We start from the raw sequence: 262,408 nt of genomic DNA, 5'->3' as shown, positions 1-262,408 counted from the left end.
ATCCCTTTCAGCACCCAAAAGGGCTCCAAGAGAGCTGGAAAGAGATTTTGGACAAGGGTCTGAAGTGATAGGATAAGGAAAACAGTTTCAACTAAAATGGGGAGATTCAAATTGCATATTGGGAAGAAAATCTGATCTGTAAGGGTGGTGAGGTCCTGGAATGGATTTACCAGGGAAGTTGTCCCTGGAAATGTCCAAGGCCAGGTTGGACAGGGCTTGGAGCAACCTGGGATAGTGCAAGACATCCCTGCCATGGCAGGGGTGGAGCTGGGTGATTTTTAGATTTTAAAATCCCTTCCAACCCAAACTCCGGCAGGATTCCATGATTCTGCCACTTGTGACTAAAAGCAAACGCGGGCTAATAGCGTTGGCTTAAAAATGAACCCAAATGCCACAGTATCACTGCACGTTACTTTCAACTCAGTTACATGTTTTGGAAAACTTGCTATGTCTTTGAAACTTTTAAACATGTAACTATTTTGTTTCTAGAGCGGGTGATACAAAAACACTCCAGAATCTGCTGACAGGGCACGGAGGGTCCTCGCATTTGACTGCCCTGCTCACTCCGAGACACTCAAGACCAGAAACGGTGGCCAAGCCTCTGGAAATTAGCAAAATAGTATTTATTCTACCTACCTAGGTCATATTTATCACTCCAGACCATGCTAGTGTCCAAAAATGATGTCACAACATTTGCATAACAAATATGGAACAATCAACATGGGAATAAGAGTTATTTTTACAGAGAGCTGTGAAAGTTTTAATGCTTCTATGTAAAAACAGCACCTAAGTTATGAGTTTCCTTTAATAAAGAAAAGAAAAAAATTGGTAAAAATGCAAAAATAAAAGTGTGAAAAAGGAGGTATCAAGTTATTGATGGAAAACAGTTCTGCTCAAGTTTCTTCTTCCTTAGACCAACACATTAACTCAAGTGGTCAGTTAAAGTGTAGGAACTGTGTCAGGGTTTTCATTTTTAATGTCCTTGAGCTGCTGAGCAGGTCAGAACTGGGACCACCTCAGACAATCCCACGTTCCCATGTGCTGAATGTTTTCAGTTTTACTCAAAGTGAACATTTCACGCTGACACTGTGCAGGCAGAATGATTCAGTTTGTAACGTGTCTGCTACAAACGAGTCATATTTCAGCAGCCTCAGCTCCTAAGGATGTTTATAGCTCCTTTCAGGTCCTGCACAGCCTATCACTCCCCAGGTTGCTAATTATTATGAATTAGTAGCTCTACTATAAAGCTTTGGCTGCAGTTTCGGTTCTTTATAAACTCATAGTCAGTGTCTTTAGCCAAATGAGCAATTTATTTTCAATGCTATAATATTTCTAACTCCCAGACTGGTAAATTTTCATTATAGATTTGTAAGCTTTTAAAATTTTTTGTGGTGGGGGGGAGAAGGAGAATGGGTTATTTTTAAGAACAGGAAGTGTTGCAGGGAGGATTTAATAGGACAAAATGTGAATTCCGGTATCTATATTTGTGTTTAAAATCTGGATTATCGGGGTTTGCTTTGGGTAATTTTTTGTTTTTGTTTTGTTTTGTTTTGTTTTGGTGGGGGTTTTTCTGGTCAATAGAGTATCAGTAGGAAATTATAGAAAAGGACAAAAATCTGCAGTTGTAAACTTGATCATGGAGTGAGTAGACATTAAAAAGCTGAATATTTTATCCTAGGAAATATGTAGAGAGATTTCCAGGAGTGCAGAGTCAGGTAAAGGAGCTGTTGCAGGGCTCTGGAGAGCCTGCAGACCACAATTTCTGTTTCTGATCTTCAGGTGAGTGATCCAAAGGTGGGATCACACTAAGGAGGGTCACAATTAGCACTGGGATGTTTTTATTGGCTGGGAAAACCAGGCTTGTTTGATTTGTGCACTTAAAATAAAAATAGAATGAAGATACAATTGTTTCTCTGAGGGCAAACATGAGGGAAAGTAGGGATTTAAATCAGAGAATAAATCTGGCAGGAAGAGAAAATGGCTGTGGATAATCCTGGGATGGAAACCAGAGGCTTCTGATTGCTGCATATCAATCCCAGGTCTTCCTTAAAATTTGTAGAACCAGGAAACCTGCCTAATTAACAAATTATTCTGGGAAGGGGTTACAGAGATTAGGAATAGCCAAGAATTGCTTGATTATCCCACTTTTTTTTTTTTTTTAACATTTTATTTCTAGAATCTTTTTCCAAGCAATGGAAAAGCACCAGTGTAAGAAGCAGCCATTGGCACCACACAGGAAGTGAGTAGGAGAATCATGTTTCCATGTTGTTATCCTGCTCCTGATCTATGATAATTTCTGCTTGCTGCCTTTGGGTTTGGATCCAAGTGATGAGCTCAGATCCCGATTTCACTTCTCACTTCATCAACTGCTTTTGGGCCTGGAGTGACCCCTGAATGTCACCTGCTGCTACCCCCTATACTCAAAGCCCTGTTCAGGCCCAGTGTGGAATGAACTTCATTTTTGGAGTCTGTACTAGATGACTTCGAAATTCATATTTGTTCCATTTTATTGAAGAACTCTCTACTTTGATTTTCTGCTGAATAGCAACGCTGCTTTCTTAAGAAAACCATCTCCACCTAAGTTCTCTTTACTATTATCTCAGCCATAACTTTAACACACAATCCGAGGTGTGCCCATTCTGGGGATGAAAGTGGGTGGGGGCTCCCCCGATGGGGAACCCCCTGAGGGGTGAGGGTCCCCTGCGAGCGGCGCCTCCGAGGCAGGCGGGATCGGAGCCGGCACCGGGACCGGGTCCGCTCCTCTCGCCGCCGCCCGGCGCCGCTCTCCGCCCGCCGAGCGCCCGCCGGATGTCACGGTGACGGGCGGGAGGCGAGGCCGGTGCGCTCCGCTGGCAGTCCCGAGCCCGCGCGGGCAGGTGGAGCAGGGAGCCGCGAACGGAGCATGGAAGGTGAGAAACGACCCCGCTCTTCCCCCTGGACCCTCTGTCCCGCCGGGGCTCGCAGCGGCTCCATCGCCTCAGGGCTTTCTTTCAGCCGCTTCTTGCTGCAAACAATTCGCAGGCTCTGGAAAAGAAATTGAGTCGCGTGTAGCAATTAAACGGGAAACGAACGGGGCTTTTTGCCCCCTCTCTGTTTAATTTCGGAGATATCACAAAGTGCGTGATAAAGCCAGGGTTTAGAGCGTGCTTTATCTGCTGTTCTTATTCTGAGGTTTAACGAATTCAAGGATGTCTTCTTTCTTCTCACCTGTTAAACATGCCCATAATATTCAAGGTCGGCCAAAACTGATCTGGGAGTTAATATTGGGCTCTGGAATAATTACCTGTCATTGAAAAGCAGCGTTTCTGGTTTTTTTAACAATCCTGGCAAAGAAACTTTGCAAAGCATCACTTGGTTTCTTGTTTCAAAGGTGGAGATTCTTACTTCAGTACTTTAAGGTCTTCAGTTTAAATTCTGTCCTGTCTCAAAGACTTGAGGCTTTTGGTTATTTTAAGTTAGCTGCAGATGCCTATTTAAAAATGCATTTTCCTTTGCTGAAGGCTTTTAAACTATTTTCCTGTAAATAATCACTCATTGAATCTGACTGAATTGAGAATGTTGCTGTTGGAGAGAAGTAACTAATGATTTGAAAGAATGGGTTTGGGGGCACTTTGCCACCTAAAAATGCAGCTTCATTTTCTTGATCGAGTTGGGATCGCTGTCTTTTTGGGAGGAAAACTTTGTGAGGTGTGTTGGAATAGTCTGCAATTAGAAAATAATAGGGTTTCACTATATCTGAGGTTATCTAAGAAATCCTTTCTTTGGTATTCTTATTTCTTGTGCGCTCAAAGTGAACATGGAAATGTTCCTTCAGGTTTTGGGTCTGTACTTGAGGATGATGAGGGTCCATTAATGTGCCTGAGAGTGCTGGATTGGGGATGAAGTTAGTGTTGTAATGTGTTGTCCTTGGGTGCAGTAACTTTCAGGGGTGTTTCTGTGGGTCTTGGACAAATCTCCGTGCCCTGAGGACAGAGGGACAACACGGCTGACTTGGATTTTCCACACCCAGTGTGTGGAGGTTTGGTAGGGTCACAGAGCAGCAGACAGGCCCTGGCCAGGGTGGGTGTTTGAACCAAAATTTGTCTTTAACTTGATTGTATTTCTCCATGAATGATTTGGTTTTGTGATTACCAAAAGAACTGTCCAGCTGGAGCTGTCAGCTCCAGGCTCTGGGCTTGGATCAACAGGTTGGATCTTGATGATTCTAGTGGATGTCTTCCAACTCAGGACATGCTATGATTCAGAAAATCCTATATTGAATCACTGAGTTTATTCTGCTGAGTTTAGAAGGTCGTATGCACCAATATGAGAAAAATATCCTTAATTATACACTGCTGATCAGTGTGTAATATCAGTGCTGATCAGGACTTTTTCCCAAATGACATGTGCACTTAAAATACCTGTGAGATTTCACAAACTATATGGTGCTTAGGAGCAGCAAAGTATCAGAGACCCCACAAAGAGTTTACTTGGCCCAAGTGACTTCTTCAGAAAGCCATGGAGGATGTGGATGATGAAGAAGTGCATTCAGTGGAGACATCAGCTAGAATTTCTCTCCTTAATGGCCCAGTGTGGGTTGAAGGTGAAAAACTTGTTGGAGTGGAAGAGGTTGAGGGGTGTACATAGCAAAAGCACTGACTTCAGACAAGAAAACTCTCTGCTTCTGCTCCATCGACTGTGATGGAAGGACTAAGAGCAGATGGGACTTTCAAAGGTGACTCCTTCCCTGTGCTGTTGAGCTGAAAAGTGCAGCCTGCAGGAAAAAGGCAGCATTCTGGTTTCATTTTGGGGACAAACAGGTGAAATTGTAATAATCCAAAATATACCTCCCATTCTGTATTAAAGACAGAAAGGAATCAGGGTCATCAGCGATTTGAAAAAATATCCATTTTAGGGGGCTTAAATTTCTGGTTGGCTGTTCTGGTCAAACATCAGGATAAAATATGATTAGTGATGTGTACTAAAATACCACAGCACTTTTTTAGCAAGCTATTTGAATATTTTGGCTCCCTTTGCCTATGGGTGTAGAACACAGGATGGCCAAGGATTGGTTTCGAAAGCACACGAATTTTACTTCTGCTTTGTAAATGCACATTGTGCCTCAGCTGCAGCACACAGAGAGCAGCGTCCTCTTCCCATGCACCCCAGCCACTGGAGCTCTTTGAAGCTTGGGAAGACAAACGAGTTCTGTAAGTGATTTCCTGCCTTGTGTTTTTCTGAACATTTGGTAGAAAAATAACTTTATTGGTGTAGAATCAGGGGTGGAATTTACCCACATGTTGTCCTGTCACCATGAAGGATATGGCTCAGGATAGGAAAGAGATCTGAGGTTAAATATGAAGGGACCACTAAGGCTTTAAGAAGCTGCTGGAGATTGATGCTGTAAAGAAACCAGGTGCTGGTGAGGGGAGGTTGGAGGCTTGAAAGTGAGACAAAGACCAGGATGTTTCTCAAGCAAGAAGAGAAACATTCTATGGTGTGGCATTGCTCTTATCTCTTCTGAAGGGTTATCCTGCCCAGCAGCCATTATGGGCATGAAAACCTTGTGTTCAACAAAATATGAATAAATTCACAGACTCCATCTCAGCAAGGAGGAGATGAGGAGGCTGAGCAGGTCCTGCTTGGCTCTCGTGGGGTTCAGGCAATGCTGTTCTCCAGAAAGTTGTCCTGCACTTCCAGGGAAACCTGAAGAATCCAATAATTTATAAAAATATAGAGTTACCCAGGAATATATGTAGAATTGTTGGAATTCAAGCAGTCATGTAGAGGTTCTAGATCTTTCTTCCATGACCTCCCTGGAGATCAGGGAAATGCAGAATTGCTGCCAAGGTTTCAACAGCACCTTGGGGCTTCATCCTGGGGCTTTGACCCAAATGGAGCAACTGTGCAGGGGTTCTGAATGCAATTAAAACCAAAATCAAATGTTGCAGAATAAGGGAGATTTCATTTAATTATGTGCAGAATTGCAAGGGTTTGTGTAATTTAAGTGTCTGTGTTCATGGAATCACAGTTTTGGGATGGAAGAGCATTAAAGCTCATCCAGTTCTACCCTCTGCCATGGGCAGGGGCATCTTCCACTATCCCTGGCTGCTCCAAGCCCCATCCAACCTGGCTTTGAACACTTCCAGGGATGGGGCAGCCACAGCTTCTCTTGACAACTTATTGCAATGTAAAGTTAAAATCAATGTTAGAAAAAATTTTGTTCATTTCCCCAGAATTTACTGATGTTTTCTCACCATTATTTTCTGTATAAATTAGTTAATTTGCTTCTTTGTACCTCAATTTTCCTGGCATAATCGAATGAAAATGAGAAATTAAGGACTATAACCACACTGTTCCTTGATCTGTCTTACTTACTTCAAAATATCAATTCAATAAATATCTGAACTTTTCCTTATTTAATTCTGTGACTATCTTTATGATGCAAGGCCTCTATTTTGTTGCACACATTATCCCCCCTCCCTCTATTCATGCAGTTTTTTTGGAGTACCTCTTCTGATACCATGCTGCCTCGCTGGAGAGTTACCAGAGCTTTATATTTTAACGTTGCAGAGACCACAAAAAAGTTCCATATGCAGAGGAGGTAAAGGCAGATAATTATGGGGTAAATGTCACCCGTGGTTAACACCTCATGCCCGCTGCCTGGGTGTTTCTGTTATGTAACTGCCAGGAAGAAATTTTCCTGGTCCAGAAACTATTATTTTTTAAGGTTCAAAGCTGATAAAAGATGTTATGGCATGTAAAAAAATAAAGAGGGGGAAAAAGCTATAGGAAAGAAAGGAGGAAGGAAGCAGGTAACTGTGCTGTGTTAAGAATTCAACCTCCAAGCAATGAAATCTCAAGGCAGGGAGGTCTGGAGTTAAGAAATAATGGGACAGCTCAGGTCTGGGCCTCCAATTTAAATCAAGAAGTGAATTTTGGACACTGGGCAATGGGAATACCTGCAGCTTGTGCTGGCTCAGAGCTCTGCTGAGCCCCCAGCACGCTGGGAAACCAGGCTGCACGGGTATTCATTTGGCTGAAAAATGTTTAAAATTCCTAGCATTTGATCCCTTTTGGAATTTCTCAGTGGGAATTAGACTCGCATTCCCATGAAAACCAAGTAGAGCTGGTGAAGATAATGGGGGTTTCCCTTTGTGTTGGAAAAAGAATGTAAAAATATCTTTGTGCTTTAGAGAAATTAACTTGCCACAGAGTTACTACGGCTGCACTGTGCTCACAGGGTACTCAATGAGTAAATTGAAAGCTTGAGGTACTCTGTTCTATAATTTTTGAAGTTAGAAAATCATACTTAATCCCTTTTCTGGGCACAGGCCAGTGCTCAGGATATAAAGAAGTGAAGCATGCTACTAATTTGGTTTTTATTTCTTTGAAACATTTTCTTTTTCAATTTTACTTTCAGCCAAGAAAACAGGAATTTATAAGATTGTAACAAGTGTGTTGTGAACTGTTTCAAATATTAGACAGCTCAGGCTGCTTTTCTGTCTTTTGCAGATTCACAGCCCGGGATGGACCTCAGTAACCCTCAGGAACAGCCTGTAGCTGCAGGTATTGTGCTGTTCAGTTGTGTTTTCCACCCTCTCTTGACAATTTTATATTTAAATTGAGAAAAATACATGAATTGTAGCTGCTTTAGGGTCCCAGAACACTGTATAACAGTCAAAAGTATAAAGAGGGGCATTGAAGACAAAAAAAGTAAATTTTAGAGATGAAATAAAACCATGGAACTTCAGTATAATTCTGGAAAATTATAGTGAGGTGGGAAAAAAGGACTGTATAGGAGGAAAGGAAATATTTTCAGGAGAAAGCTGGAAGTTTTGATTAGGGAAGCAAGAATAATACAATTCTCTTGGTTGACTGCATTTCTAAAAATATGAAAACAAACCTCCTGAGTGAGTTTGACAAGTGTTTCACTTTCTTGTTAATCAAAAAGTCGAGCCTCTTTTCAGCTCCAATGTAATATTTAGCTTGAGAAGGATCAGAGGTGTTACCATCCAGCTGTCAGTAGGTTAAAGAATTTACCAGTATATTCACAGTGTTACTGTAAATTTTTAAAATTCCCATAATGTTAGAAAAAAAATACTGTCTGTTTTTTAATGAAATATTGATTTGAAATTTACAGAAATACACATAATATGGAGCTAGTTGGCACTGTGAGGTTAATGAAAGAGGCTTTATTTGAAACACTTTACATGAATAAATTTCACTACAGTTAAAAATGTGTCTTTATTTCCAAGTAGAGAGGCTGGGATCTCTGGGATGCTGGTCTGCATGATAATGTTGATATTTAAAAATACACACGTGGAATAAGCAGAGAAGTGCAAGTGGGTTCAAAGAGGCCTTGATTACATCTGCTTGAGCAGTTTTCTGGCCCAAGGCCAGAATGATTAAAATTTTGCCCAAAAGAACAAAGTGGAGCTGTGATTCCTTTGCCTTGCTCCAAGGAGCTCCATCCCTGAGGAGCTCTCAGCAGTTGTCAGAGCACCTATGACAGAGTTAGATACACTGGATTTTATTCCTGCTGCCATTTAGAATAAACTCCAGAATATTTGGATCTGAGCAAAAGCTGAGAATGTGTTCCAGGTGTGTGTGAGAGTTTGTGTAGGATTTTGGGAAGTGAAATCATTCCCCAAAGTGCATCTGTAAAAATAACATTGTGGGTACTGTCAGCAGTGCTGGGAGCGTGCAGGTGCTTTCTTTGAGGGAATCACCTGGAAATATTCTTGGAGAATAAATAGTTAATTATTTTTTGCCCCCTTTTTTTCTTTTCCAGAGGAACAAGAGGATTTGACAGACTGTAATCTGAACAAATCCCAGGAAATGGAAGGCATGGATAATGTGGAAGATATGAAGGAACACAATCAGTCTAATGAAGAAGCAGGAGGTAAAGTAGAGTTGGAATTCTGATAAATAATAATTGTATTTTGTCTTTTTATTCATCTGATTATGCTATGAGAGCATGCCTTTAAAAGGAATAGCAATACAATTCATTTGGAGCATTTCAACACATTCTAAAGAGGAGCAACACTTTTCCATCAGGGAACCTTACGTGCATTTTAGCAAGGTCAGTTTTACAGGATCTGTGAAATATGGATGGGAAGATAAAAGAGCAAGTGCATCTGGTGAGCCTCTAATGTGTGTGCTAACAAATTCCTAACAGCAGTTTGCATAGGCAAATCCTGTGTGAGGACTGCAATTTTTATTTATGCTAAGTACTTTCATACCTAAAAAAATAACTTGATAATTTATTCCTTTTTTTTTTGAAAGAAAGAACAAATTATCTCAAATTCACAGAACCACTTAGACCTGTAAAATTTAAAACTGTAGCAGCAATGTTGTATTTTAAACTGGGGGTGAAAGGGAGGTTGGTCAGTTTTCCATGTTTATTGATGAAGAAAATACCCTTCTTATAGGTCTGAGAGAAAACATAGGGATTAATTAAAATAGTAAATTAATATGTGCTGTCTTTAAAAACCATCAGGTCCTCTTCATTAATAGATAGAAAATAACAACAGCTCCTGAAAGTTGGCAATTGTACAGAGCTCAGGGTTTACATGTGTCCATGGCACATGTGTTGAGTTTCTTCTGTGCTGTAGAATCTCCTAAACTGAAATCTCAACATTGAACAACAGTTCCTGCCCATGACCTCAGAGTGTTGATCCGTGCCAGGGGCCTCAGCCACAGCCAGTGAGGAGTGTGCCTGGTGCAGGATGTGGGGCACGTGTCCTGGGCACGGCACACATGGTGTCCCCAGTGTCACAGGGCCTTTCTGTGACACGAGCCCATGGCAGTGAAGCAGCACCAAGGGAAATTACGGCTGTGGCTTTGGGTAGGAGTTTGAGGTAGAGTTTGTATCACATGAATCAAGTAAATCACTCAAGAATTCTGTGTTTTGGCTGTGTAAGTAGCTTTGGTTGTTCCCTCTAACGTTGATGTGATTATTTAGCAGAGGTTATACTTTTGCATTATTAAAGACCCAATGTTTTTATTGGTTAACAAATTGCAAGCAAACATAAAACACTCAAGGGAGTGGTGAGAGGAATCTCACTCAAGGATCTACAGTGCCAGTACCTGTTACTGCTGGTGTCTGGCCTTTCTGGGCATTTTATGGACATCACACAGGTTTTCTGACCAAATTTGGGTGTCTGGATTAGGATGAAAAGCTTCATGTCCCCAGAGCAGCTGCTGCTTAGCAGGACTTTACAATTGAGATTAGCTCATTATAGATATCTGCAATGTAGAGCCTGCCTTGGGCAGGTGAGTTCTGCTCTGCTTACCCTAAATACAGAAGTTTAATAGAATAGACAGAATATGGAAGACTTGAGCATTTCCTACAACCAAGGCAGCTGATCTCTCAGATCCCACAGGACATCAAATATTCACAGCCATGCTCCAGCTGTTTGTCCACCCCTTGCACCAATTCCACTCTCACTGGCTCACTTCTCCCTGTGCTTTCCCAGTGTCCCAGCCCTTCACTCCTCCTGCTCACTGAGCTGTGGGTGCAGGAAGCCAGGACAGGGTTTCTTTCCCAAATCCCCCAGTACTGTCCACCTGAGAGGAGTTGCTGTAGCTTCTTCCCACCTTCCCTTTCCAGGAACCATGTCCATATTGCTCACATGCAGTGTCCAGGCATGAATTTGTTTTTGCTGTCTTTTCCTGTTCTCTGGCTGCCCTGTGCCTACAGAACCATTTCTCATCTTCTTTTCCATACATTTAAGTCAGGAACAACTTGGACACGTGAGAGACTGTGTCAGTACAGCTTTTACCATTCATTTTTTATATTGCTGCTGATCTCTTAAAGTCTCTTTGCCATTTGTTCTGGAATGCAAACACTGAAAATTTACATCTCAAAGACAATGCTATAAATATCAATAAAACATCATTTCCCTCCAGCAGCCTCCCTTACCATTAGAGCTCATTCATTATAAAGTGAGTATGAACCTTCACTACCACAGTGCCCCATTCCTTGCTGCTCACTGTTGGAATAAATCCATGACTGCAAGGAGAAAGCTGCTTCAAATGCACAAAAAAGGTACCTCCAGCATCTCCATGTGAAATGGCACAAAATAAAATATACATAGTGTTTGCTTCAGTGCTTCACACACTGTTCTCTGCAGTCATTCTGATACCGGAAGCACAATAAATCTTAAATATTTAAGCATGCTGTGCCAGTACTCCAGGCCCTGCAACGATCAGTAGGTGCACTTAAATTTCCTCCCAACAACACCAGTTCAGTTGCTGTTAGAGACTGAAATTCACAAATAATCTCAGTTTTCATGTCATGCCCTCTATAAAATAGCAGCAGCTCTGTTAGTCCCTGAGCAGTCCTCGTGGGTCACTAACTACTGTCTGATTTCTATAAATGAAACCACATTTTGACAGTGCTGTCCTGGTGGGAGGATTATCTTTTGGGGATCACTAACCCTGGTAAAATGAATATATAATATTCTCCAGGATCACAGAATAGAAATATCATCAGTATTGGTGATGGCTTTTGGGGAAAGGATTATGTCCTGCTTACACCTGAAAAACCAATTGGTTAATAAAAACCAAAAACTTCCTTTCTTTATTTGGCACGTGGAAACGATCACTAATCCCCTCATTTTATATCAAATTTAAACAGAAATAATGAAAAAATGTTTATGTAGTTCTCATAAATGTTAATCATGTTTGTGAGTGAGCAATTCCACCTTCCCAATTCATGGCTGATGACAGCCTGCAATAGAAACCTCTCCTTTTTCTCTCCTGTACCCCCACACGATCCGTGCCCCCGGGGTTTGTTCCATCTGCTGAAGGCCATCATGGGAACACGAGGCCACTGACTCATGGAGACAGATCAGGCCTTTGATAACCTGCTTTCCACTGCCTTACTATGTCTGTAACATGTTTTTCTCCAGCACAATTATGGCTGGTTTTTCCATGTCTTGTCAGCCATCCGTACTGAGTAGGAATCTCCCAGTTTCTTGGACTGTGTTTTTTTGTGATTCTTGCATTATTCATGGGTGACACTGTGAGTATGATGTGGGGAATTATTCTGATGCTTTGAACAGAAGCTGGACCTCTTTAAGTCTAGATATTGTCTGATTTGGTTTGATGGAGCCTTTTATATTAAAAGTGATGCTGGGACCCTTTTAAAATCTTACAGACAGTTAATAAAAACACTAAATTAATGCATAGGGCTGAAACACCATAGCTGGAGCCCATTTGGTACGGAAAAAATCCACTTTTCCAGCAACCAGTTTTGTATTTGTACTTCTCTGAGCCTGTGCAAACACACCAGCTTCTGGTGTTTTTTCTGTGTGCCCTGACACAGGTGAGATGCCATTCCATGGAAACAACTCAACTTGTCCTACTCCACCCCCCTGTTAAACAGGCTGCCATGATGATCAGTGCTAACTATCAGGCAAACAATTAGGCAGCAGGCTATAGTAAAATGGTAATTAAAAGCTTGATGGGGAAGAAGGGAAAAAAAAAAAAGAAACAAAACCCCCTTTTCTTGCCTCAAGGGACTGGAAGCTGCACGCTGTGGTGCACATGGTGTATGCTTGCCTGCAACCATAAAAATACACCGTTCCCATGGTGCTTCCTGTGTCTAGTCTGAAAAGAGACAAGCAATGAGAGAGGAGGGGGGAAGCTCTTGATTTCCCCTGTTCCTTTATGTGCCCCCAACACTGTTACCTTCGGTGGCCAAAGTTGGCACATCTTTAATTTAAAAATTAAATTAAAAAAGCCACGTTCCTTCCTCTGGGAGTCGCAGTCAAGCACGAATGTTTAATTATGTCTTAATTCTCTCAGCTGTTGAGGCAGACAACTTTTGGGGTGTTATGAATGTCAGCGAGCTTTCATGGTTGTGAGCTAAAAAGAGATGAAAGGCACATTTGTGGTTTATGGATGTTAATTGCCGCTGCACTGAGGTGTGTGAGGGGGGCGGTTGAAAGGCTGGAGAGAGGCAGGAGAGGTGACAGAGCCTCACTGGGGCGCTCAGCGAGGTTCCAGCGGTGCTGCAAGAACATGCACTTATCTGCCTGGAAAGGAAGTGCCGTTTTTTATCAGAATATTTCATCTCCCAAGCCCAGCTCGAGCCCCGGCGCTCATGGGACTTGGGGTTATCTCACAACATCAGCAGAAGTTCACTGCAAGGGGATTTCTGTAGTGTTAAACCCAACAAGGAGCCTGTGCTGAACGGGTCAGGCTTCTCTGGGGGCTCTACTGGGACTGAAAGCCGCGTTTTCCTTATCAACAAACGATCCTCTTGACTTTGTTTGAACTCTTCAGACTGTGCCGTCAGCGGCAGGAATGCTGCCAGGCACGCTCGGTGACATCAACGGGGCGGTGGTGTCACCCAGCCTGTAAATGATTGACATCAGCTGGACTATCCTGAGCGCTCAGCACTGACACAGACACTCGGATACTCTGATTGCCTGCAGATAATCAGGAAGTGCAGCTATTTCTCTTTCTAATTAACCCATTATAGTGATTGGAAAATAGAATTTTCTTGTGAGATATCCTGACTCCCAGTGGAAGCTTTGAGACAGAACAAGGGCTGGAAAGAGAATGGGTGCACAGTTAATCAATAGATGATGGCCTTCATCCCATAACTTTTTAAATTCCGTTTTTTCCCACTTGTTCTACAATGTGTATCTTGGATCCATTACAAAATAATTCTCTGAAATTACAGGTGAGAGAAATATTTATTCCTTTGGCATCGAAATAAAATCGAGTCCAAGACTGATGAGTTGTGATATCTCCCCAATCCCCCCAGCAGAAAATAAGTGAAGATGCAGAAAATGGCTCTGGGAACTCAAATGACATGTTATTGTAGGAAATAATCTATTTTTGGAAATACAGATTAGTGAAAAGGAAATCAGTTAATGGGGATGAGTCACATTTTGCCCCCAAACCAGGCTGTTCACTTGGCACAAAATGAGAATTGAAGGGACAGGTTCACTGTTTGTGCTACTGAAAAAGTTTCGAGAAAGGGAAACAGATCCACAAGAGTCAAAACTTTGGTAAAATACACAAATAGTTCCCTGAGCATTGGAATTGATGGTTCTTTTAACTGAACTGTGCAGAGTTTGCAGCGGGTGCTCAGCGCCTGTTTCACCTGGGGATTTGCCGTGTCCTCAGCGCTGCATCTCTCCACCTCTTGTTCCGCCTTTATTTCCTTCTGCTCTGCAGGAGCTTTGGGAATTCATAAACTGGGAGCTGGGCTGGCTGTACTCCCGAGGAGCAGCGTGTGGCTGCGCTCACCTGCCGTGCGTGCAGCTCCTCTCCTGCTCTCCTGGTGCAGGAGCTCCACCTCAGGATCGGCTCCGGGAGCTGCAGGTGCTCCCGAGTCTCTGCTGCTCACAGTGACCCCGAGAAAGCTTAAAAAGTCTCTTTTCCCAGCCCAGTGCTCGAAGAAGGAGTCAGAGCTCTTCATTTCTCTGTCTCAAGGTTGTTTATTGTTTCTTATGTATAAAATTCTTTCTCCTGTCCAGCCGAGGTTCGCTCAGCAAGACAGTCCCAGGCACTCTGCCTGCCCCAGGGCGGTGTTATCTTTTTATACTAAAAACTACATGTACAATATTTACAATAACTTCCCAATACCTATGACCTATGTTAGACAGTGAGCTTCTACTCTAAACCAGTCTAAAAGTGCCAACATCACAGCAGAAGATGGAGGCCAAGAAGAAGGAGGAGAAAGGCTGGACAGGCCCAGATTCCTCCATCTTGCCCCCTGAACCCCTGTTCTAAAAACCCCAAAAAATCTATTTTTCACCCCGTGATAAATTCACTATCATTCTACTTAGACTTTTGCGGCTTGCAGATCTTCGTATAAGGTTGGTAATTTTTTCCATGTGTCACAATCAAAGCCACCGGGGTCTGTGCCAGGGTCTCTGAGCCCCCTGGCAGGGGTTTGGGCAATTCAGGACAGCCAGAGGAATGTCCTGAATTTCAACACCCAACCAGCATTTTGAGCAATCCTGCTCTTCCAGGGAGGGCTGGATTTGTTGTCCAGACTCCCGGGAATGTTTAGGATGGGAAAAAGCTGTAAGTTCTTACAGCTGTAAGAGCTGTGAGATCAGTGTTACTAAGGGAACACAAAGTGGATGCACTCGTCTCTCTACAAGGCTGTGCTTAAAGTAAACTACAAATATTTGATTAAAGAACCTCAAATAGGAGACAACACAGGTGTAATCTAAAATTCAAGTCAAGATTATTTGCTACTGGAATTTTTTTATAGTTCAATCAAATCAGTTCAAGGTGTTCAAGACCATCTGAACCAAGCTCCTGCCTTCAGCCTATATGTGTTAAAATTCCTCAGGTATTTATCACAGCTTTCCCTGTTCTTCATGATATTTTATCTTATTTTCTCTCCACATTTAATTTTTCTTACAAGAATATATTGCACTGTCAGGAAGGCTCCTGGGAGATGAATTTACAAAGATGAAATGAAATGATACATTGAATTTCTCAGGTTTGAAGTTCATTTGAAGCACAGTTGACCAGAGCCGACCGTGCCTGAGTGGTCACATTAGTGATTGGTCCCCTGATATAAGTAATGCCAGTGATTATCTGAATTTAACATGTGGCCTTTCTCAGTCTGACTGTTGGGTCCAGATGTTCTCTGATTAACTGTCTCATTGAAGTCTGATTTAACGGTTGTGATTGTATCAGCCTTGCTGGACTTCAGGAATTGTCATTTTAGAAATGCTTTCTCTGGTTGATGGTATCTTAACGGCAAAGGAAGGGAAGAGCTTGTGCAGTTTCATGTTTTTCTGTGTTTTTTTGTAAGAGGGAGACTTAAAAGATATTCAAATCTGAAAGGATAACATTAACAGGTGTCAAAATTCAAATAAATTTCATCTGGGACAGGTGTTGGAAAACCTGGGCCCTTCAGGCCTGAGGATGTGGGATGGCATTCCCTCTGTGCTCCCCTCCAGCACTGGGGGTGTAGAAAGTTGAGTAAAAATGGCAAATTATTGCCACTTTTTAATATTAAACAGCCAAAATAAAATCCCATGGTAGTTTCAGCATACACTAGCTATACTTTTCCAGCCCCTAGTCCAATTTGTCCCAGGGAAGATCATTCTGCTTCCCCAAATTCAGTTTGTAGTTTCAGTTAAGAGCATTTAAATGCAGTTAAATGAAGTTAAATTCCATTTCCTTCTCTAAACTCAGCACTGCACAGTGTTGCTGTGCACTTTGTCCTGTTTTACTCCAGCTTTGGGAACACTCAGTTTTGGGGACTATTTCTCCTTTACCCCTATTTCTGTTAGCATAACTTCAACATAATTTGGAAACCTTTTGAATGAAAATCCTAGAAAACACTGGAGTATGATTAGGCAGAAATTACAATAGAAGGGAAATACTGTGTGTGAAATCATAGATTTCCACAGGAATATTAATCTTTACAAGAAAAATCCTTGTTTTAAGTAAGATGCTTGAAGAACCAGTTACATAATTCAAGTTTCCTGACTCACATGAGCTTGGAAACGATTTGTGTTGTTTGGTAGCTGTTATTTTGCAATTAATTGTACAACTAGATAAATTACACTATGCTTTAATGATGGAGAGGCACTGATATTAATGAAGTAGAAAATACACATCTGAGCACTTGGAAAACGATGCCTGGCTGATTTTTTTTATTTTCTTTCCAATTCTCAGTGCTGCATTTCAATTTGATTTGTTTCTATTTTTGTTTCAAGTCACAATAAAAACAAGGAGACTCATTACCATTGAGCCTGCACTCCACAAAGGGGAATGATGAAAGTTTCTCTCCTATATTTAGAAGTGAAATTTCCACCAGGTGCATTCTTCACTGGGTCATTTAGGAATTACCCCTCACATCTGCCTTATAAAGCATCTAAACAAAATAAGTACTATATTTTTTTGATTGAAATGACTATTGAACAACAGTACTAAGAAAATACTAAAAGGCACAAAGATAAAATAAACCCAAAGCCAATATTTCCTAGTAATAAATACAATATTTGGGACTTTTAGTGCAGAAGTCTCTGCTTTGGCCTGTAGTGACACAAAAAAGGACCTGAGGAATGGGACAGGCCCAGAGTCTGCACCCTGCAAGGGCATTTCTTGTCACCATGTCCTGGTTGGGGTGGTTCTCTCTGCTGTTGGCTGCAAGTTAATTCTGCTCTGAGGTGATTGCTCTTTCTTTGTTGGCAAACAATGATCTCATAGCAGCTGTTGGGAAAAAGGGAGCCCAGGCTGGAGTAAGAGGGAAAACAAACCAGGGTGGGCCAAAAAGGCTTGAAATCTTTTCCCCTCCCTAGATGGATATCTGCAGTGGGGTAGAAGAAAAACATGGAGAAAAATTGTCTTAACTCAAATAGTGTTGCCTCATTAAAAAAAAAAAAAAAACAAACTAATGTTGCTATTGTGTCATTTCACATTTTATAATTTCCCATTAGTTACAATCTCCAAATTCTCAGTATATACATGTAATTGTTTTCTTCTTGTTTGAGGAAAAAAACTTAGGCATAGCATAGTTTATTTTAATTATTTTCCCTTGGTTTATAATTTTTATGGGATGAACTACTCTCTTTCTTCAACAAGGATAATGGAAATTTTTTATTCATGACTTATCTTTGCCCCCAGTGTGTTGATTCCATTGCTGAGGTGTTTCTCACAAACATGCAGGATTCTGCCTTGAATCTGGAAACTCCACTCACTTTTTCAGCTTCACCACTGTCTGAATCTCTCATTCTGGGAGGGGAGCAGCTCTGGCATGTGTCTGTAGGGTTTTGTGGGGATAACAGTGATGAATCATCAGTTAATACCTGTCAAACCCAGGTAGTCACAAGAACCATCCAATATCGACTCCCTTCTTGTTCCTCAGCATCTGAATCCCATTAACAGCTGTCAAAACCTGGTAAACTATTTATATGCTTTCACAATTTGTTTAATTGGATAGTTAGGAAATGGCATACAAGAAAAGCTTTCCTTTTTCCTTCTTTTTTTTTTTTTTTCCTTTAGTCTGGCTGAACATCTGTAGCATTAGGGGCTCATTATCTCTGAATTGGCACAGCAAATCAGCAGCATCATTAAAATGCCACATTAAGATGATTAAGTTTCTTTGTTACCCAGTTGACTTTTTGCATGTGCTGAGGGTTTCACGATTATGACCCCACTCCTTGTAAAACACTTGAGCTACATCACCCTTTCCTGCCGTTGTCTTTAATGGCTTCTGGGTTTTATTCCTTGTGCTTTTCCCATCGCTCCTGGTAAACTTTGCTTAACAACAGGACAAAACTTCGGTTTTCTCCTCTGTATTTGATGCCAGAGTCTCAGATTAAATGGAGAATTTGGGGGCTTTTCCTACTGAAACTTCCTCCTAGAGAAAACAGCTAAGATTCAGAAACCCTCCAACTTGCCCTCATTATTTGGCTCTCTTGATTTTTTTATTTCTGCGTTCTCAGCCTGGAGAAGGATTGTATGGAGATGTCAGAGCAGCCATCCATTATCTGAAGGGACCTAAAAGAAAGCAGAGATGGGCTCTGCTTCAAGAACAGGAGTGACAGGACAGGGGGGAATGGCTTTAAGATAAAAAAGGGGAAAATTTTGTTGGATATTTGGGAGAATCCCTCCCTGTGAGGGTGGGGAGGCCCTGGCACAGAGCAGCTGTGGCTGCCCCATCCCTGGGAGTATCCAAGGCCAGGCTGGATGGGGCTTGGACCAACCTGGGAGAGTGGAAAGTGTCCCTGCCCAGGGCAGGGGGTGGGACTGGATGAGCTTTAATGTCCTTCCAACACAAACCCTTTGTGATTCTATCATTTTATAGAGCACACACAAGCACTGTTTGGGTGGTGACTCAGTCTGAAGTTGCCACCGCAGCTTTATTTTGGATTTTTTCCAGAACCCATTGTTTTTACAATGTTTCAGGTGAAACAAAAATATTACTCTGGAGTATGTCTTTCATCTTGTAATCATCTCCCCAGGAAATGAAACCATGTGCATCAGCCTTAACGCATCACACCAGCACTTTGTTCTGTAAAAGCTGCAGCTTTTTTTTTTCCTCAGTGTATATTAACTCCATGAACTGCCTCAAGAAAAATAGTTCCCTGGCTTGGACTCTATGAATGCTTTTTTATTCTCTTACAACCTCCATACTTGCCTAATAGAAGAGATGGTAGCACTTATTTTTTCCACTGTGGGAACTTTGTTAGTGTTTTTAGGGATAATTGTGTTTTTCCTCAGTTAAATTTCTCTATTCTACATGAAGTCACAGCTTCCTTCCTCTTGATAAAGGCAGACCAGTCTGGAAACTCCTTGATCTAATAAAATATGTTGATATGATTTTTAAGTGACAGATACACACCTTCCACACATCTGCCAATCTCCTGATCACGTGGTATTCCCTGTGCATGCCAGTGCAGAGAAAAGTCTGGGCTGAAAAAGTAATCTGGTGACTCCAGACTCTGCAATCTCTTGGTTAATTTTAGTACAACCTATACCAAGCCATCTTTTCCTCAGACTTCTTTGCACTTACTCCTGTCTGGCTGTCAGGAGGTGAAGCAGCCTCTAAACCATCGCAGGTGAAAAAATCCCAACCCTTCTAATTCATATTTGGGTTAAAAAAGTCCATTCTCTTGTGTCTTTTCTTGGTGCCAATCATCAGAAGGTGAATTTTCCCGTGGAAATCCTTCAAATATCTACAGGAAAACACTTGAACTTTGCATGCCATGGACAGCTGAAACAGCCCCTGTTTTTAGCAGAGGCAGTGATGGAAAAGCCTTGATCAAAACTCAGGTGCATCCTCCTCAGTTACTACAAGGAAACACAAGCCTTATGTGCAGTGTGGAAACTGCAGGCGTGATTATTTTCCACGGTGGAATCATAAGAAGATTTGCCCAGTTTGCACCAGTCCCCAAGGATGTGCCATGGGGGGCTCAAACCAGCGCCCACACTGTGCCACACAGGCCCTGGCACAGCTCTGGAGCTGTGTGCCAAGCACTGTGGTGAGAAAGAGAAGCAAACAGCACAGAAGCCTCTGCTGGAGGTCACAGCTTGGCCTGCACTGCTGAAAACTGCGTGAGATGCAGACGAAAGGTGAGACGTTGAGTAGAAAGTGGGAATTGAAATTGTTTCTGAAAGCACCAACAAGGTGCAGCTGCACTGGGTACTTCCTTTTACCATGCTGGGCAGGATGTAGCAAATTATTTTGGAACAGCCTCCTTTTGAGAGGGAAAAAAACAACCAACCAACCAAAAAATCTTCTTTTTTTTTTTCCTTTTTGCCTCCTGGGAAAGGGATGGGTGTTGAAATCTCCTTTCAGCAACTGGCAATCATTTTTCCTTGGAAAATGGAAATGGTTGTATAAACTAATTTTGAAAGAATCTTGATAACAAGATCACCCTCACACCCTTGGACGTGGAGTTGGCAGCAGAAGGCACCTGCAGAGGAAGTTCTGTTTTTGTGGAAGCAGGAATCTGTGGGATGTGAAGCAGAGCTCGGACTGAAGGATTCACAAAGAAAACCAGCCCATTTTTGGGTGAATCTGGAGCTCCCTGTGACACACTGAGAAAACACCTGAACCAATCTGAGCTCATCCAGGACTGGGGCAGCAAGTCCCACCAGCAAAATCCAAATATTTTCCAGGATAGGGGATAAAACCACACAGAATGGGAGAAAACCTCTTTCTTCCATCAATGTCCCCATCCAAGGAGAGCACGAGAGGGATCTCAGAGTTTTCCACAATAGTGTGGGGTCTTGTTTAGGAGAAAGGAACCATCACCCACCTATTTCCCCCAGCTCAGCCCAAAGTCAGACAGACTGGCAGAGCTTAATACAATCAATTAGGACAGAGGAGTGATTTTCTCCCTAAAATGTAGCTGAAAATGTTGATTTCATGAAATTCTAGGTTGCCAGATCTTTGTTTTTCAGCGTCGCTTTTATGTCGCCACCTCATTTTCACTGCCACCCATTGTTTGTTCTCGGCATTTGATGTGGTTTATTACTCAGAACCAGAGCTAATACATATTCAGCAGTTCATGTTCTGTACTTTGGAGAAGGGACAAGTGATTCAGTGCCAGATTGAACTGTCTAATCCTGGGCTGGAGGGAGGAGCAGGTGGCCAGAGAACAAGGCTCAAACAGGAAGCCATGTGCTGCATCTCGTGGTGCTCCTCTTCACTCGGTAGCTTGAGGCACAACTTGAGTTCCAACCTTCGTCTGTCTCTTGTCAGAGGACCATGGAATGGTTTGGGTTGGAAGGACCTTAAAGCTCATCCAGTCCCACCCCCTGCCCTGGGCAGGGACACTTTCCACTCTCCCAGGTTGGTCCAAGCCCCATCCAGCCTGGCCTTGGACACTCCCAGGGATGGGGCAGCTGCAGCTTCTCTGGAAACCTGTGCCAGGGAGGAATTTCTTCCATATATCAAACACAATTTTTCCCTTTTTCAGCCTAAAGCCATTCCCTCCCGTCCTGTCACTCCAGCTCATGATGAATTGTCCCTCTCTGTCTCTCTTGTGACCCCTTCAGACACTGGAAGGTGCTGTGAGGTCTCCACACAACTCTTCTCCAGGCTGCCCCAACTTTCTCAGCCAGCTTTAAGCAGAAAAAAAAGCTGTCCTGGCAGTTATTAATGGTTTTAATGGAAGTGCTGGTAGTTTTGGAGTTAATTATGGAAAGGAAATTCAGCACCCTAAGCTGGGAGTCATCAGTTGTTTATACAGTGTGACCAATTTGCTTGCATTTTCACTCTTAAGTAAATCATTAGCTGCCTGTTACATCCAGCCTTGTCATGGAGCTGCATTCATTTAGGCCATGCCTTTGGATTCCTCTGGACTGGCTACAGGTCCAGGAACCTGTTTGAAAGCCACGGATGCTGATCTTCAGGACGTGTCAGGTTCTTTGCCACATCCTCACAAAATCAGGAAAATCTTTTGGCATTTCTGGGATACATTTATTTATCAGGAAACCCTTACCCTGTCTCTGTTAGTTTTACTCACTTAGTAAATCAAGATTATCAACTGCTCCTCGTATATCTGAGAGCTATGGATAAAAACTGTGATTTGCAAGTGAAAATTGGGATTATTGGTTAGGCTTAACTAGTGGGAATCTGTCCCATGGGAGAGCTGGGAGTCCTTCACTGATCAGACATATTTCCTAGGCTTGTTCTAAGCACCAGAGGTTCCACAAGAAGGTATAAGTTTTGAGATATAATTACTTATTTAATTTGTGTCTTCCTGTATTACCAATTTACAGAAGCAACCTGAAATGCTGATTTCTATAAAAATAATATTTGTGAGTGGTGTCAAAAAGTGTTTTCTTTTGAATCCTGGCTAGTAATTTCAGGAGATGTTTGTACTGTCTTATACATTCATAATCTGTAGAAGGAAATTCTCAAAGATAATTACCAAGCAGGTTAATTGCTTTCAAGGGTTATCTCACTGTAAGTGTCCATGCCCAGTGCAGTTCCACATCTCAGCTTCATTTCTTCATCTGCATATTTCAATAAAACTTTTAGGAAGATTGATACTGTTGTTTTATATAATCTTTAGTGCATTTTTTTAAAGGTGGATAAGATTAGCCTTTTTTCACTCCTGTGCTTTGTTTTATCTGCAGATGATGTGATTAAAGTGAAAGGTGAATACAATGAAAGAGAGGAGAGTGCTTTAAATTCCGAGCCAATGGAAAACCTGGAAGAATCTGAACTGCCTTACACATATCCCAGAGAATATAACGAATATGAGAGCATTAAACTGGAAAGACACTCGGGTTCATATGACAACGTCAGGCCAGCTAGTGGAAAGATGAATTGTGATATCTGTGGATTAGCCTGCATTAGCCTCAATGTCTTGATGGTTCATAAGCGTAGCCACACTGGTAAATATCCCTCTGTTGTTCTTGTAAGAGCTGGACTACTAAAAATAAGATAATTTATAATCTAAATCTTTATTTTTAAAAAGAATACCAAAATCAAGGTTTCCTTGTTCCGTCCTTGACGCCACATGTGATCTTTATCAAGTTACACACTGTTCTGTGCCTCACTTTACCCACCTTTCTTCTTATCAGGATTGCATAGTATTAAAAGCAAGTTGGTGAGGCATTTTAAGAATTTTGGATGAAAGGCACTATGTAATGCAGTATTTCTGGCACAAAGCAAAAGTTAATTTGGTTTTGTGCTGCCATTTTCAGTCTGTATATAAATTTCTCTCTGTGCCATACTTTGGCAACAAACCAATGAGCATCTTAAGTTTCAGCCTGCAGTAAGATAAGACTTTTTTTTCCTTCTAAAAATTGCTGGCTTGTTGCAATCAGCCTCCTCCAGAGCGCTTCTTTCCATGGAAGAACTGTGCAGTGCTTTCCATAGTCCTACATATGCTACGAGCAGCTCTGACACCAGAGCTGCACCTCCCTCCCACTGAAGCCACACTCTGTGTGTTTCTATAGAAAGCAATCAATCCAATATCTCATTCTTTCCTCTTCCAAAAAGGCAGAGGACAGCATGATACCCACGTAACCAATAAATGTCCTTTTCTGTATGTCATTTTAAGGTGAACGGCCATTCCAGTGTAATCAGTGCGGAGCTTCCTTTACTCAGAAGGGAAACCTCCTCCGCCACATTAAACTACACACAGGGGAAAAACCTTTTAAGTGTCACCTGTGCAGTTATGCCTGCCAGAGGAGGGATGCGCTTACGGGTCACTTAAGGACACATTCTGGTAAGTGACTTCACAGGCACTCCATGTGGTTTGGATGTGTGTCACTGGGACACTCGGTGTGGAAAAGACAGACAGCAAGGTTTGCTCAGCCTGCGAGAGGCTCAACGCAGAGCAGTGACCACTCACTGGTGTTTCTGGAACTTTCTCTGCTGTTGGTGCAGAGAGAGGGGCCACGGGAGCCGTGTCACAGCCCACAAACCTGCTTGCACAAATAACTCCATGGTGTTTTCACAGAATCGTTTTGGTTGGAAAAGACCTCCAAGATCATCAAGTCCAACCTTTAACCCATCACCACCTTGTCAGCTCATTTTCATACGAGTGCAGCTGGCTATGCCAGCAAGCTCTGAACTTGAGGAGAGTGTGAGATGTGCTTTGCTGGGATTTCCTCCTATCCCATTCTGAGCTGTGAGGAAAATCCCAGGAGCATAATTGCAGGCAGATGACTATTGCCACCTCACTGTGGTGTAGTGCCTTTCATCTGAATCTCTTAAAATGCTCAAGATGTTTCTTCTTAAGCTTGGTAGGGTGTTCTGTCCATATTACAAATGGGGAAATGGAGGCACAGAGCTGAGGTGACTTGGATTTCAAGTCAGGTATAACTCGATCTTAGCTAGTTCGAGTTCTTAGCTAGTTCAAGTCAGGTATAACTCTATCCCAGTTCTGCAGGAGCCAGGCTGTGTTTGCCCTTGAATTTGTCTTTATCCTCTGTTCCACATGGGCTCAGAAAGAAAACATTGATACTAAATTATAGGTGTTATCTCTGCACTGCACTGTACAGAAAAAAGTTCAACCTCACAAAGAATCAAAGTTTAAAATTATCTTATCTGCCAAGGATAAATGAGATTCTGATTTAATCAAGACCAGTAGCGTAGTGCCGTCCCCCATCAGCACCATGCTTCAAGCAAGACAGTTTTTTAGTGGTCTCTTGTGGTTATTTTAATTCTTTTATTGTTTCTCTTTCTAGTGGAGAAGCCATATAAATGTGAGTTTTGTGGAAGGAGCTACAAGCAGAGGAGTTCATTGGAGGAGCACAAGGAGCGGTGCCGGACTTACCTGCAGAACGCTGGCATGTGTGAGGCTGGTGAGTTTATCACATTGCAGTGGTTTTGGGGTTTCAGTGCATTACAGGGCTTATAAAAGATCATCTGGTGAGCTGTTAACCCACAGCCTGAGAACAGCTTTTCCTACACTCCTTTTCAGTAACCTGAGGGGCTGTAATGTTCTAAAGGGGCGGGTTCATCGCAGCCCTCAGGCGCTTTTGCTTTAATCACTTTTTTCTTTAAGTGTTAATTTGTGTAAAACATCTAAAATACTTTGTACCCAGCATTTCTGGAGGTGTTGCTCAGTGAGCTAAATTATTCCTACATTAATGTTGTTATGTGGCTCATTTTACAGGATGAGTTGTTGACAACCACGTGTTTGACGGTTCCTTTTCTGTTAGAATTTGCAGCAGTTTTAGTGACTTGGATCTAGGGCATACAAAGGGACTGGTATCCCAAAAATCACTGACAGATCAGCTTAGGAGAGAGTGAGAGGCTGCTTTGAATATAGAGCTGCCTTTGGAAAAGATGAAATGTATCAAAACATGTTTTTTTTCTTATTTTCCATTTTGCAGTCTCAGTGCTGCAGTTCCAAAATACTTTGGTGAAAAGTAATCACCATAATCTTTGTCCTTGCTTCACCTGAACTGCTCAAATCCTAAAATGAACTGTGTGATTTGGATCTCATAGCACACCAGTAAATCAGGAAAAGATTACTCTTCCCATTCAGAGTCAAGGAGTGGCTGTGACCTCCCAAAAAACTTCATGACTGATCTAAGAAGAGCTGAGGTCACAGTTTCAGAATTCAGGCTCCCATCTTTTGCTATACAGCCTTGAAAAAACACCAGATGATGGAAACATGGAATCACAGAGGGTTTGGGTTGGACAGGACCTTGAAGATCATCCAGTGCCACAGGCAGGGACACCATCCACTAACCCAGGTTGCTCCAAGCCTTGTCCAACCTGGCCTTGGACACTTCCTGGGCAGCCACAGCTTCTCTGGGCAACCTGTGCCAGGGCCTCACCACTCTCACAGGGAGGAATTTCCTCCTAATAACTCTATCAACCACAGAAAGCACAAAATTCTGCAGGAATCATCACAAGCTAGGCCTGAAAATCAGTGTGAAGAGCCACTGGTGTGTGATAAAAATCTTGGGTACAGGAATCCCTGCACTGTGCAGAGAGTGTAGGTTGGTGTTTCAGGCTTTGTGACACATGCAGGAAACCTCCCAGAGAACCATGACTTACCAAAGTGTTTCATAGAGGTTTTTAAGAGTTTTATTGTTTTGAGGGGGCTCTCTTCTTGTCAGCAAGTGACATATTTCTTAGAGTATTTGGAAAAGTTACTGGTAATCAGCTCATCAGCAAGTTTTGGATTTGGTGAGGACCTTTACACGTTGTAACTGTGGTTTGTGTTACAGTACACTCATCATGGCCATCACCCAAAGTGTCCAGCTGTGAAAATGGAAAACATGAGAGCTGCTGCAGGTTTAGCTGCATTTCAGAACAGCAACATTCCCCCCTTACCCCAAGCCTGTGGTGCAGTTCTTGCTGCAGCACTGCAGGGAGCCTGAACTGGTCCCAGGGAATGGAAATTCCAAGAGGTGGCTGCTTCCCTGCCTTGGAGACTTCACACCCTTACACATACTGCAGTGATCTTAGGAAATTTTATGAAAAATGACAACTCCATCTAATTCCCTGATATCAACAGGATGCTGGGTGGCAGAACCAGGGAGAGGGAAAGCTGGAAAGACTCTCAGGAGGTCATTTGCTATGTTTCAATTTTTTTCCCCCAAAGTTTAGCATTTTGCATTTGTGTTTAGTAAACATCCTCTTTCCATTACTGATCCTTTCCCTACTTCTCTGCATCACTTTGAATTTTGGTGTTTTTCTGAATTCCCCTCAAGCTTCTCAACCAGATCTGGTGAAAGGTGTCCCTGTCCATGGCAGGAGGGTGGAACTGGATGACCTTTAAGGTCTCTTCCAACTCAAACCATTCCACAATTCTATAATTCTCACATGGAGCAATCCTTAGACATAAAAGTGCTCTACATGCCACCATTCCTAACTGATTAAAATATTTAAAAGCATCAGGACAGTAACAATCATTCTATTTGCTTTTCAGTGCCATGCTTGCATGTTCTAAATGTGGAAATATTTCTAAAAGAGAAGTTTCATGTAATATAGTTGGAGCATTGTCCCTGATAAACATCTCTCTCACATTTTTCTCATTGCACAATCACCCAACTCCGTTCCACTCTCCCTTCTTGAGTGACCACACAGAGATGCTACAGGAAACAATGCCTCTAATTTCAGCTTTGTGCTTGAGGGCTTTGCTAACATTATCTGCACATTCTAAAAATTCTGCTCACATTGGTTGGTGTGGCAGAAACCACACTATGGGAACAGCTCAGTGCAGGGTGAGTGCTGGTGTGAGCTTGGGGCTGGGACAGCAGCTGCTCTCTCTCCAGCTGCAGGGTGACATGGTGGCCCAGAGATGGATGTCCCAACTCTGGAAGTGTTCAAAGCCAGGTTGGACAAGGCTTGGAACAACCTGGGCTAGAAGAAAGTGTCCCTGTTCATGGCAGGGAGGTGGTACAAGGTGATCCTTAAGGTTCCTCCCAACCCAAAGCACTCAGGGAACCCATGATGGCCAAGGGACAGCACCTTTTGGAGATGTGGCTCCTCACCCAGCACCCACAGGACAACCTGAAGAGTCTTTCCTCATGGATAATTCACAGTGGCAGGAAAATGATCCTCTGGAAGTGCAGGATTACACCTGAAATTTACACTGAGGCAGGCAGCAGCACTGGGAGCAGCATGGACCCCTCTCAGGAGGGTCAGGGATAAAAATCAAACATCCTCAGCCTGAGGATGAGGATGAGCAGGAGAGGAGTTCCCAACTGTCAAAGTGGTGAGATCAACCCCATCTTTACACCACAGAAAATTCCATGCTTAGGAGCTCAACTTGCCGTGTAATTCCAGAGCCACTGATCGGATCTGACCAAGAAAGGGATTTATTTCAGCTGCAGAGTTCCTTTCAGCATCCTCAGGGATTTATTTTTTTTTTGCTTTCTGGCCCTGCAGTTGAGCTATCAGAACCCTGATCTTGCAGGATAACCCAAGATTCCAGGCTGCTCTTCAGTGCTTTGGAAGTCTGGATTTTCTCTATTTCTTCTTTCTCACTGTGATTTTGAGCAAAGCACTTGACCATTTCTGTAGTCCAGCCTGAATTTTATTTTTAGATCCATGTTACAGTGAGATAATTACTTATTTAAATCACCATGTGCAGTGGAATCATCCAGAGGGAGGAGAATTGAAGAGGGACACAGGGTGTGATAACTTCTCTATGTTTGAGAAGTCTTTAGAGAATTTGGAGTGATTAAAAAACTTTCTCCTAAATGCTAAATATTATTCTTGTATTGTTTAAGATGTGATCCAGAAGAAAAAGTTGGATGAGATAATTTTCTGGGTAGAGAGAGCAGTGTTGTGGATGAGAACCTGTATAACCACCTTCATCTTACTGGGAGCAGACATTGTTTCCCTAAGGCCAGGTTGTGGAAATGTCATCAAAGACCTTTTGTGACCCATAAATAAAGATTATTTTTTCTTTAGGAAAAAATAGCCAGTAGCAAGGAGTCAAAAATCTTAATGTGAAGGCAAAGACCCTCAGCATTAAAATAAAAGAGCAGAGAACCATGAACCTGCAAGATTGATTCTACAGAAGTCCCAGAGCATGTTATGTAGGTCAATAGTTGCTGTCTCTGCAGATCTCCTCTGAGGAAAAGCTCTGTTATTCCTGCAGGAAGCCCTCATCTGCTCTCCTGACATTAATTTAACAATTAAACTTCCCTTGGTGGCACATAAATAAAGTTGACAAGTCACCCCTCATGTGCTATGTGCAGCTTCCAGTGTGCTCCTGGGGCTGGGAGGGCTGAGAGCAGCTCTGAGGATGAGGAAAAACACCCTGAAAATGTGGAATTAAAGCTTTACTAGAGCAGCACATGGGTCCTCAGAGTGCAACTCCTGGAGGTAAAGAGTGAGGAAAAGAGGAGCTAGAACAACAAAATCATAAAACCAAAGAAGGGATCAGGGAGCTGCTTTTATGGTATGGGTGAATTGTGTTTTCTTTCTTTTTTCTTTGCAAAGAAAAAAATACATTTTTGAGTACACCATTTGTTGGGGTTTTTAAAATTTAGATTACTGCTGTTATGACTTGTGCAATGATCCAGCCAAGATTATGAGGCTTTGGGTTTGGGGGTAGTTCAAACCTTGGACTACAGTCATCTAAAGTTAATATAAAGCTGCATATTCCAGGCTTTGGAGCATGAGAATTAAACTGAAGTCCTGAAATTAAAAACCCTATAATTTTCAAGACCAAACCCAAGCAGGTGATTACACTCTACCTCCCTCCCTTCCCCTCAGAGTGTCACCTTAACCTGGTGTTTTGTCTCACTTTGTGCATTTGGGTATTTGATGCTGGGAGCAGGGATGAATACATTTATGGGAAGCTCCAAAGACACTGGATTGATTTAGAATAAAACTGAGACTAGAAGAGCAATGTGTTATTACCTTCGAGGCACTCCATGCCCTGAACTGTCACGTACATCCCAAGGTTCCAGGACTGTGACCAAGCAGAGCCAGGCCCTGTTATCCCATCCTCCCTGACTCATATTTGCAGCACCAAGCACCTCTGAAACACTTGATGTTTTCAAACTGCTGAACAAACATGAACAAATAGTTCTGGCTGAGGTTTGGTGAGTCATGGTTTGTGCTGACTGAAACTCCTGTTATCAGGAGCAGCACTGACAAACAGGTACAGAGGACAGACTGAAACACTCAGGGAAAGGCTGCACAGGCCTGGGAAGGATGAAGCTGCACTTTCAGCACTTGGGCAAACAGAAATTTAAGTCAATACTCAATAAATCTGTGTTTAGCAGGACTGAAATGTCAAAGTGTTCCTATCACTTTCCTCTGGCACTGCTTGTCTCTTAGGTTATGCTTCATGTATTCAGGGAGGCCTCATTTTGGCCTACCAGTGCCTTGAGGGGGTTATAAAAAGGAGGCAGAAGGATTTTATAACAGTCAGAGAGTGACAGGAGAAGGGACAATGGTTTTAGACTGCCAGAGGGCAGGGTTGGATGGGATGTGAGGAGGAAATTCTTCCTGGGAGGATGGTGAGGCCCTGACACAGGTTACCCAGAGTGGCTGTGACTGTCCTTGGAAATGTCCAGCACCAGGTTGGACAAGGCTTGGAGCAACCTGGGATAATGGAGGGTGCCCATGACCATGCCATGATCTTCAAGGTCCTTTCCAACTAAAATCATTCCATGTTTCCATGATTCTATATTTAGATTTGTTGGTGTATGTATGGTAACACAGCAACCAGGACTCTTTCACAGTGAGATCCAACATTTTATACCACCTTGGGAAAGTCAATCACCCCTCATTGCGTGCTCTGGAAAATGGGAAGAGCCTTAATTGGCCTGATCCCAAGGGAGTCATCACAGGGCACTGAGACTTTTCCAAAAATTAGAAATTTGGGAGGTTGTAACAAGCTTTAAAACTCAGAATAATCATTCCTCACTTTGCAGATCCCATCTCCTACAGACTTGGACAATCCTTTAAGGTGTGTCCAGTTCTCACCTCAGTTATTCCTGCCAAGGGTACTTTTAGCAAAGAATTTACTCTTCATTATAATTTTTAACATAAAAGCAGCAGTCCAGATGGGTGTTGTTGAGGTTTGAGCAGGGTTTGGGGGGGAAGCCACAGCAGTTACGATCAGTATTAGTGTGGTAGTAGCGATATGAGGTGGCAGCTCTCCAGCTCAAGGCCTCTGCAGCCTCCAGGAGCTGAGAGCAAGCACAGCCTCTCTGCAGGGCTGGGCACTGCTTAGCACAGCTGAGGAGAGCTCTGGAAAATGGGAAGAGCCTTAATTGGCCCAGTCTCAAGGGAGTCATCACAGGGCACAGGTACTTACCCAAAAATTAGACATTTGGGAGGTTGTAACAAGCTTTAAAACACAGAGGAAACACTCACAGTTAGTTTTAGCTGTTGCATTTAGGAAAAAATGTTGACAGTAACACCTGGGGGGAAAAAGAGTTAGAAGTTTTGAATTTTCAAAGGCTTGATTGCTTTTATTTTACTGGAACACTGATACATATCATACAAGTTTCTTAGTGATTCGTTAAGACATCTCTGACTGATATCTGAAAAGTTAAGCAAGAACACTGAGTGTCTCCTCCTGCAGCTCGAAGCACTGAGTGTGCAGGTGTCACCCAGCCTTACTCAGAATAAAAAAGAAAGGCCAGCAGAGCTTCTGTCTCCATCTGCAATTTAACCAACCTTCCAGCCAGTTCATGCACTTCCTCTCGCTGACGACAGTTCTGGTTTGTGCTCCCCCCTGAGTCAGCTCGGGGCTGTGCTGCCACTGACCACAGCGGGTGCCCAGAGAGCAGGAATGACAGAAAAAGCAAAACCAGCTTTGCATTTCATCTCCAAACTGTTTCCTCCAGTTATGTGGCCGACTGGAGATTAAACCAGTCAGCTCTTCCTTTTTTTTTTATCTTTCTTTTTTTTTCCTTTTCACCTACGTGTTTGGTTTTTTTATTTTTTCTCTTTTTTTCCCCTTCTTTTTCACATTTTCCAACCTAGCCAGCGTGGAGGCAAGGCACATCAAGGCAGAGATGGGGACTGAAAGAGCCCTTGTGCTGGACAGGCTAGCGAGCAACGTGGCAAAGAGAAAAAGCTCAATGCCTCAGAAATTTATTGGTAAGAACAAAACCCCTTTTCATCTGCAACAGTTAAATACGTGTGGGTTGGTAACAAACAGTACAATGCCTCTGCTTCTTTTAAATATCCTGCTCAAGCTTAGCATCTAATACAAAAAAATTAAGCAACACTGATTTTTGTGATGGGGTTTTAGCAATTTGTTGTAAGGGGTTGATTAAAATAAAAAAGAATTTATTTTGTTGGCTGCTTAAACTGGGTGGAAGGCACTGTTGTGCCTTGTGTCTTTATATAGTTGATTTATAAATATGTTTTATGAGCTTCCACGTGCCATTTCTGTGCCTATGTACTTGAAATGTTTTCTTCGAGGATCTAGAACAAGCAAAGAATATGAAGGTTAATGTTTTCTTAGCAGGAGCTGAAGATTCCTGCAGTGTTCATGTGTGAAATAAGGCCTAAAGGCAGAAAAGTATTGGATTTCTCTTAGTCATTCTACTAAATTTGTGTATGATTTAAAAATATCAAATCCTTTCTTGTGGTAATTTAAGCAAGCAGATGTTTCCATGGTATTTTCTTTGCATTTAATTGAACATGATCAGAGTTTTGCATTTGGGAATTTTAAATACTAGTTGGGCAGGTTCTGGGTTTCAGCAAACACCTGACCCTCTTGGCCAGTCTTATTTCATCAACCTGCCTTTAAAGAAAATAAAATACAGCCCTGTGTCCTAAGGAAAACCCTTAGTCAGCAGTTATATAATATTGGTGCTGATGAAGCCTTATTTGTGCTCTTTGAAGGGTTACATAAGGTAAAAAGTGTTTGTTTTTTTTTCTTTTTTTATGGCCCAATATAAAGTTCACCCTCTGAGTGGGGCTCATGTGGGAGAGGTGTGGGCTGGGAGGGCAGGCAGGGCTGCTGCAGCCAAACCCCCAGCACAGGGTGCAGCAGATCCAGAGCAAGGTAGAGGTGAGCAGCTGGATGCATCCAGGGAAAGGTGAGCAGCTGGATCTGTCCAGGGAAAGTTGAGCAGATGGATCCATCTAGGGAAAGGTGAGCAAATGGATCCATCCAGGGAAAGGTGAGCAGATGGATCCAAAATTGCACAGATGGATCCATGCAGGGAAAGGTGAGCAGCTGGATGCATCCAGGGAAAGGTGAGCAGATGGATCCATGCAGGGAAAGGTGAGCAGATGGATCCATCCAGGCAAAGCTGTGCAGATGGATCCATCCAGGGAAAGGTGAGCAGCTGGATGCATCCAGGGAAAGCTGCACAGATGGATCCATCCAGGGAAAGGTGAGCAGCTGGGTGCATCCAGGGAAAGGTGAGCAGCTGGATCCATCCAGGGAAAGCTGCACAGCTGGATCCATCCAGGTAAAAGTGTGCAGATGGATCCATTCAGGTAAAGGTGAGCAGATGGATCCATCCAGGCAAAGCTGTGCAGATGGATGCATCCAGGTAAAACTGTGCAGCTGGATGCATCCAGGGAAAGGTGAGCAGATGGATGCATCCAGGGGAAGCTGCACAGCTGGATCCATCCAGAGAAAGGTGAGCAGCTGGATCCATCCAGGTAAAAGTGTGCAGATGGATCCATTCAGGTAAAGGTGAGCAGATGGATGCATCCAGGTAAAGCTGCACAGTTGGATTTATCCAGGTAAAGGTGAGCAGCTGGATCCATTCAGGGAAAGGTGCACAGCTGGATCCATCCAGGTAAAAGTGTGCAGATTGATCCGTCCAGGTAAAGCTGTGCAGATGGATGGATTCAGCTGCTCATCTTCACCTGGATGCAGCTGGTGAGCAGCTGGATCCATCCAGGTAAAGCTGAGCAGATGGATCCATCCAGTTAAAGTTTTGCAGATTGATCCATCCAGGTAAAGCTGAGCAGCTGGATCCATCCAGGTAAAAGTGAGCAGCTGGATCCATCCAGGTAAAGCTGCACAGCTGGATCCATCCAGTTAAAGGTGAGCAGATGGATCCATCCAGGTAAAGCTGCACAGCTGGATCCATCCAGGTAAATCTGCACAGCTGGATCCATCCAGCCAATGCTGTGCAGATGGATGCATCCACACAGGAAACCAGCTCAGTTTTTGAAGGTAATGGAGCTCTTAGTGGGTTTGGTGGGTAGCACTGGGCTTTCATCTCTGAAAACTGGTCTCATTTATTTATTTATTTTACATTACTGTGGCTTTCTAAAGGTCACCTCACTGCACAGCCAGACCGGCACACTCCATCTGAGTCTCTTTGGTGCTCACATTGGAACTGGACCTGTGGGGCTTGGCCCTTACATGTCTTGCTGTGGTTCAAAAAGCAATATTAATGCAAATGGGTTTGTAATCCTTTAGCTTCCTCTATTTTAGCATTTTTTCAGCTCTCTCATTGTGCAATCACCAGCAGTTTGACCTTTATGTATTTTATTAAACACATCTGCAGCAGGATGCACCCCCTCAGCATAAGCCTCACGTGAAGAACAAGTGGGTTTGGGGTTTCCTCTGTGAGCCAAAGAGTTCCTGTATGGCCCAGATCCTCTGGGATTTGTGCTAGTGCTGGATGGCATGAACTGGCACTGCACACACAGGTGATTGTGTGGAGAAGCTGAGAACCCATCACAAATCAGCTAAAAACACAAAATAACCCATTTTTGGAACTTGCTGTTTTTCTAGGACTCCTGTGATTTTTCTTGTTAAATTACATGTGCAAACATCCACCCTGGGAAGGATGTTTTCAGGAGCAGGCTGCCCGACCTTGCTCTGACTCCTGTGCCTTTCTGCCCTGTCCCTGTCACAGCTCAGATCTGCCAGGCCAGTGCAGGGATCCTTTGGGAAATCTGGGAATGAGTGCTGATGTCTCATTTAGTCAGGAAGCAGGGACAGGGATTTACACTAACAAGGCATCTTTGTTTGGCTCGTTCCTCTGAATGAAGTCTATTGATTGGAAGAAAAACCCCTTTATTATAATTGGAGGGCTCTGCAGAGATTCAGACAAGCACCAGGAGTCTCTCCCACTTTATTTTTCACATTTCCATCCCCATTAGCTGCCTCGTGCACACCACTACAAGTCCCACACACAAGAGCAGGGACCACCAGACTCTGCATTGGATTCTTCACCTCTGCACCAGGCCCCTCTTCAGAGCCTTTTTCTGGGGAACCTTAAAATCCACCAGGACAGTGGAATCACTGTGAGACCCTCAGTGATCATTCAGGAGTTTGACTCAATCCTATGATCCTATGATCATACATCAAGTTTCTTTATTTTACTTCACAACAGTGACTCTTAAAACCAAAATTTTTAGGGAGTTTTGCCTATTTTTGCCTTTATTGTTAATTTTTTCCTACTTAAATCCCAATTTATTCACATCTTTCACTTGCCTGGAGCTGGTTTTGTGAGTCACCCAAAAATACTGCAGCATTTTGTTTCCTTCCATGTGAAGCTGGACGGCGAGTGGTGCTGCGGGCTGGGAGCAGTTGCACTCTTGTGGTTCTTTAACCTTTTGGAGTGTTTTAGAAAAGAAACGTGAGCTCCTGGTTTTCTGCCTCTGCAGTGAAACCCCAGAGTTTCATACACATTGAGTCAGGGTGTTGACAGGTGACTGATAAACATCTGCACCACTCGAGTTACCGTAACCAAGAGATTCGTGGATTTAATGTTTGCGAGTCACTTGCATGTGAAACCTTTCATCTGCTTTTTTTTTCTTTTTTTTGTATTTTTTTTTAAGCTATGAACAAGTTTATGCTTTTATTAACCACCGAATTCAGTTACTTATTTCTAGACATTCACCTCCAAAATGTCTTTAGTGCTTTTGGGGTGCAGTTTGTTTCCTCCTTGCAGCTGGCACAGAGAACAGGAGTTCTGTGCTGCCCAGAGGGATGTGAGCAGAATTTCAGGTGCACTCTCCTCCACTTCTGTCCAGTCTAGAACTTTCCAAGCCCCAGCACGTCCAGAGGAAAAAAAATTTTTCCCCCACTAACCCTAAACCTAACTGTAGGGTGTTTATATCTGTATTTTTATCTGCCAATATTGGATTACCTGAATACCCGTGTAGAGATCCAAGAAGCCAGGTGTGCTGCAGAGGAAGCTGTAGTTGTCAAAGGACAGTGGGGAAAACTGACTTCAGTGTCCAAGGACTTGCCAAAGATGAATGGCAGAAAGTACCCTTACCACCTCCTCTATTAGACTGGTTTGCTTCTAAGCCTGAGATTTAAAAAAATATGAAAAAACCAAATACCCCACTCAAAAGCTGATTGTGTCTAAGAAGAGCCTCTTTCAGCAGAGAACATATCATGCCCCATTCCCAGAGATTTCTGCCCTTTAGAAAAGTCATCACAGGGTTTAAACAGCTCTTTACCTCTTGGGACTTCTGCTGCTCAGAGCGACCCCGAGATGTGTTAGAAAATCTCTTTTCCCAGCCTGGCTGTTGAAGAAGGAGTCAGAACTCTTCATTTCTTGGTCTCAAGGTTGTTTATTGTTTCTCATCTATAAATTTCTTTTCTCTGGCCTGCTGAGGTCCGTTCAGCAGGACAGACAGAGGCACACTGGCGTTATCTTTTTATACTAGAAACTACATGTACATTATTTACAATTACTTCCCAAAACCTATCACCTATGTTAGACAGTGAGCTTCTACTCTAAACCAATCCAAAAGTGCCAACATCACAGCAGAAGATGGAGGCCAAGAAGAAGGAGGAGAAAGGCTGGACACGCCCAGATTCCTCCATCTTGCCCCCTGAACCCCTGTTCTAAAAACTCCAAAAAATCTATTTTTTCACCCCATGACAAACTAATTATTATTCTACTTAGACTTTCGTGGCTTGCAGATCCTCATATAAGGTTGGTAATTTTTCCATGGGTCATAATCAAAGTCACAGGTATCTTGGACTCTGTGACAAGGTCTCTGAGCCCACTGGCAGGGGTTTGGGCAAGCCAGAGGGATGTCCTGAATTCTGACATTTCCCCACTCAGGTAATTTTCCCCTCTCATCTCTCGCAGGTGAGAAACGCCCCAGCTTCGATGTCAACTACAACTCCAGTTTCCTGTACGAGAAGGAGAGCGAGATGATGCACGGGCGCATGATGGACCAGGCCATCAACAACGCCATCACCTACCTGGGGGCCGAGGCCCTGCGCCCGCTCGTGCAGACCCCGCCAGCGCCCACGGCCGAGATGGTGCCCGTCATCAGCAGCCTGTACCCGCTGCCGCTGCCCCGCGCCGCCGACGTCCCCAGCGTCCCCAACGGCACCGAGCCCGACAAGAGCCACCTCAGGGACAAGAGCCTGTCATCCGACAGGGGCCTCTCCCCCAACAACAGCGGCCACGACTCTACAGACACTGACAGCAACCACGAGGAGAGGCCCAACCCCGCCTTCCACCAGAGCCAGGCGATGGCGGCGGCTCCGGCCCGCAACGGCCTCCAGGCCCTGAAGGATTTCCCGAGGCCCTACGAGATCATCAAGCCTCCGGCCATCTGTCCCCGCGACGCCTTCAAGGTCATCAACAAGGAAGGGGAGGCCATCGGGGTGTACAGGTGCGACCACTGCCGCGTGCTCTTCCTGGATTACGTGATGTTCACCATCCACATGGGCTGCCACGGCTTCCGCGACCCCTTCGAGTGCAACGTCTGCGGCTACCGCAGCCACGACCGCTACGAGTTCTCCTCGCACATAGCCCGGGGAGAGCACAGAGTGGTGCTCAAGTGAAAGGACCTGCTCTTCCAAGGTCAAAGGATGTGTTTTCAGTCAAAGGGGAAGCTTGGTTGGTTAGGGGTTTAATTAGTGTGATGAAGTTTCCTTGAGTATTTTTTTAGGCCAGTTTGAAGCGTGTCACAAGGTGACGCATTTTTAAAATTTGTTTTTCTCGATAATTCAGTGTTGTGTAGCATCTCTGCCTGGCTGCTGTGGTGAGTGGGACTGTGGGAAACACCAGGAGCAGAGACTGGTTTTGATATGAACTTTATTTTTGTGAAACTTCAGAGCCATTTACGATGTTTTCAATTTTTAACTTGTGTTTGTTTTTATAGAGTTTGCTTTAAGTCAGCACAAAAGGTTTTCATGCCAATTCCCCTGCTCATTCAGGTGAATAGTCAGAGTGTGTTGGAGGAGCTTTTCCTAGTTATAATCCCAGCGGCTCATCCCCAAAACAAGGAAAACGAGGGCAGGAAAAGGGAGGGATTATTAATTCCTCTTTAAAGCTTTTCCCCTAAGCCCTAACAAGAGTGTAGCACACTTTCATTTTTCTTACCCCACTGACAACTTTCTTTAAAGTTACTCAGTAAGAGGAAAATGAGAAATGAGACCTATTTGGGGTTGGGATTTTTTAACAATACATATTTTTGGGATACCCAGTGAGGTCATTGCTTGGCTTACCCATGTGGCCTGGAGGAAATCCCAATTTTCATTGCTGGAAACTCCTCCTTTCCAACAGCTGCCAAGAACGAGGATGAAGCTGTGCTGGGTGTTGTGCCTCTGTCCCACAGCAGGACGTCTGGCTGTGCCATCATGGGTTGGTCCTGGCTGGTTGTGGACAGGTGAGACCCCAGGCAGGGCTGTGAGAGCCACACCCACACCAGGACAGCCCTTGGAGGTGCTGCTCCACACCCTGAGCAGGTGCCATCCCTTTGAAGTTGGTTTTTACAACAATTCCCGGTGGCCCCACAGCTGTGTTGGTGTCCCTGGGCTGGAGAGGGGTTTGGTAACGGCTTTGCTGAGTGAAGGTTTAATATTTGCAAAATATTTTTGTATCCTGTAGTTAGGAGTGTTCTGATGGACTTTCTGCATCCCTTGTGTGGTTTGAGAGCTGTGTTGCTTTTGTGTTATTCCCTGGTGATCCAATCACTTCCCTGAGGGAAGGTTGAAGAGCTGAGGGTCAAGAAATACTGAAATTCATCCCTCCCTCTGAATTCTTTTGGCTCAATTATTTCCTCTCTGAATTTTAAGGTACAAAATAAGAAATTTCTATTCATGTTTTCCACTAAAGGTGGATTTGGAGAGGGATAAATCAGCCTGCAGTGTGTCTGAGCATCCAGAGTGCTGTGGAAGTGCAAATCCAGGATCCTGCTATCTCTGGGGTTGAGGAGAACTCTTCTGCTGTTGTGTGTGGAGCTGTAAAGCAGGTTCAGGATGTTTCCCAGAGCTCCATCATGACAAAGGTGCACGTTGGCCCTCCCCAAGTGACCACCTGTGTCACAATGTGACCAATGCTCCTCCTGTGAGGGAGGCTGCACTTCCACCAAGGGTCAGCCCCAAGGGCCAAGCTTTTGGGTCCAGAAAAGAGAGGGAAAGGGAGTGAGAGATTCCCAGAGAATTCCAGAGGTTCCACTGCTGCCCTGGCATTTCTAAGTCCGACATTTTTAGGACATTGTTGTTGTCTTTTATCAATTTCTAATTTTGTGAAGCTTGCTTTTCAACGGCTTAGCTTTCAAAACCAAAGAGTTGTCAATAAATGAATAAAATATTTAAATAATGATGATGTCCTGACTTGAGGGCAGGCAAGGGCAGGTTCCTAAAGAAATCCACAGAGAGAGACCTCCTGGAGCCATCCAAAAATCTCATTCTCTATAGGAGGATTGGGTAATAGGTTCATTTAAAAATATTAATTGTTCCTTCACACTCCATCATTCACCCCTGTCCCACAGTGCTGCTCTGGCCTGGGGGATGGGAATCCCATTGGGCCATGTCTGGATGTTGAGGGGCTGTGTTGGTCCAGGGCAGGTCCCTGAGCTTGGAGAAGCTCTGGAAACCACCTTGTCTGGGAAAACAGATGGGAAAACCGGTTCAGAGCCTGATTTATTCTGCTCCTGGCTTGGCTATTTTGGTCTGGAACAGGTTTGGAGCACTCTCCGGTGCCTTGGTGCGTCCATCTCGCTTGGTTCTTCATTTACTTATGAATTACACCCCAAGAGTGGGCAGGGAGGCTCAGGCAAGGAGCTTTTAGCACCAAGAAATGAACCTCTGGTGCTTAAACTGTATTTTTAAGTTTTAAAAATGTCAGTAAATAAATATCCACTCTGCCAGCCATGAAAACAGATCTGGGAGTGACCAGAGCTGGCTGAGGAGTGGGAATGAGCACTGGGGCTGCCTGTAAACCCCACAGTGTGATGGAATCTGCGTCCCCACAGGGTGCTGTGCCACGGTGGAGGCTGAGCTCAGCAGAACCTGCTGCTCAGTAGAGCAACTGACACAGCCAGAGGTGTAAAATAACATCACCAGCTCCTCTGAGCGCTGGAAAATGGTGCTGGAGCCGGTCCTGGTGAGCAGAGGAACGGTTTAACCCGAGAGCTGTGGGCTGGGGGCAGCTCAGCCCCACGCTGGGGCTCTGGGGTGGGTCCGTGGTTCCCGGGCTGGGTCGGGCAGATGGAAACATCCCGGCAGGGAGGGTGGAGGCTCTCACCAACCCCCCGGCCCTTTTAGCACCTGCGGTACCAGGCTGACGTTGTTCGCGCTTCTTTCATTCCCACCCGACACCTCCTGCCACAAAGAGCTGGACACGCTTGAGAAACAGAAACGAAAAAAAGCCGAGAAAGAAAAAGAAAAGAAAAGAAAAGAAAAGAAAAGAAAAGAAAAGAAAAGAAAAGAAAAGAAAAGAAAAGAAAAGAAAAGAAAAGAAAAGAAAAAGAAAGAAAGAAAGAAAGAAAGAAAGAAAGAAAGAAAGAAAGAAAGAAAGAAAAGAAAAGAAAGAAAAGAAAGAAAGAGGATCCTTTTTTTCTTTTCCCTTCACTTCCTTCCAGCTCGGGTGCTGCACAAACACTGAGGGGTCTCTCCCCCTGCTGCTGCCGGGTTGGGTGAGACAGAGGGGGCTCGGGGCTTCCCATCCTGCTTTGTCCCTTAATAAGAATTTATTTCATCCAAACCCCCTCAACCTTCTCCTGCCTGGAGCCAAACCCCTTTAAAATCTTACAGAAACCTTCAGTTGGTGTTGTGACAGCGAGATCCTTATCTGCTGATAGCTGTAATCGTGATAGAGCACAGAGGAACTCGTTTCTCCTGTCCTCGTGTTGAAACACGCTTCGTAATCCACACAAAAAAATCCCAGAAAAACTTCCGGCTGCTGCTCTGCATCCTTGGAGCATCCCGGCCGGCTCCTGCGCCCAAAACCCGACGGTGCGGGGAGGGGACGGGGAGCACTGAGTCACTGCCACCACCTCTGGGTGTCCCAATTCCCCAGCCCCGCTCTGAGTCACCCTCCTTGCGGTGTTCCCACCCTCGGCGTGGGTCGGGTTCCTAAATCCGGGGGGCAGGGGGTGAGCAGAGCCAATGTCGGGAAGGGACATTGGAAGTGCCCCCAGCTCTGGCACCCACCGGGACACGGGGCTGTGAGTGTCACCGGGGCGCCAGCACGGGGACAGCAGCTTTGTGTCACGCCTGGTGCCCCCCTCGCTGCGCCAGGAGGGAAGTGAAGCCCCCGGGGAGCCGCCGAACCGGCCCCTCCAGCCCCTCCAGCCGGGTTAAATGTGGCACCGCATTTGCATGGCAGCGAGTCGGCACCTGGCAGCGAAATCCTCGGGGGATCGAGGACACGGGGAGCGGCTGGCGATTGTCACGCGCCGGCGACAGGAAAGTCCCAGCGGACGATTGTTTCTAGAAGAATTTACTTCCAACCCGCGGGGCTCCGGCCCCGGGGACAGCGCCTCCACCCCGGCGCCCGCGGGGATGGAGGGGACAGCCCTGGGCTCGAAGCGGTGCTCCGTGGGCATGGAGGATGCTCCAGGTGGGAGGTGATGCTCCTCAGCCTCAAACATCACCAGGTGTTCCCCACCTCACCCACAGCAGCTCCTGTCCCCCCTCTCTCTGCCGCGAGCAAGGCTGGGAGCAGGGTTTGAGCTCCCCCCAGTTCCCCCAGTTCCAGCCCCATTGCTGCCCCCCGGCGCACTGGGGGACACCGTGGGGCTGGGGGTGTATGAGGGAGGTCCTGTCCCCTCCTGTCCTCCCTCAGCCCCGTTTCCCACAGCTGTGGCTTTGTGCCGGGGGCCCCCCTTGCTGCTCCCCGGGGCCGGGCAGAGTCACGCCCGCCTCCCCCCCATCCTGCCCCCCAAGCGGAGAAAGTTAGTCAAATCTGCAGAAACCGCAGAGGGGGGAGGCAGCGACACTGTCACCGCTTTGATGTCACCCCTGCACGTCCCACAGGTGCTGCCATCACCCCGGCGCCACGGTCCCACCGCCGCTGTGCCATTAACTCGTGCGAGAAGAGGGGAGGATAATGCAAAAATATTTCCTTCCCCACCTCCATCCTGTCCCCAGGGTCCCGGAGACGCCACGTGCGAGGCACACGGAGCTGCAGCCGCTTCCATCCAGCCCCCACGTGGGGCTGGGGGTCCCTCCGGGGCTCCGGGGGCTGTGCCAGGGAGGGCAGGGGGAGCCAGGAAGGTTTCTGAGCAGCGGGGCTGATTCATGCCGGGCCTCCTGTGGTTTCCCCCTGCTCTCACCTCCCGGTGCTGTCACGCCAAGCACCCACATGCCAGTGCCCAGGGACAACCTACCCCGTTGTCACCACAGAGAGCTGGAGGGGAGCCCCCCATGAGCTTCTGGGCATCCCCGCACCTGCCCTGCACTCATTCTTTGCCTTACATCTTACCCCCACCCTGCACCCCAAATGCCCCCCTTGTGCCCCTCTGAACACACCCCACACCCCTGTCACTCTGCCCTCCTGCACCCCCTGTGCTGCCCCAGTGCCCCAGACAGGGCTGACACAGAGCCCCCACCACGGGACATTCCCCACCCCACAGCAGCGCCTGGAGGAAGGAGGAGGACACAGCACCAGGGGATGACAGGGTGAGGTCCCCTGGGTGCCAATGCCATGGGTCAGAGGCCCAGGTGCCCCTGGGGAGCAGGAGGCAGCAGGGGGCAGCTGCCAGCCCTTCCCAGCCCCGTCACGGCCGCTGCACTCCAGCAGGAAGCTGCTCTGCATTGCTCACCCAGCGCTGGTTATAAATACCCACCCATTTTAATGTGGCGGCTATTTCAGGGCGGGAACGGGAAGCGAAACCCTGCGTGGGTCCTGCCCCTTTACCCCCGTGCCCGGGATGGGCCGGGCAGTGCCCAGGAGCCACAAGGGTTTATTTGAAGCCCAGGAGCCGCGCGCCAGCCTTGACCTTCTGAGCCTTCCAGCGGAGCAGGCGGATGGCGCGCAGGCCGAAGCGCAGCACGGCGTCGTACTTGAACACCAGCTGGTAGAAGGCGTCGGTGATGAGGGCACCGCTGGGGTCGGCGTGTTTGAGGGCGGCCATGGGCGTGTACGCCACGTTGGTCTGGTGCCGGAACGGCGGCCGGGGCGCCTCGATCACCCGCAGGGTGTGCTGCACGTGGGCATGGTATTGTCGCCTTCCTGTGACCACAGCCCCAGCCCACTGGGGCATAGGATTGTCCCCTTCCTGTGCCCCAGCCCACCAGGGCGTGGCATTGTCCCCTTCCTGTGCCCACTGCCCCAGCCCACCAGGGCATGGGATTGTCCCATTCCTGTGCCCCAGCCCCAGCCCACCAGGGCATGGCATTGTCCCCTTCCTGTGCCCCAGCCCACCAGGACATGGCATTGTCCCCTTCCTGTGCCCACAGCCCCAGCCCACCAGGGCGTGGGATTGCCACTTTCCTGTGCCCCAGCCCACCAGGACATGGCATTGTTGCCTTCCTGTGCCCGCTGCCCCAGCGCACCAGGGCATGGCATTGTCACCTTCCTGTCCCCACAGCTCCAGCCCACCAGGGCATGGCATTGTCACCTTCCTGTCCCCACAGCTCCAGCCCACCAGGGCATGGCATTGTCCCCTTCCTGTGCCCACAGCCCCAGCCCACCACCACTGCCATCCCACCCCTGTCCCCTTTGAACCCTGTCTGCATCCCATCCACATCTGCGCCTCCATCCTCATTCACATTCTCATGCCCTCCCTTCCCATTCTCCTCCTGTTCCCATTCCCATCCCATCTCCCTTCTTATTCATTTCCTATCCTGATCCCCAAGCCCTTCCCATCCTATCTCTAATCCATCCCACCTCATCACCATTCCTATCCCATCCCCAACTCCTTCCCATTCTATCCCTATCTTCATCCTATCCTACCCCATCCCATCCTGCCCCTATCTCCATCCCTTCTCATTCCCACTCCATTTCCTCCCATTTCCATCCCCACTTCCTTCCCATCTTATTCCCATCCCATCCACATTCCCATCCATCCCACCACCATTCCTATTCCCATCCCATCACCATTCCTATTCCCATCCCATTCACATTCTCATCCATACCACCGCCATTCCTATTCCCATTCCCAGCCAGCCTCAGCCCCATCAGGATGGAGCTGTCTGGGTGTCAGCTGCCCCACTGCTGGCTGGGCATTGCTGTTCCTTGTCAGGGCTAATTAACAACTCTGTCCAGCCCAGCCCCAGCCCACTGGGACCCCCTGCCCGCCTGTCACCTCTGCAATGTCCTCGGGGGTCTGGCCCAGGCTGGTGAAGACATCCCTGGAGTTCCTCAGGTAGAGCTTGGTGAAGATTTCGGCCGTCTCGGGGTCTGTCCGTGAGTAGTCGGCGCGTTCGGCTTCCTCGTACAGCTTGGTCTCGAATTCCGTCATCACCGGCCCCGGCTCCACCAGGCTGATCCTGCCCAGGGATGTGGCACTGGGCACTGGGCACTGGGCACCCCCAGACCCTGCCCCAAGGCCCTCACACTCACGCCACGTTGAAGCGCAGCGCCTGCACCACCAGGCTCTCACAGAAACCCTCCACGGCAAACTTGGAGGCCGAGTAGATGTCGTTGAAGACAATACCTGCGTGGTTGGGGAGGTCCAGTCAGGGCTGGGTGGGGGCTGGTCCCCCCAGGACACCCCATTTTCCCCTACCCTGCAGGCCCATGATGCTGCTGATGACGACGATGTGGCCCCCGCGGCGCCGCTTCATGTCGGGCAGCACCTCCTTGACCAGGCGGACGAGGCCGAAGAAGTTGGTGTCCATGAGGCTCTGCATGGCTGCCAGGCTCTGGCACTCCAGGGGTCCCGCCATGCCCACCCCGGCATTGCTGACTGTGGGGCAGGGGGCATCAGTGGGGTGTGCCCTGGGCAGGGGCATCCCACACCCTGGGCATGGGGGTCCCTGATTCATGGGATGTCCTGGGTGTGGAGGGTCCCTGGTGCAGGGTGACCCTGGCATAGGGAGTCACTTGTGCATGAGGGACCCCTGGCACAGTGATTGGAGGGTCCCCAGAGTGGGATGTCCTGAGTTTGGAGGGTCACTGGCACAGGGAATGTCCCAGCACAGAGGGTCCCTTGTGTGGGGGGTCCCCAGTGCTTGGAGGGTCCCCAGAATGGGATGTCCTGAGTTTGGAGGGTCCCTGGTGCAGAGAATATCCCAGCACAGGGGGTCCCTGGTGCGGGGGGTCCCCAATGCTCGGAGGGTCCCTAGAATGGGATGTCCTGAGTTTGGAGGGTCCCTGACACAGGGAATGTCCCAGCACAGGGAATGTCCCAGCACAGTGGGTCCCCAGAGCTCAGAGGGTCCCCAGAATGGGATGTCCTGAATTTGGAGGGTCCCTGGTGCAGGGAATGTCCCAGCACAGAGGGTCCCTTGTGTGGGGGGGTCCCCAGAGCTCAGAGGGTCCCCAGAATGGGATGTCCTGAGTTTGGAGGCACAGGGAATGTCCCAGCACGGAGGGTCCCTGGCACAGGGAATGTCCCAGCACGGAGGGTTCCTGGCACAGGGGGTCCCTGGCACTGACAGTCCCTGGTGCACAGGGTCAGGGCCATGAGGTGTCCCTGGCACGGAGGGTCCCAGCCCTGGCAGCACAAATGTCCCTGGCACGGGACAAGCTTGGGATGGGGGGGATCACCGGGCTCACGCAGGGCCGGGAATCCCGGGTCTCACCCAGGATATCGATGTGGCGCCCGGGGATGCTGTCGAGGCAGGCACGGATGGAGCTCTCATCGCACACATCGAGCTGTTTGATCTCCAGCGTCCTGCCCAGCGCCGGCCCCGCCGCCGCCGCCAGCGCCGCGCTCCTGCCCGTGTTCCTCATGGTGGCGATGACTGCGGGCACAGAGGGCTCAGCCCCCGCTGTGGGCTTTGGGGGGGTCCCTCCGGGGTTTGGGGGGGTCCCTGCGCCCCGCTCACCTCGGAAGCGGCGCTGTTTGTCCCTGGCCAGCCGCACGGCCAGCGCCAGCCCGATGCCCGAGGAGCAGCCGGTGATCAGCACCGTCTTGGGAGCCATGGCACGGCCTCACCCCCCCCTCCGAGCCCCAGCCCCCCGCTTTTATAGCGGCTGCCCCCCCCCCAAATCCCAGCCCTTAATCCCCCCGGGATAATCGGCCCTGCCGGGGATTTGCGGCGTGGCGGAGCCGCACGTGGTGCCCCGGAGCACAGAGCGGCCTTTGTGTGGCACCCTGGGGACACAGCGGGACATGGGGACACTGCCAGGCGTGGGAGATGGGGACGCTGCCAGCCGTGTGCCAACGGCGATGGCAAGGAAGGAGGCAGGAGCTCTGCAAAAATAACTTTTATTATTTATCACTGGTATAAAACACGTCCCATTCAACTGGCCTCGTGGAGACGTGGGGGACACGGTGATGGGTGCCCCCCGCACCCCCACAGCTCGGGACCCCCTCCTGGGGACCCCAAAACGCGCCCTGGTGTGGGGGCAAGGAGTGCCAGGCCCCTGCAGGGGCACTCGGGGCTGGTGCTGCAGGGCAGAGAGGAGAAAGTGCTTGAGTGTGGGGGTCCTGCTGTGGGCTGTGCTGAGCTGTGCCATGCTGGTGGTGCCAGGCTGTGCCAAACCATCCTAGTGGTGCTGGGCTGTGCCATGCTGGCAGTGCCAGGCTGTGCCAAACCACCCAACCATGCCAGACCATGCCAAACTGTGCCTTGCTGGTGGTGCTGGGCTGTGCCAAACCATCCCACTGGTGCCAAGCTGTGTCAGCAGTGCCAGGCTGTGCTGAGCTGTGCCATGTCATTGGTGCCCAGCTGTGCCAAATTGCACTGGTGATGCTGGACTCTGCCAAGCCATGCCATGCCATATCAGCAGGGCCAGGCTGTGCCAGCTGTGCCAATCTCTGCTGGTGGTGCTGTGCCAAGCCATGCCATATCAGCAGGGCCAATCTGTGCCAAACAACCCCAGCATTGCCAGGCTGTTCCAGGCTGTTCCGTGCCGGGCTGTGCCGAGCCATGCTACGAGACTGAACCAGCAGCGCCAGCCTGTGCCAAACCACGCTGGCAGTGCCAGGCCGAGCCCAACCCTGCCGTGCTGGTGGTGCCAGGCTGTGCCAACCCCCCAGGGGCTCAGAGGGCCACGCAGGTGCAGTAGTGGCGCAGCTTGCAGGGCAGGATGCCGCGGTTGATCTGGTGGAACTCCACCAGCTGGATCAGGTCGGCGAAGCGCGTCTGCCCGTCGTCCATGGTGAAGTAAAGCCGCCCCTCCTCCTCGCTCTGCCGGGGGGGGGCTGCAGGTCAGGACCCCTGTGCCCGGCCCCCCCGGGCCCCCCCAGCCCCAGGCTGGCACTCACCGGCAGGATGAGGTAGTGCTTGATGCGCTGCAGGTGGCACAGGGACAGCACGAAGCCCTTGGGGTTCCGCTGGCTCTCCCGCACCAGGAACACCCTGCGAGGCACAGAGGAGTCACTGATGGCTGGGGCCAGGTCCCTTGTGCCCTCTCAGTGTCCCCTGTGCCCTCTCAGTGTCCCTTCTGCCCTCACAGTGTCACCCATTGTTGCCACATTTCACAGAGAAAAGCACGGCACAATTCTTCCCAAGGACTTCTGAGATTCACATTCTCTGAACATCACAGAAAGGGAAAACACAATTTTTATCATTTGCTGTGCCTGTTTTTGTGCCAAAGTAGGATGCAATATGGAGATTATTCACCCAGAGTGTGGAACTTTTGTTTCCTTGGCCTGTCAGGGCCAGGTGTGTATCCCCATGTTTCTCTTCACAGAGAAAAGCAAGGCACAATTCTTCCCAAGGATTTCTGAGATTCACATTCTCTGAACATCACAGAAAGGGAAAACACAATTCTTATCTTACTTGCTGTGCCAAAGTAGAATGCAATATGGAAAATATTCACCCAAAGTGAGGATTTTTTGTGTGTCGGGACTGTCACTGACAGCCACAAGATTCTGTGCAGTGCGTGCAGAGTGAGTGCTTGGCAGATTCAGTTTAGACGAAATGTATATAGAATAGCATAATAAAGTAATTAATTAAACTTCTGATATCCATGGAGTCAGATGAATCATTCTCTCACCTTCATTGGAGTCACCTTTGATTTACAATAAAAGTCACTTTGATTTAAAATCAAAGTCACCTTTGATTTACAAAAAACAAACCCCCTGTGAAATCCTGGGAGTAGCCCAGCACCCCCTGGCACCCCTGGCAGTCTCTGTGCCCCCCAAACCCTGCAACAACCTGGGAATCACTCACCCCTAACCCCACACATGTCCTGTATCCCCCCAGGAGCTGCAAGACCCCATAACCCCCGTGCTCCTGAACCTCCCTGGAGTTCCATGTCCCCCCGAGGGACCCCAAACCCCCCAAACCCAAGGGGGTTCCATACCCATCCACCAAGCCCTGGCGGCCCATGAGCTGCTGGGTGTCCTCCCTGGAGATCCTGCCGTGGAACCAGGGCTGGGTGCGGTGGATGGCTGTGGGGACAGGCGTGTCACACTCGGGGGGACCCCCTGGACGAGGCAGGGACCCCCCAAAGCGGGCAGTGAGCCCAGCTCTCACCGGCACTGAGCGGGGAGCTGTGGCAGGCGGCGGGCAGGCTGTAGCGGTGCGTCGTCTTCTTCTGGGCACACAAGGACACATGGGGACGTTGGGGTGGGCTCAGGGGGGCTCCCCCCGACTCCCCAGCACCCCCACTCACCCTCCAGGCCTGGGCCTCCTCCAGGGCCGCGCTCAGCACCTCGCTGGGGTTCTCAATCACCCGGCCCGTGCAGCCCGAGAAGTCCATGGCCACCAGGGCGTTGTCCGAGACGCTGCGCTGTGGGGACAGGGGGGTCACCAGAGGGGATCAGGGGCTGGGGGGGACAGGCAGGGGTCACCAGAGGGGATCAGGGGCTGTGGGGGACAGGGAGGGGTCACCAGAGGGTTCCCAGGGGCTGTGGGGGACAGGGGACACTCACCAGGGAGTCAGGGGACACTCAGCAGAGCTGTAGGGGACAGGGGACACTCACCAGGGGGACAGGGGACACTCACCAGGAGCTGCAGGGGACAGGGGGACACTCACCAGGGGCGTGGGACACAGGGGACACTCAGCAGGGGGACAGGGGACACTCTCCAGGGGCTGCTGGGGGACAGGGGACACTCTCCAGGGGCTGCTGGGGGACAAGGGACACTCAGCAGGGGGACAGGGGACACTCACCAGGGGCGTGGGGCCGATCCAGGGCGGTTGGCTCAGCCGTGCCTGTGCTTGCTGGTAGTTTCTGTAGAGCTGCATCCCGTACTGGGGGGGAACAGCTCTGTCAGCTGGGCGGGCCCTGCTGTGGGGTGGGGGAGCACCCAGGGACACCCAGGGACCTCCAGGGACACCCAGAGACACCCAGAGACACCCGGGACACCCAGGGACACCCAGGGACCTCCAGGGACACCCAGTGCAGGGGTGGGGAGCTCTGCACCCACTCCTCGTGGGCACAGGGATCCCCACCCTGAAACATTTGCACTGGCATGGGGTCATCCCTCCAGCATCCTTCTAGAACCATCCACATTCCTCCCTTGTAGCTCTCCAGTATCCCCCAAGCATTCCTCCATCACTGTCAGATTAATCCCTTTTCTGACCCAGAGATGGGGCAACTGAGAGGTGTTTTAAAAACTTTTATTCTATTTTCAGTCTCATGTGAAGGGTGAGGCAACACAGATGTTATAATTCACACCATCACAATCAGGAGCCAATTATTTCCTAATTACAATAGACTATAAGCGCTTTTTGGGATGTCCTGAGTTTTGCCACACCATGCTGTAGATGCCTTAAAAACAATAATCTGAAATTACCCCTTGTGGATCCTACTACAATTAATCTTTCATAGTTCTATTTCTCTAAAGTACCTGGAGATTTGCAAGGCCACTTTTTGAATTTTTTTTCCTGGTTCTTTTTCTGTCTGTCCCATTCCATGGCATTTTGAAATTTTGAAATTTTTTCCTAGTTCCATTTTTCTGTCTGTCCTATTCCACGGCCTTCTAAGTTTTGAGATTTTGAATTTTCTTCCTCGTTCTTTTTCTGTCGGTCCTATTCCACGACATTCTAAGTAAGTTTTGAAATTTTGAAATTTTTTTCTGTCTGTCCTATTCCATGGCATTCTAAGTTTTGAAATTTTGAAATTTTTTTTCGTAGTTCTTTTTCTCTCTATCCTATTGCAAGTCAGCATTTCTCATCTCCGTGTTTGCACACAGATGCACACTGTGTGAGCTTTCTACCACATCCCCACCCCGGAATTCCTCCAGATTGTCCCCAAAATCCCTCCAGCATCCTTCCAAAATCCCTCCAGCACCCCTCTGGCACCATCCCAGCTGGCAGGGGACTGGAGCTCACCTTGAAGAGGCGGAACGCGGCCATCCAGCAGCTGCGGCTCTGCTCATCCTCGCTGCAGAGCAGCTTCAGACCCTTCACTCCTCCCCGAACCTTGTGGGGCTGCGGGAAATCGGAGCCGTCACGGGGCAGCCCCGGATGGCACCGAGGAGGGGACAGGGGGAGGGACATCCCCAGGCAAGGACATCCCCACCTGTGACACTGCTCACAGGGGTCCCAGGGTGAGGGGAGAGATGAGGATCTGACTCTGTGTTTCAGAAGGTTTTGATATATACGATATTATATATGATATATGTAATATTAAAACTATATTATAGTTTTAATGATATATATTATGATATATATTATATTAAACTATATATAATATATAATATATTATATATTATATACTATATATTATATAGTATATCGTATATCGTAGATCGTAGATCGTATATATTACATAGTATATACTATATACCGTATATTATATAGTATATAGTATATAGTATAATAAAATATTAGTATATTATTATGTATTATTATATATTTTATCTATAATATTTACTATATATTTTATATGTTATATACATTATATATTATATTAAACTATATATATGTTATATATAATATTAAAACTGTACTAAAGGAATAGTTTTAATTATATGTATTAGGATATATATCTGTATATATATCTATATATATCTATATGTATAGATATATAGATATATATAATTAAAACTAAAGGGATAGTTTTAATGATATATTATTATATAAATTCTATTAAAACTATACTAAAGGAATAGTTTTAATGATAAATATTATGATATATATGATATTAAAACTATACTAAATTAATAGTTTTATTATATATTATATATATTTATTATATATTATACATATATTATGATACATATTGTATTAAAACTATGCTAAAGGAATGATTTTAATGATATATATTAGGATATATATGATATTAAAACTATACTAAAGGAATAGAATAAAGGATTTCATCAGAAGGCTAGCTAAGAATAGAAAAAGAAAGAATGATAACAAAGGTTTGTTTTGAGTTTTGAGAGTCCAAACCAGCTGACTGTGATTGGCCATTAATTAGAAACAACAAACATGAGACCAATCCCAGATGCACCTGTTGCATTCCACAGCAGCAGATAATCATTGTTTACATTTTATTCCTGAGGCCTCTCAGCTTCTCAGGAGGAAAAATCCTAAGGAGAGGATTTTCCATCAAAGATGTCTGTGACACCCACCTTGATGCAGAAGCCGAACTCGGTGGGAGTCCCGTAGAGCTTCTTGCCCTGAGTCACGTAGTAGATGTTGGACTCGGTGAGGTCAGCGAAGTACTGGAGGTGCCGGGGGTCCTGGGGGGTTTGGGGTGTCAGGGCTGGCCCTGCTGGACCCCCTGGCCATGACCCCCTTCCCCAGGACCCCCTGGCCTCACCTTGGAGGTGCCCTTGGTGGAGTAGTAGAGCCCCGAGCGGCGCAGGGAGAAGTGGAAACGCTTCCAGACCTTGCGCCCGGCCTCCCGCAGGTGCAGGAAACCCTGGACCTCAGGGCAGCTCCCAGAGTTGAGGAAATTCTGGGGGGACACGAGGGCTGAGGGGCACAGCGGGGTCCCCAGGGCACGGCAGGGTGCCCAGGGCACGGCTGGGCACGGTGCCCCGTACCTGGATGAGCTCGGAGTGCGCCATGCTCTTGTTGGCCTCCAGGCAGCTGGACACCATCACCTCGGGGAACAGCAGCTGCTGGGGGACACAGGCTCAGCAGAGACCCCTCGGGGTGCCCAAAGGGGGGGTCCAGGGGGTGCCCACCTACCGTGCTGCTCTTGAAGAGCTCGTACTTGGCGAAGTTCTTGCGGAACACGAAGCGGCTGTCGGCACCCGGGGCCCAGGAGCTCTGCACCTCCACCACAGACTCGTGGTCCTCCAGGCAGCGCTCTGGGGGGGACAGGGGGGTGGTGGGGGGTCCCACGGGGTCAGCAGGGTTGTGGGGGTCCCATGGGGTCAGCAGGGTGGTGGGGGCTCCCAGGGATTAAACCCTTTTCTGATCCAGAGATGGGGCAACTCAGAGGTGTTTTAAAAACTTCTATTCTGTTTTCAGTCTCATGTGAAGGGTGAGATGTTATAATTCACGCCATCACAATCAGCAGCCAATTATTTCCTAAATACAATATATTATAAGTGTTTTTTGGCCTATCAGCTTTTGTCACACCATGCTGTAAATGCCTTAAAGCCAATCATCTAAAATTACCCCTCATGGCTCCTACTGCAATGCATCCTTCACAGTTCTATTTCTCCAAAGTATCCAGTCTTATGTGCAAGGCCACCTTTTGAAACTTTTTTCCTAGCTCTGTTTTCCCCCAGCAATCTCTGTACTATTCCATGGCATTTCTAAGTCATTTCTAAGTGTCCCCAGGTGTCACAGACACATTTTATGAAAAATTCTTTCCTTAGGAGTTTTTCTCCTGAGAAGCTGAGAGGCCTCAGAAATGAAATGTAAACAATGGTTATCTGCTGCTGTGGAATGCAACAGGTGCATCTGTGATTGGTCCATGCTGGTTGTTTTTAATTAATGGCAAATCACAGTCCGGTTGTCTTGGACTCTCTGGTCAGTCACAAGATTTTATTGTCTTTCTTCCCCTTTTCCCTTTCCCTTTCCCTTTCCCTTTCCCTTTCCTTTCCTTTCCTTTCCTTTCCTTTCCTTTCCTTTCCTTTCCTTTCCTTTCCTTTCCTTTCCTTTCCTTTCCTTTCCTTTCCTTTCCTTTCCCCTTCCCCTTCCTTTCCCTTTCCCTTTCCCTTTCTCTTTCCCTTTCCTTTCTCCTGATGAATCCTTTCTCTATTCTTACACTAATAGAGTATTCCATACTCTATTCTTAGTATAGCTTCAATCTATCATTTTCTTTTAATATAACATATATATCACAAAATAACAAATCAACCTTCTGAAATGGAGTCAAAATTCCCTCTCTTCCCTCCTCCTGGGAGCCCTGAGAGCTCCACCACCGCCAGGGCTGCTCACCCAGCGCCAGGTGCTGGTGCAGCTCCACCAGGGCCCAGCTGTGGTCGTGCAGTGCCCGCGTCCTGCGCACCAGGGTCTCGCAGAGCTGCCGCGCCGTGGTGCCCGCCGAGGCCTCCAGGGAGCGGCAGGCGCCGTCCTCACCGAACACCTTCACCACCTGCGAGGGGCACAGGGGCTGTCAGGGACCCCCCGGAACCAGGGGAGCACAGGTGGGATCGTCCCACCCCACCTCCTGCTCTCCAGATCGTGTGGGGGGTGGTTTCTGGCACAGGGATGGGATCCCCCCTCCCCAAAGTCTTGATTCATTTGGGAGATGGCTCCTTCCCCAGGGCTGAGGTCCCTTTTTCCAGCCCCTTGACTTATTTGGGAGGTGGTTCCTGTCCCAGGGATGGAATTTCTCCTTCCCAGAGCCTTGATTCATGTGGGAGTTGAAGGTTGAGGTCCCCCTTTCCAGCCCTTTGATTCATTTGGGATGTGGTTCCTGCCCCAAGGATGGGATTCCCCCTTCCCAGCCCCTTGACTTATTTGGGCGGTGGTCCCAGGGATGGAATCCCTCCTTTCCAGATCCTTGACTCTTGAAGGAGGTGGTTCCTGTCCCAAGGAGGGGATCCCCCCTTCCCAGAGCCTTGACTCTTGCAGGAGGTTGTTCCAGGGATGGAATCCCCCCTTCCCAGCCCCCTGACTCATTTGGGAAGTGGTTCCTGTCCTAGGGATGGGATCCCTTCTTCCCAGAGCCTGAATTCATTTGGGAGGTGGCTCCTTCCCCAGGGTTGAGGTCTCCTTTTCCAGCCCCTCGACCCCCAGGCTCAGGAGGATGGGACCTCTCTAGAGTGGTCCTTCTCCAAAGGCTGGGACCCCTCCCCAGACCCTCACATGGGAGAAGGTTCCTGCCCCAGAGCTGAGACCCTCCCCTCTCCCCAGCCCCCTGACTCTCACCTCCCCTGGGGGGGTGCCCCAAGAACCCCCTCCCCAGCCCCTGCAGGGGTCCCAGACCCCATCCCCATCCCCTGACTCACGTGGGAGGTGCCCTCTCGGGGGGGTCCCTGTCCCAGGGTGGGGCTGCTCAGGATGGGGGAGTTGGAGGGGCTGCACAGCTCGGGGAAGGGGTTGGGGATGCTGGGCAGCGACGACGCCCGCGGCTCCTCCTGTGGCGGCTGCCGGCTGCAGAGAGGGGTGGAGGGTGAGCTCTACACCCCCTGTAACCCCCCCTGAACCCCCCTGAACCCCCCGGGCCTCACCCACCTGCTGCCGTGGATGAAGAGGGGCTGGGAGCGCCGGAGCTCGCCCCCATCGCGCTCTGCAGGGCCCCCCTCCTGCTCGGGGGGCTCCCAGAGGCCGCTCTGCTGAGCCCCCCCCTCCATGGCATCATCTGTGGGGGCAGAGAGGGGGTCTGGCAGCCATGAGCACATTTGGGGGGTCGTGGCCAGGTGTGGGCAGCCCCCGGGTGGGCTCCTGGCACCCACCCAGGGGTGTTTCCCTGCCCAGACAGGCAGGACCCCAGCCCTGGGTGGGATCTGGGGCACCAAGGGGGTGTCCCTGTCCCCCCAGTCCTGTGGGGGTGCTGGGGGCTGGAGCACGGCCCTGATGGTGAGCACAGCCCCTGGTGAGACCCCCAGAGTTCCCTCAGCAGCACCGAGGGGCTGGGAGAGCTGGGGGATGCTGGGCTGAGCTTTGCCAGGCTGAGCTTTGCCAGGTCGAGCTTTGCCAGGCTCTTTACCAGGCTCAGCTTTACCAGGCCGGGCTTTGCCAGGCACTTTACCAGGCCAAGCTCTGCCAGGCTGAGCTTTGTCAGGCCGAACTTTACCAGGCCGAGCCGTGCCAGGCTGAGCTTTACCAGGCTGGGCTTTACTCGGCCGAGATTTACCAGGCTGAGCCGTGCCAGGCCTAGCCATACCAGGTTCAGCCGTGCCCCAGAGCTTTACCAGGCTGAGCTTTGCCAGGCCGATCTTTACCAGGCCAAGCTCGCTGAGCTTTGCCAGGCTCTTTACCAGGCGGAGCCATGCCAGGCTGAGCTTTACCAGGCCGAGCCGTGCCAGGCCGAGCTTTACCAGGCCGAGCTTTACCGGGCCGGGCCGTGCCAGGCCGAGCCGCGGCGGCGCCGAGCAGAGCAGGAAGCCGAGCGTGGCGGCGGCGGCGCCTCAGCCCCAAACTCCCCTCGGGTCCGGCCAAACCGGTCCCGCAGCCGCTCCCAGCTCCAGCTCACCGCGCTGGCATCCGGGCCCCGGAGCCGGGGGCGAGGGAGCCGCCGTGGGAACGGCCGCCAGCCCCCGCCGTGTCCCCACCCACGCCCGGTGCCACCCGTGCCACCCGGGCACCGGCACCGGCCCCGGGATGTGGCCCCGGGGTGTCCCGCGGCCCCCCCAGCACGTGGCGCACGGAGCACACACGTGGCACCCACGGTGGCATCAGCGGTGGCGCTCACGGTGGCGCTTGGTGGCCGCGGGACACGGCGTTAATCATTGCCCGCTGCCCGTCCCTGCTGCCACCTCTCGGGGGCCAAGTCCGTGCTTGGCAGGGCTGATGTCACCCCTGTGCCATCCCTGTGTCCCTGCCGTGTCCCTGTCCCTGTGCCCACCGTGTCCCTGTCCCCATCCCTCTGCTCCATCCCTGCTCCCGGTGTCCCCTCCCTGGCAGTGCCCGGGGTGATTTGGGGACACGGGGACAGCCAGGGGACACAGCAGGGGGCACACGGAGGGGAGGATGTGACAGACAGGGCCCTGGCAGTGAGGACACCGCCCTGGCACCACCCCCGTGGTGGCCTCAGGTCACCCCGGTGTAAGCCCTGGGCTGGTGGCAGTGGCAGGGTGGGGACAAACAGGGGACCAAACAGGGCATTGGGCAAAGGGACAGGGACATCAGGGTATGGGATGGGGGACTGGAGGGGCTCAGGAGCACCAGGATGGGTGTGGGACAAGCAGGGGACACAGGGGACATCAGGGTATGGAGTGGGGGACTGGAGGGGGTCAGGAGCACCAGGGGACAATCAGGGGACACAGGGGACATCGGGGTTGTGGTGTTATGGACTGGAGGGGCTCAGGAGCACCGGGATGGGTGTGGGACAAACAGGAGACACAGAGAGGGACTGGAGGGGGTCAGGAGCATCAGGGGACAATCACAGGACACAGGGGACATCAGGGTTATGGGGTGAGGGACTGGAGGGGCTCAGGAGCACCAGGACGGGTGTGGGACAATCACAGGACACAGGGGACATCAGGGTTATGGGGTGAGGGACTGGAGGGGCTCAGGAGCACCCGGATGGGCCCCAGGGCCACCAGGGTTGTGGAGCAGGGGGTCCAGGGCCACCAGATTGAGGGTCCCAGAGCAACAGGGATGAGGGACAGGATCCCAGAGCCACCACGGTGAAGGGATAGGATCCTAAAGCCGCCAGGGTGAGGGGATGGGATCCCAGAGCCAGCAGGGCTGAGGAATGGAATCACAGGGACACCAGGACAAGGGACAGGATCCCAGAGCCACCACGGTGAAGGGACAGGATCCTAAAGCCGACAGGGTGAGGGACAGGATCCCAGAGCCACCAGGACAGGGGACAGCGTGCCGGGATCACCAGGATGAAGAACAGGACCCCAGCTGTGGGTGGGGGTGCCGAGTTTGGGGGTGCAGAGCTCCCCAGGGCACAGAGCAGGCACGGCGGGACGGCGGAGGAGGAGGAAGAGCCGGGAGGAAGGCGGGAAGGAGCGAGGGGAGGCTGCGGGCTCAGCCGGAGCTGCGGGGCCGTTCCCGACGGGACAGAACCGACACCCCGGGATGGGCAGCGATCCCCCCCAGCCCCGGGAGCCCCCGTGAGCCCCCGGGCCCGGCCCCGCTCGTACCTGCAGCTCCCGCCGCGTCCCGGCCCCGGCCCCGTCCCGCCGGACCAGGGATTCCTGTTCTGCCCGCCTTTATCTACCTGCAGCAGCTCCCGCCCCCGCCTGCCAGCGCCGCCCTGCCCCGGTACCGGCACCCACAGGGGCCCCCCAGCACCCCCAAACCCCTGAGGGGGGGGCCAGACCGACCCCGGCACAACCCGCCCCCCAAAACCCCCCTGAGGCGGTGATGGGGAGTTTCCCACAATGCACCGGGTGTGGGGGGACACGGGGACACCTCGGGGTCACCTGGGGGTGCAGATGGCACTGAGCCCCAGCCGATTCCCCTAGAACCCCCCAATTCCCCTATTACCCCCCAATTCCCCTATAACCCCTCCTCAGCCCCCCAATTCCCTTATAACCCCCCAATCTCCCACCCCTCAGAGCCCCTCAACCCTCTAGAACCCCTCCTCAGACCCTCAATTCCCCTATAACCCCCCCAATTCTCCTATAACCCCCCAATTCCCCCTGCAGAGCCCCTCAACCTCCCTACATCCCCCCTCCTCAGCCCCCCCCACCCTCAGAGCCCCCCAATTCCTCTATAACCCTTTCCTCAGCCCCTGAATTGGGGTTTGGGCACCCCTGGGACCCCCAAATTTGGGCTGGGAGGGTCCCATGGGGAAGGGAGTGTCCCCATTGTCCCCTCAGGGACCCCTGCCAGGTGGGACTATGGGGTCATGGGGGTCTCATGCAGGTCAGGGGCCCTTCCAGGAGGGTTGAGGGTGGAATTTGGGATTTGGGAACGCTGTGGAGTCCCCTTAGGGGCTCTGTGTGTGTCCCCTATGGGGTCCCTTGGGGTTCCCTTTTGGGTGTCCCCTGTGGGGTCTGGGAGTCCCCACTGGGCACTAGGGGTGCCATGGGGGTCACAGAGGTGTCCCCAAGGAGGGGTTCAGAGGTCCCTGTGGGGGATGCTGAGGGTTCCTATTGGTTTATGGGGGGGGTTACAAAACCCCATAGAAACCCCACAGGGTTTTAGGTGTGGGTCCCACAGGGCAATGGGGACTCCCATGGGAATCCAGAGCTCGTGTGAAGGTCATTTCAGGTCCCCCAGAGGTCATTTTGGGCCCCACGGGGGTGGGTGCGGGTGACACGGGTGTCACTGAAGTCATTGTGCATCTCATGGGGGTTTTGCGGGTCTTGGGGGTCACTGCAGGTGGCACACGATGAGTTTGGGCGTCACTTTAGCTCATTAGAAGTGTCCTGGAAGTCACTTTGGGTCATTTTGTGTCCCCGGGGGTCACCGGGGTCACGGCGGTCCTCCCAGAGCAGACGAGACGAGGGCGGGGCGAGACAGAGCGGCACCGGAAGTGAGCGCATCACGTGACTATACCCGGAAGCGGCAGCGCGGCGGCACCGGGGGCCATGAGCGGCGGCACCGGGAACGGGAACGGCGACGGCAGCGGGGCCGAGAGGCGGGTCCGCATCGTGGTGGAGTATTGGTGAGGGGGGCGGATGGACCGAGGGGATCCCGGGGGTGGGAGCCAGCGGGGGTAGCGGGGAACGGCCCACATCGGTACCGGAGCACCGGGAGCACGAATTGGGGGGAACTAGGGTGAGGTATGAGGGGGTTCAGGCATGGAGGGGGCTGGAGGGAGAAGGGAGAGGCTGATTTAGAGGGGTTGGGGGGGGTGAGGAGGGGGTGGAGGGAGGTTGGGGGTTATAGGGGAATTGGGGGGTTATAAGGGAATTTGGGGGGTTATAGGGGAATTGGGGGCTTAGGAAGGTGTTATAGAGGATGTGGGGGGCTCTGAGGATGGGGAATTGGGGGGTTATAGGGGATTTGGGGGGCTTTGAGGGTGGGGAATTGGGGCGCTGAGGGGCTTGTAAGGGAATTTGGAGGTTGAGGATTACTGAGGATTTGGGGGGCTCTGAGGGGTGGGGAATTGGGGGGTTATAGGGGAATTCGGGGGCTGAGGAAAGAGTTATAGAGGAATTGGGGGGTTATAGAGGATTTGGGGGTTATAGGGGAATTGGGGGAGTTAAGGAAGGGATTACAGAGGATTTGGGGGACTCTGTGGGGTGGGGAATTGGATTTTAGGGGAATTTGGGGGCTGAGGGAGGGTAATAGAGAATTTGGGGTGTTATAGGGGAATTGGGGGGCTGAGGAGGGGTTATAGAGGATTTGGGGGCTCTGCAGTGTGGGGCATTGAGTTATAGGCGAATTTAGGGGTTGAGGAAAGGGTTACAGAGGATTTGGGGGCTCTGCAGGGTAGGAAATTGGGTTATAGAGGATTTGTGGGCTCAGCTGGTGGAGAATTGGGGGGTTATAGGGGAATTTGGGGGCTCAGGAAAAGGTTATAGAAGATTTGAGGGGCTGGGGAGGTATTGAGGGTTGTGGGGTATGAGGGTGTGGGAGGGCTCCTAAGGGGAGCATTAGGAATTGGGGTGCAGGATGCAGCAGAGCTCTTGTGGGGTGGCTCCTCAGTTCGGGGAGAGTTTTGGGGGTCCTTGCACCCCCTCCTCAGGCTGTCCCCCCCCTTCCCCAGCGAGCCCTGTGGCTTTGAGGCCACCTACCAGGAGCTGGCGAGCGCCGTACGGGACGAGTACCCCGACATCGAGATCGAGTCCCGCCTGGGGGGCACTGGTGAGACCCCAAACTGCCTCAGGGGGGGCACCCCAGAGCCCCCCAAGTGCCCTGCTGGGGGTTTGGGGGGGTTGGAAGTCCAGGGAGGGGTTGGAAGTCCAAGGAGGGGGGGTGGTCTGGGTGTTGTCACTCTGTAGGGTCGGTATGAGGGGGATGATGCCATGGGGGAATTTGGGGGGGGATGATGCCATGGGGGGGTTTTGGGGGGACAGAACTGATGGCTGGGCCCCCCTCAGGTGCCTTTGAGATCGAGATCAATGGGCAGCTGGTGTTCTCCAAGCTGGAGAATGGAGGTTTTCCCTACGAGAAGGATGTGAGTACCCACAGGGGGGTGTTTGCTTTGCAGGGAGCCCCCTCCTTTAATGGGATCATTGTTTTATGGAGCTGTTCTCCTTCCTACCACCCTGCCAGGACCTTCTGCAGGTCCTGCTGGGGTGGGGTGGGAGGGGACAGAGGGGCAGCTCCTCGTTGTGGCCTGGGTTTGTCCCTGTCACCTCCGTGTCTCCCCAGCTGATCGAGGCCATCCGCAGAGCCCGCAATGGGGAGCCCCTGGAGAAAATCACCAACAGCCGCCCCCCCTGCGTCATCCTGTGACCCCCCCGGGGACAGCAGGGTCCCCCCAAGCTGCCTTCCCTAAACCCTGCAGCCCTGGGGGGCTCAGGAGCCTCCTGGTGGCACTGGGGGGCGTTGTGTCCCCTGCCCCACCTGCTGTGGGGTGGATTTGGGGGGGTCTCCCACCTGCCTTTGCCTCCCCCCCCTCAGGGTACAGGCTTGGCACCCCCATTTCTCCGTGCTGGGGGATCTGGGGGGGGTCTCCCATGAATGGGAGTTGGAGCAGCTCCCAGGGGAATGCACAGTCTGTAGCTTTCCCTGGGATGTGTTAATGATTAAAATCCCTGTGGCACTGTTTAATTGCAGGCCATGGGAAGGCCAGGCTGGCCCCACAGGCCCAGGTGTGTTCACACCCGCCCTGGCCATTCCCAGCTCTGCTTCCTGCCTGGAATGTCCCTGCCCTGGGCCTTGGGGTGAGGGGGTCCCCTATTTATTCTATACTGTGTATAAACCCAAAGGCCTGGGGGGAATAAAGGATGGAGAATGTGGCTGCTCTGGTGTCCCTTGGGACTGGGGGGGTTCCAAAATCAGGAATTTTGTGCTGCAGGGAAGTGGTGGGGGGTGGCAGAGGAGGGAGGGAGGGAAGGGGAATAAAGGAGGAGTGGGGGAAGGAAAGGGGAAGAAGAAAGAATGGGAAAAGGGAAGGTAAAAGGGGAAAAGGAAATGGAGAAAGGGAAAAGGAAACAGAAAAAGGAATGGGAAAAGAGGGAAAAGGGACAGGAAAAGAAATGGAAAAAGAGGGAAAAGGGGAAAGGAAATGGAGAAAGGAAAAGGGAAAAGGGAATGGAGAAAGGGAAAAGGGACAGGAAAAGAAATGGAAAAAGAGGGAAAAGGGGAAAGGAAATGGGGGAGGAAGGGAAGGGGAAAAAAGGAGGAGTGGGAGAAGGAAAAGGAGGGGAAAGGGGAAGAAGTGGAAAAGGGAAGACAAAAGGGGAAAAGGGAATGGAGAAAGGGAAAAAGAAACAGAAAAAGGAATGGAAAAAGAGGGAAAAGGAAATGGAGAAAGGGAAAAGGGACAGGAAAAGAAATGGAAAGGAGGGAAAAGGGAAAAGGAAATGGAGAAAGGGAAAAGGGACAGGAAAAGAGGGAAAAGGGGAAAGGAAATGGGAAAAGGGATGGGAAAAGGGGAAAGGAAATGGAAAAAAGGGAAAGGAAACGGAGAAAGGGACAGGAAAAGTAATGGAAAGGAGGGAAAAGGGGAAAGGAAATGGAGAAAGGGAAAAGGAATGGAAAAAGAGGAAAAGGGGGAAAGGAAATGGGGGAGGAAGGGAAGGGGAAAAAAGGAGGAGTGGGAGAAGGAAAAGGAGGGGAAAGGGGAAGAAGTGGAAAAGGGAAGACAAAAGGGGAAAAGGGAATGGAGAAAGGGAAAATGGGACAGAAAAAGGAATAGAAAGGAGGGGAAAGGAAATGGGGAAGGAAAAAGGGGAAAGAAGAAGGGGAAAAGAAAGGGGGAAGGAAAAAAGGAAGGAAAAAGGGGGAAAAAAAGAGAAGGAAAATGGGAAAAAAGAAGGAAAAATGAAAGGGATATAAGATGTTGGTCCTTGGGAGACAGAGCTGGATTTGACAGAGAAGGAGAAACCAATCAGACCACGGGAGTAGAAAAACAACCAATGTACAATTGTCAAATATTCAAATATACATCCCGGTGCTCCCAGGGAATCCCGGAGCCTTCGGGACTGCTCTCAGTCCAGCTGCCCTCAGTGCAAGTCCTCGTGTCCCAGGCACTGGGACAGCCCTGCATGGGGGGGATGGCACAGGGGCTGTCCTCCTGCAGGCCCTGCTGGCTCTGAGCTGCTCCTGGGGGCACCCAGGGTGACGCTTGTGTCCCCACTGCGCTGTCCCACAGCGTCCTGGCTCCGTCCGCGGTGCCACCCCTGGGCACGGGGGTGCACCCCCAGCCCCACAGCTGTGGCTCATCCCTCCCTGAGCTGCCTTGGTGAAGTTTGGGGGGGTCTCTCCTACACGGCCGTGGTGTCGGGGCCGGCCAGGCCGAGGTACTCGGGGTTCTCGGCCGTGGGCGTCGTGCCAGGGCCGCCTTCGGGGCCACCACCCTTGGCAGGGTCCTGGTTCCAGTAGTAGGGGTTGTCGAAGGCCTGGCTGAAGGGGCCGGGGCTGGGGGTGCTGTGGGGTGGTGCCAGGTACTCGGGGTTCTCCACAGCGTGGCCAAAGGGCCCTGGGAAGGAGTTCTTGGGGTCCTTGATGAGCCCGTTCTTGCCCTGGTGGCCCTTGGGTTTGTCCGGCGGGGACGGGGGCGCGCGGGGCGGGCGCTCCCCAGCCTGGTTCACGTACTCTGCAGGGGGAGGGACATGTTAGGGACCCCCCCAGGGGGCATGGGACAGACAGACACCCCCCAGCACCTCCCCAAGGGTCCAGCCATGCCCTCCTTACCTGGCATGGTGCTGAGGGGGGCTGGCACAGTGAAGCACTCGGGGTCTTCTCCATCCTTGGCCGTCAGCCCGGTGGGATCCTCGCTGTACCGGGGCAGGGTCCCAGGCTCCCGCCCTGGGGGGCTCTGCAGGGCCACCTTGTCCCCATCTGGCACCTCTGGGACAGGTCCCTCTGGCTCCTCTGCCAGGCCTTGGGCGGGGAAGGAGAAGGAGGCCAAGCCCTCGCCCTCTTCCACCTTGGCTGGAGACTCTGCCGTGCTCTGGGTGTGGGAGGGGACACAGAGTCGGGCACTTGAGCCCGTCCCAGACGTGGCACGGGGTCACCTCCTCACCTGGAGCCCCCTGCCAGCCCTCCCTCCCCACGTACCCGCATGGAGGAGATGCGGCTGCGGTAGGTGGTGGAGGTGTCGGTGCTGAAGAAGCCGTGGTGGGGCACCAGGTACTCCTCAGCGTCCACCAGGTCGTCCATGTCCTCCTCATCCAGCAGTGCCCGGTAGAAGGTGCTGTCCATGGAGCCAGGCACCCCCACCAGGTCGTTCTGGGGGGGTCACAGTGCTCAGTGCTCACCCCAAGGCACAAATGAGGCGACAGGAGCTCGGGGATGTCCATACCTGGATGACCACGAAGCGCTGGGGGTCGCGGGCCATGCGGGAGAACTCGGTGACCAACTCCCGGAACTTGGGCCGGCACTCGGAGTCAATCATCCAGCCTGAGCAGAGCCAGGTGCCATCAGGGGCTGGGAGCAGGGTGACAGCAGGCCCTGTCCCCTCCCTGTCCCCGTGTCCCCTCCCCGTACATTTCACCATGATCATGTAGACGTCGATGGTGCAGATGGGCGGCTGCGGCAGCCGCTCGCCCTTCTCCAGCAGGTCTGGGATCTCCCTGGCAGGGATGCCATCGTAGGGCTTTGCCCCAAACGTCATCAGCTCCCACACGGTGACACCTGGAGGGGACAGGGGACAGCTGTGGGGGTGAGCAGTGCATTGGGACCCCCCAAGTCCCCCAGGGTGGGGACACCCTGACGCACCGTAACTCCAGACGTCGCTCTGGTGCGTGAAGCGCCGGCGGAGGATGGACTCCAGCGCCATCCATTTGATGGGCACCTGGGACAGAGAGGTGAGCAGGACCATGGGGTGGCTGTCACCGAGGGGAGCATCACTGTCCCTGAGTCCCACGCCCTACCTTGCCACCATCAGCGTGGTACTCGGTCTCGTCGATGTCCAGCAGCCGGGCCAGCCCAAAGTCGGTGATCTTGACGTGGTTGGGGCTCTTGACCAGGACGTTGCGAGCAGCCAAGTCCCGGTGCACCAGCCTCACCTCCTCCAGGTAGCTCATCCCCTGGAGGTGGCACATGTCCAGCTGTCCCTGGTGTGCCCCAGGACCTCCCCAGAGCTGCCCAGGTGCCCTGTCCTACCTTGGCGATCTGCACACACCAGTTGAGCAGGTCCTGGGAGCCGATGTGGTCCTTGTTCTCCCTCACGTAGTCCAGCAGGCAGCCGTAGGGCATCAGCTGCGTCACCAGCTGCACCGTGGAGGTCAGGCAGATGCCCAGCAGCCGGGACACATAGGGGCTGCCCACCCCTGCCATCACATAGGCCTCCTGTGGGCAGCAGGGAGGTCAGGGTGGGGGTCAGGGTGGGCAGGGGCTGCTGCCAGCCCCGTTCCCCTCAGTGTCACAGCCACACTCACATCCAGGATCTCCTTGTTGGCTTTGGGCGATGTGTTCTCCCGCAAGACTTTGATGGCCACGGGGATCTTCACGCTCTCCCCATCAGGTATCCAGATGCCCTGAGGTGGGGACAGGCAGGTGAGGGGATGCAGAGCAGGGAGGGTCACATCCCGCTGTGCTGTCCCCTCTCCTCACCTTATAGACGGTGCCAAAAGCACCAGAACCCAAAACTTTCACTTTCTTCAGCTCCGTCTCCTTGAGGATCCTCATCTGGGCTTGGTTGGGGAGGGCCCCGCTGGGCGTCAGTGGCTCCACCAGCTGTGGGGCATGGAGGGGTGAGGAAAGCCTGGCTCCTCATCCCTCCCAAGCCCCGAGGGTCCCCTCCTGTCCCCCGGGAGGTACCCACCTCAGTCTCCTGCAGCAGCCTCCGCATGGTGTGCTTGCGCTCCTGCTGCCGCCGGCGCTTGACGCAGATGACGGTGATGAGGAGCAGGACGATGACCAGCAGAGCCCCAACCACGCCAGCAATGATGGAGGTCACCTGGCTGTGTGCCAAAAGGCCGTCAGTGTGAGGGACTGCCACCCAGAGTAGTGGTGGCACAACAGAGCCACACCCCTACTGTGATTGTTCACAGGGGTCTGAGGATGAGGGAAGAGAGGAGGATCTGACTCCATGTTTCAGAAGGCTTGGTTTATTATTTTGTGATATATATTATATTAAAGCTATACTAAAAGAATAGAAGAAAGGATTTCATCAGAAGGCTGGCTGAGAATAGCATAGGAAAGAATGATAACAAAGGTTTGTGGCTCGGAGTCTCTGTCCGAGCCAGCTCACTTTGATTGGCCATTAATTAAAACAACTAACATGGGCCAAGCACAGATGCACCTGTTGCATTCCACAGCAGCAGATAATCAATGTTTACATTTTGTTCCTGAGGAGGAAAAATCCTAAAGAAAAGATTTTTCATCAAAGATGTCTGTGACACCCCTACCTTGGCTTCTGGTCCACGGGACATCCATCCTCATCCCGGATGGTGCACCTGGGGACACAGGTGTAACCCCACGCTGTCAGCACCCCCCTGCAGCTGCCAGCACCCCCTCCTCATCTAGGGACCCCCCCAACTCACGAGTGGGTGCAGTTGGTGGGGCAGAGCTGGCACACCCCGAATTCATCCGGGTATTTCCAGACGGGCACAAAGGAGGCGTCGGCCTTGACGCCGCTGGGGCAGCGCCGCACGCACTGCTGGGCATCCTTGTAGTGGGCACAGGCCACGCACTGGTCTGGATCCTGCAGGAACAGGGCTGGCATGAGGGACCCAGGTGTGTGGGGACACCCTCACCCCCCTCAATGTGTGTCCCTGTCCTCACAGATCCAAAGCAGGTCTCGGTGCCATTCTGGGGCTGGCACTCGGGGTGGCACGGCAGGCACCGCGTCCCGTTGGCGTGTTCCCTGATGGCTCTGCAGGGCAAAAAGGGGCAGGGATGGCATCCCAGCCTCACCCTGGTGTGTGTGGGGGCTCTGTTTGGCACTGCCAAGGGTCTCCACTCACCCATCCAGGAGGTTGCAGGAGGCCACGCACTCCTGGCCGCGCAGGAACCGCTCGCACGCCACGCACTGGGTGGGACCGGGGCCCCAGCAGTGCCCCTGGGCGCAGAGGTGGAAGCAAACCAGCCCCTCTCTCTCTGCAGGAGGGGCACCATCAGCACTTTTGTCAGCAATGGGGGGGGTCCACCATCTTCCCCCAACCTCACAGGACCCCTCTTACCGCACTGCTCGGGGGGTTTGTTGTGGGTCTGGAAGAGACGCTGCCGGGGGTTACGGAAGATGCTGTGCCAGGGCACCTTCTGCAGGAAGCAGAGCTGGGGGTTGTGGTGCACCAGCACCATCCCACTGCTGATCTCCTGCAGGGCCCTCAGCCCCAGCGCCTGCACTGCCAGGTCCTGCAGGGTCAGCGAGTAGGCGCCGCTGCCGAGACACCCAAGGGTCAGACACGCCTGGCACTGTGTGCCCCCATGTCCCCTGTGTCCTTCCAGTGTCCCCTCATGGTCCCCTGCATCCCTCCATGTCCTCTCTGCATCCCTATGTTCCCGTGTCACTCCATGTCCCCTCATGAGTCCCCCTACATCCCTCCATGTCCCCCCTGTGCCTCAACATCTCCCCCTGTCCCCTCTGCATCCCCATGTTCCCGTGTCACTCCATGTCCCCATATCCCCTCATGTGTCCCCCTGTATCTCCCCACATCCCCATGTTCCTATGTCACTCCATGTCACCATATCCCCTCACGTGTCCCCCTGTATCTCCTCTGCATCCCCATGTTCCTGTGTCACTTCATGTCCCTGTGTCCCCTCATGGTCCCCCTGCCTCCCCATATGTCCCCATGTCCCCTCATGTGTCCCCCTGCGTCCCCATGTTCCTGTGTCACCCCATGTCCCTGTGTCCCCTCATGGTCCCCCTGCCTCCCTCCATGTCCTCGTGTCCCCTCATGTGTCCCCCTGCCTCCCCATATGTCCCCCTGTCCCCCCATTTCCCTGTGTCCCCCCATGTCCCTCTGCCTTCCCCCCATCCCCGTGTCCCCGCCCCCCCGTGTCCCCGTCCCCGCTCACTTGTGCAGGACCCTGCCCCGGATCACCCTCAGGTTCTGGAACACTCCCAGGTCCTTCATGTCCGGCGGCCAGGCTGCGATGTAGAGGAATCCTGGGGGGAGCTGAGTGTCACCCCCTGATGTCCCCCCCAAACCCAGAGCCCCCAGTGCCCCCCAGCTCCCCCAGCTCTCACCCGTCAGCTCCTCCAGGCTCTCGAAGATCCGCAGCAGTTTGGGGTCCAGGGGTGGGGTGTTGGTGCTGGGGTCCCTGTAGGGGATGGGAGGGAGGTTGGGGGGGTCCTTTTGGGGGTCCCCAGTGGGCTCAGGGAGGGGATTCAGGCACTCACCCAGCGAAGGTCTCGGGCAGGAAAGCCAGGCTCCCAAAAATCTTGGTGCAGCCAGAGAAGTGTTGGATGTTGGTGGCGTTCACAGCGCGGACACCCTTCAGGAAATCCACTCCCAGCCCGTAGCACACTGGGGGGGCATGACAGGGGTGTGCTCTTCCAGGACCCCTGAGCCCCCCAAAACACCGCCCCACCAGCCACAGGGCACAGCAGCACCCCCACACAGCCTTGGAGACCCCAGAGCTGCACTGAGGATGGATCACGCCCATCCCAGGGGTCCCCAGGGCCCTCCAAAGCTTGGGAAGGCTGCTTACCAAAACCCTTGGGGTCCCCAGAACCCCCAAGACTTGGGAAGGCTGCTTACCAAAACCCTCGGGGTCCCCAGAGTGCCCCCAGCCCCCAGGGGACTGCTCCCCCATATCCCTGGTGTCCCCAGAGCCACTCTGGGGGGCTGCTCACCTGCACCCAGGGGGTCCCCAGACCTGTCCAGATACTTGAGGTGCTGCTCACCTGCACCCCTGGGGTCCCCAGACCTATCCAGATACTTGGGGTGCTGCTCACCCACAACCTTGGGAACCCCATGGACATTGAGAGCTGCTCACCCACAACCCTGCAGCATCCACAGCCCCCCTCTCCCATGCCCTGGGTGCTGCTCCCCCACATCCCCAGGGCACCCAGAGCCCCCCCAAACCCCAGGGGGGGTTTCTCACCCTCTGGGCAGGGTTTGCTGCACTTCTCACACTTCTGCACGTTGTTGACCGTGACCTCCTGGCTGTTCTGGGGGCACACGAGGGTGCAGGACCCCACCTCCGTGGCGAGGTAATTGTCTGTAGGGGGTGGCAGGAAGGGAGGGAGGGGGGGTCAGGGCCACGCTGGCTGCCCCTGCACCCCCCCAGGGTGGCACTCACAGGGACACTGGCTGACACAGCTGGCACCAAAGGTGTAGCGCCCGTCGGGGTTGGGCATCGACTCGAAGGTGTCCGAGTTGTAGACAACGAGTGGGGGGCAGTGCAGCTCGCAGATCCCGCTCCTGTTGAAGTTCAGGCATGCCTGGGGAGGGGACACAGCTGTGTGAGACCCCTGTGTCCCCCCAGGACCCTCAGTGTCCCTGTCCCATGCTCACCAGGCAGTCGGAGTGTTTGGGGCCGGTGCAGCCGGCGGCGCACTGCTCGTGGCAGCAATCCGTGGGTTTCGTGCCCTTGCAGCGTGGGCAGCCGTGGCAGATGCTGTTGGTCACTGCAGGGACACAGAGGGACACGTTGGGGACACAAATTCCCCCCCTCCAGGCAATGGGAGACACCTCAGGATGAAGGGTTAGAGGGTAAGAGGGGTTCCAGGGTGAAAATCTGGGTGGTGGGAATTGAGATGGCAAATAAAAACAATAGGAAAGGAATTTAGGGGGCAAAAGTGGGGGTTCCCAGGGCTGGGATTTGGGGTGTAAACAGAGGTCCTCAGAGCAGGGATTTGGGGTGTAAGGGGAGGCTCCCAGAGCAGGGATTTGGGGTGTAAGGGGAGGCTCCCAGAGCTGGGATTTGGGGTGTAAGGGGAGGCTCCCAGAGCTGGGATTTGGGGTGTAAGCAGAAGTCCTCAAGGCAGGGATTTGGGTGTAAGGGGAAGCTCCCAGAGCAGGGATTTTAGGGGACATCTGGGACCAAGATTTGGATGCTATGTAGGGCTCAGTGGAACAAGGATTTGGGGTCTAAACAGGTCAGGGTGCTTCTAGGGGCAAGATTTAGGTGATAAATAGGGGGTAAGTGGGACAGAGATTTGGGGGGGCAAATGGATGGTCCAGAGATTCTCTGTAAATTTGACTTAGGTGACAAATAGGGCTCAGCAGGGCAACAATTTGGGAGTGCAAGCAGAATGTCCAGGGAGTCTCTGGGACAGAGATTTGGGTGCCAAGTGGTGATCAGCATAGAGCATACAGAGGGAAGGAAAGGAGTTCCCAGGGGCTTTGGGGGTCCCTGAGGGGGGCTCAGAGCCTCTGTGGGCCTCACACTCACATGTCTGGCAGTCCTGTTTGCCCTCACCCCAGCAGTGCCCCTCGGCACAGAGCGCCCGGCAGTCGGGACCTGCACAGGGGGCAGAGTGAGCAGGGGGTGCCAGGAGGGGGCTGGAACTCCCCCAGAACCCCCCTGGCAGCACAAACCCCCCACTCACAGCTGCGGGTGCGGGCGCTCTCCACCTGGATGTCGGCACGGAACTCGTTGTGCCGGTGCAGGATGTCGCTCCACAGGATGGTCTCCTGGAAACACAGCTCGGGGTTCCTCTCGATGAGCACCCCTCCCTTCAGGATCTCTGTGCGGGGACAGGTTGGGGGGTCAGCATGAACCTGCAGCTCCCACTCCTCGGTAGGGAGCCGGGGAGCACCCAGAACTTTTTGGGTTCCCAGACCGGAGCTGGCAGCTCCCAACGGCAGGAGCAGCAACCCACATATCCGAATATCCCAGACAGGGCTTCCCCACCTGTGAGGTGCCTCATGCCGAGCTGCCGCAGTCCCGGTGCCCCGGCGGGGCCGGCGTTGCCCAGCACGGCCAGGGCGTAGCGCTCCTGGAAGAGCTGCGTGCCGCGGATGATGCGCAGGCTCTGCAGCTCCAGCCCGCTCACTTGGTTCTCCGCGATCAACACGTAGCCCTGCACCTCCTTGATGTCCTGCCATGGGGGGGACGCGGGTGAGGGGTCGGTCAGAGCCTCGTCTTTCCCCCCTTTGGGGCGTTTTAGCGCTGCGCACCTTGAGGAAGGAGGTGTCGGCGTCGGCGGGCAGGTAGGTGAGCTCCAGGTTGCCCTGCACCACCTGGCAGCCCTGGTACAGGTGCCGCAGGGTCTCGTAGTGGCTCTCGGGGCTGGAGGGACGCAGCAGCTTCATGTCGGTGCCGGTGCAGACTGTGGGGACAACGGGGGCTCAGCGGGTCCTCCTCTCCCTCCATGGGACACACACGGAGCTCCGGCCCCCGCAGGAAACGCCGCGGGTGCGGCGGCCGCCGTTTATCTCCAACAGCTTCCGATGGGTTTCCTGCACCGAGGCTCCCCCGGCTCCCAACCCCGGCAAAGCCCGACCGGGCCCCGCTCGAGGCACAACGGGGATCGGTGCCGCCCCGTGCCCGCAGCGGGGGCTGGGCTGGGACCCCCAGAGCGGCGGGGCCGGAGCGGGGGCCTCGGGCAGGAATGCGCTGCCCACGCCGACACAAGACCCGATTGTTGAGCGGCGACGGCTGCGGGGCCCAGCCGGCCCCGTCCATTGTGGGGGGCTCCTGGCCGGGAGAGCATCCCCGGGCGTCCCGGCGGGGCTGGGGGGGTGCGGGAACCCGCGCTGGGCGCCGGGCCCCGGGCGGGTGAGTCACGGGCGCGGGTGGCACCGGGCCCCGGCCGCCCGCTCCCGGCTGGAACCGCCTTTTCAGGTCGGGCGTGTTTGGGGAGCAGCGGTGACGCAGGGCTGGCGGGCACGGCTCGGCACGGCACGGCCCAGCCCCGGCGCGCCCGCGGCCCCCGGCACCCCAACAACACCCAACACCCACCGGGGAGAGCCCCCCGCACCGCACCGAGCCCCGCTCCCCGCGCTGACCCCGCCGACACAGCGATGTCACCCCCAGAGCCGTCCCAGCACGGGCAGGGGGCACACGGGGGTCTGGGGGGGCTCGGTGTCCGGTCCCGGCTGCTCGGTGGCTGAGTGACAGCCCCCGGTGCTGGGCAGCTGCCCCGGCTGGCACTCGCCTCCCCCGCCTGCTCCGAGGCCTCTCCGAGCCGGGGAAAACACGGCCAGGAAGGAGGAAACCCCCCTGAATTTGGGGTTCGGCTGTGTCCCACCCGAGCGGGGTGAAACGGGGGGACCCGGGAAGGGGAAGCGTGGGGCGGCCAAAGCTCAAGGTCTGCGCCCACACCTGCCGTGAGAGGCGCGGGGTGCTGGGGCTTCCCCGGGGCAAAGGGCGGGTGGGACAATGTGAGGATCCTGATGGGATCCCGGCTCTGTTCCCCCCGATTTGGGTTTGGGTGCTCGCCCAGCTCCCCTCTGGGCACCGGGCAGGGCAGGGACTGCTCGGTCCTGCCGGGCTCACCCAGCGGGCGGTGCCAGCACCGAGCACCGGGGCTGCCCACGGGTGTCCGGCCGAGCCACGTGCCCACGGGGCTGTCCCCAACCACGAGCTGGCCCCACACAGGCCCTCCCAGCACCGTGAGCTGTGGGCTGTGTCCCCACGTCCCCGTCCCACCACCCCACACCGAGCATTCACTTTCCAAACTCCGACACGAGGAATGAGGCAGCAGGGTCCAATTTTGGGGCTGCCGGTGGTGCCCATTTTGGGGCCACCAGCGCCGTGCCCTGCTGGCCCCGTTCCTGCCCCGTTCTCGCGGAGCGTGGCCGAGGCCCGGGGGCTGTCGGGCTGGGCTCCCCGCTCCCCCCGGGGCTGGGCTGGGTGCGGCACGTCGAGAATGTGGATGGGAGCGACAGGGACGCACCCACCCACCCACCCAGCCAGCCGCTCCCGATGCCCACGGGGAGGGAACCCCCACAAGTTGGGGACCCCCGTTCCCGTTTCTCCCGGCGGTACCGGAGCCCTGCGCGCTGCACCCCGCTCCGGGCTCTACCGGAGCCCCTAAATCCCTCTCGGGAATCGTGCAGCTCGGGGGGACCGGGGTGAGCGGGCAGGGCCTCCCGCTGGGCCCCAGCGCCTCCCAGTCCACACCAGTTCGGCTCCCAGTCCTGGTGGCCGCAGGGACACCGGGGTCGCGCTGCCCGCGGCGGGGAGAACCGGGGAAACCCAGGGGGCACCGGGAGAGGCGGTCCCGTCTCTTCCAACCGTGCAGCCCCCGGTTCCCCCCGGTGCCCCCCAGAGCTGCCCGGTCCCACCCCCGGAGCCCCCCTCGTTCGCAACTCGAGGCCGCCACGCTCCCCTCCCGCTGCTCCCTCGGTTCCCCCCACCGTCCCCTCCCGGTTTTCCACTCGGTCCCACCCTCGATGTCCCCCCGGTGCCCTCTCGGTCACGCCCCCCGTGTCCCCCCCTCCCTTGCCCGGTTCGCCCTCCCGGTGCCCCCCCGGTCCCGTGCAAAACTTTACGCGAAGTCGCCGCGCGGGGCCGGAGTCCCCCCGAGTCCCGGTGTCCCCGGTGTCCCCCGGTGGGACTCACCTTCGGCGGCGGCGGGGGGGCACGGGGCGGCCAGCAGCAGCAGCAGCGCGGCGCCGAGGCAGCCCCCGGCCGCGATCATGGTGCTCAGCACGGCCCGCGGCCCATGGCCCCGCCGCCGCTGCTCCGGGAAAGTTTGCGGAGCCGGAGCCGCCGCCTCCCGCCGCTCCCGGGCTCCGCCTCGCGATCCCGATCCCGGTCCCGGCCCCGGGCGAGGGCGCGCCGCGCGCTCCCGCCGCCCCCGCGCGCTCCCGCCGGCCCGGAGCAGGACAGACCCCCCCACGACCCAGCCATCCGCTTCCAACCTCCCGGAGCACCGGGAATGTCCCGCCCCGGACCCCCCTTCCCTGCTCCCGAGCACCGGGAATCACCGCCGTGCATCCACCGGGAGCACCGGGACCCCCCGGTTCCCCTTTCCCATCCCCATTTCCAGGGGGGCTCCGACCCCACTTTCCACCCCCCGGAGCAGCAGGAGCCCCGAACCCCCCCGGTCCATCCCCGCCATCCCGGAGTGCCCCGTTCCCCGGTGCTCCCCAGCCCCGGGGTCCCGCTGCGATCCCGGAGGCGGGGGTCGCCTGAATGGGTGGGGGGAGGACACGACCTTCGTCCCCGTCCCCTCACCGGGGGCTGTGACTGCCACCCATGAGGGGGAGTGGGACAGAAATGCCACTTGTGGGTTTGGGGGTTCAGTCCCAGAGCTGGCACCCCGGAATGGCGCGGGGGGCTGGGGGCTGTTCTGGGGGAACAGGGACAGTCCAGCAGCACCTGATGGGTCCCCAGTGGGGTGACCAAGAGCTGGCACCTGTCCCCCACCTGTTCCACCTTTGCCTGCTGCCCTGAGCACACAGAGAATTGGGATGGGGGGTCCTCCACAGGTGGGGTGACCCCATCCGAGCCCCCCGGCAAGGCAGAGCCAGGAGCAGCCGGGATGGGGGACCAGGATGTGACCCCCACATGGGGCAGGTTCTGGCCCCCATGTACCCTTGGTCACCCCAGTCTGTGCTTCTACACGTGCCACCGAGACTGCCACGAGGCAGGACCCCTCAAAAAGGGGACACTCGGTGTTGGGGTCCAGCCTGCCATGGGGACAGGATCCAGCACATCGCTGTCACCTCAGGCCAGGCCGCTGCCGGGGGTCCCGCATGGCCGGGACCACTCAGTTCCTCAAGCCGCGCTGCCCCCGTGCCCTGAACCGGCCCCGAGCACCGCAGGACACCCGAGGGTCCCCGTAGGACACCGGAGGGTCCCCGGAGCGTCCCCGCAGTGGCCGGGATCCCCGGGCCCCATGGGGGGATATATCCCATGAGCCTCAGCAGAGCGTACAGGGGGGATATATCCCATGATCCTCCACAGAGCGTACAGGGGGGATATATCCCATCACCCCCCGCGGCCGACGGGGGTGGTATATCCCATAGTGCCCCGCGCCGCCCCCCATCTCCGGGGCGGGCCGGAAACGGCCGGGCCGGGCGGCGATGGCGGCGCGGGCCGCGCTGCTGCTGCTGCTGCTTCTCATGGCGGCGGCAGCACCGGGCCCGGCCCAGGGCTCGCAGGGGGACCGGGAACCGCTGTACCGGGAGTGCCTGAGCCGCTGCGAGCGGCAGAACTGCTCGGGGGCGGCACTGCGGCACTTCCGCGCCCGGCAGCCGCTCTACATGGGCCTGACAGGTACGGCCCCCCTGCTCTTATTGGTTGGCAGACTCGGAGGCCACACCCCCTCTGGGCGGGCCGCATCTATCGGAGCCACGCCCCCTGACTGGGAGACTGGGAGGGACTGGGGTGGAACTGGGGTGCGCTGGGTGGCACTGGGGGACACTGGGGATGTGTTAAGGGTCACTTGTCCTGTACTGGTTGTCACTGGGTCGTGCTGGTGGATACTGGGCTGGTTTTGGTCCATACTGGGAGGTGCTGGGCTATGAAGGGGGGTCACTGGGAAATACTGGGGGGACACAGGGCCATACTGGGGGATCACTGGACTTTGCCAGGTTAGGCGTTGGACCATCCTGAACTATCTGGAGGGACATTGGGCCGTTCTGGGGGGTCACTGGCCCATACTGGGGGATTACTGGGACATGCTGGGGGGTCACTGGCCCATACTGGGGGATTACTGGGACATACTGGGGGGTCACTGGGACATATTGGAGAGTCACTGGGACATACTGGGGGCTCACTGAGCCATACTGGGTCATGGTGGTTTGCCCCAGTGCCCCTCAGTTCATGCTGGACTATGAAGTGGGGTCACCGGGCCATACTGGGGGAGTCACTGGGCCATACTGTTGGGTCACTGCACCATACTGGGGGGGTCACTGGACTTTGCCAGGACAGGCATTGGGCCATCCTGAACTACCTGGAGGGACACTGGGCCATACTGGGGGCTCACTGGGCCATACTGGGGGGACACTGGGCTGTACTGGGAGCTACTGGTCCATGCTGGTGGTCACCATGGCAACATCTGGGCTTCCTCCCAGATTGCTCAGTGATGCTGGGGGTGCCAGGGGGTGAACCCCAACCTTTCCCTCCCCCCTGTGCTGGGCTGGGGCACTCCCATACTGCATACTGGGAGGCACTGGTGCAGACTGGGAGGTACTGGGGAGCTTTGTTGGGCTGTACTGAGGCTGGACTGGGAATCCCTGGGGGTGTCCCTGGTGCCACGGGGTGAAACCCATCTGCTCCCCCTGCCCTGCGCTGGGCTGAGGCACTCCTGTGTTGCCCTGGCGCATACTGGGAGGGACTGGGCCATACTGGGAGGCCCTGGCTCACACTGGTGTGCCCCCCCAGGCTGGACGTGCCGGGACGAGTGCCAGTACGAGTGCATGTGGCTGACGGTGCGGCTGTACCAGCAGGGCGGGCACCGCGTGCCGCAGTTCCACGGCAAGGTCAGCGCGGCCCCGGGGGGGCTGGGGGGCGCTCGGGGGTCCCCCCGTGCCCGCTGACCCCCCCCCAGTGGCCGTTCTCTCGGTTCCTGTTCGTGCAGGAGCCGGCCTCAGCCTTGGCCTCGCTGCTGAACGGCCTGGCCAGCCTGGTGATGCTGCTGCGGTACCGGGCAGCCGTGCCCCCCGCAGCGCCCACCTACCCCACCTGCACCGCCTTCGCCTGGGTGAGCCCTGCCCCTGACGGCTGGCCTCCTTTTCACATCCTTTGCCCATCTTTTCCCTCCTTTATCCCATCATTTCCCTCCCTTTTCCCATCCTTTTCTGTTTTTCCCCTCCCTTTTTCCCCCTCCTTTTTTTCCTCTCCCTTTTTCCCCATCCCTTTCTCCCATCCTTTCTCATTTCCCATCCTTATTTCCCATCCTTATTTCCCATCCTTATTTCCCTCCCTTTTCCACCCCTTTTCCACCCCTTTTCCACCCCTTTCCCACCCTTTTCCTGTCCTTTTCCCTCCTTTCTCCCTCCTTTTCCCTTTCCTTTCCTTCTCCTTTCTCTTTCCTTCTCTCTCTTCCTTTTCCCTTCCCCTTTCTTTTTCTTCTCCCTCTCCCCTCCTTCCTTTTTCTTCCTTTCCCCTTCCCATTTCCACACTCTTCCCCTTCCCTTTTTCTCCTTTCCCCTTCCCTTTTCTTCCTTCTCCTTTCCCGTCCCATTTCCACTCTTTTCTCCTTCCCTATTTCTCATTTCCCTTCCCCCCTTTCCTTTTCCCCCCTTTCCCCTTTTTTCCCTTCCCCTTTTCCCCATTTCCCTTTTTTCCCCATTTCCCTTTTTCCCCATTTCCCTTTTTTCCCCTTTTCCCTTCTTCCTTCCCCTTTCCCTTTTTCCTTCCCCTTTCCCTCTTCTCCCTTTCCCTTTTTTCCTCCCTTCCCCTTTTCCCCTTCCCCTTTTTTTTTCCCATTTCCCTTTTATTTTCCCCATTCCCCTTTCTTTTTTTTCCCCATTCCCACTCCCCTCACCCCCCATTTGAGGGGGTCCTGACCCGGTGGGGACCCTGCCCCACATCCCCCCACCCCATAAATCCCAAATTTTCCCCTTTTCCAGGTCTCCTTAAACGCCTGGTTCTGGTCCACCGTGTTCCACACCAGGGACACGGCGCTGACAGAGGTGAGGCAGTGCCACCCCCAGGGTGTCCCCAACCCCGAGGGTGACACCCCCAGAGTGTCCCCAAGCCCCTGGGGGTCCCGTTCTAGGCCCCCTCCCCAATTTCCCCATCCCAAATCCCACAGAAACTGGATTATTTCTGTGCTTCGGCCGTCATCCTGCACTCCGTGTACCTGTGCTGCGTCAGGTGGGCACTGGGCGAACTGGGGCAAACTGGGGGGGACTGGGAACAGACTGGGGGGGACTGGGGCAAACTGGGGGGCACTGGGGACAAACTGGGGGGCACTGGGACAAACTGGGGGGGACTGGGGACAGACTAGGGCAAACTGGGGATGGACTGGGGCAACGTGGCGGGCACTGGGGCAAACTGGGACAAACTGGGGGGGACTGGAGCGAACTGGGGAGCACTGGAGGGGACTGGGGGGCACTGGGGGGGTGAACTGGGGTGGCACCGGGGCAAACTGGGGGGGACTGGGGGGCACTGGGGATGGATTGGGCGGAACTGGGGGGCACTGGGGCAAACTGGGGGGACTGGGGTTGAACTGGGGGGCACTGGGGATGGATGGGGGATGCTGAGGATGGACTGGGGGGGACTGGGGATGGAATGGGAGGAACTGGGGGGCACTGGGGCAAACTGGGACAAACTGGGGGGGACTGGGGTTGAACTGGGGGGCACTGGGGACAGACTGGGGAGCACTGGGGTGAACTGGGGGCAATGGGGATGGACTGGGGCAAACTGGGGACGGACTGGGGCAAACTGAAGGGCACTGGGAATGGACTGGGGGGCACTGGGGCAGACTGGGGAGCACTGGGGGCAAACTGGGGGGGACTGGGGGTGAACTGGGAGGCACTGGGGGTGGATGGGGGGGCACTGGGGCAAACTCGGGGTGACTGGGGAGCGCTGGGGCTGGCTACAGCTAGACTGGGGAGTGTACTGGGAGGCACTGGGCTGTACTGGGGAAGGTGCTGGCCTCTCTTGGGCCAGTTTGGGCATCACTGGAACACCTGGGAGGACCCTGGGCCGTACTGGGAGGACCCTAGGCCATACTGGGAAGACCGTGGGCCATACTGGGAGGTGCTGGGCCATACTGGGAGGACCCTGATCATACTGGGAGGACCCTGGGCCATGCTGGGAAGACCTTGGGCCATACTGGGAGGTGCTGGGCCATACTGGGAGGACCCTGACCATGCCCCTTGCCCACAGGACGCTGGGGCTGCAGCGCCCAGCCTTAATCAGCATCTTCAGAGCCTTCCTCCTCCTCTTCCTCGCCGGCCACATCTCCTACCTGAGCCTCGTGCGCTTCGACTACGGCTACAACCTGGTGGCCAACGCTGCTGCTGGTGGGCTGGGGGCACTGGGAGGGACTGGGAGGGACTGGGATGTGCTGGGGCTGTGTCAGGGGTCAGTCTGAGCCCCCCTGTCTCTGAACCCCCATTTTCCCAGGCATGGTGAGCAGGGGTTTGGGTATCCCCACATCCCTGAGCTCCCCATTTTTGTGGAGTTCTGCCCAGGGGTTTGGACACCCCCTGTCCCTGATCCCCCTCGTTGTTTCCCCAGGAATTCTCACAGTGTTTGGACACCCCCTGCCCCTGATTTCCCCTGTTTCCCCAGGAATTCTGACTGGGCTTTGAGATGTGCCTGTGTTCTCCTGTTTTCCAGGAATTCTGACAGAATTTGGGCACCCCCTCTCCCTGATCCCCCTTCCTGTTTTCTCAGGAATTCTGACGGGGGTTTTGTCCCTGATCTCCCCTGTTTTTCTCAGGAATGTTGAGCACCCACCTGTCCTTGATCCCCCTCGCTGTTTCCCCAGGAGTTCTGACTGGGGTTTGGGCTGTGCCTGTGCTCTCCTGTTTCCCCAGGAATTCTGACAGAGTTTGGGCATCCCCATCTCCCTGATCCCCACTGTCGCCCCAGGAAATCTAACTGGAGTTTGGGCACCCTCTATCCCTGATCCCCCTCGCTGTTATCACAGGAATTTTGGCCGAATTTGGGTACTCCACTCTCCCCTCTCTATTCCCCAGAAGTTCTCCCTGTGCTTTGCCCACCCCCTGAGCACACAGTGCCGCTGTTTTCTCTCATTTCCTGTGTCCCAGGCACACTGACAGTGTATTCCCTGTGTGTTTCCCTTATCCCAGAGATGCTGACAGTGTATTCCCTGTGTTTCCCTTATCCCAGGCACACTGACAGTGTTTCCTTTGTCACAGGCACACTGACAGTGTTCCTCCTGTGTTTCCCTTATCCCAGAGATGCTGACGGTGTTCCTCCTGTGTTTCCCTTATCCCAGGCACACTGACAGTGTGTTCCCCTGTCCCAGGCACACTGACAGTGTATTCCCTGTGTTTCCCTTATCCCAGGCACACTGACAGTGTGTTCCCCTGTCCCAGGCACACTGACAGTGTATTCCCTGTGTTTCACTTATCCCAGGCACATTGACAGTGTTTCCCCTGTGTTTCCCTTATCCCAGAGATGCTGACAGTGTATTCCCTGTGTTTCCCTTATCCCAGGCGGGCACACTGACAGTGTATTCTCTGTGTTTCCCTTATCCCAGGCACATTGACGGTGTTTCCCCTGTCCCAGGCACACTGACAGTGTTTCCTTTGTCACAGGCACACTGACAGTGTTCCCCCTGTGTTTCCCTTATCCCAGACACACTGACGGTGTTTCCCCTGTCCCAGGCACACTGACAGTGTTCCCCCTGTGTTTCCCTTATCCCAGGCACACTGACGGTGTTTGCCCTGTCCCAGGCACGCTGACAGTGTTTTCCCCTATCCCAGGGATGCTGACGGTGGCGTGGTGGCTGCGCTGGTGCCTGCGGCAGGGCCGGCGTTTGCCGCACGTGTGGAAATGCGCGGCCGCGGTGCTGCTGCTGCAGGCGCTGGCGCTGCTCGAGCTGCTCGACTTCCCCCCCCTGGGCTGGGTGCTGGACGCCCACGCGCTCTGGCACATCGGGACCATCCCCCTCAACGTGCTCTTCTACAGGTCTGTGACACCCCAATTCTGTCCAAAATAAAATTAAAAATAGGAATATGGGGCTCCCCGTGTTCCCCAGGGAGGTGCAGGGGTGCAGGGGTTTGGGGGGCTCTGGCACATCGGGACCATCCCCCTCAACGTGCTCTTCTACAGGTCTGTGACGCCCCAATCCAGTCCAAAATAAAAATTAAATTTAAAATTAAAATTAAAAAATAAAACAAAAAAATACAGGTCAGTGACTCCCCCATCGCATTTAAAATAAAATTAAAAATACAGGTCAGCGACCCCCCCAATCCTATCTAAAATAAAATTCAAAATACCGGTTAGTGACCCTCCCACCCAATCCCATCTGAATTAAAATTAAAAGTACAGGTCAGTGACCCCCCCCCATTTAAAATAAAATTAAATAAAATATAAAATGAAAATAAACAATATTAGATTAATAATATTAACTATTAAATATCAATATTAAATAATATTAAATAAAAAATTAAATTATATTAATAATAATAAAATTAAAAATAAATGAAATTAAATGTAAAATTAAAAGTAAATAAAGTTAAATTAAAAACGAAATACAATTAAAAATACAGGTCGGTGACCCCCCACCCATCCTATCGAAAATAAAATTAAAAATAGGGGTGAAGGGCTCCCTGTGTTCCCCAGGGAGGTGCAGGGGTGCAGGGGTTTGAGGGGCTCTGGCACATCAGGACCATCCTTCTCAACGTGCTCTCCTACAGGTCTGTGACACCCCAATCCAGTCCAAAATAAAAATTAAATTTAAAATTAAAATTAAAAAATAATACAAAAAAATACAGGTCAGTGACTCCCCCATCCCATTTAAAATAAAATTAAAAATGCAGGTCAGCAACCCCCCAATCCTATCTAAAATAAAATTAAAAATACAGGTTAGTGACCCTCCCACCCAATCCCATCTGAATTAAAATTAAAAGTACAGGTCAGTGACCCCCCCCCATTTAAAATAAAATTAAATAAAATATAAAATGAAAATAAACAATATTAGATTAATAATATTAACTATTAAATATTAATATTCAATAATATTAAATTTAAAATAAAATTATATTAATAATAATAAAATAAAAAATAAAAATAAATAAAATTAAATGTAGGTGCAGGAGTGCAGGGGTTTGAGGGGCTCTGGCACATCAGGACCATCCCCCTCAAAGTGCTCTTCTACAGGTCTGTGACACCCCAGTCCTGTCTAAAATAAAATTAAAAATACAGGTCAGTGACCTCCCCCGGTCCCACCTAAAATAAAATTAAAATACAGGTCTGGGACACCCCAATCCCATCTAAAATAAAATTAAAAATACAGGACTGTGACACCCCCAATCCTATCTAAAATAAAAATTAAATTTAAAATTAAAATTAAAACATTAAATTAAATAAAAAATGAATTAAAAATACAGGTCGGTGACTCCCCCCAATCCTATCTAAAATAAAATTAAAAATATGGTTCAGTGATGCCCCCATCCCACTTAAAATAAATTAAATTAAATATAAAATTTAAATAAACAACAATTAATATTAATATTAAATAATATTAAATAATATTAAATAATATTAAATATTATATTTAATTATACTAATAATGATAAAATTAAAATTAATAAAATTAAATAAAAATTAAATAAAATAAAATTAAGTAAAAAATTAAATAAAATAAAAATACGGGTCAGTGACCTCACCTCCCTCTTTAAAATAAATTAAATAAAAGATAAAATTAAAATAAATAAAATTAAATAAAATTAAAAATACAGGTCAGTGACCCCCCCAATCCTATCTAAAATAAAATTAAAAGTAGGGGTGAGGGGCTCCCTGTGCTCCCCAGAGAGATGCAGGGGTGCAGAGCTTCCCCCCGGTATTTGTGGGGTTCTGCTGGGGTCTGGGGGTGCTGGGGACTCTGTTGGGGGATCCCTCTTGGAATTGGGGTGCTCAGCACCCCCTCAGTTCCCCATGGGATGTTCTTTCCCCTGTGCCATGCCCAGACCCCCCCCTCCCCACCTTGAAATGGGGGTGCTGGAGGGACCCCAGGCTTGCTGTGCTCAGTTTTGGGGTTCAAGCCCCCTCTAAACCCCCCCTTTGCCCCCCCAGTTTCCTGATGGACGACAGCCTCTACCTCCTGAAGGCCAACTCCGACCTCTTCAAAGTGGACTAGAGCTGCTGGGGGGGGTGGGCAGAGCCCCCCGTGCCCCCCCAGGGCTGTGCCCTGCCCTGTGCCAAGCAACGCCCCAGCCCCCCCTGGCCACGGCCTCCTGACCCCCCCGTTTGCCTTCCGAGGTTTGTGGTACCCCCCCAGACCCCCCGTGCCCCCCGTGTGGGCACTGAGGGGTCCAGGAGAGCTGAGAGCCCCCCAAACCCTTCCCCATGCTGAGCTGGGGACCCCAATGGGGTGACAGTGGCTGTTTGGGGACAGGTGGGTGATTTTGGGGGGTCTGTGTGCATGGGGGGGCTCTGGCGGGGGTGGGGGGTGTTGTGTGGGTGCCTTGGGGCTGGGGGTGCCCCCTCCCAGCCCAGAGGGGCTGTGCCCCCCCCATTTCCCCCCTCCCTGGGTGTGTTGTGGGTGTGAATAAAGCTGAGTTTAATCTGTGAGTGCTGGGTTTGGGTTTGTGTCCCCTGTCCCAAGGGCCCCCCGTGCCCCCCAGTCCCCGTGTCTGTCCCCCACTCCACAGTGCACCCCATTCCCCTTTGCTGTCACCCCATTCTCACCCTGCTTCACTCTGTCCCACCCCGTGTGCCCCAAAATTCCCTCCAGGTGTCCCAAAGCCCCCTCAGTGTTCCCAAACCCCCTCAGCACACCCCACATTGCACCCCTCACCCACCCCATCCTCCCCCTGCCCTGCACCCCATTTCCCACCCTGCTCTCACCCCCGTCCCCCCTCTGTGTACCCCATTCTCCCCATCCAGGGGTCCCTGAGCCCCCCAAAATCTCCCTGTGCACCCTCCCCACACCCTGAGCACCTCCATCCTATGCCACAACCCCAGTCCTTATTGTCACCATCCCCTGCCCTTTATTGTCACCATCCTGTGCCACAACCCCAGCCTTTATTGTCACCATCCTGTGCCCTTTATTGTCACCATCCTGTGCCACAACCTGTGCCCTTATTGTCACCATCCCCTGCCACCTTTATTGTCACCATCCCCTGCCCTTTATTGTCACCATCCTGTGCCCTTTATTATCACCATCCTCTGCCACAACCCCAGCCTTTATTATCACCATCCTGTGCCACAATCTATGCCCTTATTGTCACCATCTTCTACCACAACCTCAGCCTTTATTGTCAGCATCCCCTGCCACCTTTATTGTCACCATCCTCTGCCCTTTATTGTCACCATCCTGTGCCCTTATTGTCACCATCCTCTGCCCTTTATTGTCACCATCCTGTGCCACAACCTGTGCCCTTTATTGTCACCATCCTGTGCCCTTATTGTCACCATCTTCTGCCACAACCTGTGCCCTTATTGTCACCATCCTGTGCCCTTATTGTCACCATCTTCTACCCAACCTTAGCCCTTATTGTCACCGTCCTGTGCCACAACCTCAGCCCTTATTGTCACCATCCCCTGCCCTTTATTGTCACCATCCTGTGCCCTTATTGTCACCGTCCTGTGCCACAACCTCAGCCCTTATTGTCACCATCCCCTGCCACCTTTATTGTCACCATCTTCTGCCACAACCCCAGCCCTTATTGTCACCATCCTCTGCTGCCTTTATTGTCACCATCCTGTGCCACAACCTCACCCTTTACTGTCACCATCCAGCCTTTATTGTCACCATCCCCTGCCCTTTTTTGTCACCATCCTATGCCACAACCCTGGCCCTTATTGTCACCATCCTCTGCCACCTTTATTGTCACCATCCTCTGCCCTTTATTGTCACCATCCTGTGCCCTTATTGTCACCATCCTTTGCCCTTTATTGTCACCATCCTGTGCCACAACCCTGGCCCTTATTGTCACCATCCTGTGCCACCATTATTGTCACCATCCAGCCTTTATTGCCTCCATCCCTCCCCACCCTTGGCACTGCGGAGCAGGCTGGCATTTCCCGCCCATTCCCCAGGGATTTCCCGGGAATCCCCCTCACGTTTCCAGCGGTTTTTGCGCGTGGGCGAAGAACACGCCGTCCACATCATCCACGCCGGTGCGGAGCGCGGGGGGCATGGCGTAGGAGCGCAGCTCCCGCAGCGCGAACCCCGCGGCCGCCAGCGCCTCCCGCACATCGGCCTCCTGCAGCGGCACCACGGGCAGCCGGGTGGGACCCGCCAGGTAGAAGGACTCGCCCAGGGCCCCCAGCAGCACAAGGTGTCCCCCCGGTCGCAGCAGGGTCCCCACGTGGCGCAGGGCCCGCAGGAAGGCGGCGCGGTCGGCGCTCACGGCCTCCAGGCAGAAGGCGGAGAGCAGCGCGTCGGCCCGGGGGCGCAGCGGGGCCCCCAGAGGCTCCGGGCGGTGAACGTCGATGGGCAGGATCCGGCGGAGGCGCTGGCGGAGACGGCGCTGTTTGTCCTGCCAGGGCTCGCTGGGGATGGGGGGAATTGGGGAGTAAGGGAAAAGGGGAGTGGGGATGGGGATGGGAGGTGTGGGGAGGGGATGGACCCAGAAAAACGCGGGGATGGGGGGTGGGATTGGTCCAGACAGGGATGTGGGGATGGGGTCAATCCAGTGTCCATGGGGATGTGGGGAGGGGATGGACCCCGAAAAACGCGGGGATGGGATGGGATTGATCCACACAGGGATGTGGGGATGGGATCAGTCCCATGGGGATGTGGGGATGGGGTCAATGCAGTGTCCACGGGGATGTGGGTATGGGATTGACCCAGTATCAACAGGGATGTGGGGATGGGATCAATCCAGTGTCCACGGGGATGTGGGTATGGGATCAATCCAGTGTCCAAGGGGATGCGGGGAGGGGATTGACCCCGAAAAACGCGGGGATGGGGGGTGGGATCAGTCCAGACAGGCATGTGGGGATGGAGTCGATCCCATGGGGATGTGGGGATGGGATCAAGCCAGTATCCATGGGGATGAGGAGAGGGGATCAACCTGGCACCCAGGGGAGTGAAGGGATGGAATCGATTTGGCACACACAAGGAAGTGGGGATGGGATCAATCCCACAAACAAAGGGAGGTGAGGATGGAATTCTGCAGGGATATGGGGTGAGATGGTGCAGGGAAGCAGGGATTGGGTGGGCATTGACCTGGGACACACAGGGAGGTGGGGATGGGATCGATTTGGCACACACGGGGATGTGGGGACGGGATCCTGCAGGGATGTGGGGTGGGATGTCCATTCCAGAGCCCACAGGGACCCAGGAGCAGGATCCTGAGGGGATCAACCCTTCACCCACAGGCTCAGAGAGAGGATGCCATGGATTTCTGAGGCTGGGATCCTGCAGGGACAGGGGGCTGTGAACCCATGGGGTTTGGGAACAGCGTCTGTGAGGGTGTGGGGCCGTGATGCCAATGGGATTTTTGTGCCAGGGTCCCATAAGGATCCCCTCAGCATCTGTGGGGAAACACGGCTGTGATCCCACGGGATCTACAGGGATCTGTGAGGACCTGGATCTGCAATCCCGTGGATTTTGGGGACGCAATCCAGCAGGGACCACCCCAGACCCCTCCTCCCGAGCCCCCCGAGCCCCCTTACCCGCGCCCCTCGATCTTGCAGACGTGCTGGATGAACGGGCTCCAGTCGAAGGCTCCGGGCTCGCCCCGTGCCCACCGGCCGAGCTCCTCCCTGTTCACCGCCAGGAAATCGGTGGCCACGATCTCCTCGAAGTGGTCGCAGGCACTCAGCAGTTGGTAAATGGTGGGACCCGAGCCCACATCGATCAGCGTCCGCCCTCGGATCTCACCTGGGAAGGGACAGCACGTGTGTGGGAGGGACCCCCACAACAACCGGGAAAACCGGGGAGGAGCAGAGGATACTCCGTGCCTCAGTTTCCCCAACCCACTGAGGATCCCCGGAAAAACCATGGAGGAGCAGAGGAGCTGTCCCTGCGTGCTCCGTGCCTCAGTTTCCCCACCCCACTGGGGGTCCCCACCACCTTCCCCTCACCGAAGGTGTCGGCCGGGACATGTCTGGGAGGGATCCCCACAACAACCCGGGGCACTGGGAAAACCCGGGTGGAGCAGAGGAGCTGCTCCGTGCCTCAGTTTCCCCACCCCACACAGGGTCCCCGGTAAAAACCAGGGAGGAGCAGAGGAGCTGCCCCCGGGTGCTCCGTGCCTCAGTTTCCCCACTCCAATGGGGGTCCCCGCCTCCTTCCCCTCATCACTTCCTTCGGGTGCTCCGTGCCTCAGTTTCCCCAGCCCACTGGGAGTCCCCGGGAAAACCAGAGAGGAGCTGCCCCCGGGCGCTCCGTGCCTCAGTTTCCCCACCCCACACAGGGTCCCCACCACCTTCCCCTCACCGCTGCCCTCGGGCGCTCCGTGCCTCAGTTTCCCCACCCCACTGAGGGTCCCCGGCCGCTTTCCCCTCACCGCTGGCGAAGGTCTCGGCCAGGCATCGCAGCTTCCAGGGCACCACGAACTCCTCGGAGGAGAAGTCGGCTCGGGGCGGGAGGTAATTGTTGCGCAGGTACGCGCGGGGGTCGAAGTGCTCGTAGCCCTCTCGGAGCGCGGCCGGGCTGCTCATGGCGAGGGGAAATGCGGCTCCGGCCCCGCCGCCGCCGCTTTTTATCCCTGCCCGGCCCGGGAGGGGCCGCGGGGAGCCGAGACAGCGCCATCCATCCGCCCCGCATCCCTCCATCCATCCATCATCCAGCCCGCATCCCTCCATCCATCACCCATCCCGCCTAACCCGGTTAGCGCCAGCGCCCCGGAGCCATCCCGGAGCTGATAACGGAGCTGATAAGGGATCCGCCGCTCTTCCCAGGCGCTGAGAATCCAGGAATGCTGTCCCTGTGTCTGGGAGAGTCTGTCCCCACATCCCGAGATGTGGCTGTGACCCCCCTGGGCTGCCCCAGCTCGTGGGGGTCCCGTGGGATGAGGATGGAGAGGGATTGGGAAAGGGATGAGGATGAAGAGGGTGGGAGAGGGGTGAGGATGAAGAGGGATTGAGATAGGGATGGAGAGGGATTGGGATAGGGCTGAGGATGGAAGGGGTGATATAAAGATGAGGATGGAGAGGGTGGGACAGGGATGAAGATGGAGGAGAATTGGGATAACGATGAGGATGAAGAGAGTGGGAGAGGGGTGAGGATGAAGAGGGATTGGGATGAAGATGGAGGGGAACTGGGAGAGGGATGAAGATGGAGTGGAATTGGGATAAGGATGAGGACGGAGAGAGGGATTGGGGTAGGAGTGAGGATGGAGAGGGTGGGATAGGGATGAAGATGGAGGGGGATTGGGCTAGAGATGAGGATGAAGAGGGTGGGAGAAGGATGAGGATGGAGGGGAATTGGGATAGGGATGAGGATGGAAGAGGATTGGGAGAGGGGTAAAAATGGGATGGGGATGGGAAGGCATTGGAATGATGTGGGATTTGGGATGGGGATGGGAAGGGACAGGAATGGTGTGAAACGGGGGTGGGAAAGGATTGGAATGGGATGGGGATGGAAATGTGGAGGGATTGGGGTAGATTGGGATGAGGTTGAGAATGGGAAGGGATTAGAAGGAGGACGGGATTGGGATGGAAAGGCATTGGAGTGATGTGGGGTTTGAGATGGGGATGGGAAGGGATTAGAATAAAATGGGGATTGGGATTGGGATGGAAATGTGGAGGGATTTGGGTGGAATGGGATGGGGAGGAGAATGGGAAGGGATTAGAATGAGGAGAGGATTGGGATTGGGATTGGGAAGGAGATTAGGATGGAAAGGCACTGGAATGATGTGGGGTTTGGGATGGGGATGGGAAGGGATTGGGATGGGCCCATCTGAGCTCTCCATCACCCGTGCTGGACTCAGCCCAGCTCTGGCAGGAGCCAGTGCCACCTCTGCCAGCTCCCAGTGCCCCCAGTGCCCCCAGTGCCACCCCTGCCAGCTCCCAGTGCCCCCAGTGCTCCCAATGCCACCAGTCTCCCAGTGTTCCCAGTGCTCCCAGTGCCCCAGTATGAGGAGCAGGGTGGTTCCCACATTTGGGGCTGGGGGCTCGGTGAGACCCCAAACCCTTCCCGTGCCCGATGTGCAGGGTGAGGGCGCAGGGCCGGGGCCGGGGGAGGGCACAGGGCCTGGCGGGGACCCAGGGACAGCGGGATCCGCGCTGGGAACAGCTAATCTGGGCACTGCAGGGCCTGGCACCGGGTGGGCGATGCGGGGGGGGGGTTATATAACCACAGCCCCCCCCTCACCCACCCAGACCCCCCCAGTGCCATCAGACACCGGGTCCCGCCAGCTGCCGTGCCTCAGTTTCCCCGTGTGCCCCACACACGGTTCCCCTCACCCTAAATCTTGCCCCCCACCCTTGTACCCCCCCCCAAACAGACTCTGCCGTGCCAAGGTAGAGTTTTTGCAGGTTCTTTGCGCGGTTTTATTGCCGTACAAAGAGCGCGCTTTGTACAACCCCCCCCACCCCCCGAGGCTTTCAGCCATCCTCATCCTCATCCTCTCATTCCCTTCTTCTCGCCAGGGAAACTGAGTCACGCCGGAGCTGCCGGGAGCCCCCCGAAGGGCGGGAGCCCCCCGACCCGCGGGGTCCTCATCCCCACCGGCCTCCACCGCGCCCGCAGCGGGCTGGGGTCCCAAGCGATGGGAGCCCACCCCCACCTGCCCCAATCCTTCTTTGCGGGGGGGCGGCTGAGCCCCCCTCCCAGCCCCCCAACATCATCCTGCTGCCCCCCCACCCCGCACCCCGAGCGCCCCCGGCCCCTCAGCCCCGCTGGGCTTCGTGCGAGAGGGAGCGGGAGAGGGTGCGGGGGACGCCGCCCTTGGCCCCGCGCAGGTCCGAGGGGGCGAACAGGGGCACGGGGAAGGTGCGGGCGTAGGGCAGGAGGTGCTGGGCCAGGGGCTGCCCCAGGACCCCCACCCGGAGCAGCCCCCAGGGCGAGCGCTGCTGCAGCACCCGCACGGCCCCGCGCTGCTCCAGCGACTCCCGGCGCTGCGCGTCCGCCTCCCGCCGGCACCACCTGGGCACGGACGGACAGAGCCTCGCACCCTGCTCGGAGCCCTCGGGGTCACCCCGGCCCGGCAGAGACCCCCGGGTGCCGCCCCACCCCATGGGAGAATCCTCATGTCCCACACCCCAGCTCAGCCCCGGGAGATCCCCATGAGAACCCCTGGAGACCCCCATGTGCCACCCCACTCCATGGGAGAACCCCCATATCCCATATTCCAGCTGAGCCCCATAGGAACCCCTGGCGACCCCCATGGGAACACCTTGAGACCCGCACGAGAAACCCTGGAGACCCCCGTGTGCCACCCCATTCCATGGGAGAACCCCCATACCCCACCTGAGGCCCATGGGAACACCTGGACACCCCCACGAGAAACCCTGGAGACCCCCGTGTGCCACCCCTCTCCATGGGACATCCCCCTCATATCCCATATTCCAGCTGAGCTACACGGGAACCCCTGGAGACCCCCACAGGAACCCCTGGAGATCCCCATGGGACCCCTGGAGACCCCCATGTGCCGCCCCACCCCATGGGAGAGCCCCCATATCCCACCTCAGCCCCATGGGAACCCCTGGAGACCCCCATGAGAATCCCTGGAGACCCCCGTGTGCCACCCCTCTCCATGGGAGAATCCCCCCATGTCCCACATCCTAGCTGAGCCCCTGGAGACCCCCATAGGAACCCTTGGAGACCTCCACAGGAACCCCTGGAGACCCCCACAGGAACCCCCATGGGGACCCCCACGTTCTCCTCGCCCTTTATGGAACCCTGGCCTCCCCCAGCCCCATAAAAACCCCCCAGTTTCTTCACAGGAACCCCTGAGATCTTGCCAACCCCTCTTGGGTACCCCCCACCACCTCCCCAGAGCTTCCCTGACCGCACAGGGACCCTCGGAAACCCCAAAATCCCCTGGGAACCTCCTGATTTGGGACACGAGACCCCATGGGGACAACCAAGTTTGGGACTCTTGGGCTGCCCAAAACCTCACTGGAGTCTCCTACAGCCCCAAATCCCCTTGGAAACCCCCAATTTTAGAACCACCCCACAAACCCCATGGAAACCTCATGTTTTGAGCCACTTGGAGCCCGCCACAACCCCATGGAAACCCCACAATTTTGGAACCGCCCCACAAACGCATGAAAACTCCACATTTCAGAACCCCATAACCCAAATCTTCACAAAAAAACCCCCAAATCCTCCAGCACTTGATGCCCCCCGTGCCCCCCGGCACCCCCTGGGCCTCTTGGGCTGCCCAAAACCCCATTGGAGTCTCCCACAGCCCCAAACCCCCATGGAAACCCCCAATTTTGGAATCACCCCACAAACCCAATGGAAACCCCATATCTTGGGACCCTTGGAGCCCCCCAAAACCCAATGGAAACCCCACATTTCAGAACCCCACAACCCAAATCCTCACAAAAAGCCCCTCAAATCCTCTAGCACCCAATGCCCCTGTGCCCCCAGGACCCCTGGGACCCCTCAGATCCCTGGCACCCCCTGGGATTCTTGGGTCTACCCAAGTTTGGGACCCTTGGGATGCCCCAAACCCCGTATTTTGGGACCCTTGGAGCCCCTATGGAGACCCCCCAGTTTTGGAACTACCCCAGAAACCCATGGAAACCCCATATTTTGAGCCACTTGGAGTCCTCCAAAACCTCGTGGAAACCCCCCAGTTTTGGAACCACCCCACAATCCCATGGAAATCCCGCATTTCAGAACCCCACAACCCAAACCTCCACAACAAACCCCCCAAATCCTCCAGCACACGATGCCCCCCGTGCCCCCAGCACCCCCGCAACCCCTGGGACTCTTGGGCTGCCCAAAACCCCACTGGAGTCTCCTACAGCCCCAAACCCCCATGGAAACCCCATATCTTGGGACCCTTGGAGCCCCTCGAGACCCTATGGAGACCCCACAATTTTGGAACCACCCCACAGACCCATGGAAACCCCACATTTTGGGACCCCTTGGAGCCCCTCAAACCCTCATGGAACCCCCACATTTCAGAACCCCACAACCCAAATCTCCACAACAAACCCCCCAAATCCTCCAGCACCCGCTGCCCTCTGTGACCCCAGGACCCCTGGCACCCTCTGGGACTCTTGGGCTGCCCAAAACCCCAATGGAGTCTCCTACACCCCCAAACCCCCCAGTTTTGGAACCACCTCACAAACCCATGGAAACCCCATCTTTTGAGACACTTGGAGCTCCTCAAACTCCCATGGAAACCCCACATTTTGGGACCCCTTGGAGCCCCTCAAACCCTCATGGAACCCCCACATTTCAGAACCCCACAACCCAAACCTCCACAACAAACCCCTCAAATCCTCCAGCACCCGATGCCCCCCATACCCCTGGCACCCCTTGGCACCCCCCTGGCCGTGCCCCTCACCCTTCCTCGGGTCGGGAGCTGAGCTCCAGGTCCAGCCACTCGGCGCTGAAGGTTTCTCTCCTGCCCACGTCCTCCTCCTGCACCCGGCAGCCCAGGCGGGCCGAGAGGAGCCCCCCGGAGCCCCCCAACACCGCAGGTCCCACCATGGCGCCGCTTTCCCCCTCCCCCTGTGCCCCTTCTGCTTTTATGGCCCCGCCGGGGCTATTTTGGGAGGCACCGAGCGCTGCCAAGGAGGGGGGGTGGCACCTCGGACACGTGTGTGGCACCCACGGGGGTGTCCCCTCCCCTTCCCGCCTTGGGGACGCGGGGCAGAGCCTGCCAGCAACGTGAGGGCACCGGCAGGACCCGCCCTGGCACCTGCCCAGGGCACGGCTGGCCTTTGCCTGTGCCCTGTGTGCCAGCCCAGTGCCACCCACGGCGGCCACAGGGACACTGGGGTTCCTGTCAGAGGGACACTGGGGTCACTGTCACAGGGATATTGGGGTCCCCCTCACAGGGATATTGGGGTCAGCTTCAGAGGGACACTGAGGTCACATTCGCAAGGACATTGGGGTCCCCCTCAGAGGGACACTGGGGTCACCTTTACAGGGACATTGGGGTTCCTGAAAGAGGGACATTGGGGTCACCTTCACAGCGATATTGGGGTCACCCTCAAAGGGACACTGGGGTTACTGTCACATGAACATTGGGGTCCCCTCCAGAGGGACATTGGGGTCCCCCTCAGAGGGACACTGGGATCACTGTCACAGGGACATTGGGGTCCCCCTCAAAGGGACATTGGGGTCCCCCTTGGAGGGATACTGGGGTCCCACTCAAAGGGACAGTGGGGGTCCCATTCAGAGGGACATTGGGGTCCCCCTCACAGGGATATTGGGGACAGCCCAGGACAGGGGTTTGGGGCTGTAGGGACCCCCAAAAGGGGGTTTGTGGGGCCAGCAGTCGGGTGGCAGTGACCCAGTGGAGGTGGCTGGTGACAGAGAGGACAGGGATGGTGACACAAAGGATGTGAGGATGGTGACAGAGGGGACAGGGCAGGTGACAGAGGGGATGTGAGGATGGTGACAGGGGGGACAGGGCTGGAGAGCCCCCAAAGCTGCCCCCAAAGTGTTGGGGTTCCACCCCAGGGGATGAACCCAGGGCTGGAGGGACACTGGGGACATACAGACAGACAGACAGACAGAGATGCTCCAGGTGGATGGAGCTGCTGGTGCCACCATGGGGTTGGGGACAGTGCCACCCACAGGCAGTGCCCCAAGGAGCCTGGACCCCCCCCCTTTAGCACTGGGGGGGTCTTCAGGGTGACCCCAACCCCACATCTGCCCCCACCCCTCCATTCACTGCGTGACAAACCCACACAGGTAACCCAAACCTGCAAACAGTGCAAGGCTTTAATTCATCCCCCACAAATTTTTTGGGGGGTCCGGACCCCCCCAGACCCCCAGGGGGGCGCAGAGAGCCCTGGGGGGGTGGGGGGGGGGGCTGTGGGTGCCCCCCATCCCCATTGCAGCCCCCACACTGCTGCTGCTGCTGCTGCTGTTTTTAGAGCAGCACACGGAGCTCACAGGTAGGGGAGGAGCTGCAGCTGCCCCCGCACCCCCCCCACGCACCCCCACCCCCCAAACCCCCCCCCCCGCACCCCCAAAATGGAGCAAAGTCTCTGCTTAAGGCAAATCCCGCGCTGGCTCCGCCCGGAGCTGCAGCTTGGGAAGGAAGGAAGGAGGGAAGGAAGGAATGAGGGGGCTCAGCCGGAGCCAAGGGGGGTTTGGGGGTGTCACTGGGGTGGGGGGGGGTCACAAATTGTGTCTCGAGGCGCTGAGCCTGGCACAGGGCTCAGGTGGGACACGGGCACCTCCTCTGTGCCCTCTTCCTCAGGGAATTGGGGGGCAGGGACAGCAAAATGGGGGTGTCACTGACAGAAATCTAGGGGTGCCAGTGACAGCGATCTCGGGGTGCCATTGACACCAATCTGGGGGTGCCAGTTCACAGCAATCTGGGGGTGCCATTGACACCAAGCTGGGGGTGCCAGTGATTGCAATCTTGGGGTGCCAGTGACGGCAATCTTGGGGTGCCACTGACACCAATCTGGGGGTGCCACTGACACCAATCTGGAGGTGCCAGTCACACCAATCTGGGGGTGCCAGTCACACCAATCTGGGGTGCCACTAACATCAATCTGGGGGTGCCAATGACACCAATCTGGGGGTGCCACTGACACCAACCTGGGAGTGCCACTGACAGCAATCTGGGGATCTCAGTGACACCAACCTGGGGATCTCAGTGACACCAACCTGGGGGTGCCACTCACAGCGATCTGGGGGTGCCAGCTGAGCCCCCAACCTGATTTTGGGGAGGGGGGGCCCTGCCCAGCCCCCAGGGCAGGGATTTGGCACAGAACAGTCAGGTCCAGCCCCCCTGAGCATTGGTGGGAGGAGAGGCTGAGCCCCCCTGGCTGGTAAAGTGGGGGGACCCCTCCTCGCCTGGCGGGGTGCAGGGTCCTGTCCCCATGGCCAGAGAGGGCCAGAATGTCCTCAGGGCTTGGGCAGAGCTCGGCCCAGAGAGCAGAGAAGGTTCTGGAAGGTTCTCAGGGCTTGGAGCAGAGCTCGGCCACGCGCTGGCGCAGGTGGAAGGCGAACTCGAACATGGTGGCAGCCAGGCTCTGGTGGATCAGGTACCTGGGCAGGCGACCCTGGGGACACAGGACAGGGACACGACGCCCTGAGGGACCATTTGGAGCTGGGGATTGTCCCCATCTCACCCTAGGGGCTGCAGGGACACAGGGCCATGAATGAGGGCTGGGGGTTGGTGCCATCCTGCTCCAGGGTGTTCCAGGGTTTGGGGCTGGGGGCTGCACCCAGCCTGGTCTGGGGGGCTCCAGGGGAGGAGGTGAGGGCTGGGCTGGGGGATGTCCCCTGTCCCACCATCCCATCCTGTTCCAGGGATGCAGGAGCCATGAATGAGGATTGGGATTGGGCTCTGTCCCCCTCCCATCCCTTCCTACCCCATCTTGTCCCACCCCATCCTGTTCCAGGGATGCAGGAGCCATGAATGAGGGTTAGGACTGGGCTCTATCCCCCAATAAACCCCATCCCACCCCTCCGCAGAGGGATCCAGGGGTGCAGGAGCCATGAATGAGGGGTGGGACTGGGCTCTTCCCCAATTCCATCCCTTCTCAATCCATCCTGTCCCATCTCAGAGGGATCCAGGGGTGCAGGAGCCATGAATGAGGGGTGGGACTGGGTTCTATCCCCCACTAAACCCCATCCCATCACTTCCCACCCCATCTTTTCCCATCCTAGAAGGATCCAGGGATGCAGGAGCCACAAATGAAGGTTGGGACTGGGATCTGCCCCCATCCCACCCAACCCTAGAGGGATCCAGGGATGCGGAAGCCACAAATGAGGGTTGGAGCTGCCCCTATCACTTCCTACCCCATTCTGTCCCACCCCAGAGAGATCCAGGAGCCATGAATGAAGGTTGGGATTGGGCTCTGCCCCCATCCCATCACTTCCCACTCCAGAAGGATCCAGGGATGCAGGAGCCATGAATGAGGGTTGGGGCTGCCCCTATCCCTTCCCACCCCATCCTATCCCATCCCATCCCATTCCAGGGATGCAGCAGCCTGGAATGGGATGGGATGGGACCGAATGAGGGTTGGGACTGTGCTCTGCCCCCATCCCACCCCTTCCCACCCCATCCTGTCCCACCCCAGGGCTGCAGAGGCACCGCTGGGCGGAGCTGCGGCTCCCGGGCAGCTCCGATCCGATCCCATCCGGGGGAGGAACTGCAACAACGCGCTCGGATTCCTCTAAAAAAGCCCTGCACGACTCACCCCCCCTCCGCCTCGGCCTCGGCTCCGAGGTGGGAGATCCACGAAAAAAATAATAAAAATAATAATCCTTGGCTCTGGATGGGGAGGAGGGAGCTGAGGCAGGGCTGGGAATGCTCCAGGGGCAGGGAGGGATGAGTGGAGAACGATCCCGAGGGTCAGGCAGGCACAGGACATGGGATTGGGGTGCTCCAGCACCCCAGATCTTTTCCTGGAAGGGAGTTTTCCCTCTGGAGGGGGGGTTTTCCCTCTGGAGCAGGTTTTCCCTCGGATCAGGGGCAGGGAAAGTGCGAGGCCGCTGTCTCAGGGTCCATTTCACACACACAGACACACACGTGTAGGATGCTCCCACCCCCGAGGAGCAGGAAGGGATGAACCACGGGCTATAAATACTCGCCCAGGGCCGAAGGGAAGAGCCAGGAGCTGCCGAGGGGTCTGGCAGGGCTGGCAGAGCCCCTGGGGAAGGCGCTGGGAGCACTTGGGGGTTATTAATAGCTCGGCATTCCTTCCACGGCGGAGGCGGTGCTGGTACAAGCACAAGGACAAGGAAACTCTTTTCTTCCCCAGCCCCATCATGGGGGGGGGGGGTTTGTTATCCATCCCCCTGCCCCAAAACCGTGCTGGGCACCGGATCCAGGGGAGGAAAACATCCCTGAGGGGAGGAAAACATCCCTGGGGGGAGGAAAACATCCCCTGGGCACAACAGGGTGGGCACGATCTGCTCTTGGAGCTTCCCAAACCTTTTCCAGAAGCGTTTGGCTGCGCTCAGGGGGAGGGGAAGGGGCCGTGGGAGGGAAGGGGAGGGGAGAGGAGGGGGCAGAGCGCTGCAGCACAGCCGAGGGATGGATGGATGGATGGATGGATGAATGAATGGAGCCTTTGTGCTGCTGCGGCAGCGCTGTTACCACGCCAGCCTTCGGCGGAGGAAGGAACGGGGCCAGCTCCGCTCCCGTTCCCGCCCCGTCCCGGTCCCTCCGTGCTCTGCCGGGACACCGGCAAGGACAGGCGGCTCCACAAATAGCTCCGGAGCTGGGGCAGCTCGTTCCTCCCTCCGTGAGGGAGGATTTTGGGGGGTCGTGGTAGTGCCAGGGGGTTCTGGAGCAGGGAATTGTCCCCTGGCACAAAAGTTGGCTCCAAGTGGGTTTGGTCAGCAAGGAGGATTAAAAACTCCTCTCACCCCATCCTGCACTCAGAACTGAAACCCCTGAGAGAGACCTGAAATAAGGAAGAGCTTCCCAAACTCCCACTGAGGGAAAGGAGGGGGATTTTGGAGGAGTTTAACCCCTCACTTGCCAAACCTGAGTCTCTTGAGGGCAGGGCTTGCTAAGGGGCCACTTGTGTGGCTGCTGGGATGCTGGAGCAGGGGGTTGTGGTCCTGTCAGGGGGTTATGGAGCAGGGAATTGCCCCTCTGGAACATCCCCAGCACTAAACTTCAAAGTGGGTTTGGTCAGCAAAGAGGATTAAAAACTCCTCTCCTCCAGTCTTGCATTCACCCTAAGTGAGACCTGAAATAAGGAAGAGCTTCCCAAACTCCCACTGAGGGAAAGGAGGTGGATTTTGGAGCAGTTTAACCCCCCACTTGCCAAACCTGAGTGCCTTCAGGGGCCCCTTGTGTGGCTGGCTGGGATGCTGGAGCAGAGCCTTGGGCTGTGCTGGGGATGGGGCTCAGCTGCCTCACCCAGGAGCTGCCTTTTACCTTCAGATCTGTGTTGAGGATCCAGATGAAGGTGCAGACCTTGGCGTTGCTGGGACATTTCAGCACGATGAATCCTCCAGGTCCGTTCTCACCCCTGTGCAGGAAAAGCCAAGAGGGTCAGGCTGGAATTCTGCCTGGGATTCTCTGTGGATGCACCACATGGAGCTGAGCCTGGCAGCAAAACCCAGAGCCCAGAGGGGCAGGAGCAGATGCTGGGAGCCTGGGAAGGTGTGTGCCTTGGCTCCAGGTGCACGAGCCAGCACGGCAGGGCAGCTTTCCCACAGGTGCCTTGGCAGTGCCCGTGCCAGGGCTGCTGGTGGAGCAGCAGCTCTGCCTCTGCACTGTGCCAGCTGCTCCTCATGGGAAGCTTTGCCTGGGAGCAAACAAGAGGTCCCAAGAAGCTCTGTGTGCTCAGGACAGGCTCAGCACTTGTCACTCCAGCCCCCAGATCCTTCCCAGCACCATCTGATCTGTCTCTGAGACGGGAGCTGTGCACACACAGCCCAAATACAGATTTCCCTTCCCTCTTCAGAACACTCTATTTTTGCTGTGTGCCTTCCTTAAAGGATTTTTCCAGGCCCTGAAGTTCCCAGTTCCTAAATAGACTCAGGCAGCTCCAACAGCTCTGAGATAAAATGTCAATTACTTTAACCAGATTATTGAGAAAACCGAAGTCAGAGTGTGCAGCAGCACAGCTGGGCCCTGGCAGGAACAAGGAGTCCTTGTCTGATGAGCCTGGCCCTGCTGGGATCCATCACCAGCCTTTCCCTTTGGAGGGGGAGAGGCCAAAGCCCTGCTGAGATTTTGGGAGCTGCTCCATCCTCCTTTCATCCCTCAATGCCTCAAATTCAGTTTATGAGGAGCAAAAGGCATGTGAGAGGCTCAGAGCCACATCCAGCTGTTTACTGCCCCTCAGAAAATCCTGCTTGGGAATTAACTGTTACATAAACAGGATGTGGGACTGGGAGAGAGTTTGTTACTGGTCAGCACCTCCACTCCCCTGAGCTGGGAAACGCCCCAGCAGCGCTGACAGCACAGAGAGTTTCTCAAACAAAGGGAGACGAACAAGGGAAGCGAGGTTCAGGCTCCACAAATAGCTCAGCTTCCTGCAAATCCTGCCAGCAAGGCAAGCAGGGCTTGCAGTGAAGCTTGGAGCTCTGGAGAAATGCGTGATCCCAGCTGAAAAAGCAGCACCTGCCTCTCACCTGACGTACTTGGAGAGCGGAGGCTTCAGGCTGTGCGTGGTCGACATCCCTGAGGACACGTACCTGTCCCTCCTCCTCTCGATCCGACGCACGTTCACGAAATCCCTGAGCAAAGAGAGGCCTTAAAAACACACCAGGGATGTGGAGGGGGGGCAGATCCCTCTCTTTGGACTGCTGGGACAGGCTGTGGCAGGGCTGTGTCAACACAGGGAGGCACAGCCAAGATATCTGGGAGCCCGACTGAGCGAGGTTTGGAGCTTGGAGAATCCTGCCAGGAAGAAATTTCAGGGGCTGCCCACCCTTGGGAGCGTTACCTGCACAGCCAACCAGCCCTACCACGGTGACCCAGCAGCTCAGAGCATCCCCAGAGGGGTCTCCTTGTGGTTTTGGGGGGTGTTTAGGGGCAGCGTGGGATGAACTGACCTTGGGGACACCACCCCGCCAGCAGCTCCGGCCGCCACGTCGTACGAGACGATCGTGTTGTCCTCAACCCGCTGCAAGATCTGGAGAAGGGCAGGGGAAATAAATCAAAAGAAGGGAGATTTGCTGAGATTGAGCCTCCAAGCCTGCACACCAAGAGGATACAGCCCCTCCCATAAATCAGCACCAGGATCAGATCTTTAGGGGCAGAGGGCGACGAGCAGTGTGTGTGTGGGTTCAACTCCTGAGTTCCTCTCCACGAGGCTCAGACCCCCTCAGTAGGTCTGGCTCAGCCCTGGCTCCTGTCTCTGCCCACCTCTCTCAAAAGAAGGGAGATTTGCTCAGATTGTGCCTCCAAGCCTGCACACCAAGAGGCCACAGCCCCTCCCATAAATCAGCACCGACCTTTTGGGCTGGGGGGTGATGAGCGGTTTGTGCGTGGGTTCATGTCCTGAGTTTTTGGGGGGCACAGGTGTCACCTCCAGCTCCTCTCCACGAGGTTCAGACCCCTCCCAGCAGGTCTGGCTCAGCCTGGGACCCTGTCTCTACTCACCTCTCTCAAAAGAAGGGAGATCTGCTCAGATTGTGCCTCCAAGCCTGCACACCAAGAGGCCACAGCCACTCCCCTAAATCAGCACCGACCTTTTGGGCCGAGCTGTGGGTGCATGGGTTCATCTCCTGAGTTTTTGGGGGGCACAGGTGTCACCTCCAGCTCCTTCCATGAGGCTCAGACCCCCCCCTCAGCAGGTCTGGCTCAGCCCTGGCCCCCATCCCTGCCCACCTCTCTCAAAAGAAGGGAGATTTGCTCACATTGTGCCTCCAAGCACCGATCTTTCGGGGCAGAGGGCAATGAGTGGTTTGTGCGTGGGTTCATCTCCTGAGTTTTTGGGGGGCACAGGGGTCACCTCCAGCTCCTCTCCACGAGGCTCAGACCCCCCCAGCAGGTCTGGCTCAGCCCTGGCCCCTGTCCCTGCCCACCTCTCGGGCTCTTGGCCGGGCCCAGGCGTGCAGCCGGCTGGAGCGCACGGATGAGCGGCACAGATTTAACGCCTCGGTGCCTGGGATCCAGCCCGGCTCCAGCCCTGCCAGCAGCCTGTGCTGGAAGGGGAAGCTCCAGCTCTCAACGCTCCAAGGAGCTCCTGTGATTAAGCCATCTTTGTCCAGCACGCTCACCTGGCAAGCTGCCACTGTTCTGTTCCACAGGATCATCTTCTCGGGCTGCAGAATCACCTCCTGGTAAACCATTTCAGGGGAGCACTGCAGGAAAGCCTGAGGACACAGCCAGAGCAGTCAGCCAGCCCCTCTGCTCCCCTTGGGGGGGTTATTTTTAAGGAAAACAGGGCAAAACACAAAGGACAAGTGGGAATGCAGGTGAGGGGAGGAGTGAGGGCAGCCTGGCTCCTCTGCATGCAAAGCCATGGCTGTCACCTCTCTGTCCCAGAGCTCCAAGGGGCCTGGGGAGGACACACAGACCTCAGGATTTGGGAGCCACTGAGCTCTGCCTGCCTGTCTGCCCCTCTCCCACCCTCATCAGCTCCCCATGCACCATTGCTTCGAGAAGTTGCATTTTTGACTGTTTTGGTTTTTTTTTCCCCCAAGCCATTCCAAGCTCCAGCACGCACAGCATCCATTCCATTCCCAATCCCCACGGGAGCAGGGGATCTTCAGAGGCAAACAGTTCATGCAGCAAAGTGGGACCATCCAGCTTTTGCTGGTGAGCACAGAGCTGCTCCACTGGCAGCTCCTGCCAGCGAGGCAACATATGCACTGGAACAAAGAAAAGCCACGGCAGCACCGACGCTTCATTAAAACGTGGTCCCCAGCCAAGGCACTCCAGCCTGGGAGAGGGCACAGAGCAAGGCACTTCTGAGCTGCTCTGCCCGGTGCCAGGCAGCAGCAGAGGCACACTCAGCCCTGGCCTTGCTGGCAATTAGTTCCAATTAGCCTCCTTGGTCAGATTAGTCCGAGATGCTGAGGTTGGAAGCGACTCTTGCAGTCACCTGCTCCTGATTCTACCAGTGCAGTCTGGGGCCTTGGATATTTACTGGGGAGTTTGTCTGCTGGCCAAGGGGTTTTCCTGGAGAGATTCCCCAGTGCTGTTCATCTGTCTCAAGCACAGGGAGCGTGTTCTACAGCCTGAGCTGTGCTGAAAGCTGAGCTCTGGCTCTTCCCCCGTGCCAAAGAGAGCAAGGAATGGGCCCGAGGATGTTCTTACCTTTAAAATAAAGGTCTTGCCGTGGAAAGGGATTTCAAAAGTGTAAACAACATCACCAAAGTCCTGTGCAAGAGATGAGAAAGTTGTGGTTTTATCAGTAAAAAGGGATTGTGTCTATTTAGGGTGAAGTTTGAGGCTCCTGTCACCCCCTGCTCCCCACACCAAGCAGCGACCTCAGCACAGAAACCGCCCCAGGCACATTTCACTTGGCCATGCCTAAATTTCCATCAACAAAACAATATCCAGAGAGGCAGCAGGGATGAGACAGAAAAAGAATCCACCCCGTGCCAGGCTGCAAACCCCACGTCAAGGTCACATTCTCTTTGTAGCAGCACTGGGGTGCAAAAGGGGGTTTTGCTGCCAGAGCTGCTGGTGTTACCTATGGCTGAGAGGAGCCTCCCTGGAGGGGCTGGGCAGATGAAAACCTTTCATCGTTAGCCCTGTGTTAAACTCTGATTAGTCTATTTAAATCCATCCCCCTTTGGAAAAAGAAAACAATCTGCCCAGCTAGTTTGGCATCAGACAAAGGATCACTTGACAGGGGAATTTGAAACACCAGATGAGACAGCAGTTTGCAGGATCCACACCCCCCTTAGTTGTGTTTGAACCTTATGAAACAAGGTTGGGTTTGGGGGGCAAACCCCTCCTCTTTCTCTGCACTCTTCAGAGAGAAAAAAGAGCTCTGTGCACCCCAGAAAAGTCTGGAGTTGGCAGAGCCATTTCCCAAATTTACACCGCAGGTTCCAGGTGAGGGGAAGGGGGGACACCAGTGGCTTTGGAGTGCCCCACATGGGCCAAATCTCCAGTTTGGGCCCCCAGCAGGCTCAAAAGATTCCAGTTTGGGCCCCCAGCAGGCTCAAAGGCACCTGGTCATGGAACAAGGGCAGGATTTGAGCTGTAGGAGCAACATTCCCCTGCTCTGCATCCCAAAGGTGACCTGGCCACCCCTGCCCACCCTCTGGACAGAGGGAGGAGGAAAAGGCCCCCCTCTCTTAACTGCAAGGCAATTAAAGGTCTAATTAAATAAGAGGGGGATTTTACATTTAACTGAACTGGAATAGATTCCTAATTCAATCAGGTAATTGTAACGCTTGTTAATTTTTCATGGCACAAGGAGGTTTCCAAAGCCTCGTTTGTCCTGGTTTTTGCTAAGCCATCCATGCCCTCTGCCAGCTGGGGAGGGAAAAAAAAAACCACACTTGCATTGTTTTTCTCAAACTTCCAGTTCTCCTCCTGAGCGAGGATTTGGTCCACAACCTCCATGGCCTCTTTGCCTTGTCGGACATATTCCTTTTCCTGGGGAAAAAAAGAGGATTTTACCTTTAGATTTCTTTAGCTAGGCGTGCAGGAAGCTTGAGGAGTGTGTGTGTGTGAGGCTGCTCCCCCCTCCCAGGGCTGGCAGAGGGAAAGGGGATCAGAAATCTCTTAATTTGGGTCACAGAGGCCTCGTTTTGGAGCTCCAAGTCACGCTCCCCGCCCTGGCTGGGATCCACACACCAGCTGCTCCCGATGGCTCCTGCCTTACAGGAAGGTTTCCAGCAGGAAAAGGGCTCTGGGATGTGCAGCTTCCTTCCTGGAGGAGCCACAACAGGAGCAGGATCTCTTGGAAAAGGGCACAAAGCTTGTGCCCAGCCAGGTTTTGGGGCAACACCTCAAGCCAAGGGGACAAGTGAGGTGATGCCCATCCCAGAATGTGACCAAAGGACCAGGGATGGAAGGGAGAAGGGGAAGGGACAGACAGAACAGATCCCTGTGGGATGCTGCAGGGAGAGCACACAGCCCTGGAGAAGGGGGATAAATCTGGGGGGCTCAGATGGCCCCTCCTGGGTGGTGGCACAGAGAGGGCTCAGGCAGAGTCCCCAGAGCTGAAGGGTTTGAATGGGGGGAGCAGCAAAACCTGACTGGGGAGCCCCAGATCAGCTGGAGCCGAGGGCAGGGCCAGGCCCTGTTTACCTGAGTTGTCAAGGCCTTCCTCCCCACACCTTCCTCATCAGACTCGTTGTCTGAGCCTACGGGGAAGCACCAATTAACTCAGAGTTAATCAACACCCCACAGGTGCCACCTCCCTCCCTTTTGGTGACCCCTGCCCCTCATCCAGCAGGAAGGGCTCTCAGTGAGGATGATTCCCTGTCTCCCTGCTTGGCTCTGCAGAGGGCTGAGCTCATCCTGGGTGTGAGCTGTACCAGGAACAGTGTTCCAGAGGGCTGAGCTCATCCCAGGGCTCAGCTACACTGGGACAACTGCTCCAGAGGGCTGAGCTTGTCCTGGGTGTCAGCTACAGCAGGAAAAGTGTTCCAGAGGGCTGAATTTGTCCTGGGTGTCAGCTACACTGGTTTTAGAGGGCTGAGCTCATCCTGGGTGTCAGCTGTACCAGGAAAAGTGTTCCAGAGAGCTGAGCTCATCCCAGGTGTCAGCTACACTGGTTTTAGAGAGCTGAGCTTGTCCTGGGTGTCAGCTACACTGGGAAAAATAAAAGAGTTCCAGAGAGCTGAGCTTGTCCTGGATGTCAACTATTCCAGAGGGCTGAGCTCATCTCTGTGTCAGCTACACTGGGACAACTATTCCAGAGAGCTGGGCTCATCCTGGGTGTCAGCTGTACCAGGAACAGTGTTCCAGAGAGCTGAGCTTGTCCTGGGTGTCAGCTACACTGTGAAAAATAAAAGAGTTCCAGAGAGCTGAGCTTGTCCTGGGTGTCAGGACAACTATTCCAGAGGGCTGAGTTCATCCCTGTGTCAGCTACACTGGGACAACTATTCCAGAGAGCTGGGCTCATCCTGGGTGTCAGCTACACCAGGAAAAGTGTTCCAGAGAGCTGAGCTTGTCCTGGGTGTCAGCTACACCAAAACAAGTATTCCAGAGAGCTGAGCTCACCCCAGGTGTCAGCTACACTGGGACAACTGCTCTGGAGAGCTGGGCTCATCCTGGGTGTCAGCTACACTGGGAAAAATAAAAAGGTTCCAGCGGGCTGAGCTCATCCTGGGTGTCATTTACACCAGGAAAAGTGTTCCAGAAGGCTGAGCTCATCCCAGGGGTCAGCTACACTGGGACAACTATTCCAGAGAACTGGGCTCATCCTGGGTATCAGCTACACGGGGACAACTATTCCAGAGGGCTGAGCTCATCCCGGGTGTCAGGCACAGCAGGACAATCCCACTGAGATGTCCCCCTCCCACGCCAGGAGCTCTCCAGTGCCACCAGCCCTGATCCCCACCCCTGGGCAGCATTTCCAAGCACACAGCTCAGAGCATTTAATCCCAAGCCCACACAAAGCTCCAGCTCCCCAGGCTGGCAGGGATGAGGGCAGCACCAATAAGAAGGTGCCACGTGGAGAGTGTGGCAGTGCCACCCCTGCCCAGGTGCAGGCACTGAGAGGGGACCCTGTTTTTCAGTGTCAGGCCCTGCCAAGGCTGGGATAACGAGGCAGAGCTTTGGACAGAGATGATGGAGGTGAGGAATTCCATGGTGGGATGAGCTTGGGAAGTGAGGTGATGGCACAGGTGACCTTACCTGCAAAGGACTCGGGTGGGGAGTAGAACTGTCCCTCGGAGAGGGCTCTGGGGTACAGCAGAGGCCTCGAGGCTGCAGCCTGGGCTGCCAGGAACCCTGGGGATGGGAGCACAGGGATTGAACACCTGGCAGGCTGTGGGACCCCAGCCCTGCCAAAACACCCTCTTGTTTTTCCCATGTCTCTTCCCACTGACAGCAGCCAGCCTCAGCTCCTGTTGCCTCAGCTTTTGTCTGAGATGTTTTATCTGCCCCGGAGATCAATGGGCTCTTCTGCCTGTCAAATAATCCAAAGGCGATTAAGCATCTAATTAAATAAGAGCTTCCCCTGGAAGCAATTTGGAACCTGAGCCTAATCCAATAGAGGCATTAAACACTTGATCATTTTTCAATTTAAAGCCTCCTTGCAAGACCCAAACATCCTCTGGTGCTTTCCAGTCAGAGCATTTCTGATTGAGCCCAGCCTGACAAATGTTGTCCCTCTCAAGTTTGGTGTCACTTCCCAGCCAGTGACTCCTGGGAGAGGGACAAAGCTCCCTAGAAGGACCCTGGAAGCCACAGGGTGATGTGTGAAGCATGAGGTCAGCCCCAATCTCTGCTCGGTGTGACCTCAGAGACCACAGAATTTCACACCCCATCATTCACCCCGTGCCACAGAATGTGTCTGGGACTCCAGCAGCCCCTCTGGAAAAGGGCTCCAGCCAGATCCAAACACAGATATCAGGGACAGGGAGTCCAACACACTGCCTGGCATTTGCCTCCCTGTTTCCAAACACTTTCTCTCCAGCACGTCTGGCTGCAGGATTCAGCCATTGGGAAATCTGGCACATTTTTCTCCCCTCAATTAAAAGATGCTTTTTATAATCTGGTATTTTCTACCCCTGAAGGGACTTGGTGACCATAACAGATCTGAGTCAGGCACTTCCCATCCCTGCCAGCCTTTCCCAGAAATGTCAGATCAAGGTGCTGCCAGAACAGGCCTGGTTGGATTTGTCCAACTCTTACCAGAGAGGAGCAAAAATACTCACATCGTTCCTCTTCTGCTTCCTGAGTAAGGACTTTAAAATCCAGGAACCACGTCTCCAGCCAAGCAATGACAAATGAGACAATGGGAAGTAAATACCCAAAAGCCCCTTTGGTCAGAAGCTGTGTGGAAAGAACAGAAAACCCCAGGGAATGACCCAAACAGGGAATAAAACATCACTGAGAAATCACAACGCGACTTTCAAGGAAACCAACCTCGGAGAGGATGACCTTGACAATCAGGAAGGCACTGGACACCAGTGTGGTGACCTGAAAATGAAAGTGGACAGAGCTCAGATGCCTGAGAAGCCAAGGGGGAGAGGGAGAAACCCCCAGAGGAGAGGCTGGGCTGGCTCCTTACCGCGATGACCCACCAGTGGCGCAGGCGCAGCGCGGCGTAGCCCAGGAGCAGCACCAGGAACCGAAACAGAGCCAAGAGCTGCAACAACAAACACCCAGCACCACCAGTCAGCACTGCCCCTGGCCCTCTGCCAGCTGCTGGCAGGGCAGGGACACAGGGACAGGTGCCAACCTCAGGGTCAAAGCTGCACCACTCACCGAGGTGGGCAAGGGGACAGCCCAGGGCCTCCCGGCCCCACTGAGCTCTGCAGGAGGCTGAGATACTCACAAAGATATCAAAGAATGAAGTCTTGAATTTGTAGTTGATGATTTCATCCTTCAGGTTCTCCTTGATGCCCACCTTGGTCTGAGGGAGACAAGGAAGCAGGAAGCTGATAAGAACCTGATGGGAGAAGGAGCTGAGCAGTGCTCGGGGTTATGGCCAGGTCAGGGAATAAAAATGGTCCCACGGGCCCAGTGTGGGCTCCTCTGGCAGCACAGCACCGGGGAGGATCCCATGGCACATTTCCTGCCTGGATTGACCCCTGGGATTCACACCCAGCAGCATGAGTGGGGCAGGAGGGACATTAAACACCTTTAGGTGGGACAGGAGGGACATTGAACATCTTTAAGTGGGACAGGAGGGACATTGAACATCTTTAAGTGGTGCGGGAGGGACACTGAACACCTTTAGGAGGGACATTGAACACCTTTAGGTGTGCAGGAGGGACACTGAACACCTTTAGGTGGGGCAGGAGGGACCTTAAAGACATTTAGGTGGGGCAGGAGGGACACTGAACACCTTTAGATGGGACATTGAACACCTTTAGGTGGGGCAGGAGGGACATTAAATACCTTTAGAAGGGCAGGAGGGACATTGAACACCTTTAGGTGGGGCAGGAGGGACATTAAACCCCTTTAAGTGAGGATTTCCAGCACCCAAATCCTTGGCTCAGCACAGGCAGTGCCACCAGTCCCTCACCAGTCCCTGCCCACCTCACCCAAATTCCAGAGGAATGGGAGAAAAAACGGGAAAAAAATGGAAAACCACAGGAAAAATGTTCCTCAGGAACCTTCACTAACACACTGAACACCTTCCTGTGAGGGCTGCCAGGGTCTGTGAGAACCTGGGGGGATTTAAAAAGCAAAGCACTGAGGGGTCCCTTCTCCTTCCAGCTGCCTTCCCACAGCTCACAGCAGTGCTCCAGGAAATCTGAGGGAAGAAAGGAAGCAGCAGGATCAAACATGCTGGAAAAGGGGAAGAGACAGGAGGAGGAGGATGCACAGCCCAGGCTGCAAGAGGCAAAACCACCCTGGGATTGCCAGCAGTGTGGAAAAAACTCCTCCTGAGATAATGCAGGGTCTGACAGCCCTGCTCCTGTGGCCACCATAAATCCTGGGAGGCTGGAGTGGCTGTCTGGGAGGAAGTGGAGGGCTCAGGTAACTGGAACAAATGCTTCACCTTTAGGCTATGGCCTTGGATGGAGCCCAGCTGGCTGGGAGCTGGCAGAGGCAGCAGCTGCTGGAGCTGGGGCCAGTCCTTGGCAAGCCAGGCTGGCCTGGCACTCCAAGGGCAGCACTGGGAAAGGATCCCTGTGGGCCAGGGCTTCAAACCCAGGGGGAGAGAGGCAAAAACAGGGGGGAGAAGCTGGGCTGTGGCCATGAGACTCGGGCCAGCTTGGCTGAGTGGCCACCAAAATCCTCCTTTCCCCTTCTGGGGCTCCATGGGATGCTGCAGGGAGGAAGGGAGAGCTTTGGGTGAGGATTTTTGGGAAGTGTTTTGGCTGAGTGGCCACCAAAATCCTCTTCACCCCCTGTGTGGCTCCATGGGATGCTGCAGGAAGGAAGGAAAAGATTTGGGTGATGATTTTTGGGGGGTGTTTGGGGGGTGTTTTGGCTTAGTGGCCACCAAAATCCTCCTTTCCCCTTCTGGGGCTCCATGGGATGCTGCAGGGAGGAGGAGACACAGGGAGAGCTTTGGGTGAGGATTTTTGGGGGTGTTTCTGGTGGATTCTGAAGCTGTAAGGAATGAATTGGTGGTGCCAGTCCCTAGCAGAGGGCAGCACTGGGATTGGGAAAGGATCCCTCCCAGTCTGGGATGGGGTTTAATATAAAATAAAGGGACAAAAAAAAGAGGCTGAAGCTGGGCTGTGGCCATGGGACTTGGGCCAGCTTGGCTGAGTGGCCACCAGAAATCCTCTTCCCCCCTGTGTGGCTCCATGGGATGCTGCAGGAAGGAAGGGAAAGCTTTGGGTGATGATTTTTGGGGGTGTTTCTGGTGGATGAGCTGTGAGGAATGAACTGTTGGTGCCAATCCCTTCAGCACTGGGATTGGGAAGGAATCCCTCCCAGTCTGGGATGGGGTTTAATATAAAATAAAGGGACAAAAACAGGGGGCTGAAGCTGGGCTGTGGCCACAGGATTTGGGCCAGCTTGGCTGAGTGGCCACCAAAATCCTCCTTTCCCCTTCTGGGGCTCCATGGGATGCTGCAGGAAGGAAGGGAGAGCTTTGGGTGAGGATTTTTGGGGGTTGTTTGGGGGGTGTTTTGGCTGAGTGACCACCAAAATCCTCTTCCCTTCTCAGTGGCTCCATGGGAAGCTGCAGGAAGGAAGGGAAGGCTTTGGGTGAGGATTTTTGGGGGTGTTTCTGTTATTTCTGGTGGATTGGCTGTGAGGAACAGTTGGTGGTGCCAGTCCCTGGCAGAGGGGTGTCCTGGCACTCCAAGGGCAGCATTGGGATTGGGAAGGGATCCCTCCAAGTCTGGGATATATAAATATAAAGCAAAGGGGGAAAATATTAATGTAATATGATATGATATGATGTAATGTAATGTAATATAATATAATATAATATAATATAATATAATATATACCTATATATAATATATATAACTATATATACACCTATATATACACCTAATATACACCTATATATAATATATAATATATACCTATAAATATCATATATATAGCTATAAATATAACTAATAATATATAAATATAAATATAAATATAAATATAAATATAAATATAAATATAAAATAGAAATTATAAATATATTTCTAAATATAAATATAGAACAAAGGGGCAAAAAGAGGGGGGTGAGGCTGGGCTGTGCTTAGCTGAGTGGCCACCAAGAGCTCCATCCCCAGCCTCTGACTCCACAGGATGCTGCAGGAAGGATGAGGCACTTTGAGGGGTGTTTTCAGCTCAAACACAGGCAGATGAAGCACCTGAGGCATCTCCCTGGCTCTCAGAGCACCCAGCCTGCACAATTACAGTTTGCTTTTAACGAGGGGCAAATTGCTGGGCTTATCTCCCAGCAAAAGGAAACGGTAGGATATAATAAAAAGGAACAAAAAAAAAAAAAAAAAAAAAAAAAAAAGAAAAAAAAAGGCATTAGTCATGATATCAAACCGTTGCTCTTCATAATCAGCTGCTCTAATGGATTTAAATATGCAGCATTTCAGCTCAGGGGCCCAAATATCAGCACTTAGTCACTCATTAATGGCTACCTGCAGCACCCACGCTCAGCATCACCCTGGTGACCGAGCCAGGATTATCTCCTGGGGGCTGCAATCTGGAATTGCAGCAGCTCCCCTCGGGGGGACAGCACCGGGACAAGGGCAGGGGGCTGGGGTCCAAAGGGGGCGGGCAGGACACCATCGGCACGGCTGGAATGCTGGCTGGGAAATGGTTTTTCCTAAATGGGGTGGGGAGCAGGGGGGGCTCTGAGCAGAGTCCGGGCAGTGTGTTAAGTGCAGACAGCCAGAGATAAGGAGGGCAGAGAGATAAGAGCAGCAGCAGGATGCAGCGCTGATAAAATGCAGCCCTGGAGCTCAAAGGGGTTCTTTCTATCTGTTCATCTCTGCTCTGGGTGTTCCAGGGGAGGACATGGAGTACCTGAAACCAGCCAGGGCCGGTTTATGGAGAAATCAAAACAAAATATAGCCCAGGGAGGGATTTGGACTTGGTGGGACTGAGGTAAATAAACTGGATTTGCCCTGTTATTGCAACACAGAGCAAACAGAGCAGCTTGTGAGCTGCTTTGGAGAGAAGCAAACCACTCACAGCCCCCTCAACAGTCCCTTGGGAGGTGGAGCAGCACCTCCAGCTTCCCAAAGCTGAGATTAGCAGCAGAATTTTGGGATCAAAGCCCCTGGAGGATCCTCCCCTGCTCCTCTGATGCTCTGACAACACTGCAGCAGCGAACCCAGGGGAGCAGGAGGGGAATTTGGTGATTCCAGAGGCCCTGGATCTTATTACAGCCCAACAAAGGGAGGTGTTAACAACCCTGGGCAGCCCCGGGGCAGGAAACGAGCTGGACTTTAGTTGATATTAAAGAACAGCGGCTCCTTGGCCAGCGCTGGGAACAGCAAACAAAGATCTGTCCCAGGAGTGCTGGAACAGAGCAATTAACGCAGGGAACCGAGTTTAAAAAGGGCAAAGATTCCCGGCTTTGCTTCCTCCGACTCACATTGAGCTCGATGATCCACAGCAGGGAGATGAAGAGCAGGTCGAAGGTGACGAAGAGGCAGAAGGTTCTCCTCACATCCGAGATGGCTTTTCTCTTCTCCGGGGAGAGGAAATAAGGGGAAAAGCCCTGGCTCTGCGAGAGGGAGGAGCTGATGGAGGCGATGGCAGGGAGGCTTCGTTCCAGGTCGTGCTGCAGCTCCGGGGGCTTGCTCATCCTCCGGGGACATGGGCCACCAGGGCAGCGTCACCTGCAGGACACACCGAGGGCTTGTCACAGCCTGCTCCTGTCCTGATAATCCCGGGAAATCAGAGAAATCATCCCCTGGCACAGGGCGAGCAGAGCAGCTGTGGCTGCCCCTGGATCCATGGAAGTGCCCAAGGCCAGGCTGGATGGAGCTTGGAGCAAGCTGGGAGAGTGGAAGGTGTGCCCCTGCCATGGTAGGGGTGGGAATGGATGAGATTTAATAGTAGTTTATATTAAAGAATATGTGTTTCCATGCTTTAATGCCATGGCAGTAGGAAAAGGGGCTCCAAAGCCCATGGAGATGCCAAGGCAGCATGGAAAGGAGCTGCAAACCCCATGAAAATGGTGTGGAAGAAGAAAAAGGGGCCCTAAACTCCATGAAAACGTTGTGGAAGAAGAAAAAGGGATCCCAAACCCCATGGAGACACTCTGGACACAAGAAAGGAGCTGCAAACCCCATGAAAATGGTGTGGAAGAAATGAAAACGGTGTGGAAGAAGAAAAAAGGGCCCCAAACCCCATGAAAACGTTGTGGAAGAAGAAAAAGGGATCCCAAACCCCATGAAGACACAGGAAAGGAGCTGCAAACCCCATGAAAATGGTGTGGAAGAAATGAAAACGGTGTGGAAGAAGAAAAAAGGGCCCCAAACCCCATGAAAACGTTGTGGAAGAAGAAAAAGGGATCCCAAACCCCATGGAGACACAGGAAAGGAGCTGCAAACCCCATGAAAATGGTGTGGAAGAAGAAAAAGGGGCCCCAAACCCCACAAAAATGGTGTGGAGGAAGAAAAAGGGGCCTCAAACCCCACAAAAATGGTGTGGAGGAAGAAAAAGGGGCCCCAAACCCCACAAAAATGGTGTGGAGGAAGAAAAAGGGGCCTCAAACCCCATGAAGACACTGCACACAGGAAAAAGGCTCTGAGGATGTGTTGGGAGCACTCCCTGAAATCATGGAGCCATCCCCACCCTTCCCTCTGCAGGGAAGGCAAAGCCTCAGGAGTTGGGCATCCCACTGGAACAGATCCCAGCCTGCACAGCCAGGAGAGAGCCCTGGGGCTGATGGGCCAGGCAGAGCAGCAGGGAGGGAACTGCTCTGTGTCCCAGGGGCAGGGAAGGAGCTGCTTCGTGTTCCAGGGGCAGAAAGGCAGCAGGGAAGGAGGGAAGGAGCTGCTCCATGTCCCAGTGTAAGGAGGGCAGCAGGGAAGGAGCCGGTTCATCTCCCAGTGTGAGGGAAGGAGCTGCTCCCTCTTCGAGGGGCAGGGAAGGAGCTGCTCCATTTCCCAATGTAAGGAGGGCAGCAGAGAAGGAGCTGCTCCATGTTCCAGGGCCAGGAGGGCAGCAGGGAAGGAGTTGCTCCATGTCTCAGGGACAGGGAAGGAGCTGCTCTGTGTCCCAGGAGGAGGGAAGGAGCTGCTCCATCTTCCAGGGGCAGGGAAGGAGCTGCTCCATGTTCCAGGGCAGGAAGGCAGCAGGGAAGGAGCTGCTCTGTGTTCCAGGGGCACAGAGACAGCAAGGAAGGAGCTGCTCCATCTCCCAGGGGTAGGGAAGGAGTTGCCCCGTGTTCCAGGGCAGGAAGCCAGCAGGGAAGGAGGGAAGGAGTTGCTCCATGTTCCAGGGCCAGGGAGGCTGCAGGGAAGGAGTTGCTCAGTGTCCCAGGAGCAGGGAAGGAGCTGCCCCGTGTTAGGGAAGGAGCTGCTCTGTGTCCCAGGAGCAGGAGGGCAGCAAAGAAGGAGCTGCTCAATCTCCCAAGAGCAGGGAAGGAGCTGCTCCCTCTTCCAGGGACGGGGAAGGAGCTGCTCCATGTTCCAGGGACGGGGAAGAAGCTGCTCTGTGTCCCAGTGTTAGGGAAGGAGCTGCTCCATCTCCCAGGAGCAGGGAAGGAGCTGCCCCATGTCCAGGAGCAGGAGGCTGCAGGAAGGAGGAGCTGCCCCGTGTTGGGGAGGAGCTGTCCCGTGTCCAGCCCCGCCTGGCAGTGCCGGGCACACGATCCCAGCACGAGTCAGGTGTTGGAAGGCCGGGGCTGTTTTCCTGCAGCCCTGCCAACCATTGTGCTGGGATTTTTCCTCTCCGTCAGCGCAGCACAAGGAGGCCCCTGTGGGAAGGGAGGGTGACAGGCTGGGGACACAAACACAGAACAGGTCGGGCCAGGGATCTGTCACCTCCAAGTCACCCATGGCCAAACTCCTTCCCTGCTCAAGGATGTTGCCAAAAAAATACCCCTGGATTGCTGTTGGCAGTTCTGGGCCTGCTGGGAAGAACCAGGGAGGTTTAAACCAGTGGGGTTTGAAAGCAGTGAGGTTTAAACCAGTGAGGTTTGAACCAGTGAGATTTGAAAGCAGTGAGGTTTGAAAGCAGTGAGGTTTGAAAGCAGTGAGATTTGAAAGCAGTGAGGTTTAAACCAGTGACTTTTGAAAGCAGTGAGGTTTGAAAGCAGTGAGATTTGAAAGCAGTGAGGTTTAAACCAGTGAGGTTTGAAAGCAGTGAGTTTTAAACCAGGGAGGTTTGAACCAGTGAGATTTGAAAGCAGTGAGCTTTAAAATCCCACTGGTGACACCCAGCAGGCTGCAGAGCCCATGGAAAAAGGCCACAAGGATCTGCCCAGATCTGTGGGGAGTGGAAATCCCAAGGGATGTGCAGCCAGCCAGGAGCACCTGCAGGAGCTGAGCACAGCCCAGTTTGGCCCAGTTTGGATCCCTGAGCCAGCGGTTTTTGCGTTGTGCTGGGGCTGGGAAGGGAACAAAGCTGGACTCCTGTCAAATCCCTGTTGTTCCCTCTCCGAGGAGCTGGGCAAGGAGTGGAATCCTTGTCACTTCGGATCAGGCACTCCCTGTGCCGGGCCTGGTTGGAAGTGACAAAAGTTGGGGACATCTGTGAGGGATAAATAATGGATCCCCCCTGGCCGGGGCCGCCACCGCCTCCTCCTCCCCTCCTACAGCACTTTGCACTTAGGCAGCCCCGCCCCGACTTTCAGAGCGCTTTAAAATCACCCGGAGAGGCCCCAGGGATGCCAGGAGGGGTCACAATGAGGTGTTGGGACACGGCAGGACATGGGGACACCACGCCAGAGCACGCCGGTGCAGCTCACCACCAACCCCAGCCTTGCCAAGGGGGTTCGGGCTGTTTGGGACGCTCCCAAACCATCCAATTCCTGAGGGAAAAAAATCTGAATTATGGGGGAAAACAGGAATGTGTGAATCCCAGACAAACCCCCCCTTCAGTGGAGCTGCTCCCTGTGGCAGCTGAGAGCTCAGAGCAGGGGCTGGGTGTGAGGGAACGTGCCTGTTCCTGGGTGACACATGAATTATTGAGCTCTGCTCCATTATGCATTCCAGCATCCTCCACATCCCGGGCTCTGCTCCCCAGGAATGAGAGGGAAAAGCCCCAAGCTGTGCCAGGAGAGGGGCAGGGTGGGCACCAGGGGGGTTCATCCACTGGAAGGACAATCAGGGGCTCTGCAGGTGTTGTCAGAAATGGTGTGGAGGTGGCGCTTGGGGACAGGGGTGACAGGGCTGTGCGTGACAGACCTTAACCCTTGGCAGGGTTGGTGATCCTGGAGGGCTTTTCCAGCCTGAATGATCCCAGGAGTGCATCCCAGAGAGGGGCAAACACTGCTGGGGGACACCATGGGTGACAAATCACAGCCCAGGGGACACCCCGAGTGACACATCATAGCCCAGGGGACATTGTGTGAGGCAGATACAGCTTGGAGGGACACCCTGAGTGACAAATCACAGCCTGGTGGACACCCTGAGTGACAAATCACAGCCTGGGGGACACCCCGAGTGACACATCATAGCCCAGGGGACATTGTGTGAGGCAGATACAGCTTGGAGGGACACCCTGAGTGACAAATCACAGCCTGGTGGACACCCTGAGTGACAGATAATAGCCCTGGGGACATTCTGGGTGACAGATCACAGCCTGGGTGACACCAAAAGTGACAAATCACAGCCCACAGGGACACCCTGGGTGACAGATCACACCCAGGGGACACCCCAGGTGACAGACCAGTGCCACCACCCCAAAACCTCATCAGCCCAGTGCCACCACATCTCAGTGTCACCATCAGCCCAGTGCCACCATCCGCTCAGTGCCACCACCCTAAACCATCATCAATCCAGTGCCACCACCCCAAAACCACATCCATCATGAGCCCAGTGCCACCACAGCCCAGTGCCACCACCCTAAACCATCATCAATCCAGTGCCACCACCCCAAAACCACATCCATCATGAGCCCAGTGCCACCACAGCCCAGTGCCAGCACCCTAAACCATCACCGATCCAGTGTCTTCACCCCAAAACCTCATCAGCCCAGTGCCACCACCCCAAAACTCCATCAGCACAATGCCACCACACCTCAGTGACACCACAGCCCAGTGCCACCACAGCTCAGTGCCACCACCCTAAACCACCATTAATCCAGTGCCAGCACCCCAAAACCCCATCAGCTCAGTGCCACCACCCTAAACCATCACCAATCCAGTGCCAGCACCCCAAAGCCCCATCCATCATGAGCCCAATGCCACCACAGCCCAGTGCCACCACCCTAAACCATCATCAATCCAGTGCCACCACCCCAAAACCCTGTCAGGGTAGTGCCAGCATAGCTCAGAGCCACCCTAAATCCAGTGCCAGCACCCCAAAACCAAATCAGCCCAGTGCCACCACAGCCCAGTGCCACCACCCTAAACCATCACAAATCCAGTGCCTTCACCCCAAAATCTCATCAGCCCAGTGCCACCACCCTAAACCACCATTAGCCCAGTGCCAGCACCCCAAAACTCTGTCAGCCCAGTGCCAGCACAGCCGAGTGCCACCACCCTAAACCACCATTAATCCAGTGCCACCACCCCAAAACCCTGTCAGCCAGTGCCAGCACCCCAAAACCACATCCATCATCATCATCCCAGTGCCACCACAGCTCAGTGCCACCACCCCAAAACCAGTGCCAGCACCCCAAAACCCCATCAGCCCAGTGCCAGCACCCCAACCCATCACCAATCCAGTGCCAGCACCCCAAAACCCTGTCAGCCAGTGCCAGCACCCCAAAACCACATCCATCATCATCCCAGTGCCACCACAGCTCAGTGCCACCACCCCAAAACCAGTGCCAGCACCCCAAAACCCCGTCAGCCCAGTCCCAGCAGGACACTGGCCACCAAAGCACCCCCAGTGGCAGTGCCAAGGCACGTCCCAGCCCTGTCACCCCAATCCCTGTGTCACCCCTCCCTGAGCCCCTCGTTAGCCCCGTGCCTCGTTAATGACCCCGCTCTGAGGAGCTTCTCCCACCCCGTGACTCCACTTCTCCTTCCTCGCTTCCCCCTGGGCTCATGTGACAGCTCCTGCTGTCCCCTCTGCTGTCCCCTCTGCTGGGGACACCCCCAGGGGCACCCCAAAACCCCCGAGCTGCAGGAGCAGAGGGATGGGGACCCCCCCTGGGGTGTCTGAGCCCCTTGAAAACGCCAAAAAAGATCGATTTTAACCCAGATACCGAAACTGCAGCCAAAAAATAAACTGGGAAGGATCCAACGGGGCAAAGCAGTGGTGAGGGGTTGGTTCAGGACAAAGTGGGGACATGGGGACCCCTGGGGGGACAGTAAGACCTTGGGGGGACACTGAGACCCCCAGGAACCTGTTCCCCCCAGAAGGACACCAAGAGACCCTCGGGAGGACACTGAGACCCCAAGGGGGACACTGAGACCTCCAAGAGGACACTGAGACCCTGGGGGGACACCAAGACCTCAGGAGGACACTGAGACCCCCCTAGGAACCTGTTCCCCCCAGGAGGACACCAAGAGACCCCCAGAAGGACACCAAGACCTCCAGGAGGACACTGAGACCCTGGAAGGACACTGTGAGACCCTGGGGGGACACTGAGACCCCTCAGGAATCTGTTCCCCCCCCCGGCACTTCAGGAAATCTCAGGAAAAGCAGCTCTGTCCCAGAGCCAGCTGTAGGATCCTGCAGCATCCCCTATTTCCCCTAAAAGCTCTGGGGTGACATTTGGGGCTCCCCTCACAACGCCCCAAAAGGCAGCAGGAAGCACAGCCCAACCCAGCCCAACATTTGGGGGTTTCAGGGCTGGGAGCCCCAAATTCTGGGGGTTGGGAGAGCGTTCACAACGGGATTGGGGTTGGGATTTGGGGTTGGGATTTAGGTCAGGATTTCAGTCGGGATTTGGGGCTGGACTTGGGGCTGGGTTTGGGTCGGGATTTGGGATGGGTTTGGGGCTGGATTTGGGGCTGGATGTGGTTCAGGATGTGTTGGGATGTGGGGCTGGATTTGGGTTGGATTTGGGTCGGGATGTGAGACTGGATTTGGGATGGGTTTGGGGCTGGATTTGGGTCAGGATTTTGGTTGGGATTTGGGCTGGATTTGGGGCTGGACTTGGGCTGGGATTTTGGTCGGGATGTGGGGCTGGATTTGGGTTGGATTTGGGGCTGAATGTGGGTTGGATTTGGGTCAGGATGTGTTGGGACGTGGGGCTGGATTTGGGTTGGGATTTGGGCTGGATTTGGGTTGGAATTTTGGTCAGGATGTGGGGCTGGATTTGGGCTGGATTTGGGTTGGATGTGGGTCCGGATTTGGGCTGGATTTGGGTTGGAATTTTGGTCAGGATGTGGGGCTGGATTTGGGCTGGATTTGGGGCTGGATTTGGGTCGGATGTGGGGCTGAATTTGGGTTGGAATTTTGTTTGGGATGTATGGCTGGATTTGGGTTGGATTTGGGTTGGATGTGGGTCCGGATTTGGGCTGGATTTGAGATGGGTTTGGGGCTGGAATTTTGGTTGGGATGTGGGGCTGGATTTGGGTTCGATGTGGGTCAGGATTTCGGTCACGATGTGGGGCTGGATTTGGGGTGGGTTTGGGTCGGGATGTGGGGCTGGGAATCCAAACCGTCCCGGGGTGCTCCCGGCGCTTCCTCCCGGGAGCTTCTCCACCTGCCCGGAGCCGCGGGAAGAGCCCGAGACCCCCGCACCGACCCAGCCCCGAGACCCGCGCACCGACCCAGCCCCGGGACCCCCGCACCGACCCAGCCCCGGGACCCCCGCACCGACCCAGCCCCGAGACCCCCGCACCGACCCAGCCCCGGGACCCCCGCACCGACCCAGCCCCGGGACCCCCGCACCGACCCAGCCCCGCTCGGGGTCTCTCTCCCGGGGCTGCCGGGACCCCGTGGAGCGGAGGATAACGGGACCGGTGCCGGCACCCCAGTGGAGCCTCGGTGCTGCCCGAGGCCTCCCCAAGCCGTGGGGCCCGGTGCCGGTAACCGGGCGTGAGGGCGGGACTGGCCGTGCCAGCCCCGTCCCGTCCCGCTCCCACCGGCGGCTCCGCTACCGGGAGCGGCACCGAGGCTGCGCCAGCGGAGCCCGGCACCGACAGGGCCAGGAATGGAGCGGAGCCCACCCCGAACTGTCCCCGTGTGCCCCCCCCCGTGTGTCCCTCCCTTGGTACCTCCCGGTGCCGGTGCCGGGTCCGGGTCCCGCCGGCCGCCGCTTCCGGACCCGCCGCCACCTCTGACCCCGGAAGGGAAAGTCCAGAGCGAGGCTGCGCTGGCAGCGACCATTGCCGGCCGTGGGAGGGACCCGGGAGAGACCATTCATAGTGGGAGGGGGGAGGTCAGTGGGGCTGGGAGAGACCATTCGGGGCGGGCAGGGGGGAACAGTGGGGCTGGGAGAGACCATTCCAAAGGGGGGGAATCAGTGGGGTGAGGGCAAAATCATCCCCGTGTGGACGGGGGTGTCTATGAGGCGACCAAGGGAGAGATCATTCCACTCCTTGGGGGGGGTGTGCAGTGGGTCTGGGAGAGACCATTGTCCCCCCATGGGGGTGTGCAGTGGGATCTGGAAGAGACCATTCCCTTCCTTGGGGGATGTGCCAGGGGGTCTGGAAGAGACCATTCCCCAGTGGAGGGGTGACCATGGGGCTGGGAGAGACCATTGCGTGGTGGTGAAGGGGGAATCCATAGGGCTGGGAGACACCATTCCCCACATGGGGGGGATCAGTGGGGCTCGGGACAAACTATTCCCTGTGGGACAGGGGGGGCTTGGCGGGGCAGACCATTCCCTATGGGACAGGGGGGTATCCATGGGGCTGGAAGACACCATTCCCCACATGGGGGGGGGGAACAGTGGGGCTCGGGACAGACCATTCCCTATGGGACAGGGGGGTATCCATGGGGCTGGAAGACACCATTCCCCACATGGAATCAGTGGGGACACCATTCCACATGTGGGGATCAGTGGGGCTTGGGGCAGACCATTCCCTATGGGACGGGGGGGGCTCGGGACAGACCATTCCCTATGGGACAGAGGGGTGTTCATGGGGCGCCCCACCCCCTACCAAAACCAGACCCCCCCCAAAGACCCCTCAGCCCCCCAAAACCACTCGGCACCCTCTGTACAGCCGTTTATTGCGGGCGGGGGGCTCTGCTCGCTCGGGGCCGGGGGGCAGCAGCCAGGGGGGGCCGCCAGCACCCGGGGCTCCCATCCCCGGCTCCTCCATCACCGGCAGCCGGGGGGTGGGAGGGGGCGGCCGGGGCTGTGCGGGGGTCCCGGCGTGTCCCGGCACGGCCCGGCACGGCGCGGCACAGGGCGCACGGCAGGCGAAGCGCAGGCAGCGGGCGGGGGGCAGCCGGGGGGCACGGGCGAAGCTGCGGGGGCCGGCGGGGCCGGGCGGGGCCGGTGCCCGGTGCCCGGTGCCCGGTGCCAGCTAACTGGTGCCCAGCGGGAAGGTGGGCGAGTGGCGCTCGGTGCCGATGGGACGCGAGGGAACCTCGGCGAACCCCACGTGCCGCCGCTCTGCGGATGGAAACGAGCGGGCTCAGCAGCGCGGTGGCACCGGGGACAGCGGGGATGGAGCGGGGGACAGGCCCCTTCCCCGCCACATACCCCCGGTGCCGCCGTCCTGCTCCTGGCCCGGCTCGTCCTCGTCGCCCTCCGCGCCCTCGGGGTCCTCGGGGATCTCGGACACCGTCAGCGACTTCAGGTCCTCCTCGCGCTCGTCGATGCCGCCGGCGAAGGAAACCTTCTGCCCGCCTGCGGGGAGCGGCGCGGTGCCACCGGGGACACCCAGAGGGGACGCGACACCGAGCCCCGGTGCCCGCCCGGTGTCCCCGGAGAGCGAGCAGCCACGTCCCCTCACTGTCCCTGTGTGTCCCTGCCATCCCCATCCTGCTGCCATCCCTGTCCTGCTGTCCCCATCCTCCCGCCACCCTCATATCCTTGTCCCCCATACCTCCACCACCCTGTCCCCCTCACTGTCGCCATCCTCCTGCCACATTGTCCCCAACCATCCTCACCTCTTCACCGCCCTGTCCCATCCTCCTGCCATCCCGCCATCCTTGTCCCCCACCATCCCCATCCCTCCACCACCTTGTCCCCTCGTTGTCCCTGTGTGTCCCCACCATCCCCATCCTCCTGCCATCCCTGCGCTGCTGTCCCCATCCTCCTGCCACCTTGTCCCCCACCATCCTCAACACTCCACCACTTTGTCCCCTCGCTGTCCCAATCCTCCTGTCACCCCCCCATCCTTGTCCACCATCATTCCCATCCTGCTGCCATCCCTGTCCTGCTGTCCCCATCCTCCTGCCACCTTGTCCCCCACCATCCTCAGCCCTTCACCATCCTGCCCCACCCTCCTGCCACCCCCATATCCTTGTCCCCACCATTCCCAAGTCTCCACCACTTTGTCCCCTGGCTGTCCCAATCCTCCTGCCACACCCCCATCCTTGTCCACCATCATCCCCATCCTGCTGCCATCCCTGCCCTGCTGTCCCAATTGTCCTGCCACCCTCATATTCTTGTCCCCCACCATCCTCACCCCTCCACCACCCCATCCCCTTGCTGTCCCCATCCTTGTCCCCCATCCCTCCACCACCTTGTCCCCTCACTGTCCCATGTCCCCACCATCCCCATCCTCCTGTCACCTTGTCCCCCACCTTCCCCATCCCTCCACCACCCTGTCCCCATCCTCCTGCCACCCCCATATCCTTGTCCCCCACCATTCTCAGCCCTCCACCACTCTGTCCCCTCGCTGTCCCCATCCTCCCGTCTCCGCCATCACCTCCACTGTGTCTGTCCTGCTTCCATCCCTCTGCCATCCCGCTGTCCCCCCGCCACCCCCACCCTCCCGCCACCCCTGTCCCCCCCATCCCCGTCCCCATCCCGTTACCTTTCCGCTTGTGCGCCTTCAGCCCGGCGGGGAAGTAGCTGCGCTCGGCTCTGCCCTGGCTCCCCGGGGCTGCCCGGGCGGGGGTCCATGAGCCCGGGCCACGGCGAGGCACGCGCGGCACCGGGGCGGCACCGGGACCGCGTCACACAGCGGCCGGGGGTCCGGCTGGCGTCACCGGCCCCGCGGGGGACAGGGACGCGTGGGCAGCAAGGACAGCGTGGCAGCCAGCCCGTGTGCCAGCCCTGCCCTTGTCCCCGCGGGCTACAGGGGATGGTGACCCCCGTCCCCACCTCCCCGTGTCCCCCAGGCTCCAGCAATGCTGTCCCCGTGTACCCCGGCGTTCTTGTCCCCGTGTCCCCACACCCCCTGGGCTCCAGAATCCCTGTCCCCGTGTCCCTGTGTCCCCTGAGCTCCAGAATCCCCGTCCCCGTGTCCCCACATCCCCTGGCCTCCAGAACCCCTGTCCCCATGTCCCTGTGTCCCCAAGCTCTGCCATCCCTGTCCGCACATCCTCTGGGCTCTGGCAGGCCTGTCCCCATGTCCTAGTGTCCCCTGAGCTCCAGAATCCCCATCCCCATGTCCCTGTGTCCCCCCAGGCTCTGCCATTCATGTCCCCACACCCCTTGGGCTCCAGAACCCTGTCCCCACGTCCCTGTGTCCTGTGAGCTCCAGAATCCCCATCCCCACGTCCCCAAGGCTCTGATATCCCTGTCCCCGCACCCCTGGGCTCCAGAATCCCAATCCCATGTCCCCATGTTCCCAAGGCTCTGGCACCAATGTCCCCACACCCTCTGGGCTCCAGAATCACCCTCCCCACGTCCCCGTGTCCCCAAGGCTCTGGCACCAATGTCCCCACATCCCCTGGGCTCCAGAATCCCCCTCCCCACCTCCCCGTGTCCCCCAGGCTCCAGCAATCCTGTCCCCGTGTACCCTGGGCTTCTGGTCCTCATGTCCCCACATCCCTGCAGCTCTGGCACCCCCGTGGCTGTGTCCCCACGGCCTCCCTGTCCCCTGGGCTCTGGCAGGGCCATGTCCCCATCCCTCAGATTCCAGCAGCGCCATCACCACATCCCTTGGGCTCCAGAATCCCCCTCCCCCTGTCCCCACATCCTTTGGGCTCCAAAACCCCTGTCCCCATGTCCCTGTGTCCCCAAGCTCTGCCATCCCTGTCCTCACATCCCCTGGGCTCTGGCAGGCCTGTCCCCATGTCCTAGTGTCCCCTGAGCTCCAGAATCACCATCCCCATGTCCCCAAGCTCTGACATCCCTGTCCCCACACCCCCTGGGCTCCAGAATCCCAACCCCATGTCCCTGTGTCCCCCAAGGCTCTGCCATCCATGTCCCCACATCCTTTGGGCTCCAGAATCCCCATCCCCATGTCCCCAAGGCTCTGTCACCAATGTCCCCACACACCCTGGGCTCCAGAATCCCCTCCCCATGTCCCTGTGTCCCCCAGACTGTGGCACCAATGTCTCCACACCCCTTGGACTCCAGAATCCCCCTCCCCATGTCCCCACATCCTTTGGGCTCCAGAACCCCTGTCCCCATGTCCTTGTGTCCCCAAGGTTCTGGCATCCATGTCCCTGCATCCCTTGGGCCCCAGAATCCCCCTCCCCATGTCCCTGTGTCCCCTGGGCTCCAGAACCCCCTCCCCGTGTCCCCATGTCCCCGTGTCCCCTCACCAGACTCGAGGCCACTGTCGGGGTCGCAGCCATCATCGGGCTCCCCGTCGGAGCTGTCCCCGCCGCCCATGCCGCTCTCCAGGTGGGACTGCACGATGCGCTGCACGGCTGGGGACACGCCGGTGTCACCGGGGGCACCGGGGGCACCGGGAGCACCGGACTGTCCCCGCTGTCCCCGCGGGCGGTACCTTTGAGCGAGGGCGGGGTGTAGGCACACGGGTTGGTCCTCTTTGGTTTGAGCAGGCAGCCCTCGCCCGAGCGCTGCGGGGGAACACGAGTCGGGATGGGGGGGCCCGGTGTCCCCAACGGGGGTCACCGAGGCCCCCAGAGAGCCGGGAACCCCCCGGTGAGGTGGGGGCTGCGATGGGGGTCTCACCATGGGGGTGACACCCACCCCATCCCCAGAAATGAGGAGCCTGCTGAGGGGATGTGGCGCTGGGGACACCGTGATGGGACCCTGCCTTGGGGACCTTTCATTGGGGATGGGATATTTGGGACACCGTGATGGGACCCTGAGGTGGGGACCTTGCATTGGGGATGGGAAATTGGGGACACCATGATGAACACCCCACCGTGGGGACCCTGATCCTATGTTGGGGACCCCCATGATGGGGACATTGCCATGAGGATGTGGCATTGGGGACTCTCATTATGGGGACACTGCCATGAGGATGGGTCCCACAATGGGGACATTGCCTTGGGGATGTGGCATTGGGGTCCCCATAATTATGGGGACACTGCCATGAGGATGTGGCATTGGGGTCCCCACAATGGGGACACTGCCATGAGGATGTGGCACTGGGATCCCCCATTATGGGGACACTGCCATGAGGATGAATCCCACGATGGGGACACTGCCATGAGGATGTGGCACTGGGGACACTGCCTTGGGGATGTGGCATTGGGGGTCCCCACAATTATGGGGACACTGCCATGAGGATGGGTCCCACGATGGGGACATTGCCATGAGGGTGTGGCATTGGGGACTTCCATTATGGGGACTCTGTCATGAGGACGTGGCAATGGGGTCCCCACAGTCGGGACACTGCCATGAGGATGTGACACTGGGATCCCCCATTATGGGGACACTGCCATGAGGATGTGGCACTGGGATCCCCCATTATGGGGACACTGCCATGAGGATGTGGCACTGGGGACACTGCCTTGGGGATATGGCATTGGGGGTCCCCATTATGGGGACACTGCCTAGGGGACGAGGTTTTGGGCTGCCCCCGATGGCGACGCCGTTAGGGACACCTCGTGTTTGGATGTGGCACTGGGGACACGGCGCTGGGGACACTGCGGGGGTGACCCCGCCACAGTCACGCGCTGCTCGGCACAAACTGCCCAGCCTGGCTCGGCTCCATGTCCCCATCCCGTGTCCCCGTCCCCGGCGCCGTGTGCCCGTGCCGGGAAGGAGCCGATAAGCTCCGGGCCCCGATAACGCCCCCGGGGGACCCGGGACAGGGAGCGGGGTCGTGTCGGGGGTCCCGGCGCTCACTCACCTGGTAGGGCAGGTTCTCATCCTCTGTGTCAGCGGCGCCGGGGAGAGAAAGGTGAGCGGGACACGGATACCCCCTCCAGGGGTTACCCTGCCCCTCCGTGCCACCCCCTTCCTTGTGTGACACCCCGTCCCCTCCTTGCCGGACATCCCATTCCACAGGTGACACTACATCCCACGTCCCCTCCCTGCCACCGTGTCCCGTTCCAGACACCACGACAGCCACCACGTCCCCTCCCTGCCACCGTGTCCCATCCCAGACACCACGACAGCCACCACGTCCCATCCCTGCCACTGACCCCCGCCCCGTGTCGCAGCCCGGCCCCGCTCACCTGGGGACGAGTGTTCGGAGAGCTGGAAGAGCATGGCCGGCGTGGGCCTCCTCCGGCGGATCTGGGGCACAGATCCGGGGTGTCACCGGCTGGGGACGCCCCGGTTCCCCTGTCCCCTGTGCCCCAGGGACACGTGTGTGCCCGTGTGCGCGCCTGTGGGTGCAGGGCCACCAGCCCACCCGGCGCGGGGTCCCCGCGGTGTCCACAGTGTGTCCCAGCCCCAGGCCAGCTCCTCCGGGAGGCTCCGGCTCCGGCGTGTGCTGAGGATGTCCCCTCGGATCGGGGACAACCGGCGGGGGTGGCTGCACTGACTCCCGGCGTGTCCTGTCCCCTTCATCCCGTCCCTGTGCTCTGTCTCATCCCTGTCCCTGTCCCCGTCCCCCTGGCACAACTCTCGGTGTGCGGGGACCTTGGAGCTCTCTCGTCCTGTCCCCGTCCCTTTTTGTGTCCCCCACGCTGTCCCGTCCGGTCTGTCCCTCCCGTCCCATGCCCTGCCCGCTCCCATCCCCCTTGTCCTGCTCTGCCGGTCCCCCTTGTCCCCTCTGTCCCTTCCGATCTCCCCCGGATCCTTCCCCTCCTTCCCTCTGTCCCCTCCCACCTCCCCCTTGTCCCATCCCCTCTGTCCCTTCCATCCCCTGCCTTGTCCCCTCTGTCCCCTCCGATCCCCCTTGTCCTGCTCTCCCGGTCCTATCCTGTCCCTCCTGTCCCCTCCGATCCCCCTTGTCCCATCCCCTCTGTCCCAACGCATTCCCTCTGTCCCTTCCATCCCCTGCCTTGTCCCCTCTGTCCCCTCCGATCCCCCTTGTCCCATCCCTGCCTTGTCCCCTCGGATCCCCCTTGTCCTGCTCTCCCGGTCCCCTCCCGTCCCCCCTGTCCGGTTCAATCCCCTTTGTCCCCTCCCCTCCCTCCCGTCCCACTCTGTCCCCATCCCCTCCCCGCTGTCCCCGGGGCTCTCCCGTGTCCCCCTCCCGTCCCGCGCGGTCATTCCGGGGGTCCCTCCTCGCGCCGGGGTCACCGGCAGCGCTTTGCCCTGACAAGAGGGGAGACCCCCGAGCTCCCCTGTCCCCTGTCCCCTGTCCCCTGTCCCCTGTCCCTTGTCCCCAGTCCCCTGTCCCCTGTCCCCGGTCCCCTGTCCCCTGTCCCCGGTCCCCGGTCCCCTGTCCCTTGTCCCCTGTCCCCTCACCATCTCCACGGCGCGGGGGTCCAGGTTGCTGGGGGGGGCGGGCACCGAGAACTGGATCTTCTTGCGCTCCTTGGGGTCCATGGCCTTGGCCGGGAGTCACCGGAGCCGGTGGCGGGGGCCGGGGGGGGTCTCTGGCACCGCTACCGAGCGGAGTTCCGTGGCACCCGAGGCTCGGTACGGCGAGGAATGAGAGTGGCGGGAGGTGGGGAAGGCAGAGCCGGTGAGGAGGAGGAGGAGGAGGAGGAAGGAGAGGGAGGGAGGACACGTCTTCCTACCAGGAGCTGAATTATTCATCCCCCCCTCCCCGGGCAGGGGGGCTGAGGCCGCGGTAATGAGCCCTTGGGGAGCCCCCCAGGGGGTTCAGCCAACCTGGGGGGGGGTCCTTAACCCCTTCCCTGCCACGGGGGGCCCCACCTGCAATGGCCGGTTGCGCTGGGACAGGGACGGTGGCTCCGTGTGTGTCCCTGTCCCTTGAGTCTCCCCAGAGGTGTGGGGACAGAGGGACAGGGGACAGAGGGACAGCAGCTCCCACCCCTGTGTGGGCAGCGGCAAAATTGCCCCCACCCGGCTTGTGCCACACGGGACAGGGCCACCACTCTGGAGGGGACATCCGTGGGGACTCCCCAATCATCCCATCCCCTGTGTGCCGGGGTCCCCCCACCCCAAGCTGCAGCCCCCAGGATTTTGGGGGTGCAGGGGCTGCGTCTTCACCCGAAGCTGTGCCCACCTGCCCTGGTTCTTCCCCAGTTTTTTGGAGATTTTCCCCATAGAAAATCCCAAGGGACACAAAATATTCCCCATGGGGAACGGGGGGTTCATCCCGCAGGGCACCAGAGCTGCCAGGAAGGGACCGGGGGACACCCAGGGCACCTCTTCCAGCCCCACAGGGCCACAACCGGGGGGTCCCCTTGGAGTGGGGACAGCCGGAGCGGTGGCTCGTCCCCTCCTGGGATGTCCCGGGGCGGTGTCGATGGAAGCCGCCCGTGAGCAGGAACGAGGAAGGGGGAGCTGGGAACTGGCTCCGTCCCCCGGATCTCCCGGTGCTCCAACGGCTGCGGGTGGCCCTGGGCCAGCAGCCACCGCTCCAGCAAAATATTTACCCGAGTGGCACCGAGCCATGGAGCAGCCTCCCGCCCGCCCGGCACCACGCGGCAAAACACGGCACAGCCCGGCCCTGGTGACAAATCCTGCCTCTGGGTGACAAATCTCGGCTCTGAGTGGCAAAGGCCAGCTCTAGGTGACAAAGTCCAGCTCTGGGAGACAAATCTTGGGTCTGCGTGGCAAATCTTGGCTGTGGGTGACAAAGCTGGGCTGTGGGTGACAAAGCCGGACTGTGGGTGACAAAGCCGGACTGTGGGTGACAAAATCTGGCTGTGGGTGACAAAATCTGGCTGCGGATGACAAACTTGTGCCTGTGGCACAGCGCAGTGAGCACCTGGATGGGGACAAATCAGGCGCCAGCAGAGCTCAGTGTCCTCATGGAGACCAAAACCTGGGGACAAGGTGAGGAGTCCCTCTGCCACCACGCGTGTCCCCGTGCCAGGCTCCGCGCACCGTCCCCATCCCGGGACCGGGAGTCGTTATGGCAACAGGTTCCCGGGCTCCATCCCGCTGCTGTTCCCGCTTCTCCCACCCACGAAGACGCCGTGTGAGGGGGTGGCCGGGCCCCCTCCCCTCCGTGCGCTGCGGCAGCGCCGGCACCCGCAGCCCCCCGGGATCGGCAGGCGCCGCCCGCGCCCGCGCCCACGCAGCGTCACCCGCGGGTGGCACCTGCAGAGTGGCACGGGAATGGGGCGGGGGGGGGGGGTGCCAGGAACACGGGGGGCACCTTCCAGGCACACGTGTGGCACACATGGCCCCGCTCCTCGCCTGCCGCCGGGACAGGCGCACCGTGGGCACCCAGCCCGTGCCCGTGCCCGTGCCGCGGTGCCGCGGGGGCTGCGCGGAGCTGCGGCAGCGAATCCTCCCGCGGAGAGAGTAAAAATAGCAGCGGGGTGAGGCAAGAAGCGCTCGCCCCCCGGCAGCGGGCACCGGAGAGGAGCCGGAGCCCACCGAGGAGCGCTGGGCACGGACGGAGGGTGTGGGCATGGACGGAAGTGGGGACAGAGCGCCGTGGTGGGGGGGCGTGGTGGGGACAGGGTGGGCTGGGGGTGGGACAGCGCGGGGACACGGTGGGCTGGGGGTGGAGCACGGTGGGGACAGTGTCCCATGGGGACAAAGAGCCCCAGGGATGGGCCATGGTGGGGACACGGTGGGCTGGGGGTGGAGCATCGTGGCCAGCAGGGTCTCATGGGGACAAAGTGTCCCCATGGTGGGGACAGGGTGTGTTGGGGATGGAGCGTGGTGGGGACAGTGTCCCATGGGGACAGAGAGCCCCAGGGATGGAGCAGCACGGAGACAGAGTGCTGGGGATGGAGCGTGGTGGGGACACGGTCCCATGGGGACAAAGTGTCCCAAGGATGAGCGTGGTGGGGACACGGTGTGCTGGGGATGGAGCAGCATGGGGACAGTGTCCCACAAGGATGAAGTGCCCCAGGGATGGGCCATGGTGGGGACAGGGTGTGCTGGGGATGGGGCATGGTGGGGACAGTGTCCCATGAGGATGAAGTGTCCCAAGGAAGGACCACCATGGGGACAGGGTGTGCTGGGGATGGAGCATGATGAGGACACGGTCCCATGAAGGTGAAGAGCCCCAGGGATGGGACATTGTGGGGACAGGGTGTGCTGGGGATGGGGACACAGTCCCACGAGGATTAAGTGTCCCAGGGATGGGCCATGGTGGGGACGGGGTGTGCCGGGGACAATGTGGCGCTGCAGGGACAGGGTGCCACGGGGACAGGACACGGCAGGGACAGGGCCTTGCGGGGACACCGCATCGCGGGGACAATCGCCCGGTCCAAGGGTGAGTGCCGGGGGTGGGCGGGGCCTGTGCGCGGAGGGGGCGTGGCCACAGCATGGGCGGGGGTCGGCTCGGGGGTGCAGGGACCCCCCCTCAGTGCCCTTGTCCCCTCCGTGTCCCCTCCCTGGGCTGAGCCCCCCGAGCCCCCCCTGCACCCCAGGACCCCCCCGTGGGTGCAGCCCCCCCCGGGAGCCGCAGCGGGGGCGGCGGGAGGGGGCCGGTGCTCCCCTGGGTGCCGGCAGTGGGAACACGCGTGGGAGCGGAGCACGCGTGGGAGCCCGAGGGGGCGGGGGGAGAGGGGAGGGGGTGTGCAGGGGGTTTAACCCTTTCACTGCCGGGAAACCCACCCTGGGGGGCTGCGGAGTGGGGATGGGGGCATGGGAGGGACGTTCCCTAAATGGGGGTGCACGGGGGGGGCTGGGGAAGGGGCACCCCCTGCCCTGCTCGGGGGTGCGATGGGGAAACTGAGGCAGGACTGGGGGGGTGCAACCCCATATTTTTAGCGTGATGTGGGGTGGTCTGCAACCCCAAAAAAGTGTGGGGACGCAAGGAGGGGCCGTGTCCCCCGATTCTCGGCAGGATGGGGGGACATTCCCTGGCAGGACAAGGGTGGCAGTGTCCCCACATTGTGTCCCCACACCTGGCAGGACAAGGGTGGCAGTGTCCCCACATTGTGTCCCCACATTGTGTCCCCTCACCTGGCCGTGTCCCCAGCTCACCGAGGAGGGGTCGCACCCCTGAACCCCCCAGCAGGGCGGGCAGGGGGGCTGCACACCCCGGGCTGTGCCCGCTCCTGGTGCCCTCACCGGCGCCGTGTGCCCGCCGAGGCAGATGTCACCGGCGGCGCTGGCATGGCCAGGCTGGCACGGCCACCCCGGGCTGGCACGGCCGCGTGGGCTGGGCAGCGGCTCAAGGGCTTTGGCACGGCGTGGCCGGAGCGGAGCCGCGGCTGGAGCCGCCCTGGCTGGCCCGTGCCAAGGCTCACACCCACCCCAAAGGGTGGCACTGGGGGCTCTGGGGGCACTGGGGGGTCCTGGGTCCCATGCCAAGGCTCACACCCACCCCAAAGGGTGGCACCGGGGGCTCTGGGGGCACTGGGGGGTCCTGGGTCCCATGCCAAGGCTCACACCCACCCCATGGGGTGGCATCGGCGGCTGGGAGAACACTGGGGGGTCCTGGGGCACCCACCCAAGCAGGGGCTGTGATATTTGGGGGGGGTCATGCCCGCAGAGCCCGGTGCCAGGGTGTGCCCGGCCCCAGGAGTGGCTGAACGGGTAAAACCTGGAGGGGAGGATAAAGGGGGGAATGTGGGGCGGATAAATTTGGGGGGTTCAAGGGAAGGGGTGCAGGGGTGAGGCAGCCCGGGGCTCTCCTCTGCCTGAGGGGGACACCACGTGCCTCAGTTTACCCACCTGTAGCGCGCAGTTTACCCCCTAAAGCCCCTCCCACCCCTTCCCTGCGGAGCTGGGACCCCAAAAATGATCCCAAATCTCCTCCAGGTGCCCCACAGAGCCCTGCCAGGGTGGGCTCAAGGCGGGGGGCTCCCATCCCCGCTCCCCCCAACCCATCCCTGACCCCCCCCCGGCCGCCAGCACAGCCCAGTTCGCCGCCTCCATTCCCAGAAGAAAGAATAAAGTTAAAACATCTGTTAATTTATAAACCAATTTAACCATGACTGGTTAATAAATAGCTTCCAGCTGGCACCCCCACCCCGCGCCGGGCAAGGGGGGGCCAGGGGGGCACAGCCGGGCCCGCCGCTCTCCCGCAGCCCCCCCCAGGGTCATTGTCGCTTGTCCCCGAGGGGGTGTGGGGGTGTCCCCCGGGGGTTTAACGGGGACAGCCCGGGGCTGGCAGGGCGGGGAGGGGACACGGGCACGGTGCCTGGCACAGCGGGCACACAGGGGACACAGAGGGGCTCTGGTCGTGCAGGGGGGGCTGCGGGGATGCGGTGAGGGGGGGTTTGGGAAGGGGAGGAGGGAGCAGGGAAGGAGTCTGGGGATGATGTGTGTGTGTGTGTGTGCCAGGGATGGGCACGTGTGTGTTGGTGTGTGTGTGTGTGCCAGCGCTGTGCACATCTGCACGTGTGTGTGCCAGGCGTGTTCATGCGTGTGTGCCACCCACAGTGCCCCCCACCCCATCTCTGCTGTCCCCAAGGAGCGCCATCCTCACTGTGCACGGATCCAGGATGGAAAATGCCCTGCCCTGGCATTGTGGGGTGCCCATCGCTGCCCACCACCCCCTCTCTGGGGGCTGCGGGTGGAGGTGCCAGGCCGTGAGCCCCTCGCCCCGACACGTGTCACAATAGTAATGTAATTTGTCCCTTAACAATGGGCAGCTTGAGGTTTATATTTAATTACACTGCTCGCACCAACCTGAACTCACCCTTATTCATCAATAATGCATGGGTTTGTGTTTATCGCTGCTTAATTAATCTGTGCTTACCACAATTAAAGGCTCGCAAAATCCCCCAAGGTGGCAGCGGGGAGCGGCTGGCGCGGGGTTGGCAGTGCCAGCGTGGTCCTGGTGCCAGTGTGGTCACAGTGCTGGTGTGGTGGCAGTGCCAGCCTGAGCCTGGTGCCAGTGGGGTCACCCTGGTAGCACAGCCACAGTGCTGGCGTGGTGGCAGTGCCACAGTGGTCATTGTGCCAATGTGGTCACCCTGGTAGCGCAGCCACGGTGCTGGCGCGGGGGCAGTGCCAGCCTGGTTCTGGTGCCAGCGTGGTCACCCTGGCAGCAATGGTCACAGTGCTGGTGCGGTGGCAGTGCCACAGTGGTCACTGTGGCAGCGTGGTCACCGTGCTGGCATGTGGTGGCATTTGGTCACTGTGCCAGCGGGGTTGTGGTCATGGTGCTGGCATGATCATGGTGCCAGTGTGGTCACAGTGCCAATGTGGTCACAGTGCCTGTCTGGTGGCAGTGCCAGTGTGGTCACTGTGCCAGTGTGGTTACAATATCGGTGTGGTCACAGTGCCCAACGTGGTCACAGTGCCAGTGTGGTCACAATGCCTCTCTGGTGGCAGTGCCACTGTGGTCACTGTGCCTGTCTGGTGGCAGTGCCACTGTGGCGACAGTGCCCAATGTGGTCACAGTGCCAGTGTGGTCACAGTACCTGTCTGTTGGCAGTGCCACATCTCTGGCATGGTCACAGTGACAGTCAGGTCACAGTCCCTCTCTGGTGGCAGTGCCATTGTGGTCACAGTGCCAATGTGGTCACAATGCCTGTCTGGTGGCAGTGCCAATGTGGTCACAATGCCTCTCTGGTGGCAGTGCCACCATTCAGACACGGTCACCATGCCAGTGTGCCCACTGAGATCCACCCCAGCCGCCAAGCAGGGTGACCCCCCTGGGTACCCCCATACCTGGGTGCCAGGAGGGGTGAGAGAAGACCCCCACACCCAGCAGCAGGGTACCCCCACCCTATCCTCCCTGCCTCAGTTTCCCCACAAGGAAACCCATCCATCCCCCTCCCCTCACATCCCCCCATTCCTCCTCCCCACTGCTTTTCCACAATTTCTCTTTCCCCCAATTTCGCTTTTCCCCGATTTCTCTTTTCCCCCAATTTCTCTTTTCCCCAATTTCGCTCTTCCCCAATTTCTCTTTCCCCCGATTTCTCTTTTCCCCAATTTCACTTTTCCCCAATTTCACCTTTCCCTGCCCACTCTGCCCTCCCTGGTGCCCTCTCCGTGCCAGGCCCGGGGGGGCTTGTGCCCCCCACGCCGTGCCAGGCCAGCTCTGTGCCTTTAAGCACGGTGGCACGGCTGTCCCGGATCAGCCGGAGCGCCTATTAAATTTTTATGCGAAGTGTAAATGGGCCAGGTCTCCAGCTTCCCGCTCCCTCCGAATGATTTATTACTCGCAAATACCACAGAACTAATTAGTATAGTAATTAATTAATACGAATTTGCATATTTGCATGTGCAATTAGTGCAGTGGAGTGATTACTCTGAAAATGAGAAGTTGGGCCTGTCAGATGGGAGTGTGAACTGGAGTGGAAAAGCCTCGTGAAAACGATCCCGGGCGGCGGCGGCGGCGGCACCGGGCACGAGGCGGCACCGGGAGGGCGGCGGCGGCACCGGGAGGCGCAGGAGGACGCGGGGTTGTGGGGCTCAGCCCTCGGGACACCCCGTTTTCCGCCCCGTGCCATCCCATCCCTGAACCGCGGGGACCGCTCCATCCCTCGGCCATCTCCATGGCGACTGGCAGTGCCGGCGCGTCGCCATGGCAACGGGCCGGGCCACGCAGCCTCGCCATGGCGACTGTCGTCATCGCGCTCTGTCGCCATGGAGACCCTCCCCATCTCTCCCCAAATCCGCTCCCTGACAGCCCCCCCCCCCCCCCCCCAGACACACATCGGGGTTGGGGTGGGGGGACTGCTCCTCCCTAAAGGACCTGAGGGTGGGTGGGGGGTCCCCAATGTTCCCAGGGATTGGGGTGTCCCACGTTGGGGTGCCCTGTGCTGTGGGGGACAGCTGAGCTCGGTGACAGCGGCACCGGGATGGAGCTGTCCCCAAGGGATGTGACCTGAGACACCCCCAGGGTGGGGCTTGGCACCCCCAGCCCCGCAGCTCCGAGCCCGGCCCTTTGTCCCTGGTGCCACCCAGGTGTCCCTTCACCCCTCTGGCTGAGGCCTGGCACGCTCAGAGCACCTCCAGGCTGCCCGTGCCTGGTTTTGGGGGGCGGGCAGGTGAGATGGGGGTGATGGAGGGGGGCTGTGGCTGTGGGCAGCACCCATCACCCCCGTGTGCCCCCTGCACCAGGCCCTGGCACCTGTCAGGGGGCTGGGGGCACTGCCAGCAGCACCCACCCAGCTGTGCCCACACGGGTGGCACCGCCAGTGTGGCCACAGCGGGCACGGAGAGGCTGCTGTGGCCACTCCTGAAGCCTGGTGATGTCACAGGCCAGCTGTGATGTCATAGGCTTTTGTGACATCACCAGAGTGGCCTTGTCGCCTCAGCAGCCTCTCCGTGCCATTTGTCCCCTGTGCCAGCCCCACATTGTCCCCAAAGGACATCTGACCCCAGCAGGGGGGAACACACCAGGTGACAAAGAGTGGGGCACGGGGGACAAATCCTCAGTGTCCCCACCCCAAACCTCTGTGTCCCCACCCCAAATCCTCAGTGTCCCCACCCCGGGATCATCTGTCCCCAGCCCCTGTGGAGCCGCAGGTTCCCGCCGGGCAATTCCCAGGTGTCACTTTCCTAATGAACAACGTGTGGCTTAAAAGGCACCTGGCAGGTCCCTGGTGTGTCTGTGACCGTGGGGGACAGGTTGGGGGGACACAGGCTGGGGACACAGATTAAGGGGACATACTGGGGACACAGGTGGGGGATGTGAACAGGAATTTGGATGCCCTGGGAGCAGCGGGTGAAGCAGCCCCAGCTCAGCCCCAGCGCTGGCACAGCACCTCCTCATCCTCCCCTGGAGCAGATGAAGGAGTTCCCCAAAGCCTCCTGATGCCAGCCCAGCCAGAGCCCCCCTCTGTTCCCTCCTCCCCTGACCCTGCACTGTCACCACTGCGGGGACATTTGGGGACATTTGGGGACACGGGGACGGGCAGGGCACCACCCACCCCTCCCCATCCCCTGCTCACCCTCGGCCTGGAATCTGCCCTGGTTTGGCTCCTCCGAGGGTGGAGCTGCTGCAAGGACCCGGGACAGGGATGGGGACAGGGATAGGGACAGGGATGGGGACAGGGATGGGGACAGGGATAAGGACAGGGATGGGGACAGGGATAGGGACAGGGATAAGGACAGGGATGGGGACAGGGATGGGGACAGAGATAAGGACAGGGATGGGGACAGGGATGGGGACAAGGCCGGGGACAGGGATGGGGACAGGGATGGGGACAGGGACAGGAACAGGGACAGGGACGGGGACAGGGATGGGGACAGGGATGGGGACAGGGATGGGGACAGGGACCGGGACAGGGATAAGGACAGGGACGGGGACAGGGATGGGGACAAGGCCAGGGACAGGGACAGGGACAGGGACAGGGACAGGGACAGGGACAGGGACGGGGACAGGGACAGGGATGTGGACAGGGATGGGGGACAGGGAAGGGGACAGGGATGTGGACAGGGATGGGGACAGGGATGGGGGACAGGGATGGGGACAGAGATAAGGACAGGGACAGGGATGGGGACAGGGACGGGCTCAGCTCCTGCTCTCCTCCCCTCAGTGACATTCCCGGCTCACGTTAGCGCATCCATCTCTCCCCAGCCTTCACCTCCCAGAAATATTGCAGCGCGGAGCCGGCTCCATCTGGCAGCGGCCCCCGCCTCCCCCCCGCCGCCGCTCGCGGGGAGATGCCGGAGCCGGATCCATCGCCCGGGCCTCGCCGAGGGCCGGCAGGGACCCTAGCGGTGACAGGGGACAGCTGGCATCACCCCCCGTGCCACACCGCCAGGGGACAGCGCGGCCCGGCCCGCGGTGACATGGGCACGCCGGGGCTGCGAACTCGCTCCGGGCGGGTCCCTCCGGAGCCACCCGGGCCCAGCTGGCACCCAGCCGTGTCCTGGCACCACCCAGCACCCGGCTGTGCCAGCGCCGACCTGCTTCCTGTGTCCCCTCCCCGTGTCCCGTGTCCCCTGAGCCATCGCTGGGTCCCCCCCTGCAGCCAGCGCTGCCTGCGGGAGGGAGGGAAGGGACGTGGAGGGCGGAATTTGGGGAGGAAAGAGCTTCGCGTTTCAGCCAAACTCCTCAGTGTGGCAGCGAGGCCACATGTGGGGTCATTGTCACCAGCAGGGAGCAGAGGTGGCAGCGCTGGGACAGCGGGTCCCTGCACACGGGGACATCAGTGGGGTGAGGAGCAGAGCCCGGGGGCCACTGCGCCATCTCTCGCAGCCTCCACACCCAAAACCACCCAAAACGCAGCCCCAGCCCTGCCCCTGCTCCCCAAACCGTGCCCGGCCTGGGTTCAGCTCAGCCCCTGCTGCACTCCCAGCCCCAAACCCTGCGGGTGCATCCTGCTCACCCAGCCCCGGCTGCCACATCCCCGCTCACCCCCGGGGGTGAATCCCCTCCCCAAAGCCACCACAGAGCCAGGATGGGGCTGGCCCTGCCACCACAGGCCACGGTGGAGGGGACGGCACGGGGACAGCGCTGGGATGCCACTGCTGCCCTCTGTGTGGCACGGTGCTGGCACTGCCCGCTGCACCCGCCGAGGCAGAGCTTTGGGTTTTCATCTCGCTGCTCCCCTTTCATCTCCTCTCCCCGTTTCATGGCGCCACTTTCTTCTCCCTCCAAGCACCGCGCATGCGGATGAGCCCACCCTGCCCTCACCGGCTGCTAATGAGGCTGCGATGGGCACCCTGGGCAGGGGTTTGTGTCCCATCCCTGTCCCCATCATTGTCCCCATCATTGTCCCCACCCTGGGCCAGGGTGTGTGCCTCATCCCTGTCCCCATCCCTGTCCCCATCCCTGTCCCCATCCCTGTCCCCATCATTGTCCTCACCCTGGGCAGGGGTTTGCGCCACATCCTTGTCCCCATCATTGTCCCCACCCTGGGCAGGGGCGTGTGCCCCATCCCTGTCCCCACCCTGGGCCAGGGTTTTGTGCCTCATCTCTGTCCCCATCCCTGTCCCTACATGGACCAGGGGTTTGTGCCACATCCCTGTCCCCATCCCTGTCCCCATCATTGTCCCCACGTGAACCAGGGGCTTGTGCCCCATCCCTGTCCCCATCATTGTCCCCATCATTGTCCCCACATGGACCAGGGGTGTGTGCCTCATCCCTGTCCCCATCCTTGTCCCCACCCCAGCCACCTCAGCCACTCACTCTGTGTCACCCCCTCGTCCCCATTTGTCCCCCACAGGCCATAATTCTGATGCCAGGAACTGGGGCACGGATGGCTTCATTGCCCTGGCACCTGGGCTGTGCCACCCTCCCAGGGCTGGGGACCATGGCAGGGCAGAGGGGACACGCCCAGAGGTGGCTCTGCAGTGCCACAGGCGCCAGGTGAGGGCGAGCTCCCCGCAGGTCAGCACCGGGGGTGGCAGCAGCACAGGGAGCCCATCGGTGCCACAGGGAAGGGATGCCTGGTGCCAGGAGGGTGCCCGGGAGTCGGTGCCATGCCTGGCAGGGTGGGGTGGGCCCTGCCATCTGCTGGGCCACAGCCGTGAGTGACAATCAGAGGGCTCCTGCTGGGGGACACTGACCCCTCTGTCACATCCAGGCCTGGCACCTGCACCGGGGCAATGGGCACCGCTGATGGCCCTGGCGGCCGGGCACGGCCGGCCCTTTGTCTGGGTGTGGGCACTGCCACCGCTGTCACCGTGTCCATGTCACGGCCGTGCCAACCTCACCTGCCACGTGCTGGTGTGTGGCACCCTGTCCCTGTCCCCAGCCCTCAAGCCAGGCCGGTCCTGACCCCCGGGTTTGTGGGCACAGAGGAGATCCAGGACGTGGCATTGGCACCGGGTTTGTGGGCACAGAGGGGATCCAGGACGTGGCATTGGCACCGGGTTTGTGGGCACAGAGGAGATCCAGGACACGGCATTGGCACCGGGTTTGTGGGCACAGAGGAGATCCAGGACGTGGCATGGGGACACCGGGTGATGGGAGGTGGCTTTGGGGACCCTGCGGTTCTGTGGCCCTGCTGGTGCCCACCAAAAGGACAGCAGCGATTTCTGGGTGCCCAGCGCCTGTGCTGGGGACAGATCTGGAGGCTGCAGGGTGGCACAGCACTGAGGAGGTGCCAGGCAGACAAAGGCCTCGTTGGCAGCACCGTGGCACGGCTGGGCCTCGGCCACCAGCACAGTGGGGTTGGCACCCATGAGGGCTCAGCCCTGGGTGTATCAGTGAGTGTGCGAGCGTGCAAGGGCTGTGTGTGTGCCCAGAGGGTGCCAAGGCCCGTGTGGGGCCGTGCCACAGGCTGGAGGGCCCTTGGCGTGGCTGTGTGGCCATGGGGACAGACCTGCAGGCCAGAGAGGGCACTGCCAGCACCTCCGCCGTGCCCAGCCCGTGCCAGGCCCTCGCCATCGCCTCTCGGCTGCCGGCTGAGGGTGGGGACGGACCCGGGCGGCCGCGGCAGCGTTTTGCAGGAGCCGCAGATGCCAGCTCGCAGCGAGGGTCCCCGTGGCATCGCCCCCCTCACCCCGGCGCCCGCCTGTGCCCGTGCCACGCTCAGCCCTGCCGGGATGGCCGCTTTTCCCGCCGGCTCCATTGTTCCTCCCGGCCCCGCCATCGCCTGCATCTCGCCCGGGTCCCATTTTGCAGCGTGTAGGCAGAGCTGGAGATTTGGAAGAGGGTTTTTTTTTTTTTCTTTTTTTTTTTCTTTTTTTTTTTTTTTTTTTTTAGAGTACAGAGTGACAGATGGCGAGTCCTCCTTCCCCAGAGAGACAAATCTCCCTGAATGCAAGCGCATGTCAATCATTAGCTCTCATGTGATAGCTCTCGCGCATGACGTGCCAACCATATGGCACTGGCAGCAGAGCTGGTACCCCCTTTGCTGGGTAGAGATGCCACTCTCGCCTCCTTTTGGATAGAGGACTGCAGGAGGCTGGAGCACCTCAAGGAGCCGCGTCCCGCTCCCAGAAGATGCTGGGAACAATGAAATAAGAATTCCTGCGGTCCGCCCGAAGGTGAGTTATGTAAGAAGTGGAGGGTTGGGAGGGCAGCGGAGGAAACTTGAATGGAGAAAAGGCAACTTCCATGTTGATTTTGTTTCTCCGCCGCGTCTCGCCCTTTTTTCCCCCCATCTTTCGTTGTCCCCCGGCCCTCGGTTCTGCCGCTCCCCGCGGGCCCCGCCGATGGGGTTTTCTCCCCCCGCCGAAGTCTCCCCCAAGGGGGGTTCTCGGGGTTTCGCCGCCCCCGTTCCCCCCTCCCCAAGCCTGGGCGCGCCCGGGGCGCCGCGGTCCCGGTGGGACGGAGCGGGCAGCGGCGGCCGAGCGGCATCAACGAAATCAGCGCGGAGCCGCCTCGCCGCCGCCCCGGGGGGGCCCGAACCGGCGGAGCCGCCCCCCCGCTGCCCCCCGGCGCCCCCGGCCCTCGCCCCGGGCGGCGCCCCCGCCCCGGCCCCGCCGCGCCCACCGGCCCCGGGGGCGCCCCCGGCAGCGCCGCCGCCCGCGGCCACCGCGCACCCCCGGGGGGGCCCCGGCCGCCCCCGCCGCCCCCGCCGCCCCCCGGTTGCTGCCGCCGCATTTTACCGGGCCGCGCTCCGGCGGCCGCGGGGAGCCCCGGGGCGGGAAGGGGGAGGTGGGCGCGGCGGACAGGGCAGGAGGGGGTACGGGGGGTACCTGGGGATGCGGGGGGGGCGGCGGTGTCGCCTCGACCCCCTCCGGCCCCGAGAAGGCGGTGGCGGAGCCGCCACCGGGGCCGCTCCGCGCCCACGGCGGGGAAAAGTTGGAGGCGTCAAAGAGGGACCGGCGACACCGGGCCCGGCCCTCGGGGCATCGAGGGGGGGGCACCGGGCGGGCCGGGAGCGGGGGGGGCGCGGGGGTGCCCGGGGCAGCGGGAGGGGGGCGCGGGCGGCGGCCGCGGGGACCCCGGCGGTGGGGCCGGCGGGGGTCGGGCCGGGGCGGAATCGCCGCGCCCCGAGAGAGCCCCGGTGGCCCCGGGGTCGGGCGGCGGGGGCGGGGGGCGGCGGCGGGAGGCCCCGCGCCCAATTCGTTTTCGCCGGTCCCGGCGGGCGGGAGCGGGGCGGGGAGGGGACGGCGGGCGGCGGGGCCGCCGGTAACGCCTGGCTCTTTGCCCCCCGCTGCAGCCACCATGTTGACGCGACTTTTCAGCGAGCCCAGCCTGGTCCCCGAAGTCCCGAAATTCCCCGGTTGGGCCGAGGAGTGCGAGGAGGATGCCCGGAGCGAGAAGGAGGAGCGGGCGGGGAAGGGCTGCGCCCTCCCCGAGGAGCCGCCCGAGGGTTCGCTGGGAGAGAGCAAGGAGGAAGGGGAGCTAGGAGGGGACGAGGAGGAGGAGGAGGAGGAGGAGGAAGGCCTGGAGGAGGCGGAGGGCGAGCGGCCCAAGAAGCGCGGCCCCAAGAAGAGGAAGATGACGAAGGCGCGGCTGGAGCGCTCCAAGCTGCGGCGGCAGAAGGCGAACGCCCGCGAGAGGAACCGGATGCACGACCTGAACGCGGCCCTGGACAACCTGCGCAAGGTGGTGCCCTGCTACTCCAAAACGCAAAAACTCTCCAAAATCGAGACCCTCCGCTTGGCCAAGAACTACATCTGGGCTCTCTCCGAGATCCTGCGCTCGGGCAAGCGGCCCGACCTGGTCTCCTACGTGCAGACTCTGTGCAAGGGGCTGTCCCAGCCCACCACCAACCTGGTGGCCGGCTGCCTCCAGCTCAACTCCCGCAACTTCCTGACGGAGCAGGGCCAGGACGGGGGTCGTTTCCACGGCCCCAACGCCGCCTCCTTCGCCGTGCACCCCTACCCCTACCCCTGCTCGCGGCTGGCCGCGGCGCCCTGCCCGCCCGCCGCCGGCCCCGGGCCGCACGGGCTGAGGACACACGGCTACTGCGCCTCCGCCTACGAGAGCCTCTACGGCAACGCCTCCCCCGACTACAACAGCTCGGAGTACGACGGGGGGCTCAGCCCCCCGCTCTGCATCAACGGCAACTTCTCCCTCAAGCAGGACTCTTCATCCCCCGACCACGAGAAAAGCTACCACTACTCTATGCACTACTCGGCGCTGCCCGGCTCCCGCCCCGCCGCTCACAACCTGGTCTTCGGGTCGGCGGGGATGCGCGGGGGGGTCCACTCCGAGAACATCTTCCCCTACGACATGCACCTCCCGCACGAGCGGGGCCCCATGTACGAGGAGCTCAACGCCTTCTTCCACAACTGACCCCCCCCTCCTTCCCCTCCCCGAGACCCCCTCCCCATCGCCGAGGTGGCGGGGAGGGGGGGGAGACTCCCCCAAACCCCCCCACCCCACCCGCGGACCGGCCCCCGGGGCTCCGCCGTGGGCTTTGGTGCAATATGGGGACCCGGCCCCGGCGGCGGGTCCCCGCGCCCCGTGGGGACAAAGTGCTTTTTTGGGAGGATTTTCCCTTTCCCTTAAATTTTTTTATTCTGGTCGATTTGGTTATTTTTTAAATTTTCGTTGTTTATTGCTACTTCTTTACCATTTAACGTAATTTATTGAATTACTTTATTATCATCGCTCTTATCGTTGCTGTTATTATAATGACTATCACATCTATTATTATTATTATTATTATTATTATTATTATTATTATTATTATTATTATTAATTTATTTTACAAGGGGAGACGCCCCACACGGGCCGACCCCCCCCCCATCCAGCCCACCGAAGCCCTCCCAGCTCCCCAGCACGACCCTTTGCGTCGAGCCGCTTCGTTTCACTTTTAATTCGTTTTAATTCAATTTTATACATTGATTTTTTTTTTTTAAATTTTTTTCCCCACCTCCCACCCCCATTTTGGGCCGTTTCTCCCCCTCCCTAGCCCTGATCCCGACCCCTCCCGGACCCCCCCGGCATTGGACACCCGCTGCCCCGGCCCGTGGGAGCGAGAGGAGCCCGCGCTCGGCGCGGAGCGAAACTTTCCGAAGCAATAAAGAGGCGCAGGGAGGAACGAACCCCAATTTCTATCTATGCAAGAGGCCCGGCCCGGCGGACGCTCCGAGATGCACTTTGCTTTGGGGGGGCCCCGGCCCCGCTCCCCGCCCCGGGAGGAGCTCCTCGCAGCGCGTGTGTCAGGACGTTTTTTACCTGTTTTAAAAAACTTGAAACGGAAAAGAAAAGACAAAAAAAAAAAAAAAAAAAAGGAAAAAAAAAAGAAAAAAAAAAGGAAAAAAAAAAGGAAAAAAATAATGATAATAATTAAAAAAAAAAAAAAAAAAGACACCCCCCCACCTCCCCAGCGGAGCCGCCCCGGTTTTCCCGTGCTGGCTGAGCCCGCAGCTATGCAAGCGGGGCTCCGAGGGGGCTGGCGGGGCTGCGCCCGGCCGAGGGGTCTCCGGCCCGGTTTGCCGCATTCCTTCAGCCGGGACACACCGGGAAGCCGATAATGCTTTTTTTTTTTTTTTTTTTGGTTGGGTTTTCTTTGGTTATTTTTGGGATTTTTTTTTTTTTTGTCGGAACCTGCCCGCACCACCTTCGAGAAACCAGCATTTTTAAGAGACCAGGGAGGAGGAGAGGAGGAGGATTTCTGAGAAATGTTTTGAAAACGAAAAAAAAAAAAAACCACACAAAAAAAAGGAAAAAAAAAAAAAGAAAAAATGGGGGGAAAAAGAAAGAAAAAAGTTATGAAAAAAAAACTAAAACGGGGAAAAAAAAAAAAAAAAGGGAAAAAGAAACAAAAACCCACAAACCGTTGTAGCAAAGGGGACCCGCTGCCCGACACCAGAAGTGCTTTCGTGTTTCCGTTCCGTTTCATTTCGATTAATAAATATTTATGGCCAACGATATGCAAGACCCCCCCGCGCCGGGCGCCGATCCCGCTCCCCGGTCCCGGTTCCCGGTCCCCGTCCCCGCCGCCCGGAGCCCGCTCGGCGGCGGCGGCGCTCGGGGCGCGGGGCCGGGGGCCCGGCCGTTCTGCATGCACCGGCCCCCTCCCCTCCCTGCCGGGGCCGCCCCCCCCCGGCCCCGCCGGACGATCCCGCCGCCCGCTCCCGGTCCCGGCCCCGCCAGGACTCGTCGGCCGTGACGAGCCGCCGCCGGTGCGATCGCGGCGAGGCTGTAATTACCGAGCGTCCTTCGACGGCGATTAATAAATATTCAATGTTGACTCCGCCGCCTTCGCCGCTTTCCTTCCGCCCCCGGGGGCACCGGGGGGCACCGGGCCGAGCCCCCCCCGTCCCGCCCCCGGCGGTGCCGGCGCCGCTCCCGCCGCCCGAATGCGCGGCCCGCGGGGCGGCGGCGCCGATATAACGCGGCCGTGCCCCACGGGTGTCCCCCCCGGGACCGGGGAGGCGGTGTCCCCCCCTCACCAATAAAGGCACCGGGATCCGGTGCGGCGGGCCCTGCTCGGTCCACCGGCGGTGACACCGCTGCGCTCCCCTGGGAGCGGGAGCTCGGGGCTCGGTGCCCGGGGCTGGCACAGGGCCGCGGTGCCGGTGGCCTCGGCAAGGCTGCGCGGCGGCGGCGGCCAAGGCCGGTTCCTCGGCGGCGGCCCCGGGAAGCCGGTCAGGTCCCGGGGCTGGTGCCGGTTCCCGGTGCTGCTTCCCGATGGAGCCTCGGCTCGGTGCCCGGTGCCAGCGCCGGTGCCAGCGCCGATGTTTGTGCCGGCTGCTGGCGCCCGTTGGAGTCCCGGAAGCTCCCGCACCGGTTGAAGGAGCCGGTGCCCATGGGAGCCCCGGGATCGCCGATGTCCGGTGCCGTTCTCGGTACCCGGTAGCGCTGCCCGGTGCCCGGTGCAGCCCTGGCAGCGCGGGGCCGGTGCCCGGAGCGGAGCTGTCCGCTGCGGCGGTGCTGAACGGGCGCTCGGGCTTCTTAACGGCCGTCGGTTCACTTACCGACAGCACCACCGGGGCTCGCCGCCGCCCGACGGCCGCCGGCACCGGGCAGCGCCAGGCACTGCGCTCCCGGTCGTGGGGACCGGTTCTCCCCGGGATCACCGAGCGCCGGGGCCGCAGCGGGGCTGCGGGGACGGAGGCTCCGGTTTCCTCCCGTTATGCGTGTCCGGTACCCGCGCCCCGCAGCCCCGCGGCTTCTGGGGGTAAACCGGGCCGGTTCAGGGTCGGGCCGCCGCTGCAAACTGGGGCGGGATCCAGCGCGGCCCCGACGTGCTGGGCCCGGTGGCGGAGCCGCCGGTGTCGGGCCCGAGCCGGGGAACGGATCCGCAGCGGCCCCCGAGCCCCCGGTCGGGCCCCGGCGCTCGCCGCTCTCCCCAGAGCCGCGGATCCTCTTCCGACGGCTCCGGCCCCACCGTCCTCCCGGGACTCGTTTCTCGGGCGGAAAACCCCAGGAGGACGCGGGGACAACCGAGGGGCCGGGCGGAGGCTCCGCGGGGCCGAGGCCGTGCATGTGCGGCCCTTCCGCCACCGGCGGCACCGGGGTCGCGGCCGGAGCGGCGGCGGCGAAGGGGGGATGGCCCCGCGGAGGGGAGGAGGGGGACGCGGGGCTGCGGGGGAGCCGCCGACATCTGCTCCGGGACCGGCTGTGCCGGGGGTGCCGGTCCCGGTGGCGGAGCTGCGCTTTCCGTTCAATTGTCGGGATTTTTGTTTCCCCGGTGCCCCGCCGAATGTGCGGGAACCGGCAAGGCCCGGCCCCGCAATGCGGCCCCGCGCTCCCTGCACGGCCCCGGTGTAAAGCTCCGGAGAACGGCTCCTGGGCAAAGCTCCGGTGGAAGGTTTTGGTGCACGGTTCCCGCGAACGGTTTCGTTGCAATGCTCCGGTGCCCGGCCTCGGTACGAGGTTCCGGTGCCCGGTGCTTGTGCCAGGCTCTGAAACACAGGCGCGGTATAAAGCTCTGGTGCCCGGCCCCGTTCACAGCCTCGGTGCCTGGTCCGGTGCCCAGCCCGGTTCACAGCCCCGGTGCCTGGCCCGGTGCCCAGCCCGGTTCACAGCCTCGGTGCCCGGCCCGGTGCCCAGCCCGGTTCACAGCCTCGGTGCCCGGCCCGGTGCCCAGCCCGGTTCACAGCCTCGGTGCCCGGCCCGGTGCCCGGCGGCTCCCGGGGAGGGCAGCGGGACGTCGGGAGCCGCCGCCCCGCCGGGCACTGCGAGTGTTTCGTGCCACTGTGGCATCAAACCCACCCCGGGGGGGTTTGGGGTGTCCGGGGAGCCACCGGGACCCCGCGGCCGCCCGGAGCTCAGCGGAGCTCGGTCAGCACCGGGGGGACCGGCGGGGCGGCTCGCCGGGACTCAGCCCCGCTGTTTCAGAGCTGGGGGTCGGTGTCTGCCCCCCTGAGCGCCCCCGGTGCCCGCGGTGCCCCCGGTGCCCCCGGGCCGGCCCCTCCCGGGCCCTGCGGAGCGCGGCGGGGACGCGGGGCCAGCGCCAGCTCCGGGTCGCCGCTGCCACCGGCGAGTGCCAGCCGTGGGGGGGGGGGGAGGAGGAGTCATTGCTTCAGTTTAAATTTCATGGCATCTGTTCATTATTATACAGTGCGGATTTTTATATGGACAGCTAAATTAAAGACAGATTTCTGCCAAAATTGCAGATACCATAAAAAACCGGAGGCTCCCGGCGCCCGGCGCTCGCCGCGCTGCGGAGGCGGCCCCGCTCCGGGGGCCGGGGGCTGCCCGGGGGTCGGGAGGGATGTGGGGGACACGGAGGGATGTGGGGGTCAGACCGGGGGGGGCTGTCCCCGTTTTTGTGCCGTGGGGAGCTCAGGACGCCGTTCCCCGTGGAGGAACCGGGAGGTCCCGGCGGTCCCCGGAGCCGCGGCCGGGGCGGGCCGGGCTGGCAGCGATCCCCGGCGCCCCGGGGGCTGCAGAGCCGCCCCCTCCCCCGCCCGGTCTGCCAGGCTCCATCGCAGAGGAGTTAAAACAAGGACATCTGCGCCTGGAATCGCTGCGAAGCTCCAAACCTGCCAGCGCCTGCTGGCACCGGCCGCCGGCGGAGGCGGCTTCTCCGGAATGCGGCACCGCCGGCAGCTCCGCCCGGAGCCCCGGCCCGGCCCCGGGGGCTGCGGGGCCAGGAGGGCCTTGGCCCGGCTGGGCAGCGTCCCCGCCTGTGTCTGCCCCCTTCGTGGCGGTCGCAGCCCCGAGGGGATCGCGTTTTCCCCCCCTCTCCATTCACTCCCTGCCCCACTGAGCCCTGTCCCCATCCCCACAGTGGGTACGGGGGTGCTGGGGGCCAGCCAGGGGATGGGGAGAGGGCCCTGCCCTCCGATGGGGCACGGGCAGAGCTGGGAGGGCACAGAGCAACGGCGGTACCAAGGGAAGGGCAAAGCTGGGGGCACCTGGGGGCCGGGGCTGTGGGAGCAGCCCGGGGTCTGCAGCCGAGGTTTGCGGGAAGGTGGGAATCTGCCCTCAGCCCTTCCTGGGATCGAAGGGGAGAAAACGGACAAAACCCCCAAGCAGGGGCAGAGCGGGAGGTTGGATCCAGCAGACACCAGGCCAGCTCTGGCTGGGAGCACTGGAGAGCAGGTGGTGCCCACCTGAGCACCCCCAGCAGCCCAGCCCCCTTCCCTTCCCTTCCCTTCCCTTCCCTTCCCTTCCCTTCCCTTCCCTTCCCTTCCCTTCCCTTCCCTTCCCTTCCCTTCCCTTCCCTTCCCTTCCCTTCCCTTCCCTTCCCTTCCCTTCCCTTCCCTTCCCTATTTTGGGCTCCAGCCCATCCCCGCAGCCCCTCCGGACCCCCGGGCAGGGGTTCCCGCCCTGTCCCGGTGCCCCGGGGCCGGGGTCCCGCTCCCCGCTCCCGGTGGCAGCCGATGCCTCATTTCATATGGGAAATGTCCATTTTGTTGCTACTTAAAAGCTGATTTACGGCGGCTGCATCCCAGCCCTGCCTTGGCCCGTGTTCCTCCCATAATCTGCCCATTTCTCTTGGCAGCTCGGGCTCACCAGAGTCTGTGCCGGGCTCCGGGAGCCCTCGGTCCCTTCCCGTGGCCCCCGAGCTCCGGCCGCGCTCCCCGGTGCTGCTGGATCGTGCCTGGAGCACAGCCCGGTGCCCTCCAGATGGCAGCGCCAACACCCCCAAAACGCCGTTCCTGGGGCTGCAGGGATGGAGGGGACACGGGAGGAGGTTGGGGACAGCACATGGGTGGTGTCACATCGCGCTGGACCCCCCTTCCATCCACCTGCGCTCTGGCAGCACGGACAGGGTGGGCACACCTGGGCACGGTGGCACAGCAGGGCCTGAGCCGAGTTCCTGTCCCCGGTGCTGAGCCCTGTCCTAATTCACTTTTCCCCCATTAGGAACCTTTTTTTTTTGTTAAATAGAATCGAAAAGCACCCCTTTGGAATCATCACATTACCGCGGCGCGCCGTTATCAGGGCGATTAAAACCCTTCCCCAAATTCCAGGGCGGGCAGGATTGCGCCGTAATCCCGGCAAAGCAAACAACTTCTGAGCAAAACTAATTACATTTAGAGCAGCTGTGATAATAATCCTAATTCAACCCCATTCCGTGCCGAAAATCCGGCGATCCGGCAGCGAAAGCCGGGCCCGGGGAGGGGGTGGCTGCGGCCCAGGTTGTCCTTTCACCACAGAGGTGACAAAAACGGCGATTTCTGGAGGAGTCACGGCATCCTTTGACCCGTGGTGGCTCCGAGGGGACATCCCCGCCCTCGGCCACCAAACCGGCGCTGCCCATCACCCTGCGTGACCCCGCGGTGGCGGTGCCCCGGTGCCCGGGCGGTGGGCACGGTGCCCAAACCCCTCCTCGCCGTCCCCGGGGACGGGGGGATCGCAGCTGGCGCACGGAGCCGTAATGGCCACGGCTGGGCTGGCACGGCGGCCCCGCGCCTGCGGGCACACGGGCAGCAGCAGCTTGTGCTCCGATTGTCCTTGACGAGTCCCCCCGCGCTGCCACCCCCGGCACAAAGCCCCCTGTCGCCACCGTCACCGCCACCGCGACCCCCGGTTCCTCACGGGGGTGGCACCGGCGGCAGCTCCCGGAGCCCCGTGCGTGGCTCTGGTTGGAAGCAAAGCCTCCGTTGGCATCTGCGGTGGCACTGCCACCACCGTGGTCACCGCTGTGGCACGCAGTGACATCCCCACCCCGCCCGTTACCTTGGGGAACGCTCGCTACAAAACTCTACCCTAGAGCTTTAATTCTTTTTCTTCTTTTTTTCTTTTTTTTTTTTTATTAAAGTTGCCAAAAATTTGTGTTAGCTAATGGCTTCTTAATTCCGCCGAAGCCCAGGGAAGGAAAATGATGCCATTCATCTTGTATTGGTTTGAAATCACGTCTGACAACTAATCGATCATACTGTGGGACATTAACTCCTTTGGATGGGGGCCCAAGCGCTCTCGCAGCTCCTCGCTCCCGCGCTGGATCCATTTAACTACTTTACTGCTGGTATTTTGGCACGTGGCTCCGCGGGCTGCTTCCTCTCCGGTTGGTGCCGCTGAATTATTTGCCTTTCTCCGGATACAGCTGGCACGGAGCTCCCGCAGCTTCCCCCGCCCCTTCCCCGCCGCCCTTCACCCGACCTTGGCCCCCCGAGGGCTCCACGCCCCCACCCTGTCCATGGATCCCCCCCCATTTTGGGGTTTTTTCCCAGCCTGTGGGGTCCTGGGGGGTGGCTTTGTTGCCTCACCTTGTGGCGACCCCAGGTGACCCGTGCCTCAGTTTCCCCGTTTCTCCACGGGGGTGTCCCTCAGCGTGGTCACAGGGACAGGCTGGTGGCGCCTCGCAGCCATGAGCAAACTTGGGGTGGTGGCCCCATCCCTGATGTCCCCCCCCACCCCAGTGTCAGGTGACCCACCAGCCCTGGTGACACCAGGGGGACAGGGATGGTGGCACTGGGCTGTGTCCCCCAGGGTTTGGGGACCCCGAGGCACAGCTGAGGGTGTTGGGGGCACCCCCACCCCCAGGATAAAGGGGTTGGATCCTGTCCCATCCATCCACTGCTGTGGGGGGGGGGATGTGGACATTGTCATGGGGAAGGTCCTGGAAGGACAACAAGGACCCCGGGGTGACCCAAAGGGACTCAGGACACCCTCAGGACCGCCAGGCACGGCAGTCTGTATATGGCCAAGGTGGGCGGGACCAAATCCAGGGAAGGCTGTGATTGGTCAGCAGCACCAGCCCTGGCTGGGGATTGGCTGCCAGCAGAAACCCTGGATGGGGATTGGCTGAGGCCTGTGCCCATCCCAGGGGTCTGGGTGGTCCTTGGTGGCCCCCCAGTGATGAGGGGACACACGGGTGTCCCACGGACCCCCCTCACTGTCCCAGCCAGGGACACAGCTGAGCCCCGGGTCACAGCCCCATGTCCCCCTCCAGGCCCTGGGTGCCACCAAGGGGTCACAGGAGGGGCTGTCCCCTCTCAGGGGGCAACACAGGGCCAGGGTCCCCTCACTGATGGCCCCTGGTTGAGGAAAGCCATCATGTCTGTCTGTCTGTCTGTCCAGGCCTGTATGCTGGTCTGTCCAGTCACCCTCTCCCCACCCCGTCGCCTTTCTGTCTGTCCCCCTCCTGTACGCCACCTGTCCATTCATCTGCCCATCCCATGTGTCCATCCATCCATCCATCCATCCATCCATGGATTCCATCCATCCATCATCCATCCATCCATCCATCCATCCATCCATCCATCCATCCATCATCCATCCCTCCATCCATCATCCATCCATCCATCCATCCATCCATCCATCCATCATCCATCCCTCCATCCATCATCCATCCATCCATCCATCCATCCATCCATCCATCCATCATCCATCCCTCCATCCATCCATCCATCCATCCATCCATCCATCCATCCATCATCCATCCCTCCATCCATCATCCATCCATCCATCCATCCATCCATCCATCCATCCATCCATCATCCATCCCTCCATCCATCCATCCATCCATCCATCCATCCATCCATCCATCATCCATCCATCCATCCATCCATCCATCCATCCATCCATCCATCCATCCATCATTCCTTTCATTGTCTTCATCCCTGTGACCTCCATCATCTGCTTCATCATCCCCTTTATCCTCCTCCTCCCCACCTCCCTCTTCACTCCCATCCTCTCCATCACCCCTATCATCCCCTTCATCCCCATCACCCTTATCATCACCTTCAACCCCATCACCCCATCACAGCCTTCACCCCACCATCACCTTCATCTTCATCCTCACCTTTAACCCTCACCACTTTCATCTCCATCATTCCCATCTTCATCTTCATTGCCTCCACCACACCCATCACCCCCGTCATCCTCACCATCCCCTTCATCCCCATCATCCCCTTCACCCCCGTCATCCCCATTTTCCCCATAACCCCCAACATCTCCACGATCCCCTTCATCCTCATCACCCCCTCACTTCTGTCATCCCCTCCATCCCCACCCTCATCATCATCCCAATCATCCCCTTAGCTCTATCACTGCAATCCTCCTCCTCATCCCCTTCATCCCCATCACTCCATCACTCCCATCAGCCCCATCCTCCTCCTCATCCCCTTCACCCCATCACCGCCATCATTCCCATTATCCCCTTCATCCCCATTCCCCCTCACTTCCGCCATTCCCTTCATCCCCATCACTCCATCATCCCCGTCATCCTCATCACCCCTGTCATCTCAATCATCCCTGTGACCCCCAACTCCTCAATCATCCCCCTCACCCCATCACCCCATCATCATCCTCATCACCCCCACCACCCTAATCATCCCTCCCACCCCCATCATCATCCCCATCATCCCTGGCACCCCAACACCTCAATCATCTCTGTCATCCCCATCATCCCCTTCACCCCATCACTCCCATCATCCTCCCATCCATTCTTCTCCTCACCCCCATCATTCTCATCACTCCCATCATCCCCATCATCCCCTTCATCCCCATCATCCTCATCATCCCCTTCATCCCTATCATCCTCATCACCCCAATCATCCCTGTCACCCCCAACACCTCAACCGCCACTGTCATCCCCGTCATCCCCATCATCTCCATCATCCCTGTCATTCCTACCGTCCCTTCATCCTCATCATCCCCATCATCCCCATCAACCCATCACCCCCAACATTCCAATTATCCCCTTCATCCCAATTCCTCCCTCACTTCCACCGTTCCCTTCATCCTCATCATCCTCATCATCCTCATCACCCCCATAATCCCTGTTATTCCCATCATCCCAATCATCCCCATCATTCCCATCACCCCAATCATCCCTGTCATTCCCATTATCCCCTTCACTCCGTTCTGCCCTCACTTCCACCATTCCCTTCATCCCCATTACCCCCATCATCCCCATCACTCCCATCATCTCCATCGTCCCCATCATCCCCATCATCCCCATCATCCTCATCACCCCAATCATCCCTGTCACTCCAACATCTCAGCCATCCCTCTCACCACCTCCACCCCAACCATCCCCATCATCCCCATCATCCCTGTCATTCCTACCATCCCCTTCATCCCCATCATCCCATCCTCCTCCTCACCGCCATCATCCTCATCATCCCTATCATCCCCATCATCCCCTTCACCCCATCCCTCCCACCACCCCAACCATCCCTGTCATTCCCATCATCCTCATCATCCCTGACATCCCAATCACCCCAATCATCCCTGCCATTCCCATTATCCCCTTCACTCCATTCTGCCCTCACTTCCACCATTCCCCTCATCTCCATCACCCCCATCCTCCTCCTCACCCCCATCATCCCTGTCATTCCTACCATCCCCATCATCCCCATCACCCCTTCCTCCTCCTCACTCCCATCACCCCCATCATCCCCATCACCCCCATCATACCCATCATCTCCATCACCTCCATCACCCCCATCCTCCTCCTCACCTCCATCACCCCCTTCACCCCATCATCCCCATCACTGTTATCACCCCCATCATCCCCACCACCCCAATCATCCCCATCCTCCTCCTCACCTCCATCACCCCCTTCACCCCCATCCTCCCCACCACCCCCACCCTCCCCAGCACCCTCCTCCCCCTCCCTCCTCCACTCTCCACCGATGAAGACGCAGACCCCGAGCGTATGTCAGGAATCAGAGCCTGTCGCAGGCGCCTAATCTGTTTTTCTAAGCCGCCCACGAGCAGCACGTTTGCCGAATTAGGCCGACAGCTGCTACGGGTCCTTCTCCCCCTCCGCGCCCGCTCCGCGCCGCCTGCCGCAGATGCCGGGGCCGGGAGCGGCGGGTACCGGCACGGCGGCCTCGCGCCTCCCTCCCGCCGCTCCCCGGCACGCGGAGCCCGGCACACGAGGCCCGGAGCCTCGCCGGGACACACACCCCACCCACCAGCCCTCCCTCCCCCGGGAGCGCAGCGCATCCTGTGCATCCTCCTCTTTTTTTTTTATTTATTTTTTTTTCCCCCCTCTTTTTTTTTTTTTTTTTTTTTGGATAGCAGTAGAATGCAATATGCAAATGAGATGGTTATTACCGCAATGTTCGTCAAGCTGAGCTGAGAAGACATTAATAGCCTGATGAATATGCATGTGAATTTGTTAATTAAGTTAATTATTCTGCTGAAAATGCATTCGTCTTCCAAGGACATTTTCCCAATGATTTTTACATGCTTCAGTCATTAGTCATGCTGTATTTTATCAGGGAAATGAGTTTGCTTAAGTTGCACAAAAAAAAAAAAAAAAGCAAAAAAAAAAAAAAGCCAAAACAACAAAACGGGAAAAGGGGTGAAAGAATGCAGGAAAACAGGAAAAAAGGGGGGGAAATGAAAAAGGAACAACAAATAAAGGGAAAAATGGAAAAGAAGGAAAAAAACCAGGAAACAAAGCAGGAACTGCAGCTCTGGGGGAAACTTAGCAGGGCTGCAGGTGGGTGCAGGTGGGTGCATCCTCCCCATCTCCCCCTTCTCCCCCCCTCTGATGACAAACTTTTTTTTTTTCTTTTCTCTCTCTATCTCTCTCTCTCTCTTTTTTTTTTTTTCCAGTGCCAAATTTCCAACACATTAATTAATTGTTGTAGCCAATTAACTGTAGTTGTGCAAATGAGTTTAGCACTAATTACCATGCAGTGCCTGTAATCACATAAAAAACTTGCTGAGAGGTGGAGGGAGCGGAGCTGGGGGGGGCAGCGGGCGCTGTGGCAGGGGGGACACGGCGGGGAGACGCGGCGGGGTCCCGGTGGCTCCCCCGGTGTCGCGGTTCTTGGCTGGGGGCAGGTGACGGCGACAGCGGTGTCACCGGGGCTGGCCGGGCACACGCGGGGGCAGATGGCAGCTCCTGTGCCGTTCCGTGCTGTGCCGTTCCGTGCTGTGCCGTTCCGTGCGGCACGGAGCCGCGCGGAGCCAGGGCGGCAGGAAGGAGGAGGGCACGGATGCCCTCAATGCCCCCCATCCTCCTCCTCAATGCCCCGGCTGTGCCACCTCTGCCCACCCGGTGACGCTCCGAGCGGGCCTGGCACGGCACGGCCGGGACAGGGGGTAGCCGGGGCTATGCCCTCTCCATCAGCCGGGCTGGCAGCCGGCGGGCACCGCGGACGGGCTGGCTCCGTGCCCGGCCGGAGGATTAGCCGTGCCATGGATACGGACTCCGCAGGGAACGCCGTGCTGCAGGCCTGGGGCTCCGCTGGCACGGCACGGCACGGCGCGGTGGCACGGCATGATACGGCGTGGTATAGCACGGTGCAGCCTGGCATCACCCGGCGTGCCAGCCCCGGCCGTGCCCATCCCGGGGGGCTCTCGCGGCTCCCCCCGCCCGGGAGGCAGAGAGTTAACGCGGGACCCGCCGCGCTATAAATTTTGCATCGTGCGGGGCTGGGGGGAGCTGGGCGGGAGCCAGGGGCGTCTCTAGGTAACAATAAACACCCGGGCAGGAGCAGCTGGTGCCCCGACCGCCTCTGCATCACAATGCCGGAATCACGCTAATCAAGAGCCCGCACCGCGCCCGCACCGCGCCCGCACCGCCCGGGCACCGCCGGGGCACTGCCCGGGCACCACCGAGAGGCTCCGGCCGGGGAGGGGCCGGGCACGGGCAGGGCATGGCCGTGGTGAGGGTCTGGGTCCGTCCATGGGGAGGGTGTGGGAGTGGGGAAGGTTTGACCGTGGTGAGGGTCCAGCTATGGCAAGGGGCTGGGCAGGGTGAGGGGCTGGCAAGGGTGAAGGTCTGGCTGTGGTGAGGGTCTGGTCAGGGTGAGGGTCTGGTCATGGTGAGGGTCTGGGCTGTGGTGAGGGTCTGGGTAGGATGAGGGTCTGGTCTGGGCAGGGTGAGGGTCTGGTCAGGGTGAGGGTCTGGTCATGGTGAGGGTCTGGGTAGGATGAGAGTCTGGTCTGGGCAGGGTGAGGGTCTGGTCATGGTGAGGGTCTGGGTAGGATGAGAGTCTGGTCTGGGCAGGGTGAGGGTCTGGGCAGGGTGAGGGTCTGGGTAGGATGAGAGTCTGGTCTGGGCAGGGTGAGGGGCTGGCCACAGTGAGGGTCTGGCTGTGGTGATGGTCCAGCCATGCTGAGGGCTCTGGTGTGGCAAAGATCTGGCCACAGTGAGGGTCTGGCCATGCTGAGGTTCTGGCCATGGTCAGGGTCTGGCCATGGTCAGGGTCAGGCCCCAGTGAGGGTCTGGCCATGGTGAGGGCCACCCCAGGGCTCACATGCCACCACCATCAGTCACCAGGGAGAAGGGCCGGTGGCACAGACCCCTCCTGCTCCTGGCAAATCATCCAGACAAAATGGGTCTGACCCCTCCAGCCATGTCTGCTGTCACCGGTGTCACAGGGCACAGGGCCAGGCTCTGGTGACACCTGACCATGTGCCACCATCACCACGGTGGCACTGTGGCTGGTTGTGCCAGCACTGGGGAGCCAGCCCAGGACCCCCAGCACCTTCCTCTCCCCAGCATCTTCCTCTCCCCCTGATGTCTCTGGTGGCTCCAAGGGCCTGGAGTTTGGCCACCACCTTTCCACCTCCCTTGTGCCAAGAGCTGGGATCTGTGGGGGTTGTGCCCCCCTGTGATGTGCCCCCCTTTTCTCTGGGCAGGCTGGGGGTGCATGGGGCTGTGGGGACCATGGCGGCAGCAGCAGTGTCCGAGGAGTGTGGTGGCAGCAGTGGCCAAGGAGGTGTGGTGGCAGTGGTGGCTGGGGGGGGGGTTTGGTGGCCCTGGTGGCTGAGGGAGTGTGGTGGCAGTGGTGGCTCAGGGGTGTGGTGGCAGAGGGGGTGTGGTGGCAGTGGTGGCCGCCGTCCTCGCTGGCTGCCGTCTGCATTCCAGCGCAGGAGGCAGCTGTGCCACCCCCCAGTGTCGCTAAATATTAATGCTGCCCTACATTGTGCCTCGGCACCTGCCACGGGCGAGCCCCGCCGGCCCTGCGGGGCTGGGCAGCTGCCCCGGCACCACCGCCCGGTCGGGCCCCCCCGAGCTGTGCCACAGGGTGCGGGGGACACGCCAGACCCAGCTGTGTCCCCTCCCCAGAGCCAGGAGGGACAAAACAACCATGGTGGCACTCGCGGCGGGGAGGGCAGAGAAGGGTTGTGAGCCCCCCGTGACCCCTCAGGGATGGTCCCAAGAGCAGATTTGGGGCAGGATTTGCTGGCAAAAAGGAAAAACATCCTCGGCTGAGGACGTGCCGCTCGTCACACGAGTGCCAGGCGGCAGCGGGGGTGGCCCCGGCGCCCGCCTTGAGCCCCAGCCAAAAGTCCAGAGCCGAAAGTAGGGGGTGATTGATGGCAGCGTTTGGCTCGTAAGGGCACCCGGCGGCCCAATCCTCCCGCGGCCCCAATTCCTCCCCTGCCCCTATTCAGAGATCATGTTGTCTCATGTTGGTCCCAGAGGCGCCATTAATTAAAAATACATCCAATTAAATGGCAGGTGAAAGCGTGCAGCCGCGGCCCCCCCGCGCCTCGGCTCAGCTGCGCCCGTGGCAGCGGGGAGGGCGATGTGCCCACCCGGAGCGCGGTGCCAGCTCCTGCCAGGGCCCTGGCCCCATCCCGGTGCCCGCTGTCACCCCGCCTGTCCCCTCTCCCACAGGCCGGGCGTGGCAGGTGGCATCTGGTGGCAGGAATGTCCCCAACATCGAGGCGCGCTCAGTGGCACAGGAGCGTTGGCACTGCGGGGACAGGGACACGGGGTGGGTGATGGCCTCGGAGGTGGCACCGGGGGGCACCCGGGGCTGGGGACCTCCCCGGGCCGCGGTGGCTCCGCGTTGTCACTAATTGGAGCCGCTAATGGCGGGCGCTTCCCACTCCGGGTGCTGCTGGCAGGAGGCACCAGCTGTGCCACCGCCCGCGCCACCGCTTTAATCAAGCTGCCGGTGCGAGGGGACAGGGCCAGGTGGCCCCGTGGCACGGGGATTGTGTCACCTCCCCCCCGTGCCCAAGGAATCCGCACCCCATCCGTGCCCATCAAACCCCATCCGTGCCTGCCAAACCCCATCCATACCCACCAAACCCCATCCATGCCACCAAACCCCATCCGTGCCCGCCAAACCCCATCCATACCCACCAAACCCCATCCATACCCATCAAACCCCATCCGCTCTCACCAAACCCCATCCATGCCACCAAACCCCATCCGTGCCCGCCAAACCCCATCCATACCCACCAAACCCCATCCATGCCACCAAACCCCATCCGTGCCCGCCAAACCCCATCCATACCCACCAAACCCCATCCGTGCCCATCAAACCCCATTCCGTGCCCACCAAACCCCATCCATGCCCATCAAATCCAATCCGTGCCCACCAGATCCCATCCACACCCACCAAACCCCATCCATACCCACCAAACCCCATCCGTGCCCATCAAACCCCATCTGTGCCCACCAAACCCCATCCATGCCCACCAAACCCCATCCATGCCACCAAACCCCATCCATGCCACCAAACACCATCCATGCCCATCAAATCCAATCCATACCCACCAAACCCCATCTGTGCCCACCAAACCCCATCCATGCCCGTGCTGCCACCCAAAATCCACCCGTGCCCTCAAAATGTGGCATCTTGATGCCAAGGGATGGGAAATGCCATGGGATGAGGGTGCCCCCCATCCTTCCCCCCAAAACTGAACCCCAACACCTCGTGCATCCCCCACCCGCGGCCTCCAACACCTCCGAAGGTTTTTTTGTTGGTTTGTTTTTTTTTTTTTTTGGTGGTTTTATCCTTCTCAGTCCTTTTCTTCTCTCCCCTTTCCAAATGCCAGCGAAAGGTGTGAACGGGTTTTTGGAAGGAAACGTCTAAATTGGATGAAAAACCTTTAATGCCGACAGCCGGAGCAGCTGGAAGGACAAATATAGCCGGAGAGGAGGAGGAGGAGGAGGACGGGGACGCGGTGGGAGGTGGTGGCCGTGCCGAGAGCGACACCTGGTGACAGTCACCCCCCCCACGCCGGACACACGTGTGAACACGCGTGTGCCAGCGCAGGTGTGCGCGCACCTTGGCACACGCGTGTGCCAGCCCGGGAAGTGCGAGGCCTTCTCCAGGTGGGAATCCCGACAGGATCCCGTGGGATGCGGGTGGCCCGCGGGGATCTGCTCCATGGGGAGGCCCCGTCCTCCTCCTCCTCCTCATCCTCCTCACATTCCATCTCCATCCCGGCTCCAAGGATGCTCCGGAATGCGACGGACGGTGCCACCACCGCAACCCCAGCGCCGTGAGGGCATGGCGAGGATGAGGAGGAAGAAGAGCGGTGCCAGATGCCACATTTCGATCCGATGGAGCCGGGAAGGGTGGGATGGAGCAGACACGGGAATAATCCAAGCGGGGAAGAGCCGAACGCCGGAGAGATTTACAGCGGGCAGCCCCCCGGCCATTTGGCACGGCAGCTGCTGCCGAGGAAGTTCAATGCCAAAATAAATTAAACGGGATAAAATGGCCCTGGTCACCTTTGCATCGGGATGCCGCAGGAGCTTGGGCACGTGGGGGCTTTGTCTGGCGGCAGCGGGAAGGGAAAGTGCGATTGGGATGGGATTGTATGAGATGGGACGGAGCTCAGGGTGACATCGCGTCCTTTCTGAGGCCTCGGAGCCCGGAGGAGCCGCGGGCACGGAGCAGGAGGGCTGGGTTAGGGATCCAGCCGAGTGCACGGGGCCCAGCTGCCCCTCCATAAATCAGGGGAGCCTCTGGGTGGGCGCTGGGGGCTCGCTCCTGCCTTGCCAGGCACCGGGGAGAGCCCGGCGCCGCCGCCGCCCCCCGCCATCTGCACAGGGATTTTATTTTAAGACGTGTCAGCGCAGGGATCGGGAGCAGGCGAAAGGAGAGCGAGAAAGCCGGGGCTGGAACGGGAAAGGGGCGGCAAAGCCGGGGCTGGAACGGGAGAGGGCGGGGATGGAGGCACGGACACGGAGCCACGGCCCCTCCAGCTCCCCCTGGCCTCGGAGGGGCTGTGCCAGCCTCAAGCGAGCAGGAAGGAGATTCTAGGATGGCTCCCACCATCCCAAATTCCTGCTTGGCTCAGGAGGGATGGGAAAAACCGTCCTGAGTCCTCCAGGAGCCACAGTGGGGTTGGAGCAGCACAGGGAAAGGGCATGGAGGGGTTGCTGTGGAGGAAGGCACAGCTCCCTCCTCCTGCCCTCAGAACAATCCATCCCCTCCAAGCACCCTCTCCAGCACCCAGAGGCTGCCAGGAGCTGGGAAAGGGTTTGGGGCCAAATTCAACCTCAATCCTTCCCTCTCCCACCAGGGCTGCCAGGAGCTGGGAAAGGGTTTGGGGCCAAATCTCAACCTCAATCCTTCCCTTTCCCACCTCCCCACCAGCTCTGGGTTTCCTATTCTCACCTTAACCAAACCATCCCCTGCTCCAGCTCGGGCATCTCCCTTTGAGCAGGGGGAAACCCAGGGCTAATGATGGCTCAGAGCTTAATTAGAGAGTGGAATTTGGGGGCTTGCAGAGGCTGGCAATGCCAAATCCCACCCCTCTCTCCAGGAGGGAATAAAAGGCTTTCCAAGGAAAACACAAGTTACCGTGGGATGCCAAAGGCTACGGGGGAAGCAACGGAGCAAAAGGCAACCAAGATATACAGTAACAGGAAATATTTAATTTTCCAATCTCCACTTCTCCATTTTTATAAACTGAAAAGAAAAAAATTTTTTTTTAATATATTACAAAATATCTGTACAGAGACAAAGGTACAACCGAAAAAAGGCGCGCTCGGTCTCCGAAGGAAACTCGGGAGAGGTACAGCAAGAGTCTGACCAGAGGCTTCTCTGCTGGGAACTGCTACAGGGGGAGAATTTGGGATTGAACCCAGAGCCAGGATGGGGGGAAGGAGAGGGGAGCTGCCCTCACTCCCTTGTCTGGAACTGCACCAGTTTAAATCCTCCCAAACGCACAAATCCCACCCGACACCGCGAATCCTTTTGTCTTCCTTGTGCAGAGCATCGGGGAAAAAGGTAAAATTAAACAAAAATAAAGTAAAATGGTGGGGGGGAAATAGATGAAAAAAAGGCGATGGAAGCCAAGAGTGGCCTCACAGCCCCCCAGGACCTGGCCAGGCTGGTTCCCCCCAGACCCCCTGGAAAGGCTCGTGCTGGGACCAGTCAGGAAAAGCCACTGGGAGCGGAACAAGGAGGGGGGCTCAGAGAAAGGAATGATGGAATCACCTTCCACAGGAGCCCCCAGGGGCCCTGGGGACAGCTGGCAGCTGCCACGGAGCAGGGAACAGATGCCTGGAATGTCCATCCCTGGCTGGGGCTGGGACAGGAGGCACCGCCAGCCCCTTCCCAGCCCTGCTGCAGGAGATGGAGCTGGGCCAGGGAGGGCTTGGGGACACCCAGCTGGGAAAGGCCACTCTAAACTGGGAGTGGTGACCCCCAAACTGGGACTGATGACCCCAAACTGGGACTGATGACCCCCAAACTGGGACTGATGACCCCCAAACTGGGACCCCAAAGCCACTGTGACACCAGCATGGGGAGCAGGAGGTCGAGGAGGGCTCGGCTCGTTCCCGGCAGCTTTGCTGGGAATGCGCCAGTTTGGAGAGACAATAAATAGGCAGCAGCTTCCTAAGAGGATTCAGCACAGGAACGAGACTTTTCCTTCCAAAGAGGATGGGATTGGGAAGAAAAAGGAAAAAAAAAAAAAAGGCAGCAGCAGCTCCATGGCAGCCTGGAGCTGGTGCCAGGAAAATGGGAAATAGAGAAATTAAACCCCCCTCCTAAAGTCCCTCGGTGGGTTCAGTGCACTCTGTGTCTCACAGAACTTCTCTTTTTTTCTCTCTGCACAACAGGCATGAACCAAGTTAAAAAAAAAAAAAATCATCAAGCCAACAAAACAAAAAATCCCAAACCCTACAAATTTCCAGTGGGAATTCTGCAAACAGCATCGCTCCTCAGCGCTGGGAGCCACCGGTCCCTGCATATAACCAGCAAATAAAAATCAAAAATATATCTATATATTGAATTTCTCTCCCTTCCTTCCTCCCATGGCAAAGCTGGGTAAGGCAGGATCTCCCCAGGTGGAGAAGCATCACCTATTCAGGTGCATTTATTTAAATTTATCTCTCTGTATAAAAAAGAAATTAAATCCTGTTAGTAGCAAGAAGGTCTCTTGGCCCACCCCAAAATTCCCCTCCCCTTTAACACTCCAGAACTGTCGGCTCTAAAATTAAATGTTTTCCATAGGAAAGGCCTATTTGGGAAAAAAAAAAAAAAGCTGATAAATAGGTACCTTTGTTTTATTCATCTCTTTTTAAGTCTCATTGAAATGAACAGCGCAAGGGTCTGTGGGAGGAGAAAATCCATCGTAAATACTTCCTTGACAACAACAAAAATAGAAATATGCTCATGGAAATGACACAGGAACACCTGGAAAACCTCAAAGGGCTGAGATGTGACCGACCTCGGCAGGATGGGCAGCACTGGCCCAGGATTCTGGGGACAAATCACTCCCATCTGCTGGCAAATCCCACCAGATGTTGGGATTTTTGCTTCCTCTTTTTTAATTCTTGAAGGGTTCTGAAAGTTACAAATGGCAGAAATCCCTGGTTTTCAGGGAGGTGTTCTCCTCGGCTCTTAAAAAATAAAAATTAAAGCAAAAGACAAAAAAAAAAAAAAAAAAAAAAGAAGAAAAAAAAAAAAGAAAAAGACAATTCCCACTGCCAAGTTACAGCAGGAGGGATCCAACACCCAGAGACCCTTCCCAAAAATCAATGTACTAAGGCTGCTGTCACAGGGGACAGGACTGGCCCTGGAGCAGAGGGAAAACTGGATGCTTTATGGAAAAAAAAGCAACATCAGATAAATCAAACACAACCAGTGTCACACCCCAGGTCCCCACGCTGGGATAACCCATCCAGGTGCCTCTGCATCGATAAATTCCCCTTTTCATTTGTTCTTTCAATTATTTTTTCTTAAGGAAATGAGGAAAACAAACAAAACAAAACAACAACAACAAAAATAAAAGAGCTTTGGGGAGCAGCCTCTCCCCAGCCCTCCCTGACCCACTGGCAAACTCCAGTGCCCAGCTTGGGGTAACAGCATTTTTTAAATTCCTTCTTCCTTCCATTCCTACTTTTCCATCAATCCCCCCCTTCTCCTGGCTCAGTTTGCTGCAGGGTTGGGATTATTTTTGTCACTAACCAAGCAGGGGAGGCCAGTGGGGACCCTCTGGCATCTCCTGAGCGAGGGAGGGATGCAGCAGCTGAAATGCGGACGAGACCTTGCTCTGGCCAAAAAAAAAAAAAAAAAAAAAAAAAATTAAAAAATTAAAAATAAAAAACCAAAAAAATCAAGTCCTGTGGCTAAAGGAGAGGAGAGGCAAGGGGGGGATCCCAGGAATGTCAGTAGGGAACCCCCCGGCCCCGGCCTCCCCGTGGAGGCACTCGGCCAGGCCCTCGGAATGCCTTCCCGTAGGAAGACGGCGGCGCCTGGGTTGGGGCACCCCAGCCGTGCCCCGTTCCTGCCCCGCTGGCAGCGCCCGTGCCCGGCCCCAGCTCGCTGTAACTCTGCATTTTGGCCTCTGGATGTAGCAGCGCGTTGCTGTTGCTGCCCTCGGCTTTGCCGAAGGCGTGGATGCCGCTGACGGGCGCTCTGGCGAAGCGCAGGTCCTGGTCCCCGGGGAACTGCAGCGAGCCCGTGCCCTGGTAGCCGCTGCTCTCCCCGAGGTGGCTCACGGAGCCCAAGAAGGTCCTGCTCTTCCCCAGGGCTGGGGCAGGAGAAGGTTCTAGCAGAGTCTGGCCCGCGTTACCGAGCTCCTCGGCACCGAATCCCCCCTCGGAGCTGTCGGTGCTGTAAGTCCTGCCGGGCTGCGAGCGGCCGAAGTGCGGCGGCTCCTGCGGGGCGAGGCCGAGCGGCTCCGGGTCGGGCTGCGACAGGAGCTGGAGCAGCGCAGCCGTCACGGCCGGGTTCAACTCCTGGGCTGCTCCGGACAGATCCCCTTCGGCCACGGGAGGAGGCGGCGGCGGTCCGGGGGGCTCGGGGGGTCTCTTCTCTGCTGGGACAATGGCAGGAGGACACGCTGTGGAAGGGTGACTTCTTTTAAACACCGTTTCAAACAGACACAAAGACATTTTTCTAAGCAAATCAAAACCGAGCCCTGCCGTAAGGCCGCCCGCTCGGGGATGCTGTGGGAAGGAGGCGGAGGGAAGAGTTTGAACTGGCTGCCTGAGAGATCAACGTTCATTAACAATGTTCATTAACGCTTTCGCCCCGGCCCCCGCGCACCCAACAGCTGTCCTAACACCTGGGCAGCCGTGCAGCGAATTCCCTGCCGGATCAAAGGCTGATTCCGAGCAGGAGGCACATGTGGAGCCACACGCCAGCCCTGCACTCCCCCGGGGCAGCGGCTCCAGCTCCAGGGGCAGCGAGGCCGGGATGCGCAGCCTTGCACAAACACAAACCCGAGCCCAGCACACGGCTGGCAGCTCCTGAGTGCCCCCTCGGCACCCCCAGGGCAGCGGGGCACCCGATCCTGCCCCTCCCACCCACCCACGCCAGCGCTGCTGCCAACAGAGTCCAAAACAAGTTCATCCCCCGAATATTTCATGAGCAAGAGAAAAGCCTTCTGCTTCCTCCCCCCCGCTCCTTCACCCCTGATTTCCTCCCGAATCAGGGTTTGTTTCCCTCCTGCAAGAAGAAAGCTCCGTCACCCCCAGCCCACCCTGCTCTGTGAGGCCCAGGAAGCACAAAGGAGGTGGGAGAGGCAGCAGAGCCCTCCCCTGAGGCAGTGCCACCGCGGCTGCAGGTGACACCACCAGGGCAGGTGACACCAGGGCAGGGAGGGGACATGACCTGCTCCACTCCCTGCCTCCTTCTGGAGCAACACACCTGAGCTGCCTCCTCTCCCTCGCCCACGGGGGAAGGAATTACTGGCGATGGCAGAGCCCACGGACACCTTTGTTGGATTCACATCCTCAAATCATTGGCAAAACTGGTTATTAAAAAGGTCAAACTTTATTGTGAAAACCAGTAGTCTTCCAGGACCACCCCTCCACCCGTATCCGTCAGTCCACTTTGAAAACTAGATTGTATTGAAATCCAGAAAAATAAAACAACAACGGGGAAAAAAAAATCAAAACAAAACAAAACAAAAAAAAATAAACAAACCCCAAAAACAATCTTCAGGTAAAATTTGTAAAGCCAAGCTGATCTGGGGGACAGCAAATCATTCCAAAGAATTATCAACAGAGAACAACGGCATCGAATTCCATCTGCTCTACAGTAACCTAGTTATCTTCCAGGACTAGGGCAACAACAACAACAACAAAAAAAAAAAAAAAAAAAAAAAAAAAAAAGGAGGAGAAAAAAAAAAATAAAAAAGCACAATCACAACTGGCTCGTGGTGGGCGGGTGTTGAAGGCACGAGAACACAGCACGTTCAGCTACATTGCAGGAGGTGGGATCGGGCCAAAACAGGCTCCCCGGAGAGTCTGAGACAAACTCAGGAGGCGCTTCTACAATTTGGTGAGGTCGTCACAGGCTGTTGCTAATAAATTCAAAAAATCAACAGAAACAAAAAAAAAAAGACATGGAGACATTTACACTCACCTTTGGAAAGGAAATCCGAGAGCTCACTGACACAAGCAGGGGGTTTTAAACTCGTTTGGTTCAGTCTCAGGGCTCAAAAATCAGCTCCAGGTAGAACCAGGCACTTGTGGATGCTCAGGTTTTACCCACACAGCTGCCACTATCCCTCCCTTCAGCACTCACCACTATTTCAGCTCTTTAAAATCATCTCTGCAGGTTTATTTATTTAAGAGGGCAAGGAGGGGATGGTGAAAAAGAGCTGGGAAAAATGCAGAGGTGCAGCAGCATCCTGTGCAAAAAACCTCCCTGGACGTGCAAACTGATTACTGGGGGGGGTTTGAGGAACAACTGACCCTCCAAACTTCCCTTGCACTTTTAGGCAAACCCCAAAACCTCCAATTCACCTGCACTGGCCCACTCCCAGTGGAGCACTCATGGATTTTGGGGTAATATTTGCCTGTTTGGGCTGTTTAGAGCTGTTCAACCTCCTGAGCTGTCCAGCACTTACCGCAGGGAGGGGAGTCAGGATCTTTCCTCCTGTTGTCCAACCACATCCTACCCCCTTCCCTCCTCCCATCCACACCCCTGCTGCCTCTCTCCCATCACTCCAAGCCCTCATTCCGGGCTGCAGCACTCTCTGGGATGCTCCCACCAGGTGTGGTGTTTCTCATTTACCTGTGCTCTCCTCGGCGTGCCTCGTCGGGCTTTTCCTGGAGCCCCGCTGCTGCTCGCTGCTCTTCTCCCCGTTGCTCTCCTCCAGGGTTATCCCAGGCTCCTGGCTCTTCATCAGCTGACTCAGCAGAACTGCCAGCACGTTCTGCATGTCTCCCTGAGCGCTGGCTGCCTCCGGAGTCTGCTGCTCCTCCTGCACCTCTGCGGGCGGCTCCTCCGCCGCCTCCTCCGCCGCCGCCGGGGGCTCGTGGTGCTGCGCCGTGGCCTCGGTCAGGGCCGTGATGGACTGGTTGAGAGCCTCCAGCTGCTGCTGCATCTCGGGGTTGGAGTGCACGTTGAGCAGCTGGGCCATCTGGGGCACGCTCAGGTCGGTCTGGCTCTGCAGCAGGTTCAGCAGCACGGCCAGCTCGCTCTGGTTCAGCTGCTGGGTGATGTCGCCCAGGCCTGCGGGACACACGGGGAGGGGCGGCGGGGAGGTGAGGGTGGGGTTTTGGTATTGCACAAAGGTGATGAACAGCCCTTCCCCATGTCCCAGAGCCAGGAACAACAACCCTTACCCGTAGCCCACAGCCAGGAACAGCCCTTCCCCACATCCCACAGTAATGAACAGACCTTCCCCACAGCCAGGAACAGCCCCATGTCCCACAGCCAGGAACAACCCTCACCCACATCCCAGAGCCAGGAACAGCTCTTACCCATATCCCAGAGTCATGATCCACACCCCAGAGCCAGGAACAGCCCTTTCCCACACCCCACAGCCAGGAAGAGCCCTTCCTCACATCCCAGGGCCATAATCCACATCCCACAGCCATGAACAGCCTTTCCCCACGTCCCAGAGCCATGATCTACATCCCCAAGCAATGAACACCCCTTCGGCATGTCCCACAGCAAGGGACATCCTTTTTCCATGTCCCACAGCACTGACCACCCCTTTTCCATGTCCCACAGCACTGACCACCCCTTTTCCATGTCCTATAGCACTGACCACCCCTTCTCCATGTCCCACAACAAGGGACATCCCCTCTCCACATCCCGCAGCACCGAACATCCTGCAGCGCCCAATGCCCCTTTTCTACATCCTGTAGCCAGGAACTTTCCTTCTCTCCACATCCCCCAGCACTGCAGATCCCTTCCCCACACCCCACAGCCCCTGACCACCCCCTTTTTGTGTCCCCAGGCTGGGGGGGAAGGCAGGGATGCTCCATGAGGAGGATTTTGGGATGCGGCGCCAGCCCCAGCTCCGGTGGCACGGCAGCAGCACCCCGTGGCACTGCACACACACTGCACCCACAGAGCTGCTGCTGCTCTGCCCCCAGCCCTGCCCAGAACCTCAGCACACCTGGCTGCTGCTCAAATCAGCTCAGCCAGGCCTAACTGCCCCATTCCTGGCTTTGGGAAGTGAGGTATGCCAAGGATACCAGGTTATGGCAGGGGGGTGAGGATGGCAATGGATGAGGATGGCAATGGAAGTCCAGACCCCACAGCAGTGCAATCACTGCCTGGCCCCTCCTGAGACCCCCACAGACCCAAATCACTCCCTCCTGCACTGGGAAGGCTTCCCAGGATGCAGCTGAGCTGCTCTTTGGGATGCAGGAAGGGCGTGTGCCCTGACACAGCACAAGGAATTAGGTCAAGCAGAAGGCAATGCCTTGCTGGGAGCCGGCCTGGGATCACAGGACTCTGTCCTGACCTGCAAGGATCCAGGTTATCCTAAAATACATCCTGGGAGTGGCATCACCTCCCTTCACAGCCCAATGACAAGTGACAAGGGTGTCCCTTCACACTGACAGGGATGCTGGAACTTTTTGGGAATAAGGGTGGCAAGGCTTTGGTTTCAGCAGCTTAAAATGGAGCTTCTCTTGCTGGTAGGCAATGGAGAAGGGGACATTCTTCTCCCAGCTGTTTGTTAATCCAAGCACCACCTTTTGTCCATCTGCCATGTTTCACTGAACACATGGATTGTGCATTCCCTGGAGCAAGAACTGTCTTCCTCGTTACTTGTCAGCACAGCATTGGGCACAAAGGAAGCCTTAGCCCATATCTGGGTTTTTCTAAGGCTTCTACAGAACAATCAGGGCAGCTCTGTGTAAATCCACATTCCTCCCCTCCAACTATTTGCTGGGCACAGGGGGGTTGGTCACTGCTTGGAACAGTGCACAAGTCCAGGTCCTGCCAGTCTAGGTGACCTTTTCTGCAGCCAAGTGCAATAATTTTCATTTTTGCCCACCAGCCTGACACTTCCCACCCCTAATCTTCAGATAATTTATCAACAAGATCAAACTTCAGCTCATTGCACACCCTGGACGTGGCTCCACCTTCCAGCCTATGATTCCTATGATTTGTTTCTCCACTGGCTGAAGTGACTCAACGACTCCTTTCATCATTCAGCCTCTTTTAGAACTAATAACACAGCTCAGAACAAATTCACAGCCAGCTCATCAGTGACTTCTGAGGACCAGACAGAACCTTCTGCCTCTTCATAGCAGAGAGAGGAGAAAAAAAAAAATAAAAGAAATGAGGACAGGAAGAGCCTGGAATGCCCTTTCTGCAGAGAGTTAGAGGTGAAAGAACCAGACTGGCTAAAAAAACAAACCCAAACCTCCCACACCCAAGGAAGGAACACACCAGGAACCTTTCTCACACCCAGGTGGGCACTGACCTACTGCATCTGCAGCACCAGGCTCTGCTTTGAGCTGGGCAGGCTGGGGGGGCACAGGACTGCTGTTGTTTTTCACAGTGTCTGTGCTTGGAACAGAGGTAGTTTCTTTCCGAGAAACTTTTGATACCGGAGGCTCCTCCACGGCCATCCCGCTCTGCCGCTGCCGCCGCCGCTTCTTGCTCCACAGCTCGTGGCAATCCTGCCAGTGGGGGAGGCTGCAAGAGAGGGGGAAACATGGCAGGGAAACCAAGGCAATCCTCAGAACCCACAGAAGCCCTCAGCACAGAGGGTGTTGTCCCTGGATTGCTGGAAGTGGCCAAGGGCAGCTTGGATGGGGTTTGGAGCCACCCTGGCAGGGTGGGAGCTGTCCCTTCCCACCCAAACCACTGCAGGATGGAATTTTGTGGATCCATGTAATGCTGTTCCACTTTTACAGATGGAGAAATGGACTCAGGAAGGGATTTTGGGAAGAAATTCTTCCCCGTGAAGGTAATCCAGGGAATCTTCAAAACCCACAGGAAGCCTTAGCACAGATGGTGTTGCCCCTGTGGCTTCCCCTGGATTGAAGGCTGGAAATGGCCAAGGGCAGCTCGGATGGGGTTTGGAGCCACCCTGGCATGGTGGGAGGTGTCCCTGCCCATGGCAGGGGTGGCACTGGGTGGGATTTAAGGTCCCTTTCCACCCAAACCATTGCAGGATGGAATTTTGTAGATCCAAGTAATGTTGTTTCACTTTTACAGATGGAGAAATGGATTGATGAAGGGATTTTGGGAAGAAATTCCTCCCTGGGACAGTGAAAGATGTCCCTGCCCATGGCAGGGGTGGCACTGGATGAGTTTTAAGGTCCCTTCCAACCAAACCACCCTGGGATTCCAGGATCCCTGACTGCAGCCAGACCTCCACAGGAAGGGGCAGGTCCTAGAGCCAGCAAAGGCAGTGTAAAAATAATTTAATTTGCACATCCCTGAATGTGCTGGGATCTCACAAACCCAGTGGGTGCACCAAGCTCTGGGAGTGTCAGGAAAGGCTCTTCCTTGAAGGAAACAGGGATCTCCAAAGCTGTGGCTGCATTTTCACACAAACCACTCACAGTTTTATCATCTGCTTGATTGGAACAGGAGAAAATTGAGTGACGCTGCTCAACCCTGGCAGTCAATTAACACACAGCCTTAATTAGGCCTGAGCAGTTCTCCATGGCAGAGACAGGGCTGTGCTACATCTCCTCCTGCACATCTTCCAGCACAGCTTTAGAGCATCTTATAAACATTAAACTGGGCTTTATAAACCCAGCCTGTCATCAGGCAGAAAACCAACAGCACAGGAAAAGCCATTTGCTCAACCACACGACCAAATACAAGGGCACAGTTGAGAAAAGAGCCCAGAAATTCTAATTTTGACTGAAAAGAACACCATGCCTTCACCCCAAAGCTCATGGTGGGAGGATAGGAACTGGGACTTACTCTGGAGGTGCCATTTTGCTGAGGTCAACGTCCTTCAGGAAGTCACTGTGCAGGGCCTGCTCTGCTGTGCAGCGTTTGCCAGGGTCCAGCGTCAGCATGTGGTCCAGCAGGTCCAGGGCAGAGGAGGGAATGCTGTGGGGAGAGTGGGAAACATGGATGGGAGCATGGAAAATGTGTGGAAAAGCTCAGTGGAAGGAGAACATCTCAGACCTGAGGGGAATCCACAGAGCAGCTCAAAGGCAGCAGCAGGGCAGGCATCGGGTGTGGGGAGAGGCTGGAGCTGTGCCTGGAGGTTCAGGCTGGGTTGGGGGAAAGGTTTTCCCCCCAGAAGGTGCTCAGGGAATGGGGATGGCCCTGCCAGAGCTCCAGGAGGGTTTGGACAGGGTGGGGTTGTTGGGGTGTCTGTGCAGGGCCAGGAGCTGCACTGGATGATCCCTTTGGGTCCCCTCATAAATGGCAATATACAGAGTGGAAATATCATGGAATATATGATAGAAAATATCATATTTCATATGATATGAAATAGCACATATTCCTTGATATTTCCACTCTCTATTTTGCCATTTATGAGAAGCACCTCTCCCACAAGATTATCCCACAGCCAGACCCTAGAGAACATCCCCCTGAAGCTGCCACACTGCCAGCAGAGCTGTCCCCAGCCCCAGGGAAGCTCTCTGGAGGAGGATGAGGTGCTGGCAGAGGGCACAGGGAGCCCAGCCCCACTCACAAGGAGAACTCCTCGCGCAGGCGCCGCCGGTATTGCTTCTTGGGCTTCATAGTGTTGAAGTAGGGCAGCTTGATCACATCTGGCCACACAGCTGGGCAGGGGCTCCCACAGAGCCGGCTGGGGAGCAGGGAAGCACAGTCAGCCAGGTGGGACTCACAGAATAACACAATTCACTGAGCCACAGGGTTGGAAGAGACCTCCAAGCATCGAGTCCAACCCAGCCCCAACACCTCAACTCAACCTTGGCACCCAGAGCCACATTCAGGCTTTGTTAAACACATCCAGGGATGGTGATTCCGCCATCTTCCCAGTCCCAAAATTCCCAGAATTCACAGAATGACCAGGTTGGAAGAGACCTTCAAGACCATTGAGTCCAACCCAGCCCCAACACCTCAACTCAATCCTGGCACCCAGTGCCACATCCAGCCTTGTTTAAACACATCTAGGGATGGTTACCCCAGTCCCAAAATTCCCAGAATTCACAGAATGACCAGGTTGGAAGAGATCTCCAAGATCATTGAGTCCAACACAGCTCCAAGATCTCAACTCAACCTTGGCACCCAGAGCCACATCCAGCCTTGTTTAAACACACCCAGGGATGGTTACTCCAGTCCCAAAATTCCCAGAATTCACAGAATGACCAGGTTGGAAAAGACCTTCGAGATCATCAAGTCCAACCCAGCTCCAAGACCTCAACCAAACCCTGGCACCCAGTGCCACATCCAGCCTTGTTTAAACACACCCAGGGCAGTGCCCACCTCCCTGGCAGCACATTCCAGCACCCAGTCACTCTTTCTGCGAAGGATTTTTTCCTCATGTTCAGCCCAAACTCCCCCTGGCACAGCTGGAGGCTGTGTCCTCCTGTCCTGGTGACCACTCCAGACCTTGTGGGAATGGTGTGAGCACAAAGGACAGAACAGAATGACCAGGTTGGAAGAGACCTCCAAGATCATCGAGTCCAACCCAGCCCCAACCCCTCTACTCAACCCTGGCCCCCAGAGCCACATCCAGGCTTTGTTAAACACCCCCAGGGATGGGGACTCCACCACCTCCATTCCAGAACTTTATCACCTTTCTGTAAATCACTTTTTCCTGATATCCAACCCAAATTTCCCTTGGTGCAGCTCGAGGCTGTGTGCTCTGGGTGTGTCAGTGCCTGCAGACAGAGCCCAGCCCCAGCTGAGCACAGGCACCTTTCAGGAGCTGTGCAGGGTGATGGGGGCAGCCCTGAGTCTCCTTTGCTCCAGGCTGAGCACCCCCAGCTCCCTCAGGGGTTCCTCACAGGGTTTGTGCTCCAGACACCTCTGGACACTCTCCAGCCACTCCTAAATTGGGTGGTCGGAACCGGACACAGCACTTGAGGTTCAGAGCCACCAACCCCAGGGAAAACACCTTTCTAAGCAACCTGCTGCAGGAAGAACCCAGAGCTGGGCAAAGCTTAGATGAGTTGTTGGAAAAGGAGGTGTCATGAAGAGGAAAATGTTGAGCTTGAGTTTATAAACAATTCAAAACATGGACAATTTATTTTTCTTACTACAAAATTTAAAAGCTTAATGTTTCTTACTTTAAACCTCCCAAACTCACTAAATTTTAGTATTTTTACAATGGTGAGGCTGTGGAAGAGGTTGTCCAGAGAAGCTGGGGACTTGATACCCCTGGAGGTGTCCAAGGCCAGGCTGGACAGGGCTTGGAGCACCCTGGGACAGGGGAAGGTGTCCCTGCCATGGCAGGGGTGGCACTGGGTGGGATTTAAGGTCCCTTCCACCCCAAACCATTTCACGATTAAAACTTTCAGTGTGAGAATTAATTCAGGTTGGTGATTTTTACACTCAGCAAACAGCAAGGTTTACTGAGGCTACATAAATCAGCAACCACACACCTGATGTAGGTGTGGACACCTGATTATTCCCATTTTTTATTCCTGGCTCTGTTTTCCAGGCAGGTTAGAGAACAAGAGCTCCTCTAACTCACTGCCTGTGTGCACGAGCAGCACCTCCCCTCTCAGACATGAGTGTGCAAAGCTTTACCTGATTAATTCAAGCTGAGCCAGTTCCAGATTGGCTTGAAAAATAGGCTTCTTTGTAAACAGTTCCCCGAGGATACAGCTGGAAGGAGGAAAAGCAAGAGGTCACGACAGCAAACCCTGGGGACGAGCGGCTGAACACGGCAGCGCTTGTGCCTTGCCTGAGGAGAGGGATTTGCATCAGGGCTTGTAGTGACAAAGTGACCTGTGTGTACAGAGTGCCCAGCCCTGGGCTCCTGGGAATCACCTCCTGCAAGTGGCTGCTCCTGCAGGAAGCCCCTGGCACGTTAACTCTTTGCAGGAAAGGAGGAGGTGTCAGTGTGACAAGAGAAAAGAGCACGGAGCTCTCATCTCCTCCAGGTTCAGCTTTTGTTTGGATTTTCAACTTCCCTCTGCTGGTCCAAGCTATCAGGGCAAGCAGAGGAGATGGATTTGTGCACACAGAGGACACAGGGAGCACCTCTGACTCCTGCAGCCCTCAGCATCTCTCCTTCAGCCACCAGGAATCAGTGCCAGAAGAAGATGGAGGGATGCTGGAATGGGACCTGAGCAGCAACTGGGCCTCACAGTCAGCAATTATAATTAATTATTAGTTTTCTCTTGTAGTGACAAAGTGACCTGTGTGTGCAGAGTGCCCAACCCTGGGAATCACCTCCTGCAAGTGGCTGCTCCTGCAGGAAGCCCCTGACACGTTAACTCTTTGCAGGAAAGGAGTAACAAGAGTAAAGAGCCCAGAGCTCTCATTTCCTCCAGGTTCAGCTTTTGTTTGGATTTTCAATTTCTCTCTGCTGGTCCAAGCTATCAGGGCAAGCAGAGGAGATGGACTGGTGCACACAGAGGACAGAGGGAGCATCTCTGACTCCTGCAGCCCTCAGCATCTCTCCTTCAGTCAGGAATCAGTGCCAGAAGAAGCTGGGGGGATGCTGGAATGGGACCTGAGCAGCAACTGGGCCTCACAGCCAGTAATTATAATAAATTATTAGTTTTCCCAAGCTGTCTTTGTGTTATAAACCCTGCTGAAGTTTAGCTGGGAACATCCCAGTGGGAAGTGCACACTGTGGGGAATCCAGCCTTGGTTCTGTTGGTGAATCCTCCAGTCTTTGCTACTGAATCCTTTGGAAAATTGTTCCACCTTTGTGGCTGAACTGCCCAGAGTCTTGTTCCCCAGGCTTTCTGAAACCTCCTGAAACCTGAAATATCTACTTAAAATGTTTTAGCTGAAAAAAAAAAATAGTGGCAAACTGCAATTTAAAGAGTTTAGAGAAAAATTCTCTAAAAAAACACAATGAAGGAGTGAGCAGCACAGGGCAAATGTGTCACTGTCACCCCTGTTGATCTCAAGGGTATATCAGTATCATTTTTAAATAGAGTTAAGGACAGAATTTTCACTTTCTCATTTCAAAGCCAAGGAAAGCCTCATTCCAGGAGTTTTTACTAAGTGGTTTTAATCAGGGGGTACAACCCTGTCCCTCACAGCACTGTGAAATATTCCTGTCTCATCTCATGGATGGGGCAGATCCAGCTGTGGGAAATGGAACAAATCAAATGCCATGGGTTTCAAATAGTGAAAATTCATTTTTTTACCCCTTTCTCATTTCAAACCCAAGGAAAATCTCATTCTAGGAGTTTTTCCTAAGTGGTTTTAATCAGGGGACACAACCCTGTCCCTCACTGTGAAATATTCCTGTCTCCTCCTAACACCCTGCATGGATGGGGCAGATCCAGCTGTGGGAACTGGCACAAATCAAGGAGAAGCTGCCATGGATTTTAAACAGTGAAAATTCAGTTTTTTACCCTTCTCATTTCAAACCCAATGAGGAAAACCTCATTCTAGGAGTTTTCACTAAGTGGTTTTAATAAGGGGACACAACCCTGTCCCTCACAGCACTGTGAAATATTCCTGTCTCATCCATGGATGGGGCAGATCCAGCTGTGGGAACTGGTACAAATGAAGGAGCAGCTGCCATGGGTTTTAAATAGGGTAAAGAACAGAATTTTCACTTTCTCATTTCAAACCCATTGAGGAAAACCTCATTCTATGAGTTTTTCCTAAGTGGTTTTAACAACGACAGCCCAGTACTGTGAAATATTCCTGTCTCCTCCTAACACCCTGCATGGATGGGGCAGATCCAGATGTGGGAACTGGCCCAAATGAAGGAGCAGCTGCCCTGGGAGTGCTCAGCAGCTGGCAGCAGAGGCAGGGGAGGCAGCAGGAACTCACCCACAGCTCCACACATCAATGGCAGGGGTGTAACGCTCCTCCCCGAGCAGCAGTTCTGGGGGTCGGTACCACAACGTGATGACTTTGTTGGTGTAGGGACGGCTGCAAAGCAAAAAAAAAAAACACAAATAAAACTCATCCCAAGAGTCACAAAAACCTGAAAACTGCTTGATTTTACTTCCCAGCTGCACTGACACCTGTTGGTGGCAGCAGGGGGGTTTCAAGTGTCTGCACTTCTGAGTTAAAAACAGCTGAGGAGGTACCATGGATTTTACAGCAATCAGGACTTGTTGTAGGTACCCAAGACTGAAAATCCCTGACCCTCAGCAGGCTGCCAGCACTGAATGGTGACTGAGCTTGGAGCAAAACTCACTCCAGGGTAGGTCAAAACAAGCAGAGCAGAAGTTCTGGCTCCTTCTGAGCTGTTCTTCTAATGAAAAGTTATTAACACCAGCCAGGAGTGTATCTGTCCAACAGCTGGAGCTGGATGCTACCACTAAAAATGATTTCTCAGGACTTCCAAGTGAGGGATTGTGTGGATAATTGAGAAGGAAGAAGCTCATCCCACCCAGATAAACCCTTTCCCTTTCCTCACCTCTCCTCCGAGCTGTAGAGTCGGGCGAGCCCAAAATCTGCAAGTTTGATCTGCCCACTGAAAGACAAAAAAACCAGTCCCTGGTTTAAATCACAGTTAAAACACGGAATTATGGAATGCACTGAGCTGTCAGGGACCCATCAGAACACAACTCCTACTTAAACCTCAGTTAAAGGTGAGGAAACCCCTCAATGCAGCAGAAAAGCCTCAGAAAGCCACAGGAATTACTACTGGATATGCCGGGCTTAACTCTCCACTTCAAAGAAATACAAAGTTAAGAAAACCCCCAAAACCAATAATTCAGTGTCATCTGCATCACAAACCCTTCCCACAAACAGGCCAATATCCCTGAGAATTTTTTAGGTGGATATTGAGACATTTGGTTGTAATTATGGACAAGATCCTTGTACCTGTTGTTCAGTAAGATGTTGGAGCACTTGATGTCTCGATGAAGGAAATTCTTTTTGTGACAGTAATCCAGACCCTCCATTAACTGTTTCATGAAAGACTTGATATGGTCCTCTGAGAAATGTACCAAGCCAGATTCTAGCAGCCCCATTAGGTCATGGTCCATGTACTCAAACACAAGGTAAAAGGCACCTGGGAAAATAAACACAGAAATGAGTGAAAACAAAAGGAGAGACACAAAAAAGAGGAGGAATGAAAGGAGATTAAAAGAGTCTTTGTTGTGCATAATTCTGCTAAAGTTGTTATTTTCTTTAACAGTCCTTTGCTGTTTTGGACTTACTGGGTGTCCTTTTCCCTCAAGGGGTAAAAATGCCCCAAAATAACAAAGCAGCCCCACCAAGCTGAGATCTGAAATTAAACAACACTGAAAATAAATTCCTCTGAAGTTCTGGCCACATTTACCTTCATGCTTTGGTTATTTTCTTACAAGAGTTTGTTGAAGGATTACCATGCATGGTTTGAACTCGTGTTTTGGTTGTTCCCTTCTCTCTCCTGGAAGAGAAGGTCCCAAACAAGAACCAGTGGGATGCTAAAACTCTTTTTCCACAGTGACTAAGGACAAAGAACTTTTCACACTATTACTAAGTTTGTTGCCACTAATCAGTGTTAAAAGGCTTTTTTTTAAAGGCTGCTCTCCTGTGACTCTGCAGGAATTCAATCAACTCCCTCCAACTGGAACCTGTCCTTTGAGGCGAGGCCAGAGCCAGATCCAACCTCGCTGGACCCGCGGGAGGAACACAAAGAAACAAACCCACCCCAGAGCCGAGCTAACACCAAACCAAGGAGCTGCATCACATCTGTGGTGAACAGAAACCACTCCAGCAGCCAGCTGTACCTTTGTCCTTCTTGAAATCCAGTGCATCTTGTTTGTCTGTGACGATCTCCTTCATGTTGACCACGCTGCGGTGGATGAGCTGCCGCAGGATTTTGATCTCGCGGATGGCCGTGATGGGGAATCCTTCCTTCTCATTGTCCAGGCGCACCTTCTTCAGAGCCACCAGCTCACCTGCAGGCCAGGAGGGGCACAGCCTGCTCACCTGCACCCCCAAGGGAGCTGGGAGCAGCTCCAAGCAGGGAAAATGCCCACCAAGAGACCTCCCTGCTCATTTTAGTTCAATGGCTCTGCTAGGAGCTCTCACCTGACACTTGAGCTTCTCCTAGAGAAATGGATTTGTAGAGCCTTATAAATAACTCTAGACACTTTGGAGAAACAGAACTATGAAAGATGCACTGCAGTAGGAGCCACAAAGAGTAATTTTAGATGATTTGCTTTAAGGTATTTGCAGTATGGTGCGGCAAAAACTGATAAGCCAAGAAACACTTATACTATATTGTAATACACTTCTACTACTAGGTTGTAATGCATTTCTACTACTGGATTGTAATACACCTCTACTCCTGGATTGTAATCCACTTCTACTCCTGGACTGTAATCCACTTCTACTCCTGGACTGTAATCCACTTCTACTCCTGGACTGTAATCCACTTCTACTCCTACATTGTAATCCACCACTACTCCTACATTGTAATCCACCTCTACTATACTGTAATACACTTCTGCTATACTGTAATTAAGAAATATTTGGCTTCTGATTGTGATGGTGTGAATCATAACATGTGACTGAAAATAGAATAAAAGTTTTTAAAACACCTCTCAGTTGCTCCATCTCTGGGTCAGAAAATCCAACATTGCTCCATCACAAAGGAGGAACAGAAGTTTACACTAGAATTTCCCAATAAAATCTGACAATTTAAAAAGCAGGGGTTCAGCTGGCACCTGTGGCCACCACAGTCATCTGCCCAGACATCAAACCACACCCCAGGGCACAGGATCTCACCAGCAGAGCAGGAACCTGGGCACTAAAAACTCAACATTCCAGAGCTGCTGCTCTCCTTCCCCTTTCAGAAAACACTCAATGGCAAAGTCACTCCTGGCCCAGCAGGAATTTCTCACAGTGGAGCAGCCCTGCAGGGAGCTGAGCACAAACCCAGAGTGGGTTTAGCTGCAGCCGTGCTCACCTGTGTCCTTGTCCTTGGCTTTGTAGACCTGCCCGTAGGTGCCCTCTCCGATGATGCCGATGATGTCGAACTTGTCCACGCAGCGCTTGCCCCAGTCGCTCTCTGTCTGCCTCCTCTCCCCATAGCGAGGACAACAGATTCTGCAGGGGGGAAGAGCTCTGTGAGACACCTGGGGGCTCCAGCTCAGTGCCACCCCACCAAAAACCACCTGCTTGATTGGGTTAATCCATAAAACACAACAGAAAAGCTCAGGCATGTTGGCGTTCAATTCCCAGAATTGGAATTTTTATTTTAGTGGATTTTTGGTGTATAATCCCAACTACACCCAATCCAGAAATATTATCCTGGAGGGCTCCAGCTCAGTGCCACCCCACCAAAAAAACACCTGCTTGATTGGGTTAATCCATAAAATACAACAGCAAAGCTCAGGCACGTTGGTGTCACACTCCCAGAATTGGAATTTTCATTTTAATGTGTTTTTGGTGTATAATCCCAACTACACCCAATATAGAAATATCCTGGAGGACTCCAGCTCAGTGCCATCCCACCAAAAAACACCTGCTTGATTGGGTTAATCCATAAAATACAACAGCAATGCTCAGGCACGTTGGCGTTGCACTCCCAAAATTGGAAATTTTATTTTAATGGATTTTTGGTGTATAATCTCAACTACACCCAATCCAGAATTATCCTGGAGAGCATTATCACACTACAGCAGGGGAAAAATGAATATCTGGGATACTTTGCAGGATGCTGGATGTTTGGTTTTTATTTAAAACACTCTGTATAAAACATCAGGGCATTTTGCTCCCTCAATAACTGATTGCATTTGTGATCAGGGCAAGTTCTCTATGCCTTGAATGTGGAATTGTGGAATGGTTTGGGTTGGAAGGGACATGAAATATGATCCAGTCATGGGCAGGGACACTTTTCACCATCCCAGGGTGCTCCAAGCCCTGTCCTTGGACACTTCCAGGGATCAGCCAGAGCTGCTCTGAGCACCAGTGAAAAATCCAAATTTCCCATCTGGAACAACCAACTTTTGCAAGCAACAAGAGTTTTTATACAGAAATGCTCATCCAGAGGTTTCCTCTGGCTAAATCAAAGAGAAAAGAGCTTTTGGGGTAGATGTGGCTGAAGATTTGGACATGAAACACTCCAGCAACTTCTATCATTAATTCTTAAATAAATGGGACAAGCTGCAATTTATCTGAGGGCTAAAATGTGAAACAACCCACAGGAAACAGAATAATTCAGAAATAGGAACTTGTTTTCTCACTTCCCTCAATAAAAACCTCTCAAACCTGTCAAGGAGACTCGAAACTCAAAAAGGATTAAAACTCAAAAAAGATTAAATAAAGATAAAATAATAAAAAAAATCAGAAATCAGCCTTACTTTGGTCTCTTTTTGAAGGGTTGCTGAGGTGGTGTGGCTGCCTTTGGTTCTGGGGAGTCAGGAGGAGAGGGGTCCCCCCCAGGGAGCTCTGGGGGGAGCGGGAGGTCCGTGAGTAAGTGTCGTGGTCTCTGCTCTCTGTCCTTCTTCACAGGTTTTGGAGGAAGAATCTCTTTTGGACTAAACTCCGAAAAGTTAACACGACACAAAAGTCAGACTCAACAAACAAACAAATAAACAAAAAGCTACTGCAGGAAAACAGCTCTGGTTGATAATGTGAGGTTTAAGTGTCAAAATTAGCACGTCAAAATGTAAAATAAACCAGCTTCAATTTACAATGTTAATACACCAGGAGAGAAAAGTGTCAGAGTGGACACATCATGAACTGAACACACAGGTCTGCACTAGAATTTCCTCAATTTGCACAAATCAGTACCAGTAATTCAGAATTTCCTGTGTTAGCTCAGGGGATCAGCCAGCATCCATTTCTGACCTTTACTTCCTCTATTTTCTCCATTTACCACCATGAATTAACTGCTTGACTTGGTGAGGACCACTATAAATACAGAGCTAAACCTTCCTCCATGAGAAACTTTTAACATTTTAGCCAGGACTGAAATGTGGTTTTAACTCCCAAATGCTGCAAGTTGATTTTTAAAATCCAATTATCCAATTGGTTTAGACTGGCAGGAGCAGAACCTGCTTTTCTCTTTCATGTGAGGAGAATTCCTGGGTTTGAGTAGTCACAAATTCTCCATGCAAATCTCTGCTTCACCAGAAAAAGGAAAAAATTCAGAGATCCAAAGAGCCTTCCCAGGTCTGTTTTTAGGGCAGGGAGCAGATTTGGTGTTTGAACCACCAGGTCTAACACTTTAGAATAAATGAACTGATGGAAGTAGGTCATTTTCCCAATTATTTTATTAGACACTGCCTAATAATCTGCATGACAATCTCTTGTGAAATCTTCTTGAGGAAGGAGGAAAATAAAAAACCACCAGAAATGGGAGAGGTGGATGGGCTGAAATTCTTCCCCTCATTGACAGCAAAATCCATAAAAGCAGAATAATCATGTTCAAATACCCACAGGGAATCACAGGGAATTGTTAAGGCTGGAAAAGATCAAGTCCAACCACGAACAGTCACATTCACCACTAAACCACAAAAAAACTCTGCTTTTGTCCAGAATTAAAACAAATTTTTTTCTAAGACCATGATGGGAAGGGTGAAGGTGTGTCTGGAGAGTGAACCTGCAGTGCCCAGCTTCCAAATTACCAATTACAACTTCTCAATTACCAACAAATTCCCATTTTCTTGCCTTTCATCTGTTCACTTCTCTATTTGCATACCAGCACTTGCTTCCTCTAAGCTCAGTTCCCCCAGGACACCTGGGTTGGTCACCAGGGGGAGAAAACCAAACAGAGCCTCCAGAGCTGCCCAAGCAGAGAAAAAAAACCAAGAATAAACACCAAGAACACAACAAAAGCTCCTTTCCTCTGAACCAGGAGGGATGGAACCCCAAAACCAGCAGGGACAGCACCCCAAAATCAGCAGGAATTTCAGCAGCCTGGTGAGTTCTGCGTTCCCAAGAAGCTGCACAAGCTCTGCATCAAAGCAGGACTAAATTTGTATCAATTCCTCCTTTCCTGGTGAACCAAACCTAAAAGGTAATTCTGGAGAGGTTAAAGAGTCTCCACCTGAAAAAATTCTGTCCTTGGGCACTTCAAAACTCGATTTTCAACCCTGGATGTGTCACTGGGCTCGAGGCTGGAACATTCCCCAGGCTCAGCAAGGACAAAAGTCCAGCTCAAAGAGTTTGGCTCATAAAAATGAAGGTCACTGGTGAAGGGTGAGATTCTGCACAGTCAGGGCCACATGGAACTGCCAGCAAAACAAGTGGGATTTCCCATCCTTTTATTGGGAAAAAGTCACACAGAGGCATTTACTGAGCCCCAGCCCTGAGGTCAGGGGTAAAACACTTTTGCAGAGCTAAGTCACACCTGGGTGGTAAAAAATAACAGAGCTTTAGGTGTGAGTGGTTGAAAAAATAAAATAGAAATTTGCAGACAACTTGTGGGATTGGAAATGAGGGAAAATCAGCAGGAAGCTCAAAGCTCCTGCTCAGCACAGAATTTTAAAATCAGTAATATTTACTGAACATCATCACACAGCGAGGGCAACAAACACACACCAGCCTCACTTTTAGGTTGGAGGCAGTGAGAACATTGCCCTGCTTATCAATACCAGAATCATCCATGAGAATAAATTCAATTATTCAGAGTATGTAACACTTCACCACAGGGTGATTGTATTGGGTCAGGACTGTGGGACTGCACACTGGTCACTGAAAATGTGCTTTACTCCCCAATCCCAGCACATCTTCAGTGATGGGAGGATAGAGATGGTTTTAGGAATTACAGGCTAAGCAGATCAAATAAAAAAATATATCACTGATGATATTAATGGCACTGCAACATACTAACAGCTAGAAAAGGAGAGAAAAAACAACTATTTGGGGTTTTTTTTGCCTTTTCCACTCCATTCTGGATATTCTGCTCCTTTCTTCTCACCAAAAGAAACTCCCTGAGTGGGGTTTTCAGATAAATTCACCACAGAAGCCACAGCCACCCCCAGCCCAGCCAGAGCTGCAACCACAGGACAGAGCCAAGGCTGCATGTTTGGATCAGAAAGAATCAGGAAATAAAGTTAAAGCAGGTGCAGTTTCACTCATTTTTAAACTTTTCAAACAAAAAAGCAATTTTTCCTACCTACTTCTCAAGCAATAAACTGCTTGCATCAATTACTCAAGAATTAAGACAACACTCAAGTTAAGCCAATGCTGGTTTTTACACACAGGCATGGCCTGTGAATCTGGGACAGGAAAAGCTCTGCTTTGTGAATGTGTTAAGGATTTTTCAGCTTTTTCCTGTTCCTTGAGTACAAGTTTCTAAAGAATTAAACAAATAAAAAAAGGAATTTTCAAGTAAGTGTGCAAGAGAGAGGCAAATCCCCAGCTCCCTGTAATAACCATGAGCAAGGAGTGATGTGAAACCTTTACCAAGCAGCAGCCAAACCTCTTGTTTCCCACAGAGATAAAAAGACAACAACCTGCAGGAGACCACAAAACCCTCCACACAAACCTGGGATAACTCCTTTAAACCAACACCACAGTTACACTCTGCAGGATACGCTCAGAACTGTAAAACCAACCCAAAAAAATAAAAACCCCAAAAACCTTTTTTATGTAAGGCTTTGCTGTTAAATTCTGTTAAATTCTAAAGGGGATGCTCTGGTGTGACCTTACCTATCCAAGTCATCTTCCCCAACTAAAATAGGGGGGAGCGGAAGCGGAGGCAGGGTGGAAGTTTTCAGGTGTGGGATAGCAGCCGTCACAGACACCTGGGTTTTTGGAGCCACCTGCACAGAGGACTGGGAGTTCACCTGAGAGGATAAAGTAGACGTCCTTGGGTGGGAAGAAGATGGCAAAGACGTTGGGGCTGGAGGAGGAGGGGCCTGCACAGGAGTCACCGGAGGAAGAGGAGGGACAGCGGGCGACGGAGGCAGCGGCGGCAGCGGCGGCGTGGGAGGCGGAGGGGTGGTGGTGGGCAGAGGGGGAGGAGGGGATTTGATGGCAGGGAGGGGAGGTGGAATCTCCTTCTCTGCTGTTTCTGTCTCCTTTGGAGATACCAGGTCCTCTGCCACTGCTACGGGCTTCGTGTCCTTTGTTCCCGTGGGTTTGGAATCCCTCGGTGGAACCGGGTGTTTCCTCTCCGAGTTCTCCTCTGCCTTGGATTTCGTCGGTGTCTCCGCAGGGGCTTTGGGCTCTGCGTTGGTGTACAGCGAATGAACCGAGTCTGTGTCAGGAGCTTTCTCACATTTAACAGTTTTGGTGACCTTTTTAGCCTCTGTCCCAGCCTCCTTCAGCTCAGCCAAGCTGTTCTCCTTCCTAGCCAGGAAAACAGGGGAGCCTTTTGCATCCTTGCCGTCCACCTTGGCCGCAGCTGCTGCAGCTGCCGCTCTCTCCTTCTTCTTCCTGCTGAGCTCTGCTCCCAGGCTGGAGTTGAGTGGGAGCCTGCTGGGGGAGATGCTGGAATGGCGACTGCGGGAGCCAGACCTCTGCTTCTTGCTGTGAGATGAGTGCCTGGAGTAGCCAGGGCTGCGGCTCCGCGACTTCACCGATTTCCTGCGGAGAGAAAGGAAAACGGAGCTTCTCTCACCCTCTGAGCTGCTCACCAACAGCTGAGTGTGCTGCTGGTCAGCTCAGAGAGGACACAACACCTGTCAGGAGAGGCTGAAGCCACTGGAAGGAGTTTTTGAGTCAATCAGGAGCAGCTAGAGCTCCTGGAAGGAGTTTTTGAGTCAATCAGGAGCAGTTTTATACCATCAGCACCCATATTATACCATTTTATACCTCCCTGTGCCAGACCCACTGTCAAGCCCTAAGAGAAAGAGGAGATCACAGCTCACACACCCAACAGGAGACTCTTGGAACATTCCAAGATTATTCAGGAATATTTCACAGGAATTATGTGCAACTTTAAAGGAATCGTGGATAAAACACCACTGCCCTCATGGAAATGCTGCCTCAGGAATTTGGGCACTTCAAGCTCCTTTCACCCTCTGAGCTGCTCACCAACAGCTGAATGTTTTGTTGGTCAGCTCAGAGAGGACACAACACCTCTCTGAGCAGGTCAGGAGAAGCTCCTCTCTGGTTAGGAGCTGCTGGAGCTCCTGGAAGGAGTTTTTGAGTCAATCAGGAGCAGTTTTATACCATCAGCACCCACCCTTCCTGTGCCAGACCCACCGTCAGAGAAGGATCAAAGCTGGACAACCCCAAGGGAAAGAGGAGATCACAGCTCACACACCCAACAGAGACTCTTGGAACACTCCAAGAATATTTAGGAATATTGCACAGGAATTATGTGTAAATTTAAAGGAAACCATGGATAAAACACCATTGCCATCATGGGAACGCTGCCTCAGGAAATCGGGCACCTCAAGCTCCTTTCACTCCTCTGGTTCTTTTGCTGCTATCAGAACTCAAATTTACACAATGTGATTTGGAAGAAGGAAAAATAAACCCCATGAATTTAAACTCTATTGGTCAAGGTCTTCCTGTACAAAGAATGGGCTCTAAATCAGGTGTGTGTGTGCAGAAATAATCAGAGAAAATCTGTGCTGGGAGAGAAGCAAGGCAGGGAACACCTCACACCATCAGGGCTCTCCCCACTGAGGGGAAACTGATGGGAAACCAGATAAACACTAAAATGGAAGTGGAAACTGGTACTTCCAGTGCTTATCTCAAATTCCTGATAAGCCAGAACTGTTTCCTCCACCCCAGGAGGAACAAGGATTGGGCAGGGTGAGGCAGGAGGCTTTAATGCTGTGGTGGGCTCTGATGCCAACAGGACAACCAAAAATTCTGAGTTCAAACACTGAATAACAGACACAACATTCCATTCAGGACACATCTTACTTGGAAAACACAAAATTCCTTCAAAACAATCCCACAGCAGGAATAAAACACATTTAACAGCAGCAGTTCAAACACAGGTGACACCGGCTCCCTTGTAACCATACCCAGAACATAATTAACAACACCAATTAGTATTATCCCAGGACAATAAACATTTGGAAAATAAACTGAGACAACAGGAAACTCCTGTCCCAACAGCAGCAGCTTGCAGGAGGGGCAGTGAGTGTGGGAGGAGAAGGGGATCAGAATTCCTCTCTCCCACTGGGAAGCACAAGCCCAAGGCTGGTGCTGACAGCAGGGCTGTAGGGGAGTCCTTACCTCTAAATTTGCAATAAATATAAATATACAACCAGAAGGAGAGAAAAGCAGGGTCTGCAGTCCCACAGGTGTTTCCCTCCTCTTTTCCCAAGGTTTCTGCTCAAGGACTGACAGCCTGGGCTGCTTTTGTCTGGCACCATGAGCAGTCACCTTGCCAGCAGCTCCAAAACACTTCCAGGTTATGGAAAACATTCCTAAGGAATCCTGTAGGATGTCACTGACTGCAAGCACAAAGTTTTGGGGTTACCATTCCCTGCTGCAATTCATGCAGGATGGATTCAAGGTGCTGCAATTCTCCTTTTTCTGCTCCTTGTCTTCCATCCTGCCCCATGAGAACCCCCAAGAGTTCCAATCCATGGAATTATGGAAAGGTTTGGGTTGGAAGAACCTCCAAGCTCATCCAGTGGGACAGGGACACCTTCCACTGTCCCAGGGTGCTCCCACAGCCTGGCATTGGGCACTGCCAGGGATGCAGGAGCTTCTCTGGGAACCTGTGCCATAGAACCTCCTCACCCTCACCAGAATTAACCCAGCTGCATGCACAGCAATCAAGCCAGATGCAAAGTAAACATCTCCCAAAGTCCAATTTTACCTTTTTTATGGTGCTGATTTAGGAATAGCCACCAGGGACACCAGCCTGGAGCAGGACAGGTGAGGGTGGGGAAGTCTGGAATGCTCAGAACCTCTCACAGAAGCAGCTGGAATGACTCCCTGACCTTCCAGCAGCAAACATCCACACTCCAGGAACAAATCCATCCATTCCTCTTCACCCCTCACCTTTTTCTCTTCACTAACAACAATTCCCTACAGTTACCACACAAATAATTGCTGTTTCCAAGCTTCTTTTCCAGGCTGGTGATCACAGCTGCTTTGTGAGACCCGAAAAAGGCTCCACATGCAGCAAACCTCACCTCCCATCCTCAGAGCATCAGCAGCCCCCAAAATTCCAGCCCAGCACCTGCTGAGGGGGCTTTTATCACTGCAGATCTCAGAAAATAAACAGGCAATAAAGTGCAGAAGATGCACAGGCAGGTTTTGCTTCTGGAAGAAAATAATTTCCATCCTCTGGAATTATTTTTTTGTAACTTTTACCCCTTTCTCCTTTAATTTGTGAAGCCTTGGTGTCACATTCCACACTTTGCTTGTTTTGTCAAGGTTATCCAGGATGGATGAGGGGCAATTCAGCCTCACATTCCTTCCTCCTTTTTTGGGATTAAAACCCATCCTGCTGGAAAACAGAAATAAAAGATACCAATGACAGCTGTGAATTAAAGAAAGGATGGCTTCATCTAAAAATCCAAATTAAAAAGTTCTATGAGATTTATTTAAGTCACACAATCAGAAGACTGGGATGAGGGGAATGCCAGAACCTTCCATGCTGAGATGGCCAAGGTTAACATCCACATAATTCCATATCATCCACTCAAAATCACCTACAAATATTTCAATATTTAACTGCTCTAAACAACACAGAGTTAAGGATAAAGCAGAAAACACTACCAGGGAAGCCTGACTGCTCCAATTTCTCAGCTTTAATTCTTATTTTTGACCAGCATGTGCACACAGCAAGCTGAGGGGCTCTGGAATTCCATCCCCTTGTTTTAGCTGCAGTTGCCACACAGAATGGCAAAGCACATCTGTTGTTTTCCCCACTGACCAAACCATCCTGGTGGGGAAGTGAGTTGTTTTCCACAGCCCCTGGAAATGCAAACAGCTCTGGATTTTCTCCAATCAGCACAGCACATGGGTGCGGCTCCCTAGTGATGTGTTTTGGACATGGAGATGAAAGAAAACACTAAAAATAAAAAACCACCCAATATTGCCAGGCAGTGGAAATAATGGAGCGTCCCAGAAAAGCCTGAGGAACACAAGCTGTGCTCAGGTGTTCCCTGCCTGAGTGTGCCAGTTAAAGAGGTTTTCTCTCCCAAAAACAAAAAAAAAAAAGAGGTTTTCTCTCTTCCTGCCCCTCCACAGGAAGCACAGAAGGGATCAAAGTCAGCTGCCTCCTTTCACACTCATCTGCAGCACGTCAAGGTGAGGAAGGCTCCGCTCATCCTCTTCCTCAGGTGAGCCCTGAGCACCTGAGCTACCCTAGGTGAGTCCTGAGGCCCCCCAGGTGTGTCCTGAGCACCCCCAGGTGAGCCCTGAGCACCCCCCCCCAGGTAAGGCCTGAACACCCCCCCCCAGGTAAGCCCTGAGATCCTCCAGGTGTGTCCTGAGCTACCCTAGGTGAGCCCTGAGCCCTTTCTAGGTGAGTCCTGAGCACCCCCAGGTGTGCCCTGAGCCCCTCCAGGTGTGTCCTGAGCACCCCCAGGTGTGCCCTGAGCCCCTCCAGGTGTGTCCTGAGCACCCCCAGGTGTGCCCTGAGCCCCTCCAGGTGAGCCCTGAGCCCCCCCAGGTGTGCCCTGAGCACCTGAGCCCCCCCAGGTGTGCCCTGAGCCCCTCCAGGTGAGCCCTGAGCCCCTCCAGGTGAGCCCTGAGCTCCATCAGGTGAGCCCTGAGCCCCTCCTGAACACATCTGAGCCCCCCCAGGTGAGCCCTGAGCCCCTCCTGAACACACCTGAGCCCCCCCACTTGAGCCCTGAACACTCCCCAGGTCACACCTGACCCAGAGTTTCCCCTTTCAGTCTCACCTCACAGCCTGGCAGCTCCACAAAGCAAAACTAACACAAGAATGACAACCTAAACTTCACCTGACACATGGTAACCAGGTGAAATTGCCTCTACAGCCACTGCAGGTGTTTTCCAAAGGGAATGGAACACCTCACACAGCCACTGAGTTATCTGCCCAGGAAAGAGAGAGGAGTAAGTAAACAGTGAGTAACCTTTGGAACTCATCTGGTTTGGGGTCCTGCATTTAGTCAAGAGTCAAAAACATCCTTAGAAAACAGCTCTGAAAGTTTAAGGAAGCAGCACAAAGTGCTCTCAAGTTGCTGCCATAAATCAGGGAAACGGAACTTTCAGCTGATGGATTTCTCACCTCAGAAGCAGCCAGCCACTCACACAGAGAGGTTCTGCAGGGAGGAAAACTCTAAAACTCTCAGGAAACCTCTGATGTTGCTTCTCCCTGCTCAGGGCTGGCCCCTGCCCCAGCTCAGAGCTGCATCACTCACTCTTCAAAGGTCACTAAATGATGTGTCAGAGCAGCACCAACAGGCAAAAAGGATTGAAGGGAAGGAGGAGAAACCAATCCAGGCCTAACCCTGAGAAGCTCCCAGGTGTACACAGAGAAAACAGGCCAGAGGAGGAGCAGCCTGCAGATTTGCACTCTAAAATCACAGTGGAATACAGAGATTTTATGTCAGAAAGCCACACAGAAATGCCAGCAAGGACAAAAGCAAGTTCTCCATGGCAGACAGAACTCCTCAAGTTCAGGGTTGTGGTAACAAAAACCAAATTCCAACAGGCCTGGGTGCTTTGGGAAGTGCTGAGCTGGAGGATGCATCACAGCATTCCTATGGCCATTGCATTCCAGGTCACATCTGAATTGCCATGGAGCTCCAAGCAAAGCTCCACAGCAGCCATGGAGACAGCTGGAAACTCACTGAATGCAAGCCAGGGCTAGGGAAAGAAAAGATCAACGTTAGGCTGTGTCACAGGGTGATTAATGAACACCTGAAATAAAACACACACAGCTACCTTGAAAGAATTGTTTCCTTCTGGAGAAAAGTTAGAGAGAAAGGGGAAAAGAGAGAAAATTAGAGGTAAGCCAAAATCCAGCTGGTTGCTCCTCATCCTTCCAGTCTGCCCAGATTTCAGAAGGGAAGAAAAGAAAAGAAAGTTTAGGCTGAGAGATGGAGTTTGCACGTGGTTGTTGCTAATCCAAGGGGAAAGAAGAGACAAAACAGTTCAGAAAGAGCAAAATGCACCCCAGAGGAGCCCTCCTGAAAAGCAAGATCATGTTCCCACATGCAGCAAACAGATAAAGGTGAAAACATTCCCCATGGCTGAACCTCCCAACCCTGGACAACTCCAGGGATGGAGCATCCACAACTGTGCCAGGCTCTCCCCACCCTCACAGAGAATTTTTTCTTAATTTTAGTCAGAACCAGGTAAAAATATTCCCCATGGCTGAACTTCCCAACCTTGGATAACTCCAGGGATGGAGCATCCACAACTGAGCCAGGCCCTCAGCACCCTCACAGGGAAGAATTTTTCCCTAATTTAGTGAGAACCAGGTGAAAACATTCCCCATGGCTGAACTCCCCACCAGGTAAGCACCTTAGATCCTGCTCAGGGAGCCTCCCCATGCAGGAGCCACTCCAGAGGTGGCTGGAATTTCATCCCAGAGCTGCCCCAGCCTCCCTCCCAACATGGACGCTGCCTCCTGCCACACACTGAGGCGTTTCCCAAAGTGTCAGCTCCACTTCCAAGGGAATTCTCAGGGCCCCGACCACAGAACTTCACACAGATCAGTCCAGAGCCAAACTGGGCACCAGTGGGGAGGAAAGGAACCACAGAATTGTGGAATGGTTTGGGTTGGAAAGGTCCTTAACACCATCCCATGGGTGGGAACACCTTCCACTATCCCAGCTTGCTCCAAGCTCTGTCCAACCTTGGATAACTGTGCCAGGCCCTCAGCACCCTCACAGGGAAGAATTTTTTCTTAATTTAGTGAGAACCAGGTGAAAACATTCCCCATGGCTGAACTTCCCAACCCTGGACAACTCCAGGGACGAGGCATCACAACTTCCCTGGGCAACTACAGCAGGCCCTCAGCACCCTCACAGAGAAGAATTTTTTCCTAATTTTAGTCAGAACCAGGTGAAAACATTCCCCATGGCTGAACTTCCCAACCTTGGACAACTCCAGGGATGGAGCATCCACAACTGAGCCAGGCTCTCAGCACCCTCACAGGGAAGAATTTTTTCCTAATTTAGTGAGAACCAGGTGAAAACATTCCCCATGGCTGAACTCCCCACCAGGTAAGCACCTTAAATCCTGCTCAGCCAGCCTCATATGCAGGAGTCACTCCAGAGGTGGCTGGAATTAATCCCAGAGCAAACATGGATATATCCCACCTAAACCCACTCCCCCTTTATCCCACCACTCCAAACCCCCCTAAACATCCTCCCAGCTCGCAGCACACGCACCTGGCGATGGGGCTCCGGCTCACGGAGCGCTTGGAGGCGAAGGGGCTGCTGGAGCGGCGGCGGCCGTAGGGGCTCGGGGATCTCCCGCTGTAGGAGCCGCTGCCCCGCTCGTAGCTGGACGAGCGCCTCCGGCCGTAGGGGCTCACGGATCGCTGCCGCCGGCTGTAGGGGCTGGGCGAGCGGGCGTTCTGGTAAGCCACGGGTTCCTTATAGGGTGGGCTGAGGGACTGGCGGCGTGAGGAGCCGCCGGGGCTCTTCCTGTAGGGATCGTAGGTGCTGGAGGTGTGCGAGCGGGGCGGGCTGAGGTCGTACTCCTGCACGTAGGAGGCTCCCGAGGGGCTGTCGTCCAGTTTGGGGCTGTCCGACCATTTCCTGTGAGGGCTCCTGGATTTCCTCTTGGGGCTGTCGATGGTTTTGTAACTTTTGGGAGCGTCCCTTTTGCGATGGCTTTTGCTGCGCTCTTTGTGGCTGGATTTGAGCTCCCGCTCCTTCCTGGATTTTTCCTTGTGCGCCTTGGCCGAGCGCGATTCCTTGGTGCTGCTCTTGGACGAGGAGAGAGCCTTGGGGTGCTCGTCGCTCTCCAGGAGCCTCTTGGAGGATCCCGAGATCCTCTCCTTGGCGGACCTGCTGGAAGCATCCAGGCTCTTTTCCAGCTTCCTGTCCTTCTCCGCCTGTTTGCTCTTCATCAGCTCGCGGAGCCGCTTGTGCTGGTGGTGCCGGTGCTTCTGGGCCCTCTCGCTCCTCTCCGCCCTCCTCTCCTCGTTGTCCCTCCTGTCCAGCTTGAGGGCCACATCGTCCGAGAAGGTGTCCGAGTCCGAGCTGATGTCATCGTACTCCACCAGCGGCTTGATCACCGCTCCCAGGGGCGCCGCCGCTTCCTGGGCCGCCAGCGGGGACTCCTTGGAGTGCCTGGACTTGTGCCTCTTGTGCCTGGAGCCCGCCCGGTGCCTCTCCTTGCTGTTGGAGCTCCCGCTGCCCGGCTGCGAGGCCCCCCCGCCGCCGTCCTTCTTGCCCCCATGTCTCTCCGGATTTGGCATTCCTCCCCCGCTGCGCTCGGGAACGGCGAGGGGGGGACTCCGCGCAAGCCCCGAACTTCAAACTCCCTCCGCGCCCGCCCCTCGCACCATCCACGCCGGCCCCGGGGCTCCCTCCTACATGGGGAGCGGGGCGCGAGGCCCCGGAGGAGGCGGGAGGGACGGGGAGGGGAGGGGGGAAGGTGCCGGGAGGGGAGGGGGAAGCGCCGCGGCCTCACCGCCTCATCCGAGGGGCCCAGGCCCGGCGGGCAGCGCGGCCGCGGGGGCGCCCCGGGAAGGCGGGGCCCGGGCCCGGAGCGCTGCCCGCGGCCTCAGCGGCGGTGGCGGGGCCTGGGCGCGGAGGATCCCCGGCCGAAGGGGCCCCGGAGCCGCCGCCGCCCCCGGCCCGGCCCCCGCGCTCTGCCCGAACCGGAGCGGCGCCGTCCGGGGGCACCGCCAACTCTCGCGAGACCCGCCCGCAACTCTCGCGATAATAACGCCGCCGCCGCCACCCCTCCCTGGGCTCCGGCGCGAGTCCTCCTCGTCCGCGAGACCTCTCGGAGATGGGCGGGGCCGCACGCTCGTCCTCTCGCGAGAGCCGCGAAATCGCGCGGCCGGCGGCGCCTTCCCGGCCAACTTTATTGGGGCGCGGGGCGGGGACAGCGCCCCCTAACGCCCGGCCCGCAACAAAGCTCCATGGCGGCGCCGCCGCCGCCCCGGCCTCCCGCCGCTCTCCCGCTCCGCCGCGCTGCGCTCTAAAGCCGCCGGCGGGTCGCTGTGGAGCCCGCCCCGGCGCACCGCCGGCTAACGGGCGGTTAATGCTCCGTTAGGGCTGCACAGCGGCCGCCGCCGCGCTTCCAGCAGGCTGAGGGGGCGGGGCGTGCTGGCTCCCGAGCCACGCCCTCCCGTGCGGGCGCGGCGAAGTCTCGCGAGAGCGCGGGAGTGCGGCCGCAGGCGCAGCGATGGCGGCGGCCGCCGCCGTGTGAGGGCGAGGGCGGCCCGGCCCGGCCGCCGCCCCCGCTCCCGATCCCTCTCCGCTCCCTCTCCCTCTCTCCATCCCGGCCCCGGACCTGCAATATGAAGGCAGCTCCGGGCAGCGCCGAGGGTGAGTGCGGCGCGGGACGCGGGGGTTCCCGCTGGCCCCGTGAGGGAGCGAGGGGGTCCTGTGGCGGCTCCGGGGCTGGGAATGAGGTGACGCCCAAGAAGGTGAAACGAGCGAGGGTCTCAAAGGTGATTTGAGGTCTGAGACATCTCTGTGATGAAGAAGGAGCGTGGAACCGGGCCTGCTTATTCTGGAGAAGGTTGGGAGGGGATCCCATAAATCCGTACAGAAATCCTCAGGGGTGTCAGAGCTTGGTGCCCGACTCTGTTCAATGAGAGACAGGACGAGGAGCAATGGCCAGAAAGTGAAACACCACAAATTCCACCTCGATACGAGGTTTCATTCCAGGAGGGTGAGGCTGCTTTCCAGTAGGGTGTCAGAGCAGCTGCCCAGGGAGGGTGTGGGGTCTCCCTGTCTACAGAAATTCCACACCCTGGCACATTCCAGGTGACTCTGCCTGGCCAGGGAGGTTGGGCTGGGATATTCCATAACATTTCCCTCAGCCTGGGATATTCCATAACATTTCCCTCACATCGAGGTCTGGGGTTCAACCAGCAGGAAGAAAATTCTTTGAAATCATCTCCAGCTTAAAGGTGGGATGTTTTCTGAACTGTTAAACTTCCAAAAGTGGCTCATGGTGTTTCCTGAACATTCCTGTGTGCCAGAGGCAGAGAAGCTGAACAAGATGAGCTCCCTCCTGGAGAGGCTGCATGCCAAGTACAGCCAGAACCGGCCCTGGACAGAAACCATGAAGTTGGTGCGGCAGGTCATGGTGAGCATTGCTGGGCTCTGAGCAGGATCATTGAGTTCTTACATCTCTTCCAGCTGTTTTTGCCATGGTTTGCCATGGTTTGCCTTGGTTTGCCTTGGTTTGCCTTGGTTTGCTTTGGTTTGCTTTGGTTTCACTCTCTCCTGAGGGATGTCCAAACCCTCCCTGCCCGATGTGCCTTTCCCTCCCCTAATTCCAGCTCAGTGCTAGGAAAAGGCTCAAACTTGTATTTTCATCCTTGCAGGACATTGTTTTTTGGAGCAATGACTTGTTTTTTGAATATTGTTTTTGTTCAGTGACACTCAGCCCTGGCTTAGTCAAAAATGAGTTTAAAATACTGGTGTGGGTGAGGGAAGGAGGAGCAGGAGAGATCTCAGCAAAGCCTCCTGCCCATAAAGTTAAAAGTTTGCCCAACTCTTTATTTTTCTGTCTCTTTTTCTAAAACTCTGAGCTCAGACCTATTTAGACCAAGTTGCTAAAAAGAAAATAACTCAATTCCAGGCCTGCCTTTGTAACCTGCTTACAAACACCCACCTAGAGGAATCAGGATGTAATTTGGGCATGAAATCTAATCTGCTTTTAATTATTTTAATTAAATAAATTTCACTTGGCTGCCCAAAAGCTGCCATAATTCCCTTCTGTTGAGGAACAAGGAAAAATGATGTTTTTTTTCTTCTGTCTGCCCAAGGAAAAGCGTGTGGTGCTGAACTCAGGGGGACACCAGCACCTGGTGAGCTGCTTGGAGACCCTGCAGAAGGCCCTGAAAGGTTGGTGTGTCCTCTGTGTACTCTCCACAGGGTGGAAAATCCCATGGAAATGCTCCATAAAACCCACACTGGGTGTTGCTGCTGTGTTCCTGGTGCTCAGGGGTTCATCACACACTCAGCTCAGTGCCAGGCAGGCTGTGCTGCTTTTATTGGGAAAATAAAATCCTCTCTTTGTCCAGAGAAGCTGTGGCTGCTCCTTCCTTGGAAATATCCAAATTTGGACAGGATTTGGAGAACCTGGGATGGTGAGAAGTGTCCTGCTCATAGCAGGGGTGGCACTGGATGGGCTTTGAGTCCCTCCCAACCCAAACCATTCCAGGATTCTGTGAGTGCCCATACCTGGATTCCACTTGCAGAAATTCCATTTTCTCCTTGCAGTTTGGGAATATATGGGTTTCTCTGTGCACACCCTCATGTCTGTATTTGGGGACAGTGTGAGCAGGCATGGGAGGGAGTAACCAGCTGAGATTTGGTTTATTTTTGGTGGGAATTCCTTAGGGGACGTTGGAGCTTTCCCCTAAAGTTTGGGTTTTGTTCCTCCCTCAGTGTCGTCTCTGCCTGCCATGACCGATCGCCTGGAGTCCATCGCCCGGCAGAGCGGGTGGGTCTGCTCCTCTGCATGGCGCAGACTGCTCCCCCAGAGCCTTGTGGGGCTTGGGTTTGTGGGGTTTTGTGTGCTTGGAGTGGGGGGGTTTGTGTGCCTGAATTGGGGAGTTTTGTGTGCTTGGATTTGTGGGGTTTGTGTGCTTGGATTTGTGGGGTTTTGTGTGCTTGGGTTGTGGGGTTTTGTGTGCTTGGGTTGTGGGGTTTTGTGTGCTTGGGTTGTGGGGGTTGTGTGATGCATTGGGGGGTTTTGTGTGCTTGGATTTGTGGGGTTTTGTATGCTTGGAGTGGGGTGATTCTGTGTGCTTGGATTGGGGGGGGTTTGTGTGCTTGGATTTGTGGGGTTTTGTGTGGGTTTGTGTGCTTGGATTGGGGGGTTTTGTGTGCTTGGATTGGGGAGGGTTTGTGTGCTTGGATTGTGGGGTTTGTGTGCTTGGATTGGGGTGATTCTGTGTGCTTGGATTGGGGAGTTTTGTGTGGGTTTTGTGTGCTTGGATTGGGGGGTTTTGTGTACTTGGATTGGAGGGGTTTGTGTGCTTGGATTGGGGTGATTCTGTGTGCTTGGATTGTGGGGTTTTGTGTGCTTGGATTTGCAGGGTTTTGTATGCTTGGATTTGTGGGGTTCATGTGCTTGGATTGGGGAATTTTGTGTGGGTTTTGTGTGCTTGGATTGGGAGGTTTGTATGCTTGGATTGTGGGGTTTTGTGTGCTTGGATTGGGGTGATTCTGTGTGCTTGGATTGGGGTGTTTTGTGTGGGTTTTGTGGGCTTGGATTTGGGGAGTTTTGTGTGCTTGGATTATGGGTTTTGTGTGCTTGGATTTGTGGGGTTTTGTGTGCTTGGATTGGGGTGACTCTGTGTGCTTGAATTGGGGGTTTTGTGTGCTTGGATTTGTGGGGGTTGTGTGATGGATTGGGGGTTTTGTGTGCTTGGATTGGGGGTTTTGTGTTGTGGGGTTTTGTGTGCTTGGATTGGGGAGTTTTGGGTGAGTTTCTGTGCTTGGGTTGTGGGGTTCTGTGTGCTTGGATTGGGGAGTTTTGTGGGCTTGGATTTGTGGGGTTTTGTGTGCTTGGATTTGTGGGGTTTTGTGTGGGTTTGTGTGCTTGGATTGGGGTGATTCTGTGTGCTTGGATTGGGGAGTTTTGTGGGCTTGGATTTGTGGGGTTTTGTGTGCTTGGATTTGTGGGGTTTTGTGTGCTTGGATTGTGGGGTTTGTGTGTTTGGATTGTGGGGTTTGTGTGTTTGGATTGGGGTGATTCTGTGTGCTTGGATTGGGGGTTTTGTGTGGGTTTTGTGTGCTTGGATTGTGGGGTTTTGTGTGCTTGGATTGTGGGGTTTTGTGTGTTTGGATTGTGGGTTCTGTGTGCTTGTATTGGGGTGATTCTGTGTGCTTGGATTTGTGGGGTTTTGTGTGCTTGGACTGGGGATTTTGTGTGCTTGGATTGTGGGGTTCTGTGTGCTTGGATTTGTGGGATTTTGTGTGCTTGGATTGGGGATTATTTGTGCTTGGATTGGGGGTTTTGTGTGCTTGGATTTGGGGGGGTTGGGGTGAGTTTTGTGTGGGTTTGTGTGCTTGGATTGTGGAGTTTCTGTGATGGATTGGGGGGTTTGGATTGGGGAGGTTTGGGTGGGTTTGTGTGCTTGGATTGTGGGGTTTGTATTGTATTGGGGGATTTTCTGTGCTTGGATCGGGGGGTTTTGTGTTGTGGGGTTTGTATTGGATTTTGGAGCTTTGTGTGCTTGGGTTGAGGATTTTGTATGCTTGGATTGGGGGTTTTGTGTGCTCTTGCTTTGGGGAGTTTGTGTTGGATTGTGGGGTTTTGTGTGTTGGACTGGGGGCTTTGTGTTGTGGGGTTTGTGTTGGATTGGGGGATTTTGTGAGCTTGGATTGTGGGGTTTGTCTTGTGGGGTTTTGTGCGATGGATTGTGGAGTTTAGTGGGCTTGGATTGTGGGGTTTTGGGTGGGTTTGGTGTGCTTGGATTGGGGAGTTTGGTGTGCTTGGATTGGGGGCTTTTGGGTGAGTTTTGGGTGGGTTTTGTGTGCTTGGATTGGGGGCTTTTGGGTGAGTTTTGGGTGGGTTTTGTGTGCTTCAATTGTGGGGTTTTGGGTGAGTTTTGTGTGCTTGGATTGTGGGGTTTTGTGTGCTTAGACTGGGGAGTTTGGTGTGCTTGGATTGTGGGGTTTTGTGTGGGTTTGTGTGCTTGGATTGTGGGGTTTTGGGTGAGTTTTGTGTGCTTGGATTGTGGGGTTCTGTGGGGTTTTTTTGGGGCTTTTCTGTGCATCTCACAGCCATTCCTGTCCTGTTCCCTCCGGCAGCCTCGGCTCCCACCTGAGCGCGAACGGCACCGAGTGTTACATCACCTCAGACATGTTCTATGTGGAGGTGCAGCTGGACCCCACAGGGCTGCTCTGTGATGTCAAGGTGGCTCACCATGGAGAAAACCCTGTGGTGTGTATTCCTGGCAAAGAGGAACCCCTGTGCTTTTAGGATTCCCTTTATTTTCAGCAGAGAAAATGGGTTTATTCAACATTCCCTTAGACCCAGAGTTACACCCTTGCTGCTCATTCTAGTGGGAAATAAAATCCTCCATGGAGTAGTTTGCTCCAGTGGGATTTTCTAATCAATGGATTCACAACTTGCAAAATCATTTGGGGAAATCACCTTAATTTTTCTGAGAATTTTATGGAAGTTTTTGCTGTGTTTCCAAGGGAAGTTATTCTTACAAAGCTCAGGTCTGGGAATGGAAAGTTAAATTGGGAGAAAATGCCCTTCTGCATGTGGAGGAGAGTTTGAGCTTAGTGTGTGTTTGGCCTCTCCACAAAACAACCCATCTTTAACATCCCTATGTAAGCTCATGGATTTTCAACCTAAATCTTGCCAGCTTGAGAAGTTTATTTCAAATTAATAATTTAAGAGGAAACATCATTACCTGGACTTGAGGAGCAGAAGTAGAACCACAGCAAGTGGTTGTGAGCGTTGTGAAGCTGATGTTTGGGAATTTCCCTGCTCTGATATTTCCCAGCTGCAGAGCTGCACAAAGCCTGGAGTGGCTGCATCCCACACTGACATCCTTGTGTGTTCCTTCCTTTTCAGAGCTGTCCAGAGCTGGTGCAACATCTCAGGTGAGTGACAGGGGTGGGTTGTTGTGTTTTCTCTTTGCTGCAATGATCTGATGCTATTTGAAGTCTGGAAACACAAAATTCTTCACAATTGTTCCTTCCCCACAAAGTGTCTTCACTTCTCCAGGGGATTTTCTGGCTTTGGCTCAGATCTTGTGATTCTGGCTGCTGTGCAAGGTGTCTTCAAAGCCCACAGCACATTAAAGCTGGATCATGTAAAGAACACATTTCCATGTAGCAAAAGTCTTTTTCTTTATTAATATCACTTTTTAAAATGAAACCTATTTGTTACTCATTTGAATACTTGGTAATTTCCACCTTTTTCCTTTCAGAGAGAAAAATTTTGATGAGTTTTCAAAGCATCTGAGGGGACTTGTGAACCTCTATAAGCTGCCAGGGGACAAGTAAGTCCAGGATATATTTATATCCACGTATTTAAAATCAAATAACAAGTCTAGAATACATTTATTTATACACACATATAAAATTTAAAAAAACCCTCCAAGCTTGTAGGTTTGCACTGCACAGTTCTTTCAAGTTTACTTATATTTTTTAATTTTTTATTGTTTTTTTTTTTCTCTAAGCAAACTTAAAACTAAAATGTACTTGGCTCTGCAGTCCTTGGAGTTGGATCTCCAAAAGATGGCTGGGATGTATTGGTAAGTTTTGTGGTGTCTGTATGGTTTTCTAAATATCTATAAATGCTTAGAGCTCTGAGAAATTCCTTTTTAACTGCAGGATTTGATTGGAAGAGAATCTAAAAGGCAAAATAAAAGTTTGTAACAGGTGGATTAAATTGTGGTTTAAATTGAGAAAGCTTTGGCCTTGTTTCACTGCTGTAGGTTCAGTGATACACCAGCCATGCTGCAGCTTTTGTTTTGCCTGTGCAGTTTGGATAAACTCCTCTTTGGGTCCCAGAAATGTGAATTTTGAGTTGAAATCAGTCTCAGCACATGGATTTTTACTTCAGGTGTGGCTGTGGCTTGTTTCACACTGTGACTGCCTCTCTTGCAGGCAAGCCACCAATGCAAACCCCCTGGACAAGATCCTCCGTGGCAGTGTTGGCTATCTCACCCCCAGGAGTGGAGGTACCTGTGATTCACCCTTAAAAAAATGAATTAATTTAAAGAAATTTTAAAAATTTATTTGTTCCTGGCCTCAAGTATGGCTCACAGTTGCACATTAAGTGATGAAAAATAACAAAACAAAAGAGGGACAAAGTCTTTGGGTGTTTGTGTGGCTTTGTGGGGTGGGGATGATCAGCATGACTTCTCAGGATGCCTCATGAGGAATTTCTCTCCCCAGGTCTCCTGATGAACCTCAAATATTACGTCTCCCCCTATGATTTATTTGAGGATGGCACTGGAGCCCCTGTGGTTTTGCATGAGAACAATGGTAGGTGAGCTGTGGAGCTGCTGGGGCACAGAGCCTTTTTCCTTGCAGTGAAAATCTCATTTTAACATAGGATTTGTTTTGTTACCTGAATAAAAACATAAAATCCCAGAATGGTTTGGGTTTAAACCAAGCTCATCCACTTCCAACCCCCTGCCATGGGACACCTTCCTCTATCCCCCATCCAGCCTCGTGCCTCTCCCATCATGAAAGTTTGTTTTCATGCATGGACATCTGGCTCTTGTTAAAATGCCAAAACCAAGCTCCAGTTGTTAAGGAAAAAAAAGAGAGGGAAATGATCCAAAATCATAATTTGTTTTGCTTTGCAAAGAGCAAAGTATGAACTCGCAAATGCATTTGGAAAATATTTTGAGGGTGATGCAATTGGTCTACCTGGCAGGAGGGAAATGGGGATTTGGGTAGAACAGTCAGTGTGGCTGTTGTGCATTTGGTCCTGAAGGTGAACAGTGAGCTCTGTGCCTTGTGGGGAAAGCCAGAATAATATTTTATGGAATCACAGAATATTTTGTGGTGGAAGAGACCCCAAGGTCATCCAGTTCCATGGGCAGGGACACCTTCCACTATTCCAGCTTGCTCCAAGCCCCAACTTGGCTTTGAACACTTCCAGGGATGAAGAGAATATATTTAATTCATATTTAATCCACAAAACTTGCCGCTTGTTGGGTTTTTGTTCCCATCTTCTCCTGCTTCCCCCTGCAGTTCCTCGCTCGCTGGGCATGAACGTGTCGGTGACAGTGGAGGGAACCATGGCAATGCACAAACTTCCAATTGCTCCTCTGATCATGGGCTCCCATCCTGTGGACAGCAAAGGGTAAGGGCAGGACAGCGGGCCAGCACTCAGCTGGGGGAGTGTCACAGCACTGCAGGGATTCCACAGGAAATGCCTGATTCAGTGTGGAGATTGCTGAGACCCCGGTGCTGGAAGGAATGATGAGTCTGACTCCATGTTCTTAGAAGGCTGATTTAATATCATAATATATGATGTGATATAATATAATATGGTATGATGTTATATAATATCATGATATATGATATGATGTAATATCATACTATATGATATGATATAATATATGACATAATATGACATAATATAATATGATATGATATAGTATAATATTATATGATATAATGTAATGTAATATAATATGATATGACATGATATGATATGATATGACATGATATAATATGATATAACTTGATATAATATGATATGACTTGATATAATATGATATGACTTGGTATAATATGATATGACTTGATATGATATGACTTGATATAATATGATATGACTTGATATAATATGATATTACATGATATAACATGATATGACTTGATATAATATGATATGACTTGATACAATATATAATATCATGATATATGATAGAATATAATATCATGGTATAATATAATAATATAACATAATATATTATATCATATTATATTGCATCATATTATATTATATCATAATGATATAACATAACATAATGCATTATATTGCATTATATTGCATTATATTACATTATATTGTATTATATTATATTATATTATATTATATTATATTATATTATATACGCTAGACTAAAATTATACTAAAAAATACAGAAAGGTTACTTACAGAAGGCTCAACAAAATACTAATAAAAACCCAGTGACTCTCTCCTCCAGAGTCCTGACACAGCTGGCTGTGATTGATCATTAAGTTAAAACAATTTACATGCTGGATTAACAATCTCCAGCCACATTCCAAAGCTGCAAAACACAGGAGAAGCACATGAGATAAAATTGCTTTCCTTTTTCTCTGAGGCTTCTCAGCTTCCCAGGAGAAAATTTTTCAGAAAATATGACAGGAGAAAATATTCAGGAAAAAAGTGACATTTCAGGGCTGTCAGGTGCTTCTGAGGAATGCCTTCATTTTTAGGGTGTATTTGAGCAAACATAAATATTGTGCCAGGTGACAGCAGAAGCCCTGCAGCTCACAGGAACTTTTGTCCCCCCGTTTTTCCAGAACTCCATCTTTCTCCTCCATCACCAGTGCCAACAGCGTGGACTTGCCTGCTTGTTTCTTCCTGAAATTCCCACGTCCCATTCCAGTGTCTCGAGCTTTCATCCAGAAACTGCAGAGCTGCACAGGTGGGTTGCAGACCTTTCAGACACATCTCTGGGCTTTTGTTCATGTTCCCTTGTGTCTGTCAGTAAATGCTGCTGATTTTTAACACGTGCTCAGAGTTTTGTGCTGTTCTCAGTAACACCTGGACAGGTTTTTATTGTATCCCCAGATGAAGGAAGGAATGATGAATCTGACTCCATGTTCTCAGAAGGCTAATTTATTATTTTATGATAAAATATTTATTATTTCATGATATTTTATGATTTTTTTATATTTTATGATACTATATTATATTAAAGAATACTAAACTAAACTCTACTAAAGAATACAGAAAGGATACTTACAGAAGGTTAAAAAAATAGTAATGAAAACTTGTGACTCTTTCCAGAGTGACCCTGATTGGCCAGTAAGTCCAAACAATTCACAGAAACCCAATGAAACAACCACCTGTTGGTAAACAATCTCCAAACACATTCCAAAGCAGCAAACCACAGGAGAAACAAATCAGATAATTCTTGTTTTCCTTTTTCTCTGAAGCTTCTCAGCTTCCCAGCAGCAAAATCTTAAGCGAAGGGATTTTTCCAGAAAATATGACCAGGTTTTCCATTGGATTCAGCTGCCATCATTCCCTGCTGTCTTTTCCTCTCAGGTATCCCCCTGTTTGACACAGCACCCACGTTTGTGCCCCTGTATGAGCTGATCACCCAGTTTGAGCTGTCCAAGGAGGCCGACCCGCTGCCCCTGAACCACAACATGCGATTCTACGCCGTAAGTGTGCGCTGCCAGCCAGCCTGGGCCACCCCCAGCACCAGCTCAGGGCCTTCAGCTGCCCCAAATGGGATAACAGAATGGGTTCCTTGTGCTCCCAGTCACACAGATGATTTTTGTGTTTATCCAGCAGTTCTGGAGCTGTTCTGTGGTTGTTTGGAGGAAAGAACTCAGAGCCATGCTGAAAATTCAATGCCAGATATTGAACTGTAGCTACTTATTTTTGAGTTTGTTGGTTACACAGGGCTTTTATCACCTCAGTCATGTTCAGAACAGAGCAGAACATTTATTCTGTTGTTTATTTATTCTAAACAAAACTTGTTCTTCAAGCTTTATGATTCATGTAGGTAAATTCCGTTTTACGCATTCATTTTTTTTTTATCTTGACTTTTTTTTTTTTTAAATCAAATAATTAAACCATATATCCCTACATTATCCAAATCATTTGTCATCCATACACTTTCAATTAACCTTCCTCTATATTTCCTAGTATCAAAAACAATAACCAACAATAATCATCACTCTGTAACCACCCCCAAACAAACATAGAATTAACCCCCCCAAAAACCCAACAAAAATACAAACCATGATCATAAATCACCAACCGATCACCCACCAAATTTTACATTCTTGTAGCTTATAAAAAGCATGATATGATCCTGTGGCTGCCCCATTCCTGGGAGTGTGCAGGGACAGGTCTTGGGGTCATCTGGGATAGTGGGAAGTGTCCCAGTCTGTGGCACTGGATGGGATTTAAGGCCCTCCCAACCCAAACCATTCCATGATTCTGTGATGAGCATTTTAGGAAAATGAGGTATTGAAAGATGCTTTGCTGTTGGAGTGCAGCTGCAGGCAGGAGAACAGAGGGGCTGAGCCTGTCCCTTCCTTTTGTCCAGTGATGTGTGGCTGAATGAATTGCAGCATTTTGGGAGAGAAATCCTTAAATTTGTGGATGAGTGTTAACCCCAGAGGAGATGCCATGTGTGAAACTTTTAGTGGGAACAGTGAATGCTTATTCTGAGAAATTAAAATGTTTTCCTTGATCAGAGCGGAAGGAAAACATCCTCAGTTTGTCCAAAGGTGACACGGTGTCAGTGGCCTCTGAGCACTGCTGGGTGTCCATGACCCCCTCCTGAAGCAGGGATTGTTGTCAGGCTCTTCCAGGACAGCAGCACTGTTACTTCCTGAACAAGGACGCTCCTCTCCCGGACGGACGGAGCCTCCAGGGGACTCTGCTCAGCAAAATCGCGTTCCAGCACCCTGGCAGGGTGCCCCTCATCCTCAGCCTCATCAGGCACCAGGTGGCCTACAACACCCTCATTGGCAGCTGTGTCAAGAGGACAGTCCTGAAGGAAGGTGGGTGCCACCTCCGGAGCAATGTGAAATGAGAATGATGAACTCTGGGGAGGTTTCCTCATCGGAAATGAAGCTTCCCTTGGTTTTTTCCCCATCTCTAGGGGGGTTTCGAGGCTCTGGTTTATATTTGTGGCAGGAAGGAATGATGACTCCGACTCCATGTTTTCAGAAGGCTAATTTATTATTCTACGGTACTATATTGTATTAAAGAATACTAAAGAATACAGAAAGGATACTTAGAGGTTAGATCAGGTGGCCTACAACACCCTCATTGGCAGCTGTGTCAAGAGGACAGTCCTGAAGGAAGGTGGGTGCCACCTCCAGAGCAATATTAAGTGGGAATAATGAACTCTGAAGGGGTTTCCTCATCAAAAATGAAGCCTCTGCTGCTTCCCTTGTTTTTTTTCCCCATCTGTGTGGGGGTTTCAAGGCTCTGGTTTATATTTGTGGCAGGAAGGAATGATGAATCCGACTCCATGTTTTCAGAAGGCTAATTTATTATTTTATGGTACTATATTGTATTAAAGAATACAGAAAGGATACTTAGAGAGGGTTAGATCAGGTGGCCTACAACACCCTCATTGGCAGCTGTGTCAAGAGGACAGTCCTGAAGGAAGGTGGGTGCCACCTCCAGAGCAATGTGAAATGAGAATGATGAACTCTGGAGAGTTTTCCTCATTGGAAACGAAGCCTCTGCTGTTTATTGTATTTGTGGGGTCTCCCATTGCAGGAAGGAATGATGAATCTAACTCCATGTTTTCAGAAGGCTAATTTATTATTTTATGATAGTATATTCTATTAAGGAATACTATACTAAAGAATACAGAAAGAATACTTAGAGAAGGTTAGATCAGGCACCAGGTGGTGTACAACACCCTCATTGGCAGCTGTGTCAAGAGGACAGTCCTGAAGGAAGGTGGGTGCCACCTCCAGAGCAATATTAAGTGGGAATAATGAACTCTGAAGGGGTTTCCTCATCAAAAATGAAGCCTCTGCTGCTTCCCTTGTTTTTTTTCCCCATCTGTGTGGGGGTTTTGAGGCTCTGGTTTATTGTATTTGTGGCAGGAAGGAATGATGAATCTAACTCCATGTTTTCAGAAGGCATTATATTATATTATATTATATTATATTATATTATATTATATTATATTATATTATATTATATTATTAATATATTATACTAATAATATATTATACTAATAATATATTATAATACACTAATAATATAATACATTAATAATATATTGATGTATTGTAATATATTAATAATATAGTAATGATATATTAATATATAACATATACAATGTATATTAATATATCAAGAATGCTATCCTAAACTATACTAAAGAGTACAGAAAGGACACTTACAGAAGGTTAAAAAGATAATAATGAAAACTTGTGCCCAACACAGCCTGGCCCCAGTTGTCCAATGAGTGAAAAAAACTCACAGCAGAAACCAATGAAACAATCTCCAAACACATTCTAAAGGAGCAAAACACAGGAGAAGCAAATCAGATAATTCTTGTTTTCCTTTTTCTCTGAGACTTCTCAGCTTCCCAGGAGAAAAATCCTGAGTGAAGGGATTTTTCTAGAAAATGTGAATGCCACTCTGGCTCATCTCCACTCTTCCCTCAGTTAAAAGTTCTTGTGTTTTTCAGATTCTCCTGGGATCCTGCAGTTTGAAGTTTGTCCTCTCTCTGACTCCTGTTTCAGTGTGTCCTTCCAGCACCCTGTGAACGACTCCCTGGTGTGTGGTAAGTGGCCTCAGGGGCAGCAGTGGCAGCGTTTCTGGGAGGGCTGGCAGGGTTTCCTCCCCCTGTGTGCAGGATTTTGATCTCTCCCTGCTCTCCTGCAGTGGTGATGGATGTGCAGGACTCCAGCCACGTGAACTGTAAGCTGTACAAAGGATTGTCTGATGCCCTCATCTGTACAGATGATTTCATTGCCAAGGTTGTTCAAAGGTAAGCTGGGATTTTGTCCCACCTTATGCTCCCGGTCACACAGATGAGCTCTGCTCCATCTTGTGTTTATCCAGCAGCTCTGGAGCTGTTCTGTGGTTGTTTGCAGGAGAGAACAACTCAGAGCCATGCTGAAAATTCAATGCCAGATATTGAACTGTAGCTACTTATTTTTGAGTTTGTTGTTTACACAAGGCTCTTATCACCTCAGTCACATTCAGAACAGAGCAGGGCATTCCCAGGGGACAACACTCCTGTCACCTTTTGGGTGGGAACCACGAGTTTTGCTTCTAGCATGTTATAGACTCATTATCCCTGAGGAGAATGTGGTGTTATCACTGATTTTTGAGCTCAAAAACTGCCCCTGCCCGTGGCAGAGGGGATGAACTGGATGAGCTTTAAGCTCCTGGGATTTTTATAAGGTTTAGGAAATCAGGTTTACCAAGGCGTTCTCTGCCAGAATTGGAGTGACAACCCAGATTCCTTCATGAAGACAGATCAAAGGGAATGGCTTTAAACTGAAGCAGTAGTTCTAGGTGGGATATTGGGAAGAAATCCCTCCCTGTGAGGGTGGGCAGGCGCTGGCACAGGGTGCCCAGAGCAGCTGTGGCTGCCCCTGGATCCCTGGCAATGCCCAAGGCCAGGCTGGACAGGGTTTGGAGCAGCCTGGGACAATGGGAGGTGTCCCTGCCATGGCAGAGAGTGGGACTGGATGGGCTTTAAGGCCCCTTCCAAACCAAAGCATTCCATGATTCTGTGCTCTTTAACTAGCAGATAGTGATCTGTCAGCTATCAGTTATTAGAGATAATTGATTAATCCTCCCTCTGGGATTGCAAGGGCAGGTGTCTCTCTGAATTCAAGCAGAACAGCAGGACATAAATCCTGGACCTGCTGCTCTCCTGTGCAAGCCCCTGAGTGCTCATTTTGTACCTGCTGGAGGTGTAAAACCTCCCCAGTGAGCTTTGCTGAGGGCAGCCAGCCCCAGCTGAGCCTGTGCTGTGTCTTGCAGGTGCATGTCCATCCCTGTCACCATGAGAGCCATCCGTAGGAAAGCAGAAACCATCCAAGCTGACACGCCAGCCCTGTCCCTCATTGCAGAGACAGTTGAAGACATGGTGAAGAAAAACCTGCCCCCAGCCAGCAGCCCAGGGTATGGCATGACCACAGGCAGCAACCCAATGAGCGGGACCACCACCCCAACCAACACTTTTCCTGGGGGGCCCATCACTACTTTGTTTAACATGAGCATAAGCATGAAAGAGAGGCATGACTCGGTGGGCCATGGGGAGGACTTCAGCAAAGTGTCTCAGAACCCTATTCTCACTAGTTTGTTACAGATCACAGGCAATGTGGGCTCTACCATTGGCTCAAGTCCAACCCCTCCCCACCACACACCACCACCAGTATCCTCACCAGCCAGCAACACCAAGAACCACCCCATGCTCATGAACCTTCTTAAGGAGAATCCTCCTCAGGATTTCTCCACTCTTTATGGGAGCAGCCCTCTGGAAAGGCAGAACTCTTCCTCTGGCTCCCCCAGGATGGAAATGGGCCCTGGGGGGAATAAACAAAAGAAAAAAAAATCCCGCGTGCCGGCCGACAAGCCCAAGCACCAGACTGAGGACGATTTCCAGAGGGAGCTCTTTTCCATGGATGTTGACTCCCAGAACCCCATTTTTGACGTCAACATGACTGCAGACACCCTGGACACCCCTCATATTACTCCAGCACCCAGCCAGTGCAGCACTCCTCCTACCACGTACCCCCAGGCCCTGCCCCACGCCCAGCCCAGCATCCAGAGGATGGTTCGCCTGTCCAGCTCGGACAGCATCGGGGCCGATGTCACCGACATCCTCTCGGACATAGCCGAGGAGGCTTCCAAGCTGCCCACCAGTACTGAGGACTGCCCACCCATTGGGACTCCAGTCAGAGATTCTTCTAGTTCAGGACATTCACAAAGTGCCCTCTTTGACCCCGATGTTTTTCAGACCAACAGTAGTGAGAACCCCTACACAGACCCCGCGGACCTGATCGCGGACGCCGCTGTGAGCCCCAACAGCGACTCCTCCAACCATTTTTTTCCAGACGGGGTAGATTTCAACCCTGACTTGCTGAACAGTCAGAGCCAGAGTGGTTTTGGGGAGGAATACTTTGATGAGAGCAGTCAGAGTGGAGACACTGATGATTTCAAGGGTTATACCCCCCAGGCTCTAACTAATTTGGGGGTGCAAGTCTTGGGGGGTGATGGGGGGGAAAATAAATTTAAGGGGAGCGCTCCGTCCGACACGGTGGATTTTAGTATTATTGCAGCTGCCAGCAAAGCACTGGGGTCCTCTGACATCATGGAGCACCACAGTGGAGGTCAGAGCCCTTTGCTGAACACGGGGGATTTAGGAAAAGAGAAGTCTCAGAAACGGGTAAAGGAAGGCAATGGGTCTGGAGGTGCCATGGCAGCTGCTGGCATGGATGGGAAGCCGGGGAAGCGCAGCCGGACGCCGTCCAGTGATGGCAAAAGCAAAGAGAAGCTCCCAAAGAGGAAGAAGCAGGAGACAGATGGGAAATCTCCATCGCACAGTTCATCCAACAGGCCCTTCACGCCACCAGCAAGCACAGGTGGGTCCAAATCTCCAGGGAGTTCGGGCAGATCCCAGACTCCTCCCGGGGTAGCTACTCCTCCTATTCCAAAAATAACCATTCAGATCCCAAAAGGAACAGTGACTGTTGGCAAACCGTCTTCACACGGCCAGTACACGAGTAGTGGTTCTGTCACCTCCTCCAGCAGCAAAAGCCATCATAGCCATTCTTCCTCCTCCTCCTCTTCTTCCTCCTCTTCAACCTCAGGCAAAATTAAAAGCAAATCAGAAGGCTCTTCTGGCTCCAAGATGAGCAGCAGCCTCTACTCCAGCCAAGGGGGTTCTGGCTCGGGTCAGTCCAAGGGCTCGGCGCAGTCGGTGGGAAAGCCGGGATCCTCCCCCATCACCAAGCACGGCCTCAGCGCCGGCTCTGGCAGCACCAAGATGAAACCTCAAGGAAAGCCATCATCCCTCATGAACCCTTCCATGAGCAAACCAAACATCTCCCCGTCCCACTCGAGGCCCTCAGGGGGCTCTGACAAACTCGCCTCTCCCATGAAGCCTGTCCCGGGTACTCCCCCGTCGTCTAAAGCGAAGTCACCCATCAGCTCAGGTTCTGGTGGGTCCCACATGTCTGGGACTGGGTCAAGCTCGAGCATGAAATCCTCTTCAGGAATGGGATCCTCCGGGTCTATGTCACAGAAACCGCCTCCCTCGTCCAATTCCTCCACGGCATCTTCATCTTCCTTTTCATCCAGCGGGTCTTCCATGTCTTCATCCCAGAACCAGCATGGAAGCTCCAAAGGGAAGTCCCCCAGCAGAAACAAGAAGCCATCTCTGACTGCAGTCATAGACAAGCTGAAGCACGGGGTGGTCACGAGCGGGCCTGGCGGAGAGGACCCCATGGATGGGCAGATGGGGCCGAGTTCCAATTCCTCAAGCCATACGATGTCCTCCAAACACAACATGTCTGGAGGGGAGTTCCAGGGAAAGCGGGAGAAGAGCGACAAGGAGAAATCGAAGGTCTCAGTTTCTGGAGGATCCGTCGACTCTTCCAAGAAGAACTCGGATTCCAAAAACGTCGGAAGCACCGGAGTGGCCAAAATCATCATCAGCAAACACGACGGCGGCTCCCCCAGCATCAAAGCCAAAGTGACTCTGCAGAAACCCGGGGAAGGAGGCGGGGACGGGCTGAGACCTCAGATGGCTTCTTCCAAAAGCTACGGATCGCCCCTGATCAGCGGCTCCACCCCCAAACACGAGCGCTGCTCCCCCAGCCACAGCAAATCCCCGGCCTACACCCCCCAGAACATCGACAGCGAGAGTGAGTCGGGCTCGTCCATCGCCGAGAAATCCTACCAGAACAGCCCCAGCTCCGACGATGGCATCCGGCCCCTGCCCGAGTACAGCGCTGAGAAGCACAAGAAGCACAAAAAGGAGAAGAAAAAAGTCAAGGACAAGGACAGGGACAGAGAGAGGGAGCGGGATAAGGACAGGGATAAGAAGAAATCGCACGGGATGAAGCCTGAGAGCTGGTCCAAGTCTCCCATCTCAGCAGATCAGTCTCTGGCCATGGCCAGCAACGCGATCCTCTCGGCAGAGCGGCCGAGCCGGGCCAGCCCCGAGTTCCTCATCGGGGAGGAAGATGATGATCTCATGGATGTTGCTCTAATTGGTAATTAATTCTCTCAGATGAGCTGTGTGCAAGTCCTGGAGGGAAGGAAGGAAGGATTCATCTCAAACCTGCCACATGGGTCTGTTTGGAGAGGAGGAAAATAAGTATTTCTAAAGTATTTCCAAGATGTTCAGACCAGCAAGGTCTGTGCAGAAGGATGTGAGTGCCAGCAGCCAGGTCCCTGCCTGTGGCCTTCATCCTGTGGGCACTTCCATTCTCCCTGAATTGATGAGTGTTATCATCCCTGTGGGAATTCACAGGGATGGAGCAGTGTGGGAATGTGGCAGCAGCTCCCAGATGGGGCAAACAGACATAGGCTGGGCTGGGAGATCCCAGTCCCTCTGCCCTCTTCCCATTCAGGATAAGCTCCTTTTGGATGTAGGAAGTTTTCAAGTAATTATTTTAGGAAATGTTTTAAGGCTGGGTTTTAATTCTTTGGAAGAAGGAAAACCATGAGGTTTTTAAATTTATTTTATTCCCATGGCATTCCTTTATTCAATGCCCAGCTCAACTGGGCACTGTTTCCTCATGGAAATCAGGATTTTATCCCAGGTCAGAGCTCTGAGGGATTGCTGCTGCCTTGGCTTTGCCTTCCCATTTATTTTAGCTATTTATTCACCTCCATGTGGCAACACCTCGTGCTCCTTGTTTCACCCCAGTGGGAATTTGGGTGGCTCTGCAGCTTTGGTGACATTCCAGCACAGTGAAATTCCAGCAAATCTCAATGGAAAAGGGATTCCTGCCTGCACCAACAAACTTCCCTGGAATTCCTCATGCTGCTGTGCTGGGAATTGTGCTCACAATCCTGGGGAGGATTCTCCAGCTTGGAAAACCATCCCAGAGTGGCTCAGCTGGGCTCAGAGCTGCAGCAGAAGTGTTGGTTTCCTTCAGAGATGGATTTTCCCCTTTTGGCTGGAATGAGGAGCATGACTCAGGCATCCTCTCCGGGCTGATCTTGTGGTCCCTGAAAAGGAAAAGAGGCTCAGGAGAGGGTTTTATTTTTAAAAGCAGTTTCATCTGATTCACTCGAGTGGAATGTGGGAAATCAGGAGTTCTGCAGACACGTCTCCTGTGGAATTATGGACTGGGCAGGATCCTGCTCCCGCTGGGTTTTGCTGGTGGTGTTGGAGGCCAGGATTTCCCCGTGGGAATTGAGGTCGTGCTTCACCTTTTTGGGGATGCAGCGTGAAAAGTTGGCAAAGATTTGAGTTTTTCTTTTAAACCACTGAAATTTCCCATCCTGGGCTGACCCCCAGGAAAGCTGTTTGGTTTCCAGCTTTTTTTTGGAAAGTGTTTTTAGTAGTTTAATTGTAGGGATTTTTCACCCCTTCCTGCTGCCTCCAGGAGCCTGAATGTCTCCCAAACTTCCCCCAGCTCTGCAGAACTTTTCCCTCCTTACATTTTCCAGTATTTATCCTTTGCTCCTGGTGTCCTGCACGCCACAACCAGAGCTTGAAATGATAGGAAAATGGGAATTAAATGGGAATTAAATGCAAACCTGGAGCAAACGCTGATACCTGGCACAGTGTTGGAATTTTGGGGTGCTGCAAAGAGGATGTCAGGAGCACAATCCCAGAGGAATTCAGCTGGACACCCGGCTCCATTCAGCTCAGCCTCTGGAGCCCCATCTCCTGCTTTTATTTAATCCATTTTTTTTTGGACAAAATCCCTTGGATCCAAGTTGTGTGAGGGGGCACAAGCAGCCTTCCAAAAAAAAGCACTTTTCAAGTGGAATCCAGGCTGGGAATGCCCCAGGATGGATCCCTGGACTCATCCTCAGCCAGAGCTGTGTTTTCCTGCTGTGCTGCACGCTAAAACTTGGAAGCGAAAGCAGCGAAATCGCCACAAAAATCTGTTTGAAAAGGAGCAAGCTGCACTCGTTTCCTCTCCCCTCACCCAGACCAAAGCTCAGTATCCAAAATTCCCCCTGTGGAAGGTGGGAACAGAGGGAACAACGTCTCCTCCAGCCCAAATTTTGAGCTTTTCACCCCATTTTGGTGCCCTGTCTCCTTCCAATGACATCAGTCCTGGGAGAGCTGAGGTGCATGACCACGCTGAGGTGTTGGGGTGTCAGTGCTCGGGCTCTGAGAAATGGTTTATTTTTGGAATATATTTGCTTATATTCTCAAGAATTTTACATCTTTCAGTATTCAGAAAGATAAAAATAAAGTGAAAATTAAATATAAGCCAAACCTTTTAATCTCAGGTGGTGAAGTGAACACGGAGATTAAAAGAAACTGGTTCTTTTCCTCGATTATCATGATGTACATAAATCCCTGGCTGGAGAATCGCTGGAATTTGTAAATATCCCGGCTGTTTTTTGGGGCGGAAAGTGGAATTTCAACTTTTTTGGAGATATCGCAGAGAACATCTTTATTTACATGCAAATAAACCCGTTTGGTACAAACCGGTGTCGCTGTTGCTGTGGGGGAGGATCGGAAACCCATCCCCGCCATGCTTGATTTTCCCGCCAGAATGACATCACCATGACGTCACCGCCACGCCGCGCGCTGATTGGTTGAACTCGCTTCTCCCGGAAGAGACCGGAGGGGCCGGGGATGCCCCCTCCCCTCGCGGGACCCCCGATCCCCGCAGCCCCCCGGACACCGGGGGAGCGTCCTGCGGGCCGGGGGGGTCCCGCGGCCCCGGTACCGGGGGCAGGGGGCGGGCGGGCCCCGCGGCGGCGCGATGGGGGCGGCGGCCTGCGGGGTAGGTGGGGGGAGCCTCGGTGGTGTGTGTGTGTGTGTGTGTGTCCCCGGTCATGTGTGTGTGTCCCCGGTCATGTATGTCCCCCTGGGCGCGTGTGTGTGTGTCGCGGTCATGTATGTCCTCCCGGTCATGTGTGTGTCCTCCCGGTCATGTATATCCCCCCGGTCGTGAGTGTGTGCCCCGGTGGTGTGTGTGTCCCCCCGGTTGTGTGTGTGTCCCCCTCCTCATCCTTTCGCCCTCCCCGGGCAACCCCGGACCCGCATCCTCAGGGCAGCCCCGGTCCCGTCCCCCCGGCTCCGGGATCCCCTCCGCTCCCTCTCTTTTCCGCACCCCCCTTTTCTCCCCGGGGTTCTCCCGTCCTCTCCCAAAGCTCTCATTCCCCATCTCGCTGTTCGCCCCTCTCCCTTCCCTATCCTCTCCCTCTCCCCGTCCCCTTCTTTTCCGCACCCCCCTTTTCTCCCCGGGGCCGCTCCCGTTTTCCCCCCTTCTCTCCCAACGCCCTCATTCCTCACCTCGCTGTGCTCCCCTATCTCCCATCCCTCTCCCGCTTCCGTCCCCCTCTTTTCCGCACCCCCCTTTTCTCCCCGGGGTTCTCCCTTCCTCTCCCCTCTCTCCACTCAAACCCCCCATTCCCCACCTCGCTGTTTGCCCTTCTCCCCTCTCCCGTCCCCCTCTTTTCCGCACCCCCTTTTTCTCCCGCTTCCCCTCTCCTCTCCCAAACCCCCCATTCCCCACCCCGCTGTTCGCCCCTCTCCCTTCTCTCCCTTCCCTCCCTTCCCTCTCCCCGGTCCCGTCCCCCCGACCCCGGCACCCTCTCCCTTTGCCAGCCCCGCTCCCGTCCCCCTCTTTCCCGCAGCCCCCTTTTCTCCGGCTTCCCCTCCCCTCTCCTCTCCCAAAGCCCTCATTCCCCGCTGTGCGCCCCTCTCCCTTCCCTCTCCCTTCCCTTCCCTTCCCTTCCCTCTCCCTTCCCTTCTCTCCCCTCCCTCTCCCGTTCCCGTCCTCCCCCCTCACGGCCGCGCTGTCCAATCAGCGCTGCCGTTGCTGGCAGGTGCGCAGTGTTTTTGTTTTGGGTCGAAGTTGAGCGGACGCGGCGGCGGCGCCGGGCGGAGGCCGCGGCTCCGGCACCCGCGATCGCCCCGGGCCCCGCGCCCCCCGCCGCCCCCGCGCCGGCCCCGCCATGCGCAGGGAGATGAACGGGGTCACTAAGAGCCGCTTTGAGGTGAGGCCCCGGCCGGTCCCGCGGGGGGAGGCCCGGCCTGGCCCGGCCGAGGAGGAGCGGGGGGAGCCGGGCCGCGCTGTCAGCGACCCCCCCTGAGGGCTCTGGGGACCCTCCCGGACAGCGCGGACCTGGGGGGGCATGGGGGAAATGGGGTTGGGATGGGGGGGTGGGGATTGAGGGCGGCCCGGGGGGCTCAGAGCTGTGCCCCCCGGGTTTGGGGTGCCTTTGGTGTGACATTTCTCCTCTCCACCCCCCCATTTTTGGGGGGATTTTCTGCTGACGGATGCGAACTCCCTGTGAATGGGTCTGCGATGAGGGGCTCAGGGCTGTACCCCCTCGGTTTGGGGGTTGGTTGGTGACATTTCTCCCCTGCACCCCCCATTTTTGGGGGGGATGTTCTATTGATGCATATAAACTCTCTGTGAATGGGGCTGGAATGGGGGGCTCAGGATGAGGGGCTCAGAGCTGTGCCCCCTGGGTTTGGGGGAAATTATTGTGATATTTCTCCTCTGCACCCCCCATTTTTGGGGGGATGTTCTATTGACGGATATAAACTCCCTGTGAATGGGGCAGGGATTTGGGGGGGTGGTCGAGAGCTGTGCCCCCCGAGTTTGGGGGGTCATTGATGTGACATTTTTCCCCTGCACCCCCCATTTTCGGGGGGATATTCTGTTGATGGATGTGAACCCCCCTGGGGTTCTGTAAATGGGGCTGGGGGTGACTTTGGGGACACGGAGATTCTCAGAGCTGTGACCCCCAGATTTGGGGGTGCTGATGTTAAACTCCTCCCTGCCCCGTTTTTGGGGGGCTCAGTGTCAATGAGGCTGGGGAGGGTCTGTGGGTATAAAGGAAGTTGGGGGGCTCAGACCTGGCCTCCCGGATTTGGGGGAGCTCAGTGTGAAACCTCTTCCCCTTCCATCCATTTTGGGGAAGGGGTTCCCCCATCTGATTCCCTGCTCTGAATGGGGCTGGGGAGAATCGGGGGGTGCGAGTTTGGGGGGGTGAAACTTCTCCTCCACCCCATTTTGGGGGTCCCCCCATTTATTACACCCTCCCGGGGGGATTTTTGGGGGGGGGTCACAGCTGCTGCCAACGTGTTGCTGCGGGTTCCAGCGCTGCCAGCCAAGTTGAGCAGGAGCTGTGGGGAAAACGCGCCTGGAAAACACCACAGAACCTTTGAGGGGGGAAAAAAAGGAGTCCCCAGCGCCGCTTTTTTATTTTTATTTTTAGCTGGGGGGGAGAAAATAAAAAATTTGCTTACGGGGAGGTGGGGGATGGAGAGGACGGAAGGAGAGGAGGGTAAACAATGAGATCTATTCAAAGGCCGTGGCACAAAGCGGAGTGTGGAGCCAGGGCCATTCCAGCCGCATTGTTGTCCCAGCTGTCTTCCCGTGGGAGGAGGAGGAGGAGGAGGGCGTAGGGAGGAAGGGCAGCGGCGGGGATTGACTTCCCATCGCTGCCACAGGAGGATGGAAATCCCTGCTCGCTGCTTCTCCGGACTGCCCGGCCCCTCTGGGGGACAAAAAAGAGCCTGGGATGGTAAAAACGTGGCTGTAGGATGGCAGGGCAGGGAAAATTCTGGTTAGTGATGAACTGGAGAGGCTCTGGGGGTGGAGAGGCTCTGGGGGGGATTCTCAGGCCTGGAGGTGAGAAAGGAGCAGGGAAAATTCTGGTTAATGATGAACTAGAGAGGCTCTGGGGGTGGAGAGGCTCTGGGGGGATTCCTTAGCCCTGGAGGTGAGAAAGGAGTAGGGAAAATTGTGGTTAATGTGAACTGGAGAAGCTCTGGGGGGATTCTCTAGAAAGGAGCAGGGAAAATTCTGGTTAGGGTGAGCTGGAGAGGCTCTGGGGGGGATTCTCTAGAAAGGAGCAGGGAAAATTCTGGTTAGTGATGAACTGAAGAGGCTCTGGGGGGATTCTCAGGCCTGGAGGTGAGAAAGGAGCAGGGAAAGTTCTGGTTAGGGTGAACTAGAGAGGCTCTGGGGGGGATTCTCTAGAAAGGAGCAGGGAAAATTCTGGTTAGGGTGAGCTGGAGAGGCTCTTGGGGGTAGAGAGGCTCTGGGGGGGATTCTCAGCCCTGGAGGTGAGAAAGGAGCAGGGAAAATTCTGGTTAGTGATGAACTGGAGAGGCTCTGGGGGGATTCTCTAGAAAGGAGCAGGGAAAATTCTGGTTAATGTGAACTGGAGAGGCTCTGAGGGGGATTCCTCAGGCCTGGAGGTGAGAAAGGAGCAGGGAAAATTCTGGTTAGTGATGAACTGGAGAGGCTCTGGGGGGATTCTCAGCCCTGGAGGTGAGAAAGGAGCAGGGAAAATTCTGGTTAGTGATGAACTGGAGAGGCTCTGGGGGTGGAGAGGCTCTGGGGGGATTCTCAGCCCTGGAGGTGAGAAAGGAGCAGGGAATGCTGGTGGTCCCACACTGCACATGGAATTGTTTTCTTCCTCCTCCATCAGATCCGTGTGGGAGCTGCGAGTTTGGGGTGGGCTCAGGTGATTTAAACGTAATATTGTAATAATATGTATAATATAATGGGTAATAAAATGTAATATTGGTGTTTCTGTGGCACTGGGCTCACCCTGGGAGCTCCACAGAGGAGCCTGCACGTGAGCCCTGCATTATCCACACTTATTGTATTTACTCTTCTGGGCTCTTCTTGCCTGCACTGATTTTTTTTTATTTATTTTTTTTTAACCCCCTGAGAGCTTTATTTTATTATTTTGCACTGCTGCAGAGTGGCTGAATACAGAGTAAAATCAGGTTGGTGACAGATTTTGGGGGAAATATCTTGTATAGAATCAACAATCAACATCCTTTGCTTCCTCAGCCTTGCAGCGCTGGAGTTCATTCCAATTTTGGGTGGATTTTCATCAGGGTTGCACCAGGACACGATGAACCCAATCCATTGGGGAAAAAGAGTGGGGAAAGGCTTTGTTTGGCCTCTTTTGGGTGGGGTTTATTTCTTTGCTGTGGAATGTTATTTTCTTCTCATAGTAAAAAAAAAAAAAACAGACAAGTTGGAAAAGCAGCAAAATGCTCGAGGAGCCTTTGAGGCCTAAAATTAATTTTTTTAAACCTATATTTATACAGGAAGAGTTGGTGTGGTATAGAAAGGATTATTTTGGGCTGCAAGAAGTGTCTTTAAACATCATCCTGTTTCTTGGCTGTTTGTTTGCTGTGTTCTGTGGCTGCCCCATCCCTGGAAGGGTTTGGAGAGGGACAATCTGGGACAGTGGGAAATGTCCCTGCCATGGCAGGGGTGGCACTGGATGAGTTTGAAGGTTCCTTCCATCCCAAACCACTCCATAATTATAAATCCTTCATTTCCCCAGCATGGATTACCTCTGACCCACTCACCTGCATAACCTGGAAAGTTTTAGAGCTGTTTTCCCTTAAATCTGTCATTTTCCACTGAGGTTATGTTGGTCAGAAGAGTTTCCAAAACATGTGTTCACACTTAGATTTATTTTCCAGAGGGGCAGAATGGGTGGAAATTCCTGTGTGCTTCCTAGAAACCAGTTTGTGATGGTTGTGGAGAGTTCACATTCCATGGGACAGGGGGAAAATTGGGCAGAAATTTGGAATACTGTAAGGTCATGAAGGCAGTGGGTTTTTAATTTTCCTCTTCTTCCTCCTCTTCCTCCTCACCTGTGGGGGCTGCCAGGGCAGTTCCCCTGGCTGAGCAAGGGGAATCAGGAATCTGAAATGTTATTTTGGGGTAAAAACAACCAGATTTGGGGCTGTGACTAAAATATTGTCTAGTATATTGTTTAATATAACTAATATATTGTCTAATATAACTAATATATTGTTTCAGGCTTGACATAACGGGTGAGTTGCAGAGGGGGAGGCTGGGCTGGGTTTGCACTTCATTTATTGTCTTTTGTGGAGCCACAGAAGCAAATTCCTGAGCCATTGTTGTTGGGGAATTCACAAATCCACTCGTGAGGGGGGATAATTTTTTATTGTTATTATTATTATCATTATCATCATCATCATTATCATCATTATCATCATTAATAATTTATATTATAATAATGATATTATCATAGTAATTCTAATAATATTAATAATCATAATATAATAATATCAATGATAATAGTAATAATAGTAATAATAATTAAAAATAATAATAGTTTATTATATTATAATAATATAATGATTATAATAATATTAATAATTATTATAATATAGTGATAATAGTAATAATAGTAATAATAATAATATTGTATTATATTATAATTATATTATCATAATGATTATTATAATATTAATAATAATTATAATATAATGATAATCGTGATAATAGTAATAATAGTAATAATAATATCTTATTATATTATAATGATATTATCATAATTATTATAATAATATTAATAATAATTATACTATAATGATAATAGTAATGATAGTAATAATAATAAAAATAATATTTTATTATATGATAATAATATTATCATAATAATTATAACAATATTAATAATTATAATATAATAATGATAATAGTAATAATAGTAATAATAATAAAAATTAACTAATAAAATAATAATGATAATAATGATAATAATGATAATGATAATAATAATGATAATAATAATAATAATAATAATAATAATAATAATAATAAACTAATAATAATAATAATAATAATAATAATAATTCCTTACTGTAGGGATAAAATATGGGCAAAGCTCCTTAAATTGGATTTGCTTGTGGGTTTCTGATCCCAGGCAGAGTGGAATTCTCTTTTTCCTGGGAATGCCATGGAGCACATTGGCATCAGTCCCTTTACAGGAGGTGTGGCCACCACAGAGAAAATCAGCACTTACTGCAGCAAAGCAAACAAAAAGGGAAAACATGACCCAGATTGACTCCTCATCCTCTGTGCTGTTGGTTTCATGTGGAACGTGCCCCAGCAGATCCCAATCCTTGTTTTATTGTTTTATTTGGGATTTCTCAGCTTCCTGCCTGATGAGGAGCAGCCAAATAACAGCAGAGAGGAGAGGAAACATCTCCTGGTGCTCTGGAGGACTCATGCACCAAACCCAAATTCTCTTCTCCATCTTCCCATGCCCTGGGATGTCACCTGGAGCTCTCCTGGCTTTCCTTGTCAGGATTAAATAATTCCAGATTTTTTTTTTTTTTCTTCCTCTGGCTGTGAACCATCTGTGTAGTCTCCTCCACATCCTCAAAACACAGAAAGCTCCATCCTCTCCAGCTTCCTCTGGGAGCTCCAAAGCCTGCAGTGAGCAGGAGCTGCTCCTGCCCTGTCCATGGGGCAGTTTGTCCTGGGAAAAACGAAATTTTGGCGACTCCAGGGATGTCTCTGAGGAATGAGAGTCTGTGGTGAGCCTTGGGAGCACCTTCAGCCTGAGAAATGGCATTTCTGTGCTGGATTCAGTCCTCAGGGTGAGGGAATCCTGACCTTTCTGAATTCCTGGAGTTCCCAGGTCTTGTTTGACTCTAAAAATGTGAAATGAGCTGAGCTGGATGCAAAATAAGAAACTTCAAATGCTCCAAAATCGAGTTGCCTTCTAATAATGAATCCTGTCTGTGTTCAGCAATTGAATAATCTCACTGCCCCTAATCCATTTTGGAACCTGCTGCATTCCTGCCTCTGTTGCCGTATTTTCAGGGGGGTTTGGCTCTTTTAGGGCTGATCCTTTTGGGGTTTTCCTGGGCTGCTCTTGTGCTCCTGGCTTTGCTGTTCCAAGGAATGGAGGTTGTGCAAACAGAGGGACACAAACAGGGCAGAACTTTGCTCTGGCTCTCCTTGCTAAAACTGATGTAACACCACGGAATCTGATTTATATGGGAAGAGAAACTCCTGCTGACATAACCCAGGGAGCATCTGAGCTTGCACAGCTGAAACAGGTTTGTTTTTTGATGCTATCTACCAATGTGGCTCATAGATAATGAGAAAAACTGTAAAAAATAAAGATTTGGGAGAGGGATGTCCAAGCTGATGGATTTTCCATATTCCTGCTCACTCCTCCACCCTCTTTTATTTGAATTTTGCTGTCGTGCCACATCACACGTAACACTTTTAAACCAGGGCTTCACTTGGCCAGGTGAATAATAAATAACAAACTGTTCATTTATTTGCTTCAAAGTGGTGCTTGAAAGGATGAGATGGGGAGAGATGTAAACCACAGGTTGTGTTTCACACCCCCATGTGCTGCTGCTGTAGAGGGAAGAGGGATTTGGGGAGATTTGGAGCAAAAATTGGTTGTGCAAAAGGGCCAGGGAGACTGGGGAGGATCCAGCAGGAAAATGGCTTTTAACCTCAGCCTGTGTGACCCCAGAGACAGTGCTGGTCTGCCAAATTTTTATTCCTATTTTTGCCCCAAATAGGATTCACTTCTTCCTCCTCCCTCTGCCAGGAGTTGTGTGAATGGGTTGGGTCACCCAGCTCTGGTGTCCCAATATTATTTTTATTTTTATTGCTATTTTTGCCCCAAACAGGATTCACTTCCTTCTCCCTCTGGCAGGGCTGGGTGACAATGGGAATGTTGGCCAAAGTGATTTTACAGAATCCCAGCACATTTTGGGTTGGAAGGGCCTTAAAGCTCATCCAGTTCCACCAGGGGTACAGGACTTATTCCATGGTAAGGAAAAATGAGAGGGTTTTAAACTAAAAAAGGAGAAATTTGGATATTGGGAGGAAATTCCTTGCTGGCACAGATTCTCAGAGCAGCTGTGGCTGCCCCTGGCAGGGGACAGGGGACAGTGGCAGGTGTCCCTGCCATGGCAGAGGTGGCACTGGGTGATCTTTGAGCTCCCCCCAACCCAAACCATGCCAGGATTTCATGTCTGAGTCAGTGAGGGATTTCCTGGCTGATTCTAGGGTTAAACAGCCCAGGGTGGCTTCACAGCAGCTCTTACAAGGGACATTTTGGGGTCCAAGGTGGCCCTGGGGACAGGGGCTGTGCCTGTGCATGGCAGGAGAGGGACTCAGGGCTGGCCCATCCCATTTCTTTGGGACACCATCATTAACTGGGGCCTGGCACACTGGGAGGTGTCCCTGCCATGGCAGGGGTGGCACTGGGTGACCTTTAAGGTTCCTCCAACCCAAACCATGCCAGGATTTCATGTCTGACCCCAGTGAGGATTTCCTGGGGATGAACAGCCCAGAGTGACTTCACAGCAGTTCCTACAGGGGACATTTTGGGGGTCCCAGGTGGCCTTGGGGACAGGGGCTGTGCAGGAAAGGGACTCAGGGCTGGCCCATCCCATTTCTTTGGGACACCAGCACTAATTGGGGCCTGGCACACTGGGAGGTGTCCCTGCCATGCCAAGGGTGGCACTGGGTGGGATTTCAGGTTCCTCCAACCCAAACCGTGCCAGGATTTCATGTCTGACCCCAGTGAGGATTTCCTGGGGATGAACAGCCCAGAGTGACTTCACAGCAGTTCCTACAGGGGACATTTTGGGGGTCCCAGGTGGCCTTGGGGACAGGGGCTGTGCAGGAAAGGGACTCAGAGCTGGCCCATCCCATTTCTTTGGGACACTAATTGGGGCCTGGCAGTAATTACTGTTTTCGCTGCCTGGGAGCTTCCTTTGAGTCACAGCATTGGGAAAGTCAGGCCTGGCAGGGTTTGATCCTCCCTGATTGGGGTGAAACCTGGATGTGCTCAGCCCTGAGGAGGAGCCAGCACCCCTTTATTGGGGTTTGGGCATCCACAGTTCCCCTTTGGGACAAACTGCCCTTCACACCTCAGCTCTGGTGGATTTTTTTATTTAAATCACCATCATTTCCCTTTATTTCCCAATATTTATGCCAATGATCCCAGCATCTTCTTACATAATAGCTGGCTACAAAGGCAGCAGTGAAAAAAAACACCTTATTACCAATAATAATCATAGTAATAATGACAGTATTGCCAGTAATAATAACAGAATTGCAGGTGTTGGGGAGGGGCAGAGCTATAATTTATCAAAGCAGCTTATTTGAATTGTGCTGAGCCTCAGAGAGCTGGGCGAGTCTTGGGTTTAGGCTGAAAATTCTGAATCATGTCTCAGTTTTTGGATTTGATTTTTATTTTTTTAATCCATTCTAAGTGTATTTGTAGTAAATTGTTGCCCTGCTAAAATGAGCTCCTAAAAAAATAAAAATAAATGCAGGTAGTGGGTGTTTAATGGGCAGGGACTGTCCTGAGAAAGTCAGGAAGTTTTTGTCTTATTTGTACTCTTCCTTTTTGAGTCTGGATGTTGTTCTTGTGGGCAGAACTTTGAATTTCAAACCTTGGCAGGTGTGTGTGAGAAACCAGCACCATGAGAAATCTTTTTCTATCAGAAATCTGTTCTGGGCCACCTCAGGTGTCACCTGTGGGCTTGGAGCAGCCTGGGCAGCAGGGACGGGGTTGGTGCTGCCCAACCTCTCCCTGGCTGTGTCTGATGCTGGGAGGGGTTTCCTCATTCAGCTGGTGAGGAATTAAAGCTGAATTAAAGCTGAATTAAAGCTGATTAAATGAGAGCTGCTCCAGGTCCTGCCAGGGCCACCCAGGAGGAGCCGCTCGGATGCCGCCGGTGACCCTCGGGTAACTCAGGCTGGAATTGGGATTGGGATTGGGATTTTAAAACCTTGGGAATTTAAAACTTTGGCAGGTGTGTGTGAGAAACCAGCATCGTTTTCTATGAGAAATCTGTTCTGGGCCACCTCAGGTGTCACCTTGTGGCAGCAGGGACGGGGGTTGGTGCTGCCCAACCTCTCCCTGGTTGTGTCTGGTGTTCAGGAGGGGTTTTCTCATTCAGATGGTGAGGAATTAAAGCTGAATTAAAGCTGAATTAAAGCTGAATTAAAGCTGATTAAGTGAGAGCTGCTCCAGGTCCTGCCAGGGCCACCCAGGAGGAGCCGCTCGGATGCCGCCGGTGACCCTCGGGTAACTCAGGCTGGAACTGGGGCTGGAATTGGGATTGAAATTGGGATTGAAATTGGGATTGATTGGGGTTTCAGCTGGGCACAGCGAGGGGTCAGGGCTGTTTTTGGGAGAACTGTCTGGCAGCCAGGCAGGACTGGGGCAGGAGAACAAAACAGGTGAATAAAAAGAGGCTGAATGTACCTGGCAGCAGGTTCTGGAGGGGAACCCTTTCAGTGGGATATGTGTTTCACACCCTCACTGTGCTGCTGCTGTGGCCTGAGCAGAGGGAAGAGGGATTTGGGGAGATTTGGAAGCAAAAATCAGTTGGGGCTTGGCTCAGGGCACCAGGAAAATGGGTTTTGGCCTCAGCCTGTGTGACCCCAGAGACAGCGCTGGTCTCCCAAATTTTTATTGCTGTTTTTGCCCCAAATAGGATTCACTTCTTCCTGCTCCCTCTGCCAGGAGCTGTGTGAATGGGTTGTGTGACAGTGTTGGCCCTGGCAAGGTGCTTTTACAGAATCCCAGCATGTTTTGGGTTGGGGTTTTGGTGTCTCACCTGTGCATGTGGAGTTTTCCTTTCTGGAGGCAGCAGCACAACCTCGTCCCTTTGCCCATCCAGCCCTGAGGGATTTCCCTGAGGGGTGTGCAGCAGGAAAAGCTTCATCCTGGCCTCCATTCCTGTAGGGTTTAATCTGGATCATTGCTGCTTCAAAAAACCTCAAAAAATGCTCTTTATTTAATGTATCCCAAAAAATGCTCTTTATTTAATGTATCCCACTTCTGAGCATCCTTTAGACTGCAAGCATTATATTTCCTCTGCTGAAAATGAGACATTTCTGTGTGTTTATGTGTGTTCTGGTTTTGGAGGATATTATTAAAAAAACAAAAAAAAGAAATCAAAGAACACTTCACTTTATGGATGATAAAGAGGGATTCACAGGAACCCTTTTACATATCACCAAAATCCATTGGGAAGTGCTGACTGCAATGTAACAGATACAAGTGCTTGACAATGGTTTGGGATCAACTCTTTCATTTTTCAGGCATCCTGAACCACTGGAACAACATCTATAGTTAGATAAGTTTAAAGAAACAACAAAATGATTCAGAATTATAAAGTCTACAAGATCCCCAAGATTCATCTTATAAAGCAGTGCTTTGAGTGCAGCACAGCATGGGGATGTTACCCTCCATTTTAATTTAAATATTTGCTGAATTGTCATGTACAGAAAAAACTGTGATCCAATCATTGTTAAACAGCACTATCAAAAAAAAAATTATAAAAAAAAGATGAAAATCCAGGAAATGCAGGCTGGGCTCAGGTAGCTCCTCCATCCCAGCAGGAATTTCAGCTTTCCCAAGCCAGCAGCCCATCCAGCCCCCTGCCTATCCAGCTATTTTTAGGATATTAAGCCTGTAATAAGCCCTTTGGGCTGGCCTCTATTTCTGTTTGTCCTGCTTAGTCAGGATTTTGCCTGACAGGGCTCTGGTTGGGAGCCAGAGGGGCAGGAGGGCAGCACCCACATTCCCATCCTGCTCCTGATCCTGATCCTGATCCTGCTCCTGCTCCTTTCAGAGCATCCCCACAGCCACTCTGACAGCCTGGCCTCACCCAGCAGCCAGCCATTCCCTTGGAGACTTCATGCAGATTAAACTGGATGGGTTTTTAAATAAAATTCCCTGTGTAAGTACAGGCTGGAGGGAAAATTCCCTGGGTTGGAGCTGCTGGTTGGATGTAAACAACTTCATTCCTCGCATGGAGCCCTTGCATTTCTGTGTCACTTCACTGTGACTGATCTCTGCAGTGCAATATTTGCTTTGCCTCCAGGAAGGCAGCTCAGTTTTAGGTTGGGAAAGATCAAGCACTGATGACAGAAATGAAGGATTACATCCACAGCTTGAATATTTTGGATTTACAGCCCACCCAGTCTGGATCAAGACACTCTGGAAATGAAACTTCCCAAGCTCCAAAAGTCTTTTCTGTTCTGAAAGCTCTGGGTGAATTTTTGGAGTTTAAACTCCAGAAGTCTTTTCTGTTCTGAAAGCTCTGGGTGAATTTTCCAAAAGTCTTTTCTGTTCTGAAAGCTCTGGGTGAATTTTTGGAGTTTGAACTCTGCCTCTGAGCTGCACTGGGAGGTTTCTCCAGCTGTAAGGCTGCTGGCTGCCAGCCCAAATTCCAGGATTTTCTGGTAGAATTTGTACCAATTTTATCTGTCATGCTCCACATGGAGATGAACAATCCCAGCACAGTCATTGACACAAGGCAAGAGTCACAGCAAAGCTCACCCACAACTCCCATCCAGTGCAAACAGCTGAGCACGAAGCACAAAACAACAGGAAAAATGTGGAATTCACTTCAGAAAAGCTCAGTGAAGCTCTGAGACAACTCCTTACAAACATGCTTAACATGTACTGACACCTTGCCTCGAGTTCTGCTCATCTGGGGAGAAAATTCAGACAACACAGACATGAGAGACATCAGCTCCATTCCCAGGACAAGAGCTTCACTGAGCTTTTCTGAAGTGAATTCCACATTTTTCCTGTTGTTTTGTGCTTCGTGCTCAGCTGTTTGCACTGGATGGGAGTTGTGGGTGAGCTTTGCTGTGACTCTTGCCTTGTGTCAATGACTGTGCTGGGATTGTTCATCTCCATGTGGAGCATGACAGATAAAATTGGTACAAATTCTACCAGAAAATCCTGGAATTTGGGCTGGCAGCCAGCAGCCTTACAGCTGGAGAAACCTCCCAGTGCAGCTCAGAGGCAGAGTTCAAACTCCAAAAATTCACCCAGAGCTTTCAGAACAGAAAAGACTTTTGGAAAATTCACCCAGAGCTTTCAGAACAGAAAAGACTTCTGGAGTTTAAACTCCAAAAATTCACCCAGAGCTTTCAGAACAGAAAAGACTTTTGGAGTTCAAACTCCAAAAATTCCCACAGAGCTTTCAGAACAGAAAAGACTTTTGGAGTTCAAACTCCAAAAATTCACCCAGAGCTTTCAGAACAGAAAAGACTTTTGGAGCTTGGGAAGTTTCATCTCCAAAGTGTCTTGATCCAGACTGGGTGGGCTGTAAATCCAAAATATTCAAGCTGTGGATGTAATCCTTCATTTCTGCCATCAGTGCTTGATCCCCCACCTTTCCCAACCTAAAACTCATTTCCAGAGCTCATTATTTGCTCTCTAATAATTAATAATTGCAGCCTGTTTTCTGGCTTGGTTTGAATTGTTTCATTTCCTGTGCTTGTGTGCAGTTGTGGAGGGTCTGGCCAGCATTTCCTGGTGGATCAGGGCTCACAGAACCCTGGAATATCCTGAATTAGAGGGGCCCATGAGGGCAGGGAGCTCCAGGCCTCACAGCAGCTTCATCCTCATCATCACCCACAAATTTGTCACCTCACACAGTCTCTGTCCCCCAAATAAACAAGTTGGAGCCGTTAAAAATCAAAATATTTACTAATATTGCTTTTAAATTCTGCATTGATTCTTTGGCATTAGCTTTGAGACATGCAGCACTTCATTGCTTGTGTTTCTGGGAATGTTTCTTGCTTTTATTTCCTGCCCACCTCTTGGTGGGTTTTGTACAGAAATGGGTGTCACCTTGTCCCTTGGTGTCCTTCCCTCTCTGTGGTGCCCTTGGTGCTGTGTTGGTGCTTCCAGAGGTGCCAGATCCAGGTTTTCTCCTGGAGTGACCATCAAGTTGAATAATTCTGGTTCTTTTCCCTGAACTGAACATCCAGGTGGATAATTCTGGTTCTTTTCCCTGAATATCAAGGTGGATAATTCTGATTCTTTCCCCTGGAATGAACATCCAGGTGGATAATTCTGGTTCTTTGTCCTTGGAGTGACCATCAGGGTGGATAATTCTGGTTCTTTTCCCTGAACTGAACATCCAGGTGGATAATTCTGGTTCTTTCCCTGAATATCAAGGTGGATAATTCTGGTTCTTTTCCCCTGAACATCCAGGTGGATAATTCTGGTTCTTTCCCTGAATATCAAGGTGGATAATTCTGGTTCTTTTCCCCTGAACATCCAGGTGGATAATTCTGTTTTTTTATTTTCTCTGGAGTGAACATCCAGGTGGATAATTCTGGTTCTTTTCCCCTGAACATCCAGGTGGATAATTCTGGTTCTTTTTCCCTGGAATGAACATCCAGGTGGATAATTCTGGTTCTTTTCCCTGAACATCAAGGTGAATAATTCTGGTTCTTTTCCCCTGAGTGACCATCAAAGTGGATAATTCCGTCTCTTGCTGACCCAGGTGCCTCCTGTAACCCTGCAGCCACTAATTCCCTAAAGCTCTGAATTATCTTCATCCCTTTTTCTCCACTGAGCTTTGAATTTTGTGCTTTCAGGTGTTTGGGTTCAGAGTGGGCATCAGGAGGAGTTTTGAAAGGAAATGAACAATTGCAAGTTGTGCTGAGTGTGAGCTCTGCCTTTTGGTCACTTTTGCCCCATCTGTTTTCATAAATTTCCTTAATTCCATAGAATTTCAGCCTGCTTTGGGTTTGGGTTGGACCTTAAATCCCATCCCACTGTCCCAGGGGGCTCCAAACCCATCCAGCCTGGCCTTGGACACTGCCACAGCTCCAGGGGCAGCCCCAGCTGCTCTGGGAATTCCATCCCAGCCTCTCCCCACCCTCACAGGGAGGAATTTCTTCCCAAAATCCCCTGTGGCTTCACACAGCTGCCTCTTGGTGGAGGATTCTGTGTTTGGAACAGAACCGAACATTTTCACGCAAGAAAAAAAAGTGATTTTTTTTAATGTCATTTCAATCATTTCTTCTTTTGGACAACGCCAAAGAGATGTTAGAAGAAGAGAATTTGAAGCATTTAGTTTTTATCCCTTGAAGCATTCTGAAAGCCTGGCAGTCTGGAATAGCCACTGACATTTTTTTTTTCAGAGCTTTATTTTTGCCTGGACTTGCCAGAAGGTCCCCATGGCCGTGGTATATTTAGCTGTACGTGCTGCCATGACTTAGCAAAATCCCAATTCCAGCCTGATTTCTGCTTTTTCACCCAGGCTTTGAAGGAATTCTGGAGAAAACAGGTCTGGAGATGCATGCAGGGTTCCAGGGATGGGAATTCCATCCTGAGGTTCTCCCCTGGAGCCCATCCTGCCTGGGGCCCGTCAGGGTTTAAGTCCAAGGACTATTTTTAGTGAGCCAAAAAACAAACATTCCTTTAGATTAGTGCTGGTCAAAGGGAAACTCCTGCAGAAAGCAGCCTGGGGATGGGATTTGTGCTGGGACTGAGGGGTTTGATAGGCACAGGAGGTTCCTGGCTGCTTCTGCAATCTCTGTTTTAACCCTCCCTGCCCTTGTGCTGTTCTGGTTCCTTTCTGGAATTCTGGTTGCTCCCGGTTCCTTTGTTTGATTTGGTCTGATGGTTCTGGTTCCTTTCTGGAAGTCTGATTGCTCTTTTAATTTCTCTGATCCAATTTTTTTGGGAGGAGAGTCCTGATTCAAGGTCTGGGCAGTGCTGGTCAAAGGGAAACTCCTGCAGAAAGCTCTGGGGATGGGATTTGTGCTGGGACTGAGGGGTTTGATAGGCTCAGGAGGTTCCTGGCTGCTTCTGCAATCTTTATTTTAACCCTCCCTGCCCTCGTGTTGTTCTGGTTCCTTTCTGGAATTATGATTGCTCCCTTAATTTCTCTGATTTGTGCTGGGGCTGAGGTGAGATTTTCCTGCTGAGGGGTTTGATAGGCACAGGAGGTTCCTGGCTGCTTCTGCAATCTTTATTTTAACCCTCCCTGCCCTTGTGCTGCTCTGGTTCCTTTCTGGAATTCTGGTTGCTCCTGGTTCCTTTGTTTGATTTGGTCTGATGGTTCTGGTTCCTTTCTGGAAGTCTGTTCCTGCTCTCTGATTGTTCATTTAATTTCTCTGATCCTTTTTTTTTTGGGAGGAAAGTCCTGATTCAAGGTCTGGGCAATGCTGGGAAAGGCAAACTCCTGCAGAAAGCTCTGGGGATGGGATTTGTGCTGGGGCTGAGGTGAGAATTTGATAGGCACAGGAGGTTCCTGGCTGCTTCTGCAATCTCTGTTTTAACCCTCCCTGCCCTTGTGCTGCTCTGGTTCCTTTCTGGAGGTCTGTTCCTGCTCTCTGATTGCTCCTTTAATTTCTCTGATCCTTTTTTTGGATCAGAGAATTTGATTGAATTCCCCTGATTCAAGGTCTGGGAAAGGCTTTGGATCTGTAACTGAGGGGAAAAGGAATCACGTCTCTTTTTCCCCATGAATAATTCCTCTGTGTTCCTCCTCCACGATTTCCTCCATCTCCTAATCAATCAATTAATCAATTTAATTAGTTAAATTAAATCTGCTCCTGTCCCGGATGTGCAGGTGCTGCTCTCCCAGCCTTGGGAATGTCTGTCCCCACCCACAGTGGCTCCAGAGTCACCTGGAGATGGGAGGGGACAGCCCTGGGAGAGCTGGGAATGGCAGAAGCTCAGTTTAATTAGCAGCTAATTGGGCTGAGAGCTGCCAGGGGCTGCTTTCTGCTCAGGATTTGTGATGTTCCTGCTGGGAGGTGATAAAAGGGTCTGGGGGGGAGCAGCACTTGTGCTGGATTTCGTTTTGGGGTGGGAGTTTGAGAGTTCCCACTTCAGCACCCTGCTCTGGTGTCTGGGATAATTCAGAATGAAACTGGGATTGGGAGCACAGCCTGTGACTCTGAAATCCTGGGGTTTGGTGTTCCTCAATCCCCAGATTTCCATCACCAAATGGAGCACTCAAAGGCTCACTTTGTGACAGCACACTGGATTTTCTCACTGGGTTTCATGTTAAGTTGTGGTGGGATTGGGTCCATGCTCAGGGACAGGATATTTGGGAAATGATGGATCCATGCTCAAGGACAGGATATTTGGGATTGGATCCATGCTCAGGGGCAGGATATTTGGGATGTGATGGATCCATGGATCCATGCTCAGGTACAGGATATTTAGGATATCATGGATCCATGCTCAGGGACAGGATATTTGGGAAATGATGGATCCATGCTCAAGGACAGGATATTTGGGATTGGATCCATGCTCAGGTACAGGGTATTTGGGGTGTGATGGGATATTTGGGGTGTGATGGATCCATGCTCAGGTACAGGACATTTGGGATGTGATAGGATTGGATCCATGCTCAGGTACAGGATATTTGGGATATCATGGATCCATTCTCAGGTACAGGATATTTGGGGTGTGATGGGATTGGATCCATGCTCAGGTACAGGGTATTTGGAATTGGATCCATGCTCAGGTATAGGATATTTGGGAAGTGATGGATCCATGCTCAGGGATAGGACATTTGGGGTGTGATGGGATTGGATCCATGCTCAGGGACAGGATATTTGGGATGGGGTTGGATCCATGCTCAGGTATAGGATATTTGGGGTTTGGTGGGATTGGATCCATGCTCAGGGACAGGACATTTGGGGTGTGATGGGATTGGATCCATGCTCAGGGACAGAATATTTGGGATGGGATTGGATCCATGCTCAGGTTTAGGACATTTGGGAAGTGATGGATCCATGCTCAGGTACAGGATATTTGGGGTTGGATCCATGCTCAGGAACAGAATATTTGGGATGTGATGGGACTGGATTCATGCTTAGGGACAGGATATTTGTGGTGGGATTGGATCCTTTCTCAGGTACAGGTGTTTTGGGGTTTGATGGATCCATGCTCAGGTACAGGATATTTGGGAAGTGATGGATCCATGCTCAGGTACAGGATATTTGGGATGGGCTTGGATCCATGCTCAGATACAGGATATTTGGGATGAGATCCATGCTCAGGTACAGGATATTTGGGGTGGGATTGGATCCATGCTCGGGTACAGGGTATTTGGGATGGGATTGGTTTCATGCTCAGGTACAGGATATTTGGGAGGTGCTGGATTTTCCCCATGGCAAGACAATACTAAATCTGGCAAGACAATATCAAATCTTAGAATTGTTTTTATTTCTATTTTTCATGTGAGCCTTTTCTCCCTGTTTCCCTTGGGACCTCCTTGGTGCACCAGGTGTTGTCCCTGGATTTGGGGGGATCCCAGAACCAGCTCTGCCCTCATTGCTTGGCACAGCACTGAGCTTTCCCAGCACTATCCCTCCTCCTTGTGCAACACCAAACATCTCAACTCCCTTTAATCCGTTCTTGGTGGTTTAAAAATCAGCCCTGTTTGTCCCAGAGCTCCTGAGGGCTGGGAGAACATTCTGGGGCACCTTTTCCATCACAGAAACCAACCCTGCTGCACCTTCCACCTCTGTTTGGTGGATATTTGTGCTGCTGGACCCTTCTTCCTCTCCTTGGCCAGATGTTTGGTCTGTGAAACCTCCCAGTTTTGTTGTGTGCTGAGGGAGCCTCTCCACTCAGTGCCAGCTCACATCCTGATTATCATTTACTTCCCTGGAACAGCTGCAAATCTCAGTTTCTATTTCATCTCTCAATTTACAGACCATCCTTGCACTGTGCTCTAAAATATTTTGATTTTCTGTGATGCAGAAACTGGAAAGCTGCAGCACAAAGTTTATCTGCTAGGAATTTCCTGGAATATCTGGAAACATCCTCATGAACCAACCACTTTTTCCCTGAGGTAAATCAGGGTTTGTTGCCTTGATTTGGGGCTAAATTTTGCCTTTTTTTTTTTTTTTTGTGTTTGCAGATGTTCTCAAACAACGATGAAGCTGCAATCAACAAGAAACTGCCCAAAGAGCTGCTGCTTCGGTGAGTCCTCCCTGGACACCGGTGGGTTGGTATTTCCATCCAGGATTTTGCTGCTCTGCTCCCAAATCATGAGCTTGGATCAGGTCACTCCCAAAGCCAGAGCCAAACAGAGGCAGGTCAAAGGTCTGTGTCAGCAGTTTGGGCTAAATCTGGGAATTCTGGGTCCTTCTCTTGTCCTGCTGGGAGGGAAAATTCCTAAATAAACCCCTGGGGAATGGGGAGGGAGAGGAGGGTGAAAATATCCAGGGAAGGTGGGAAAGGATGGAGGGAAAAATCTGGAGGATGGAGGGAAAGTGGGAAAGGATTTTGGAAAAAGGTGGGAAAAGATCCAAGGTAAATCCTGGAGGATGGAGGGAAAGGATTTTGGGAAAGGGTGGGAAAAGATGCTGGGTAAATCCTGGAGGATGGAGGGAAAGGATTTTGGGAAAGGGTGGGAAAAGATTCAGGGTAAATCCTGGAGGATGGAGGGAAAGCAGGAGGAAATTTAAGGAAGTTGGAAGAGGATGTGGGAAAAACAGGAAAGGGTTTTGGGGAAGGATCCAGGGAAGGTGGGAAAGGATAGATGGAAAAATCTGGAGGATGGAGGGAAAGTGGGAAAGGATTTTGGGAAAAGATGAGAAAGGATCCAGGGAATGTGGGAAAGGATAGTGGGTAAATCCTGGAGGGAAAAGTGGGAAAGGATTTTTGGGAAAAGGTGGGAAAGAATTCAGGGAATGTGGGAAAAGATCCAGGGTAAGTCCTGGAGGATGGAGGGAAAGCAGGAGGAAATTTAAGGAAGTTGGGAGAGGATGTGGGAAAAGATCAGGGAATGTGGGAAATGATTTAGGGAAAGTGGAAGAGGATGGGAAAAGGTGGAAATGGTGGAGGGAAAGGGTTGGGAAAGGCAGGAAAAATGGGGAAAGGGTTTTGGGAAAGTGGGAAAAAATCCAGGAAGTTCCAAGAGTTTCCCCCCATTCCTGAGAAAATTCAGTTGTGGGGTTTTCAGTGCTGGGTTGATTTGCTTGGTTGTCTGTTTGGTGAATGGAGGAGTGAGGATCCTCTCATTAATGCTCCTGGTGGGGATGGGCTGATGTGGAGAGCAGGATTCTGCTTCTCTGAGGGCTTCAGTTGAAAATAAAAGTGAATCCCTCTGCTCCAGTTCCACTCAAGTGGAATTTGCCCCATCCCTCGTCAACAGGAGCCAGATGTTCAACTCCTGGCTGGATGGCAAACACCAAATAGATCAGACTTGGTGGATTTTTAGGGTTTGAAAGTCCTTTAAGGTCTCTGTGGATAATTCTGCCCTGTTAACAAACACCAAACAGACCAGACTTGGTGGATTTTTAGGGTTTGAAAGTCCTTTAAGGTCTCTGTGGATATTTCTGCCCTGTGGGAAGCAGGAGGGGAGTGTGGGGTGATTGTCCCTCATTTTGGGCTCTGGAAGCAGAGCTGAGTTTCAGTGCTTTGAGCTCAGGTGTTGGGCTGGAAATGGGGAAAGCAGAGGCAGGAGAAGTTTGAATTATTAACAGCAACAACATTTCTTACACTGCAGGAAACTGGTTCTGTCAACACTCAGTGACAGTGAGGTGTGTGGGGAGGGGAGTGTGACCCAGGGAAATGCTGCTGCCTCACTTCTGCAATGAAAGGAGCAGGGAGAAGGGATGACTGTTTAATTTTCAGTGCTTCCCCTGGAAGGGTATTTACCACCTGGTTCCATTGGCATTTCCCACCTGATCCCGTGGGTATTTCCCACCTGATCCCCACATGGGCATTTCTCACCTGATTCCATTGGCATTTCCCACCTGATCCCATTGGCATTTCCCACCTGATCCCGTGGGCATTTCCCACCTGATCCCGTGGGCATTTCCCACCCGATCCCGTGGGCATTTCCCACCCGGTTCCATTGGCATTTCCCACCTGGTTCCATGGGCATTTCCCACCTGCTTCCATTGGCATTTCGCACCTGATCCCGTGGGCATTTCCCACCTGGTTCCATGGGCATTTCCCACCTGATCCCATTGGCATTTCCCACCCGGTTCCATTGGCATTTCCCACCTGGTTCCGTTGGCATTTCCCACCTGATCCCATTGGCATTTCCCACCCGGTTCCATTGGCATTTCCCACCTGATCCCGTGGGCATTTCCCACCCGATCCCGTGGGCATTTCCCACCTGGTTCCATGGGCATTTCCCACCTGCTTCCATTGGCATTTCCCACCTGATCCCATGGGCATTTCCCACCTGGTTCCATTGGCATTTCCCACCCGATCCCGTGGGCATTTCCCACCCAATCCCATTGTGTCCTGGAAATATCTGTGCCTGTTGTGTCCTGGAAATATCTGTGTCCTCCTGTCCCTGGTCATCCCAACCTGCTGGAGAGCAGGGAATTGTTCAGGATCTGGTGGAACCAAGGGGAAATCAGGAGTTGATAAATGTTTAAAGCTCATAAGTGATGGTTTGGAGAGCTGCAATTCACTGTTAGCATACTGTGCAAATTAATTACTGTGCATTGACAGTGCAGCCTTTGAAAGAGAAGCTTGGATGGGTTTTGTGCAGGGATCTCCTGTAAATGGGTGGCACTGTGTGCAGGACAAAGGCTGGTGTGTTTGGGCACTGCTCTGTGAAGTGCTGTCCCTGCTCTGGCCACTCTCAGCCAGCCTCGGGGTCCCCTGGGTGTGGAGTGAAAGCTGCACTTAGGCACAATAAAGAGGAGGAGGAGGATGTGTAAGAGGAGAAGAGCAGCTTTTGTTATCCCTAAAAATCAGGGATGGGCCAGGAGGGTGGTGCTGTGATGTGTCTGGGGTCAGCAGTGACAATCCTGTTGTGTCCCACCTGCAGTGGGGACATTGTCCTGCATATGCAGAAAGGATTTCATCAGGGTGAGCAGGTCACAGAATCCTGGGATGGTTTGGGCTGGAAGGGACTTTAGGGCCTGTCTGGTTCCACCTTCCATGAGCAGGGACACCTCCCACTGTCCCAGGCTGCTCCAAGCCCTGCCCAGCCTGGCACTGGGCACTGCCAGGGATGGGACAGCCCCAGCATGGTGACCAGTCCATGTCCTGGCACTGCTGCACCTGCAGTGGTGACACCTCTGGAGGTGGCTGGACCTTCGCACACACACAGCAATGAGCCAGAGCAGCAAAAAGCAGAATTCCCTGGGAAATGAATCCGTGCTCCCTGCTGGCTCCAGCTGTGGTTGTGTCCCCAGAGTGACATCCTGTGACCGTGATCACGGGGGTCTGAGGATGAGGGAAGAGATGAGGATCTGACTCCATGTTTCAGAAGGTTTGATTTATTATTTTATCATATATATTATATTAAAACTGTAGTGAAACAATAGAAGAAGGGATTTTATCAGAAGGCTGGCTAAGAATAGAATAGGGAAGAATGATAACAGAGGTTTGTGGCTCGGACTCTCTGAGCCAGCTCACTGTGATTGGCCATTAATTATGAACAACCACATGAGACCAATCCCAGATGCACCTGTTGCATTCCACAGCAGCAGATAACCATTGTTTACATTTTGTTCCTGAGGCCTCTCGGCTTCTCAGGAGGAAAAATCCCAAGGAAAGGATTTTCCATAAAACATGTTTATGACAACATCCTCTTCCTTTTCCCTGCATTTCCACTGCTGTTGGAGAGCTGCTTTCCCTCCCTGAGCCTGGCAGCCACCCCCAGCCCCAATTTCCCTGGCAGAGGTGTCTGTGCTGCCCTCCTGGAGCAGCTGGCACTGCCAGTGCTGCCCAGCTCCTGCCTGGCCCCAGCAGGATCATCCTGCAGGAATTCAGCCCTTCCTGCTGGCTCACAGGCAGGGCAGGCACTTTGCAGCTCTCTCCTGGCCTGAGCAGCTTTAACTCCGTGCCCAGCCCATGCCCAGGCCTGGCACTGCCATGCCCACATTCTGATTCACCCCTTGTGCCCGTGGGCAGCTCTGAGCTGGCAGCAGAGCCGTGGTGTCCGTGCCCCTGCCCAGCCCGTGGGAGCAGGGCTGAACTGGGAATGAACTGGGATTGAACTGGGATGGTGGGAGGGGTTTGCTGGCACAAACTGGTGTTGGTAATTTTAGAAAGCTGAAGGTCTAAGCTGGCTCACCTCAGAGCCTGCAGGGATTTCAGGAGAGTCCTGACCCTAATCTCATTAGAGCAGCAGTGGGAAAGTGAGGAGTCCTAGAAACCCCTGAGTGGATTAAGAGGTTGAAACCTGCAAATTGCTCAAAGTGAGTGTGTTTTACCCAAATTGTGCAGAGCTGAGCTGTTCAGACAAAATCAAACTCATAGGGAGTCCCTTTGCAGTGAGAGAATTTAATCTGCTGCAATTCCAGATTTAATTCCTGTTTGGGAAGCTCAGCCTGCCTTCATCTGTGATCAGTGTTTGGTGATAAAGTTAATTTTATGGATTATTTTCTCCACTAAGAATAAAAATATGTAAAAGGGCTCACCAGGCAGCTGTGAGCAGGACAGGAATCATGTTTGGGTGCAAAAATAAATGTTCCAAACCTGCAAATTGCTCAAAGTGAGGGTGTGTTACCCAAATTGTGCAGAGCTGAGCTGTTCAGACAAAATCAAACTCATAGGGAGTCCCTTTGCAGTGAGAGAATTTAATCTGCTGCAATTCCAGATTTAATTCCTGTTTGGGGAGCTCAGTCTTTTCCCCCAGTATTGGTGTTTCTGAAGGGTTTTTCCATCCCTGCTTCTCAGCATGCTCGTGGCTGGCATCATTTGTCTTCTCTTTTGGGTGGCCTTCAAGTTGAAAATATTAAATTACAATATTAAAGCACACTATGGTTGAACTCTTGTATTATCTTTGCAAAACCTCCAGATTTAGAATTGTTCCCAAAGGGAACGAGACCTTGATGCCCTCCCACCCTCCCCTTGACCTCGTCTGTTTTGGGACACCATTGTTTGAGTGACCAGAACCCATCAAATGCCATTGAAACCCCATTGAATTTTATCCATTATTGATGGCTTGGTGCAGACTGGGAGCTTTCCATGGGCTGGAGCTTCCTGCATGCCCAGCTGTGGGGTGTGATGGGCAATCCTGGCAGTCCCAGCTGTGTCATTCCTTTGTCCCAGTAATAGCCCAGCAGTCCTGGGGTGTGCCCTGGCCCAGGGTGGCACTCAGGAGTGACCACAGTGTCATTGTCATAGTCCCTCCTGGCCGAGCACAGCTGGCTCTGCCCTTGTGGGAATGTAAAATACCTTTAGTATCAATGTTCTCATAAATAATCCGCATTTACTCTCCATCCTTTTCCCCCAATTTTGGTGTTTCTGAAGGGCTTTTTCCATCCCTGCTTCTCAGGGTGCTCAGCATTTGTCTCTCTTTCAGGTGGTCTTCAATTTGAAGATATTAAATTAAAATATTAAAGGCCAGTGTCATTGTCCCTCCTGGCTGGTGTCATTGTCCCTCCTGACCAAGCACAGCTGGCTCTGCCACTTGTGGGAGTGTAAAATACCTTTAGTATCAATGTTCTCATAAATAATCCACATTTACTCTCCATCCTTTTCCCTCAATATTGGTGTTTCTGAAGGGTTTTTCCATCCCTGCTTCTCAGGATTCTTGTGGCTGACAACATTTGCCTTCTCTTTTAGGTGGTCTTCAATTTGAAGATATTAAATTAAAATATTAAAGCCCAGTGTCATTGTCCCTCCTGGCCAAGCACAGCTGGCTCTGCCTCTTGTGGGAGTGCAAAATCCCTTTAGCAGCATCAATGTTCTCATGAATAATCTGCATTTACTCTCCATCCTTTTCCCTCAATATTGGTGTTTCTGAAGGGTTTTTCCATCCCTGCTTCTCAGGATTCTTGTGGCTGACAGCATTTGCCTTCTCTTTCAGGTGGCCTTCAAGTTGAAAATATTAAAATATTAAAGCCCAGTGTCATTGTCCCTCCTGGCCAAGCACAGCTGGCTCTGCCACTTATGGAAGTGCAAAATACTTTCAGCATCAATGTTCTCATAAATAATCCGCATTTACTCTCCATCCTTTTCCCTCAATTTTGGTGTTTCTGAAGGGCTTTTTCCATCCCTGCTTCTCAGGGTACTCAGCATTTGTCTCTCTTTCAGGTGGTCTTCAATTTGAAGATATTAAATTAAAATATTAAAGGCCAGTGTCATTGTCCCTCCTGGCTGGTGTCATTGTCCCTCCTGACCAAGCACAGCTGGCTCTGCCTCTTGTGGGAGTGCAAAATACCTTTAGCATCAATGTTCTCATGAATAATCTGCATTTACTCTCCATCCTTTTCCCTCAATATTGGTGTCTCTGAAGGGTTTTTCCGTCCCTGCTTCTCAGGATTCTCAACATTTGACTTCCCTTTCAGATGGCCTTCAAGTTGAAAATATTAAATTAAAATTTTAAAGCAGAGTATCATTGTCCCTCCTGGCTGGTGTCATTGTCCCTCCTGGCTGAGCACAGCTGGCTCTACCCTTGTGGGAATGTAAAATACCTTTAGCATCAATGTTCTCATAAATAATCTGCATTTACCCTCCATCCTTTTCCCCCAATTTTGGTGTTTCTGAAGGGCTTTTTCCATCCCTGCTTCTCAGGGTGCTCAGCATTTGTCTCTCTTTCAGGTGGTCTTCAAGTTGAAAATATTAAATTAAAATATTAAAGGCCAGTGTCATTGTCCCTCCTGGCCAAGCACAGCTGGCTCTGCCTCTTGTGAGAGTGCAAAATCCCTTTAGCAGCATCAATGTTCTCATGAATAATCTGCATTTACTCTCCATCCTTTTCCCTCAATATTGGTGTTTCTGAAGGGTTTTTCCATCCCTGCTTCTCAGGATTCTTGTGGCTGACAGCATTTGCCTTCTCTTTCAGGTGGCCTTCAAGTTGAAAATATTAAAATATTAAAGCCCAGTGTCATTGTCCCTCCTGGCCAAGCACAGCTGACTCTGCCTCTTGTGGGAGTGCAAAATACCTTTAGCATCAATGTTCTCATAAATAATCTGCATTTATCCTCCATCCTTTTCCCCCAGTTTTGGTGTTTCTGAAGGGCTTTTTCCATCCCTGCTTCTCAGGGTGCTCAGCATTTGTCTCTCTTTCAGGTGGTCTTCAAGTTGTAAATATTAAATTAAAATATTAAAGGCCAGTGTCATTGTTCCTCCTGGCCAAGCACAGCTGGCTCTGCCTCTTGTGAGAGTGCAAAATCCCTTTAGCAGCATCAATGTTCTCATGAATAATCTGCATTTACCCTCCATCCTTTTCCCCCAGTTTTGGTGTTTCTGAAGGGCTTTTTCCATCCCTGCTTCTCAGGATTCTTGTGGCTGACAGCATTTGCCTTCTCTTTCAGGTGGCCTCCAAGTTGAAAATATTAAAATATTAAAGCCCAGTGTCATTGTCCCTCCTGGCCGAGCACAGCTGGCTCTGCCCTTGTGGAAGTGCAGAATCCTGGCATGGTTTGGGCTGGGAGGGATTAAAGCCCATCCACTCCCAGCCCTGCCACTGTCCCAGGTGGCTCCAAGCCCCAGGGATCCAGGGGCAGCCACAGCTTCTCTGGGAAACCCATCCCAGCCCTCCCCACGCTCTCAGGGAGGGATTCCTTCCCAATATCCCACCCAGCCTTGCCCTGTGGCACTTGAACCCCTTTCCCCCTGTCCTGGCACTGCAGGGCCTTGGAAATGTCCCCCGTCCATCCTTCCTGTCCCCCTTCAGGTGTTGGCAGTCACAATTGGGTCACCCTCTGCTTCTGGTGCCCAGGCTGGGCAATGCCAGCAGGGCTGGGATCACTCTGGGAACCAGGAATGATCTGGGCACCGAAACCGGTCTGGAGTGAGTGATGGGGGATTGGCAGTGCCCACAGTGAGGGATGGCATTGCTCATTTCTGAGAACTGGTCATGAGGGATGGCAGTGCCCTGATCCAGAGCTGGGAATGAGAGATGGCACTGCCCATTTCTGGAAGCTGGGAATGAGGGATGGCCCTGCCCTAATCCTAGAGCTGGTCATGAGGGACAGCAGTGCCCACAGTGAGGGATGGCAGTGCCCTGATCCAGAGCTGGGGATGAGGCATGGCACTGCCCTGATCCAGAGCTGGGAATGAGGCATGGCACTGCCCTGATCCTGGAGCAGGTAATGAGGGATGGCACTGCCCATTTCTGGGAGCTGGTAGTGAGAGATGACTGTGCCCACAACGAGGGATGGCACTGTCCTGATCCAGAGCTGGGAATGAGGCATGGCACTGCCCACTTTTGGGAGCTGGTAGTGAGGGATGGCCCTGCCCTGATCCCAGAGCTGGTAATGAGGATGGCACTGCCTGCTTTTGGGAGCTGGTAGTGAGGTGAGTGAGGTGAGGTAGTGAGTGAGCTGGCACTGCCCTAATCCCAGAGCTGGTAGTGAGGATGGCATAGCCTGCAATGAGGGATGGCACTGCCCATTTCTGGGAGTTGGTAGTGAGGTGAGTGAGGTGAGGTAGTGAGTGAGCTGGCACTGCCCTGATTCCAGAGCTGGAAATGAGGGATGGCACTGCCCTGATCCTGGAGCTGGTAGTGAGGATGGCACAGCCTGCAATGAGGGATGGCACTGCCCATTTCTGGCAGCTGGTGCTGAAGTTGTTGGGAGTGTTTAGTTCCTCCTGTGCAGAGTCAGAGCCAGCCCAGGGCCCTGCTGGTGCTCCATGCCCTGGGGGCTCCTGCCGGGCTCACTGGGGTGAGCAGTCAGTGCTGTGGGGCAGGAGCCACTCCAGGCTGGGAGCTTTCTGTCCCCAGAGCTGTGGGGCAGGAGCCACTCCAGGCTGGGAGGTTTCTGTCCCCAGAGCTGTGGGGCAGGAGCCACTCCCGGCTGGGAGGTTTCTGTCCCCAGAGCTGTGGGGCAGGAGCCACTCCCGGCTGGGAGGTTTCTGTCCCCAGTCCCTCCATGGCCGTGTTTTGTTTCCATTTGGGAACTGCTGCCTCTGCACTTCCTTTCACAGTTCAGCTTTCAGCCAAATCACAAAGAACTTTTGCTGTCCCAGTCCTTTTTTTTTTTTTCCTCCCCCTCTTTTGTTTTCCACATCCCTTTATGTTTTAAATATCAATAACCTATAAAGTGTCTCTTATTTCTATTCCAGAATTTTCTCTTTCCTGGATGTGGTCACTCTGTGTCGTTGTGCTCAAGTTTCCAGGGTAAGAACCTTCCTCCTTCCTGGTGGATTTTAACAGGATGTTGCATTTGGGTGACAATCCTCCCTGCCCAGGGAGCTTTGTGCCACTCAGCTGAGGTTATTTAGTGTCCCTTGGAAGTCCTGGAAAATTCCCACAGCTCCAGTGAGGGGGAATTCCAAGCTGGAGCAGCATTTTCCAGTGTCCCAGGTACAAAGGGCAGGGGCCTGATGTTTTGCCCAGAACTCTCCCCTCATTCTGGATTTTGCTCCCTGCAACATGGGATGAGCCCAAAATGCCATCCTCTGGGTTTTGGTGGAAATTTTAATTCACAGAGATGCTGCACAGTCAATGAAAGTTCATTTTCTCCTTGGGTGTAGTTGGAGTAAGGATGGAAATAAAGTGAGGGGTTGTAATTGGATTAATCCAGCTTGGATTATTTGCTTGGGAGGGGAATTCCTCCAGCTGGACTGGAAGGTTCAGTTTTCTGGAGCTGCCATATTTATTCAGATTTATTTCTTTTCCCTGCCAGTGTCTGGTGACTGCCAGGGTGGTGATCCAGGCAAGGTGTTGGGGTGCTGTCACCATCCTGCCTGGGTGACACCTGCACAAACCCATCAATCCTGGCTCCAAACCTCAGCCACCACTGATTTAATTCTCTAAGCACATTGGAATTAAAAGAAAAAAAAGCTTGAACATTGTTAATTGCATTAAAAACTTGCTCTGTGTGGTGTCTGGGCATTGCAGTTGTCGCTGGGTTGTGCAGGGAAGGAGCTCCCAGCTGAAACCCAGCACAGCAGTGTTGGCAGAACGGGCTCTCAGGGATCCTTTGCCAATGTCAGGGTGTTCTCCTGGCCTGTCCCAGCCCCTGTTCCGTGGCACAGCACGGGCAGTTCCTGCAGGGATGTGCAGGAAGGTTCTGGAACGTTCCCTGCGCTGCCCATGGAATGATGCAGCCACTGGGGCGTTCCCCACTGCTTTTCTCTGGCCGTGCCCAGACCTTCAAACAAACATCAGCAGTGAGGTTTAAACCCCAGAAAACTCAATTAATGCTCAGTTTTGTCATCTGTTGTAACTCTGCACTAACTCCTGCTCAAAAACTGCTGCTCTGTGGGATTTGGGGTGGAAAATCCCCCCTGTGTTTACCCCTGGCTCCTGCCCAGTGCTGCCTCCTGGTTATTAAAAACTCCCCTTGTTTACCTTGATGGTGTAAATGAAACTTTAAATTCACCTGAGGACGCAGCAACCAACTCTGAGATCCTGCTTCTCCTTTGGAGCAGGAACCACGGGAGATTTTGGTGATTTAAACCAAACCCAGACCCTGTGGGGACTCACCTGTGCCCAGGTGTCCTCTGAGGTGCTGGGGAGGAAATTCCAGCCAGGAATGTGAAATTCCTGCACCTCCCAAGGGAATAGAAGCAGCCAGGGCACCTCTTCCCTGGCTGGGGGACTCAAAATTCTGAATTTTAAGGGCACCAAGCTCCTGGTGCCTGCAATTACCTGTAGCTTCCCCACTTGGGACAGAATATTATTTCTCAAAGGAACAAACTATGACTAGGTCCCCACTGATCTTTTTTTTAATTTTTTTTTCATATTAACCACACATTTACATTTTTTTTCCCCTGATAAAGGCATGGAATGTTCTGGCCCTGGATGGCAGTAACTGGCAGCGAATTGACCTGTTTGATTTCCAGAGGGATATTGAGGTATAATTAAGTGACATACAAACTCGTTTTTTTCTTGTTCAAATGCAATTACACTCTAGAATGGATTAATACTCCCAGTGTAACCCTTTCTGCCTTCCCTGGAGATAGAAATCATTAATTTCAGTTCTTCAGCTTGAGGGAGTTTTTAAAGCAATCCATTCAGCTTTTGAAAATGGACAGAATTCTGTATTCCTAGCAAGATTTAAGGGTTGTAATGGAAGGAAAGTAGTTTTTGTCTGTTCTGAAAACAGAAATTAGTAGAAAAAGTACTTTTTTGGGGGAAAACTGCTGCTTGTATGGAAGAGAATTTAAGCTATTGCTCCTTGCACCATGAGGACTGAATGTGTGTCGAATCATGGCCTAAAATATTTGTAACTTTAATATCAAAAATTGAAATTGAAGTGAAGATGATTTGGGAAGGAGTTTCTGGTGCAAATATTCTCCAGTGGTTTTGCCCTTTGGTCCCAGGGGAAAGGTAAATCCTGGCTGTAATGGGGTCTTTGGGTCCAGATTTGAAATTCAAAATGTGTTTTTAATTTCTGGATCTCTGGAGGCACAAATGGTTGAATCCCTTTTCCTGCAGGGGCAGAACTCATGGGCTGGTTCTGCTCAGAAACTGGAACTTATTCATTAGCTGTGCTTGGAAATCTGGGTTGTAGCTCCTCTCACCTCCCTTGGGGAGTCTGTGAGCTTGGAGAGTCCGTCCAGGAGCTCCAAAACGGAGAAAATTCCTCAAAATGCTTTATCTGATTTACTTTAGGTGATTTCTCCTTGTCTCTCCGTCTTCAGAAGCTGAATCATTCTCCCTCCCTCCCACATTTTTCTCCCCTCAGCACCTTTTTCCCCTCAAATAACAAATTGTTGTCAACCTGCAGAACGTTCTGGGGGTTCTCAGGTGGCTGCTGTGTCTCCCCAGGGCCGGGTGGTGGAGAACATCTCCAAGAGATGTGGGGGATTCCTGCAGAAGCTGAGCCTGCGCGGCTGCCAGGGAGTGGGGGACAACGCCCTTAAGGTGAGGGGCTGAAAATCCTGAATTTCCTCATTTATCTCTGAATGAATGGGGAGAATTCACCCCCACTTTGGGTCTGAGACACTCAGGATGTCAGACCTGGAGAGCAGTGGCAGAGATTATTCATTTCTCATTTAATTCATTTTTTTTATTATTTTATTAGTAATTTTTAACATTTAATTTGTGGTTTTTTAGCATTTCATTTATTGGAGTTTTAGCTAAAAATGAAATTGTAAATATATAAAAATAAAATTAAAATAAGTTAAATTTATAAAGATATCACTACATTTCTATATAAATATATAAACATATAAATGCATCAATATATAAAATATATTTATATATAAATATATAAATATGGGGCTGAAAATCCTGAATTTCCACATTTATCTCTGAATAAATGGGGAGAATTCACCCCCACTTTGGGTCTGAGACACTCAGGATGTCAGAACCTGGAGAGCAATGGCAAAGGTTATTCATTTCTCATTTAATTATTTTTTTTATTATTTTATTAATATTTTTTAGCATTTAATTTGTCATTTTTTAGCATTTAATTTATTGGAGTTTTAGCTAAAAATTAAATTGTAAATATATAAAAATAAAATTCAAATAAATTAAATTTATAAAGATATCACTACATTTATATATAAATATATAAATGCATCAATATATAAATATATTTATATATAAAATATGGGGCTGAAAATCCTGAATTTCCACATATATCTCTGAATAAATGGGGAAAATTCACCCCCCACTTTGGGTCTGAGACACTCAGGATGTCAGAACCTGGAGAGCAGTGGCAGAGATTATTCATTTCTCATTTAATTCATTTTTTTTATTATTTTATTAGTAATTTTTAACATTTAATTTGTGGTTTTTTAGCATTTAATTTATTGGAGTTTTAGCTAAAAATTAAATTGTAAATATATAAAAATAAAATTAAAATAAGTTAAATTTATAAAGATATCACTACATTTCTATATAAATATGTAAATATATAAATATACAAATATATAAATAAATATGTACATATATAAATATATAAATAAATATGTACACATATAAATATATAAATATACACATATATAAATATATAAATATACAAATGTATAAATATATAAACATTAACATAAATAAAACTAGAACAAAATAATATATTGACATATAAATATATAAACATTAATATAATAGAAATGAACTATAATCAAATAATATATTGAATAATAAATATAATGAATTAGTATAAATACTATAGATACATCAAGAAATAAAAATATATTAATTGCTGTAAGTAAATAAGTATATTTATAAGTATATATAATTATATAAGTATATATATAAAATATATAAACTTATATATAAGTACATATTTTATATATAAATATATAAACTTATATACAAGTATACATTATATAAGTATATATAAATATAAATATATTAATTACTATAAGTAAATTAAAATTGACTACATTAATAAACTAATAAATATAATTAATTAATAGAAATATTATAAATATATCACTAAATTTAAATATATAAGTATATACCTAAAAATATATTAACATTTATTAATAAAAATAAACACTATTAGCAGAAATTACTAAACTAAATAATAAATATAATTAATTAATAGAAGTATTATAAATATGTCACTAAATTTGATTTTAACATTTTCCTCTAGATTTTCTTCTTTCTTGATTATTTTCTTTATCTTAATTCTGATTTCCATCCTGATTTCCATCCTGATTTTCTTCTTGATTTTCTTGATTCCTTTCTTCTTCCTTGACTCTTTTGATTTCCTTGGTTTTCTTCTTGATTTCCTTCTTGATTTTCTGTTTCCTCCTTGAATCAGCTTTGCAAAACTTTATTCCGACGTGTTACAAACCACCAGGAATTCCCAATTTTTGTTTTCCCTTTCCCTCACCCCAGGACCTTTGCCCAGAACTGCAGGAACATCGAAGTGTTGAACCTCAATGGTTGTACCAAGATCACGGACGCGTGAGTCAAAACTCTTCCTTGGGTGCCAAAAAACCCAGGCCTGGGAGTGGGAGAGGTTTTCCATGGAATCATGGAATGGTTTGGGTTGGGAGGACCTTAAATCCCATTAATTCCCCTGTCAGGATCCCTGTCAGGGGGTCATTAATCCCATTAATGACCCCTGCCATGGCATGGACACCTTCCACCATCCCAGGCTGCTCCAAACCCCATCCAGTCTGTCCTTGGCACTGCCAGGGATCCAGGGGCTGCCACAGCTGCTCTGGGCACCTGTGCTGGGTTTCCACCTCCATCCTCCCCCACCCTGCCCATCCCATGGGATTTCTGTGGTCTGACATGAATCCATTGCAGGAATTGTCCCCCTGTGTCTCTTCCAGCACCTGCACCAGCCTCAGCAAGTTCTGCTCCAAACTCAGGCACCTGGATTTGGCTTCTTGCACCTCCATCACCAACCTGTCCCTGAAAGCACTCAGGTAGGAGCTGGCAGCAGGGATTTTTCCATGGAATTTTGGAACCATTAAGGCTGGAAAAGACCTCTGAGATCCTCCAGCCATCCCAGCATTCCCTCTGGAGCTGGGCTCTGCCTGGTGTGCCCTGCTGGCTCCCAGAAATGGGATCAGCAGAGCTTCTGGCTTGGAGCAGGATTTCTCCTGAGGCTTTCCCTGTGTGTCCCTGTGTCCCCCAGCGAGGGATGCCCGCTGCTGGAACAGCTCATCATCTCCTGGTGTGACCAAGTGACCAAGGACGGGATCCAGGCGCTGGTGCGGGGCTGCGGGGGGCTCCGGGCCCTGTCCCTCAAGGGCTGCACCCAGGTACAGCTGGAAAGGTGACAGTGGGCACAAATGGGGTGTCCTGCTGCTCCTCAGGGTGTGGGCATGGAAATTCAGGGCTTTGGGTTATTCCCTTCTCCAAAATCCCCATGCTGTTGGAGATCACGTGCTGGCGTGGAAGTTTTTCAGTAGCCCCGAGGAGTGGGACGGGGAATAAATCACTTGTGGAGCTGGAGAATCTTTTTATCCCAATTTTCCTTTTGCCACTGATCTTTTGGACGAGGTCACTGTGATCCATGGGCAGATCTGGGCTCAGGGGGTTTCATGGCAGTCCTTTGCTCTGGCTGCTCTGCTCCTGATGTGATAAAAAGCAGGAACACTCCTGGTGCTGCTGCTCCTGTGCTGCATTTCCCTCCTCCCCAGAGGAAATCCCCATTCCCTGCTGTCCCAGCTTCAATTCCTGGATCCCAGTGCTCCCAATTCCCATCCCTGTGCTTTCTTTTCCAGCTGGAGGACGAGGCCCTCAAGTTCATTGGTGCCCACTGTCCCGAGCTGGTGACCCTGAACCTGCAGACCTGCCTGGTGAGTGGCGCTGCCCAGGATTCCCTCATGGAATGTTCTCCATCCCCTGCCCACAGGGCACTGGGCACCAGCAGCTCCTTGGTGGCCCTTCAAGGGCACTGAGCCCCACACCTTTGCTGGGTCAGGGGTGTTTCTCTCTTCCCTCTGAGCTTTTCTGTGGGATGAGCTGGAAAAATCCTTCCCATCAGGCTGGGGTGGTGCTGCCAGGACTCTCCTCTGGTCCCTCTGCAGAGCTGAACCTACAAAGGCACTTCTCCTGTGCACAGAAAGGCCCTCAAGCAGCTCTGCAGTGCCAAAAATGTGTGTTTATGCCAAAAAATAGATTTATTTTTTGGCATAAACACGCATTTTTGGCGTGGGCTCTCTGTCTGTGCCGTTAGAGTCCGACAGAGGGAGCGGCATGGATGGACCTGCTGTGTCCAGGGGTGGGATTGAATGGAGCCCCATGTCCAGGGATAGGGATTGACAGACTCCCTGTGCCCAGGGGCAGGGATGGACAGACTCCCTGTGTCCAGGAACACAGATGGACAGACTCCCTGTATCTTTCCAAGCAGGAATTAGAAAGCCTTACAAGACTCCCAGCACCTTCCCCCATCCCTCACTGGGTCCAGCTCCAAAACATTTCCCTCCAAATCCCTTCCCTGATATTCCCAAATCCAGCAAGGTTTCTGCTGCTTCTCCATAACAATTTTGGTCAAAACATTCCCGTAACAATTTTGGGGTGAAACATTCCCATAACAATTTTTGGGTCGAAACACTTCCGTAACAATTTCTGGGCCAAAACGAGCCGGAATTTGGAACTGGGAGAGGCAAATCCAACCTGGATTGAGGCAGCTGTGCTTTCCCTGGCAGCAAATCACAGATGATGGGCTCATCACCATCTGCAGGGGCTGCCACAAGCTGCAGTCCTGTGTGCTTCTGGCTGCTCCAACATCACTGATGCCATCCTCAACGCCCTGGGACAGAACTGCCCACGCCTCCGGTGAGTTCTAACACCACTTCCCCCATGGAACACACTCAGCAGAGGCTCCAGGTGGTCCCTGAGCCATTTCACCCCCTAAAGGTTTTCCAATTCTGAGCTTTTTTCCAGGTGGTTGTGATTTTTGGGTTGTCCCCAAATTTTTGGGGTTTAAAAGAGCTCCCAGCGTGGTGCCCACAAGCTCCCGTGTGTGTCCATGAAGGAAGTTTGGGATTGGGTGAAGCTTTCCAGAGGGGCAGAAACTCAACCAGGACAAATCCCACCCCAAATTCCAGATGAGGAATTCCAGTTTTCAGCTTTTGTTTTCTACCTCTGCTGGTCAGGATTGAAGGCACTTGGGATGATGGTTCAGGTTCAAACTCAGGGGTTTATTAATTATTATCAATGTCACAGTCTCACAGCAGTGAGTTCTGCAGTCTCTCATTAACCAGGCACAAAATGGCCAACAATCTCTGGTTACAAGGTCTTTTAAGGCTAAAATATCCAATTAAGAAACACCTAAATTATTTTCCCTTTTAACCCAATAACTGCTCACTCAAAGTCTGCAATGTGGAGTTTTCTCTCCAATTACAAAATACCACCCAAACCCATGGAGAGGAAGGAAGAAGAAGGCAAAGAGGAACAACCTGCCTCCTCCCTAAAACCTCCATCTTGCTTCATATTTATTTCAAATTAAGAACTGACACCTAGATTATTTTCCCTTTTAACCCAGTAACTGATGACTCAAAGTCTGCACTGTGGATTTTTCTGTCCAGTTACAACATACCACCCAAACCCATGGAGAAGAAGGAGGAAGAAGAACCTGTCTCCACCCTAAAACCTCCATCTTGCTTCATATTTATTTCAAATTAAGAACTGACACCTAGATTATTTTCCCTTTTAACCCAGTAACTGATCACTCAAAGTCTGCACTGTGGATTTTTCTGTCCAGTTACAAAATACCACCCAAACCCATGGAGAAGAAGGAAGAAGAACAACCTGCCTCCTCCCTAAAACCTCCATCTTGCTTCATATTTATTACTATATTCTAAAACCCCAAACTCTAATTTTCCACCCTGTGCTGTTACACACTTCTAACCAACTCCACACCACAATCCCAGTGCTATCAATGAATTTTGGCATCTTTCTCCACAGCCTCAGGTCAAATGCAGTGTTCTGTGTGTTTGTCAGCCCAGAAAATGTAAAATTCTCAGCATCCAGAACTCCAGAGCAGAGCTTCTGCCTCGGAGCAGGATTTCCCCTGAGGCAAATGAGCTTCCCATGTGTGTCCAGCATGGAAAGAGCTCCAACATCAGAACTCCTTCCCATGGAGGTGTCAGATCCCAGAGCAGCTCCATGGGGACGTGGGGTGTCCCTGACACATCCCTGTGTCCCCTGGGCATGGGGTGGGACTGGGGGGGTCTCCTGAGGTCATTCCCAGCCCTTTCCTGGCCTCTGGGGGCTCCCCCATGGTTCTTTCCTTGTGTCCTGCAGAATATTGGAGGTGGCGCGGTGTTCGCAGCTGACCGACGTGGGCTTCACCACCCTGGCCAGGGTAAGGGCCCTGCTCCTCCTCCTCCTTCCCCTCCTGCTTTTCCTTCCTTTTCATGGCAGAAAAACACCCCAGGAGGTTTGGGGAAACTTCGAATTTAGTTGGAAGCTTAAGGTCCAAAAATTGAATTTTATGGGATCTTTGGCATCGTCCTGGCTCGCGCACCTGGGAGGGTTTGTATCCAAACAAGAGGAAATGTTAAATATTTTAGTTATAAACTTTGCTGGTTTGTCTAAATTTAAATCCCTTTACTCTCCATGATTAAAAAATCCCTTAAATGAGTGAAATTTCCTTTATTATCCTTCAGAAACTTTGTAAACTTTCCTTCCAGTTGTGATGTTTCATGGAGAAACACTTTAATTTTTAAAGCAAACTATCTTTGTGGTGGTTAATCCATATTTATATTTGTATCTATAATTTATATTTATAATTATACTTTATAGTTGTATTTATGTTTATATTTTTATATTTTCATATAATTTATATATTTATTATTCTGTTTTATACTGTGTATATTTGTATATTTATATTTAATTTTGATTTTTATATTTGATTGTGTGTTTAGATTTATATCTATTGCTTTTCTATATTTGTATTTATAATATTACATTTAATTATACTATTATATTTACAACATAATGTATTTCTATTATTTATTATATTTATAATTTTTATATATTCCTATTTGCTGTCTGGACTTCACACTCACTGTGGATGTTTGGAATTTTCTTTACTCTAGAATTGCCATGAGCTTGAAAAAATGGATCTGGAAGAGTGTGTCCAGGTAGGAATGCCACCTCAGGCTGTTTCTCTTGCTGCAGTGTGGAAAATTGGTGGAAAATTAAAGAGATTTTCTCCAAATCAGGATTTAATGTGGAATCCTGAGCGGGAAGAGTGGCTGGATTTGGAGAGGAAAATGTTGGGAATGAGGTTTTATCCTTGGTTTGGATTCCATGGGAACGCTGCTGTAAATAAGAAATATTTAATAGTGAGAGATCCTGGGTCAAAGAATGGATTTGTGAGAGAAAAATCCCAGATTTTTGAGGGAAAACCCCAGAGAAAAATCTTATCTTGCTAAAAATAATGGAAAACTATGGGGAAAATTGTGAAACAGCAATGATTGAAATGAAACTGAAGCTGAAGCATTTTTAGGGAAAAGGGTGGAATTGACTCAAAATTCCATGAAAAAACCTCCAAGCCCAAGGGAATGGGATTGGGATTCTGGAAACAGCTGGACCCCTGTCCTAGGCAGAAATTTGGGATATAAATAGGGAATGACACCAGCCCAGGCAGGAAGGGATTGGGAATGAACCCTAAAAAGGGAGAAGCAAAGCTCAGCCAGGGCACAAATCCATCCCAGGCAGCTCCTGTGGGGTTGGGATTGGGAATCTTTGTGGGAATTCCTTCTTTCTGAAGAAAACCAGGAACTGGGCAGGGCACAAATCCATCCCAGGCAGCTCCTGGGGGAGTTTGGGATTGGGAATCTTTGTGGGAATTCCTTCTTCCTGAAGAAAATCAGGGCAGGGCACAAATCCATCCCAGGCAGCTCCTCTGGGGGTTTGGGATTGGGAATCTTTGTGGGAATTCCTTCTTCCTGAAGAAAACCAGGAGCTGGGCAATCTGTAGGGTGTTCAGAGGGAATCTGAGCCTTCCTTGTCCTTCTAGAAGAACATTTGGGGGCTGATTTCAGCCCCTTAAGGAAGTTAAAAACAATCCAGGGATGCCTCTGCATCCCAGTTCTCCAAGGGCAGGAGGAGATTTCCATGAGGATTCCTGAGAGGCTGTGGGGAAATCTTAAGGATTAGGGAAAATCCTGCAGTTTTGCTTTGGTAGAAAGGCAAAAAAACCCCAAATCCTTGTGCCCAGCACCAAAATGAAAGGGTTTTTCCTTCTCTTCCAGATTACAGACAGCACACTAATCCAGCTTTCCATACACTGTCCACGGCTGCAGGTCCTGGTGAGTATCCCAGGGGGCACTTCCAGCATTTCCTTCCTCCAAACAAAAGGATTTTAAACACTCCCTGACTTCACAGTTGGAAGAATTCTGCTGCAGACCTGACCCTGAGGAACCTCTTACCCCATCCCTGCTGCTTGCAGGAATCCCACCCACAGGAAAGGGGCTGTGGGGATTGTCCCAGGAGCAGAATTCCAGGTGGGATCTGTCTGCAGAGGAGCTGTCAGTCTGTCTGTGGGACAGGAACCTGCTCAGTGCCTCTGGGAAGCTTTTGGGGCTGAAACTCTGGGAATTTGGAGTGCTCAGTGCATCTGGGAAGCTTTTGGGTCTGAAACTCTGGGAGTTTGGAGTGCTCAGTGCCTCTGGGAAGCTTTTGGGTCTGAAACTCTGGGAATTTGGAGTGCTCAGTGCATCTGGGAAGCTTTTGGGGCTGAAACTCTGGGAATTTGGAGTGCTCAGTGCTTTTGGGAAGCCTTTAGGGCTGAATCTCTGGGAATTTGGAGTGCTCAGTGCCTTTGGGAAGCTTTTGGGGCTGAATCTCTGGGAATTTGGAGTGCTCAATGCCTCTGGGAAGCTTTTGGGGCTGAACATCTGGGAATTTGGAGTGCTCAGTGTCCCTGGGAAGCCTTTGGGGCTGAAACTCTGGGAGTTTGGAATGCTCAGTGCCTTGGGAAGCTTTTGGGGCTGAAACTCTGGGAGTTTGGAGTGCTCAGTGTCCCTGGGAAGCCTTTGGGGCTGAATCTCTGGGAATTTGGAGTGCTCAGTGTCCCTGGGAAGCTTTTGGGGCTGAAACTCTGGGAATTTGGAGTGCTCAGTGTCCCTGGGAAGCCTTTAGGGCTGAATCTCTGGGAATTTGGAGTGCTCAGTGCCTTGGGAAGCTTTTGGGGCTGAACCTCTGGGAGTTTGGAGTGCTCAGTGCCTTTGGGAAGCTTTTGGGGCTGAATCTCTGGGAATTTGGAGTGCTCAGTGCCTTGGGAAGCCTTTGGGGCTGAACCTCTGGGAGTTTGGAATGCTCAGTGCATCTGGGAAGCCTTTAGGGCTGAAACTCTGAGAGTTTGGAGTGCTCAGTGCTTTTGGGAAGCCTTTGGGGCTGAATCTCTGGGAATTTGGAGTGCTCAGTGTCCCTGGGAAGCCTTTGGGGCTGAATCTCTGGGAGTTTGGAATGCTCAGTGCTTTTGGGAAGCCTTTAGGGCTGAATCTCTGGGAGTTTGGAGTGCTCAGTGTCCCTGGGAAGCCTTTAGGGCTGAATCTCTGGGAATTTGGAGTGCTCAGTGCATCTGGGAAGCTTTTGGGGCTGAACATCTGGGAATTTGGAGTGCTCAGTGTCCCTGGGAAGCCTTTGGGGCTGAAACTCTGGGAGTTTGGAGTGCTCAGTGTCCCTGGGAAGCCTTTAGGGCTGAATCTCTGGGAGTTTGGAGTGCTCAGTGCTTTTGGGAAGCCTTTGGGGCTGAATCTCTGGGAGTTTGGAGTGCTCAGTGCATCTGGGAAGCCTTTGGGGCTGAATCTCTGGGAGTTTGGTCCCTGTCCCCCCTGGGGTTGTGCCCTGAGGGATGCTGTCCTGGAGGGTGTGGGGATGTGGGTTCTGCAGTGCAGTCACCCCTCAGCAGAGGCAGCTCCAGCTCCTGCCTCAGGCCCCGCTTCCTCCTCGAGGACTTTGCAGGTGAATCCCCCTGAAAATCCACACCCCTCTGTGTGGGGTCAGAGTTTAACCCTTCTGGGGACAGAGTTTAACCCTTCTGTGTGGGGACAGAGTTTAATCCCTCTGGGGACAGAGTTTAACCCCTCTGTTTGGGGACAGTGTTAACCCCTCTGTCTCAGGACAGAGTTTAACCCTTCTGGGGACAGAGTTTAACCCTTCTGTTTGGGGACAGAGTTAACTCTTCTGTTTAGGGACAGAGTTTAATCCCTCTGGGGATAGAGTTTAACCCCTCTGTTTGGGGACAGTGTTAATCCCTCTGTCTCAGGACAGAGTTTAACCCTTCTGGGGACAGAGTTTAACCCCTTTGTGTGGGGACAGAGTTAACCCTTCTGTCTCAGGACAGAGTGTAACCCCTCTATTTGGGGACAGAATTTAACCCCTCTGTTTAGGGACAGAGTTTAACCCCTCTGCCTCAGGACCGAGTGTAACCCCTGTGTTTGGGGACAGAGTTTATCCCACTGCGAGCTGATCACGGACGATGGCATCCGTCACCTGGGCAACGGCGCCTGCGCCCACGACCGGCTGGAGGTGATCGAGCTGGACAACTGCCCCCTGATCACCGACGCCTCCCTGGAGCACCTCAAGAGCTGCCACAGCCTCGAGAGGATAGAACTGTACGACTGCCAGCAGATCACGCGGGCCGGGATCAAGAGACTCAGGGTGAGCTGGGGCGAGGAGGAGCTGGGGTGGAGGAGGAGCTGGGGTGGGGAGGGTTCATCCATAGTGAGGAGTTGGGATTGGAGGAGTTTATCCATGGGGAGGAGCTGGGATGGAGAGGGTTTATCCATGGGAAGGGTTTATCCATGGGGAGGAGCTGGAATGGGGAGGGTTTGTTCATAGGGTGGGGAGGAGCTGGGATTGGGAGAGTTCATCCATAGGGAGGAGGAAGGGAAGGAGGGAGGGAGGAACTGGGATGGGGAGGAGCTGGGATGGGGAGGGTTTATCCATAAGGAGGAGCTGGAATTCTAGGGGTTTATCCACAGGGAGGAGCTGGGATGGGGAGGGTTTGTCCATAGGGATAGGGAGGAGCTATCATGCCTATCCATAGGGATAGGGAGGGTTCATCCATGAGGAGGATTTAGCCATAAGGAGGAGCTGGGATGGGGAGGGTTTATCCATGAGGAGGAGCTGGGATTGTGGGGGTTTATCCACAGGGATGAGCTGGGATGGGGAGGATTCATCCACGGGGAAGGTTTATCCATAAGGAGGAGCTGGGATGGGGAAGATTCAGCCATGGGGAGGAGCTGGGATCTGGAGGGTTTATCCATAGGGAGGAGCTGAGATAGGGAGGGTTTATCCATAGGGAGGAGGAAGGGAAGGAGGGAGGGAGGAACTGGGATGGGGAGGAGCTGGAATGGGGAGGGTTTATCCATAGGGAGGAGCTGGGATTGTGGGGGTTTATCCACAGGGAGGATCTGGGATAGGGAGGAGCTGGGATGGGGAGGATTCAGCCATGGGGAGGAGCTGGGATCTGGAGAGTTTATCCGCAGGGAGGAGCTGAGATGAAGAGGGTTCAGCCATAAGGACAAGCTGGGATAGGAAGGGTTTATCCATGAGGAGGAGCTGGAATGTGGAGGGTTTATCCATGAGGAGGATGTGGAATGTGGAGGGTTTATCCATGGGGAAGATCTGGAGTGTGGAGGGCTCATCCACAGGGAGTGCCGAGCTCCCATCCCCTGGTTCTCCTCCTCACAAGAGTTGTGAGAACCATCAGCTCCCTCATCCTGGGCCCCCTGCGAGCACCACCAGGGGAGGGAGCCGAGGTTCTGCTGCAAGCCCTGACACCCCCACGTTCCCCTGCAGACCCACCTGCCCAACATCAAAGTCCACGCCTACTTCGCCCCGGTGACGCCCCCGCCGTCGGTGGGCGGCAGCCGGCAGCGCTTCTGCAGATGCTGCATCATCCTATGACACCGGAGCCTCCTGCCGGCCTGCTGGGGCTGGAAGCACGCCTGGGCACCCCCAGATCTCCAGAACCTCGGAGGAGAAGCGCCCCCAGTGAGCAGGGCTGGGCTGCCACCCACACCCCCCCTGTGACCCCGGCGGGATGAGGGAGCTGGGCCTGACCCTGAGCCGTTCCTGCTGGAATAGCCCCGGCCAGCAGGGGAGGGCTCCCAGCCTGCAGGGACCGGGGCTGCTGCTGCTGCTGAGGGTGGAGAAGGAGCTGGGAGATGCTTGGAGTGGGGAGAGGGGAGAGGAGAGGAGCACGCTGAACCCCCTTGTGCAGGAGGAAAAACCCCAAGGAACGTGAAAACTCGAACAAAATCTAAAAAGCCCAACAAATCTGAGAACCCCAACCAAACCTGAGAACCACAACAAAACCTGGAAACCCAAACAAAGCAGGAAAACTTAGACAAAACCTGAAAACCCAAACAAAACCTGGAAACCCAGACAAAACCTGAAAACTCAAACAAAACCTGAGAACCCCAACAAATCTGAAAACCCCAACAAGCCTGAAAACCCCAACAAATGTGAAAACCTAAACAAAACCTGAGAACCCAAACAAACCTGAAAAACCCAAACAAAACCTGGAAACCCAAACAAAACCTGAGAACCCCAACAAATCTGAAAAACCCAGACAAAACCTGGAAACCCCAACAAATCTGAAAACCCCAACGAGTTCCATGTCCGTTTGTCAGTAAGGGAATGAAACAGCAGCTGCTGAGCCAGGATTTCCATGGGATCCAGAATTTCCCTGGGATTCAGGATTTCCCTCTGGGATTCAGGATTTCTCTCTGGGATTCAGGATTTCCCTGTGGTTCAGGATTCCCCTGTGCTCCCCTGCTCCCACCTGAGCACACTCACATGAAGGCTCATCTTCCCTGTGTCAGATTCTTCCCAGATTGTTGTGATGGACCTTGGAATTTCTAATTCCACATATTTTACCCTCCCCAAATCCTGCCTTTTTTTTTTTTTTAAAGGTTTTTTCCCAAATTTTTCTTCCAAATTCAGTCATTTATTGAGATTTCCCAGCAAATCCATAAGGAATTTTTTTCCCCAGGAGAAGCCTGAGCCTGTGATGAGCTGTCAGGAAGATTTTTAAGGAGCACAGGGAGAGCTGCACCCCAGGCTGGATAATCAGGATTGGGTGTCCAAACTCATCCCAAATCCAGGTTTTATCCCAATGACAAGGATAGAATCCTTCCCACAGGGAATGATATATATACAAATATATAATTCTCAGCGCAGGGAGAAAGTCCCAGCCCGTGTTCCAAGGACTGTGAGTTCCCTCCTCCTGTCCCATCCCTCCATCCTCCCCCAAGCCAAGTAGAGCTTTTTGCTTGTTGCCCTGATGAAGAATTAATTAAGGAGTCCCTGATGGAGCAGGGCTGGGATCCTCCCTCAGTGCCCGTGGGGGCCCTTCCTGCCCTCCCCACGTGCCCAGGTAAGTGTGGAGCCCTGGATGGGCTCTGGATGTGCCAGGCCCAGCTCTGGGGGAACAGGGAGGGTTTGCTGGCTGCTTTTTTGGGGTGTTCCAGGCTCCAGGGGAGCCCAGAGGGATGAAATTCCAGGGTGGAACTGCTGGGCAGATCCCAAGGGTTGAAGGGACAGGTCTGTGGCTCCGTGTCCGTCGTTCCCGCTGTCTGTGCGGGCAGCTCGGCGCTGCATTGAAGGGTTTGGCTTCCCCTGGGTGCTGAGGAATCTCCTGGTGGGGCAGGAGCAGCTGCAGCAGCAGGAGTGGCTGTGTAGGGGCTGGGCATGGGGGGGGATTTTCCCATTTTCCCGCCAGGAATTCCAAAAGGACAATGAGCTGTTCCCAGCAGGAGCTGCACCCCTTCATGTCCCCCAGCCTGGGAGCACCTCCAGGCTGCTGTGGTTAAAAGGATACTGTCAATGCCCTCCTGTAGGTGGCTTTTAATCCCTTATATTTATTCAAATCCTCTTTAGCGCTGTGGATTCTCCCCCTCTCCTCGGGCGCCTTCATTTCCAGAACTTTCTCCAGGTTTCAGGGTGGCAGAAGATGCTGGTGACAGACTGGACGGGCAGAGGGGTCACCCAGCAATCACGGGATTTGCACAACTCTGGGAAAATAAAATAAAAACAAAACACTTTTTGTTTAGTTCCTACTGTGGCAGGGGAGAGAGAAGAGCGGGATTTTGGCTGGCTGATCCCTTTGGAACAGAGCAGTTTTCCAGGGAAAACTCCAGAACACAGAACCCAAAGCAATTTTATTTTCTGTTTGCAGACCAGGGTGACAGCATTAAGGTAGCTCAAACTTCTTGACAGTGTCCTTTTAAGTCAATTATCCGTCTTCAAATGGACTCTTCCTGATGTTTATATTTATAAATACCAATAAACACCATTTTCCAAGCTGTGTCTCGCTGGGGGAATCACTGGGTGGGGGAAAATCCAATTCCTGCATGGGGCAGCTCCTGAGGGGGAGTGTTTGGGTGGGGGTTTCCTCGTGGTGCTGCACGGTCGGGGCGCACAGGATGTACTGGAAGGGTGGCAGTGGTGTGGAGATGTCACCATTGGGCTGCTCCTGCTTCATGCAGGGCAGGACCGGGGGGTCCCTGCAGGAAAACGCCCCTGGGAAGGGTGGGAGCTCAGCCGTGCCTCAGTTTCCCCGAGCCCACAGAGTTGGGGGTACCTGAGCACCCCCGAGGTGAGCAGGGGGTACATGTGCCCAGGGCTGGACCAGGAGTGGTCGGGCGCCGTGCCAGAAGAGCGTGGTGGGGACAGGGGGGGACACCCTGCGAGCAGAGGTGACAGCACAGGGGGACAGGGGGCTGGGCCCACCCCCACCTTTCTGGGCGCGGGGCGGGGAATGGCAGCGGGGCTGGGCCCAGTTCGGGGTGTTGACAGTAAACGGGGGAGGGAGGGGCTCAGTTTGCTGTCAATACAATGGGGGGGGACACCAGGGGGCTCCCCCAGCCCCTTTGTCCCAGCCAAGAACCCCCCCCCCGTGCGTGTCCTGTCACCACCCCCCTTTTAACCCTTTAATTCCTTCCAGATTTGGTTCTTTTTGGGTAAAAAAGGGGCATTTGCAGAGCCCCAGGGTGGGGGGGGTCAGTGGGTGCTGTGCCCCCTCCTGGTGACACTGGGACAGGACACGGGGTGTCACACACACTGAGGGTGTCACACACACACTGGGGGTGTCACACACGGACGCATCACTGTGATGAGCTGGGGGGGGGTCCCAGCTCCATTTCAGGGGTGGGGGGGACCCTCCCCAGCTCACTGAAACCCCCCAGGTGAGCCCAGAGCTCATCCAGGCCGTGTCTGTCAGTCTGTCCAGCCATTCCCAGAGTGGGATGGGGCTGGCAAGGAGCTCCTGGGGGAGTTTGGGGGGTCCCTAGTGTGAGCTCCAGCCCCCCAGCTCCTCCCTGAGCCTTTGGGGGGTTCAGGGGGTCCCCAGCTCGGGGCTGAGGGGAAGGGCCCACAGCAGTTCCCAGATCCCTCCCTGCTGCAGACACTGAGACTGGGCTGGAGAGTCCGGGATGTTTTATTGGAGGCTTGGGAATGGGACAGGCTCGGGGACAGCCCCCGGTCACTTCTTGGCCTCCTCCTCCTTGGACAGGGTTTTGATGATCTCCTCCTTCTTGGCCTGCAGCCGCTCCTCCCTGCGCTTCCGCGCCTCCTTGGTCTTGGAGCGCCGCGCCTCCGCCTGGTCCCTGCGGGGTTGGGGACGTGAGGAACCCATAAAAACCCCAGAACAGACGCAGAACGGCCCCACAAGAACCCCACCAGACCCACAACACCTCCACCAGACCCAGAATAGCCCCAGAACAATCAGAACACCCAGAACAACCCCACACCAGCCCCATGCCACCCAGAACAGCCCCAGAATGGCCCCACACCACCCAGCACAACCTCACACCACCCTGACCCCTGTCCCCATCTCCTTGGGCCCTGCTGTCCCACACCACCCAGAACAGACCCAGAACAACCCCACAGCACCCTGAGCCCTGCCCCACAACGCCCAGAACAACCCCTCAACACCCACAACAACCCCACAGCACCCTGCCCCTGTCCCCTGTCCCTCCTGTCCCACAGCACCCCGCTGGATCCCGGGGATTTCCATTCACTCCATCCAGGAGCAGCTGTTTGGGCTCACGAGTCTCTGCTGAATCCCAGAGCGCTCAGATTCAGCTTTTCCCCCCAAGGACACCGCAGGATTTTGCAATCCCTCCCCTCCCCTGGTGAATCATTCACCCACTCCAGCAGCTGATCAGGAATCTCCCAGTCCCCACCTCAGTGAAACCCCAAACCCCCCCAGACCCCACATTTCCCAGTTTTGCCCCATTTGGGATGGATTCCCCCAGAAATGCCCCACAGGGGGGTTTATCCCTGGCAACCCCTCCTGCCAGGGCAGCACTTACGCCAGGAGCTTCTTGCGGGCCTTGTCGGCCTTGAGCTTGTGGATGTGCTCCATGAGGATCCGCTTGTTCTTGAACACGTTGCCCTTGACCTTCAGGTACAGGCTGTGGTACCTGGGGGGCACGGAGGGGACATCAACTCCTGCTGGGAGCACTGGGAGCACTGGGATGGGCTAGGATGGCATGGACTGGGATGGGAGCACTGGGATGGACTGGGATGGGAGCACTGGGATGGACTGGGATGGGATGGGAGCACTGGGATGGACTGGGATGGGAGCACTGGGATGGACTAGGATGGGATGGGAGCACTGGGATGGACTGGGATGGGAGCACTGGGATGGACTAGGATGGGATGGGAGCACTGGGATGGACTGGGATGGGATGGGAGCACTGGGATGGACGGCAGCACTGGGATGGATGGCAGCACTGGGATGGACTGGGATGGGAGCACTGGGGTGGGATGGACTGGGATGGGAGCACTGGAGTGGATGGCAGCACTGGGATGGACTGGGATGGGATGGGATGGATTGGGATGGACTGGGATGGATGGCAGCACTGGGATGGACTGGGATGGGATGGGATGGATTGGTGTGGGAGCACTGGGATGGCATGGACTGGGATAGGAGCACTGGGATGGGCTAGGATGGGATGGGAGCACTGGGATGGACTGGGATGGGATGGATTGGGATGGACTGGGATGGGATGGACTGGGATGGATGGCAGCACTGGGATGGACTGGTGTGGGAGCACTGGGATGGCATGGACTGGGATAGGAGCACTGGGATGGGCTAGGATGGGATGGGAGCACTGGGATGGACTGGGGTGGGAGCACTGGGATTAGGGGATGTCCCTGCCCCGCTGGTGGTGTGGGAAGGGCAGGGCCAAGGATTCAGGGCTCATCCCAGCCCTTTCTGGCAAAACTGAACCTGTCCAGGGACTGGTCTGGCCCATACTGGGAGGACTGGGAATGGCCAGGGTTGCCCTAGGAGGGCTGAGAATGCCCTGGGAATGGCCAGAGAGGGATGGGAATGGTTGGAGTGTCCCAGGGAATGGCTGGGGTTGCTCTGAGGATGGCTGGGGAATGGCCAAGGAGGGATGGAGTTGCCCAGAGAATGGCTGGGGGTTGCCCAGGAAGGGCTGGAGTTACCCAGGGAGGGACGGAATTGGCCAGGGAATGGTTGGGAATAGCTGGGAATGGCTGAGTTGCCCTGGGAATGTCTGGGAAGAGCTGGAGCTGCCCAGGGAGGGCTGGGAATGCCCATGGCAGTGGAACTCGGGGCTCTGGGGGCACACAGCACAGCACAGCACTCACATGTGCCGGTCGATCTTCTTGGACTCGCGGTAGCGCCGCAGCAGCCGCCGCAGGATCCGCATGCGCCGCATCCAGGTGACCTTCTCGGGCATGCGGGCGTTGGCCGTGCCCTTCCTCTTGCCTGCAGCGGGGAAAGGGGTCAGGAGGAGCCCAAATCCCTGCCAGCAAAACCCCACAGCCACCCCAAAGCTTCCCATCCTCCCCTTCCCCTCAAAGAAACCATCACACAAGCCAGGGTTTCCTGTGTGCCCAACCCAGGAGGGGATTCCCAAACCCAGGAGGGGATTCCCAAACCCAGGAGGGGATTCCCAAGGGTGAGGGAGCAGCAGCTGTGGGAGGTGGGGAATTTCCCCCATTCCCAAGGGGGATTAGGCACTCAATTCCCCCCATTCCTAAGGGCATGGGGCACTCCCTGATGTGGATTCCCCCATTTAATTCCTCCCATTCCCAGGGGGATTGGGCACTCAATTCCCCCATTCCCAGGGACATGCAGCCCTCAATTCCCCATTCCCAAGGGGATTGGGCACTCCCTGATGTGGATTCCCCCACTCCCAGGGCCACGGGGCACTCAATTCCCCCATTCCCAGGGGCACAGGGCACTCCCTGATAGGAATTTCCCCATTCCCAGGGGGACTTGGCACTCAATTCCCCCATTCCCAGAGGGTTGCAGCACTCAATTTCCCATTCCCAGGGGAACTGGGCACTCAATTCCCCCATTCCCAGGGGCACAGGGCACTCCCTGATATGAATTTCCCCATTCCCAGGGGGACTGGGCACTCAATTCCCCCATTCCCAGAGGGTTGGGGCACTCAATACCCCATTCCCAGGGGAACTGGGCACTCAATTCCCCATTCCCAAGGGGATTGGGCACTCCCTGATGTGGATTACCCCATTCCCAAGGGGACTGGGCACTCAATTACCCCATGCCCAGAGGGTTGGGGCACTCAGTTCCCCATTCCCAGGGGGACTGGGCACTCAGTTCCCCACTGCCATGCCCACGGGGCACTCACCGATGCCCATGTGCCGGCCCTTCCTGCGGGCCAGCGTGTTCTTCCTGCAGCGGGCGCGCGAGTGCACGGTCACGGGCTTGCGGATGATCAGCCCGTCCTTGATCAGCTTGCGGATCTGCTGCCCTGCAAAGGCACCGGCACCTCCTGGGGGCTGCAGGGACCCCAGCCCGGGGGAGGGAGAGCACCCAACACCGGGGACAGGGCAGTGCCCCCCTCAGGGCCCTGTGTTCCCTCCCTCAGAGCCCTGCTCTTCCTCCCTCAGAGCTCTGTTCCCCCTTTCCAGAGCCCTGTGCTCCCCCCTTCTCACAGAGCCGTTTTCCCTTCTCCCAGAGTTGTGTTCCCCCTCCACAAAGCCCTGTTTTCCCCCTCCTCAAATCCCTGTTCTCCCCCTCCTCAAATCCCCGTTCTCCCTCTCTTCAGAGCCCTGTTTTCCCCCTCCTCAAATCCCTGTTTTCCCTCTCCTTAGGGCTCTGTGTTCCCCCTCCTCACAGAGCCGTTTTCCCTTCTCCCAGAGTTGTGTTCCCCCTCCACAAAGCCCTGTTCTCCCCCTCTCAGGATCCTGTTCTCCCCCTCCTAAAATCCCTGGTTTTCCCCTCCTCAAATCCCTATTCCCCCTCTCCTCACAGCCCTGTGCTCCCCCTCCCAACCCCTATCATCCTCCCCCTCACAGCCTTGCTTGTTTTCCCTCCTCTTTCTCCCACTGAATCCCCAACAATCCTAATTCCCTCACTCATTATCTCAGAGCACACCACCAGGCACCTCCTCAGTGCAAATCCTGAAAATCCCCACTTTAACCTGCAAAGAACTTGCTGAATTTCACCTAAGCCAAATCTTGAACTTTTGGGAGACCTTTCCCAGACTCACTGATTTAATCAACCTAAACTCACTGACATTACCGAGCTCCCCCAAACCTCTGTTCCCTCCAGGATCCCACAGATCCCCCCACGTACGGGAGTTGGCATTGGCGATCTCGTTGGTCTCGTTGGGATCAAGCCACACCTTCTTCTTCCCGCAGCGCAGCACGCTGGAGGCCAGCCTCTTCTGGAGCCGGAGCATACTGCGAGGGAATGGGCAGGATCAGGGGGGTCTGCACCCTTTAGGGACCCCTAACCCCCCCTTTAGAGACCCTACAGCCCCTCCGACCCCCACTTTAGGGACCCTTAAGGGACCCGCGACTCCACCTTTAGGGACCCTACAGCCCCCTCAGAGACCCTTAACACCCTATTTAGGGACCCTCACCCCACTGGGAGGGTCCCCACCTCCACCAAGGGACCCTGCCCTCCCCTTAGGAACCCTCACCCACCCTCAAGGTCCCGCATCGCCCCTCACGGGACCCTCACCACCCTCTGGGACCCCTCAGGGACCCTCACCCCCCTCAGGGACTCATCGCCCCCGGCCCTCAGACCCCTCCTCACCCCCCTCAGTTCCTCAACGCCCCGCGCTGCTCCAAGGGGCGCATCCAAGGTCCGCAGTGCCCCAGAGCAGCGTCCCCACCCCGCTCAGCGCCCCCAGACCCCCCTCACGCCCCTCAGCGCGGCCATGGCGCCCCTCCGCCATCTTCCCGCCAGGCCTCAGGAGGCCGCGGCCGCCTCACAGCGCCCGGGGCCGCCACCCAGCCCTGCCCGGACGCCGCCCCGGCTCTGAGGACACTCTCCCCGCTGCCCTCCAGCCCTCCCCGGTGCCTCCCGACCGCCGTTATCCCCCGAGCAGCGGCCGCGGCCCCGCTCCCACCTCATGGCGGCGGCGGCGCCGGGGCCGGAGAGACGCAGCGGCAGCGCTGACCCCGCCCCCTGCCTGCGGGATGTACCACCCCACCCTCCCTCCGCGCCCGTCCCCGCGGCCTCGCCGCAGCCCCAAACGCGATAAAGAAACAAACTCGATGAAATCACGCGTGGTCACTTATCTAAAGAACCAGGACCCACGCGAGACGCGTGGGAGAGGGGTAGGTCCTGCCCGGCTCCCCCCTCGGTTGTAGTAGGATGGTACAGCCCGCGCGTGCGTGGCGGGAAGGGCTGGGCGGTGGCTGCGCATGCGCGTTGGGGGTGTGGGAGGCATGTGGAGGGAGCACTGGGATGGACTGGGATGAACTGGGAGCACTGGGATGGGATTAAAACGGGATTACGGGATGTCCCTGCCCCGCTGGCACCGTAGGAAGCTCATGACAGGGGGTTCAGGGCCCGTCCCAGCCCTTGCTGGGAGAACTGAACATGTCCAGGCAGGTCTGGACATGTCCATGAGAGCACTGGTGCTGTGCTGTGTCCAAACTGGTCTGTACTGGGAGGGCTGAGTCTGCTTTGGGATCGTGCTGGGAGCCCAAAATCACCTGGTGAACTCTGAAATCACTTGATTATACCCCAAAATCACCTGGTTATACCTGAAATCACCAGGTGAACCTCTGAAATCACCTGGTTATCCCCCAAAATCACCTGGTTACCCCTGAATTGGCCTGGTTATCCCCCAAAATCACCCAATTATCCCATAAAACCACCTGGTGAGCCCCAAAAATCACCCCATTATACCCCAAAATCACCTGATTACCCCCCGAAACCACCTGGTGAACCCCCAAAATCACCTGGCGAACCCTCAAAATCACCTTGTTATCATCTGGTTACCCCCTGAATTCTCCTGGTTACCCTCAAAAATCACCTTGTTACCCCCTGAAATCACCTGGTTAAACCCCCCAAAATCCCCTGATTATCCCTCAAAACCACCTGATTATACCTGAAATCACCTGGTTAACCCCAAAATCACCCCATTGTCCCCCAAAATCACCTGGTTACCCCTGAAATCACCTGATTATCCCCCAAAATCACCCAATGAACCCCCAAAATCACCTTGTTACCCCCTGATACCACCAGGTGAACCCCCAAAATCACCTGATTATACCTGAAATCACGCCATTGTACCCCAAAATCACCAGGTTACCTCTGAAATCACCTGATTATCCCCCAAAATCACCCAATGAACCCCCAAAATCAACGGATTACACCTGAAATCCCCTGATTACTTCCCAAATCCCCCGATTTTCCACAAAATCCCCCGAATTTCCCCCAAACCCCTCCCCGGGTCGGGTTCGCCGCCGCCTTCCGGCGCTGAGGCGTCGCCGCCATCTGGAGCTGCTGCTGCCGCCGCCAGATTTTTGGGTGGATTTCCCAGAAAATCAGGGATAAACACAGAATCCCTCTGTTTCCCAACTGCCTCAGCCTCTTCCTTCAACAAACGGCCCCAAAAACGGGGCGGGAATGGCTGGGATGGGAATGGGACAGTGCCGGGGACAGCGGTGTTACCAAACCCTCTGGAGGTGTCACTGAACCCCCTGAAGTGCCACCAAACCCTCTGGAAGTGACACCAAACCCTTTAGAAGTGCCACCAAACCCCCTGAAGTGACACCAAACCCTCTGGAAGTGTCACCAATCCCTCTGGAAGTGATACCAAACCCCCTGAAGTGTCACCAAACCCTCTGGAAATGTCATTGAGCCCTCTGGAAGTGCCACCAAACCTTCTGGAAGTGTCACCAAACCTCTGGAAGTGACACTGAACCCCCTGAAGTGCCACTAAACCCTCTGGAAGTGCCACCAAACCCTCTGGAAGTGACACCAAACCTCTGGAAGTGTCACCCAACCCTCTGGAAGTGCCACCAAACCCTTTAGAAGTGTCACCAAACCCTCTGGAAGTGACACCAAACCTCTGGAAGTGTCACCCAACCCTCTGGAAGTGCCACCAAACCCTTTAGAAGTGTCACCAAACCCTCTGGAAGTGACACCAAACCTTTGGAAGTGCCATCAAACCCTTTAGAAGTGTCACCCAACCCTCTGGAAGTGCCACCAAACCGTCTGGAAGTGCCACCAAACCTTCTGGAAGTGTCACCAAATCCTTTAGAAGTGCCACCAAACCCTCTAGTAGTCTCACCAAAGCCTCTGGAAGTGACACCAAACCCTCTGGAAGTGCCACTGAACCCTCTGAAGTGACACCAAGCCCCCTGAAGTGACACCAAAACCCTCTGGGAGTGACATTGAACTCTCTGGAAGTGCCACCAAACCCTCTGAAGTGACACCAAACCCCCTGGAAGTGACACCAAGCCCCCTGAAAGTGCCACCAAACCCCCTGGAAGTGCCACCTTGTGGTGCCCAAGGATCCCAGGAGGATTAAAAGCAGCTGAGCCCAAATGTGAGGAGTTTCAGGTGAGGCCGCTGCTGTTTTTGGGGGGTTCTGAGGGGTTTTCCCGTCCTTTTTTTGGATTCCCGGGAATTTCCGTGGCTCCAGGTTCCTGCAGCTCCTCCCGGGAGCAGAGGGGGTGCCCGGGGAGCTGGCAGGGAGGAGGAAGGGGAGGAGGAGATGCCGTGATTGTGCCAATCTCCCCACGCAGTGCCAGGTGACGGTGTCCGCCTCCACCATCACCCCCGGGCACGATCCTGGCTGGAAGGGAACCCCAAAAATCAACCCCAGAAACCCTCCAGGGATTTAAATTCTCTCCAGGAGAGCAGAGTTGGCTTTTCCAGGCATGGAGGGGTCTGGGTTGGGGTCCCTGGAGTGACCCGGAGCCCCCCAAAAACACCCCCAGAGATTTCATTTCCATCCAGGAGAACAGGGTCCGAGTTGGGGTCCCTGGGATGACCCCAAAATCACTCCCAGAGCCCCTCCAGGGGTTTTATTTCCATCCAGGAGAGCAGGGTTGGCTTTTCCATGTATGGGGGGTCCAATTTGGGGTCCCTGGGGTGACCCGGAGCCCCCCCCCAGCTGCCGCTGCAGGGTGGGGAATTCTCTGCAGCTGTCCCTGGGATGGGGACTGGAAAATCCCGTCCTGGGGGGGTGGGGGAGGAGGAATCGGGAACTTTCCGACAGCCGGAGGGAGGTGACACAGAGGGGGGAGGTGACACGGTGGGGGGGGATTGTCCCACAGGGACAGGGGACACTGCCAGGACACCCAGCAGGGTGTGGGGGCTCTCCCTGTGCTCCCCCTGCGGTGGTTTTGGGGGGAAAATGAGGATTTTTGAGGGGAAAATGAAGATTTTTGAGGGGAAAATGAGGATTTT

At 53.8% G+C, this 262,408-nt stretch overlaps 17 protein-coding genes and 1 long non-coding RNA gene across 23 annotated transcripts; 7 read left to right on the top strand and 11 right to left on the bottom strand.

The window, feature by feature from the left end:
* The first annotated feature begins 2,841 nt into the window (after positions 1-2,841).
* On the top strand, positions 2,842-38,818 carry IKZF3 (IKAROS family zinc finger 3). The gene is made up of 8 exons (XM_054281667.1): positions 2,842-2,909; positions 7,495-7,548; positions 8,774-8,884; positions 22,570-22,830; positions 23,502-23,669; positions 24,634-24,750; positions 31,364-31,480; positions 36,418-38,818. The coding sequence occupies exons 1-8, from the start codon at positions 2,903-2,905 to the stop codon at positions 37,122-37,124; spliced, it is 1,542 nt and encodes a 513-aa protein (XP_054137642.1). The 5' UTR covers positions 2,842-2,902; the 3' UTR covers positions 37,125-38,818.
* Positions 38,819-42,315: 3,497 nt separating this feature from the next.
* On the bottom strand, positions 42,316-45,603 carry LOC128940325 (retinol dehydrogenase 8-like). Its single transcript, XM_054281673.1, has 6 exons — positions 45,507-45,603; positions 45,261-45,422; positions 44,243-44,422; positions 44,077-44,170; positions 43,820-44,003; positions 42,316-42,715 (listed from the first exon to the last, which is right to left on the bottom strand). The coding sequence occupies exons 1-6, from the start codon at positions 45,601-45,603 to the stop codon at positions 42,476-42,478; spliced, it is 957 nt and encodes a 318-aa protein (XP_054137648.1). The 3' UTR covers positions 42,316-42,475.
* A 1,009-nt stretch (positions 45,604-46,612) lies between these two features.
* Positions 46,613-54,289, bottom strand: GRB7 (growth factor receptor bound protein 7). Its single transcript, XM_054281674.1, has 14 exons — positions 54,163-54,289; positions 53,937-54,081; positions 52,921-53,077; positions 51,718-51,839; positions 51,570-51,647; positions 51,344-51,481; positions 51,153-51,263; positions 49,909-50,007; positions 48,745-48,825; positions 48,247-48,363; positions 48,108-48,168; positions 47,935-48,022; positions 46,892-46,985; positions 46,613-46,814 (listed from the first exon to the last, which is right to left on the bottom strand). The coding sequence occupies exons 1-14, from the start codon at positions 54,279-54,281 to the stop codon at positions 46,668-46,670; spliced, it is 1,557 nt and encodes a 518-aa protein (XP_054137649.1). The 5' UTR covers positions 54,282-54,289; the 3' UTR covers positions 46,613-46,667.
* A 3,853-nt stretch (positions 54,290-58,142) lies between these two features.
* Positions 58,143-60,464, top strand: MIEN1 (migration and invasion enhancer 1). Its single transcript, XM_054281679.1, has 4 exons — positions 58,143-58,219; positions 59,267-59,364; positions 59,601-59,677; positions 59,875-60,464. Exons 1-4 carry the CDS (start codon positions 58,143-58,145, stop codon positions 59,956-59,958), a joined length of 336 nt encoding a protein of 111 aa, XP_054137654.1. The 3' UTR covers positions 59,959-60,464.
* A 1,199-nt stretch (positions 60,465-61,663) lies between these two features.
* On the bottom strand, positions 61,664-72,143 carry ERBB2 (erb-b2 receptor tyrosine kinase 2). The gene is made up of 27 exons (XM_054281656.1): positions 72,079-72,143; positions 69,690-69,841; positions 69,424-69,610; positions 69,119-69,256; positions 68,962-69,030; positions 68,082-68,194; positions 67,867-68,008; positions 67,669-67,785; positions 66,962-67,088; positions 66,809-66,882; positions 66,637-66,727; positions 65,799-65,998; positions 65,583-65,715; positions 65,401-65,491; positions 65,160-65,320; positions 65,025-65,072; positions 64,439-64,577; positions 64,228-64,350; positions 64,053-64,151; positions 63,778-63,963; positions 63,546-63,701; positions 63,391-63,466; positions 63,160-63,306; positions 62,975-63,072; positions 62,731-62,901; positions 62,365-62,623; positions 61,664-62,266 (listed from the first exon to the last, which is right to left on the bottom strand). The coding sequence occupies exons 2-27, from the start codon at positions 69,822-69,824 to the stop codon at positions 61,935-61,937; spliced, it is 3,612 nt and encodes a 1,203-aa protein (XP_054137631.1). The 5' UTR covers positions 69,825-69,841; positions 72,079-72,143; the 3' UTR covers positions 61,664-61,934.
* Positions 72,144-73,525: 1,382 nt separating this feature from the next.
* PGAP3 (post-GPI attachment to proteins phospholipase 3) lies at positions 73,526-81,355 on the top strand. Of its 2 annotated transcripts, none has more exons than XM_054281555.1 (8): positions 73,526-73,740; positions 74,851-74,948; positions 75,047-75,169; positions 76,041-76,103; positions 76,226-76,287; positions 77,305-77,441; positions 78,876-79,080; positions 81,190-81,355. In XM_054281555.1, the coding sequence occupies exons 1-8, from the start codon at positions 73,548-73,550 to the stop codon at positions 81,251-81,253; spliced, it is 945 nt and encodes a 314-aa protein (XP_054137530.1). In that variant the 5' UTR covers positions 73,526-73,547; the 3' UTR covers positions 81,254-81,355. The 2 variants fall into 2 exon arrangements, with proteins under 2 accessions (XP_054137530.1, XP_054137529.1); XM_054281554.1 differs by having other exon boundaries at positions 75,017-75,169.
* A 1,822-nt stretch (positions 81,356-83,177) lies between these two features.
* On the bottom strand, positions 83,178-85,731 carry PNMT (phenylethanolamine N-methyltransferase). Its single transcript, XM_054281344.1, has 3 exons — positions 85,578-85,731; positions 84,742-84,949; positions 83,178-83,613 (listed from the first exon to the last, which is right to left on the bottom strand). The coding sequence occupies exons 1-3, from the start codon at positions 85,729-85,731 to the stop codon at positions 83,178-83,180; spliced, it is 798 nt and encodes a 265-aa protein (XP_054137319.1).
* A 2,170-nt stretch (positions 85,732-87,901) lies between these two features.
* On the bottom strand, positions 87,902-90,685 carry TCAP (titin-cap). Its single transcript, XM_054281641.1, has 2 exons — positions 90,540-90,685; positions 87,902-88,159 (listed from the first exon to the last, which is right to left on the bottom strand). Exons 1-2 carry the CDS (start codon positions 90,683-90,685, stop codon positions 87,904-87,906), a joined length of 402 nt encoding a protein of 133 aa, XP_054137616.1. The 3' UTR covers positions 87,902-87,903.
* A 1,915-nt stretch (positions 90,686-92,600) lies between these two features.
* On the bottom strand, positions 92,601-116,997 carry STARD3 (StAR related lipid transfer domain containing 3). Of its 3 annotated transcripts, XR_008483283.1 has the most exons (16): positions 116,944-116,997; positions 109,246-109,492; positions 105,058-105,135; positions 104,791-104,868; positions 104,646-104,699; positions 104,435-104,552; positions 103,410-103,505; positions 101,856-101,911; positions 101,106-101,198; positions 99,903-99,965; positions 98,861-98,956; positions 97,691-97,770; positions 97,268-97,372; positions 96,063-96,156; positions 92,805-93,225; positions 92,601-92,758 (listed from the first exon to the last, which is right to left on the bottom strand). XR_008483283.1 is itself a non-coding variant. In XM_054281444.1 (15 exons), exons 2-15 carry the CDS (start codon positions 109,456-109,458, stop codon positions 93,121-93,123), a joined length of 1,329 nt encoding a protein of 442 aa, XP_054137419.1. In that variant the 5' UTR covers positions 109,459-109,492; positions 116,944-116,997; the 3' UTR covers positions 92,601-93,120. The 3 variants fall into 3 exon arrangements, 2 of the variants coding, with proteins under 2 accessions (XP_054137419.1, XP_054137418.1); XM_054281444.1 differs by having other exon boundaries at positions 92,601-93,225; XM_054281443.1 differs by lacking the exons at positions 92,601-92,758; positions 92,805-93,225 and having other exon boundaries at positions 95,873-96,156.
* A 1,120-nt stretch (positions 116,998-118,117) lies between these two features.
* PPP1R1B (protein phosphatase 1 regulatory inhibitor subunit 1B) lies at positions 118,118-124,502 on the bottom strand. The gene is made up of 8 exons (XM_054281446.1): positions 124,359-124,502; positions 123,176-123,236; positions 122,848-122,870; positions 121,531-121,603; positions 121,343-121,450; positions 119,662-119,730; positions 118,380-118,526; positions 118,118-118,289 (listed from the first exon to the last, which is right to left on the bottom strand). Exons 1-8 carry the CDS (start codon positions 124,437-124,439, stop codon positions 118,201-118,203), a joined length of 651 nt encoding a protein of 216 aa, XP_054137421.1. The 5' UTR covers positions 124,440-124,502; the 3' UTR covers positions 118,118-118,200.
* A 12,132-nt stretch (positions 124,503-136,634) lies between these two features.
* On the top strand, positions 136,635-139,127 carry NEUROD2 (neuronal differentiation 2). Its single transcript, XM_054281445.1, has 2 exons — positions 136,635-136,838; positions 137,960-139,127. Exon 2 carries the CDS (start codon positions 137,965-137,967, stop codon positions 139,039-139,041), a length of 1,077 nt encoding a protein of 358 aa, XP_054137420.1. The 5' UTR covers positions 136,635-136,838; positions 137,960-137,964; the 3' UTR covers positions 139,042-139,127.
* A 1,485-nt stretch (positions 139,128-140,612) lies between these two features.
* Positions 140,613-143,927, bottom strand: LOC128940018 (collagen alpha-1(III) chain-like). Its single transcript, XM_054281342.1, has 4 exons — positions 143,688-143,927; positions 143,323-143,617; positions 141,945-142,604; positions 140,613-141,799 (listed from the first exon to the last, which is right to left on the bottom strand). Exons 1-4 carry the CDS (start codon positions 143,925-143,927, stop codon positions 140,613-140,615), a joined length of 2,382 nt encoding a protein of 793 aa, XP_054137317.1.
* A 64-nt stretch (positions 143,928-143,991) lies between these two features.
* LOC128940017 (uncharacterized) lies at positions 143,992-153,879 on the top strand. The gene is made up of 12 exons (XM_054281341.1): positions 143,992-144,197; positions 144,653-144,923; positions 145,374-145,458; positions 147,866-148,020; positions 148,203-148,710; positions 148,988-149,036; positions 149,395-149,496; positions 149,561-149,759; positions 149,841-149,988; positions 151,193-151,355; positions 152,710-152,789; positions 153,695-153,879. The coding sequence occupies exons 1-12, from the start codon at positions 143,992-143,994 to the stop codon at positions 153,877-153,879; spliced, it is 2,151 nt and encodes a 716-aa protein (XP_054137316.1).
* Positions 153,880-158,253: 4,374 nt separating this feature from the next.
* On the bottom strand, positions 158,254-187,937 carry CDK12 (cyclin dependent kinase 12). Of its 3 annotated transcripts, none has more exons than XM_054281437.1 (14): positions 186,749-187,937; positions 179,166-180,044; positions 175,868-176,044; positions 174,472-174,611; positions 173,288-173,458; positions 172,395-172,584; positions 171,985-172,041; positions 171,390-171,491; positions 169,173-169,250; positions 167,146-167,262; positions 166,419-166,550; positions 164,959-165,173; positions 162,303-162,743; positions 158,254-160,119 (listed from the first exon to the last, which is right to left on the bottom strand). In XM_054281437.1, the coding sequence occupies exons 1-14, from the start codon at positions 187,783-187,785 to the stop codon at positions 159,443-159,445; spliced, it is 4,413 nt and encodes a 1,470-aa protein (XP_054137412.1). In that variant the 5' UTR covers positions 187,786-187,937; the 3' UTR covers positions 158,254-159,442. The 3 variants fall into 3 exon arrangements, with proteins under 3 accessions (XP_054137412.1, XP_054137413.1, XP_054137416.1); XM_054281438.1 differs by having other exon boundaries at positions 158,254-160,092; XM_054281441.1 differs by lacking the exon at positions 158,254-160,119 and adding an exon at positions 161,048-161,586.
* Positions 187,938-188,790: 853 nt separating this feature from the next.
* On the top strand, positions 188,791-206,545 carry MED1 (mediator complex subunit 1). The gene is made up of 17 exons (XM_054281449.1): positions 188,791-188,866; positions 189,529-189,635; positions 190,321-190,399; positions 190,946-191,000; positions 193,319-193,451; positions 194,097-194,125; positions 194,455-194,526; positions 194,707-194,781; positions 195,137-195,210; positions 195,428-195,517; positions 196,235-196,346; positions 197,540-197,664; positions 198,291-198,409; positions 199,564-199,765; positions 201,424-201,519; positions 201,621-201,726; positions 202,734-206,545. Exons 1-17 carry the CDS (start codon positions 188,839-188,841, stop codon positions 205,978-205,980), a joined length of 4,749 nt encoding a protein of 1,582 aa, XP_054137424.1. The 5' UTR covers positions 188,791-188,838; the 3' UTR covers positions 205,981-206,545.
* An 80-nt stretch (positions 206,546-206,625) lies between these two features.
* On the bottom strand, positions 206,626-208,367 carry LOC128940141 (uncharacterized). The gene is made up of 2 exons (XR_008483284.1): positions 208,166-208,367; positions 206,626-206,936 (listed from the first exon to the last, which is right to left on the bottom strand). It is a non-coding gene; the product is annotated as an uncharacterized LOC128940141 (long non-coding RNA).
* Positions 208,368-209,823: 1,456 nt separating this feature from the next.
* Positions 209,824-250,645, top strand: FBXL20 (F-box and leucine rich repeat protein 20). Its single transcript, XM_054281450.1, is given in 16 exon segments — positions 209,824-209,900; positions 227,401-227,462; positions 236,475-236,529; positions 238,137-238,211; positions 239,128-239,219; positions 241,150-241,221; positions 241,596-241,691; positions 241,904-242,030; positions 242,496-242,570; positions 243,423-243,474; positions 243,477-243,552; positions 245,023-245,083; positions 245,820-245,864; positions 246,981-247,037; positions 249,181-249,393; positions 250,537-250,645. Coding segments are annotated over 16 exon segments (1,308 nt in total). The 5' UTR covers positions 209,824-209,858; the 3' UTR covers position 250,645.
* Positions 250,646-254,164: 3,519 nt separating this feature from the next.
* On the bottom strand, positions 254,165-259,164 carry RPL19 (ribosomal protein L19). The gene is made up of 6 exons (XM_054281447.1): positions 259,107-259,164; positions 258,326-258,432; positions 257,376-257,498; positions 256,366-256,486; positions 255,057-255,167; positions 254,165-254,348 (listed from the first exon to the last, which is right to left on the bottom strand). The coding sequence occupies exons 1-6, from the start codon at positions 259,109-259,111 to the stop codon at positions 254,225-254,227; spliced, it is 591 nt and encodes a 196-aa protein (XP_054137422.1). The 5' UTR covers positions 259,112-259,164; the 3' UTR covers positions 254,165-254,224.
* Positions 259,165-262,408: the final 3,244 nt, after the last annotated feature.

Source organism: Melozone crissalis, unplaced genomic scaffold (genome assembly GCF_028551555.1).
Source record: "Melozone crissalis strain CALT ecotype California unplaced genomic scaffold, PUWL_Pcris_2 ptg000032l_1, whole genome shotgun sequence".
NCBI classification, from domain to species: domain Eukaryota; kingdom Metazoa; phylum Chordata; class Aves; order Passeriformes; family Passerellidae; genus Melozone; species Melozone crissalis.
The sequence above is the reverse complement of the archived record's forward strand: the minus strand, read 5'-3'. Positions and strand labels throughout refer to the sequence as shown.

Coding starts and splice junctions, on each gene's coding strand:
- ERBB2 (XM_054281656.1), bottom strand. CDS start 69,824: ATGAAGCTGCTGCGTCCCTCCAGCCCCGAGAGCCACTACGAGACCCTG. Junction 67,786..67,866: donor CTGTGTCAGCCAGTGTCCCT/GTGAGTGCCACC, acceptor CACCCCCTACAG/ACAATTACCTCGCCACGGAG. Junction 65,073..65,159: donor CCCACCAACTGCACCCACTC/GTGAGTTGGGGG, acceptor CTGTGTCCCCAG/GTGCACCATCCGGGATGAGG.
- PGAP3 (XM_054281554.1), top strand. CDS start 73,548: ATGGCGGCGCGGGCCGCGCTGCTGCTGCTGCTGCTTCTCATGGCGGCG. Junction 74,949..75,016: donor TGCCGCAGTTCCACGGCAAG/GTCAGCGCGGCC, acceptor ACCCCCCCCCAG/TGGCCGTTCTCTCGGTTCCT. Junction 77,442..78,875: donor GGTGGCCAACGCTGCTGCTG/GTGGGCTGGGGG, acceptor CCCCTATCCCAG/GGATGCTGACGGTGGCGTGG.
- STARD3 (XM_054281443.1), bottom strand. CDS start 109,458: ATGAGCAAGCCCCCGGAGCTGCAGCACGACCTGGAACGAAGCCTCCCT. Junction 99,966..101,105: donor GGAAGTTTGAGAAAAACAAT/GCAAGTGTGGTT, acceptor TCTCTTGCACAG/GACTTTGGTGATGTTGTTTA. Junction 97,373..97,690: donor GGCGGGGTGGTGTCCCCAAG/GTCAGTTCATCC, acceptor CTCTTTGCTCAG/GGATTTCGTGAACGTGCGTC.
- MED1 (XM_054281449.1), top strand. CDS start 188,839: ATGAAGGCAGCTCCGGGCAGCGCCGAGG. Junction 194,126..194,454: donor GAGCTGGTGCAACATCTCAG/GTGAGTGACAGG, acceptor TTTTCCTTTCAG/AGAGAAAAATTTTGATGAGT. Junction 195,518..196,234: donor GGTTTTGCATGAGAACAATG/GTAGGTGAGCTG, acceptor TTCCCCCTGCAG/TTCCTCGCTCGCTGGGCATG.
- LOC128940018 (XM_054281342.1), bottom strand. CDS start 143,927: ATGGGGACAGGGCTCAGTGGGGCAGGGAGTGAATGGAGAGGGGGGGAA. Junction 143,618..143,687: donor GTGCCAGCAGGCGCTGGCAG/GTTTGGAGCTTC, acceptor GGAGCCTGGCAG/ACCGGGCGGGGGAGGGGGCG. Junction 142,605..143,322: donor GGAGCCTCCGGTTTTTTATG/GTATCTGCAATT, acceptor CCTGTGTTTCAG/AGCCTGGCACAAGCACCGGG.
- LOC128940017 (XM_054281341.1), top strand. CDS start 143,992: ATGGGGCACGGGCAGAGCTGGGAGGGCACAGAGCAACGGCGGTACCAA. Junction 149,497..149,560: donor CCTCACTCCCATCACCCCCA/TCATCCCCATCA, acceptor CATCCTCCTCCT/CACCTCCATCACCCCCTTCA. Junction 149,760..149,840: donor TGAAGACGCAGACCCCGAGC/GTATGTCAGGAA, acceptor TTGCCGAATTAG/GCCGACAGCTGCTACGGGTC.
- IKZF3 (XM_054281667.1), top strand. Junction 7,549..8,773: donor GGAACAGCCTGTAGCTGCAG/GTATTGTGCTGT, acceptor TTTCTTTTCCAG/AGGAACAAGAGGATTTGACA. Junction 23,670..24,633: donor TCACTTAAGGACACATTCTG/GTAAGTGACTTC, acceptor TTCTCTTTCTAG/TGGAGAAGCCATATAAATGT.
- GRB7 (XM_054281674.1), bottom strand. CDS start 54,281: ATGGAGGGGGGGGCTCAGCAGAGCGGCCTCTGGGAGCCCCCCGAGCAG. Junction 51,482..51,569: donor CGCACTCCGAGCTCATCCAG/GTACGGGGCACC, acceptor GTGTCCCCCCAG/AATTTCCTCAACTCTGGGAG. Junction 48,169..48,246: donor AGGAGGCCCAGGCCTGGAGG/GTGAGTGGGGGT, acceptor TTGTGTGCCCAG/AAGAAGACGACGCACCGCTA.
- MIEN1 (XM_054281679.1), top strand. CDS start 58,143: ATGAGCGGCGGCACCGGGAACGGGAACGGCGACGGCAGCGGGGCCGAG. Junction 59,365..59,600: donor GTCCCGCCTGGGGGGCACTG/GTGAGACCCCAA, acceptor GGCCCCCCTCAG/GTGCCTTTGAGATCGAGATC. Junction 59,678..59,874: donor GTTTTCCCTACGAGAAGGAT/GTGAGTACCCAC, acceptor GTGTCTCCCCAG/CTGATCGAGGCCATCCGCAG.
- RPL19 (XM_054281447.1), bottom strand. Junction 257,499..258,325: donor GATCGCCAATGCCAACTCCC/GTACGTGGGGGG, acceptor GTGCCTTTGCAG/GGCAGCAGATCCGCAAGCTG. Junction 256,487..257,375: donor GGGCCGGCACATGGGCATCG/GTGAGTGCCCCG, acceptor TCCCCGCTGCAG/GCAAGAGGAAGGGCACGGCC.
- NEUROD2 (XM_054281445.1), top strand. CDS start 137,965: ATGTTGACGCGACTTTTCAGCGAGCCCAGCCTGGTCCCCGAAGTCCCG.
- TCAP (XM_054281641.1), bottom strand. CDS start 90,685: ATGGTGGGACCTGCGGTGTTGGGGGGCTCCGGGGGGCTCCTCTCGGCC. Junction 88,160..90,539: donor AGCTCCCGACCCGAGGAAGG/GTGAGGGGCACG, acceptor GTCCGTGCCCAG/GTGGTGCCGGCGGGAGGCGG.
- CDK12 (XM_054281437.1), bottom strand. CDS start 187,785: ATGCCAAATCCGGAGAGACATGGGGGCAAGAAGGACGGCGGCGGGGGG. Junction 165,174..166,418: donor AGCAAAATGGCACCTCCAGA/GTAAGTCCCAGT, acceptor CCTCTCTTGCAG/CCTCCCCCACTGGCAGGATT. Junction 162,744..164,958: donor TGGTGCTGCAGATGCAGTAG/GTCAGTGCCCAC, acceptor TGTGTCCCGCAG/GCCTGGGCGACATCACCCAG.
- LOC128940325 (XM_054281673.1), bottom strand. CDS start 45,603: ATGGCTCCCAAGACGGTGCTGATCACCGGCTGCTCCTCGGGCATCGGG. Junction 44,423..45,260: donor GCGCCACATCGATATCCTGG/GTGAGACCCGGG, acceptor CCTGCCCCACAG/TCAGCAATGCCGGGGTGGGC. Junction 44,004..44,076: donor GCGCTGCGCTTCAACGTGGC/GTGAGTGTGAGG, acceptor ATCCCTGGGCAG/GATCAGCCTGGTGGAGCCGG.
- PPP1R1B (XM_054281446.1), bottom strand. CDS start 124,439: ATGGACCCCAAGGAGCGCAAGAAGATCCAGTTCTCGGTGCCCGCCCCC. Junction 123,237..124,358: donor ACCCCCGCGCCGTGGAGATG/GTGAGGGGACAG, acceptor TCTGTGCCCCAG/ATCCGCCGGAGGAGGCCCAC. Junction 122,871..123,175: donor CTCCGAACACTCGTCCCCAG/GTGAGCGGGGCC, acceptor CCGCTGACACAG/AGGATGAGAACCTGCCCTAC.
- PNMT (XM_054281344.1), bottom strand. CDS start 85,731: ATGAGCAGCCCGGCCGCGCTCCGAGAGGGCTACGAGCACTTCGACCCC. Junction 84,950..85,577: donor GGCCGAGACCTTCGCCAGCG/GTGAGGGGAAAG, acceptor GTCCCTTCCCAG/GTGAGATCCGAGGGCGGACG. Junction 83,614..84,741: donor TGCAAGATCGAGGGGCGCGG/GTAAGGGGGCTC, acceptor CCCCATCCCCAG/CGAGCCCTGGCAGGACAAAC.